The following is a 257,645-nucleotide window of genomic DNA, read 5'->3' on the forward strand; positions in this document are numbered from 1 at the left end:
AATTTCCTCCCATCAAACCTTATTTTCAGCCTCTTTTTTAGATTTCATTAGAAGACAAATATTTTGTTTGGTTAATGACAGTGAAATTATGTTGCTGAATCACTGAGAATAAAAGACCATCTTAGCTGGTGTATGATGAAGAGCACATACATACACTGAGATTATTTTCTCTGCCCCAAGACTAAAAATAATTTTTAAAAACCAGCTTAAATTGAACACAAAAGCAAAGGAATCTTGTATTTGGGAGCATGTATATGCTGGCCTCAGGAAATTCTCATCTCAAATAATGTCACTGCAACTCAGAGATGACAATAAAACAAGAATTGGTATATAAATCATGTTGGTTTATGGTAATAGCAGCTTTCTTGCTAAAAGGTGACTCTTAATTTTCTCTACCATTCTGCTTGTGAATGTGCTCACTTCTCCAAACAAGAAAACTAAACCAACACGGGTTTCAGAGTGTTCCCTGTGAGGAACCACACCCCACTACCTTGGTGATTTTCAGCTGGCTTATGCTAGTCTAAATATGGGATAAGAGTGCCAAACTAGATCTCACAGCCAGATCCTCAGTGAATATAAACTGAGATTTCAACCAACTGCTGTGACTGAGAATACAACTCGGCCAGCAAATAACTTTCTATTATGCTTTACAGAGCTCTGCCACAGAGCCCCACTAAGCCCTGGTTAATATGGGACTTTATTTTCCCTACCTGTGGAAAAAGCCACTCAGCATGAAACACAGTAAGTATATGAACAGATGTCAGCCATTCAGTGCTTATTATTCAATGGCATGACAAGGAAGACCAGGTTTATACAGCTCTGGCTGGAATTGCTAGATAAGCCAGACTAAAACTAATCTGACAGTACCATTACTAACAACATGTTGTGTTAATTGGTTGCACAAGCACATGAATTTCACAGTCAACACCAATTCTGGTCTATTTTGGGTTAGCTTTATCCCAGATGTACTTTGTTCCAAAATATTCTGATATTAGAGCATTTTTTTCATAGCACTGTAATGCCATTTTTCTTGCAAAAAAGAAAAGGAATATGACCTTCACACAGGAGCTGCTAAACTGTCACAGTAGTTCTGGGACACTGCCCAATGGAAACATTTCCCATTAGTGGAAAAATAGCAGAGGAAAGCTGACACACCTCACCAGTTCTGTCAGAGAACTGTGACGTCTCCAGCACATACATCCACAAGACCTTTAACACAGACTTCCTGATGTGAGCTTTGTCAGCCTCTTACCTTGTCCTTTGTCCCCCCACAACAAGACTGACTGTCCTGACTGTCCTCTGTATGCTCCACACTTCTTTAAGGCAAAATGTTACTCGTAGGCTTGGAAGGAGGTGAGGATTGCAGATATTACTGGCAGAGAAGACACCTCTTCCAGCCTCTGCTCTGCAGGGCCTTCCAAGGAGAGGATAACTGTCAAGGACTCTTAACACTTTCTCCACTGATAGCTTTTTCCTGCCTGGTTGCCCCTGAATAGAGGAGATAAGCTTCCCTAGGACCCATAGCAGTTGTGTTAAGGGACCTGGGCTCCTGGGATCTGTGAAACTCCCAGGGACATATTAGGGAAGGTAGAAGGGAAATCTCCCTTGCCATTTGGTGGGTAAGCCGGCACAAATCCCTAGGGATGTGATTTATACAGACACATCTCCCACATCTGTGGGAAACCACAGATTGCCCTTCACCACTTGGCTGATTCCTTGTGTCCTCCCTTCTGTTTCCACATTAGCTGACAACAAGCTTTGATCAATAACTTGGGTGCCTAAGATGATACAGTAGAGCTTTGTGATTTATTGCTCTCCATTCCTCTCTGTTTCCCCAGCACTATTTTGATCTCTACTCTTCTAGGTACTTACCTTCACCTGTTCTTCTCCCTATTTACAGGACAGCCAGATTAGAGCAAATTACCAGCTTTTCACAGATTATATTATTTGGGTCACATAAATACGGGAAGAATTATTTTAATGGCAGAAAATATGGTTTATGTTGTCTTTCTATGAGTTTTTTAGACTTTTCTAGAGTTTTTACTGTTTTTGAGGGGGTGAGATAGGGGTAGACAACAAGCAATTTCAGATTAGTGGTGATTTTTACACTTAAAATTTGTTTTATATGATTCATTAGGACCTGTCTGACATCTAATGAGTAGACTTGGAGAAGTGGAAGGATAGTCTGAGGAACTACAGCATCATTCTGTGGCCTCTGAGGGCAGGCCAGATCCAGAGACCTAATATCTGATGTGGATGGTCTGTGTTCAAGGATCAGACACCTGGAAACTCTCTTCTGCCCCGTCAACAATAGGCAGGCGCACAATTTATTTATGAGTTTTCACTCCTGCTTCCAAGATTACCCTCTATTTTCCTTCACTTCATCCTGCTGCTCAACAATATCTATGACTCTCTGTCTTTTACCGGAGGCCTGTGTGAGCAGCTTTCTCCCAAAGTTCTCCTCTCCTTTTCTCCTGAGTGTCTCTCAGTTCAACATTGCTCTGAAGCCTCTTCACTCTTCAAAAAAAGGCTCAATATTTTTGTTTGCCAAAGGCTTTGTGAGTCATAGAGAACATGACTCCTGTGGTATAAACAAAGTTCAAGACTGAGGTTACTTAGTCTATAAGAGGAAAGCTCTCGGGCAGTGGAAACAATAGTATGTCCAGATGCCAGACCTCCTTCAGCAGACACTGTCCCAAAACGCCTGCATGCAAAACAGGTCACATTTCAGCCTCCTGATCTGAAGACAGCATGATTCAGTTTCAGAGGCAAGATTTATGGCCATGCAGCTCTTCTCTCAGAATTAAGAAGTTAGCTAAGAAGTTAATCAAGAGTGTAATTTTTTGCTTTACCACATGTTGGTATAGGTTCAAGGCACGTCAGGGTTGCATGAGTTGATCTTGGGAGGCAGTGGAAGTCCAGGGGAATATCGATATGAATATCAAGGGAGGCATTTATTTTGTTACACAAACACATATGATAAGATCACACCAGCTGTTTACTGTCAGGATCACTTACAGCATGGGGCCCTGGCTGCAGCAGTCACGAGACGTGGCTGGTCCTTACAGAAATTTCAAGACAAAAAAACGCAGTAGTATATTTTGCTACCAGAAATACCAAAATAGAGTGTTTTCTTCCCATTTTTCCCAGTCTGGTTTCCTGAACATCAACAGGAAAATATTAGCTGAAGTACTGGGTAAGGCATTGGGTTGGTTTTGATGCCTTGTACATATTTTAGTGAAGATAGTTTTCTGTGGACATACTTTAATTTTGCAACCAAGAGATTATGCTTACTTAGGCATAAACCAAAATTAAAGAAAAGAGATCAGCTCTTTTCCAGTAAGCTTTAAACTGGTTTCCTCTATGATATAATTTTAACATCTTTTTGGAATAAATGCCAATGAGACTTGCAGAGAAAGCTTTAAAGATAAAGGAGCAAAAAGTCACTGCTGAATATTCTACATTTAAAAGCATGTATTTTAGCAAAGTGTATTAAAAAAAAGATCAATGAGAACTTTTTAGAGGGGGGAGATCCCACAAGTGCAAAAGGCCCCCACAGCCCTATTGCAAAATACCACATGAGCAAAGTGGATCAAGGCTAAATGGCTTTATTCTGAACTCTCCCTGGTATTTGCATGGACATGGCTGTAGCAGCAACATGGCAATTCCACCTACATAAAGCCCATTCTGGAAATTGTAGAAGCTGTGATAATTGTGGTCTCCAGGCCTATTTGTGGGTCTGCCAGGGCAGATGGGACCTGAAAGGCACCAGTTAAATCTTATTTTGGATTAACATGTGACCAAAAACTAAGCAATCCTTGTGGCATCTCCTGTGGACACAATGTACCTGTTTCCTTCTGGACAGTTTGTGATGGGGCAAAGTTCTGCCATTCCATTTTGTTCTGTTTCTGATATGGAATAGAACTGCAAGCTTGGAAGATTGTTTGGGTTTGTGGTGCTGGTGGTGTTTTTCCCTCCTGTAATTTAAGGGGAAAGCCAGACAAGATGCAAGTTTTCTCTAAATTGAAACCATGGGCTTAGCACATTACAGGGTCTGGTCTCTTCCCCCCCAATATGCCACTCTGCTCCTCTCCTCTCCCTACTCCCACAAACATATTTGTGTTTTGTTTAATTATTTAGTAAATAGCATTGATTATATTAAGATAGTGTCTCTCACCATATTTTTTAAATTGCTGTTATGGTCCTTTAATGTAAGAAAAAGTTTCCTTTTTATACTCTTCTTGTCATGCTAAGCAACAAGCCAAGCGCTGAAAGTGATTTGAAGACGACTAATCAGTCCCAAATTTACCTCTTTCTTCTCTTTTTTTATCTGACATGTTAAAAACTTCTGACAGAGACTTCATAACCTTTGCAGCTGATCTATTCTGGGAATTCACTTCTTATTAGAAGTTTTTTTTCTCAACAATGCAATTGAAGATTTTTTCTCTCAATGCAATTGAGGCCCATGTTTTTCCTGTTCTACCTAGGCTAGACTGCATGAGAAAAATATTCCTTTTCTTTTTACAGCAGCATATATATAAAGTCACTTTGCCCCATCCTTTCTGACACCGCACTTTATTGTCTAGACTGAGTCACTCCACCCTTTCAAACACTCTGCGTGGATCATTTCTCCAAGAGAAAAAGATGTTAGAAAGTATCAGTTGTTGGCCATCTGACAGTTGGAAATGTTTTAGTTAAACACCTCTCTAGCTACCAAGTATAATTGTCATCAACAAAATTAGCAAATGACTGGAACAATCAGCAAGACTTTACCACATGGGAATGTAAAGCCTCAACTGACGTGGTTGAATTGGTTACTCTATGTCTTTGTTCAGTAAAGACAGCTTCAGAACCCACTTTTATCTACAGATTTTGCACTTATCAGTAATTCTGTTTTCAAAACAAAATCAAGACAAAGACACAGCTTTTAGACTTGCTGAGCCTGTTAGATTTGGCATCTTTGTATCCCAGGGTCTGTAAGTAAGCTGCGTTACTGCTTGGCTTGGATTACATATCAGATAGCAGTAGCTCTACAATATGAAAAATCCACAAGTTTTTAGAGCCCTACAGCACAAGCACAGCAATACCAGATCAATCTCCAGCTTAGAAGTAGTCCTGGATTCTTCAGAAAACAGTAAGTTTGATCTTGGCAGCATCCATGAATAACACGTTCTATGATCTCCAGTTGGCAAGAGACTCAATCCATCTGGACAAATGCTGATCTGGCTTTCTCTCTTCTTATCAAAACTCCAGCACAGTAACCTGGCATGAAGCCACAGTCCTTGAGAAACTCCAGCTATGAGGAGAATCCTCTGCGTCTCTCCAGCAAGGCAGCCACCAGGAATGCATTAAAACATCAACGCACTGCCGTGGGGAAATGAGCCATGTTCAAAGCTTCCGTCATTGTCTTCAAAGTGGTTCACAGCCTGGAGTGGCACTGACAACTGCCTTGGCAGTTTCAGATGAAAGACAGAGGAGAACAATAGGTAAGGATAACTGGACAGTATTGTGTATTTGTTCATACAGGTACACTGTGCCTTCAATAGGCTGTAGTGACCCTGAGGAGAAAAAACCCCCACTCTTCCCAGCTTATATCAGTCAGCGACTTTGAGAGTGAATAATTTTCTCTGCATGTGTTTCCATCAGCCTCCTAGCAAGTGCATTTCTGGTCTCCTCTGCTCCAGGATGTCTCCATATATAATTGCAATCTTTTAGAGTAGTAGTGGGATAATTGTGCACCCTCACCTTCCCAGGGCAATCATGAGAAACACCTCTTCCCTCCTTGTCTCCAGTAGAGTCAAATCAGGTGACTGCTGTATGCTTTCTCCTTTTGGAAACTAACATCCCATAATATTTTGATGCACAAATTACACAAGTTGAGTGTCTAGCTGGGAAGTTTCAAAATAGTATGGTTTTTAATAAGGTGCAGACAGATACTGGTTGTTTCTCTTTTAAGGGCTATCTTATACTTCTGAATTTCTCCCTTTGTTGTAGAAAAAAAAGGACACAGGCAAGTAAGAAAAAACATTTATTTCACTTACTTCCTTCTGCAGGAAGCTCCCAGTTTGCTACTGAAATCCTTCAGAGGCGAGTGCTTATGATAAAATAACCTGCCTAATGAAGCAATAATCTGGGTGAAGAATACTGGAAAATAATCTAAAGGAAAATAAAGAAAAGATATGTTCTGGCTTATCTTAATTTTTGGACAACGGCCTCAATAAAACTGCAATCTCAGAGTGAAGCACATTCCAAAGGGTTCTGCTAAGACTGAGTATGCCTCAAAAGATACTAATGTCTCTTGGAAAATATTCTGGTTTAGAGAAATTACAGTTCTACTATATTTTTCTTGAGTTTCTCTTCTTTTTCTTCTCTTCCATGAAGAACTCCAAGGTTTTTCTTGAATGAAATCATCTGCTCCTGTGGCTTAAAGAATAACTGAAATTAAAATGCTTGGATTATGAAAAAGCTGTAAGTCTTGTAGTTGGGCTTTGCACTTAAAACACTATCTGGGCTCTTTAACAGTCAGCAAGATCCAGAAGTGGAAGAGACTAATGGTCAATAAAGTGATTTTCAGCCTGGTAAGATGCTTCTACTTCCCACCATATGGAATTTGGGGTGGACAGTGTTTGCATGAGGAGAAAAAGCCCAGCATAACCAAACAGTTTATACACCTACCATTCCATCTCCTAAAGGTCCACTGGGAACAGGAATAGAAATGCTCCTAGCACCTTCTCTTCCTCCCTGGCAAGTCTTTTGTGGATCCCAGTGCTATTGGCAAATTTTGGTAGGACAGCTCCACGTTTTACCCTTTGGGGTCATTATTCCCTCACAATGTTAAATCAGCCTCTGGATCTGTGCTCTCTCTGGAGGCCCATGTAGAAAAAAGCTTGTCTTCTCCTGTGACAGAAGGCTACAGAAGAAAGAGGGTTTTGTTTGTTAAAGGGTTGCTTTTGCAATTTGTCTTTTTCATGAAAAGAAACAAAATTAAAGTTTGGCAATCAATTAGAACACTGTCAGTGCGCAAAGCACTTCATAACAGACCAAGACTCCTGTTCCTAGGATTACCAGCATAGCTAAGATAATGGAAAAATGTGGTTATGGAGGTAAGATTAGCAAGTAAACATCTGATGCATAGGAATATTTTTAATTATATATATCTTTTAAAGTATTTCCTATTAATAAAACTTATTGAAACACTTATAAATTATGCTTCATATTATTGTAAATGTCCCTTTTCTTTATGGGTTTGAGAGCTTAAAAAGAACCAAAACAGGGCACAACAGATGATCATGTTTCTGCCTTCACAGGAACATGCTGTCTTAGAACTGTAAGACCTCAGAGATCCCACTTACTTGTATCCTAAATGAAATCAGCTTGCAATGAGCTTTATTTCTCCACATCACAGCAATTAGAGTTTGTAACCAGATGGACAAAACTTACTTAATAAATTCTTCATTACAAATCCTCTGGCCGAGCTTTTCTCAAGGCGAGCCTGCACTTCAGTGGCTGCAGTAACACAGTGTTGCTAACTTTACAGTAATTAGCTCAGAATCTTACCACAGTAGCCATGGCAGACTGAGCCATGGGTCTAAAACCCATGTTCAATTAACCCATGCAGTGTTCCATGATACTGCATTGAACAGGTGGTGTGGCAACAGAAAGTTTTTGTGAGTAGGTCTACACTGATTCCAAACTTATCAGGATAGTTTGGACATATTCTGGACTAGCCTTCAGTGTTCCCAAACATAGTCCTTAAAGAAGACCAGCGAGCATGCCATTTATAATTGAATTAGACATCCATGGAGGTCATGCAGAACTCTTTTAGGTACCATCAATGGGAAATCTCAGTTAATAATTTATTGGTGGGGGGGTTCAGACTTTTCTCCATACATAAAGACCTTTCTTGATCTTTTGTAGAGAATGGAACTACAAAATGTGACCCGAATATCTCTCCACATGTCTCCTCTGACAGCTTTCAAGTGCTGGCAAGGAAATGTAAGCTCATCTTCTTGCTCCCTGGGACAATGTTATATTGTCACAGCAGGAAGCAGATGGGATCTCTAGTGAATTTTTTAGGGGTCAGTGCATAGAAATGCAGCTCCTGAGCAAATTCTTTAGCATAACAACATGTGGCATTCATGCCAGAGTCTGCTGTTTGCAAGGTTGGAATCTATCTGTAAAGTTAAACTGGGCTTTGATTGTTTCTGTAGGTTCTTAAAATTACATGCTTTGGCACTCAACACTCAACTTAACCTGGGAAATTTCTGAAGGAAAGGGTCTCTCACTTCATTTGTCTTGCTCTCTCCAGGCAAGCCCTTGCAAAGTTGTGGCTCTAAATGAAAGTGATTTCCAAGGCTGTGGGGCTCTACAGAATCATTTGAAACAATTCACAATGAAAAAATGGTTCAGGCAAACACTAATTGAAACATTCAGAAACAGATTAAGGTATGGGGAACCAATTGCCTGAATCCTGAGCTTTTGCAGCCACTAGTAAATAGCCCAGTTCAAAAGACCTTGGAAAAAGTCACTTTATGCATAGCCAAAGAACCATACCAGCCATCAAGCAAACCCTTAAAGTGCAGCCATTATCTGGTTTGATTATCATTCTTTTAATGGAGAAAAAGAAATCTATAAAGTTACAATAATCAAATGAAGAACATACTAAACTTTAGGAAGAGGGACAGAAGTCTATACTTGCATACATCATTGATTTCTGCGCACCCCAGAAAGGTAGAGGCATCTACTACAGCTTATAACCACATCCAAAGGGTCAAATCCTTACCCCACGCTCTTTCTTCTCTGCACTACTGCTATGTCCTATCACAAGGGAAGGGTTTTCCTGCCACAAAATCAATATAAAAGTAGTCCTCAAGTAGTACAAAAGTAATAAAGTTCCTACTGAAGAACAGCTGCAGTGGCTGTGTTGGAGATGGAGATGAGTTTGAACATGGAATATTTGAGAACAGAGTACAGGGTTGATGTTCCATCTGATGTGAGATAAACAGAACTTCTTGGATGCTCTAAAATATGCGAAGAACTGATGCAATTTCTCTGCTGTCCCAGGAAGAGGAGAACAAAAAAGATTACCCCTCCTCTGAAGCACATTGGCTCCTGTACTGGGCTTCATAACCTCTGGGATTTGGCTTCAAGTCTTAAGCTGCACCAGGGGAAGTTTAGGCTAGATATTAGAAAAAAATTCTTTACAGAAACAGTGATTGGGCCTTGGAATGAGCAGCCCAGGGTGGAGGTGGAGTGGTGGAGTCGCCGTTCCTGGTGGTGTTTAAGACTGGATATGGCACTCAATGTCATGGTTTAGTTGATGAGGTGGTGTTAGGACTTGATTATCTCCAAAGTCTTTTCTGATCTAATTGATCCTGCGATTCTGTGGGGTCTGTATGGGACATTCTGGACTGACCTGGAGGTTTTGTCCTGATGTATCTGACTCTGCTAAAACTGGGAAATCATGCATTCAACAGATAGTGTCTCTTAAGATGGATTGGTGATTTGCAGCCATAGGGATCCCAAAGCTTTTGTGAGGTACAAAGCCTTGAACAGTTCTTCCTGTGGTGATGCTTTCTTCAAGGGCCAAAGTCTCAAAAGCTCAATTAATCCTTAAAATAGAAATTATAATATCATAAAATGAAGAACCTTTTGCCATAACTGAGCCAATTCAAATGAAATGACAGTATCTTTAAACATTTCTTTTAGACTTTAAACTTTTTGTATCGTAGGGCCAAAAAAATCTCTTTGTGAGAAAATGAGAAAATGCTTTTGTCTGTGATGCCTCTGATAGTAGCATTCAAAGCCTCTAAAGATCAATAGCAAGGATGATTAAGGAGATGGCTGCTGTGTTTGATTTTTTTTCTGAGGAAAGGAAAATCTTGTAGACTTGAATGGGCATTTCTGCCACTATTTGACAAAGAAATCTTGACAAAGTTGACTTCAGCGTGCCTCAAGCACAGATGACAGTTGTACCTTATGGCTGAGGACAGAATCCAACCCCTCAGAAATAACTACTCTAAGAACAATATGCACCCCTCCCCGCCCTGCCAGGTTTTTCTCCTCCCAGTGCACTTTCTAGTTGGTGCAGCAAGTAATTCAAAATACAGTGCTTTTAAAAAATTACTGAGGTGGTCTTGCTGGGTAAAAGTCCAGTCAGCCTTCTTACAGCTTGTCAGGCTCTCCATAGAAGATGAACAGAAGAGATTATGGGGGAAAGAATTGCAGAGAATGAGGATTTCCCCCAGATTTCAGAAAGTAACTTGAGTAGGTAGTGGTGTTGTTTACCTGCATTTTCTTCTAGAATTTCATTATGGGAAAAATCAAAACACCAATATACAATATATCAATATATAAACATCAAGTTGTTGCACAGTGTGACAAATCTAGAAGGGATGAATTTTATATTAGTTGAACACACCTGCAATTAGAAAACTGAGAGAGCGCCAGCAACTGGTGATGGAAATGTATGTCTTTGAAACAAAAGCATCTGTTTGCAAAAACAGCAGGTCAGATATCTCCACTGTGCCCTTGGAAAGGTAAGCATAAGTTGAAGGACGGCTTTCCAGATCCCTGAAGCCTTAGCTGACACCTAGCAGCTCTTCAAACCATAGAGGCACACACTTACCCACAGTTAACCTGGGAAAATCACCCTCTCACTTGATTTAATGATCTATCAGATTTCTCAATATCATTTTTTCCCTTCTGATTTTTGTTGCATTTGCTTTCTCTGGGTGAACAAACCTTGTTGAGCCTGCTATCCCACAGAACAGGTTGTACCAAAGCTCCCCAGGAGTCTCTCCTCCGATTTAAGGCTGCTCCCACTGTATTCAGCAGCCATCACACAATCTATAAGGGCCACCGCAGAGACAAAGCCTTACATGAGTCACAAAAGAGGGCAGAAAGTAAAACAGGAAATCACCAAAGGAGCAGAAAACAAATCAGCAGAAAGCCATAGAGTATTACATGATTTACATGGTGGAGTAAGAAAGATGCAGCTCCTGTACCCATTTCTCAATCCCCACCATTACTTCTGCTGCAGCAGCAGCACAGTCTGATCCAAACCATGACTCTCTCTGGTCCTCATGAAGATAGCCAGCACACTCTCAGGAAATGTGGCCCCATGGAAATCCTATAGGAAGAAAAAACCAAAAGGCTCTCTGATAAGGGCTGGCTAGAAAATAAGATTGAATTACGAACAAGGCCATCATGAATATTCATTCTAAGTAATTGGGATTACATGCAAGGAAATGCCTGATTCTAACATTAATCTTTCATCTTACCCCAGATTGCTGTGGATTTTGACAAACTGCCTAGGAAAACTGAGTTAGATAATTTCTCTTTTTATTACAGGAATTCCCTATGCTTCTTGAACTGTATATCCACAGAGATCTACATTTTTACACTCTCAAACTTCCCAGAAAATAACCCACTTCAACTAATTTATATGCAATTTCTGTCTCACCAATATGCCACCCAGCACTCTCATCTCACTACAGAGCACAGTCTTGATGATCTTTTTCCAAAAGCAAGAAGCAGCAGCAATTTTTGGCACATGAGCTTTTACTCAGACCCATCTGTACCACTCTACCTACCAACTGGATGGTGACAAAAGGTAAATGTTAGAAAGAAATGAGATAGCTGGCAAAAAAGCCATAGGCAATAGCTGAGAAAGATCTTTTTCATTTGCATGCATCTGACCTCACTGCTGTTCACAACTGATTTACATCAACTGCCATGGTCAACACTTAATTCACAGCGAAAGCCACTGGTAGTTTCACTTCATTAATATTGACATCTGAACTCTGTAGCTACAGTGGATTACTATTAATAATTATTTATGACCAGCAACTTGCACAGAGCATGCTGCCCAGTGCTGGGAGTCAGGTGTTGAATCTCCAGCATCAATTCACAGGCTGTCCACCCCTGCAGCCATCCAATGGGCTGCTTTACCTCACCTCTCTCACACCACCAGCAACACTTGTCCTACCATCAGTGCTGTGTGTTTTCACATGTAAAACTCACACTTCCTTCATGCTTCTGGGTAGGGTAGGAAGATATAGCATGCTAATAATATTCCTTCTTTGATGAAAAATAGCAGGGGAGGTGAAAAAAGCTAGATGGTAACAGTAAAGGTCAAGACAGTAAATATGCAGGTGCAAAATATTTTATTAGTCTAGGTTTCTGGTTCACAAAGACATCTAGATGTCCAGCTCAGATGTCTAACTAGCAGAATTCCACTTTTCCTCTGTATTTGCGGGTCTACTGAAGTTTTATGTAGGGTACAAAGTCCTTAGTCTTCCCCTCCAGTAGTGAGCAGAGTTGAAACTTTAAATTCATACACATACTGATGTGTTAGGCTAAATTAAGGACACAGCACTCAATTCCTTTCAGGGTCAAGTCAATGTGCACCATGAAGCACCTCCAGTCTACCAGTGCACAAGAACCCCATGAGCAATACAGCCCTGTGTGACTAATAAAGTAATGAAGTGGCAGCGCAGGCGGGTGTGGGGTTTGTACCAAATCAGATCTCACAGTTTCCAGGTATTTTTACTCAGGTCAGACCAGACTGGCAGTGTCCCACGCAGCCCTCCACAGCTCACAGGTGGAAAAAGTGAACCAGCTCCCTTCATACCCACAGCACAAACGGGCTCTCCTGCGCCAGTGACTGCTGCTGCACTTTTCCAGACTACACTTGTGCAACTGACTTGGTAATTTCTAAATAACTGCAGTTAAGTGCCTATAAGTGCAGTTAAGTGCCTGGAATTACTGCCTAGTCTTATCAGCTTCTTGCTTTATTTTAGCTTGATTTCTCCCCCAAAACTGGGTAAACCAGAGATGCTGACAGGAATGGTCTAGTAAAACAGAAAGGAAAAAAATCAGAGCCTCTGGAACTAATGTGATGCCTAGGAGAATGAAATCCCCAGGACACTTTACAGTTCCACAGGTTATTATTTTTCTCATTCTGTTCTCACACTTTCTCCCTGATGAAGAAAATCCTCAACCACAGGCTCTCAAAACAATAAGCTTCCACTTGGTCTTAACATATTTTCTATCATAAACTTCAGCGAAATACAGGGTTATTTCCCTCTAACAGCACACATTTTCTTCCTTCAGTGCTACATACATTGAATAGAGCTTAACCATTTTCAGTGAAAAAGTATCCTTTCCTAGAAGAGAAGTTCAGCACATCTTGATTATTTCAGTTTTCGCATGACCCTACAAAAGCTGAGCAAGTTGGTATCATTGCACCTGGTTTCTAAAGCTTCAAGAAAGAGTAATCCCTTTATTTGAAAGTGCTTGATTTTTAGAAGATTACAGAGGCTTGCAGTGCCACCATCACTACTTTGTGATATATACACAAACCCAAAAGAAAGAAAACTTCAGCCTGTTCAAGATTTTGCAATTTTAAAATAGTTTTAGTGCAGACTTAGGAACTGTTGTTTCTGCCATCAAATTTTTCAAAATGCAATTTAAAAAAAAAGAAAAATAATTTTAAAATGCATGTCAATGTTTTTGGTCTCTTACTCTATTCATAAGAATTCCTCACTGTTACAACTCTATTAAGAACATCTAAAGGAAGAAAATAATGTATTTGTACAGAAACATTCTTTGAATTCTACTGAGAAACAAAATCCTGGTAAGAGTGATATTACTAGCAAAGCAAATGTTTAATTCAGAAAAATAAAAAAGAAATTTAAGAAAATTTACTAGTCATCGTATACTGGGGTCTATGGCTGCATTCCCAGTATTTATCAATATGTACCCTTATGCACATTTCTTTCCCCCTTAGCATATACTTTTGAGCTATGGAAACAGCCTTTTCAGCTTGTGTCCAGTGGCATGAGAAAACACTCAAACACAGAGATAAAAACAATCATGTTAGTCTTTAGTCTAGAAAGTTTGCTAGACCTCCATCATTAAATTCATTAAATACAAGATATAAATTATTTAGATCGAATTAGACATGTTTCTTCACAGAGTGCTCAGGAAGGAGTCTACTTAGAGTCATAATGGTTTATAGTGGTTGCAATTAGAAACTGAAATTGTAGTCTAGCAGAAATTAGAGCTTTCTGAATTTTCTGAATCTGAAAGAAAAACCTCATTTTTTCTAAATTTAATCTAACTTGATCCCCTTTGGGCTTTTCAAAATGTTTTATTTTGATTAAATTTAGAAGTTTTTCCTATGTGTCTTTCTTACTGTATAATACAATGCAAAATAGATTGCAAAGAAAAGAAAAATGTCGAAGCAAACAAGGCACAAACTTATTGACATTTGCTTTACAATTTCTTTACATCCAATTGCACTGAAAATGGCACATGTTTCGGTTAAATAGCATGTTCCAACAGGAAAATGTCTTTTCAGCTAATTTTTCCAGAGCTTCAGTTCCTTTCATGAGCACATTTTGGATGACAAGGAAAGTAATTTACTGGAAGTTTGAAAAAGTGGAGGCTGAATTCAGTCTCCTTGCCTCTCTGCTTTTTCACAGGAGGAGACCTGCTTCAAAATCACTGTGTTTTTAAAAGCCAGAATTAACTCTTACTCCACCATACCTCAAGCACTGAAATCTGGTTTCCTATCACTCTTTGTCCTGGGATTGGATTCTCTCATGCATAAGGAGGTGAAAACTGACTGATGACTTTCCTATTGTTTACCTGTCTGTAGCATGTACAGGGAGAAAAACTCTCTGGCATCCCATGGAAAACAGGAAACACTGCAGGCTTTCCCTCAGTGGAAATAGTAATTGACTCTCTTCCCTGGATTTAGTCTTCTATTTCCCTAAAATATTTGGGAAATGTGAATGTTTTGGACCTCTAGTGCTCTGTCATATTTGGCTGAAAGTGCTCTGACATTTTGAGGCACGCACACAGATAGAGTTGTTTGGTGTGTGGTGTAAAAGCATCATCTCTTTAGAGCACAAAATGAAAATTGTAATAGCTGCCTGTATGTGACATTGTTGAAAGATCCTTGCACTCTTTTGCGGCCATATTCAGACAAGGAACTGTCTGTGTTGAGACAATTAGCAATCTGATGAGCAATTTACATATGAAAAGTGCTACATAAATCCCAACATCATTATCGTTAAGAGCAGAGTAATAATTACAACTAAGATTGCCTGCATAGTTTCATTCCCAGTTTGGGGGAATTAATTTCTTTTCCCCAAACACTCTGAAGTCTACCTAGTCTGATCCTACCCTCTTTCCTCTGGTGAAGTCCACTTTTGTGAGATTGATTTAATGCATTTTTCCCCTTCTGTCTGCTTGGTTCTGGTCTTGTGAAAGACTCAATTAAAAGAATTCTGCTGCTGTTGGAAGAGTTTGCTGTGGTGAGTGCAGCAGAGAGCTGCACACACTGGGGTTTTACAAGAGCTTTCACTGACAAAAAATGAGAACAGAAAAAACATAGAACAGAAAAAAAATATAACCTTGCAGCCTGCCCTTTCAAAATAATATCTTCTAGCCTTTTTTCAGAGGGCAGAGTATTCTTCCCTATACAAAGGTAATTTGCATTGCAAGCATAACAGGAAATGAAATGACCTCAAAATACAAATCAGGACTATATCCAGTATGCAAATCAACATCTTTATGAGCTGCAATAATGAGGAGCAAGCAAATTAGTGTCATTTCAAACTACCTTTTAATTCTTTCTGCATTCTCTTAGCATCAACAGATAAACAGGGTTAAAGATCTTCCTAATTGCCACATACAGCACCACAGTCAGTGTACACATATAACTTTCATGACTGAAAAATAGCAAATAGTCACTACATACACCATTTAACACACAGAGGCTACCTGATTCTGATCTTACTCCTGTGTAAACTGGAATTTAACCTAGACATGTACAGGCAATTTTCCTCATAGAGATGGAAAGCTGGTGAAAACAACATGCTCACCAAACCCACACCACTAGTAAATGGCATTCACAATTTAAAAATGAAGTTATCAAAACTCAGTACTTTTGTTAAATCAAACAGAGTGGTCATGAACCATCTTTTAAGTCTTTAATCAGGCACTTGAGCCTCTTGCATTATGACACACAAAATTCAGGCTACAGGTGCATCCAATTTCTCCCATGTGCATGAGGTACCACACATCAACAGCTGGTTATCATCTCATCACATGGAGCTTTTAGTTTTAGCAAAGTCAAGTCTACCCCAGCTTCTGCCCAGGTAGGGCCAGACTGCTCTAGCTTTATTTCAGTTTGTTGTTGAGAATCAGAACACACACAGATTGTTTCTGTGGAGTAGATGACAAGGTCTTACCCTGTGCCTACCAAGTTGTGTTTCCCAATTCTTAACTAATGCCAATGCCAGTTGTTAGTATGAAGGGTGTCCTTGTTGGGAAAACATGGGAAAAGCTGCTATTTTGCTGCTCACCTATATTATTTGAAGCTTTCCACAGAAACAGTGGATCTTGGAGATGAAGGTTTGCAAGCTGCTCGAGAATTAAATTGCTCTCTAAATTCAGAGTTTCGAATTCAGAGTTTCGAACTCTGAATTCAGACTTCTCGAACCAGACTCACTCCCTATGAACAATTTGGAGCTCATGTAACTGCAAAAGTGTTTGCATTTTTTTTGTGATCACTCCTTTTCCAGGAACACTCCTTTTGAACACATTCAAAAAATACATTACTATCACTCAGACTCTCCCTAGCTGGTTTTGTCCATCCTTAGGAAGCCACCTCAGAGTTCTGGCATTGCTTAGCACACAGATAAAGTGCTACAAGAAAGGACAACAGTGTCACATTTAGGACACTTCAGTATAATGGGTCTTGTAAGAGGGGCACTGGGCATCCCTCAGGAGGACAGCCTGTCTGATCTATTCTTGGTTCTTGAGAAGTTCCTGGATGGTAGGTGATATTCAGCTGCAAAATCATGCTGAGGCATTAAGGCTGGCCAACAGAGCAGCTTTCCCTCAGCACAGAAATAAAATCATACTTTGTAAAGCCCAATCTACAAAGCTCAGTGCAAGTGTGGAGGTTAACAAAATAAATATAATGCTTTTAGAGTTGCAAATTTACTAAAAAACACACAATGTGTTTAGGAAGGGTGGTGTTTGGTACTCAATTTTAAAGCCAGTTTTAGACATCTTAAGGAAACCATGTACTCATTCTTAGAATTTAAGTAGAGGTAGAATGAGAAGGACTGACAACGGTATTTCTCTTTTTATGGAAAGGCAAAGCATGGTAATATGCAGGGAAAGAAAAGGAAAAGGAAAGAAAAGGAAAGAAAGGAAAAGGAAAGAAAAGGAAAGAAAGGAAAAGGAAAGAAAAGGAAAGAAAAGAAAAGAAAGAAAAGGAAAGAAAAGAAAAGGAAAGAAAAGAAAGAAAGAAAAAGGAAAGAAAAGGAAAGAAAGGAAAAAGAAAAGAAAAGAAAAAAAAAAAAAAAAAGAAAAGAAAAGAAAAGAAAAGAAAGAAAAGAAAAGAAAAGAAAAGAAAAGAAAAGAAAAGAAAAAGAAAAGAAAAAGAAAAGAAAAGAAAAGAAAAGAAAAGAAAAGAAAAGAAAAGAAAAGAAAAGAAAAGAAAAGAAAAAGAAAAAGAGAAAAAAGAGAAAAGAAAAAAGAAAAGGGAAGGGAAGGGAAGGGAAGGGAAGGGAAGGGAAGGGAAGGGAAGGGAAGGAAGGGAAGGGAAGGGAAGGGAAGGAGGGAAGGGAAGGGAAGGGAAGGGGAAGGGAAGGAAGGGAAGGGAAGGGAAGGGAAGGGGAGAAAAAAAAGAAGCCTACTCAGCCCTGATCCTTCAAGCATCTGACCAGATGCAGAATGTGTCACCTGGCTTCCCCCAAGCAAAACATGGCACTTCTGTTAAGTACTGACACAAAGGGCAGGGTTCTTGTGTGCTTTGCAAACCTGTAACACACCAATCGAAAAACTTGTTCAAGTCAACTACTCTCAGGAAAAAGGTACAAAAATTCAGTAGCATCATGCAGTGTGAGATGTCTGCGTGTGGGTATTTCAGATTTACAGCACATTATTTGGCCATAGGCCCAATAGAATAAGCCAGTTATCCCCTTGCCTAAAAAGCCATACTTTCTCTATCATGGGAAAATTAAAGGAAGAGAGAATTTTGAGACAATGGTAAACTTTAATTATGAGTCTCCAAGGTTATAATTATTACTATTCTACTGCTAATTTTAAATTCTTTTGAGTAAACCTGTTAATTTTAATCTTTTTCATATCAGAACTTTTCAATCCAGGTTATAATATGAAGTAATATGTGTCAACCTGAATCGTAACATCTAACACCAAGGATAGATAAAGCGACACTGGCACTGCTAATTTTAAGTGTCTTAAGTGGTTTACAAGGTTTAATATAGAGAAGATTGTGAAAATACTAGGCTTAAACACCCAAGGGATCTTGGGGGAGAACCAAGAACTGTGACCTTTTGGATGTCTGACTTTGCAGACACAATTATTTGAGCGGTTTTCTTTCTCTTTCACGCCTTTGGGTTTTGTGTGTTTGGGGTTTTGGGGGTTTTTTGTCTGCTTCTGTCTCAAATTTGAATTAAGACAAGCTTGCCAAACACTACTGCTTGGAGTTTGTAGCAGACACTCCTGAGAACTCCTTTGATATCTCAGCAATAGTTTTACATGTAGTTTGAAAACTTGTTTCTACAATGTCCTACAGTCAACTGCAGCTATTAAAGACTCCTTCATAGATATGATGACCATCAGTAACCTTATATTCTACTGCTTGGTGTCAGTGCTTTTCTCAGACCTAACAGGAAGTACTGTTCAACAGTTCTGGGCAAGTCAGTTTTGCTTCTCTATTTTAATGTTTTATTATGCATTTTGCCCATGCATCTAAGCTCAGGCCCCAAGTCTTGCTGTCTGACACCCCCACAGATTTTTGTTGCCTCCTTCCTACAGTTCACATGTTTTTAAGAAGTTCTTATTTTATCTCCTTAATTAGAAAACACATCTGAAAACATCATAGTTAACCTAGAAAAGCTAAAGAAAAGAGAGCAATGAAGTTTGGATTAACTATTGAAATCAATTGCTTTCTTAACCTGTCTTCCCAGATGCCTCCAACCTCCTTTTAATTAACAAAATGTTCTTTCTGAGCAGTGCCTGCACTGAAAACCCCTCAGACACCTGGGAAGTGCAGCCAGCTACTACAACAGCCAAGTAACTTGCAGGAGCTGCAAGTAAAGCTCCTGAGGCTGGCCTCTCCACTCCACCAACATGCCAACCAGGAACCTTGTCACACATGTCCTCTTACTCAGGCCAAACACTTGAAAGTCAGGGTTGCACACATGCTCTGGCTGCTTCCAGAGATGACACCCCTAATGGACTGAGCTTGAATTATGCTTGTCAAGGCAAGAATGAAATTCCTAGCAAGTTTGGGGGATATAAATACACAAACACAGGCCATTGGGAACAAATCTCATAAGTATCAACTCAGAAACTTTAGCTTTTTCTACCTGACAGAGGAAATTAAAAGGCCAATAAGGATATGAGACAACATGGAATAGAGCAACTCTCAATACATCTATTTCTCTCTAATAAATTGGATCGTCTTCATGTAATTGACATTTTGGTGCATTTTATTGAAAAGTGGGTTCCACAGAATACTAAGCAACTATGTCTGCTGCTTTTCTGTACTTGAGCTTCACTGAAACCCACTGAGCTTGAGCACAATTTTAAGTGCCTTACTACCCAGGACAAGAATGTTTAGCACTCCTTTCTTTTATAGATGCACATTTAAACTTGTCTACTATTTATGGATCATCTCTCTCAGCTTGGCAATGACTGACAAGAAAGTGATAAAATGAGGAAATGTAACTCGACATTTATTCAGTGTAAATACTTTTCAAAGCTACAGCTTCACTGTTTTCTTTCTTTGTGTAAATAATTTGAACTACTGTAAGTAACGATAGTGGATGACTGGAAACAGAATCCCTCAAAGTCCAGTAGACTGAAAGACACCACAAGTAATGACGTATTTTCTTTTCAATTGCCTCCATCTTTTTTTGAAATGGTTCTGTTCATGCTGGCCTAATGGCAGCTTGCTAAAAAGCAATGAGAGATATACAACATTTGTGCAAGCAATACAACTTCCACACAGGCTACCAGTACACAAGCCAAGTTTTTGGCCTCTGATCTATGGAGGTTTGTGAGGTTTAAATTTTAATGATACATGCTTACACTTAAGAAGAACAAGAGATTTTAAATTTCTAGCACACTGGGTTACAGTGCAACAAGAGCTGCCTTTCAAAAAGTATGGCTCTCCACAGAAATGTTTGGATTCATGAGGCAAGACTTGTGTCTTAATAGTTCTGGATACAGCTGAGGATTTACCCAAAATGCTGGATATTGAGGAAGATCAGACAATACTCAAAGAACCTTGATTTCTGCTCTATTTTGAATTTTTGTAAAATGCTGTATCCCTTTTGCTGAACTCCTGTAGGTGGTAGTGTTGGTATAATACCTTATGAAAAATTATTGAGGCCTCTTGGGACACTGCCGAACCCTCCAGAAGACTTCATTCTAAGCCATGCTGGCTTACTGCCAGGTTATACTTCCTCTAAGGATGGTACTCCTTGTTCTTAAGATATATGAACAAATAATTAAATTATTTAATAACCATATTTTGTCAAGAAATAGTGACACCTGTAGTGTCAGATCAGTTACAGAGGAGAATACAGAGTCTAAAACTAAGAGTCCCCATTAAACTGTTATTCTTGAAGTTTAGCTTAAGTTTCTTAAAATAATGAATGAATAATGTTGCTTCTTTTTCTACCTTAATCCTCTACCTTTGGCTGAACAAGCAAAAACCCACAAGAAGCGGTTTCACCTAGATTTGCCACAGATTTTTGATATAAATTTTAAAAACTTCCAAAACTTTTAACTTAAAAAAAAATTTTGAAGCACAGAAAACCAAAAGTAAGGCTTTACTTATTTTGATGGAAAAGATAATTAACAAATTGATAGTTTTGTTCTTTGCTCATACAACTCCAGATACTAGATGTTGAATTAAACACACAGAAGAAGCCTTCCTCTAGAAATGCAAAGTTTCTCTTTTTTATTCTGCCATAAAACTCCTTGGTAATAATTGTACATATGTCAAATAGAGCTGAGCTTCCAGTCTGGGTCATGGAAACAAGAGAAGAGGTTCTTCTAAAGGATAGGTAACAACTGGTGATTCAAACAACTGCCGCCCAGATGGAAAAGGGCTTTAAAATTCCTTATCCACTTACCAAGAGAGGGCTAACAAGAAAACATCTCTGATAATAAACCAACCTCAAAAAGCCCTCTTGAAACTTTAACAGGGTTGGCCAGAGACACTTGCACGTGAACAAATGAAACTGTGGCTGAGGAAGTGCTTGGAAGGCAGCAGTCCAGCAGACTCTGCATCAGCACCTCCGGCTGACAGGCGGCTTTGCTGCGAAGATTTCAGCTCAGCTCAGGTCCCTCTCTTGTTCTTGTCATGCCCATTTATTCTCCAGGGCAGCAGCACTAAAACAAATGCCACTTCGGGCCTGCTCTGGATTTGTCTATCTTCAGTGAGCCCAGCAAGGGCTGCAGACCGCTCTTCCTTTATGTGAATGATACTGACTGCTTGCTCTTCTTACCAGTGCAAGTAATAGTGGCTCCTGCATCTTGACAATCTTGACTTGTTTCTGCTAAATTTTGTTTGAATTTAGCAGGAAAGTAGATTTCAGTTGCCCCCCTCCTCCACCCGCCTTCATCTCCTCCCCCTTCCCCATCATTTTGGGCAAATTAAACTGAATTGTTAAATGTCAAACACAGTAAAGCTAAGGCAGTTCCACTGAGTGGCAGAATTAATCAAATGTCTTAGTTTCACAAGATTAGGCTGGCAAGTCTCTGTTAAAAAGCCCACGCAGTAAATTTAGAGCTTCTCTTTCCCTCTACCAATGAAATCATCTGTTTGACAACATGGTATCTCTGCCAGAATAATCCAAGAATAAACTGCCCTCAGACAGATCTCCTCCAGATCCAAGGATACATAGTACACAAATGAAGATGAAGATTAATAACTACAGGAAGTTAAAAATCATTTTTATATAAATCATTATTTTGGGAAGTATTAAGCAACTGCTAGACTTCCAAAATTCTGCATCAAACAGAAAAAGACTGAGGAGTCCATCCCTCGTAGCTCATCTATGGTTTTGAAAAATCTAGTCCTTGCATGTTACTTGACACAGAGAAGTACAAAGACCACAAATCTGGAAGCAAAGTGAGCTTAAATGTTAGAATTAGGCACATATCTCTGCTTGCCTGCCTCTCCAGATAAAGTTCAGTATTGAGGTTTTTTGCAACTTTTGCGTACATTTTCAGAAGCAAGGCTAGCACTCCTCCTGCTTTGAAGTGACACATTCCTCCTTTTAATATGAGGTTATGTCATATGAAACCTTACCCTTTTTAACCAATAATTCAGACCTGATTGGTGGTAACCAAAATGATCTTTTTCTGACAGAGGGTTTCACAGTGAGTGTAAAATAACTTGGTCTAGTGCTCAGAAATCTGACATGGACATCACAAATGGTTCTCATTAGCTGAGCCATCTGAGCCATGGGGTCCTAACTACCCTTCTGCATTACTGGCAGAGCTTCCCCACCAGAAGTAGAAAAGTGCATTAAGAGCAATGTTATTCTGCGCTTACCCTGAAGGATATTGATATAGAAAGCCCTAACTTCAAATCTACAAGACGGAGTCTCCTGAGGTGAATTGTTATTAAGTAAATACTACCAAGCCTCTGTTGGAAAAGTGCGACTTGGATGGCCACTCCTTGGGATACTTGTAATGAATTCCTTTCACCCTAGATTGACGTACTGCCTAGGAAAGGTTATAAAATGCATGGTTGTCACTATTAGTACTGAACTCCTGTGCTTCCAAGTCTTTCTGGGAAGCTTTAGACTGCCCATTACGAAAAAAAAAAATCAAAAACCATTCAGCAATACCTCTTTCATAACCTTAGTCTTCTAAAGAAACAAATTAAATTATAGTTCAAATATAAGCCAAACAAATCACTTGAAATCTGAATTAAAGAATATCATGCTTCTATCACCAAAGCTGTTACACATTTGCTATTATCCTTCTGTTTCATTGAGTTTTTCCCGGTCTTAAAAAGCGTAAGACTGTGTGAAATACAAGGAATGGCAGAATAGCAGGAAAATAATATCCACAGATATAGTCATGCATTCCCAGTTGTAATTTGTTCTGGCCTCCTTCATTCCCCTCTTGCTATTTTTCCAGGAACTTGAAGATGAGTGTTTACTACACATGGAAACACTGAGCTTCTGTTATTTGCAGGAATGGTCATAGACTGTGTGCAGAAAGAAGTTATGCTCAAGGAAGGCAATATGCTAAAAATCTCAAAAAACATATATCCAGGTAAGGAAAAGGCTCATCCTAATGTTAGGCAAACTACTAGTAGCGTTTGTTAGGTTAAACTAAAGAGTGGAAGACTACAAGATTTATTGAACAAACAATCCATCCTTCTTGATTTGCAGGTACAATAAACAAATTGCTTTTACAAATTGAGTGCATACCTATTAGTAGGATCACTTACTCAGAATTAAACTGGGGAGGGAATGCAAGTTAAAAACAACAAAACACAGCATAAGCAGAGCCACCTAGGTAGAAAATGTTTCCAGCAGGCAATTTTCATAACCAATTCTCAGTTGCTAAACAAGTGGCGCATACTTCATGCATATTCATGCAGCCACCAATGCGTTGCATAACAAATATAATGAAGTCTAGGAAAGAGAGAATGCAAGAGTTGAAAGGATTAAGGGAACTAGTAAAGGAAAGCAAATCACTTTTTTCTCTGGTCTGCTGGTTTGAAACCAATCTGTATTAGTAGGCATGAAGTTGTAAACTTCCAACATCTGACTGTGAACTGGTCCATGGGAAATCAGCTGGCAGACTTCTTCCTGTCCTACAAAATGCCAAAGCCTGTGAATGCCTGCACAGAACTGACTCCTGAGCTCCTAGAAACCATGGGTGCAACAATTAGAATCAGCACAGCAAAATATGAGCATCCACAACAATTGTCTATTTTACTCAAGGATGTAATGAGCTCCTTTCTGCAGAGTTTACTTGTGTGGTCTAACTGTAATTTTCTTGTTATTACAGAATTGCTGTCATATTTTGAATGTTAATGTCTAGCCACTTTCTTATTAGAGATCCAAAATAATATTAATCTATTTCAGCAACATTAAGGCTAAAAACCTGAACTAGAGAAAGATGTTATCCTCTTCCACATGTAGGAATTAAAATATGTTATAATGTCTAACATTAGAAATTCTTACAACTTTTCCAACAAAAAGAATGTTTAAATTTTGCACTAAAATATTGAATTTTTCCTCTCATGCAAGTAAACTGTTAACTGGATACATTCTTCATAAACTTTGTGAACATATTTGAGGGGCTTGGATTCAGTTTTTAAATAGCTATAAATTGCTATAACTTGGCACCAATCTTTCATAAAGACAGATGATATGTACAATTTTTTTTCTGCAATAATCATAAAAAAATATTTTATTTAAATGGCAACCAAAGTCTAAAGGTTGCAATTTCAATGTTAAAAACATTTCCCAAGTTGGGTCTGAATTTGACTTCGTGTGCAGTGAGTCAGGGAAGCTCTACGTGAGCACCAGTTATGGCCCAGTTTTGATGTCCTTCGAGCGCTAAAGAGCAGAGCGCACTAAGTGCTACCAGTTCTCATCATTTCAGCCTTGACTAATAATTTCTCAGAGGAAGTAAACCACAGCTTCACTATAACTCAGTATTTCATGACACTTTGGAACAAATTTCCAAGACCTGCTTTCAATGAGAAAAAATGGGGATCTAGAATTAGCAACAGCCACTTACAAAACCAAGTTTCCCAGCTTTCTGATACAATAAAAGAACAGGAATGATAAATTGCACTTACATTTTGCCTAGTCCTTACTGCAAAGACCTTCTTGGCATGTTGAGAGGAAAAACAGAAAAATCTCACTCTTCCAGCACCAGCTGAACTGAATTCATTGAGCTCAACACAAAGTTATTTTTCCTTTCTCTGTCTGCTGGCAGTATCCTCCTTTCTGAGAAGGAAAGGACCCAAACAAATCAGTGGCATATCTACAGACTATACACTTGTAAACTTGCCAAAAAGCTGAAATAGAGTGTCTTGATAATTTGGAAAGCAATTCAGCCCCAAAGCATTTGGATTAAGCTCCACAAAATGCTATTTGGTAGCAAGACTCACCTGACTGAAGAGCAGTGGTTCATGTAGCACAGGCACAGGTATTCCATGGTGGTTTTGAGTTTTGTGATTTTGTTTTATTTTGAGTTTTTTCACGGAAAGTATTAGTCTCTTTTGAGATTCACCCTGCTTCAGATGCCTAAGTCCCAGTGAGGTTTAGGGCTGCCAGAAAGGTCTAAGTCATTCTGACCTCCAAATCCTGTGGCTGCTAAGCACAGGTCGCAGCACCAACAGCTTCCTGTCCTCCCACCTTTTTTTCCTGGAGAGGGAATGCAGACACATGCTGCAAACTAAAGAGTTGATTGCAAAATGATTTCATCTATAACAGCAATATTTGAGCGGCTCATGGAGACCAAGTCAGTACAGGCCCCCTCTGTGGAGCTCTCAGAATCAATTTTTAAAATGTTGCATAGTTGATGATAGCTGAAGCTAAGATGCCAGCATCTTTGCGATTAAAAGTAGTATTGCAAGTGCTCTCATGCACCAGTAGTCTCTAAACTAATTCTAATTTAGCCACATCAGTAGCATTTTCATATTGAACGTGGCTGGCCATATCTACAGACTTATTTCCAAGGTAAGAGATGAACTCAACAGCTATTAAACCTTCCCATGAACTTCTCATGGCATAGGTGTGCAGGACTCAGAGGTCAGAATTGGGAAGGAGCTGCCATCTGTCTTTAATTCTCCCAGGTCTTTGGAGAATTAGATCTTTGCACATGAATACAGACAGCAGCACCTCGGTGCTCCCTTACTTGTATTGCTGTGTCTCTGCTCAGAGAGGGCTGTAAGAGAAGCATATAGAGTATCAAGATGTAAATGCATTAAAATGATTGCTCCCTAACCCAACATCACAGGAAATAGTCTATCTAATTGTATAGATTCAAGTGCTTTGAAATGAGCCACCAGGGGCTGTGAGCCTAAAGAGAATCTGTGTGCCAAGCCATTTGAGTTTGTGTTTTGTTTGATTTTTCCATCCTTTTATCTCTAATATACTTACCTTTAGCTCCTTGAGTCTGTGCCGTGCGGGAAGTGTCTGAAGCAGGGTGAGGCCTCACCAGCTGAGTAAGACTGAAAGCCTCTGTGTAGAAAGGGAAGATGAGCTGTAAAGGCATCAAATTTGCCCCTGGATTGGAACACTCAAATCTGAAGATGGCAGGCTTGGTGGGGAACACTGAAAAGCCTGACTGTCACACTGCCATCAGAGTGAGTGAGGAGACATTTTTCTATTAACTGAGGTGCCGGAGATCTTGAAAATAGTCTCAGCATTTGAAATACATGGGACAATGCTGACATACGCTGAGTTTAGTACAGTACTAAAATTTATTTTAGCACATCTTCCAAAGAATGCAGTAAGGGCAGTTGGAAGACTGGTAACCTCTGCCAGTACAGCTCTGTTGGAAGAGCTGAGGAACTTCCTGAGTACTTTTGTCTAAAATAAACAAGAGGCTTTCCAGGAAGTTCTGAGTAATCATCTGACCTTGTGTGTAACTTAACAGCTACAGAGAGGAAAAAACTACCCTGAGATGGAGAGACAAGGATTTTAAGTAAACAAGAAAATGCACCAGCCCGCTTGAGGAAATTAAGAAAGAACAGACTGGAACGTGCTGCAGGAATTTTAGCAGAGAGAAACCAATCCAGTGAGGCTCGTGAGAGAGCTGCAAAGAGTGAAACATCATAAAGACAGCCTACTGACTCCACACAGGGGACTTCCTCTGGAGCCTTCCTTCATCTCCAGAGTTTAAAGTTCTCTCTGTGCAGGCCTCTTACTGCTTTCCCCAGCTAAACAGCTTCTGTCTTTAGAGATGATGGGGCATCAATATTCTCGACATGAGAGCACAAGTGGCCTCATAATACAGAAAAATGAAGAGCCCCTGCAACCTTCATGCTTTATTCAGGGATCCCATCCACAGAAATCAAGTCAACTACTGATTGCAGTACTACTCTGTGGGCAGCTTTTCGACTTGAGCCAAATTAATCATAACAATGGTATGGCTTTTCCAATTAGGCAATCCTGCTTTTCAGGCTTTGATTCTCCTGCACTAGGAAGCTTCAAACAGACTGAAAATAAAGAGCAAGTCAAGAGAAAAAAGGAGATGAGAAGTTGCACAGAAAACAAGCTTTTTCATGCCTGTGAACAGACGCTGTGGGAATCTTAACACTGAATACCTCTCCAATTCAATTACAAGTACAATGTCAATTTTTGTTTGTTTTATGTATGTGCATGCACATAAATACATTCCAACAAGTGTCTATTCATGTGCTACAGCTCTTAATACCTAAAACATCTTTGCAGTTGTGCAAATATGTCTATACACCAGAGGAAATAGAATTAACTCCCTGGAAATTTAAGGGGGAGACTACAGACACACACATATACACACACACACACACACACACACACACACACACACACACACACACATAGTTGTTGCTCTATCATTACATGAATCACAATAGCAACATTGTAGGTTAGCAATAGTTTTAGGGCCATAGATAGCACAGCATCCAGTCTGTTCTGAAGCCATCTCTACCATTGTCCCTAAACCATCAATATTTCATTGTAGACACCATGGTTGAAGCCTTAGCTTGTGCAATATACACACCACAGCTCACTGCGTTACTCTGCAAAAGATTTGTCATGCTTTAAGCTAAATTTGACTTGTGTGCAAAAAATCTGAGCACACACCCTGTCTCTGAGATAACCTTCCTTAACCTTTCATATCAACACAGCAGAATTTCAGTGGTTCCTCATATCCAACACAATCCACTGAAGGATAAGAACAAGAGATGAAAGAAAGAGTAGATTAAAAAGAGGAATTTAAATAGTAGTGTCTTGGCCTTGTTAGAAGTAGGCATTTCTGTTGGTGCAGATGTCTAAAAATACTTTTGTTTACTTTTAAGTGGTAAACACCATCACTGATTTCTTTTCCAGTCTGTACAATTTTTGAGATAAACTGATTCTGAAGTTTACATTGTCCCTGGTTCTAAACTGCCCACGAACACAGTTTTTGGGTGGACTATAGGGCCTATTTACTTTTAGACTTTTAAAACTAAGATTGAAACCAGATGGACGGATGACTTTCCCAGCCCCCTCTTTTTCTGCAGAAGGAAAAATAAACAACAAAGGTTGATGATTTCTTTAGAGCAAACACCAAAACACTGGAGAAAAAAGAAGTTTTATTTCAGACTCCTCACCAGGACCAAGCTTATAATCTGCAAAACATTCAGTCGTGATGTGCTGAGGAGGAGGAAGGGACAACTGTGTGTCAGCATCAATCTTCTCTGTGAAAACACAAACCTAATTCTGTGCCCTTTGATTTGCGTGGTGATAAACAGTAGAATGACTCAAGACACCACTTTTTTTCCACAACAGCTTAAAAAAAATAGCAGCGGAAAATAGTTTCAACTTGTAAGAAATCTAACACCTCAGCAGACACAAGCATTTGCTAAATGTAACACTGGTCTTTCTGTTCCTTCAGTTTCCACTGAAGTGTTTCCAGTTGTATTTGGGTTTCTGCTCACACAAATATCCTCCTTTTGCACAAGTCAGATTCTAGTCACATGCATTATACTGGGGAGGATAAACTTCGTGGTAGGCTTGATTTTAATCTTATGACTACTGGTGTAAGAGAATAATCAAGCGCAGTGATGTAGCTCCACTGCAAAAGAAGAGAAAGATGTCCAGTCAGACTCTGGCTCATAAATCCTCTGGCTAAAATTAGAATTTTTCTAATTTGAAAAATTAACAGCTAGCCAGGTACTCAAGACTATTCCTAAAGTTACAAGCAAAGGAAAATATTTTTAAAATATTTTTTTACAGAATCTAAAGAAATACAGTAAGTTTTTATTATTAATATATTTCTGTACAATACATTCACCATTGATAAGTCACGCTGGAGAAAATCCATTGAAACAGACTGAAAAACAATGATAATTATTATTCTCCTTTTCAACTCTGGAGTTGGAATACCAACATGGTATGTGTGACATCGCAGTAGGAGCAGATTATGATCCAACAGCAAATACCTTCACCCACCAGAAGCAAACACCTCCCTCGATGTGCAGAGGAAACAGGAGCTCATGGCATTGACCCAGCATTAGGGGGACTTAAAGCTACACTTGGTGTCAGGGCAGAGCAAGAAATACTGTTCACAATGTGATCTTGTGATCCCCCAGCTTCCACTGCATCCCTACATGACAATGAGTACGAGCCAGGGGTACTGTCCTGGTCTAAGCACCACTAATGCATACACCTTTCTTCAGAAAAGTCTGCTACATCATTATTCTCGAGAATGGAGACTGGAGCAATCTCTGAAGAACAAATACATCAAAGCTATTGAGAGTGCAAAAACCTTGAATTTTATCTGGGAATTTCATCATTCAAGGATCATGAAGCATTCCTGTACACTAATCATACACTGCAATAGCTGTGTAAAGTATAAAGGCATGACTATGTTCATTGTACAGGATTAAACCAGACCCACAGAAGATAAAGGCAATGTTCTCAAAAATTGCTACTAATTTTGGAAATCATGGGAATTCGGAGTATTCTAACTGAAAATCTCTTCATAAGTAAAGTGCAATCTGCTTTGATACCTTTTGTTCCAATAGCAGTTTTAAAAGTTCACAGTACTTCCAAGAAAAAAGAAAGAGAATTTTCAGATGTTGAGACCTTCAAAACTTTGAACTGTTAGCCTTGTGACTGCACTAAGAACATGTGCTGAGCCACTGACACAGTGGAAAATTAAATTTCTGGATACTCACTGCTTAGGAAATGAAATAGTTGTGCTTTCCCCTCTTGCTCCCTTCGGTAGGCATATGGATTTTATCTGTAATCTAAGCTACCAACCCTATAACCCAGCAGCTGACCTCCAGCTACCAGGCAAACTTTGAGGCTGCATTAGAAATTGGGTGCATAGTTTTGTCACTCTGATTTAGTGTGGTAGTACAGAATGTAGATAACAGACATTACATTGTTTTTCTTCTCAAAAGGTAATGTCTTTCAAATATTCTTTGAAAAAGTCTGTGCATAAGCAAGTGCACGTCTGCAACATAGGCCATGCCCAAAGTCAGTCTTGGCCTTTTCACTCCTATTGCTTTAGACATCTATTTCTATATGAATAGGCTATGAATAGGGAAGAAATGCACAGGCTGGTAGACAATCCCCTGTAGCCCAAGGAAACATCTGCTGTTAAGTAAAATGCTGCTACAGACTGCACAAGACAAAGCTATTAATTCCTAAAAATTGAGCTTGCAGGTCTTACATTTAATGGACACTTTTACCAGAGCATGAACTGCAAACACAACCCATAGCAATAACTGTTCACAGTCCATTAGGAAGGAATGGCCAAAGTTCAATTTTTTTCAGCATATGTTCAGATTCTTTTTAACTATGCTCACTGTTAGGGCCAAATTTATCAGGACAGTGTGAGAATTTTGTATAATAAATAAGTGCCTCACAGATTAAACCTTCACATAAACGAGTTCAACCCTGATGAAAATGAACCTTGACAACTTTGCTGTATCCTCTGAGAAATGGCCTGAGACAAAACTGTATGAAGAAAGATAGGACACCCAAATACGAGCAATGACTTTGCCTTGGCACAATCTGAGTACACACTGGAAAAGCAAGAGCATGCAAACTAATACCACCTAAGGGATCACTCCATCACATGCTGACCATTTGCACAGGGTCAGCTCCTGAAAAATGCCTCCCATTTTATATTTACCCTGAAAATCAGAATAGAGCACAGCTGCACACAAAGACTTTCAATGAAAAACAGTTAGTAAAGAGCCTACCTCTCTAATTATTTGAAAAGCAAAAAAAAACCCCACAGCTTCTGTCTTTTGCCTCTTCTTCATTTCCGTTAAGCCTCAGGCCTCAACGGTCCAAAGGCACAGAGTGGTTTCTCCAGGGACAGTAAATGCCACTCTATTAGGGCAAAGCTTTTGGCGAGTGATGAGGGAGATTTACCTAGTGGGAAATCCCATGTGCAGAACTACTTTCATCACCCGTGGTTCTGCTGGAGGTGAATGTTTACTGGAGAAGCATCTGGCCAACTGGCATAAGCAGCAGATGGAAAATTCCTTTATGGGGGTGGGAGGAAAGACAACAGTGAATTAGGTGAAAGTTGTAGCAGACAGCCCTGTCTCTACTATAATGGTCCTGGGTGTAACACATGGTATGAGATTTGCCTTCCTCCAGAACACCCTGCAGGCTATTGGGAATACAAGCAGCAGAGCTGAGAGCCCTGGCTGCTCTCTTCATCTACACAGATGCCCACCTCTGCAGTCAGAGCTCACACACAGCTCACCTGCCATGCCAGGTCCATGATTTGTGTTAAGCAGCCTTTGTCACTAATGTCACCAAGCTGTCAGTTCTGAAAGAGATGAATGTTTCCCACCAGTGGCTCATTACTGTGAGTCTTCACTGTGAGTTTCCCTGGGTGACTCCTCATCCAAAACAGATGAATTTAAATTCAGTTTAACAGCTGACAAAAATCGCAGCCTGCAGTAGTAAGGCTGCAATGGCACTAAGTAACTGAATAGCAGGATAACATGGTAGGATCACATCCTCACATTTCTTGTTTTTCCTGTGCTGCAAAAATAAAATCTCACCCTACACTTCAAATATGAAACATTGCTCCCACTGTCATGCATGTCCTTCTTATTTCCACAAAGCTGGGAAGAAAATCTCACTAAAATATCAGAATTTGCTAATTAATTGAAATCTGTGAGCATTTTCTATCTTCTCTGTGTAAAGATCAACAACTATACAAGGCTGCAGAAAATGAAGATAGTCCTACCTCCTACTGATCATTTAGATCACAAGCTCTTTCAGAGATAGCCCAGCTTTTGTACAAAGTGCAGCACTCAGCTCAACAGGGTTCAGATCCAGGCTAGACCTCCTGCAAGTGTAAATGAGACTTCATGTAGAATTAAACAAAAGCTGTAAAGAGGAAAAGGAGCAGGCAACATTTCATCTTCCTAATAAAAAATATCCCAACATAAAAGTGCTGCAGTATAACCAAATATATCCTGTTCCATTAAGATAGGCACTTAAAAACCACCAATTGTCAAAGATTTCCAGACAACTAAGTTTCCATAATTCTGAGGTTCATTTTGTTTTTTTTCCATGATCCTGACTGTTTTGCTGTTGGCTTACAATCCACCATCTGCTCCTCAAGTGGTAAACTGAATTTCAAAAGCAAAACAAATCAAGAGATGGAAGATTTTGGAGTCTGCACCTGTGCTGGATCACTGACCAAACTATTTTCCCTTCCTATAGCATTACACCTTTAGGACATGCTTCATCTCATTAAAAGCATAAAGTCAACTATTTAACCAAAACATGCTTGAGGAAGGCAGTTGAAGGGTGAGAAAGGTTTAAACATTCTAGGTCCCATCATTTTGAATCTCATACAATGCAGAAGAAGAAGCTGAGATACGTCACATATATATTTTCCACTCTCAGTACTGTGAATAAACACATTGTAGGTCATTATACACAAAACTGCACAACTCAATTTTGCTGTTTTAAGTATGGAGTTGCAAAGAAGTGTTAAATCAGTTCTAAGAGTAGAGGATTTAAAAGTTCTATCAATTTTAAATGAAATTTCTTAGCATCAGATCAGGTAATTTTACTAAGCATGCTTTGACTCCCTTTCCCGAAACTAGATATGCAGTGTAAATCTGACAGATCATCTCAAAACATCAGAAGCATTCAGAGTTATCATCAACACTGAAATAATGGATCATATCCAGAAACTTAAGCAGCAGTTTTAGTGATGTGTGTAGCAATCTTCATTTCCCATTACTGGAAATAGAGATGCAATGACGTTAAGCCTCTCAGTGAAGGTCACCCAGCACATTATCTGCATCCCCTCCTACTCATCTTTTTGATCACTCTGAAGCACAGATAAACAACAGTCTAGGTCATGGTGCTTGGCCCACTTGAAAACTTGCCTACTACAGCGCTCACTTCAGCTGAGGCATCTGGGATGCGAGCCCTTGGTAAGAGGCACACTCTCCAAACAGGAAGCCCCAGGGAGGGGGAGTGAAGCAACCTAGGCTCCAGTCCAAACTTCTCAGCCTGTTGCTCACTGATTCATTTAACATCCTGTCACTGCCAGCACCCTTCAAAACTCACAGAAGGGCCTTCTGTGGGCCCATCATCTGTCACACACAGGCATTGGTACTTTTGGTCACCACATAACACCTTCAAACTGGAGCACAGACTGCCAACTACTAATAACCAGCACAAACAAATGGAATTGTTTCAGCTAGGTAGAAAAGACAATAATCTATATCAACATGGGTGGCATAAGCCCATATCTCTGACACAGCTCCCACCTAGAGCCCTTAGCAATAGATTAGTCTTTTTTCACAGCTGTGTGCTTTTTACTTTGAATTTCTGTGACAACAATATTATAAATTCCCAGCCAGGTAGACTATAATAGAGTGATAACTTGCTAAAATAATTTATTTTTGCACTGTTACCTAGCTACAGTATTATCAACTTCCATTGCTTCCTTGGTGATGTTTAGATTGTTAGGTGAGGCAGCACCAATCCTTTTTATATCTGGTTTTCTACCCAGAATGGGCCATACTTGATTGTTATCTAGCCAAGCATGCTTGGAAATTATAATATCAGTTGTCCAAAGGGGAAAAGAGAAAGTAGAAGAGTACACAAACTGGTAATTTAGACCAAGGAATACACAGGTGACAGTCCAACTAGCTTTGATTTTTTTTTTCTGACTTGAAAAATTTATAACAAGGGTTAGATGCTCTGCAAAGGATACAATTATTTTCAGCATCTGAAGATCTGACTCAGCAGAATAAACTTAATAAAGCAGGTTTAAAGCCAATACATCACAGGTGCCATTAGTTCGCAGAAACAGAGTCATGCAATGACCCTGCTATTATCTGTACACTGAGAATTACTACCGTGAAAGTCTGACAGAAGAATATAACAGTAATAATGTACCCATCTACTGGGTTTTGTCAATACTAAAATTATTTTCTGGCTATTTGCTTGTCCTCCTTGCATGCAAAACCCATGGAAATATGAACATTTTGGCTTTTGAATTCTCTGTGTGTGTGTTTTTTGAAACTGAAAAACTAAATTCTCAGGGCATTATGCCTCTAGATCCTTGTAAAGCCAGTATTTTTTTTACAGGCTAAGTATTGGAGTGATGCTGAGAAAATACAGATGTGAACATTAAGCACTTCTTCCTGTCATAACTGCCCGACTGAATGTTTTGCTACAGATGAGAGAGATGAAACCTTCAAAAACACAACTCAAAAGAGGCTACTTCAAGATATTTTCCAAAGGCCTTTAGTGCAATTAGAACCATACACAAGCCACTTTCTTCATAATGTTCTCCTTTCCAAGGAAAGCCAGCAGGAAGTCCTTGCATTCATTTCGGAATCCCCTGGCACTTTACAGTATTTGTTTGTTAACCCCTCATGATGTTCCAGGAAAAGATTATCATTATCTATGGTCTGGTTGTGGTCTTTCTAAATCTGGCAAATGAATAAAAAATGAGAGAGGTTAGCTGGCTGACTGCTACCATTGAGGACCTTTTTGCTTTGGTCAAAAGATACAAATTAGATGAACCAGTGAAAGAGGGAAGGGGAAGAATATTTCTGATAAATTCAGCTACTGAATCTGCAATTAAAGAAGCTCAGCTTCACATCTGTCCTCATTTCTATGCACAAATGCCTTTCTGATGCAAACTTAGATACAAGTTCTCTGTCTCTCCCAGCTCACCCAAACTCTTCTCGCTACAGTATGGTCTTTGATGGACACAGGCTTATTTGCTCACTGGCTTTTCTGATCCAATAGGATCTTCTTCCTATCTGCTGTGCTGCCCTCCACCTGTACTTGCCTTCTGCAAATTTATAATGCCCAAGATACTTCTTTCTACTTAAACACACACAAGCCGTTTTTAAGAATGTTTCCTTTTATTTTGGTAAGGATGAGGGTTTTCTGTTTGTTTGCTTCTTTTGGTTTTGATTCTTTTTAAAGCCTAAGGCTGTGCTAAAGAAGGGGCCGTCACTCCAGGTCAGCCCAACCAGCAAGATTTGGTGCTTTGGAATCACAGGCTATCCCATAGGTGAGACACCAGTCATTGACTCATGAGCCTTGCTCTGGGCTGGGCTGATTCTGGCTACCATCAGGCAGAGCTCCACTGTGGGGGTTCAGCCTGCTTGGTTTTGTCATCCTACCCCCTGTTTAAAGTGAACACCTTTACCCCCACAGGCTGAGACCCCTAGACTTGAGGAAAATTGCCAGCACTCCTGGAAGGCAAGTTTTACTGCCTAACACTTCAGGAGACAGCTTTGAAGGGCAAACCTCTACAAATAGCTGTAAGAGAATCCTCAGTTCTTCTGTGTCCCTGTGATTCATCAGTCAGCAGAGGAAGCCTGAGGGACACACTGTCTTCTGAGGGGTCTCCCTTTTCCTTACTGATGATCCTGACTTTGCAGTGTGTCTGCACCAAGTTTGTGTGTGGAAATTGTACAGACGTGACATAAATCACTTCAGATTTTCTAGCAATTATGTGACCCTAAGGCAACATATTCAGTAAATTAAAAATAAATTAGATGACGGCCTGATGTGACTTCAGCAGACCTCATATCAGACCCAGCCTGAGGGAGGAATGTGCCTTCTAGCCTTTTCATAATAACTGTCCTGCAACAACGAGTCAGTTATCTGCAGATACTGTGTGTTTAGAAGAAATAAACCGAGACCAGCTGATTTAGAAAACTTTAAAACAGATTTGAAAATGTACCTCTAGGGCCTCACTTACATCAGAGTGCAGTACGTAAGTCTAGGTGACACCACTGCTTTACCGCAGCTCTGAGGGGACACAAAGGATGGTGCTGTAAAATCTCTCAGGAGTTTGGGGATGGCCATGTTACCTATGTGAGATCTCACAAATGAAGAGTGACACTCCAGAACACTTCCAGTCACACTCCCAAAAGTGAATGTTCAGTTCATCTCCATATCTGGTTTCTCAAACCAAGTGAGAGCTTCTTAAAAAGTAGAGGACAGCTGTAGAACAGATGTGATGACTGAGTTCTGGAACTGAGATTTGCATGCAAAGTCTGCCCATAGCACTATTCCTCTTCTCATGCTTGCATCTGGGCAGAAAAAAAAAATCCACAAATCTGCATCATACACCTACTCATCTTTAGTATGCATATATAAACATACAGCTGTATTTTGATTTCACAGAAAACCCAGAAAACAAAGGATTATAAATTCATATGCTTACTTTCTTTCTTTTTTTTTTCCTCAAGATAGCTGACAGAGCCCCAGAAGAATATGTCTGCATCTTCTAATAACTTTTGGTTGGTGAGGTAGTTTATACAAAGCTGACAATAAATATGGTTCAGCTTCCCCTGAATATAGATAGATGTCAGCTCCAATTCTTGTTTATTTATGAAACCTCTCCTAAAAATTATTATGGAGGCTTTTTCAAATGTGCTGCTTCTCTCTGTTTCTAATCTTTTAGAGAGGTAGCTAAGTTTAGAGGGATTAGAGTCAAAATACATGCCTTATTTTCTAAAATTGTCTAGCCAATGCACAGAAGTGTATTTTCATTTTCTTGATGACAGGTATAACATATCTTCATACATATGGCAAACTAAACACTATTACTTTAAAATATATCTCACTTTCACTCTGAAAAAGCTCTATTAATTCTTCCCGTTATCTCTATACAAAAGTTGCCACCATAAGTGTCAATTAGTAACTTATACTGTTTCCCTCTTTTTTTTTTAATGTCAATCATTTTTAACTCATTAAACCTTAGAGAACAGTGGGGTTGAAGCCTTTCCTGGGTCATACTCTGGGAACATACTCTTCTAGCTGAACTAGAACTCTCTTTTTAGCTGAAGCTCCATGTCATTTGAAATTTCTTTTCAGAAAATGGAGATGAAAAATGAACATACAAAACTTGATATGGTCCCTTCAGTACAGTGAAAAGTGGAAAAAATAACCTCTTTTCCCTGGAAGAACTTGCCTTTTATCTCTTCCCTACAATACGGTCAGTATTCAATATTAATGAACTGAAAATTCATTCAGTTTAACCAGTAGTTGTCCCCTTTCTTTTCTTTCAGGCTAGCCCACAGAGAAGTCTCTGATTCACTTGCATTTTATATTTGCACCCTTCCTTGCAGCACCTAATTTAATTTTGTCCTGTGTTCTCTATATCCTGGCTCTTCAACCTCTCTAGTCCCATCACAGGGCTTTCTTTGAAGGCCATCATCTCACACTAAACCCACTGACACAAACCAATCAAATATTCTCATCTTCTCCTATGCCCTGTGGCTACATTGTGAAGGCATTGTCAAGGCATTGTCAAGGTGAAACAGCCCTGTTCTGGGAAGCAGTATGTATTGAACCCCTCAAAGAAACATTATAACACAGTAGAGAAGATTATGAGAAGCAGTACCTTGGAATGAGGTGGCTTTAGAAGATGGCTTTTTAGAAGATGGCTTGCAGTCAGCAAGACTCATGCACACACCAGGTTAAGTCACTAGGTTTGGCCGCTACCTCATGATGAGGAAATTATTGCAATTGGTAACAGTTTAAGATTTAAATTCCCTGCAAAAAATGTGGAGAAAATTGCCACATTGTTTCACCTCACATTTGGAGAATCCCTCTCACTTCTGCCCAGTGTTTTAAGTGCAGTGGTATTAGGACTGCCTAAAAATAGGCCTTGCATAAGTTGTGCCCAGGAAGATCACAAAAGATTCCTGTAAGAGGACGTGGAAAATTCCTACCCACAGGACACATGCAAAACACTTACATTAGCAATCAAATCTATGAATCAATTCAATTCAAATGCTTCTGAGTGGAAGAATCCTTCAAGCCCACATGTATGAAGCTTTGAAGTAAAACCTACAAATAAAAGTTACAGCAACCAAATAGCTAACAGCTCTATGGTGTCTCAAACAAGCATGAACTCATACTATTTTTTTTCCCAGATGGTGTAGTTCTTAGTCTTTGCTAGGAGCAAAAAGCAATTTTCCACCAGCTGGCCAAGGTGGGAGAAAAATCAAGATGGATAAATTTGACTTTCTACACAAGTGGGCTCAAATCAATTCTTACCTTCCCTATCAACAGTTTTCAAAAGTGTTTAAAGGAGGTGAGGGAATGGAGGCCATGAAACCAATAAGAAGAAGGAAACGATTTCACAACTTGCAAATTTTACAGAGAACTTAAACTACTAAGCAAGTTCTCCTCATCTTCATGTTGACAAATTTAGCTTACAGTTAGTAAATTTAAATTAAAAAAAAAAGGCTGTCCTTGTTGAAAGGACAAAAGAGGTGTTTTGCTGCCTTAGATGTTTAAAGTTTCTTAGAACAAGCAGGAATTAAACTCTTCAGAACAATACCCAGCCCTGGTCTTCATCTCAAGAATGGGCTAGTGAAACACCAACACTCCACAGAGACTTCAGCTTTCTCCTGGATGCAACAATGCCTGACACTACATTGTACCAGAAGGCAGTTCTGCAGTGAGCATTTTTAAGTGAAACTGGTTTTGATCAACACTCTATTTTTGTTTCAAAATCCCTTCCTCTCAAGCCATTAACCTTTCTTTTCTGCCTGGCTACATGCCTCAGCATCTACCTGTCTCTCATTCCTTTTCTCCACCCTCCCTTTAAAAATAAAATAATTTTTCCCTCCATATTACTATGTCAATGTCTTGGTATTGGAATTAGAATCTGTTATTTTAAGAACTGGGCAAAGAAACATTTGCCCAGAGTCGCTCAGAAGAGCCAGTCCACAGAAAGTTGGTACAGCTTGAAAGTTCCACCAGAAACTGGACTTCAGGTTGTCAAACTTGCTGCTCAGGCCCCTCTCCAACTCAGCAAAAGGATGCAAGCATCCTGTCTGAAAACCCTCTCCCTGAAAACTCAGAAACATCAATTGCAGTGAGGCAGAATAAAGCATAGCAGAGCAATGGAAGAAAACAGTGAAATGTCTGGAGAAGTGGAAAATTCTCAGCCACACCAAAGTCTCTCTGAAATCTGGGCAAGCTGAGAAAACATAAGGAGCTGGTTAGTTTGCCTGCTCTTTCTACAATTCAGTGAACATAAAGGGCAAGGCTAATTTAGATCACTAGAGTAAGTAAGTGTCCTGATGGGGTCTGATGCCTTCAGGAAGCTGCCTGTGCTGGGTGCTCCACCTGAAGAGACAGGTAGGAAAGGTTAAAAGTGAACCAGCTGGCCTTGACCCCTCCCTCAGCCACATACCAACAGGAATTTTCCATCTCTAAGAGAACCAGTTCTCTGCCTCAAGTCTTTCTGTCCAAGTGGACCAAAGTGGAGGAAGACTCCACCTGCAAGAGAAAGAAGAGAGAAAGAGAGGAAGAGGGGAGGAAGGGAGGAGAAAAGGGAGTCTGGGACAGCAAAACTACTATTCTTCTGTGGCTCTGCAGAACTGGCAGGATGTAACGCTGATGTATGTGCACCTTACCACAGCTGAACCAGAGTCACACACCTCTACAGCTGCCTTGATGCTGATGCACTAGTGCCTGTTGGCATTGGTTAGATTGGTGTCTCCCTTCTGCCAATTAAGATCGCTGTGATATTAATTTATGCAAAGATAAACCCAGCTTTCCCGTACTTATAGCTCTGTACTAATACCTGTTGTGTCTTTATGAACAGGGGCTGTGCAGGGCAGAGATTAACTTAACAGACCCCAGCACAGTAAAGCCCTTATCCCTGGCCATTATCACCACTAAATATCAGAAAAATAGATTATACTTTCTTTCCTGCACAGATGTACTACCTACTGCCTGAGGCAAAAGAGAGGCTGGTCTCTCTGTTTAGCTGTAACACGAGACCTCAGCAATTTTCATTTTAAGAGCCTGCAGCTTGAGGAAATCTCTTGCAGGCAACCTTGACCCCACTAAATTCAGAGGGCTATCAGAGGACTCTCTTCTCATGCAAAGGACAGGGAAGTCAGCTGTAAATTGCAATATTAAGGAGGCAGCAGATCTATTCTCAAGAAAACTACTGCTTGTACCTTTATTCTCAAGCAAACTACTGCTTGTTCTCAGAGCAATCAACCTCTGGAAATGTTTTTTTTTTTCTGTCTGGGCTGATCTAAGAGCAGATGTTTTCTTCAGGAAAAATAAAAAATCCACAGCAACAATATGCACACTGCAAGACTTACAGCTCTTTCCACTCCCTGAGATTTCTTTTAAGGATACTCCAGTTAATTGAGATTAAAATCAGCTTGACTCTTCATAATGCAAGAAGTCAAACAGAACACACTCTCCAGTTTAAAGCTGTGTACAAGTATGTTGCTCATTACACCAGACCCCTTCTAGACAAGGCACAGCCCATCCTTGTAGCACATAAAATGTATGGGTGCTCTTTAACACAGCCCTCAACAAGAAGCCTTACAGAAAGTAGAGGGAGGAATTCCCTGTATTCAGATGTAATCTGTCATCTCCCTGTAAGACTGTTTCAATATTGCCAAAACCCAAACACTCAAGTTATGCCACTGGAGTTCTAAATCATGACTTTCACATTCTTGTTTTCTTTTTAGCTTTTGGATGCTGGAGAATGGGAAAAACTTTTGTCTCTACTTCACCTGTGGACTGGAATATCAATTTCTCACAAGTGGAACAGATTGTCAGATTACAAAAACAGTTTTGAGACCCAAGGCTTCATTCAAACCAGCACAAAAATCCAAAGACCTGACAATATTGCTGCTTCACATCCTAATGGTGCTTGACAATAGTTGTGTTAGTTTTCAGCAGTCACTGGTAACTTCTACAAAGACACATTCATGAAACATGCAAAGGCCTACTCTTCTGTGCCCAAGACGGACTTAATTTTTGGGTGGGTTTTTATTTGGTTTTAAGTTATTTCAGAAGCAGAAGAGATAAATAGATAGAAAATTGTGGATGTCTCAAGTGTCGCTGCTGCAAGAATTGAAGTCAGTGCATCGCATTTCACCCTCTGGTTGAGGAGAGAACAGAGCTTAGAATTTTTCTAAATTCCTTCTCTCCCTTTCTGTTTCATATATTAGATAAAGGCTATTTCTTCATGTATATCCCTTAGCATATCACTGACATACATGTTAGTCTTAGCTGAGCTGGGGGAAGCTGGTCAGCAGAAGTTCCTACATGCATTCATTTGACTGGAAGGGCTTCCATTCCAACCCAGTTTCTCCTGGAGCAGGCTGTTGGGTGCTGCAGCACACTCATGCTGTTTTTCAGCCATGGCTTGCCTACAGCCTGCCATAGGACATTGGGTAGCCTCTCTTTCCTGGAGTGAGCTCTTCGGAGATTTACCAGGCTCAAGAGCCCATCGCGCAACCAACATAGGATGGAGAAACTGGGTTTCACCACAGAAACAACAGGACTATAATTTAACAACTGGATATTGTTATTAATCACTTAACTTTTTTGGTGTGATCATAAAATTCTGAATACATAAATACTTGTTATAGTAAAGGTTAATCAGAGATATATCAATAATTGGAACTGTTTGAAAATAGGTTATCTGCACCTCTGCTTCCAATAGTAATATAAGGATTAAAAGGAGGAGAAAATTTAGAGACTTTCGGTAGCTGTTTGTCCTCAGTTTTAATTCAAAGTTCTCCATATCACTTCTACAGATTCCTTGAAGTGACTTGTAAATACCATTGCAAATACAAGCACACTACAGTTCTATTTCCTATAAAAACTTCCCAAATTTCCACATCCTGAAAGTTAAGTAACATCCATTACCTGGGTCTCTACCTATAATTTTGTCTATCTTTAAATTCTTCATGGCAAGAATTCCCCATTACTTAGGTAATTTACAGAAGGGTAAACACTAGGGAAGCAGCTATTTATTCTCTTGGCAAAGCCACAGATGAGTTTAAGGGTTTCACCAGAGACAGTGTGATAAACTGCAAGGTGAAATCAAGACACCTGGGTTCAGTTCTCTGCTCTGGTATTGACTGGCTAGGATGGGGCATGCCATAACTCATCTATCTGCTCCTGCTTTCCCCCATCTCTAAGACTACTCCATTTATTCGTATTCATTTTTTGTACAGTGCTTTCAAAGCTGTAGAGGTAAAAAATACTCTAGAAACAACAGGGAAAAAAAATCAGGTCCTTCTATCATTTTAGTGAAAGTCGTAGTCAAAGGTCCTTTGAATCCTGAGAAAAAATATTTTCTTATTTTTGGCCTAAATTCCCTTCTGCTATCTTCATGCCAATAAAGGTAAGTATCCAGCATGTGCCTCACCTTTTTGGCAGATCCAGACCTTTGTAAAGATTGGCCAGTAAAAAGTACAGATAAATGTATATATAAAATTAGGGGGTTTGGGGTTTTTTTCTGTGTTAGATAGATAACTTTATGTGGAGAGCATTTTCTTTTCTCCTTGAACAGTTTTTCCACTTATTTCCCAAAATTACAGCAAATCTTTCTGGTGAACTTCTTGTTTGTTATGCAAGTGCACACAGTGTGTAAGAAGGTCTCAGCTCAGTCTGGGTAACCAAGGAAGGGAAGAAACATGAAGGAAAGCAATAACTTGCCTTCAGTAACTATTAAGTCTCCCCACTGATCCTCTCCCTTGTCACAAATCGGAGAGAAAATTACTGCTTCATTCAAGATATTAAAAACCAGGATCTGCAGTTATTTGACTGAATTCAATATGGCTATAAGACTACTTTGCTTCCCTCGGAAAAGCATTTTGGATTCTATTTACTTTAAACTGGAAAAATCGTAAACGAGCACATCATGAGTAATCACATGCACTGTCTAGAAATCCTTTGAGCAGTTTTGCTGTGTATTCACTAAGTGAGACTTGGGATCCAATCCAGTTGCTTTGTGGCTCTCTGAATTACTTAGCAATTGCTCCTCAGACGCTGACTTACTGCTGTGCTGAGGAGAAGATGAAGCGTCCCTGGAAGGCACATGGCATTATCAGCATGCCTTGTCCTCAAGGGGAGCATGTGGCACACTGCACATCCCTGCTCACACACACCTGCAGCACAGAGGAAAGAGCTGGCAGAGATGATCTCTGTACATCACTGGCAGGTCTGACACAGCTCCATTTCAGCCCCACACCACAGCAGGCGTGGGCCCAAACCCATGGAAGTCACTGTCCGCAAGGAACAGCGGGCTGAGCTTAAATAACAGCAGTATCTTTTGGAAGACAAGGAAAAACCAAAGCAAGCCAAACCAAACAACAAACCCAAAACAAAACACAAGCCCCTGCCAAAATCAAACCCAAAACACACAGAAAAGGGCTCTTGATTTTAGTTACAGCCTCGGTCCCAACATTCCTAATGATAGAGGCATTCACCTAATTTACAAGCAAGATCAGACCTCGAACTGATGAAATAGACTGTGGTCCAGGTTTATGAACCTCAGTTGTGGACTGAGACAGGGTCATGCTTCCATGGCCTTTGCTTATATAAAACACCAAACTTGTGGGTGCTGCGCCACCAAGAACAGTCTGTGCACAAGGCAATGTAAACTGCTGGCTAATAAGTTTTTTCTCCCCCCACCACCATTTTAACAGCTTCACCATGCCACTCTCAAGGGGAGAGAAGCAAGTCTTGCTCTCTGTTTCACCTCTTCTATTTATTTCTTGTGATATCCTCTATTGCAAGAGGATCTTTATCTTTGTGGCAGTAAAATGAGGCATTGCCTGTATGGCTGAAAGCTTTAATCTGCCAATACCTTTATGAATTACAGAAAATTATGGTATTCTGCTTTTAATGTTGTTGAAAGCAGAACATGCCATAAAGGTGGAACAAGGTAATCACAAACTGCACAAGCCAGGGAAAATTTTCAACTCTTTGGAGACCAAAATGGGTAACCTTACAGAACGAATCAAGCAAATGGAGAATCTGATGATAGGTTATCTTTTTCACATGAAAAAGTGTAAAAGCCTACAAACATTTTGTTGCTATAGGAAAATATAGAATATATTGTCATTTTGCTTGTAGAATGAAAAAGCTAAAGATTTGGATTTCTGAAACTAGCCAAAGAATTCAATCAATTCATCTAGGGTTCATGAACAATAGTAAGAAAATATCTCTCTTAAAGTAGTGAGCTGAGAGTTGCTGGTTTCTGAGACAAATGACAGAGTGGCAACCCTGATTCAAACACAGAGTCATCCATTCAAATTCTAAAGCCTGTAAAAACTGCAATATTTTTCAGCAGCTATAAAGTGAGCTGTCAGTTGACAGTCATCAAGCAACTAGCAATATGCAGATGCATCACAGGTCTGTATTATTTTTCACTCTATGCTAAGGCATCATTAACATGATCTGATACTTACACAAACAGAAAAACAACATGTAAGAGGAGGAGTTGAAAAGGGTGTGCTCTTATTTCCTACTATATTTGATCTTAGAATTCTTTCTTTGTCCTTCTGGACATCTGGACGCAAGTAAGAAAACTGAGCAGAAATACAAACATTAATGACAGAAGAAATGTTGGTGATGCCAGTTAGTCTAAGACCATTTAAAAGTTTCTCTAGCTCTTTACAAGCTGTTAAAATGCTATATTTTTGCCACCAGGAGCGAGTCAAAGCAGTAAAGTGCTCCACCAGTACTCAGTACATACATCATTCATTAGAAACATAACAGAAAAAGCTGCCACTCTTTCATAGAAAAGAATACTGCATTAGGAAACCTACTTAAAAGGCATGAATCCTTTCCACTAGTATCTGTCAATCTGTCTAAGATGTATAGATCTGAGGCAATTCAGTACATTTATCCAGGACCAAATCTCAGGAACAAAAGCTTTTCCAAAAAGCACATATGGTTGTCTATGATGGAAGTAGGCCACTGCACCAGACAGCCTTCTCCTGCCACCTTTCAAAATGAACTATTGTGACTCTGTTGACAAGGAATCTCTGTACTCGTGCAGAATAGTATGCTTATTTCTATTTTGCTGTGGAAAAGACAATTCTCTCTAATTTTGGTTTCATTCCAAATTCAAAGTCTCTCTTGAAACAGAACCTCAACCCTTCAGACATTTCTGACAGCAAGCACTATAGAACAGCATTTGCACACTGCAGTTTCATTTTTCCTGTGCCTGCGGTCTTTATGCTACTGAGTGCCTGCAGTCCTTTTCTTCTCTGACTACTGAAGGCTTAAAACCATGTGTTCAAATGACTTGCTGAAATAAGGCCAGAGAGAATGAGTAATTATGATTCTCTTCTTCCCTCCCATTTTGCCACTGTACTATTAACATGTAATTAGGAGTCTAATTTTTAGTTAGGTGTTTAAAAAACCCTGAAGCAAAGGGTTTTAAATTATTAATGAGCCATTTTTAAAAGGCAAACTGAAATAAGTGTACCCTCCTCTTCATATATTTAATGACCATAATGGTTTAACACATTATTCTTCAATTACTAAGGACAGGCTTGCAGAGAAAGGCAGTATTTTCTCTAATTAGAGGTACTAAATTTCCCTTATAGCCATGGTGGTCCACAGCTATGAAAACTGCCTTCACTAAGTGCCAGTCTTAAACTGCACACAGGAGGACATTTTTCAAATGAAGGAATGTATCATCATGCCTCTACTTGTGCTTTTCCACTGTTGGTGCCAGAGTTGCTTCTTGTTAGAAAGATCTTCATATCAAATACTTATTTATTAAGGCACTTATTAAATATAAATGCGATAGAGACACGGGTCAATTAAAAAAAAAAGGCATGCAATCATAAGAGGCTGTTGTTTATTTGATATCCTGTAATGATTTTGGCAGCTAAGTCTTCTTTAGAGTCTAGTAGCAACAGGGAATTTCATCATCAAGAGGAGGCCTGCAAAGTCAACTGAGTCTGGCTTAGCAGGACTTGGGGCCCACTAGGGACAATGATCCATGAAGTGCAAAATACTTGAGCCTGTGAGCACAGCTGTTGTGGGCTGTGTGACTACACATGCTCAGAAGGTTTGCTCTTTGTTTCAAGCACATCACAATTCTTTCTCTCAATCCATCCAAACCTATGCAAGGCTTCTTGCAAAGTCCTACCAACTTGGATGAGGTTAATAGAATTTCACTTCTTCTTAAGGACACCACTTGCAGATAGACAGCAGATACCAACTCTCATTAACAGGGGATGCAGGACTTGTAATAAAATGCAGAATTAGCACCCTTTTGTATGTTTTGAGGCTGAGACTGGAACGTGGCTGAATCCACACATGGAGCTCATAATGTACCCTGATGGCATACTCAAAAATAAAGACAAAACAAAATCTTTGCTTTTCCAGCATCTCTTCAGATTTGTGCTTGAGACAAAACCCACGGTACCAAACTTGTAAGTGTGCCAAAATATCAGCTTTCAGTTAAGAAGTGAGATGTTAGCAGTAAGTAAAACTTTGAAGCCTGCCTTTGCCTGAACTGATGGAACAGTGTCAGCATGTATGAGAAAGGATATGCTACTGATTACAGACAAACCAGAGCAGAATGTACTACTCTGGAAATGCAGAAAATGGAAAAATGAATAAAGTACTGTGTACACACCCAGAGTGGTTGGAAACAACCAGCCTAGGTCCAGGTATTATTGACAGTCACATGGCACCAAGCCCAGCTTAACAGATAAAATTTTCAGTGCTTCTTTCAGGCCCTAACCAGTGACCCCATATGGCACAGTACTGGGTGAACTTACTGTATCAGATGTCCTCTATCTTTAGGAATATGGTCTGCCTCCTTTTACAGCATCTGCACAACTTCTGGTGATCAATAACGTGGCCCTCGCACGGGTGCGGCAAGGCGACTATTTTCATATCTCTGAGGTCCTGACAACACATTCCCTTGAGTTTCTCTACACACAGCAATTTAAAAAATAGAAAATAGGATCTATTTTTAGCAATAACAACTACTGGAAGTTACTGAAGAAAACATATTGGCATTAAACCCCTGCTAAGGTATGAGGAAGATCCCTCTGTTTATCAGCTATTCCAAGTTCAGACCACATATGAGCTATCCAAGAAGGGTCAGGAAGATTTTTATCATGATCAGCCTATGGAACCAGGTGCATAAATCAGCCTAATTTTCTTACCCTCTGGATTGCAGCATGCATAACTGCAGATATTAGGGGACTTTGTGATTTCATTGTCACTCTTGCATCTAGCAGTATGTTTCTTCAAGCCTTCTCTTCACTTGCAGTGCCCTATGACCAAAAGGGCCTTGCAATCACTCTTACAGCTGGTTGTGTTCTTAGAAGAAATAAAAACCCAAGTAAACTTCAGTCAAGCAAACTCAAGGACTAATTGTTAAGGTAATACACTATGCCACAAAATTTATGAGGAAACCACACATTAGAGCTCCCAAAGCAATATAAAAAGTAATTTTAAAAGGTTTATTAGCCAATATGTATAGTTCATTATGGAAACTGATTCTGAAACCATCTTTGGCATACCCGCCACAAGATTCCACAGGGGCCTATCCTAAGTACAGGACTACTTGATGCCTTCCTTAATAAACGGCTGATGGAAAGACAGTAAGATTATTAATTTTGCAGGTACATCAAGCTGGGAGTGATTGCCAGTGTGCTGGAGGATACAAATAGAATTCAAAATGATCCTGGAAAAAAAAGCAAAAGAGAAGTCTGAAAAAAAAAAGGAGAATGAAATTCAGCTGAAAAAAATGCAGGTTAGCATGCTGAAGCAAAGAAAAACAACTAGACAAATGCCCAGTGAGAAAAAATGGGGTAAAAGGGCACTGGTCTAAGTTTCTGAGCAAAAGGATCTCCAGCTCCAGATGGCTCAGAACACCTAACACCCTCCCCCATAAAGCCCTAAATTGGCAGAAGCAAACTAAACCTCAAGTAATGCAAGGTAGATCAGCAGTCATTCCTACCTGCTCAATTACACCTGAAAACACTAGGTAGTCAACAAGATCGGGCAAGGGAAACGCCTCAAGTTACAGTCTTTGGTTGTGAAAGATTCGGAGGTTAAAATACAGTTGTTCTCATTTTCCTTAGAAATATATTGGAAAGCCTGCCATTTTCAAAAACATTCACCTAGAGACCAAGACTTCAAAGAGCACTTAATAGCTAATCCCCACAGATCTCCCACAGAGAAAATTCTAAGTTATGTAGCAGGAATAAAGAAACAATGGCCAGCATAGACAAATTCTCTTCTAGATCTTAATATATGAAGAGAGCTAAGCATGTGATAAAAAGACGAGGTGTCACTCAAGGACAGTGGGTTTCAATTTTTATTTTCTTCCAACTATGTTTAAATTATATTAAAACCACTATGATTTTAGTTTTTTCCCTTTTTGTATTAAAAAAGAGTACCATAAAAAAGTAACCTGGCTTGCATACTGATTTACTCTGCTTGGTGACACAATTCCAGAAAAGAACTGGGGTTCCTAGTAAACAGGAATTAAGGATGGAGTGATGATCTATTCCTCTCATTGCGTGGGTGTTTGAGATCAGCACCAGATGTCATTTCTCTTCCCTGCTCCCATACCTCAGCACCACATAACACACAAAGGAGTAACTTAACCCCTCCCTCTCTCCCCACTTGCTCCCAGAAAAGCAGCTCATCCCACATGCACGTCCTAAATCTTGTTCTTGGAAAAATGAGCTGGGAAAATATTGAGCATTAACCATTAGACATTTTAATTCTCTCTCTCCTTTTATTTACAGCTGCCAGGGATTTACAAGTAGACTCTATGGCACACCCCTCCAGCAGAGCACTATCTGGCTCATGTAATGAAGAATGGATAAGATGTCCCCAGCTCAGGCCCAGACCCATCCTCCTCCCCCATTAGTGCTATAGTGCTATCCTGCTCTCTTTACTTTCAATTCATTCTAAAGTAAAATATCTTCAGTAACACTACATTTTCCCCTTAATCAAATGACAGGAAATAAAGTCACTAATTTTTCAGAAGTCTGGAAAAATCACACTTGTTATCTTCTCACAAAGAATTATTTTTCCTGGAATCAATGCCAAGTAATTCCTGGGCACACAAGAACAGAAACTTGTTGGGATCCATATGTGGAAGTAATATGATGTTTAATAATTTAGTCAGAGAACACTGTCATTTCTGTAAATTTTTCCTGAAGTCCTTGATTATCAACATTTATATTGATGCTATTAAGGATAAACATTCTTGAGGGTTTTGCTGACAGAAATATGAGCTGTTTAAGCAAATTACTCCCCAAAAGCACAGATTTCAGTGGTTTTTATCCTACAGTTGTTTTATCTTGGCACCAGTCAACCACTCACATTTTCTGCCAGCTTCACTGATCCAGTGTCTGTTCTCAAGTTTTGGCACAGCAAAAAATGTGTAATACTAAAATTCACTGGAAATCACAAAATTGTATTGTCAGCTTTGAAAGGTTACTATTGTATTAACAGTTGAAGGAATTACACTATTTTAGGGTGTTGCTTTGGCCTCAGTTGAACAAAATTTTCATTCCAAGCAACTGCTGCTTCATCATTTCCTTAAATGAAGAGCACATCTTTCTAAATATATTCAGCAAAATCATAAAAGTGAGCAAAGACATAAATCTTTTCAGGGCCACATCATCCATACAATATTGACCCAAGCTCAGGTTGCTGGTTAGGGGACAGGAAGTCTAACCTACATATGTACACCTGTGGGTACAAAAAGCGGGAGACTTATTACAGTGGTTATTAAAGTTCATCATTCTTCTACAAACCATGAGTCATGCTTGAAGCTGAATTTTAATACAGTAGTCTAGTCAAATAGTAAAAGGTATGATGCAAGCCAGCTATTTGACTTCTACACAAAGCAGAGGGGAAAAACCTGATTTCTCCAAAGCACTGGTACTTAATGACATAACAGGCATCACTAGACATTCTTTAAGTAATGGTCCCAGGCCCATCCTCCCTTTCAATTCCCTAGCACAATTTTAACCAAGGATGCAGCAGGCACAACATTTGGACCCAAGTAGATCTTCTGGGAAATGGACACTCTCCTTATTCTGCTGAATGGCACATGCAAATAAAACATCAGTTGGACTTTCAGCTTTCCAAAAATGATAACATTTGCCTCTAATCAGATATATTCTGGTAGTTTACACAAGTCAAGAAATGTGCATCTAGAGTAAATTCATAGCAATGAGGCACTTAGTCACCCAAACATGGGACTGATGTCACTAAAACAGGCAAGGTCCAACAGCATGAAGTTTAATAAGTCAAAGTGCCAAGTTCTACATTTTGGCCACAAAAATCCCCTACAATGTTACAAGCTGGTGATGGTGTGGCTGGACAGTGTTCAGGCAGAAAGGGACCTGGGGGTGCAGGTGGACAGGCAGTTGAACATGAGCCAGCAGTGTGCCTTGGTGGCCAAGAAGGCCAATGGCATCCTGGCCTGTGTCAGGAACAGAGTGGCCAGCAGGAGCAGGGAGGTCATTCTCCCCCTGTACTGGGCACTGGTGAGGCCACACCTTGAGTGCTGTGTCCAGTTCTGGCCCCTCAGTTTGGGAAGGACCTTGAGATGCTTGAGCACATCCAGAGGAGGCAACAAGACTGGAGAGGGGCTGGGAACCCAAACTGTGTGAGGAGGGGCTGAGGGAGCTGGGGGTGTTTAGCCTGGAGAAGAGGAGGCTTAAAGGTGACCTTATTGCTCTCTACATCTTCCTGGAGGGAGGTTGTAAATTAGTGGGGATCGGTCTCTTCCACCGGGCAGCAACTGACAGAACCAGAGGACACCGTCTCAAGCTATGTCAGGGAAGGGATAGGTTGGATATTAGGAAGAAATTTTTCACCGAAAGAATAATAAAGTACTGGAATGCTCTTCCCAGAGAGGTGGTAGGATCACCATCTCTAGATGTGTTTAAAAAAAGACTTGTGCTATAGCAGTTGGTGCTATAGTCTAGTTGATGTGTCAGGGCATGGGTTGGACTCTATGATCTTAGAGGTCTCTTCCACCCTCATTATTCTGTTATTCTGTGATTCTGTAAAAGACCTAAATGCTTTCCCAATGTTAGGCTGGCAAGTCAACCATCGTTTTTATATTTTATAACAAACAACCAAAACAAAAACTCAGCCTTTTTTATACAAACAAGAGTGCATCTACAAATATAACCTAGAATACTTTAAGAAACCATCTTATTCAAGCACTTCCCCAGTTTGTCATCTCACAGACTCAGCATCTCAGTTCTTAAGACTGTGTTATAAAGAAAGCTGGGGAGTTGTAACTAAAATGGGCTAAGGATGGATTTAAGAGCTGAGCTGTAGGAAATAATGCTGTTGCAATTTATAACATTATTTTACTGAGCAGTCATCCTTGGAGAACAACAGGAAAAAATACATAAATATATGTCAATGGTGTCATCTCATGCTTTGGCATCCAAGGTTGAGCACCTCATTTTTAAGTTATCTGAGTTATGAGAACATTGTGCTGGGCACATTGTGGGGTTGGCAGTCTCCCACAGAGGGCTAGTGTAGGCACCTGAGGCTAAAACCTCCAAGTAACCTCTTCCAGAACCCTACATCAAAACCTGCATTAAAGCTCTAAAGCAACTTCAGCTGCAGTAACAGTTCACAATTTTGAACATCAACCCTTCAAAGGGCGAGCATTGCTTTAATATGTTACATATTTTGTGTTTCACAGCAGGGCTTAGCTACTGTAGTCAATGAATTTTCCAAGAAAGCTCTTTATATTTCTCTGAATATTTACATTTGTGACTTCCATTGCAGCTCAACACAGTGGAGTATAACAGTTCAGTATTTTAACACTGTTTGGGGTTCAGTTTTGCCAGAAATCAATTTGGAATTGCATACACAGTAGTCCAATAGCCGTGTTATTTAAACTCCATTGGCCATTATGCTCTTTTAGCAATATGCAATTCCTAGGTGGCCACTGCAGAGCTTGGGGCTTGGATCCCACTAACTGTGATGCAGTTTAACAATGCAATGTATCCTGCTGCTAATGTGCTCAGCTTGATGTTCAAAATACAAGCAAATGTGTAGAGGAAAAATGGGCGAAAGACCACTTAGGTAAAATAGAGAAACAAGACAGGGTTCTATGTTTGGCCTTAGATAGGAGCCAAACCTTGGAGTTTCAACTGCAATTTTGTCGCTCATTTCTGTCCCAGTATTCATGGTTTACCTTCATGGAACTCTATACCTGCTGATTCAATTGCAGAAAGGAAATGAGGCCTTCAAATGAGAGGACACATATTGAATTATATCCTGGTTACCACTCTGCCAGCTTTGTTTCTTTCCAGTGGTTCCATGCTCTTTACCAAAGCCAGGATGTTTGTTACCACAGAGCTGCAGTATCTACCTTAATATTCCAAGAGATCACAACTAAGACTTTTACTGCAGTACTTTACTTTAAAGAGAGGGCCTAAACACAAAGATCTAGTCATCAGAAAAAGAGTTAATAGTGTAGGGGACTATGTTTCTACGACAGAGGAAGCAAGCTCCCGTAAAATGTGTGACACATTGTACAAACAACATTATGCTCACTTGTTAGTCACATTTGTAAGATTCCTTGTGTTAGTAGGAAATTTTGTGGCTTGCCAACAGTAGATATCTCCAAAAGGTCTCTCCTCCCAAGTCCTAGATGCACACAGACGTACACTCAGAACTGAGTAATTCGTCCAGTGATGTTTTTCATTAATTTCATCTTTAAAAAGGCTCATGACAAATGGTACTGGAGCAGAATGTAAGAGTTAAGCTGTAAGGAACATTCTGGTAGTCCTGATAAATTCATACACTATATTCACAACATGACAATGGGCAGTAAACAAAAGTCTTTAAGGAAAGGGAAGGAAGATAAGACAGTCTCATACTTATACAGGCACTAGAGCTGTAACTAAATGTGTGAATTCAGAGTCTTTTGCCTACTCAAACACTTGTGAAACAGCTGGAGGTAAAACTTGTAGCCAGTCATTGCTCTTGTCCTATAAGAAATTCTGAGGGGCTTTTTGATGGATTAGAACAGAAACTTGAAAAAGAAAAGGTGAAAATACAGAATATGTCTGGAAACACACAAATAAAAATATTCTAGCATTTCAAAATTGATTAAGACAGTTTTTTTACATCAAACAGAAAATATATTATTTCAGTTAACTGGACACAAATCCCCTTCACCAAATCTACGCACTAGGTCTGAAATTATAGTTTGATGATATTTGCCCATTCCTTCTGCCTGAGTCAGTAGATAGGGCTTCTGCATAAACATGAAAGGACAGATAAGGGCAAGGCCAAGGTAGAAACAAAGTGTCATGCCTACTACAGTTCAGAGAGAAAGCCCAAACCAAGCTTGCCAGGACTTTCAAGATAACAGAACTCTTTCTATGTGCTAATGCTGGCAACCAGTTTGGTACCAAACTCCACTTTTCTGTGATTTGTGAAACCACATGTTCAGATTCCAGTCAGACCAAAATATTTCCCTCCAGCTTTCACAGCACAGAGTGAGTTTCTTAAATGCAGGATTTGAGAAAATTATTGCTAAATATTTTCTCCAACTGCAAATTTTCAGTATGCAAAAACCCTCAGAAATTGTCCAGCCAGCTATAAATTGAAGTTACAGTATCTAATCCCACAATAACTTAAAAATACAGTAGTGTAAATGAAGCACAATCCATAAAAGACTAATGTTTTGTCATTTTAAATTGTCCTTTTATTCTCAAAGTAACAGTTGTAAGCATATTAAAGTTTAAATTATAATTAATGTTCCAGAAAATATAGTCAATTGTGTAGCTCATCTAAACTTTATCAGATCTTTTACAACGAGTTAATGTGCTGTTAGTGAATCTCTTCAACATGAATTTGATCATAAAAATGATGGTCTTTACAAGATCTGAAGCTACTGTAGCTTATTCTAATTAACATAAGATCTGCTTAAAGCTTCTGCCGCGCAAAACCCTTTACAGTTTATTGTGGTTCATGTCTGAAATGCAGTGACTGAAGACTAGAAAAGGAGAACATGAACAAAATTTTAATCACAAATCTTTGAACATCCATTTATCACAGAACTGATATATTTGTGTTTCATTCTCACTCTCTCTGACCTTAGCCCAGCCACCGCATCGCTGTGGACTTCCAGAATTCTTCTCTACCCACATGCATTTATCTTATCCACTGAAATTCTACCGGTCAAGGATATGACCAATAGTCATTATATGATTGTATAACAGCCCCTGCAAGGTTGTGTATTCCTGATGCTTTCCATTTGGCTTTACTCCATGACAATCTTGCTTGCTCTTCCCCACCTTCATTGTGCTTTAAATTCCCAATAAGCTGTGTACTAACTGGGATATCTCTTAAAACAGTCAAGAATTCAATCATTGACTGAAGGGGTCATAGCTCCAATTTTCTCTCTCATGGCCTGCTGCATCCCATGTACAGTATATTGAGATCTGTCCCTGACTTTAAAGTGAAAGTGATCTGGGTTGTTCATATCCTTGAACTGTTCCTTTTTCTCATTGACAGTTGCCTTGCAAAGAGATGGACATGCTGAGTCAGGGCCTCAATGTACTGCTGCAATACTCCATATCCAGTGATCCAATGCTGATCCAAACTCACTCTCCCCCCTCTTCCTGACAGTATTCCCCCACAAATTAGTAAGCTTGAGTTTTGATTCCTGCATGTTTGTCATGACTGTAATCACAACTCATTAAAGTAAGCTGTTGAGACTGTGTGAAGATTAAACCATTAAACAGCAAACAAACCCAGATGACCAATAGTAAGCATTTCAATGAGGATCTGAATTCCCACTATGAATAGCTCAATCAGGCACTGTTTGTTTAAAGTACTGCTTGTAGGCTTCCAAATTACTAATATTTTTGAAGCCATCCCAAAAATGGACTCAAATCTGCTCTATCATTTTCAGTTAAAAGTTTCTTTTTTTCTTTTTAATATAAAGTTCAAAATTTTTGCTCTTTATTCAAGAATTCCACTGATGAAAAGGATATGTTGTGAATTACAGACTTCAGTAAAAAAATTGTGAAAGACTTCAACGGAGGAATAGTATGAAGAGGGAAAAAAAAGAAGATTAAATACTACAAATACATTTTAGATATAATCCAATACTGATTAAAAATTGCAGAAATATTCACCTTATGGGCACCTTTTCCTTTTGATTCTCAGATTGAACAAATTTATTCCCTTTAATTATGCAACTGAAGGCTTACTATCTCAAAGTACTTGGTTTATAGCCCAAATTCCCAAGCCACTAACAGATGTGTGAAGTACTTTCAAGTCTTGGCTACAGTTTCTATCCATTCATTAGTTTGTTTGCTGTGGTAATTTGTATGCAGCTACTAAGAAAAAGCACTAGATGCTCTTGAAGTGGCATTCAGACATAAACAGAGGTCAGAAATAATTGGTAAAAATGAAGGCCGTGCAGAAACTATCACTAGGAGAGAAGGTGTGAAGTGATAGAAAACCACCCATTTACAGCATTCATCAAAGCAGTACCCTAGAAAGGACAAAGAAAGTAATTCATCTTGGTAAGAACATGAAGCGAGAAGAATGCAAAGTAAATATCAATAGCTAAACTGTGATTACAAAATTTGGACCTTGGAAAATAGCCTGTTTGAAAAATAATGTATATCAGAGCATGACTTCTGCTAAAATCTAGAATAAAGATTTACAAATCAGTCACATAAATCAGTCTGTTTTTATTAATAAAATAGATATTTACATCCAACATATAAAGTATTGCGTTTCAAACCATCTGTATGACAGTAATGCTACTTATAAATCAGGCACATGAACAATCCATTATTTTCTTCACTTATAAATCAATCTTACTCACAAAGCATTTGCCTTACTGGAAAATCACTCTCTTGATTCATAGATCAGGTGCCACCAGGCAAATATATTACTGAAACGAATCATATATCTTTTGACCACTGGGCCCATTTCATAAATCAAAACTCCATATATACCAAGTGTTCATAAATGCTCAATTATGAACAATTTAGCAGCCCAATACCAACACAAAATTCTTCAACACACACATCAGCACACATACACACTCAAAACTTTAAAGCCATAGAGACAAAATTTACTTGGTTGGGTCTTTTTTTAAAGCTAAAACTTTACTGTATTCCCTGTTCTAATTGCCACTGTGTAATCCATCAGGATTTCGTTTATTTAAAACTAGAAATCAATTTAAGGTTTTGAGGTTTGCAAAGTAGGGGGAGGCAGAGAAAGGAGGGAGATACTAAGAAAAGTTCTTGTTTCTGCTTTTTTATGTGTCACACAAAACTGGAAGTAAAAATATCTGCTACCTCATTCTAAACACACTTGTCGATTTTCTTTGCCACTGTTCCTCACCTTTCTCTGAACTTTTGTATGAAATATATTTACATTTTTTTAAAAATTATGAATGTGTCACATCATTAAAATAATTTATTTAGCAACTACTGCATTACAAAACATTTAATTTCATACAAATTAAATATAAGGGGCATAAATTTCTCTAAGGTTAAGAGAGGATGTGGTATGACAAACTTTACTTCTGCGAGATTCACAGCAGAAAGGTGAAAAGCAGTTCTTAAATTGAGAGAGGTCTAATTTAAATTGCACCCATTTAGTAGAATGCAGCTGCTATTGAGTCCAAGTAATTTCTAACTAGTTCATAAATACTGGCTGGGATGATGATTGTAGAAATATTTACAATAAGACAGGATAATAAAACCAAGCAAATGCTTTTATCCTATATTATGGAAATAAGTAAAAGTGTCATTTGAAGATGTTTATTTGAAGTTTATCATAGCAATTCCATCAGAATATATATATATATAAATCAAAACATTGTGTTTTAAAAACACAAATAAAATTTATAATTAAAAAGAAACTGATCTTATTAATCTAGAAGAAACAACAAAACATTTTAGCTTGAGGTAAATGGTATGCTTTGGCATCCTTTGAAATTATTTCTTTCCAACCCAACTTGACCATTAAACTGGATAACTTATTACTCATACCAGCTTTTTATGACACTGATATCCTTCAGATTGAAGGCACAGATGTTGTTATAGTTATTGAAATATATAAATCAGGTCTCCTCTGTGATAAAGGTAAAGCTAAGAATCTGGTTTTACATTTTCAGCATTTAGTGCTGCAATGAATGTGTTGGAGACCATAAAATGGAGATGTTCCTATAAGGGCCACCTGTGCAAGAGCATGCAGCAACTCCAGTTGCCTGTGTTATGCAGTCTGTAGGGACTGGAAGGCAGACACAGAATGGAGCACTAAGTTCATAGACAGTGGGAGAATGGGTAGGAAACAGGACAGATGGGAAATATAGCTGAGAAATAAGGATTCACAAAAGAACCTTCCTTTAAAAACAGCCACTGTGTTTACCTCTATACAGAGTTTCTCAGATTTAAGGAAAACATCTGCATACCATGGAACAGAAGAATTATTCCACAGCAGGCTGTAGCAAAATAAACTTAACCAAGTACCAGCTGGCAGTAATAATAGTTAGTGATTAACTAATGCATTTCTCTGAAGTGCTCAAGAGTAAGAGTTGAGGTTCTGCATGCAGTTTCCGCTGTTATTAAAATGGCTTGGGAAAGAAGCCTTTTCCAGGCTAATAGTTAAGGTAAGGACTAGTGCAAGCTTTTGACCACATTATAGAGAAAATTGTGTTTTACTTCTCAAAGATAAGCAAAACCATGGCCCCACTCTGCATTTGGCTCTGCCAGCTGGAAGTAAGAGCGGTCATAATCAGTGGATAAAAAGTAGCCATACTTTTCCTCAGATTTCTTTCTTGACCAACATCATTAACTCATTTCAGTAGTCATTAAGAGGGTACAGTGTGGAGACACAGCAAGGACAAAGCCACAGAAAATATCCAGTGTCTGTCTATGCTGCTGTAAAAAAAATGTGCCTGGCAAACCCTACAAGCAGTGGGTTGGAAGGTTTTTATTTTTTAAAAAACTCTGGCTGACAAATTTGAGGGAAATCCTCATTAGTATGTGAAGAGTTAATTGACTAGGTTTTGCTTTTTCCTACAACACCTATTTACTTATAATTCAATGGAAGGAATATTCTCTTGAAAATTTTGCATAAGTTTGTAAAGCTGTCTTACATAACAGTATGTATTACATTGTTAATATTTTTGGAAAAATACATAAGAAATGTAAACTGTTGGGCTGCTGTGGGTTCAGATATAGCTAGAATACTTTATTACAATTATATAATAAACTTTTATCTAATAAAGGTGCATATTCAGGAAAGATTAGGAGAATGTGATACCTGCCACTGGTTCTTGATAGATATTTAAGTCTACATGACAATTTTGGAGGGCAATATATTCTAGTCCAAAATCAAACATCTCTGTGTTTCATAACACTTTCAACTTGCTGTAGACGGGATGCAAGTTTTTGCCAAATGTATAACTGGAGCTACATTTGCTTACATAGGTGCTGCAGTTCTAATTCATTAATTCACAGCAGTCTGCAGTACCTTGAATACAAAAGACAATTCAAAGAAAAAAACTTTCACCCAGTTAAGTACATCACAGGAATTCTAAGTCTGAACAGATGACCTTTTTCCTCCTGGCAGGTATATTTCCATTGCCTCTTGTAAGCTAGTCTAGTCCTATCCAGGCACAAATCCAATTTCCTTCTATCTTCAACACTTTGAAGTTTTTGTTCACACTCTGCTGATAAAAGGGGTCAGGATTCTGAGACCTTAGGAAGATTGATCTATAATGATTTTCTGTACAGATATTTGAATAGGACAAAGTACTGAAGATGGTCTATGACCCTCCCAAAGTCCTCTTGGGAAGCAAGCTGAATTTACTGAATCTCCAGCATGGCAGACCTCCACACAAAGCAGCTCTCACTGTTGCTATCCAACAGGCAGGAAACAGCAGCCTAGCACAGGTTGCCTGAGAAGCTGCCCACAAATTCAACATTTGCAGTGCAGTCTGTCAGCAGGAGACCTTGACCTAAAGGCCACAGGCCAACAGATCTCAGGTGTGAAAAGCACGACCATCTATTGCCATGGTGTCTCCTGCAAGTGCCATTCAAAACTGGTCCGTGGTATGTCTGTAAGCCAAAATTTACTCAGCACCTACCACAAATCAGAGTGTTATTTAGAGTGGTAAGTGTAGACAGCTCAAGAGGAGCATTCATTTACAAAAAAAAAGTCTTTTCCCCTTAGAGCCATCATACAGCTACTGCCTTTTGTAAACTCCCCCTACCCTCCCAAATTAATGAAACACAATGGTTCACCAGAGGACTGCATAGTTTGCCTGCACAGGAATGATTTTCACATTTATGAAAAAGTCTACAAATATTGACAGATGAAAAGTCTGAAAAAAAGTGATATTTTACTATTATTAGTCTGAAAATTGATTATACATGCCAGTTATCGTAGCAAGAACCACCCTAAATGATAGTCTCTCTCCAAGTAAGGAGAACAAATGTTAAAAATGTGAAGGTCTTGTAAGGTTGGAAATTTGCTCGGGGAAGTATGGAGAAAAAAAGTAAAACAGAGGGAGTGCATAATGTGAAAATTCAGACTGTGATATTACAGTCTGGATTGTCTTAGAAGACATTTCAGTCTGGGCTACCCAGGGATGGGGTGGTTCCCTGGAGGTGTTTTAGAAAAATCTGGACACAGCACTCAGTGCCATGATGTAGTTAACAAGGTGGTGTTTGGTCATGGGCTGGACTTGATGATCTCAAAGGTCTTTTCCAGCCTAGTTGATTCTATGATTCCATGATGTCCAGTTGCAGAGTAAGTAAGAAGAGGAGTTTCAGATGGTTCAAGTGCTGGCCTGAACATATTTTGTATTAAAAAACACAAAACGTAATTAAGTGTATTTATCGAATTGATCACTAGAATGACACCATAAATCAGAAAAAATAATTAGAAATTGCATCTGATTTCCCAGAGAATAAGAGTGACATTAGCAATATGAGTATGATCCCAGAGTTTTCCTTAAAAGTGAAAGATGACAATGGCAGCAACTACTGTCAGCTTTCTGTATCAGCACTGTGAAAGCACCAATTAGGCCACCTGTGCTTAGAATGCAGCTTCTGAAGACCCACCATTATGTCAATGATGATTTAGGACCAGAGGAGCATGAAATGCATCAGATTTCACAAACATCTAATTCCCTTGGTCAGAACAAGATGCTAACAAAGCAAGGAACAGATTCTATGCAAGTGTTTGTGCAGAAATTCAGCATTGTATGCACAGAAAATAAGACAGCAATGAGTTAATTCCTCCAGAGCTCTTTGTACAGCATTTCATTGTATGTAACAGAGTTTCCAGCTAGGAAGAGATCACTCTGTTTTCAACCAACAAAAGATAATAGTGATTTTATATGAACAACAAAATTCAATGGGAGGCCTTGTTTCAGGATTCAACCATACTGTACCATTAGTGCGGCTATGCTATTCTCCAGCAATAGAGTGACAAACCAGGTTCTTGTAAGTATACCCTATGTTAATGCTTCCACAAAGGTAAAATTAGATAGTGGAAAGCACAGGTTAGTCCTGGAACATGTAAATTCCAGAGGGATTTGAAGGGCAAATTATACAAATTTGCTAAACAGGTATCCTTTAAAGAGATTGTGAAATATCTGAAAGAAGCTGCAAATTTTAACTTGTACTGGTCTTCCCTCTTGTGTTTTGGGCCAGAAAAAAAGACCACTTATTCTCCAAAACCAGCAGTTCCCTAAGAGAAAACACTACAGATATCTACCCCTAAAAAGACACAAGCAATCAACCCTAAGAACATTAACAATATTAATCTGTAATGCATCAGCCCACCACTGTGAAGGATGGTTTTTCTGACCAAGATACCATAGGACCTGAAATGATTAAAGCTTAATTTTTTTTTCCAAAAAATTAATCAAGAGATTTGCTGTTGAATTCAAGAGAAGAACCAAAACTTTAGACAAATGACAGCAAGATCATCATACCACCTGTGGCTTTTGGGAGCCTCATATATACTTGTTTGGCTATTGGGAGCATCATATATACTTGTTTCTTTTGATCTGTTTCTCTTCCAACTGAACTGTGTCCAAATCCACTTTATCTTCCTTTATCCACATCCTTTGTTTCCTAAAGCAATTGTGCAATTCCACTTTTCCTTGAGACTGTAAATTTTCTTCCCTAAACATGTGTCAGTTAAATCAAATTTAGGCCTTTAAGCTAAAGAAGGTTCAAACCAATGAGGAGCAGTTAAAGCTCAGGCTGATACTTTTGAATTTTAAAATCAATGCCAGATGACCAAGCATATTGAATTCTTCACACAAGTCTTAAGAGGGTGTATAAAATTTTTAAAAGCCTAAATTAATGGTCTGATTAAACTCATTTTTTAATGTAAGAAAGATTGGAGTTTCAGGGTGATTTACTGAACATGTGGGTTTTTAAAGAACCTAAAACATTGTGCAGAATGATTCAGCAATTTCAGTAAGAATTATTCACAGCCAGTGTTTGAAATCTTGTCAAACAATCTGTGCTTCTTTTTTATGATTTAGAAGTGGTGGATGTTTCCTGGAACTAATAATGGGAGATGTATTTTCACCTCTTATTCATTAGTTCAAACTTCTCTTAGATCATTAATAAGAGGGGGAAAAATAATCTGAAGTATCATTTGATGAGCTAGAGGGCTTTGAAATTATTAGCCCATTAATTTTCACAATAAACCTAAGAGATTTGGTAACCATTATCATCCTTTACAGACTGTAAGTGGAGGAAAGAGAAGTGGAAGGACTTTTCAAAGGTCACACACTAACTGAGCAAGACAATGAGAGGCTTCTCCAACCACATCTTCAACAGACCAAAGATCCAACAGCCAATTTTGGATATTAATCCATTTACTCTGTAATTCATCAGAAATATTGACATTAAACCCCATCCAAAGCGCTCATTCTCAACTGCAGGGCAAGAAAAAGGCTCAGGTCTATCTATTCCAACTACCCAAATGGTACATTTGGTGTCACCAAATAAAGAAACACTTGAGGCCCTATAGCATTAATGTGAACTGTCACAGCTATGAAGTCATGAAGAGGCAGTCTGAATCTGAGCTTTCTTAATCTGCATTTTACTTAAAAAATAATAAAATTAAAAAGCTCAAAGTTTTTAGACAACATAAGAGGAATTCTATTATATTCTATTAAAAATTGGACTAAGAATATGGGGGCTGTTATTACAAAAATAGGATGGGAATTTTGCTAACCAGAACCAGTCAGAGAGATTCTGGTTCACACTTCATACAAAGACAATTTGTCATCACCAGGAATTTCTTTAATAGTCAGGAAGAAAAAACCCAAAAAGCCAATAAAACTTTTAGAAAGGCAGGATCTTCAAATTAACTGACACAATGGTGACATTCCATGGAAAAATGGTACTTCCCATAAGTTCTCAGTTATTTACTTGTTTGTGGAAATTTAATCTAGGCTACAGAAGAGTTTCCACAAGGGTTTTAGTCTGAAAGTATTCAAATCTCAAATACTCCCAGAATTTTGTATCTCTGCTTCAGACAAGGGAAAAATAATTTCTAAATAAAACAAAAATCCCCACAAACTTTAAAAATTATATATTCTTTGGAAAGGTATTCTGGGAAACCTATTTCAAAATTTTCCTTGGAAAGGAATTTTTGCAAACTTACTTCAAAACTGCTATCATCACTGAGAACTCTAGTGAATTTTGCTGAACCTCTTCCTCAAGTTCAACTTATCAAAATACACCACAAGTGTTTTGAAAGATGGAGACTAGGCTTTAATAGAACAATACACTCAAAACATGAAATAGATATATATAAAAAAATCTCAATATAGACATAATCTAACCAGATATGCCTGTCTTCTGGTAGGAAGAATCCCTTGTTTTCAGGAGTGCTCCCTTTCAAACCATCAGTTCTTTGGGGGTTTTGTGCTGTAAAGTTCTCTTGGGGACTCTGAAATATATGTTTTTTCCCATCTCTGAGGCCTGGTTTTTGCTCCCCTTGCTCTTCTTCTACCAGCCTCCCTGCTCCTGACACCTGCTCTGATCTGGGTACCAACACCTTTGCACGACACAGGAACATCTTTCATTCCTTGGCTTTCTTCTCATGCCTGAAAGGGGCATTTCTGTGCCAAGGAGGCTTACTGAACTCTAGGGAAGGAGACATCTCCCTTCTTCACAGCCCCTTGTAACTGAGTAATCTGCAAATGTGTTTCTGTGTGATCTTAAAAATACTTTCTTTTCTCCTACCACTATAATTTGAAGCAAAACAATCCTAGCATTTATGCACTCATGCTTTGTCCATGGGTTTTTGAGGACGTTATGGAAAAGTGGATATGTGTCATTACCAGACTATTGCCACGTTATGAATCGAGCTTAAATATAACAGAAACCTGACTGCCAAACCACATTTGGTTTATTCAGGTTATTTGGATAAAATTGAGGTCAAATGATCAGCAGTCAAGAGAAGATGGAATTACAGACATTGTTTATAAATGGAGTTTTGGATAACTGGGAATTTCCTATATGTAACCATGCATTAGTCACTCAGTGTTACTAAATATCCACATTCACTCTTATGTAGCTGTTCTCTAAAACTGGATGTGGAAAGAATAGGTGCTCCCCTCAGACTTGAAGACGTGTTTTGTCGTTCCAGCCGATCAGACTTGCCAGAACAAAAAAATAGCAAGAATCAAACAAATCAATAGCCAGATGAGCTGGTAAAAAGCAAAACTAACTTTGCATTAATATTAAAATTTGATGAAATTTCCTAGAGCCAAAGCACTGGGGAAAGTGGCGGAGACAAGAACTTTTCCCATGACATGAGGTGTCCACTACTCATTTCCCCTTTTTACCTTACCCCTATAGAAGGTTTCAAATTAGGACAATGTACAGGAAAGGAATGTAAGAAGAGATTGTATTTGTGAGAGGTGGAAAATGCAAAGCTGAAAGTCTGCAGCAGAAGAAAATCCAAATATGAGTGCCCTAAATTTATTAGTGGATACTCTCACCTATCTACAGCCTATTCCAAAACACAGATATTACCATTACTATTTCCAGATGTTTAAAAATAAAAGCCCAGTGAGCCCCCCCTGGATACACAGAAGAGTCCCACATTAAAAGGAACCAGACAATAAAAGGGTCACATTTTGATTCTTCTCTTTGCAGCCAATGTTTTCATGGAGTCATACAGAAGTGGTTTGGCTACAACACCACTTTTCCCCATCTCAGCCCCCATAGATGCAGAAATATCTCGGTCTACATGTGGCTGTGCATTTAAAACCCAGCAGTATAGACTAGCTGCCCAAGTAACCATTTTCTATCTCCAATAAGGGAAACTCTACACACAATAAAGAGTCCCAAAGACTAGACCCCAAACAAGCATCACCAGTTTGACCGTGTAGACTGAAATGTTAGCATGTCAGTTGATATTAGAATGTCATGTCCATTTCAAACTGTTCTACATTTATGACATGCACATTAAAAAAAAAAATCAACATTTTAAAAGTTAGCCTGCTGTGCTATACATTGTTTTAACCTTTTTTAAAAACTTCTCTTACTATCTTGAATGAGCCCATAATAAGAATTTCTATCTTGTAGCTACAAGCTAGATCAGAAGAAAAATCCCTGATGTAGGTAGGATGGCTCTGATGGGGTGGAATTTCTTATCTCTTGGCCTCAAAGTATTTGCAGTGCTGCCAACTCTGTAAACTATTCAGTCCACTCACAGGCACACATTGGGACTCAGCAACTGAAAGAAAAATCAGGACACCTGTTCATTATTAAAAGTAAGGAAAACCCATTGCTCTGTTGTATTTATAATTTTATCCTCGAACAATATAATTTAGCATAATTTTCATGAAAATTCAATGGGATTCTGGCTCCTACAGTGTCATATTTCAATTTCATAGACTTCCACAAAAAAAAAAGGAGAAAAAACAAATATTTTTTTTTTATTTTTAGAAGTCATTGAAGTTCATCTAGAAATTTTCTAGTCCAGCCTCCTTGACCAAAGCAGAGTAAACTCAGTTAATTTTGATAAGATGAAGTCTAACTGGACACAGGACATCTCCAAGGATGCAGACTCCACACACTGCTGGGAACTAAGCCAGTGGAAAGCCACTTTGTCAGAAAACAAGCTAGGTTATTTCTACTGGGCTCAAATGGAATTGCCTGTATTACAGTTCACACCCTCTTGGCCTTTCACAGGGCACCACTGTGAAGAATCTGCCTCCATCTTCTTTGCTCCCTCCAAGAGCTATTATTAATGCACAATGATAAGATTCACACAATGTTAAATAATCCCAAATTTTGCATCTTCTCCTTAAATGACTGATGCCCTTGTCCCGTAATCAGCATAGAGAACCTTCAGGAGACTCACTGCTGTCTGTCCATGTCTCTCTTTTACTGGGGAGCACAGAAATAGACACAGCACTCCAATGGTGGTCTCACAAGGGCTGGGTAGAGGGAAAGGATCCCCTCCTTCAACCTGCTTGTGACACTCCTCCTAATGCAACCCACAATGCTGTTTGCCTTGCTCAGCCTGTCGAGATTTCTCTGAAAAGAAACACAATTATCTTTTCTATCAACAATTCCTCCCAGTTTTGTATGATCTGTGACTTCCTGAGTGTACACTCTGCCCCATCAAGATATTAAACAGTATTGACCTTTAGGGTACACCACTAGTGACTGATCTCCAGCTGGAACTTTATGCCTTTGACCACAAGTCTTTGAGCCTTACAATTCAAGCAGATTTCAATTTATCTCCCTATTCACTCACTTATCTGATTCATCCTTCATCAGTTTGTCTATGAGGATCTTCTATAAGACAGTGTTGAAAGCATTACTAAAGTGAAGATAAGCATCCACTGATCATCTGCTTGCATCACTCCCTCACCAAGCACAACCACTCATTTCATGCAGAAGGCTATAATACAATTCAGGTACAATCTTCCCTTCATAAATTCATGCTGACTAATCCAACCGTCTACTTATTCTTGCTGTGTTTAGAAATGGTTTCCAGAATTATTCACTCCATACCTTCCCAGGGACCAAGGTAAAGTTGACTGGCCTTTAGCTTCCCAGCTTTTCCTTCATTCTCTTCTTGAAGACAGGCAAATCATATACTCATTTCCAGTCCTCAGGAACCTTCCCCAACCAGCACAACCTTCCAAGATCAAAAGTGGCCATACAATGATATCAGCCAATTTCCTCAGCATACAGGGGTGTATCCCATCCAGTCACCTGGATTTGTTCTTGATAAGGGTCATTTAAAATTCCCTAACCTGATTCTCATCCCCTAAGCTAAGTCTTCTTTCTTCTACACTTTCCCACTGGTCTCAAGGGCCTTTATTAAAACAGGTCTTACTAGTAGAGATCAAAGCAAAGAAGGCATTGAGCATGTCAGTTTTTTCTACCATTTGTCATCAGGTCCCCTTTTCCATTCAGTGCTGAGCCCATGTTTTTCTTAGTCTTTCCTGTGCTGCTGATAGACTTGTAGGAAGATCTTTTTCCTTTTAAATCCCTTAATAGATTGAATGTTACATTGGTTCTGGCATTCCTAACCCTGTGCATGCTATATTTGGTTATACTCTTCCTAGGTCACTTGACCTTTTGAATCCTGTGTATGCTTCTTTTTATATCTGATTTCACCAGAATATCATTTTTCATCATTGTTCATCATTGTTCATCCACACAAGTCTCCTACCACCTTTGCTTCAATTTCCTGCGTGTTGGGTTGAACTACTCTTGGACTTGGAGGATAGAACCCTTAAGAGGAAAACAAAAACAAACCACCCAAGCAGCTCTCTTGGACTGTACCCCACAGCATCCTTCCAGGAGACTCCTAAAGGGGACAAAATCTGTTCTTCTAAAGTCCAGGGATTGTAATCCTGCTATATGCCTTGTTCTATTTTCTCAGGAGCCTGAATTGCAGCATCCTGTGCTCAGTGTGGCTAAGGTTGCCCCTACCTTCATAGTTTTTGCAAGTTCTTCCTCACTTGCGTCAGGCCAAGCAAAGAGTGACCCTTTGTCAGGGCCCTCAGCAGCTGCAGCAGGAAGTTACCAAGAATGCACTCCATAAACCTTCTCAGCTGCTTGTGCCTTTCGTCATTCACCTCTCAGCAGATGCCAGGCTGGTTAAAGTTCCCATGAAAATCAAGGCCTGGAACATGAGGCTTATTTCAGTGGTTACTTCCTACTTATAGACTGCTTGTCCAGATAAAAAATGCGAACATTTTCATTGACAGGCAAACAGGGTATTATTCAGTATTGAAAAGGTTCTTTGCTTTACATCTTCAACACGTTTTATCTGTGGTTCACACAACACTCTCCATGCCTCAAGGCATGCCTATGGAACAGACATTTCCAAGTATTTCTACTCACACTCCAGATGGAGCACAGAGTGTAACGTGTTACCTCCAAGTATTGCACAAAACATGGAGGTGGGCATGGTGGGTACTTAGTGGGAAGCAATTATTAAAATAGCCTAGCTGAGGAATTACCTTTCAAAGAGCACACCACTCAAAAAATGTATGCGACTTTCAGATGTGAAAAATGAACTAGGTGTCAGGTACATCAAATGTCTCTTCCATTTCACTTGCCACTCTCACTTTCATTTTCTAAGCGGCGGAGGCTGTAGCAGCGTGGGTGGGGAAAATAACTGAAAAAAGAATGTACCAGATCTCTCATAATGAATCTTTAACTTGAGTTATGGGCACAGACATACTTACAGGTTGTTTGGAAAGTTTATAATAGTCAGCCTTCATGAGCACCCCAAGACACCCACTGCTTTGGAGCAGCTGAAGACTGGCTGTCACACTCTCCTGCCAGATGAATAGATGTGAGTGTATCACTAGTGCTAAGGCTTCCCTGCCTTTGCAGTATGTCACTCCTGAAGCAGTTGGATAACTGTCATTTAATAATATTCTCAAAAAAGATAGGACAAGGAAGTGTGAAGGTCATGAAGAATAAGACTGACCCATTGTCCACAAAACCCAGCAAGTCCTCCTTCCTCCACCCACCCTTTCTCAGTCCCCTTAGCCTTCCAAGGCTTTAGTATTGGAAACAAGTACCTATAACAGAGGTTGCATCAACACCTCCCCAAACTTCTGTAAAAATTTCTTTCTATCACTTGTCTCTCTACTTCACCCTGCTCTAAGCCACAAAGCATTCAGTTTTTGTCTCTACTTTGGTCCTTTTTTGCCAGGACAGACTGCAGGACAATCATCACCTTTGAGTACCTTGAAGCCTTCTTGTTCAGACAGTTTTCTGTGGGCAGGACCCTCCATTCAAGGCCTCTTCAGAACCAAACATGGTAAGATGGGATATCAAGCTTTGCACAGCACAGAAGTCTGGATATAATCTGAAAATCATTACTTCAATCAAGAGATTAAAATTAAGTTTCATTCACTTTGTTGTCTCAGAGAAAAAGCTTTTCACACTTGTGCTGCCTGCTTTCTATCTTTGATCTGAATAATGTAGTAGAGGTGCACCCTTTGTGTACTTCTTAAGCTCACAAGTTCTCCTCCGTGTCCCAGTAGTGGACAGTGAAGATTTCAGATTGTGAAGATTGCACACATGCACTGCCATGAAGAACTTCACTGGTGCATGAAACAGGTAAGTGAAGATTACTCTTGCCAAACAGTACCAATATCAAAAGCGTTACAGCAAAGAGAATTCTTTTTTTTCATTTTCCGAAGTTATAACTCTGAAAAAGGAAAGGAATAAAGGGAGCAGAATGTTCCCCCCAACCACTCCCCACCACTTACAAATCTGCTGTACCAAAACTGATTATTAAGCCCCTGGGCTGTTATATGGTTTATATATTCTCTCTTACTGTTGAGAGAAAAGATCTATTCTAAAATAAAAATGTACTTTCTTCTCCAAAGTTATATTTGCTCTAAGGTACCAGGGAGACACCCATAGTTCTATTCTAGCACTTTTCAGAATTCATTATCCTGTGCTAGCTCTTCTGTCATACCCTGTGTCACATATGTACACAGGGACAGCAATAAATAATAGCAAGAATTTTAATGCCCTGATGCCTGAAGTTTGGCTATTACACGCATTTAGGGTACCTGACTTGGGAACTAACTTTGGGGATTCTATTTTTTATAGTCCCAGCAGCTTGTAATTGTCAGAATCTTGGGAGACGAGTCTATGGATAATACCAAGAGAACTGGTGAGAGACCAAGAGAACATATCAGGAATCAAACAGAAATTTGGGTCATCTTGATTTCTAGCATACTTACAAGTTCAAACTCCTATATTACAGAGGGGGAAAACAAACAAACAAACAAACAAATTAAAGATTTACCAAGACATAGAGAAATCCAGAGCTATTTACTGCCCCAGTATGGTTGGCTTGGATTTAAATCCATAGCTAGATCTACCAAATGGACAACTGCCTTTAAGCCAAAAGAAATGTTGCCATGTCTTTGTGTGGTGCATTAGGTTAAAACAGAATGACCTATTGAGCAGATAGGAGCTGATTTCAAAACCTACAGTTATTTGGCAGTGGTGGCTCATTGCATTATTTTTATGTTTTTGTTAGGTGAGGTAGTGGCAGTGATCTCCTAGGTAGATGCAAGTGCAGCAGGGCAGGCATGTTGTATGCACAGGCACATGACTTAGGCTTGCAGTTCCAAAAGGGCTCTCACTTTTGTGTAGCTGAGCAAAGCATGTGTTGAGTACCACCTCCCTTGGAGGGTGATCTGTCTCCAAAATCTTCAATTGGCATATTCATCTTCCTTCTTCCCCCCAGGCTTTCTCCCTCTGCTTCTTCTGCTGTTGCAAGAATTTTCTTTCCTCTCCCATCCTGTCATAAGCCTTGTTAAGAGCTCTGCCAGGGCTCTTAAAGCCCTATGCAAATGAGACAGCAGGGTCAGAAACAGGAGCAACTCCTCAGAAAGCTTTGGACATATCCATTATTTCTCTCCTCAACATACAAAATAAGAAAATAAGAATGGTCTGGTATTGCAACCCTTTGTCAGCTGTGTCAGTGACACCATTCCACCAACACAGTGCTGCACAAGGACCTTCCAGTTTTCATTGTCAAAACTACTGATGTCCAAATTTTAGCTGCATGTGAGCAATGCCCATAGAGCCAGTAGTGCCACTGTTCTGCCCAGAGCCAGCTTGGTGCACCTCCTCATTTTCCTGATCTCTTGAAGAATACAGTGCTGATGGAAGAATAAAATAAAATTTCTCTCTTGATTATTCAAAATCGCAAAGTCTAGTGGGCACATTTCTCTTCCATCAAATTTTCCTGTACATAAATTCCAATGAGAGTCCAGAAAACAACAAAAAATTTACTTTCATTATCTCCACTTAGGAGAGCAACCCTCTATATTAATATGGAGAACAGCAATTGCAGGCACTATGCAGCTACTATGTGAGAGAACCAGCACTATTTTTGCTTATGATCAAATTCATAATTCATGGCTACCATATCTCCATGTGGCCTAAGACTTCCAAGTGTTGGTTTTGGGGGGATTATATACTCTTTGGGGTTTTTTTTTCCTTGTTTTTTTAGGTTGGGCTTTTTCTTTTCTTTTTGGAGGGGGATATGACTGTTAGTTTGTCTTACAAGAAGGATTTCAGAAGGTAGGGATCCTGAAGCCAATGATACAAGTGTTTGGTTTTTCTTTTCCATTCTGTCTCCTCTGCACAAACCAGGACTATCTACATACTTCCCACCCACTTTTAAAGAAAGGGACATAGTCTGGCAGCTCTGAAACACTTCCCACACTAATGTGCAACCAGAAAAAGAGCAGCTCCAATAGGACACATGGTGTCAAAAGCCAGAAAATGTATCTGAAATAATTATTCGTGTCTTTGGAAAAAAAATTTAAAAACCAAAACACTTAGGGAGTATATTGATGTAGACAAAGCTTTTCACACTTCATTTTTTTTGCTTCATGTATACCTTCTTCCTGCTCAACCTGCTTCTGTTTGTTCCCCTGCTCCTCCTTAAGGCTTTCATGTCACCACCTCCCTAGACTTGTGTTGCCTAAAGCTCAATTATCACAGAGGTTCAAAGGGAACCAAACTCAAAGCCCTGTAATGAGCTACTTGCAGCTGTTACTAAATCCACCGTATTTGCTGCTCCTTGCTGCCCACTCCCCCAACCCCCTGCTTTGCCTTAGTAAAAACAATTTCAGATTCTGTAAGGTATTAAATGCTTGACTGCAGTATGTTGAGTTAGAAGAATCAAAGATAGCAATAGCCAGTGGCTCTACAAAGAAATAAAACTGTCAAGTCAAGCGAGGAAATACAGACTTATCAAAATGATTTCTGAATCTTTTTGAAAAGATTCCTTTTCTATCTTCTACTCATGCTGCCTCAGGCACCTCACTGGAGTCTAAAGATGGAACAGAAAGCTCAACCCACTTTGGCTGTCAAAAACATACACAATAATCCTCCTTACCACCTAAAGTCCTTTCCTTTAAAAATTGCAGACAGCTAAGAAAAGATACAAATTTTAAAAAAATTTGTGGGGTTGTGTTGGTTTTTGTTTATTTTTTTAATTAAATATCTACTTTATGGCACTATGGAAATCAGGAGTAATTTACTCTTTTATCCATATCTATAGCTCAGCATTAATACCACTAATAAAGAGATGGTCATTAAATTTTATCCAGTTAAGAAAACTAAAGGGGGTTTTGAAATCAATAGGGCCAAATTCTGCTCTCTGATACACCAGTGAAAATATATTATACATTACTCCATCTATAGATACACCTAATTTCCAGTTGTACAAAGGATGAAATTTGACCATATATCTTTAAGAATCTCTGAAATATTAGAAAACCAAAGTAAAAAATAATTAAAATATAGTTTGCTTCATGAAAAAAAATGCACAGTTGGTAGTGTTGCTAAATTACCTTAACAAATGATACATTTAATGCTATGCTTTTGATTTTGAGCAGTTAGAATAGTATGGTGCCTTTGTTCCACTCCTACCTGTATAAGCTATTTACTACATGGCCTCAGGTAAGATGCTCACAATATCCAATTTGCTCTAAAAGCAGTACAGAACCTTCCCATTTGCTTTAGTAGATCTATTTTGGCCTTTTTCCCTCTTTTAGCTTCAGTTTATGGATCAATAAAATAGGTATTTACTGATTTCATGCATGTTCGAACTGCAAAATAAAGGCCTAGGTAAAATTACCACTGATCATTACAGCTACATGGAGGTTTTTACAGTGCTCTGAAAATGATAAAGGAGAGTGATGTTTGTACAGCACAGTGTTACTAACTCTCTCTAATTTCAGTTTGTGATTGCACGTGTTCATAAAAGCAGTACAGATGGCTACGAATCCTGTAGATTTATTACAGGTAGTAGAAGCCCATGGTCTCCTCTTACATATCTCAGGCAGAAAGAAGAGGTCATGAAAAAGATGTGTATTGTTCTACCCCATCAGTGTTGTTATCTTAAAAGGGTGTCTGTTTTGAAAATTTATTCTTTAAAAAGATGAAAGTTGTTTCCAAGTGTAAAGACATGGACAGTGCTAAGTAGCTTCAACACCTAGTCTCTTGTCGGTGCACAGAGACTCCAGGAGAGACCTTGAAACTAGATCCTCTAGCTCTCTTGGTTTCACCAAGGCTGTAAAAATGGGCAAAATGGAAAAGGGCTGCAGGCAATTAAAATGACCCTAAAATACCTGAAAAGCACATGGGCATTCATTCAAACAAAAAGAATTATTAGTGCCGCCTGCAGTTGTTCAGGGGCATTTCTCAGGAGTTTATCAGCTCAGTAATTACTGTTTCAAACTTTAAATCACCATCAGACATACCCAAGAAATGGATGGCCAAGGTTCCATTGCTCTCACCAATGGTTTGTTGAGGGATTCATGTCACAGCAGGAAGTGCCAGTACCTCCTTACAGGTACATCTGCGTCTGATTCACTGACCTTGTACACTGCCTATACTATTCCTCATGATAATTTTTTTTGGGGGGGTGGTTTGTTTTGGGTGGTGTCTTTTAACACCAAAGATAAGCAAACAATAAATAAATCCTTTGCTTTTGGTGGCAGCTGGGAGAGAGAGGAGAAGAAAGTAATGACTAACCTTCCCTGCAGCAGGTAAATCTACACTGCAATTGGCAGGCAGCTTTAGAGAGGGTGTTCTCCTAGAGTGCAAAGTCCTAATACAGCACTTGATTTCCTACAGGTGCTACCATAACATGACTCATAAGAGCAAGCAGGATAAAAGTTCAAAAGATACTGAATGAATTTTTAATGGAAGGAATAAGTACCAGGGCACACTGGATTTTCTAACCTTTATTGGAAGTAACACAATATTCAGCAAAAATTCACCTAACTAAATATTTTTGTATACCTATAATGTAGAAGAAATTAGAGGTTCTCTGGAGAAAAGCTTGAAAGTATGAATGCAAAAAAGAAAAGACAGTAAAAACACATAGTTTTCCCAATCTGGAGATAGATTGGACTCTGTATTTCTTAATCTAGATTTTGTGAATTTGTGAAGTTATAATTACTGCAGAGTTTAAAGCTGTGATCTATTCTTTATAGTTATTGCAGTGGAGCTTTTGTTGTTGTTTATAAAAAGAAGTTAAATTTTGTGTAAGTGTACCATTTGTGATGTACCATTTTTAAGTAACTGTTCCTTTCACAGGATATAAATCGAAATCCTCTAAATTACTAGAAGTTACAGTTTCAAGAAGATGGCTTTAAAGAAATAGTTTCAGTTTTTAATGCATCAGCGAGTCACCTGCATTTAGAAACAGTTTCATTACAATAGCATACACTGGCCTAGAAAAAGTGGCTAATATGGATGGAGATATATTTGCTTGTACAAGTCATTTTAAACCTGAATGACTTAGGTCAAAATTTGGCATAACCAGGTTTTCCTTAAAGTCTAGGAAGCCTAGGAGTTTTACCACTGACTTTCCTAGTGGCAAGTTAAGAGGAGTTCCAAGTGATTTTTGCAACCCCCCCTCTGCATTCAGAACACTACACTATTCCTACTCAGACATTAATCTGTCCAAAGTTCAAGGTGTTTTGATTCCTATCATTGTTCATCCCTACATTTCATGAGGCTAACTACAGAAGGAAACAGTGGGAAGACCTCTGTAAAGGAAGTAAAACAGTTACTACACCTTTGGAACTACATTGTCATTTAATGAATAATTGTGCCATGAAATGTTCCCATCAGAATATATTTCCCTGCAGCACAGATGAGACTGGAGAGAAAAAATGGGCACCTTAAACATTCATTAGTAGAACCAGCTGCTCTTTTGTCAAAGCCAGCAGAAACAATGGTAGTGTGAATAACAGCCCTCCCAGTCCTTCTGCAACACAAATACACACACATATATATGTGAACATCCAAAAATAATGTCCCCTTGAGTTTTGTGTCAAACCCACAGACATGTATCTAGTGCTAGGAAACAGTTCAGTTTTAAAGAGGATGAGAGAATTTCCTATGGGAGAATAATCTCCAGATAGTCATTCACAAAATCCCTACAAATCAGTCATTAGCTCTAAAGAAAGTTCACCTTCCAGGTTTAAAATTAATGTGGGAGCGAGAAATCAAAAGACAATGATTGGAAATGACATCTAATTAGTCTAGAAATTATGGTTCCACCTGGTATTTCACCACCAGATCTGCACGCTCTGAGCCCTCTTGTCAATATATAGTTCATGACTGAGCCTGAAAGTACGTGCTCAGTGCCAAAAACAAAATGCAGTGAACAGGCCTGGGAGTGGGAAAGTAACATGTCAGGAGCAAGTATGAAACTGTATTTTTGACATCCATTATTATAATTTAATGGGAAAGCTGTGCAGCTAAGTTCTGTATTCGGGTGTGGTTTTTGTTTTGGCTTTTTTTGGGATTTATTTCCTTCTCTTAATCAAAAAAAAAAACCCAAAAAACTTACTGGAGAGACATCTCATTGAGAGGTATATAAAAGACTGAAAAAGTGATTTTTGATAAAAATCTAACTCTACAGACTACGACCACTACCAGTGTCGAAAGCAAAGACTGCTAAACCTGAATTTTAACAGGTTGGAACAAGATAATATGGAACTACTACTCAACCAGAGTAGCATTTCTTGACAGAACAGCAATGGTAGGAAGCAGAAGCTACTGAAGGTTTTTAAGGGATAGTTGATGTACCTATCACAGTCTTAAGAAGCTGGTTCTATTCAGCTGCCTCTGGCACAGCCCTTGTAAGTGTCCAGGCACAGATTCCAAATTCTCTTCCTGCCACTAGCTGTAATTATACCAATGCATCACCTCATTATGTCTACTTAATGGCTCGAAACGTGGTATCCTGGGACTAATGCACCTATTTGCCCTAAGCACAGAATAGCATATCCCAGTATGTGCTACTGGTCTGTGACTCTGCTTGAATTTACAATTGTCAGTTCTCCCAGGCTTAACAAAAAGTGTTCTAAAGGATGCACATCCTAAATTATTCCTTCTCCTCAGGACCTAACATCTGCTTCTGCTGTGATCAATCACAGCAAAACCAACAAATCAAAATAGGTTGCAGCTGATGTCCAGCATATCAAGCAGCTACTTGTCATAAGATATGCATTGCCAGTGGGGAGGATGATTATTCCCATGTTATAGATATGGAAACGAGACTCCATGCTCACCACTTGATGTAGATGGCAACATCCACACAGTTCCAGAATCTTCCCTTGTTATCCCAGTGCATGAACTTGTATTGCTACAGCAGCATTAGCCTTGGGCAACCAAGACAAGCTTCTGAGTAGAGTTTCCTTTGTGCACACGCTGCTAGCAAGTAATTCATAAAGCATTTCTTTGTACTGATACTACGAGGTCATTTTATTTTTCTGCAAAATGGCACCTTTCTTCCAAGACTCCTGCCTCTTCTTCTGTCTGACATGACTCTTAGGGCAAGGCAAGAACCACACTTTGTTAAGACCACACACACACAGCTGCACAGAAACTTGTTACTGAAGTTTATCCCAGAGAAAGGAAAATTAAACAAACTACAAGAACAAATTCATTTCTACGTGCAAGGATTTGCATGTACACATTGATTCCTAAGGACTACTTTAGAAATTAACCACAAATTCTTTATGCATCAGCACTCCCTGAGATCGAGTACTCTACAAAGTAAAGGGATTTAAAAAAGAAGCACTTCAATGTCTTGAATACACACTGACACAATAGATCAAACTAAACATAAAAGACATAGATTATTACCCTTTAAATGATGTTAATCAAACAATACTCCCTCTAACCAATGCTCATTGTTACGGTCTGATATAACAAAACCACAATCCTTTTCCTCAAATCTCTACTCATTCATACAAATGAAAGAAAGGATTTGTCACTGGAACCCTTGGAAATCAGTTATTTTTAGGTTACTGAAGTTACTATCCTTCCCTTAATTTTTTAATGGCAGCTTTTTTTTTAATGGCAACTTTTTTTTTAATGTTATACAAACTGAAAGCAATGTAAATAAAAGCTGAATCTTCTACAAGAACTAAGCAGCTATGCGAAAGTCACCTACTGCTCCAGAAGCATTGCCACTCACAGCTCACAACACAGTTGGTGAGGTTCTTGCGGGCATTTAAGTTATTTAAGCATGTTGTATCCCCATAACCCCAAATCTTTGAAAACAGCTTATATAAAGACAATGAAACCAGTTTGCCTACTAATGAAATAACTGTTTTTCATGTTTATGTATAAACATACAATTATCTGATACTTTGAAAAGAAGGATAAATTCTAGCATGCTCGCTCTTCCACATTCTATTAAAATTTTTTTAAATGTTAAAAGCATCAACAACAGTGATCATGACTTTTTTTCTTTCCAAAACAAAATAATTCTTGTTCAAATTTAAAAAAAAAACTTCTGAAAATATCAAGGTTTTTCACTTCCAATCAGCATATTCCAAAATTAGCAAGATACAAGGAATCTGATAGAACAATACTTTAATCCTAGATACTTTAGGAATGAAGGTGTTTCAAAATAAAATTCGTATAAATACACATCTTATATATTTTTCAAGATCTCACATATTTTTCAAGGTCTAACTTCAACTAGTCACTTTTGGTTTTGACTGTATGTTCTAAACTTCCTTTACCATGTCAAAGAAGAATCATTTATAATTGATAAAACCAAAAAGAAAATGTGATAATCCTCCTTGGCATTGTTAAAAAAAAATCAGTTCTTCATAAGTCTGAAATATTAGATATATAATAAGAAACAGACAGGCAAACCAAAATTATACCCAAGAATTTTCACCCTACAGTAAGAGTAGTTCAATGACATAATAAAGTCCCTTAACCACTGAGTTCAGAAAAAAAATTGCAAAGAACATGACAGAAATTCAGCATTTTGTAAACCTGAATTTGCTCTACTTTTTCCCCCACTCACTTTAGTATGGGGAAAGAATAAACCACCCTCAGTGCATTTCACCATGGAAGGAAACCCACAATACAACCACCTTAAGCCTCAAATTCCAGTGGAGTTAACAATCCCCATGCTTTTACATTTCCTATGACCCTTCCTAGGTGTCAAAACTCAGATATTCCAGCCCCAGTGGATTCCACTGAACAAGGGTGGGCCAGGATGCTTTGTGGAATAGGTTCTTCTACTTGGCTTCAGTGCAATCAATCTTGACCAATCAACATTTGCCACCAAAATAAGTAACCCTGAAAAGCGTCTTAGTGGTTAAAGTTGACATAAATAACTAGCTACAAAAAGGAAGCCAGAAGTCATATCTCTGCTAGTCATTCTCATAATTTGCCTTGAGCCTAAACTCAGTCTCTGGTAAATAAGAGCCCTTAAAAGCAAAATTATAGCAGTGGATTTTTCTTTGTCTAGTAATAACAGAAAAAGAAAATACCAATAAGAATTATTTTTCCTGACATTTCCCTCATTTAGATTTGCTTTTCTGAGATCAATGCTCTGGGACTGGGAATACTCTTGGCATTCATATACTGCAGAACTAGAGACCTACTTAGAGAAAAATAGAAGAAACAGCAAGGAACAACATGAAGTTAGAAGGAAAAATATTTCACTAAAGTTAGAAACAAGAAAAAAATCTGCAAGATCAAATAACCAGTCTGTAGAAATAGGATACCAATCTATTTATATAAATTTCTAAAGCTGAGCTTGGGGTAGATTCAGCTGAGGAAAACAGAAGCAGGTGGCAGATTACTGCAAACATGGTACATTCTAGGCCAATTGTGGAAAAAAAATTAAAAACTGACTGTCACCTAAATATAGTGTCCCGTTTAAGTGTTTTACAGTTCTTCTGATGTGGGGAGTATACCACAAAACATACTAAAATTCCCTTAGCTGCTGAAGTGCATAAAAGACAGTAGTTTGAATATGCCTTCATTAGAATAACATCAGCAAGAGGTGGAACTGCAGGGTGATCTAAAGGACCTCTAAAACAAAATGTGCTTGCTGGCTCTCCAATCCAAACTTCTGCTTGGATTTTCTCCCAAGAGAATAACTAATATTTGCATGAGTTTGACAAGCACTCATACTACTTCTGGACTATTTCAATATAAGAAACAATAAGAATGTATAGCTAGGAGAAGGGACTTGAAGAAATTCTTTTGGTTTGCTCTCTCTGAAAGTCTTCCTCTCTACCTTCCGGCTAGAACTCACACGATAACTTTGTTGCTCTATTACATTATCTGAAACAGCTCAGAGAGTGATTAGTTTGCCTGTGTATCTCACCTAGAATGTACCTTCCAGAGCAGAGTAAAAAAGGAATAAGACTGCAATTGGACTCTCTGCCTTCTGCAGTGGCCCCAGATGGAAGCCATCATTTAAGCTACAGTGGTGGCCTCTCTTGTTTTATGGCCTCTGGGCAGCTCTCAGTGCTAGAAAAGCTCTGGTGCCTGTAACAAGCTGGCAGAGTATGTACAAAAATGTGCTGTAATATGGGGCAGAGTGTCTGGTTTGAAAAGGAGAGGTCAGGTCCTCAGCTCACACATTGATTGTACAGGCTGCATTCACTGGTGTTGGATTTTGGATGGTTTTACAAATTTTTAAACAAGATATAGGTGATGGGAAAATCCAGTATCAGTATTATTCAAGAAATCAAACCAAGAGGGATGATTTCTGTGATACAAAACCTCTATATATGTAACTTTATTTTGTTTCAGAGAAGAATATCAAGGAAGTTAGAATTGGCATAAAGGTCTAAAGCTGAATCAAATTTGTAAATCTTTTGCATAATAATGAACAAAGGCATCTGCAATTTCATTCTTCTCAGTGATGTGGTGGCTACTTGGTGAAAAAATACAAATTTTAACTTTATTGGCTTTTGTCTTTAATGCAGTTAGCCTAAAAATGAGCAGCTGCGCAAACAAAAAGCAGGTAGCTTTGATTTTGTCAAGGGAGAGAATTTTTTTTTTTTTGTGTGAGTGTTACATAAATCAGAGACATACTAGCTCTGGTTTGGTACATTTAATAGTTCTCACTGTGAAGTATTCTACTTTACATTTCTAAATGTATGAATTCAAATATTTTCTAATTCTTTTCTGAAATCAGCTTACTTTTTTTGTTACTATTTTATGTTACTGACTGCCAATGCTACATTTCCTGATACACAACTGTTGGCCCTACATGAGCATTCCAGATTAAACTTCCCTACTTTATGCTACCCTAAATCTTTGTTCACTGGTGTTTAAAGGTGATGTTGAGCATCTCAGTGCTATCTGTGCATTTCTTTCCAAATTAGATGATTAAACAGAGCTGACATGGTACCGGGGACCTTTTAAAATCTGACTCCATGACCTCCAGCCACAGTATTTATTTAGGTTGCATATCAATTATACATATAACAAACTTTTAAACTCCCAGGTCCTGAACCACCCATTATTCAGGCCAAGAACCTGGATCAAAGTTATGGCTTTTATTTGCTTATGTGGTTGGATTTTTGATTTGTCAGGCCATGTGAAGTTTGACTGGCTTGGGAGCACCTCACTCTTAGACTGCAGCTGAAATCCTTGTTGTTCATCTGGGTTTAGAAGCTGAGGTGGTCAGTATCCAAGTACAGACACAGTTTAAAATTTTCTGTCCCTACTCATTTTCCTGAAATTAGCTGCTCTTTTAACATCTCTTCAGCTACATCTCTCTCATGTTTCTGCATTGGTAAACCATGAGGATAAATTAAAGACCCTTTCCTCAAATCTGTGAATCGCCTACATTTGATTTGAGTGAAAAGTACAGACTCTAATAACTTGAGGTAAGCAGTTTTCCTTCATATAGTATAATCTCATTTCCCTTTTAAAGCTTTACAAGGAAGTAATCAAAAAAGGTACCTGAGGTATAGGCTACTTTGAGCCTGGAGCATGCCATAGTTACTAAATTATAATTTATAACAAGTATTATAACATAATGGGAAATCAGAACCAGTAAGGCTGGAAAAGATCTTTATCAAGTCCAGTCTTTGACTGAACACCATCTTGTCAACAAAACCATGGCACTAAGTGTCATGTCTGGTTGTTTCTCAAACACTTCCAGGGATGGTGGTTCCCCCCTGTCCTGGGCAACCCTTTCCAATGCCTGACAATCCTTTCAGGGAAGAATTCTCCCCGATGTCCAAACTGAACCTCTCTTGGTGCAGTTTAAGCACATTTTCAATTGTCCTGTTACTAGTTGCCTGGGAGAAGAAGCCAACCCTCACCTGGCAACAACATTATAGGAAGTTGTAGAGAATGTTAAGGTCCCTTGTGAGCCTCCTTTTCTCCAGGCTAAACTCCTCCAGCTCCCTCAGGACTTGTGCTCCTGACCCTTCACCAGCTCCATTGCCCAAAAACTTTAAACTACTTTAAAAAGCTTTAACTGACAAGAAAGTTAGTTAGTGTAAACTCAGGCTGCATCACTGAATCAGTGACAGTGACATGGACTGGCGCCATTTCAGGGCACCAGTCACGGTTTTTGTTGGCACCGTCTCCAGCTCCACAAGCGTGAAAGAGAGAAGCGCATCCTTGTGCTTTGTTTTTGGCTTAGGGCAATGAATGCTGCTGAAAGGAATTTTTTCCTTTTGGCTGCTACTCCTGGATGGCACTATTCCAGCACAAAGCAAAATAGCTTTGTGTGCCTTTGTGGGTGTGGAGGAGTTGTGCTAACACAGGCGACACACAGGGCAGCCATAGGTATAGGCTTTTTTGCTGCATTCACAGTGAGGAGGAGGAAGAGAGCTTTTGTAACACAAGAATTTATTTTATGAGTTTCCTTAAAAAATATTTTTATGCTTTGGTCTTTCAAATGATCAAATCTTTCTTGTCTGTTAGGCCTTCACAGATACACAAGCACAAACATCCACCTTGAATTCAGCAGCTACAAGTTCTGCCCATCTCAAAAAAAGAACTTTCTGAAAATCTGGCAGACACTGGAAGAGAAGGCATGTCATATTAATGAGAAATTACATCTAGTTTCCTTTTTGTTATTACCATGCTTGTTTTGTTGAGAATAGTAGTGTCTTTTTTTGTCCTAATTTCAAGGACAGCTTTTGCATATGCAGGCATTTCTCTATAAGTAACACAGGGCTCAGGAAGACATTGCTCATAACATTTTGCATCTTTCACTCCAGTTACAGTAAAATAGGAGTTTTCACAGTCCAGTCCTACTGAGGACAACTTGAACTCTTTCACTAGTTCTACTTTGAAGAATTTGGTTGCAAACTAACAGTAACTTCAACTTTTGAGACCGTGAAAACAGTATGGATGCACCCTAACCTTAGTGCACTTGATTACTGAGGGGATGGAGAGGGGGTCAATGGAAAAGAGAAGGGGAAAAAAAAAATAAAAACGAGTGCCTGGTTCTTCCTGCACCAGAATTTGGAGATTATTAGTGCCTTACTTCCTTAATTCATTCACCTACCTCTTTCTCTAAGGGCATCTATGTCTCTGTTTATTTTGCCTCCTCTGTAGGCATGGAAAAGTTCCCTTGTCTCTAATAAAAATAGCCCTAAATCACAGCAGGGAAAAGCCAGAGCTTAAGCTCTTTCCCGTAATTTCCCACTACAGCTCCTTTTATCCTTTATGAGTCATAATCACTTATTACTTCGGTTGCCCTCCAGCTCCTGGAAGTCATGCAAAAAACTTCCCAAAGTTACATTTAGGTCATTTGCTGATATCATAGAGACTTTAACAACCATTTCAAGCAGCCATTTGCTTGATCCAATGTGCATATCAACACAAAAAGAACTGCTGCCGGATTTACAAAAAGTAAGTTTAAATGAAAAAGCAGTGTGTTCTATTTGGACATTTCATCAAATAAGTAACATTTAGTAGCAACCAGACTGCAAAAGAAAGGCAAGACAAAATGGCTCATGACATTAGCATGGCTTTCATCTTATTTATATTATCAAGGGGACAATTGAGGACCCACATTCTGCAACAATTTAAATGCTTGGCACTACTCACCTCATTTTGTGACAATAAAATGGGATTCCCATACTATTTATGGGGAACACAGCCACACTCAAAACACAACAGCCTGTGGTACAGTACTGAATACTGAAATTCTTATGATCAGGTAGCACTGAATTCAGCTGAGGAGGGAGAAGAATGAGCATCCTTGGATAATTGTCTATCACATCTGGCTAAACAAGGATCCCTCCCCTGGGCTCCTTCAAGAAAGGAAAGTCAGTTTTTGGCCCGAAGCAACTGTTTATAGAGACAGGCTGGGAATGAGTTCTTTTTAACCCAGAGTCCATTTAAACAACTTTAAAGCTAAAGAAATCTTTGGCTGTTCTGCTGAATCACATTCCATGAGGAAAAAACATTGTTCACATCAAAATAGAAAGGATGTAAAAATGAGTAAATAAAAACCTATAAACTTTATAATATCTCCTTTTAATGGAGAAAGGGAGTGAGAGAGTGCATGAGGCTGCAGATACAAGGGCAAGATAACTTCCAAAAATTCATTGAATTCCTACAGAACTACTTTATATAGGGTATTCTTGTCACAGCAAACTGTTTGGAGCCACCACAAACTAGACATGCAGAGCTATGAAGCATGCAAGGTGACATTTAGCATGCTTCTGCAGGCTTCTAGTGTGGTGAGCCAGCCATGCTGAGAGCAGAGTTTGAGACTTAAGATATGATGAGCATCACAGAATTTCTGCCCTGTATGGTACCTTGTTTAGGAAATATGGGCTATGTACCCACCTGACTCTCAACTTCTCTGCTGGGTTAAATTTCTTTGTTTTCTGAACAGACATTCCTAGGCAGCACTAGGCAACTCAGCTACCACAGAGTTTTGGTTGAAGCTGCCACTTTTAATAATCAGTTTCAAAAATAAACTGGCTTCTCAGAGCACAGGTGACTACATCGGGCAGTAGAAATCATTTAATAAAATCAGGAGAGAAAATGCTGTTCCTCGTGCAAATAGGCAAGAATCTACTTTTATTTTTCCCAAGTCACACAGGATTCTGTACTCTGAGAAGATGTGGTATGACTCCTAAGTAAGACAGAATGCTTCACAGGTTGCTATTTCCTTCCTCTTACCCCACAAATAAGCCACTTACTACTGAAAGTGCAGTAGTGACCTTGTAGTGGAATGATATGGTCCTTAGTAATTTTTAAATGGGGAATACCAAAACCATGGAGTCACTGTCTGACAAAAGATGATTCAGGGGGATTTTTTAAAATATTTTTAATCTATTTTTTAAAATCCTTTCAGTTTAGGGCAAAGAAGAGATATTAAAAGGGTTGAGAGAGAAAAAGGATTTCAGAACCTACCCAGAATGAAATATAGTTGCAGGGATGTTGCTCAAAACCTACTGTACTAAAGAATGGCATGGCATTTCAGTAAATGAAATCTTTAATATATTCTGTTAATTACATTGATGGAATGGATTCTGACAGAAAACTTTAATTTTCAAGCCTTTTTTTATCAATACTGCTTGATTTACATTTTAAAAACAAAGTCAAACTTGAAAAACAGTAAACACTGAATTAGAATTGAAGTGGCAGTCTAATATAAAATGTATCTATGCAAGTTTTGTAAATAACTACTGATAAATAAGTGGCAATGTAAGTCACTAGGTTCTTTCACTAATTAAAACCTAACACAGCTCAGAAATGAGCCTTTGAAACTCCGTCTTGGCTTGAGTGTTTTGTTTTATAGAGGCAATGATAAAATATTCCTTCTGTTTGATTTGCTTCCTATTCTGTTACAGATGCAGCTTGATCCATACATTTTCAGATTAGGAGCAGTCTAACATCTCTAGATACAGGGAAGTGCTTAAACTTAAACTAATAAAGTTCTTAAACTTTAATGTTCCAGGAGATAGGAATAACAGTCCCTATTAGCAAAAAACTTGTTGCTCAACAAGAAAGAACTAATTTCCTTACAGGGTTCTGCAAGTAACTACTTTTTCAAGGAGGTAAAGCTTTTCAAACTGCCAAATGACATACTGGCTCTCAAGGCTAGGAACTCTGCCTGGAACGGAACAAAAATCCAGGCTCAGGGTTCTAATAGCATTATTGCTTCCTGTTCCTGTAAATGTCGCAGAGGAACCAAAGCATACTCATTGACCAAAAAAAGGGAATAGAAATATACACCACATGGAAATTAACCACACTACTGGACAATTCCTAACCCTTAAGAGTCTCAGAAATTACTCAGTTGTCTACACAAATGGAAGTTTTATTTTTTTATGCTCAGAATGAGTCATTAAGAGCTGGAATACATACAAGGATACTTCTGATAGACTAATATAGATATAATAATGAAAGAGCTCAAGAAGGAACAAGATTACTGTAAAACCTCATTTTCTCCTTTCTTTACCTATCATTCCCCAGGAGCTCTTAAATTCATAAATATTGGTAAAATGCGTTCAACTGCATTTTTTACTAAATAAATGAAATATTTGCAGAGTACCACAAGCATAAATATTGTACTATCTGTTCACTATCTATTTAAGTCCAAAATTTAAGAACCTGCACTTAAATAAAAGTGAAATAATTAGGTCTAAAGTGTATAAAAATATGCTAACATCTATACCAATATTTAAATGTTTCTCAGTCCTCAGCAGCTAACAGGCAAAGTGACTGCACATTTACTTCTTGCAAAGGAGTTAAAGTGCTGACAGGTATGTAGGTATAGAGAGGTACTTGGTGACTTGTTTATGCTGTAGCTTCACTCACAAGCACTAGAGACTTGTACAGTGTCACCACATATTTAAGAGGATTAATCTATTTCTGACTTGTTTGTTACAATTCAAAAAAACTAACTTAATGAGCCCAACTCCCACCCTTACTTGGGAGAAATAGGCACCTAACTTCACTGTCAAAATTAAGTATGACATTACTTCCCAGGACTGCCACCAACAATTATATTCTAATAAAATTAGCTTTTAGATAAGCACATCAACACTTGCATACAAAGCATTCCTACCCACAGGCCACTAGTCCCAATCTGAAAGAAAAAGTTGCTGTATATAAAATTGGTGGTCAGTGTTCAGTTTCAAGCGAGTGGTGGCTGCTATGACAATGCAGCCAGAAGATTTTGCATAACCTTAGAAAATAGTCCAAGGATTGTGTCAATACTGACACCAAATTCTCCACATTCCTCAGTAAGTGGTCCCCAAAGGGAGAAGTATAGCTTCTGGAACACTCTCAAGAAAATGCAGCTGTTATATCTGCTCTGTGAATAAGCAGAGGTTGAATTTCAGCAACTAGGTCTGTCAGCAGCATTAAAATTAAACTGCAGCAAAACAAAAAGAAGCCCTTTGTTAGCAGCTTCACAAAGAGTACTAAAGACTGCGCACAGATTCTAAATCGCCCTGATATTTTTCTTGTTAACATACAAAGGACATGCACCAATGTCTTAAATTCTCTTTTTGTGAGTACACAGAAATATGAGTTTGCTCCTGCTGTCACTTTGATGTCAGCTACAGAGTTAAAAAACAAAGGGAAAGAACAGAGGAAAGGAAGGTTTGCATTTAATTCCATCCTTGTATACAAACTTGTACTTCTCTTCCTGCTTAAATATGGAAGTCCTTTTATACACAGCATACTTCCTTACAACATTCCCAATGAAGAGACAAAGAAACATTTTTATAATGGAAAAAGATCCATTATGGTTTCCACACCCTATTATGCTTAAGATGACACTGGGGCAGCATGTCCTTGAAAGAAGCAAAGCCTTTAACATTGGAAATTACTTTCCATGTTGCAGTTTTGGGTTTGGTGGTATGGCATGCCAAGTTCTTTCACTCACTCCTGTCATACAGACACACACGTATCTTGTTTTACTGGATGACCAGGAGAGATTGGCAACACTCAATGTATTGTAAATCACATTGACATATTTATCTTTAACAAGAACAATCTAGCAAAATGCTACAGCTATGTTCACCACATGTTCCTAATTTCCTTGGTTCCTCTAGATGTCAATCCTGCAAACACATCAGTGATTTCCTGTGTCAAAGTTGCCCAGTCTAAGCTTATGTACATAGTTGGAGTATATAACATAAAATTGTTTTATAAGCTTTTAGCTTGTAACACCCATCCATGACTTTCTATAAACAACCTAACAGAAAGGATACAATTGGGGCTTCTAACTCCTACTTGTACAGGGATCCTGAGGCCCTCTTAAAACTTAACAAAGGCATCTTTCAAAATAAGTCAAGATCCTCACGAAGCCACATTGCCAGACTGATGAATTTTTTTAGAACATGAGTATACAGTGACTATAAACTTTACGAGCAATACTGACCAACATATGTGGTCAAAGAAACCATAAGATTTCCACAGCTGTCAGATATTTTAAGGTTTTCAGTTTCCAAATAACCACATGTATATTATTTATAAATGTTTTAAAATATGAGCTACACTTATTTTCAGTAGATCACTGTTACCAATTTCTATCATTCAAGATCATAACTCACATTTGCAGAGATTAGATTTCCAAAAGCAATTAAGAGTTTTAAAATATTTTAAATATTTGCTTGCAAAACTGTAAATACCTACCCTGAAAATTATGAATCCATGATGCAATAGCTTCCAGCAGGTAGCAGTTTGACCAAAGTACTTGGTGGCTCTATTCATGGAGAAAACCAGGCACATTTCAAAAGCACATAAATAAATTACAGAAATCAAAATACAAACAGGAGAACATGCTTGGGCATTCAAAGCATGCTTTGAATCTCTAGTAGAGTAAAAATATGTTCCTATGCAGCTGCTACCATTTCCTCCTTCTGAAAAGAAATCCTCTATTCATTAATGGTCTATGTAATGTGGATTACAGATCCTGGAAGGCTTATTTGAAAGTAGACTGGCCAGAAGGCAGTCAAAAACTTTTATCTGAGATGCTTACCAAACATAAAATTTATAGTGGTAAATGTCCAAAAAGGAGAAAAGAGAGAAGGGGTTATTAATCCCATTCCTGCTGCTGGTTGATGCAGACTCTCACTTGGTGCAACAGGGGCTGAGAGCACAGGTGTAGAGACAGTCTATTAACAATACAAACAGCAAGAGCATAGAAGACAAACTTGTACAAATAGATCACTAAAAGAATATAATATCCTAAATTAATATATTTATGAATACCCAAGTAAAATGTATGCTTTAATACAATATACCTCCTTTTAACTGAACCATGTTCATGGGTTATGCTGCACTTAGCACCTCTTGCAAACTCATTACTCACTTGACAGAAAAAGTTTTTTTGGGAGAGTGTATAGATGAGAATGATTTGATACTTGCTGGGGGTTGACTCAGGCCAGATGCCAGGTACCCATGAAAGCTGTTCACTCACCTCCTCTGCAGCTGGGTGGAGGAGGGAAAATTTAACAAAGGGTCCATGGGTTGAGATAAGGACCAAGAGACATCACTCATTAAATACCATCATACATCACTCATAAAATACAAAACAGGTTCAGCTTAGAGATGCAAAGTGAATTTATTACTCACAAAATCAAAGCAGGATAATAGGAAGTAAAACAAGCCCTTAAAAATGTCTTCCCTCCACCCCTCCCTTCTTCCCAGCTCTACCTCCTGCCCCAAGCAGAAGACAGGGAATGGGGGTTATGGTCAGTTTGTCACCTGAAGCTTCTCCTGTTGCTCAGGGAGAGAAGTTGTTCCTCTGCTACTTCATGGGATTCCTCCCATGGAAGATGGTTCTCCATGAACTTCTCTGATGTGGCTCAATCTTACAAGAAACAGCCCTCCAAAAACTGCTGGAACTAGAGTCCTTCCCATAGGCAACAGTCTTCCCAAAACTGCTGCGGCATGGGTCAACTCTTCCATGGGGCGCAGTCCCTCAAGGATAGGCCGCTCCAGCCTGGCAGCCAGGGCTTCTCTCTCTACAGAGTCACAGCCTCCTCCAGGCATCCACATGGTCTGGCATGAGGCTCCTCCATGGGCTATGGGTGGATCTCTGTATCCCTGTGGATCCCCATGGCCTGCAGGGGCACAGCTACTTCACCGTGGCCTGCAGGGGAATCTCGGCTCCAGCACCTGGAGCATCTCCTGCCCCTCCTCCTTCACTGACCTTGGTGTCTGCATAGTTCTTTGTCTCACATACTCTCACTCTGCTCTCCTCTGACTGGAATTAAAACTGCACCCCAAACTTTATTTTGATTTCTTCTTAAATCTGTTCTCACAGAGGCATTGCCATCATCTCTAATTGGCCCAGCCTGGGCCAGCAGCATGTCCATCCTCAGAGCCATCAAGGATTGGCTCTACCAGACATGGTGGAAGCTTCCAGCAGCCTCTCACAGAAGCCACCTCTGTGGCCATCCCTAGTACCAAAAACCAAGCCACGCAAAACCAAAAGAGTACTAATGAACTTCATGTCATTACCTGAACCTCAGTATTTCCACCTACACTTGGAGATTCTGTAAGTTAGCCTTCAAATTAAATGCAAGGTGAAAAAATACCTCCAAAACAAAATCCAAAAAACCACAATATAAAACTAATATAATGACCACTCTGTTTCTTCCTCCAAGTCTGGTTCTATTTTACACTTTTTGAGTCATTGTCCTAGCAGATTTTTATGCCTTATGGAAACAAACAAACAAACAAACAAAAAACCAAAACAAACCAAAGCACTTTTAACTGTAGTTAAGACTAGGTGCTTAAGAAAAGATTTTCTGCAAATGCCAGTAGTCTCTCAGAAATGCCCATTTTGATGTAACAGGAGACAGCCAGCATCATCAAAAGTAAATTCACAAAAAATGCACACACATGCACAAAATAAATACAAAAGTGAGTCTTACATTCTAAAAGAGGAAATTAGACAAATATCTGGTAGAGGACTTAAACAGAGTAAAGATTAAAATTCCAACCCAAGATGGAAATACAGCAAATTACACATAACAGAGGCTACTGACCAATGCATTTTTCTTACTGCAGTGCATAAATAGTACATGGAAAGCCTCTTAACATTAGGGAAAATGCTGATCTTTTGTTAGTAATCAGATTAAGAGGCTTTTTTGAAAGCTTTCATTAAATGTCATACAGCTGTGACTTGTATCCTCTGATAGAGCGCTTCACAAGTAGACCTTGTGTTGTATTACAGAAGCTACTTTTGCTCCAGAATTCCTAAATATTTTGGTCCTTCTGCCTTAAAAACTTGGTAGCTTTGCTCTGTTTTTCTTGAGCGTCTCCAGAGTGGGTCATTGGTGAATAGGCTGCAAGTCCTTACTGCAAAATTTCTTGCATGCTGATGATGATGCCAAGTAAGCAAAGACTCTATGAGCTGCTCAGGAAGGCAGGTTTTTAGAGGTGAGGAGTCCTGAACAGGGATCTAATCCAGGCAGACTGTCTCTCCACCTAACCAGAACACCCCAAAGGACTATTTGCTGAGCAATGCAAAGATTTTCAACACACTACTTGGAGTTAAAAAACCAAAGTTGTAGGTTCTTTTGCTACATGCTTGCAGAGATGCTCCAACTGGTTAGAAAGACAAAGAGCGGTTCTATTTAGTGAATTCCCAATTCTATGTAGTGAATTCACAAACTTAAACAGGACATTTTTGTGTGCAAAAGTTAATGTGCAATGAAATGTCCACATGGTGTTAAAGCCCTGGCTCGTGGGGTAAAGAGGAAATAATGATTCTGCTTATCAAATTACGAATAAACCATTTAATATGAAAAATATGCCACAGATGCACTCTCTTAATCTGTATTTTCAACAATAGCCAAACTCAGACCTGAAACAGGATCAGAGGTGTTTCAGATCTGCTGGGGCCAAGCTCTTAGACTGTCATTTTTAGATTTTGGGTCAAATAACAAAATTAATGATTTTTTGTTTTTATAAGCTTTCTCCTCTCTTCATCTAACTCAAAATCAGATCCATAAGATAATCCTCTTTTAGTCTGGTTTCTCCTCAAATTTAACTGTCTGTGTATAGCTTGGACTCCAAACCATGTTGAATTCTAAGGAACCAAAACTTGCCTAAAATTCTCTGATTCTGTCCCACTATTCTGATAAAGTAAAAGGTGCTTAGCATTTTAAGAGTTATTTCTTGTTCCAGTTCTTATTCCCCAGACTGATGCAGGTTGTGTTTAATAATAGGAAAGTAAAAAACAACTTCTGCACAAGGTTTGCTAGTTATGTTACATATGCTGTATTTTATTACAGAATATTTTAAATGAAAATTGAAATCTGTAAGAAGTCTCAGGGGCTGTACTTTTGAACATTTAGTCTGACTGTCCTTGCTCAATCAGAACAGTCCTTCATATTTTCTTTTTGTGAGCAGAGAAATTGCAGGACTGGAATAAAAACTGGCAAAGGTGAATGATTAGTGGTGGATGTTCCTGCTGCTGTTGCTTAGGGGTTGTCCCCGTCACATCTGAATAAGCCCTCTAAAACTTGATGGTTGCCTTTTTGCAGCAAAGGAAGTGATCGAATTAACCACAGACCATTTGTTTCTCTTGCTGTTAACTCATTTCATTTCTTACTGATGTCTAAATATACTGCAGGGTGGACTTTTTTTTTTACTTATTAGAGATTATTGTCTGCATGTCTAATTAGGTATTCTACCATTACAATAATCAATGCGAAGATATAATTTTTCTTCTGCAATTATCTCTTATGTCAGTTATGTAGCCTGAAATATCTCTGCAAAATAGGTAATTCAGCACTTGTTTTGGACCCTTCAGAGGATCTAAGAAAGACAACCAAAAAAGAAAAGAATCAAAATCATTGGCTCATTTGAAAATAATAAGCTGAGAGTCAGTTCTTTTAAGAGGACATTAAAAATCAAGAGCGAATTATGTTATGAAAAGTAAAATTGTAATGCAACAACAGAGGCCCCATGAAGAACACAACTGTCTGTGAAACCAGAGGAAAGAAACCTAATTTAAATAAACCACATTACTATCCTTTAGCAAAGTAGCTTGTGTAAGAATCTCCACTGCTTTTAATAAACATCATGACCTTTGATTTTCTTCAGTCCAGTTCCTGTTTATGTAGCTTATGACCTCGTTACTTATCAGTTTGGAGAAAAAGAGGGTCCTTTTATAATTTGTCTAACTAAGTGTTGTCCTCAAGCACAGAGGAACAGAGTACTTTTCTGACTGGTTACCCTTTTTTCAGAGTAGATGGGTTGGAAGAGGACAGTAAGAGACAGTTTAGTTTCACTTCTGCTGCCTGCTGACATTAAGAGAGACAATGCAGAGGTTGAGCACAGCAGTAAAGGTTACAGGTGAAGTAAGAGGCAAATCACCAGGCTGCAGGAAGGAAGCTACAGGAATTCTGACTCACAGGTGTGTCTGACTCAGTGTTTCTTGTGACAGCAGCTGGGAGAGGTGGTAAAACTATGCATTTCCCTTTGTTTGGGCTATGATTTCAGAACACAATCAGTTGTGGACATCAGCATTATGACATCTCTCTTCCAGCTGCAGCAGGACAACTTGCAAACACCACAACTGCATTTTAAACCCTTGAAAAAGTGTATTGGATAACAGAGAAAAAAACCAAAAACCTCTCTCCTCCAAGCCTGAGAGTTATAATTTAAAATTCAGTGAAAGCAATACTTGATGTTAATAGTATTTGTGAACAACCCATGGTTATACTTTCCAGTTGTATAAAGACCCATCCTATTTTCACTGATTTTGCATTCCAAATGACTTCCTGACTATTACTTCACACCTAACATTGCTCTTAAATACTAAATTTCATTCACAAGACCGTGTGCTTCTTTCACGGAGATAATTACCACATGGATTGCAGTGTCATTCCCTCTGAAGTAAACCATCAATACACTTGGGAACTTGTTGAACTGAGTCATTTCCACTTTTGCTATGCACTACATATAGCATAGCCTTATTTTCTGGCTGTAGCTGAAAGCAGATTTTTAAATGTTACTGTGGGGGATTCTTGTAATCTTTCCTAAAGGACAGGATTGCAAGAACTACAACCTTCCTCTTAGAAGCAGCAAACTAACAAAAGGGTTCTCCTAGAACAATAAAAGCCAAATGATTACAACCATTGACATTACAAACATCCTTTTCCTACACACAAGACAGAGTTAAATTGTTCACATTACAAAAGAAATGCTCTGTGTTTCAACCCATAGGATCCTTCTGAAACATTAAGGGATACTTTTTTTAGTTTCCATGAACCTCCACTTAGTTCAAAGCTGAACCAGAACTATTACACATATAAATATTCAAAACCCTTTATGGCTTCATCTAAAACCTAACATGAGAGAAGAATGTTGGGCCATTCATTACAAAGGACTTCTGCCATCAAAGGGGCATGAGTCCATCTTGAACAACAAATCCACTTTTAACTGACAGGTAGACAAGAACACTCTCAAATACTTTGTGACAATCAAGTATAATAACTTTGTCCTTACCCTTTTCCTCTGTATGTTAATGTACCAGACAGTATAAGCTCTCTCAAGGCAGGGAACTGCCTCTTAAATGTTACTGGAGGAAAAGCCTTTTTTCAAATTAGAAACTGTTTGCTGCATTTTCTTTTTTTTAGGAGACTCATACAAACACACAGGAAATACATCTGCACCAAATGAAAATATCCACTCCTGGAGCTGGGCTTGATGCCAAAACAAAGCATCAGAACTTGGACTGAGAATCTGAAACCAAAGCAGAAGCAGAGATGCCCACTAACACTGGTATTGCATGTCCTGTAAGGAACAGCACTTCACTCTTAAAAATAATGCTACTTGCATACTGAAGAATGACAGTTAATCAAAATTTTGGCCTGCTAAATGTCATGCAGTCCAACCAAAAAAAAGATTTCAGAGTCTCATGAACAATCTGATTACCTACAGTAGGACATTAAACAGAGACACCATAAAAATAATACTGAAACTACTGTGGAAAAGAATTCTCTGGACAAAGAAGTAGCAAACACTGATGAGTTGAGCTTTACCCACAAGTATTACTGATTTATTACAAAATAGCTGCACTGGGACATTTAAACCACTACCCCAACCCCCTCCCCTCCACTTCTAGCTGTCTGTTACTAGTTGGAAAGAGACTCTCCCTTCTACTTCCCTGCTTGGCATTTAGCACCATTCTCCACCCACACAGCCTACTCAACATGGCACCCACACTGGAAATTTTGCGCTTTTCAACTCCTGTTTTCCATTTGTATCAAATTCCACAACATTACAGCTGCAATTCCAGAAGTCAGCTAAATTTATTGTCTTCATGTCTTCTCTGCTGCTCAAGCTCATTCTCCTCTTTCTTCTTTTGCCCTCCTATTAAGCAAGCTGGGCAGTTTAAACACCAGCATACCCCATGGAGGTTAAAAGTTAAACAATATCCAAAATCCAACATTTGAAGGAAAAAATAAACAGAGCAAAACCAACTTAAAAAGTGAATGCTGGCTAGTTCCTGCATTCAACTTTTACTGAAGTTCAGATTTCATGAAGCAGGTGATCCCAAAGCTTTTAAGAAAGTTTGCAACTCTGGAACATATACTGCAGAATTTCCTCTAAGATGTAAATGTGCTTTATCCTTTATCTATAGGTGTCATTAAAAACAAAAAAGATAATTGAAATCAGAGATAGCAGTTTAGTTTGGTATGTAAACAGCAAGAAAAAGCAACTCTCTCAGGACCATCTTTTGTTCTATTCCTGCACCAACTAGCAGACGCTATGCTGCTAAACTACAAAACCAAGCCCCTCTCTGATTGCCCACCATCTGCCTGTATATATAATCTAGTTCAAGGAACAGAGAGCTCAGCACTTCTGTGCTATGACATGGGAGGCTAGACAGGAAGACAACAGACAAAGTATAAGTAAAATCCTCCCCAGAGCACTTCTTTAGAAAACCACAGCTAGAACCAGGTAGGGACCATTTAAACTCTGTTTTTTGTGGGGTTATTATTTTTGTCACCTTTGAAAAAGAAGGATAAACAGAAGCCAAATACAGTGCATAACTCCCTTTTCTATCTTATTTGTCCTTCCAAGTTTTCCAGTTACCAATATGCAAGGTTAAAGGAAGAGAGCTCATGAATCTGTGTGGGCAGTAGGAGCTAAGATTACAAGTGAACCACTGTATTTGCTTTTCTGTGATACACACAATGTCACTATCGCACTGTAAGCAAAGGCCTCCGGGGAGCTGAGAAGAAAAGGGCATAGAAGAAAAAACCAACAGTGGCAGAAACAAAGGGCAGACCTTACTTCTATGCCTTTTTCAATACTTCAAAGTGGATTTAGATTTTAAGTTCTCCTCCAAACAGTTTAATTCTTATTGCTTTGTCTATCATCCATTATTTTGAAAACATTTTCTTTGATGGGCAATTATTTCCCTCTTGTCCCTTGCATAGTCATGTAAAATAGGTTTAACTAAGATAATGAATAAGAGAAACTAAGAATGCCAGTGAGAATTTGACAGACTCAAGATCTTAGTTTACTGTGGAGTTTACAAGAAAAAGAAATTTTCCTCTCATATAAGAAAATGAGATGCACTTTAAACAAGATATTTTCTGATCAGTGTAAAAATTAGGCATGATCACACGACAATCTGAAGTCATTGTGGAGAAGACTGGGCAAACACAGGAATACACCACCCTCAGGATAGAAGCCTCCTAACTTTAAAAGAGTAATACTCTGTGTAATGATGATTTCCATCCTTACATGATTTGTATATCTGTGAAAAAAGGTTTACTCAATTTTTGATGAGTAAAGGTCTTGATTTCAAACATTGATTAGCATCAATGGTTTGAAGTCTGTAAGAGGGTTTTTCAAAATTTCATTTTAATGATGAATATAGTCGAATTCTCATGCCAGTGTAATGTAGAGCAAGGACACACTATCAATAAGTTTTTATAGATATATGGCTTTCATTTAAGGATTTATGACACTAATAGTCACTCTTGGTCTAGACTTGCTCCCACTTAGTTTTATTTTCCTCCGCCACTCACCCTTTTGTCATAGCTATGACTGCCATGACAATTTAAAAAGAATTTTTTTTCTATTACATCAGAGGTACATGAAAAAAATGAAACTGACTCATTTGTCTGGATGGGTAAACTTCATGCCAAAAAGAGAAAAAACTCAGAGAAATTTGACCAGGTGTTTTTTAGGCATTCCCCAGTGTCCACTTTAAAAACAACTTCCATTGAGAACTATAACCAAGCTGCATTTAAGCAAGCTCATCTATGGAAAAAACTGTGAAACCAAACATATCCTCTTTAACAGGACAAAGTTCTGCCTGTATGATTAAGATGTGAGAGGTTGCCTAAGTTTGCTTTTCTGGTCTTCACACACACACACACATATATACACACACAGACAGAGAGCCCCCAAACAATTTCCTGCAAAGTCATGTACATTTTGCAAGTATCCATTCTTACATTTATGCTGCTAACCACTCTTGAAAAATTACCCTTATTTTAGCAATACACTTGGACAAAGATGAAGCTTAAACCTACATAAGTACATTAAATATGAGAGAATGAATATGGCACTAAACAGAGAAAGAGATTAAGCACAACTGAAGATATAAATCCACAAAACAAAGGAAACTCAACAATTTAGAAGACAATATGGAGAGCCACATTTTACATTTTGGTTTAAACCAAGACAGTCCCACTGATGTCACTTTACTCTAAACTTCTCCTGAAAATGGCTCAATATACTTTAAAAATAAGACTACCATTTAAAAAAAGGCACTGAGAACATGGAAAATTAAATATCTCAGACTCATGGTGTTTAAATGCTTCATGCAATACAGTGATACATTCATCAAAATTAGTGCCAATGGTTTTCCTGTTGACTCTACAAACTTGTTATTCTGAAAAATATCATCAGCTGAGTAAAAACCAAATCTATCTAATATCTCTCTACAAGCCTGTAGTAACATCACCTAAAAGAATACTACTGCATTTTCCTACTGTTTTTTGGCTAATTAGACATTATTATTTCTGAGATTATATTCAAATCCCACTAAAATACAATAAAATTGCACAAGTGAGATCCAAACAAGGTTCACATAACTGTGTTTGTGGATACACCACTTTGTAGAAGAGCTGTAGCAGCAGCTAATTGATTGGATTCTAAATAATTGCCAAAATTATGACTAATTCTTATCCTACTTTTTATTCATAAGCAGCTTATAGGGAGTATTTTAATATTTTAAATTTTGGCTGGCAGGCCAAATTAAAAAAAAAACAACCAAGTCTCATGACATTTTTGTGTTCTACTCAGCGAAAGAAGGAATTACAGTCAATTATTCACAAAGAATATCAGAGTTTTTGAGCTCAAAACTCCCTTCCCAGGTACTCCTTCCAGTATTCAGTCAAGTTTCACCATTTCAGCAAAGGAGCATTCTTTCAAAGGAAGCTGCAACTTCTGCAATGCCAAGCAGAGCAGCCACTCAAAAATGCAGAAAGGTTGAGTGAGCATCAACATCTAATGTCTTGTAAGAGAAGCTGAACTGACTGACAGAGAAGCTATGCAAGGAATTGAGAATAGATCAAGTGCTACTTGCACAGGCAGTAAAGAACTCACATTTCTTTCTTACAAAATAAATGTCTTTGTAAAGTAACACCTTAGTAAATACCATTTAGTTTTAGCTGTGGTACCTACCAGGAAGGTTTCAGAAACTCTGGAAAGTGTGATAAACAAATGCGTTTCATTTAAACATCAAGTCTGAAGTCTCAACTCTTCCAAAATCATGAACACATGAAAGGCCTTTATATAAAATCCCAGGGTGATGTTTGCATAATGTCTGTGAAACCAAGGCATTTAACTACAGCCACAAGCCTGTATTTTTAAACAGATTTCAATCTCAACTTATTGCTTACAGCATATTTTCTCTGATTGCTTTCTGATTATTTTACCTCATCTTTGTTTCCTTTCCTCCTCCTTCAGAGGTCATTGATAGAACTGCACATGAAGATAACAGCCTTCTGCTAGTTCTGCCCTTACACAGTAACACAAGAGGACCTGCAACTGAACACATTTTCCATTTATCTAATCACTACATTCTTTGAAGATATTTAAAAGGTTTTATTTACTACCCAAATTATCTTATTTCTGAGTAGGTTACCTGCTGTATCTCTGCTTTTTGGCTCCACCAACTACACTATTCACAGGCTTTGTGGCTCAGTAATCGGGTTAAATAGAGTTAAAAAATTCAATTGGCATGATTTAGCCAAGTGGAAAGAAAAAAAAATATAGAAGCCCAATGAGTAAAAGGAAGTAAGTCCATGAGAAGATATTTTCAGCTTTGACCAAAGGAAAAAAAAAAAAGGAGATAGATGCACATTATGATTTTTTCCTTTTACAAAGTGTTCCACATTTTTAAAATATTTGAACTGGCATGCACTCTGTCACACACACCGCAGTACCTACCATGTTCTGCTTTTTAAAAGTGCAGATCTGCCTCTTTCTATAAAAGTCACAACCACCTATCATTTCATTGCCTGTAAGTTAAAGTAGATATTCCACATGGGCAGGAGATACTGCACTAGTACAGGAACAGACACTCCACAGAACTGTAGACTTTATTATGTCATGAGGCTGTGCAAGATTATGAAATTGGGTTGAAAAACCTTGCAAGTGAGGTCTCTTTGAGCTTAAGAGTGGCAGATTGTACCTTTATTCAGGGTCTGCAAAGTGAATTACTCCTGCCATTACACTGCTCTAGCTGACACAGTTATGAAGAAGAAAGGCAGTAAGAATTCCCACGCACCCCTAGAAATTGCATTGAGATTGTACAAAAAGGGGACAAAATTACTACACTTCTGTTTGCCACCAAAAGGAAAAAGCTCTCTGAATACATTAGGTTGTCTGCTTTAAAGCACTGATCTCCTTCAGAAGATGACTTTTAAGGTGAATGAAAAGATGAGTGTTTTGGATGTGCTGAGCTGAGCCAAGCTTCAACCAATCTTTCTAGCATATGGACCTTTTTCCCTGGAAGTTTTACACTCCCTTCAGCCGTGTCACACAGTAAAGCCAGACAGCAAAGTGGCAATTATGTCATATCCTCACAAACAGTGTGGGGACAGTCTTGCTGAGACTCTGACAGAAGAAGCCCAAAGCCAATTTATATAGCATCAAAGAACTGTGGAGTTAATGAATCCATATTATTCTCCTTCAATTTGACAACATTTAAATATGCTGCACATGAAAAATAAACAGCCCAAGGCATGTACCTATGGAAAAAGTGAAGTATTTGGTTAAAACCAACTTCAGAAAACCAGACACAAGCAGAGGAAAGTATTCAAGGGTTTTAAAATTAGCAGGCAACTCTGCACCTCAATGCACCTTCAAAAAGAGAAACCTTCACATTTAGTAAATTTTCCATTATCAAATATCTATTTTTATGAGATCAGCCTGCCTTTTCAAGGATTCATGAAAAGACACTTAATCAGATCACTACTTTCCTCTCAAAATTCTGGGTGCATTGCCTATAGGGAAAAAGAAAACCCATGCAAAAAATTTCCAAGACACAGGGCTTTCCTACCTCCTCCAAACTTTCTTTTCAAGTTTTAGACAAAACCACCAAATATTAAAAATTCAGTTTCTGATATTCCTTCAAACCAGGACTGAGTAAAACATTACACACTGTCCACACTGCTGACATATAAGAATATTAACTATATTTATTGTGAAAAATAGCATTCAGACTCTCTTTTCATAAAGAGAAAGGCACCAAAAAGGCAAACTCAAAAACTAGGGACAATATAGGTAATATTACTGCCTTTTAGTCATATCTACATAGAAAAACTGAAGAGAAATTTTCACTTAATATGGCAGACTGAGTACCAACCATGTACTGTATCTGGTGCCAAAATTATACAGCTGTGGAGAGATATGAGGCTTCAATCATAAATATTTAATTCCTTAAAAAGTGAGCACTGTGATGTGGTCTGGCTAATTCACAGAAAAGCATGATAAAACTTATGAGCAGCATGGATTACTGGTGGGTATGTAGAAAAATTGTATTGGAGTCTTCACCACCAGTTCTGATGAAGTAACAGTTTGAGAAGAACTGAACTACATAAGACGACATTTTTTGTTATCCCCTATAGTACTACACTATTTCAAGAAAAGCTGTAAAATACCAGACCCTTTTAAAAAGCCAAGAATAATAGAAAGGAGAGAGGAAAATACTGGCGCAACAGGCTCGTAAGCCAGTATAGCTGGTTTTGCATTTACCAGCAAGTGAATGGCAACTGAACAAAATAAAAACACAGGGAAATAAATCCACAGAGCGAAGAAACCAAAACCCAGACTGAAATAAAATCACATTGCTAGTAATTAAAACTACTTTTGTGCAGCTTGGTACAACAGTCACAATGTTCTGCTGGACAACTCCTGACTGTCTAAACAAGGGGGGCATCCATGTAGAACTGGATACATTGAAAACTTGACAGGAAAATTTAAAAAAATCAACCAAATAGGTTAATTCAAGCTTCACTTCATTATTAGTTTTACTTTGACCTTTTTATATTTCCATGGACACAACATGCCTTAATCTGAAACTTAATGGAAACAAATGTCATACTGCCCCACATAACAGAATTAATAGAATAATGCAAAAGCACATTTCAATGTCGTGTTCAATGTTGTTCACAATATGACTTCTTGATGCAATAAAATGAATATTTTCAAAAGGAAAAAATCACTTATTTCTCTCCCCAGAAGTCTGATTCACGGTTTTCCTTTTCCTCTGAGGGAGAAAAAAAAAAAAAGTCTTGTGACGAAGTAGAAAAATAGTCACCAATTGCATTCTGAAGAGTGAGCAATTGATGCAAAAATCTTATCAGCTCACTCTGAGAATAACCAAATGCTCTGAAGTATGCAGCAAATTATCAGAAGTATCAAATGCAGTTTGTGTTACAAAACAGCCCATGCAAAAGGTCAAAAATTACTCAGTTCTATTAAAACAGTGACTTGCCATACACAATACAGGATTTACTTTTCAGTGTGGAAAAAAAATATTTTAAATTAAGGTAAGTAAGAAGAGGGAAAAAAACCCCAACTTGTTTATTCTACTGAAGACAAAAGGTTCCTGCCACTGCTTGCAAACAAAATATCAGAAGAACTTGAAGCACACAGGAAACACAAGATACACCACAAATTCACAGCCAAGGAGTCAAGCAGATTACAGTACAAAAAGTTTTAGAAGGATGAACAAGAATATTGGAAAAAGAAATTTAAGCAAATAAATCATCATGCTTAAGCTATGATTTGCTAGCACTGCATAACTCCCCTGTTTAAGACGCTATGTTACTCAACTGAAAACATGGTTTTCTGAAGGAAAAGCCTCTATGACAGTGTCTCACCTGACTATTTCAATTAAAGCTATTAGCAATATAGTTCAAATCTCCACTAACTGAGCTTATTTCGACTTGCAGAAGCACAGAATAGACATAGGCTTGTTTCCTGTCAAAGCGCAACTCCTACTCCAGAGAAAGATGGCAATGAAAAGTCCCTGGGAGTATTTTACAACCTCTTACCACAAGCTGAAAATCTTGAAAATTTTGGCAAAAAAAAGAGCTATTTGAATGGAAAACCTCCCAATTATCAAGTCAAGCAAGAAAACCCAGCTGTACTTTGGCAAGACATCAAAAACGATGTTGGAGTTAAAGATTGTTTTATCAGACCAAGATTGGGAAGAACTAAGATCACGGCACTCAGAAGGAACAGGGGGATAAAAAAAAAAAAAAGAAAAAATAGATATAGGCATTGTTTTTTATGCTATTGCACAGATGGAGCAAATTCAAGAAGTAGTACTAAAATGACAGGACTTAAAGCCTTTGCACCTGCTCTGGCAGATGGATGCAATTAATAACAGAAAAGAAACAGAAGAACACTCCCTGAGGGGTAGGTTGTTTTAAAATTAAGCTGACACACTTTTTTAATACAATATATTAAGGCAGAGATGTGTTTTGAAGTGGGCTGTCTAGTTTACAGCAAACGAACTCATTAGTGAGGTGTGCAAACAAACACAGGCCTGGCCCCACAATTAGTTTTCCTACTCATTCTGCAAACAGAGAACACATTTTTAATTACTCACAGCCAGGCAAATGGATGTGCTGTATTTTGCAAGGGAAACAATATCATACTTAAGTAGATTTGCTCCTAGTGTAAAGGAAAGATTTGAAAACGTGAGCACAAGAGCCTCACTCAGTTAAATTCTTGCCCTTTAAAGACTTCACTCCTTGAGAAGCCAGTTGAAAACAAGTTCATTATTTGCAGCCTAACGAAATGAACAAAGATGAAACATCCCCTGTTACATTGTGCATATGCATGTGTGTATATTTATATGCATACAAACTCCAACAATATCTGTCTAGCTACTGCAGCCACAATGATCTAGGCACACCATGAAGTGTGGCAGTAGTTATTAAGATACTGCTGAATAGTTTTGGACCATGTCAGCTGCTGCTTTCCCAAACAAATCCCAGGGAGGTTCAGGGTTAGCACAGGTGAGGGATCACTCCTTGGATGTGGGGTTGTGAGGGGGTGTAATTTCAGTACGGATGGCGGTGACCACCCCTGTGCCAGCCTACCTGGCCTCAGGGCCCAAGAACAGTGCCTGGCCCTTTTTATTTACAGGTACAGACAGAGCTAAAATTAGCTGGTCTTGCCACATCAAGGATAAAAAGAGGATTTAATTACTCAGCAGGGGGAACTAACACAGCAACACTGTATTATTATCAGTTGTACTGCAACAGCCTGCTGGAGTAATGACGGAACTTTACAGTGTACAGAACTTGGAAAGGCAGCCCTTTTTTTTTTCTTTCTTGCCGTAGTTCAACAACAAAGTGGGTTAAACTATTACAGTATTCACATTTCATGTGTGAAAAGAACATATTTTCACTTCTAGAAGGCAGTAACAAAATTTTTTTAAAGCAAGATTGAGGACTTGATGACTATGAAAAATATAAGTAAATAGAGGAAAAATAATGGTAGCCAAATTAACTAGATTATAATCTGAAAACAAACTGTCACTCTCATCACTAATTTTCTCCAAGTAATTACCCACTAAGCCAGGAAAAGCATCTATTATTATTATTATACCAACTTATATTATCAGTAAGAGAATATTGAGTGTCACAGGTGATTGGTTTTGCTTTCTGTCTCTCAGTTTGTCACAATAAAACCAGGTAAGTACATTGCAATCTATTTTAAAAAGTATATGTGATGCTGGCTTGCAGTTTATAAACCCTTTTTTTTTGTTATTCATTTTAGATCTAAATATCCTAGCATTCTTGAGGGCACTGCAAAATAATAACATGGAACCATTTTGCATTTACTCCACTTTAATATTCTTAACAAGTACTACAGGTGATTATGCAGTAATTGAATATGGGAGAGAAGGGTAGCATAAGATACTGTATGTATCTAGAATGTGTTTAAGCAAATAGTCCTGGAACTTATCTGTCGTTACAATAATTATATTTTCTCTTTTTTGATTGTTTTGTTTGTTTGGGTTGTGGTGCAGGGGTTTCTTGTTTGCTGGTTTTGTTTGTTTGATGTTTTTACAGAACAGATAAAGGTAAGACACCAAAATACCAGTATGTTCCAGTGGCCCTTGAAGCTTCAGTTTCCCTGCACAGAGGGACCAGCTGCATTTTGCTGGGGCACTGCACATCCTGGGAAGAGGATGACCTTGTCAGAGCTCAGCCATTAAACCACTGCCTGACCCTGCACCACAGGACACTACACCCCTATGAACAGCTGCCTTTTCATCACATTGTACATATTCAGTGTAAACACCAAGAGATAAGTTCGAAAGTTTAAGGATGCTGGGATAGCCAGGATATTGTGTTACAATTAGCAAGAAGTCACTTCACATTCAGTTTTTTAAATGGAGGGCTTAAGCTTTGCAAGCATTTGTACCATATCCCTTAAGTCAGCATATTATATACTATATGAACCTTATTGATGTTGCTATAAATAGAACCTCCATCTGTCCTCCTCATTGCTTTTATGTTTCAGCATATTTGAGTACAAAACCACTTGTACCACAGCAACAAACACACAAATGACAAAAGCTCCCAAACCACATGCATTGAGTGACTGCAGAAAATCAGTAATATTTTAATAGCTGGTGAACCAAAAACCAAAACATCTCTCTTTCAATGTCTGTCAATTGCTCTTTGATAGAATGGAATTCATTCAAGAGCACCAACATAAAGTTTCATTCATAAGGCAGTCTACTAACTACAGAAGAATGAGTCACCAAGAAAGTAAAAAAACAACCAAAAAAACCTCCACAAAAACAAAAACCCAACAAAACCCAAAACAGTTAACAGATAGGCAAATACTACAATGGACAAATGCAAACATTAGCTTAATCTTTTGTATCTGTTTTCTCCCTACCAAGCAGCTGGGTTTTTCAAGAAGTCACATTATTTTGCTTTTCAGTAAAATACTTGGGCCTAAAATCCCTACTTTACAAAGCAGGACTTAAGAAAGTTCAATTCAAGGCATCTTTTACACTGTCTTGATTCCTTCATCATATCCTGACTTCCAACCACCTTTACTCCACAGTTTTCACTACAAAATTTTACCAAATCCTGGACGACTTTCTAATGTCGTCATCATTACATGACTCATTAGTACCTTGATTAGGCTGAGGATCAGTCTTATGTAATACATGAATCTCAAAATCTGACACCTCAGACTTACTGTGCTTTATTCTGTAGTGTTTTCACAGAGACATTAAATCACAGATCCAAACTGCAATATTCTTCAGTATAATAACAAGTAGAATCAATATTCAGTTGGAGAGCTTGTAAGTAAAAGAGATCTGTGGAGCCACTTTAACTGTACATACAAAATTTTTGGACCTTAGACACCAAACTTACACACGTACCTTACATGTAGCCCAAACAGAAAGATGCTCTTTCCTGGAGATTTAAAGTACCTGACCAAGGCTTCTGCATTGAAACACCCTGTGGTCTGTCAGCAGATCTATACACAGCAGGTTTGCTTCCTAGTTTAGCCTATCAGAGAGCCTGAAGCTGGGGAGTAGCAATACCTGGACATTAACACAGTGCTGCTGGCCTGTATTAAAATATTCCAGCTGGCCAATGCCTTCAGCCACCACCCTTAATCCTTAGAGACCTCAAAGACCCAGCAGGCAAGCTCAGTCTTTACGTATAACTGCTAACAAGACATGCCCTGAACTTCAAACACAGCAGCTGTTTGCTTCACTCCTCTCAGCCTCACCTCTCAGCTGTCTTCTGTCAAACAGCCTTGTCACTCTGTGTGCTTGAAGCCACACCAGCAGTGCTGTGTCTTCTCATCCCTCCACAGCACAGCCCACAGAATCCTGACCCATCTTTAACAGCCTTGAAGCTGCAGCCATAGGTATCCCTTCCACCTGCTCTCCCAGCTGGCTTGCTTCCAATGTACTCACATGACCCTCTGAGGACTGCAATTCCCAGAACATCTGTACTTACTGTAGAGCACAGGCAATGAGAGAACACTGCTTGAAAGCCATGCACTTTCCCCATGGAGCTGGCTACTCCCTTACCAACACAGCAGGGCTGCAGAGGGATGCAGGGAACCAAGCTGCTCGCTCCTGCTGGCCCTGCACTCAGATGAACTGCAAGACACCATGACTCAGCCCCAGACGGCTACCAAGAGCTCACAGATCACAGCTCTTGGCAGAGTGTGGGATATGAAGGGAATGACATAACAACAATGAAAACAAAGCAATCGAGAATAGGAACCAGAGACTTTACAAGTTCTGAAAAAGCGTCAGCTCCTCTGCTTTTTTCACAACCAAATGAGAGATAGCAACAGAGTAAGCAGTCACTGTCAACTTAATCTTATGAAAGCTGAGCTCCAAAGAAAAATGGGATAGGGACATCAGCCAGAGAGGTTTTAAACCAACACAGGGAAGAGGGTAATTTACAGAGACGACAGTAAAATGAGAAGCTTCCAACCCACTTAAGGCAAGTAACTGCCAATTCATATTTAAAAGCTATAGAAGAACAACCTTTGAGGAAGACATTATTGCTAGGATTTTATTGTTTTATATGTTCAAAAGAATAACATGACACATTTTAAATCCACAGGAAGATACCTGCACTAAAAATATCTATAAATTAAAGTATGAATAAAAGCAACACTGAAATACTCTACGAGTTTTTCTACTGTTTTTCCTGACTCCTACTTTAATAAAAAAGTCAAATCCAAGAAAAAGTAGGGAAAGAACCAAGAAAAAGAGTAAACCATTAAAAAAGAAAATCTTTGGAAAGAAAACTACTACAATTTGCAGATATTTTGAAAACCAAAACTTAAAAATACCCCTCTAATACAATTGTCTTCAGAAAAGAAAAAATTTGATGCTAAGTGTTGCATTTTTGTTTCCTTTTACTTCAGCTCATTAGAAGATTAACCTTTGCAAAGTATAATTACTCCCTGGACAATCTTCAAAAGGATCTGAAGTCAAGTGTCTTGCACCCTATGCAGGTAAGCACTCTTTGTAGCATTCTATCAGTTGAGTTTTATTTGCCATATCCCCAGGGGAAGTGCTCGTATCAAAATAATGGCATCTAAAAGGGCTTTTTAAACTAGAAAGTGCTTACATTTTTCCCTCATCACCTTTTGGTGTTGGAACTCTACAGCCCATTCCCAGGCATGGAAACATGGAAATCTCAGCAAAGCTCCCTCACTCCCAAAAAAAAAAGGCAAAAATAAGAAAAGAAACCAGACAGACAGAGGGAAAAAAGTTCTTGTTGTCTGCGGCCACAAAAAAAACCCCCAGCGAACTCCCAAAAGCGCGAAGGGAGGGGAAGCGCCAAGGCAGCGCGTTGCAAAAGGCGGCAGAACCACCAGTTGTCAGCACGCTCTGAACGCTCAGCACGCAGAGGTCCCACGGCCTCACCGCGGGAGGGAGGGACACGATGCCCCTGGAGACCCCACAGACAGGGACAACGTCTGCGTGCCCACGAAGGCAACCCGCACCCGGCCGCCACCATCCCAGAGGCCTCAGGCTGCCCCTCAGCCGGTGGGACCAGGTGGGACCAGAGCCACCCTCGCTCAGCCCGACTCCCGCCAGCTCCGCTACCTCTCCCTCCCCGGCCGGCAGGGCTTCCCGCCCCCTCCCCATCCCGAGCCCGCTCCCGGCCGCTGCCCCGCCCCGTGCCTGCACCCACGCCCATTTGCCAGATGCAGAGTCAATCAAGCAGATCTGCCCTTGCGATTGGCTGTCGTGCGGCAGCGTTCCCGCCTCCGGGCAGAGGGCCGCGCTGGCGGCGCGGCGCGCAGGCGCGCACGCACTGTTGTCCCGGGGGTGGGCATGTTTCGAGGAGAGGAGCGGCCGCCAGCGCGCCGCGGGGAGGGGGCCGGCGCGGCTGAAGGAGCGGGGCCGCCGCCGCCGCTGGGGAGCCAGCCTCACTTCCTAGGAGTGCGGGGAGACCACAGCCTGCCGGGGGCTGCGAGCGGTGCCGCAGACAGACCTGTGCGTGTGCATCTCTCTCTCTCTCTTTCTCTCTCTGTCTCTTTTGCATGTGCCTGTAGGACTCTCCAGACACGCGCGCACATTCCCACCCACCCGCCGGGCCGCCTGGTTGGGGTACGGGAGGGCGATGCGGGCGGCAGCGCAGGAGTTCTCCACGCTTCCCCCTGAGGCAGCGCTCGCTCGCCCGCCGCCAGCAGCAGCCGCACGGGGCAGAGTCCTGCGGGGTGGCGGGCGCGGGCGGCGGGGCGGGATGCGCTCCGCCTGCCTCCCGCGGCACTGAAGCCGCCGCGGCCGGAGGGAGGAGAGCCTCGTCCGGGGAGACGTTTCCCCTGCGCTCCGCTCCGCCGCGGGGCCGGGGAACCTCCCTGCCGCCGCCCGCTCCCGGCTCTCCCGGCGGCCGCTCTCGCCCTTGGCACCCGGCCGTGCGGTGCCGGTCCCTGCGTGTGCCGGGAGCCGGGTCCGTGTGCGCGCCGCTGCCCCCGCCTGCCCTGCGGTGCCTGCCTGCTGCCCGCGCTGCCTCCTCTGCTCCCTCCTCCCGCTTCTGCCCCCGCTCCGCCGCGGCCTCTTTTGTTGTGCCATGCCGGGCATGTGCCCGCGGCCGGGGCGCAGGGACGGGCGGGGGCGCGGCGCGGAGCCGGGCGCGGAGCCGGGCGCGGGTGTGTTCCCCCCTCCCGACTGTCGGTGTTGACAATAAATCCGGGATCGCTTCTGCCAATGTAAACCCGGGCCAGGTGGGTTTACGCTGTTTGTCATGAAAAGTTAAGCTTGTTCCTAAACATGCCCTGATCTTGCCCTTTCCTGCCCGTGAAGAAGGAGGTGTTGCCTCGCAGGCTGCGGCGGGCTCTATGACAAGATGTTTTCGGAGCACCTTGTGAGCCTGTGTTTCTCTGTCGTTGCGGCCAGCTTGGCTCCCAGATGGCCAATTCCCTCAACGGCCGGAACCCGCGCAAGGGACGGATCCTGGGCTTCATCGATGCCATTCAGGATGCTGTGGGCCCCCCTAAACAGGCAGCTGCTGACCGCAGGACTGTGGAGAAGACCTGGAAACTTATGGACAAAGTGGTGGGTGTCTCTGCGCGTCCGTGTATAAACACAGTGAAGAATGGGGCTATTTAAATAGGTACACAGGGGCAAACAGCTTCTTCCTGCAGCTCTGAGTGCTGTGCTGCATGTGCCTCGGGTAGTAAGGGGACTTATGTTTTAGGTTATTTAAGCATCATTTGTCTTTCTTTTTTTTTTTTTTTCTTTCCAGTGGCCTCTGGCTATGTTTTTTTAAATCTTGGTTTGTGGAAGGAAAACAAATGTGTGTGTTTGCCTTAGGCTATTGTTATTTTCAGATCCTTTAAAATGACTCAAAGTTGAAGAGCTGTCCTAACCAAAAGCTGCTTAACTTAGACTTGTAATCACATATTCTCTGTGTTTCATGTTGTGTCACGCTGTTAGTCTGCAAACAAGACCTCTGAAATATTAAACTTCAGTTTAGCTAATTGTCCTGTGAGATATGTTGGTGATGGCAACATAGATGTGTTTGTGCTTTTAGGAATGTGCATGGGGACTGGGGGATGTCACTCTTGTCAGTTTAGTAAACAGATTAGTATGGCATGCCTAACTTTTTAAGTATGTGTTCTGCATTTTAATGACTTATAAGTACATCTACTATTAATTTTGAAACTAGAAATACTCTGTACTGAAACTCATTTTTCAGGAAGTGGGGGGATAGACTATAGCTTTTTAGCTCTTATGTTTCCCCTCACCAGCCTGATACATTTTGTTTAGTATTCTTTGAAGTGACAGCTTTTATCGTAATAGATTATCTAGGAGAGTGCCTTTCCAGTGGTAGGAAGAGTTTGATTGTAACATGGCTGGCTGTTCAGGAGACACAGGCACTCTGCTTTGCACGCTGGGTGATACTTAAAAGCTTCCTCTTGGAACTGCTGAGCAGTGAGGATTGCTACCTGTTGGCCTTGGGTCTGTATGGTGATACAGTTACCACTTTTTAACTCTGATTCTCTGTGATTTAGTGCCACTCTTTGCTTTCCCTGTGGCTCTTGTGAAATAAGATGTTCAACATTTCTTGACATTCGTAATTAGTTGTACTGGGAGGGTGGAGACTAATGTAGTATGATTTTACAAGTGTTTAAGTATTTTTTAAAGTCCTTGTAGGCTCTTTTTTGATGCTGCAAGAATAGTACCTGTATTTCCACGGTGTTTGCCGGAAGCAATTATAAACTGAAACCACAGGTTTAATAAAAATGGTTATTATCACGAAGACTTTGTTGCAATTTTCATGTCAATGGTCAGGATGCTGTAAACAGTGAGTTCTCTTGTGTTAAGGACTGCAAGCATAAATACTCGAAAGTAGATACTCTTCTTCAGTAGGAGGAAATTTTCAGCTTGGAAACTAGGGATCTGATTTGTTGTTCAAACCACGTGGAGAATGCAGAGCTCTGATTTCCCTGTGTCAGGCCATTTACAGATCTATATAGTAAGGTTATACCCTAATTTGTTTGTAAAATCACAATTACCAGAAAGTCTTTATTCCACTGCTTGGACTTCTGGATTGCTTTCACTCATCCAATACATGATAACTGTATTTGTCACAGCCCATCAGAATAGCCAGGAAGGCCTGTTTGGTAGAAGACACTGGAAGGGCTGGGCACTGTGCTTCCTTTTTCATTTTACTGCATAAGTGTCCTCAATTTGGATCTTTAATGTATCCTCTTTAAGCTGCTCTCAGTTAATCAAATTTTATTTCCAAATTGTATTAAAGTATACCAGACAGGATGATGTCATAGTGTGAGAATGCTCAAGCTTGTTGGTTGTGATTTTAGCATTTGGTACTTGTACTGAAAGGATGTGTTTGAGCAAATTTAATATGCTGGCAAACAGATTTAAATCTCATAGCCTTGTGTGGCAGCAGGCACAGGAGGGTCATCTTTTCCTCCATCTAGATCAAACCCAGGGATTAAAATCAGAAATAGAAACCTGCTCGGTCAACTGTTGTTTTAAATCCAATTTCTGGAGTGTGTCCTATGACTGATTTCTGTGGTGGGTGACTGATCAAATTAATACCTAGCAAAGGCAGAAGTTCTGCCAAGTCAGTAGGGTGCTATCCATAGTAAGGTTGTGGCTTGGAGGCCTGTTTTACTTGTTGTAATAACAGTTATTATGCTTGTTTTATTCTTTAACTATAGTAGCTGTGATAATCATCTTATTGCTGTTGTAAGGTAGCTGAAGTTTTCCCCCAATCTAATGATGTTAAGAAAATGAATAATGGAAACAAAGCAAAGCTTTTATCTTGACCAAACACTGAAAAAAGAGCAGCTTTAAAAACTAGTGGCAGAGCTCAATAATTTCTGGTTTGCGTTTTTTTTCTTTTTTAAAATGGCTATATTCTACCTTTCCTTAATTTCTTTCTGTAATTTTATCCTCTGGCAGATAAGGTTTTCTGTATTAATTACTTGTTTGCAACAATAAGGGATTAACCAAACATTCCTACCCTATGAGAACTGTACTATGAGGGTAGTTTTGTGGTGTATGCAAAAATTCTGGCTACCTAGACACCATGCAAAATTGGTTATGTGTCCTGCCTTCAAATTGTTCAGATTTCATGATAATGTCAACTTTCCATGGGCTGATACTTTAGGTTGGAATAGGCAGAATATTGCACTTCTGTTGGGGTGCTTTCTCTTTAAACTTCTATTATCAGTGTGAAAATAATAATGGATTTTGAAAAAGAGTTCTTTAGCAGGACAGAATGTTTGAATAATGCTCCTGCTTAGAGCCTTGTTTGTAAAAGTCACCATAAGCAACATTCTTTCAGGCAATAAAAAAAATAATCTACGTGTAGATTATCAGTGAATGTAAACTGCTATCTGTCCATTATATCTTTCCTTTTTATACTTCATACGTCGGGATCTATACTTTTTGTGGTTTATTGGTATGTCTTATGTAAATTTACAGTATTACCTGCATTATTAAAGGGAAAACAATATTAAGCATCAATGTCAAGTTTCTCTATTTCTTTTCTCATGGGTAAGCAGTAGCTTTATCATTAAGAGCCAAGAAGACTTCAATTTCTGTGCAATGCTAAAGATAATATTTCTTTTATGGTTTTGAAGGCTAGCCTTGCTTTTCAATGCTTGCATTGTATAAGAAAGTTGACCATATATCTCTGGACTTGCAGGAAGCAAATTACTGTTTTTAAAACACCATCTATGTTTTGGAAAGTTTGTATCCTGTAAATAAAAGAAAAATGAATATTGTTAACAAATAACTCAGGTCTTCCTTTAAATTGTGCATAAATTACATGAGTTTTTGTTTTTCTGAGTTTGTAAGCCTGATGGCTTTTAAAACCTAGACCCTAGCCATGTATTACTATTAGAGAATAATGGTATGTTGAGACCAGCTTTGGGAGAGAATTACTGCTGTGTAAGCATTGGAATAGTTAGGTCTGTTTACTGCTTGGTCCATTTAGAGTAGTCAGTACTATTTTTTTCACACTTCATTCCTGTGGGATTCAAGCTGGTAAAATCATGATAAATTCTGAACACGATTTTTTTTTTTAAGCAGGTGTATTTCATCAACTTTTAATCACTTTTCATTCGTCCTATGCATTGGGCCTGAAAATAATTAAATTTTCTACTATGAAGATTAACAATATTGACTAAACTATTTGGGTGCACTGTCACAGCCCACCAGTTGCTTCACTCTGACTGTATAAATGCAGATGGCATTGATTTGCTATTTAGTAATTATTTAAGAGCAAACTAGAGTGCTTCTCCAAAGCTTATACTATTGACTTAGTGAGTAAAAGCTGTGTTACCTCTGCAGCTTAGTATTGTGGTTTTCTTTAAATTAACATCTGTCAGCATCTGAGTATACACAGCATGGTAGTTGAAACTGAGTGTGTTGGTTATCCTTTGCGAAACTTAATGTAATTGATTCTATGGTCAAAGTTGGTAGAAAGTCTTATGTCCTGTGTATGCTGCTTATGGGAAAGGAATACAAAATTAAACAGAGAAACAGAAGCTTCTCTCTTTCTAATTGGAAGGAATTAAAATTACCCTCCCAACTCAACTGTCCTTGTGTGTCTGTGGCATCAGCATTCTTATTGTTTATTCTTCCACTGTGGAAACATATGGCTCAGTTGCAGTGTGGTAGCTGTTGAACAAACACTTACTGTATTTTCAAGCAAAAAGATTGGTGTTTGGGTCACCTCTACTTATATTCCGACAAGAGCTTTCTTTCCTATGGAAAATGAAATGCATTGCAGTTAAGGTAACTTCAGGCAGGAAGAAATCTGTGTCAAAGAAGCATAATGTTCAAACTTGGACCGTTTTCCTTATTAGCCCCTCCTGATTAAGTTTTTCAGAATTCATTGTTGTTGCATTGGATGTTGTGGATTGCTGGAGAATTGTTATGGTGTCTTAACTGCAGAGCTACCTTTATGCTGTCTGTGGTGTGTCAAGGCGTTTTCTAATTCTTTGACTGTTTTGTGGAGCATGACAGAAGAGCTTGTTCAGTTGGCCAGTTTGGAAGTGTAGTTTTGGAAGTGTGTGAGCATTGATGCTCCAATTGTTCTGAGCCATTCACTGCAGCTGAAAACAGCGTTTAGCGGATGTCCTAGTCATTAGATACTTACTCTGTTTTAGCTGAGTTACTTTCCTTGTATTGTCTTTGACTAGCCTTAGGTGTTTAAACAGATTGTGTAAAGGCTGCTGTCCTTTGCTTGAACAAGGGTCCTTTTGTCAAATGAGCCAGGGGCTTTCAACTTTGCTTTAAAAAGTGAATAGAAGATAGTTTTTAGCAAGAAATTAATTGTCTATGTACAATTGTCCTCCATTACTCTCATCTCCGATGATGCTATGAAAAAATGCCTTATAATGTAAGACATATCTTCAAAAGTTATGAGTAGTGGCATTTATTTTGGTTAGGGGTGGGCGAGAAGGGGAGAGGGGGTTAATGTTTCTCTGCAAAGGTACTAGAGTTAAATTGTCTGGAATTTCCAGAGTTAACTGTTTCAAAATCAGTTTCTGGTAGATTAAGGTAATGCCTCAGTTTTCACAGAGTTGCAGTCTTATTGTTTCTAAGATTCTGAATTAAGTACTTGGATTTTCCCTGAGTGTGAGCTACTGAAAGGAGCTTAATTTTGTCTCAGTTTGTCTGAATAAGAGAGATATTTTTTACTAACTTGCTTACTGCCTTTCATTTTTTACCACTGAGTGCTTGCTAAATATATACATGCTTACTTCCAGTCATAACAATACAAAAATCACACAGCGATATGATTCATGTCCGCTCCTAATGTGTTGGTGAGAGTTGCCTTGTAGAGTGCAATATAGATTTCTTTATTTTAGGGGTGTTGGGGTTTTTTTTGTGTTTGTTTGTTTTGCGTTCTGTTTTCTTTTGAAGAAAGCTCTTGGCAAATCTTTTGCGTCAGCAGGTGTCTTTTCTTACTGCTTACTTTTAATTGTGAACTGCTGTGGTATGTGTCAGGACATCCTGACTGGAAACCATATGGTTTACCAACCATCTCCTTACAGACTTACGTCCTTTGAAGCCTTGTGTACTCTGTAAAGTGAAAGAAACCTTATACTACTTCAGTGGATCTCTGATTTGAACATTACTATTAGCATTTTTTTCAATTATAATGCATAAAGCTAATGAAGGTGTTGAAGAATTTTTGTGTGGTTTACTTAAAAGCTTTTTCTAAAATGGAAGGTTCTGGTAAAGTGCTGTATTTATCTCTCCAAATTCAGCAGAAAGTGTAGCCTTGTAAACTATCTTGTATGTAATGATTTGAGACTGAAGAAAACTTCCAAGAAGTTCTGGAAGAGAAAATAGTTTTTCCTTATAACTGGGTATTCTTTTTGTATAGCTGAATGGGCTGACTGTTGAAAATACAGCAACCAGCATAAGCAAATTTATTTTTCTTTTAATATTTTTATGGTATTTCTAATATATATGAAATCACTTATATTCTGCTTGTTGGCATATCTGATCAAAAAGATAGGCTTCAGAAAGGTAATTAATTTTTTGTTCATGAGATTTAAGTTAGGGTAAATAAGTAATTCAGAATGATTGCAGCCTTCTCTTTTTGCAGCTTGTGGTCTGCTCTCATTGCTGACTTTTTTCTCTGAATAAAATTTTGATCTTTCAGATGTTTTTTTTCCCTTGTGCTTGTTACTTCAGAGAGTTGTAAGGCTTGATCAGTGACAGATTTGTGTCACCTGTAGTTGGTCTTGTGAAGAATGTCAGTCTAGTTTCAAGTTTTCACTAAACCAGAAATCACAGTGAACTCAAAGTTCAGAGGAAAAAAATCTGGTTTTCGTAAAGATTTTCACTTCTGTATTAGGGATTGCAGTTCTTCTTACTCTTCTACTAAAAGAAATTCCTGTATGTCTCTGCATGGATGATTTTCAGGTCTAGCTACACATGTAAGATTCTTTGCCTGTGTTTCTGACATCTCCTTAGAGTATTCTACCTGTCAGCCTAACTTCAGTGCTTTTCTGATCTTGCAAGAATGCTATCATAGCCAACCTTTATTCTTTGAAAATACTGCTTTAGACATCTCCTAACCCACAACTGGGGCCCTGTTGTCCCTTGTTTAAATCCTGATGACCTTATCTATATCACATAAAAGATAAACAAGTTGTTTTCGGTTTCAAAGCGCTTGCAGTTGTGGATTGTAGTTTCAGACTTCATTACTGGTCAAGAGATGATCAAATATGCTTTACTTTTTTTTGTTTCCTTCCAGCACATTCTCAACTTTAAGGAGTTCCTTTGTAAGCCATGAAATTGTTTGAGAGCTTGCTGTGGAACTTTGCAGTTTATGTCTAGAAATACCAAACTGCTGGTGTTCAGTCTCTGAACCATTCTTCAGTATGTTGAACAGCTCATGTATTCATATTTGCCTGCTTCCTTTTTTTTTTTTTTCTACTGAGATGTAAATTTCTCTGGGATAAGGACTGTTCTACAATATGTCAGAAGGCTTCCTGATATATTACTTCATCTAAAAGTTGAAAGAATAATAGAAATTACTAAAATAACAATCAGTGAAACAAGGAGAGCTATTGCAAATGTTATGTTTTAAATACTGTTTCAAATGGTGCTAAACTTTTTGAAAACTTCTAAGTGCTTGACTTTTGTCTACTCTATCTCCACTTTTCTATGACTGCCTGTTCCTCAGTCTAATTGCCTGGTTGTGTTCGTGCACTGTATGTTTCAGACACAAACTATTACCTGTTTGCTGTGCTGTTTGCGGTGCATGAATGTCTGTTAGTGGCAGCAATCTTAATACAGTGAATTTCTTAATGGTGTAGATGTAGAAATTACAGGAGAGGTCAGCAATAGTGATAGAGCTCTGAGTTTAGAGAGGTTGCATGTTACAGGATACAGGTTTGTTCCCCTCTCACCCAGAAAAGCTCAAGGATGCATTTTTTCAAGTTGATAGATTAGTAGGAATAGGAATCTACTTTCAGCAGTAATAAGATGTTTTTATAACCTCATTAGTTACCTCAAAAGAATGTCAAAGTCACTAATATATAATGTGGCAATCTCCAAATGATGCCTATAAAACTTTTATACCACATGGTCTTAATTCCTTTATAAGTATTTGCATATGTACAGCTGCACACACATCTAGAATGTGTCCCTATGCAATACTTTAGCTGAGCTTGAGTAGCTCAGTGCATCAGCAGTCAAAAACTACCTGTTAGTTTTAGTCTCTTTTTCTTCTAGAACAGAGCATTACAGAACAAACTATCAGAAAATGTAGATAGCTTGGAGACAATTTTAATCTTATGTTATTGATGTTAGGAAACAAACAGTACCTTTCCCTTCCAGTAACATTTCCAGTGGGAACTGGATTCAAATAAAGGTATTCTATTAGCCCAAACTTATTCTTTGAGTAACATATATTCAATTAATATTTGTACCATTTGGGATCACAATGATTCCAAGTCCATTGAGATGTTTTCTTCTATTTGGTTTAAGTGGCAAAGTTTTAGTAGTGAAGGGACTACAGGGGTAGTTTTGCTGGGGCCCTGCCGGAAGATTCCTTCCTGTCCAGTAGAGCAGCCAGCTCCAAGATGGATCTACTGCTGGCAACAGTGGTGCTTCTGGGGTAATGTCTTAAAGAAGCTTCTGTGCAGAAGCAAATTACAACCAGGGAAGAGGGGAGTGAGAATATGTGAGAGAAACGCCTTTGCAGCCATGCAGCTCAGTGAAGGAGGGGGAGGTGTTTTGTGTGCTGGAGCAGAGATTCCCCTGCAGCCCATGGTGACGGCCATGTGCAGGTCCACAGTGGAGCTGACATTCACTGTAAGCCATGGAGGACCCAATGTCAGAGCACGCTGATGTGGGCTGTGATACCCTAAGGAACCTGTGCTAGAACAGGGCAGGACCTGTGGTCCCATGGAGAGAAGAGCCCACATTAGAGCAGGTTTCCTGGCAGAATTTGTGTCCCTGCCAAGGACCCATGCTGGAGCAGTCTGTTCCTGAAGGTCTACACCCTATGGAGGGGATATGTTCTAGAGGAGTTTGTGAAGAACTGGATATGTTCTAGAGGAGTTTGTGAAGAACTGTGGTCTGTGAGAAGGACTCATGCTGGGGAAGTTCAAAGATGACTGTCTCCTGTGGGCAGGACCCCTGTCTGGAGCAAGGGAAGAGTGTGAGGAGTTCCCCCACTGAGGAGGGAGGAGTGGCAGAGACAAGGAGTGATGAACTGACCACAGCTCCCATTCACTGTACTACTGTGGGAGAGGAGGTAGAGTGGAAAATAAAATTAGACCCAGGAAGGAGGGAGTGGTGGGTGGAATGTGTTTTGAAGGTTTGGTTTTATTAATTAAATGAATTAAGTTCCCCAAGCCTTGTCTTGACATACGAGTCTTTTGTTATGGGTAGGGGAATGAGAAAAAAGCTTTGGTGGGCACCTCTTCACCCAGCCAAAAGCAAAGCATTGAACTTCTGTTCCAGCCAGGAGCTGGAAAACAATGACTTTATAATATTTTTGTTTCCTGGTTTACAATATCTGTTTTTGAGTGACCCAAAGTCTGTCTGCTGTAGGTAATAACTTTTGAAGCATTATCACAGTTCAGACCATTTTCTTATGTGCAGAGCTTTCAAAATTAAATTTCCCTAGGGTCTCAGAGGTTATATTGTTGGATAAAGAGAGCCAGCAGATGACATAGTAATTTATGTCAGATCTTAGTAGATACTTAAACACCTGTAGCTAAGTTAACCTGCAGAAAACAGATCTGTATGAAAGTACTGCTCTTGGCATTTTTACATGCTGTGTTTTGATATGCTCCTTAGCATATATTAGACAGGAAAAGACATACTTTCAGGGCAAACCCACAAAACATGTAGGTAAGCTTGTTTGCTTTTTATAGATGTGACAGGATTAAGTAAAATTTTGCCTCTTTTGACAGTAGAGACTATGTTGGAATTTCACAGAATATAAATGAAGTAGGATTTAATTCTTTGGGACTCGAGACTAGAGAAGTATGTTCTACCTGATAAATTGGAAAATATCAGATCAGTTTTTGTCTCAATGGTTTTCTTGTCTTTTACATTCTCTTTTTTTTTTTTTTTTGCTTATAGGTAAGATTGTGCCAAAACCCAAAGCTTCAACTGAAAAACAGCCCACCTTACATACTTGACATTCTTCCTGATACTTACCAACATTTGCGACTTATACTGAGCAAATACGATGACAACCAGAAACTTGCACAACTCAGTGAGAATGAGTATTTTAAAATCTACATTGACAGCCTTATGAAAAAATCCAAACGGGCCATAAGACTCTTTAAAGAAGGAAAGGAAAGAATGTATGAAGAGCAGTCACAGGATAGGTAAGTTAAATACCTAAATGTGAAGTAGATCATCTGGTCTGTCTGCATTCTTAACACTGTTGTCTGCAGCCATTGTGTTTTGACATTTTTAATTATTCAAAAAGCAGAAATATTTATTGCTTGGATTCATTGACCCTGCTGTTCAATCAGTAATTTGCTGGATTTGTTTCACTGTATGCTCTAATCTGTCACTTTGTGACCTTTAAAACCAAGTGCATTTCCTTCATAAAACATTCATTTCATTGTAATTACGTATTCGCAGGGCTTACACTATGTAGTTTTTCCTGTGGTAGAGAGACTGTTCACTTGGATTGAGCTTGATCTCCCTCCCTACCCTAGATCCTTAAACTTTGGGAGCCATGATGAATATTGACTTAAGAGTTTTCACAAGTGATGGAATGAAGCAAAACAATATTCTCACTTTTCAAATATGTGATTTTATGATAAGGTAATGATAATGTAAGTTTCATGCTGTGAAACCTTTTGAGAAATCTAATGGATTCTTGATTTGCAATGGTTCAGTTTTAATAAAAGAAATTAATGTCCACTTTATCTGCACTCTTGGTGGTAACTGAAGAAGTTTTTAATATTTGATTTGATAGCCTAATATTTTAAAAAATAATTATCTCAGGAAATTCTGTGCAAGATTCTGTGCCTTGTGTGGTATTACTGTAAATCCATGCAAATGAAAGAGACATTGCTCTTTCTGAAGTCTCTTTTTAAAGGAGATAGTGGGCAATGAGATTACAAGTGAATGGAGGATTGAATTCCTTCTCTTCTGTCTGTCTGCACTTGAGCTCTGAGGCAGGCATGGTGGCAGAATAGTTTTACAGCTGGTGAAATTGTTGGTAGAAGTAGTGAAATGTCTACATTCTTGTAAATGTAACTGCTGTTATGTTTGAATTATACATATGTTCCTTCCAGATCTTTGGCAGTGATTATAGCTACTCAGTCTACTGTGGTAGTCTTTTGGGCTTGGTAGGGTGTCTGAAATTTGCTTGACATCTAAGGACTTTTTTCTTAACATCAAAAGTGTCCAAATATACTTAGGCAAAAATGCTCCAAGAGGAGAAAATACACTGTTTAAGGTATTTTAGTGATCAGTAAAGACTTTAATGAATGTTTTTTGTGTTAGAGTTTGTAAGTGTGTAAAGCCATGTTTTCGCTGTAGATGCGTTCTTACCAGAACTCTTGAGAGAGTTGTTTATCACTGAGCCTATTGCTGCCTATTTTAGGTATCCCATTTGGTGTATGCAGAATGACAGAAGTCATTGTGTTTCAAAGGAAATATGAACTTGTTATGACAAGGGAAATTTGACAGAAGTAGTTTGATTATATAAGCAGGTTTTATTTTGACTTACCTGTGTTGTATGAAACCTTAATCTAGTTACAGGTTTGCTTAAAGTTAGCAAAAATTAAAGCAAATTTGAGTGTAACTTTTTCAAACTACTTGCTCTGAGCTCTGTACAGTCATTCAGGCAGTATGTTAGTAACTCTAGTTGCTAGAGTTGCTTCTTTCCAGTTACCCATTTATTTTCCTGTGTTAGGGTAACAGTGGTGATAGAAGGACATTTTTTGTGAAGCACAGGTGTGCTTCCTTTGAAGAAGGTGTAGTTAGCATATTTACTGTCTATTTGGGTCATTCTTGTGAGATGGAGAGGAGGGATTTTAAAACAAATCATACAAATAAAGTGCACTGAATCATAATAATTATTTCAGGCTTTTAAAATCAGTATTTCAGAAGGTGGCAGCTATGTTATTTTGCCTAACTAATGGAGTTGAGAGCTTGAAAATAGGAGCATAATAGAGATGTTTTTCTTGTGTTCAAATTGTTAGCTGTGTTTCCTGTACAAATTTCATTCTGACTTAAAAAAGTTGTAAGCATCACTTCATTAGATCATGACCCATGTCATTCCAAGTAAAAGTCTATTTCTTTATGATTTCAGTGCATCCTCTTTCATCTACTGGTGATGCTTTATCTGTATGTATGTCCTAGTTTTAAGTTGAATTAAGGTGTACTTGCTTGCTGAGCCATATGACACAGTATCTGAGCACTGCTAAGCAGTGCTTCAATATACTTGATCCTGCTAATTCTTGGTAACTTAGCAAAAGAAGTTTTTACTGTGTTTTCTTTGCTTCCAAATATGCTTGTATTGACCTTATTTGTTAGCATTATAGTGTAATTGTAACAATGATCATTTAAAGATTATGTTTTTGAAGATGCTTCCAAAATGACTGTCAAATTGTAGTCAATTTGTAGTAGAATTATTGGGAAATAGTCAGTTTTAAAAAAAGGGAAGGCAAATGTTGGCACCTGGGCAGTTTCTATGGTTTTCATTCTTACTCTGTTTTGGTTTCTGGATAAAAGGGCATCATGGAAAAGAGAAAAGCTTCATTCTTCATAAATCTAAATGGCATAATTTTAGCCTATTAGCATTATTGACTAATCTTCATTTCTATATGATGGTACATTTTGGAACCAGTGCCAATATACATGTGATTTTATTTGTGTGATGACACAAAAATTACTATATTGTGAATAATTTATCATAAATTTTAGTTTTCAAATATCCTTTGGATGAAACAAGTTAGAGAAGCATCACTAATGCAGTGTAAGCTTTTGTGTCAGCCATTTGTACATAATCTGACTGCCCCAGTATCTTGTTTCCATATCAAACACATATGATAGCCATTTAAGAGTAGTTGGTGCTGCCATTCTGTACTCTATTGGATGAGTCTTGCTAAGGGAAAATAGGATTTGCAAGTTTGTTTCTTGTGCTTAACTGCTTTATTTTCTGAATATGTTGTCTTCTACAAAATTATGTCCTTTCAGCCTTCTTGCTTAATGAAGTAAGAAATAATGTCCAGTAAGTTCTATAAACTGTACTAGATATAGATGACACAGAAATCTTTCTGTGAATGAAGTAATTTTACTTTTTGTCACAGATTTTACTTTTTAAAAGGTTATTAATGCAAGCTTATTAGAATTACTGGTTCAGGCTCATCTATTCTTAAAAGGCTTTCTGTGTCTTTGAAAGTTTTGGAGTTGTCTTTTCTTCTTTTCATTGCTTTTCTTTTTGCCCTTTGTTTATTGAGAAGTAAACTAAAGCTGGAAAGCATCATTTCAGTGAAGTCCAAACTTCCTTCCCTTTTGCTGTATTCCAGAATTAGGCATTCAGAAAAAATAAAAACTCTGTTGAATGGCAGTTTTTGAGACAAATGTGTTATCCAGGTGTAGAAATCAAGCACAGAAGTTATAATAATAAAACTATAGGAGGAATAAAGTGGCAGTGGGGAGATTACATTTGGATTCATTCAAGGTGCTGGACAGAGTCTTCACTTCTTACTAATGGAGACAAGTGGGAGGTTTCCTGTGATTTCCTGTAAATCATATCCTTAGAAGAATGTCTTGAAATGGAACTTATTTTCTGACTTTTAATATTGCTCGCCTTCTGCTAGAGGCCCTTTATATGAGGAGAGCAGAAAAGTATAAAACCAGCGTGTATACTTGTTTTTAATAATCTCTTAAAATGCTCCTTGGTTCAGCCAGAGTTGGTTGGCTGTTTGTTTTAAAGTGGTATTCCAGAAGTGGAAGATAGATATTTCTAAAGTAGTGGATGGTACAGATGAAGATGTCAAGAGGAGATGATCTGTGGTGATTTTGTGGTCAGTGTAGGAAGATGTGCATGAAGGAAATGTCAAAGAAGTCCTTCAAGATGATCACAAAACCACTTCTGTTTCTGTCTAGAAAGTCTTATTAAATTCTCTTGTGCATCTGGCCATTTGGTGTCTTGATTCAAGTTACGTGTTTCTATATTGTACAGCTTGTTTAAATGTTGGTGCAGAATTCTTATAGTCTCTTAAGTCTTCTAAGGAGGTCTTGTACCTGCAATTCAAATGATAGATCAAGTTCTCCTTTGTTACTGTTCATGAGTGTTAGTAGGTTTATAGAGTATTCCATTCCTCTTCCTTAAGTCCATGTTGACTGCTGTAATCAGTTATGGTTCTTGGATCGAGTCCTTGAACTGGTACATTAAAGTACACAACGTTCTTTCTGCTACAGAAATTTCTCACCTACTTCTCCTTATTTTGAAAGTACAGACTTGATAAGAGGTTAAAATAGTATCAGGATGGGTGTCAGGTGTGCCAGCTGTGATGCAGTAGCCCTTTGTGTACTTCTGTCCTGTGCTGTGAGGTAATTTACTCTGCTTCCTTGAATTACCTCCGCTTATATCACAACCTTGCTGTTTTATTTATAGGAATTTAGGAAGTTTATAAATTAGCTAGCTTCACAACTTGTTTGTGTCTCCAGGCAGAGCAGGTTTTGTTGATTGTGGGAAGGATCAGGAAGAGTAAAGTTTTAATTTAGGATTATTTTGTTTGGAGAAGTTAAGATTGTTTTGGCTGATTGTTTTTTTGTTTGACAAATAGAATTTTCAGATTCAGAAAAGGATGTTGTTAGTGGCCCTTTTCATAGAGCCAGTTTTGGCTTTTGGTGGACATCACATAGATAACTTGGTAATTGTTGAATAAAAGTTATGGGCTCCTTGGTATCCTGTGATTTTTTCTGTTTTCCAATCATATTATGTACTTTTTGGTCTCCAGTAAATTCCTCTAAGCTATCCATACCATCAGTCTGTTGCTTAACACGATATATAAACCCCTAAACTTAAACTGTCTCAATACGTTTTAGAGATGTAATGTATTGACCGTTCTACTCTAGTTTTGCTGAAGCTGAGAGAAAGGAATCTAGGATTTGTTTTTTTCCCTCTTGTATTTATTTACCTGTATTTTTAGATCATTCCTTCACTAGATTTTTAGTAGAAGAAGTTGCCTTAGTCTGCTTGAAAGTCTTCTGGAGTGTTGGCCCATTGCTCTTGTGTGTCCCTAGAAAAAGAGGGCACTTTTTCTTTCAATGTATAATGTATGATCAGGTAATTGGGAATGGAACTTAGCTACAATAAATAGCCTCTAACAAAGAGGCTTCTTCTGAGGAAAAGTGAATGCATGACTGATTAGGTGGGGTTGCATAGGAGGAGGAAATGCGATGAATTTTTTATTTTTAAGCTTTTATGTTATGGTGAGAATTTCCACCCTCTTCTCCCCTCCTGTTCCTTAGATGTGATGTAAAACCAGATGTAAACCAAACAGCTTTAATAAACTCTTTGGTGTACCTGACCCACATGAGGAGTTCAGCTTCAGTGCAGATTTGGTGGAGCATAAGCTGTTTGGTATTTTTGGTTATAGTTTAAATTAAAAAAGGAATGTTACACAAACACACTTTTCAGACAAAGAGACTCTTGTTGCAGAGGGCAGGTGAGAACGCGTGGAGGTTACAAATGGTAGGGCAGTATTATGACAGCTTGTTCTCAGTATAAATGCAAACAGGCTGTGTGACTGCAGTTGTTGTAAGGCCGTATTTGAATTTTAGATTTTTTTTTATCATCTTTAGTGCTTGGGGGCGGGTATTGTCAAATGAGAACAAAAGAAGTATTAGTACCAGAGTTACTTAGAGGCAACTATTTATTCAGATTGCAGAGCAAGACAAGGATTTCTAAAACCACAAAAGATCCTAATGAAAAAATAATGGCTTGTAAATTCTTATAATTGATTTAGATCCTTGATTCATATCTAGTTGTGTAGAGGAGAGATATGTGCACTTCTTTTTACTTTTTACTCTTATAAAATCAAACAGCATTTTGTAAGTGAAAGTTCTTTTTCAAACATTTTACAAGTAATGTGGCAGTCATGTCTGAGTAGAGTTCAGCTGGTTGCAAGGGGAGATATACATAGTCTGATATTTTCCTTGCTGGCTTTTGTATAATTATTTATGCCTTATGAAAGTGTGCATGATGCTGTTGCCAAATTTTAAGGTGCCATACCATTTATACCCATTTTGGGCAGGTGAGAAAGCTCTCAAAAAGTGCAGTTAGGGGAATCAGTCCTGTAGGCTTTCCATATATTAGTTTCCTTTATGATAAAGCTAATGATAGTTCTGCTGCTGGGATTATACAAAATGACTGTTGCAAAATGACTGATATAGTTTTCTGTATGATTTCAATTTCTCTTTAGAGCATAATATGGGATGGCACAATGAACTGGGGGAAATAGGTGGTTTTCTGAACATACAGTACTTTTGGTCAGAGATGTCTGGAAATACTCCATTGCAGTGAGGATACCAGTACCCATTTCTGGTCTGCAACAGCTCTGTGTCTCGCATCCCTTCTCCATACTTGCCTGCAGGGTCTGTATAGGGAGCAGCTGTGCTTGTGGGGGCAGACCATGGTCACCAACTATAAATAGAGCTGTGTTCATAGGTACGATACAGCCCAAGTTGGCAACTTTGGGAACTTTCTGAGCAGCAGGCAGCGCTGACTCCTGAATTTAGCATGTAGTAACAAAGTCTCCTGTAATGGACCTGAATGCATCTTTCATCAATCACTTTTCTATGTGCATTTGATTTTTAGAAAATGTGGTCTCCAGAGGTATTCTATATTCAGTGATAAGGTATTTGTTTTAGGATGCTTCAACACTAGCCTGCATGATGGAAGCTGCTTGCCATGCAAGCAGGAACACAAGGAAGATTATAGGAGAAAGGATCCATTTTTATGAATCATATGCCTAAACTTGTAAGCACATATAATTTTATTTTTAGGCTATAAAAAGAAATGGTTTCCTTTTCCTAATTTTCTGTGGCATTGTTTTCCATCAAAAATGAGAAACATGAAAGAATAAAAGTCTGCTTTTATTCTATAAAAGATGAAGAAAAGGCTGGGAGTAATCACTTTCAAGTGCTACACTTGCTGTTTAGTCAATAGAAGCTCTTTGAAAGTTAAGTAAAGCCAGTTTGTAAAAACAAACGTGCTGTAGTGGTAATCCTTTGTCCAAGGAATGCTTGGTCAAAAAACCAGCCTAGAAGACATGCTTGCTGTGTATCAAACCTATAGTAAAGACAGTTTCATTAACCTGTAAAGAGTAAGAAATAACCTTCATCTGAAAAAGTAGCAGTATATGTTTTGATTAACACAGTTGAAGTTTTAGTTCAAAACAAAAATGATAGAGTGGGTTATTGATGGAAAAACTGATGGAGGGAACTACTGTATTCCATTCATTAAAATCTGGCATGCTAGGGGATATTTTGATAATGTCATGGAATTTAAAAAATACTTTGTGATCATTTCACTTAAGTTTTTTTTCTTCCTATTCTGTTCTTTGCTTCAATATTATTAAAGTTAATTTACTTGAATCATACTAAAAATAACAAAGTTAATACAATTACTTAGCAAGTCTTTTTATCAGTGGCTGCACATTTGCAAACTAACTTTGTCTTTACAGATCATGCAATAATACTGTGCATGCTGTAGAATGAGACAAAGCTTTAATATGGTTAATTTTTATTGGAGGAACGAGGATTTGTTGTTAAAAATGCAAGTTTGCTGTTGTGTGCACAAAACAGTTTTGTTGCTTGCAAGATGAATATGTTGGTATGTTTCATTCTTTTATACTGAGCAATTCCAAATTTTAAAGCATATTCTCTTGAGTTTAGGAATATAATTTGCTTGATTTGAAAGAAAATATGATATTTACACAAAAAAAAGACTGCAATGAACAAAACTGTTAAAAAATAAAAATAAGCAGGATGAGTAATCCATGCAAAGGACCAAGAGTAAACTCTGAAAAGAAGTACATCTTAACCCATAGTGCAGATGGAAAAAGAAGTCAGTAAGTGAATTTATGTAAGGGATGAAATTTCCTGAGCAAGCAATCAGGTGACTGTCATCAGTTTCTAGTTAATAATGTAGATGACTAAAAACATTTTTAATCTTTCTGCTTGAGTGCAACCAAGGTATTCATTATCGAAATGTTTTTATATTTGTCTCTGGCATATGATAAAACAATGAATACTTTCACCATCATTTGCTCAGATTTCATGTGGGAATTAAGGAGCTGTCCTGTCTCATAATGGAAAATTTTCCCTGTAATCTCTTTCATTATGTAATCTTTAACATTGTGTGAAGTGAAATACATATTGAACAGTGTATTAACTTTATTGTATTTATATCTTGCAAATATCTTGGCAGATCAGAAAATTGGTGAAGAAGTAATTGGTTCTTTATTTTAGTATATTTGGTCATAATAATTATTAATTTACTTCTTCTGGTGTATCCAGTGTAGAAGTAGATTTAACTGTATTTCTTCCTACTATGATATAGGACAATAAACTAAAGGGGAAACATAGAAGTAGCAGATGCCTAAGAAACACATTTCTGGGGTATACAATGAAAGATTATAGTACATGCTAGTATATGGATTGAGCTAAATTTAATTTCTGTATGGGTGAGGTTTTTGTGATGTCTCTGTAAGAGCACTTTCATTTATGATTCTCGAATAGTCAAACAGTGGAGATGTAATTTTAGTGTAGTATCTAATGCATTGTATAGATCCGCACTCCACTGGGGACCTGGACAGCCCTCCTGATGAGCTAGTCTTTAGCTGATTTTTGGCAAGCTGTGACTCTACAGTGGGAGAAAAAATTTGGGGAAAAATAATTAAATTTAATTTTTGTCTTCTACTTGATACCACTTGTGAGAGAGTTCACAAAACATATCCTTGCTTTCCCCTAAGATAAAACAGTGAAACTATATGGCTTTGAAATTTGAAGCAACAATGAAAAAGGAAATTATTCCTATCACCTGTAGCAAAAATATCTCAAGATTACCTTATTTATTCCACAATTCTTACTCAAAGTTATCATTAATAGTAATTTGAGCCTTACTTTGTTTTGTCTGTGGTACTGAACAGATGTGTCTTTAGAAATAAAATCCAGAACCATATCTCATTTTAAATATTAGCCCCAGTTTTGCATCTACCTTGCCCAATGCAAATATCTCCTGGTGGGCAGGAATACTGAGTAATAAGGTGTGCATGTCTTACCAGCTCCTGATTAGCTGCTCTCTCTTTCTGCTGAGCTCCAATACACTGTATTGCACTGTGTCTGTTTATCTTGATATGACCAACAGTGGAGAATGTCAGTACTTGAGAAAGTACTTGACATATTGCAGGATTGGATCAGACATGGGGCACTGATGGCAGAAAGAGAAGGATCCATGTGCTTGTTTATGAGTTAGTAAAATAAAGGTCTCTCGAAAATGCTGAATCTGTTGACTAACTTATGTTCTTGGTTTAAGAAAGATATTCCTCAGTTTAGTGTTCCCACAAACCCCAAACCACATGCTACCACTTGCTCTCCTCATTTTCCCCCCTCCCTCCTTGCTGCCGCAGGTCGGAGAGGGGAACTGGAGGCGCAAAAGGCACAGATAGAACAATTTACTGGAAGCTGCAATGAGATAAGAAAATGAGCAGGAGCAGTAACCACGTTAATAACAAAAGGTTACAAAAGGGAGAGTGTGGAGCTTGACTTGACTGCAGCCGTGTTCCCTCTGGCTCAGGACCAGCGTTGCCACTGCTCTCACCAGAAGGAAATGACCTGAGATGGAATGGAATAATGTCCAGATCCTGGCTGTGCCCCCCATCCCAGCTACTGTAAAAATTAACCCTATCCAGAACCAGGACACACATTCAAAGAAGTGAAACCTAAATACGTAATGGAAAATCTGTGATCATTCCCTAGCTTGTGTAGAGGATTATTCTGTGACAAATTCTAGTCTTGGTTACAGTAAGAACAAAGAATCATTTTAATCATCTTAGTTGTTTTGTGTGCGTGTGCTAGGCCTCAGTAATGTTCTGAAGGCTTGTACTAAACTCTTTTTCCTGAAAAACCCCAAACACCTTCATTGGCTCTATGTCAGAAATCTCATTACTTTTAAAGAGGTGATAAGTTCATTTGTTAGTTATTCCTCTTAAAATAGTACATTTTGGGCAATATAGGATTGTTTAAGAAATGACTGCATGAGAAAAAATTTGCCTCCTGTTATAAATTTAAGGGCATGAATGTAAGACAGACATTAGCATCTGTTTTCAAATTATTCCAATGGAAAATGGTCCTTAGCCAACAGAATATTTTGTGAACTCATTTCGGAGTTGATTCTGAGTCATGAAGGTCTGTCATGGGAAGTATGAAATGCAGGATCAATAATAAAACATTTTGTACCCAAGAACATTTATTAGAACAATGCTCAATATTTTTTTAAAACAGTCATTAATTGGTGAGACCTGACAGGTGCATATCCTAGAGCAGGCCTTTAGTTCTCACTACTCTCCAGTGGGAGAATGTGAAAAGACAAAGAGAAACACCTTCAGATGTTTTTCATGTCAACATTTTGAACGATTTATGGGGCTATAGAGAATTAGTCATTGTGTAACTTGTAAAAAATTAAATTATCATGTTACCAGATTAGTTGAAGGTTTAGTATTAAAATCCCTGAGCACCATTCTTAGGTTTGACAGAAGAAAAATAGTTTCTTTAAAGTCAAAAGTTTCAGCAAATATGGTGTGTAAGCCTTCCACCAGCACACTTAAGGTAGAACTGTGTAAGTTGTATTTAATACACTATAAATGTCATGCATGTTAAAAGAAGATAAAATGCAACAAATAGAGCCTGAAAATATTTCTGTTTGTTCAGATATACAGCCTGTTGTGAAAATCCTGAAGTGGAGAACCTGTGTTCTGACTGTTGTTTGTCATTAAAAATGATGACAGTCTCTGTTAAGAACATCTGCTTGCCTAATGTGCCAGCTATAAAGGAGATGTCTATGTTATGTTAACTTAGCTTGTTCTTGTCTCTTCATTTCTAAGTATTTGGTTTTAAAATACTGGAAAAAAAACTAATCTTTTTGAAATGAAATATTGTTCTAGCCCTCAGCTCTGAAACCCTGTAATAGGAAAAGCATATATTCAGTTGCTAGATCAACTCAATAATGCTGAGTTGGTCACAATTAATAGGCTGTCTGTATTTTTTGTTCTGAGTTTGAACAGCTATGCTTTACTTCTAGTTAGGTTATTTTTTACTGGTTGCCTGAGTCATAGTAGGTCACTTAGATGTAAGTATTATGCCATTTAATTTACACTACAGCAGTTCCAGGTTTTTCTAGAATTAAGAGTAGCATTTACAGTTATATGCTTTTTGGTTATAGCAGCAGATTAATGGTGGGTGATAGGAGTGCTGATAAAGGCTTGTGTCTGTTCTAGCTTCATAAGAATTTTTAATCCACTTCATAAGTGCATCTTACTGACAGCTCATTCTCAGTGGCTAATGCTCCAGTGGTTTTACAGCTTAATGATACATATTCTGTGCTGAAATTGGGAAAATACAGAAAATGTGGCACATATAGCCAATTTTTTTTTTGTCTTGCTTAGAAACTCATACGTCAGCAGGCTGAAATACTCTCCTCCAGTATTTTTTTTTGTTTTAAATGTGCTTCTTTAATATGGCAGACTGGAAGACTGTATTGTACTATTTTGTTCAGATCTCTGCACATCCTTTTTACTCTTTAATTCATAGCTGTAACAAATACACAAAGATTAAAAGCAAAAAAAAAAAAAAAAGAGCCACACAAACCCAAAAGTATGTAGCATCCTGTTCATGTGTTTCCTTTTACTGTTAATCCCTATAATTAATGCCCTATGAGGAATGGGGCTCTAATCACTTACAGAGCACAGCCGTGCAAGAAGACAGTGCTCATCTGGGGGGTGTTCAGCAGGATGCAGCAGGGTGACCCAGTCAGTGCCCAGCTGTCCTCCAGTCTGTGCTTATGTGGGTTCATTAACTACACCCATGTATGACTGACAGGCTTGGAATGATTGTCTGAAAGGAATCCTGCCTTATGAAGTGCCACTGAGGAAGACTGACTTACTTTCTCTCATTTTTCTACTTCCATTGGGAGGACAAAAGGAATGGGGGTGGGAAGCTGTTCTGTGAGGATCATGGATCTTGGCAGTCACTTTGAAATAATCTTTAATGAATCTCAATGCCAGGAAGAGACATATTTGAATACCATATACCAGTTTTTTAGTGGCTCAAGAGGAATATGAATACAAAATGCTTTTCTGAAAGTGCAGAAGGTTTTTTCAGGGTTTTCATTTGTTTGTGCTGCATGAATTTAGTGTTATTGATGCTAAACTGTCATGAACAACCTAAAAGATAAACATAGTTTTTTTAAATCCTCCAATATATCTTTAAATGGATTTGGAGGACAGATTTTTGGATGTTTGTTCTGAAAATCAGTTCTTTATTTAATGATTTCTGAGAATGCAGTTTGCTATTGGAGTGAATTACTGAAAGGACTTTTGACATACCTTCTCAAAATTTATAAGCCTAGTGTACCCAGTCTACTGGAAAGGGTAATATTAGTGAAATAAACTAACTTATGTTTACTCAGAGTAAACAAAGCAACAAAAAAGAGCAAAACCCATCTCTTAGATTCTGTCTTAATGTGGTAGAAGTGTCTAGGGGCTAAATACTTAAAGCATAATGGAACAGAAGAGTCATATCTGTTACGCCAGTTTGAGGCACCTTTTGGGAAAAAGAGCCATGTAAATGTACTGTTGCTTTGTTTATTTGTGCTTTGTTTTCAAGTGATGTTGCACTGTGCAGCAAGTCTTTCCAGGGCAGTCTTTTCCTTGTGCAGTGATTTGTTCACACTTGTTTTAAGCCTATTAAAGAGTTCTGTTTGCCATGTACTTGATGTGTCTAAATAAGCTAGGAGGGGGCAATGACAAGTAAACCTTAGAGTAAAATCAGTTGACAGCTGTGAAGATGTTTAAGTTGTGGATATTCATGGATATGCAATTTAAGATGCCTGTCATATCCTCCTGTATCCTTGTGGAACATCAGTTCTGTGCGCCATTAGCTGTATTAACAGAAGGAAGAGTATTTGTCACTGGAAAATTGATGTATGGGTTAGAGTTGCCAAGAAAAGGGAAAAAAAGTCTCAAAGGATGTTTCATGTTCTTTTTTACCTTTATGTATGCTTGTGTCTCTCTCTTATAGCTTTGCTGCGTGGTAGCCTTTCTTGTTTTTGTTTCTAAAAGCTTAGGTAAGAACTTGAAGTGAAAGCAAATGGAAAGGTAGTGCTGATTTTAGTACAGCTCCCATATATTCTAATCAGTTTGCTTTGTGTAACAGCAGATGGTCCATCTATTGTTTCATTGTTCTTTGGGGAGTCTGACCCTCTATAGTGGGTGCGTGCTTTAGTGGAAAAAGAACAAGTCAAGTAGGGTTTGTTGTGATGGATATAACTCACTTTATTGAACTGTTGATGACCTTTGCAATACTAGCTCTTAAGATTTATTTTTATTTGAATGCTTGCTATTGTGTGTAAATTCTGTCATCAAGGTGGTTTTTTCTTTGTTGAAGTGTCAATGGTAGTTTTGATTCAAAAGGATTGTTCACTGCTGTAAGTGCCGTTTTGTGAAATGGCATAATTTTACCATATGCCTTGGGTTTTGTTTGAGGTACTATGAATAAGCAGTGTGAGTGTTTTCAAAGAGGCATTCCTGCTGTCCCACATCAACCATGTGGGCTTTCAGCTAAGCTTCCCAGGAAGCCAGCAACATATGTGTACACAATGTGTGTATTATATTGGCGCCCACTCACAGTGTTAAAGATGTGTCAGCATTTCCAGAATAGTTCCCTATTTTGAGAGCCTTGTTTTAGCCTGCATGTGAAAGTTGTCTGTGATGGAACTTTACACAAAGTCTCAGCCATTGTAGTTTTCAAGTGTGACTTTTTGCCAGGTGAATATAAGCTGAATTAAATTTCTGTATGCGAATTGAATGGAATACATCTAGAGGTCTAGTGTCATTCTAAACTCTTAACTCTGAAGCAGTACCTTATCATTAAATGTCCTGAAGCTATAGTGGATGCCACTATTTTTGAGGAATTGTAAGGGATTTGTGGTAAAAAAAGATGGCCTTGGGTTTGAGTTTGTGACTTGTCTAAGCTGAACAGCAATTATGTTTTTCTAGTAATTGTGTTTGAGTATGGGGAACCTCCAGTTTCACTGAATTTCTTTCAGCTGATTGAGGTTCTATCACTGTAATAGTCTATTATTAATAATAGTCTGTAATTAATTGGTGACTCCCTTGTTTGTCAAATCAGTCTGTTTTTAATGTACTGAGAAATGGGGCAAGTCTGTAGCATGTTTAAACTGTGACACTATTTAAACTGCGTTGCCCCAAGTTACAATGTTTTCTTGATGGAAGCCTTTGCCTAATTAAGAAACCATCTTGTTTCATACACTCAGAAGGGCGAGCCATGGGACAGGACATGCTGATTCTATAGCATGTGGGTGGCTGTGTAGGAGCAGAGTTCACATTGGATGTTGAAACAGGCAGACTTCAAACATTTCAGTTTGTGTGCAGGAACAATAACTTGCTCCTATAGTTTCAAAAGCTACATGCTGTAAAAGAAATGTTATGCTATAGCTTGGGATTTACTTATGTGTGATTGTATTTGCTGGACAGAAGTTATATTTTAAATGAATGTGTTTTCAGCCCTCTTTAGCTGAATGCCATCTACAACCCTCCAATAAATGTCAAATGGTTTCATCTGAGCAACAGGGTTCAACAAGACAAGCGTGCAGTTTGAAGATAAGCAAAGCAATGTTCTTCCACATTTTGAAATTCGAGTTGAGAACCAACACCCCTGAAAAGAGCTCCTCTGTGCATCCCTGATAGGAAAGATGGGTGATTGGGACATTGCTGTAAAAACACTGCTCTTGTGCAGCTCTACACATCCAGTGATCCCACGTTTCTGCAGTGGTAGATTATTCTAATTATTGTTTTATATGGATTGGATCCTGTTTGTGACTTACTTGAACCTTTTGAGAGGAGGTAGATGTGCAATAATCAGGTAATATGCATAGTGACAGCAAGTATGCAAATTGTTGACCTTAATTTTTGTGCCTCCCTTAGGAAGCACCAGTTAATATTGATAAAGGAATATTGTATTGACAGAAACCTGAGACTTTCTGTTCTGAAACCCTGTCTGTGCACTCCCACCAACTAACCATAACACTTCCCCAAACTTCAAAGTATCTTCTGGAGCCTGAAACTTTGACTGCAAAGGACAATGAGCCCAGGTGTTGCAAGAGCTGATCCTCTGTGAGCTGGAGAGGTTAAACCCTGAAGCAAACACTAGTGTAACCTTTTGAACCTTTTTGGGAGTGGGTGGAGCTTGCAGGGGAAATAATGACCCAGGTGATGACCTGGTCTTCGATGTAATCAGGTAACCAGCAGGACTCATAATACATTTATGTGTTGGATATGCAATCCAACTGCTTTTCTGATTAGATGAATCACTGTAGTCTGAGTTCCTTTTAATGTTAGCCCAAGAGAATTGCATGTCTAGAATGAAGTCCACAGGTCACTAAGGCATTAAATCTTGTGTAAAGATCTAATTTAGAGTGCAATAGATGTGCATAGATGACCACCCACTACTGTGTCCTGCAGTAAATAGCTTTGCAGGATGATGGCCGTAATTTGTGATTAGAAGCTCTGTGTCCTATTTTCTCCATCTGCAAAATGTGATTGTTTACTTAATTTATTCATGCTTGTAAGTGCTTCTGTCTTTTTAGCATCAGACTGCACTGATGTTGGATTAAATTCCTATGGCTGATGCCTAAGCTCATATTTGCATGTTTCCTCTAAATGATCCACATCAGAGATAGAGGGAACTTACACAAGCCTCAGACAAAATCAAAATTTCTTTAGGCATTTACTTTTTAAGATACCATCTAATGATACTTGAAACAGTAATGGGAGCATATGCAAGTCTGAGTGTTTGATGATATTCTGGAAGTTTGAGAGTAATTTAAGTTTCATATAGATTTGATTCTGCTTAATAAAGTGTACTTGATAACATTCTAGTTTTATGTATCCTTTTGGAGTTTTTCATAAAGACCATACACTTTCCAGTTTTAATATTACAAAATTAATTTTCATTTGTAACAGCATGCTCCTTTCAAGAGTAAATAGATGGACGATAAAATGCACACCAATCATGATAACAGAAAAAGGTGTTTGAATTGCCTTGGATTAGTCATATTTCTTATTTTGCAACTACTTTCATATCTGTGTAAGTCCTACATACCCTGGAGCTCCCATTGTAATGGTTCTGCCTCATTTTCCTAATTAACATTCCCTCCCCACTGCAGTGTTGCTAAAATGTCCCCAGGGTTCCTCCTTCCACAAGGCTTGATTCCCCTGTGAATTTAGGATGAATGCATGGCCCCCTGGGGAGAAAAAAATCATATAGTCAGCAGATACAGCTGTCCATGACTGCAGTGTTATAACATAGTTTTACACTGACAGCTGAGTTTTTATATACTCTTTACCTTATAATGGAAAGAACTAAGTAGTAATAATGCTGTCCTATCAAGGACTATTCAAACAATCACATGCACTTAAATAGATACTCTTTCATCTTTGAATAATTAGAGAACATTTCTATTTTGCCAGTCCAGCAAATGTTCACCAGACCTTCACAAAGAGCTTACTTTTTTCTTTTTGATGTTGTTAATGTTTGAATGGCAGTTTTATTTGTACAGTATTTTAACTCTTCAAAGTGGTCTTACAAAGGCTAGTTAGATTTTTATGTTCAGAGAGATTTATTTTTAAACAACCATACTTTAGCTTTTTAGCTTGGATACTTGATTACACTGAGAGTTTTGCTTTGCTTCACAATTCAGTGTACCCTGTCTAGTATAATTTGTTTGAAGAAATCTGCACATGAACCATTAGAGGATAAGTACTTGATACTGCCTGAACTTGTGCTTTCCAAGTTAAATAGTGGAAACCTTTCCTCACTGTTCTGTTTCCATTCTGTTCCCAACAAAATATTAATAAGATTTTAGCTGCAAATTAATTTGAAATTTGGTTTGCAAATTGTGGGGCAAAGCAATGCAACAGAGATGAGTGTTAGAAGAAGACTAATTTACTTCTCTTTAAGTAAGTGGACTGAATTTGGTGCAGTCACAGTTGGGATATATTACACTGGGCTTTGTGTTGCTCTTGTAACAGTCTTAAAAGGTGTTAGGTATGGCCAGAGAGGGTTGGAAGATAAAAGCTTGTAGAGGAAGAGTGAAGGAGAGGCAAGCTACATGAAGTCCTGACTGACCCACACTTGAACCTGGTATCTTTGTGGCCTGTGACTTTTTGGCAAATCAGTAAGCATGACATGAATAGCACTATTCTGGTTTGTGTTATAACATTTAGTAGCACGTGATTGGTTTAGTTTGTGTAAAAGCAAATGACCCCTCAGATTTCTTTCTCTTTGAATCTCTTTGCATGGATAGAGGCATAGGCATTTAGAGTAGTTAGTCAAATTTATTAAGAGTTCATGAGAAAAACACACAAAATGCACGTCTTAATTTCCCCTGGCTATATATGACCTCAGTGTTTTGTTCCTGAAAAATCAACATTTAGTCAATAGGTCTCTCCAAGGAGTGCTTCAAGTGTGTAATTTAATTTGATTCCATTTGGTTTATGGTACCTACTTAATCTGGAATTTGTGGCTAAATTGAAGACTGAACTTAGTTTATGTACCTCTTTTAAGTCAAAACTAGTTGGAGGGTTCGAGTGTTCTTTGCAGTGAAGAATGAAGCAAGATTTATTAGACAGCTGAATGTCTATTCAAATCTGATTTACCCACCAGTAAGTTCTAATTTGTTGTGTGTTCATTTCAACTTAAAGTGATCTAATTAAAGTGCTTTGGTTTCATTTTCTCTGTCCTTTACTGTAAGTTTTAAAGGAAATGCTGAACAATGGCTGCTGTCCAGAAATCTGAATCGTGAGACCCAAAACTGCTGATTCTTCTACTCCTACCACCACTCCTTCCAAAACCAGTTTGTTGTTAGTGTTGTGTGCTTTTGGTTGTCAGTACATCTTCCGATTTGCAGGATAAAATGTGCTCATTTTCAGGGCAAAGGCTGCCTCAGTAATATATCTGAAGAATACAATGCGTAACAATTTGTCAACACGCAATTTTGTTTTTGTGAAAAGTGGTATAATCCCAATGTATTTGAGTTAGTGAAGTTATCCTCTATATGTAATACTGATGTAGGGATCGAATTAAGGATGAAAGCAGTTGAGCTTTTGCTTTTGTCATATGGAAGTGTTTGGAATTGGAGTGCATGGAGAAGTAACCCCAGCTGACTCAAAATATATCAAAACAGAGAGTTGCATTCTATGGTTTTTATTATATGACTTATCTCACTGTGAGAGATGCAACTGCTCTAAATTTTAATATCTGACTTGCCAACATAGTTTTATAATACTAAGGTTTTTTGTCAAAGAAACCCCTCCTGTTTAATTTCTGCATCATTATTTAATAAACTTCTATGATAAGACAGTTTATATCAAAGTTAATATATGTTTTCATTCTAAAACTTGACAAAAGATGAATGCACTTTAAGACATATTTTTTAAAGCATTATTTTGAAATGATTGTTGCATTGTGTTTCTGAAAGTTGATTCAGAATCATACCTAGTAATGTTCTAATATGTCAATAAAGACGTGGAAGCATTTGATTCCCACCCTCACATGCCAGTGGTTTATATATTTTACACAAAGACCGACCTGTTAATGTTATATGTGAAATAACTACAAGTGGGGTTTTGGCTATATTCCTGAATTTTATATGGTATTTAGTTCTAAATACAAAAGTGCTTTTAGATTTTTCTTCAACTAGAAATTGTGGAAATTGAGATACAGAGAGGTGTGAAACCAATTTTCCCAGGATTATGTAGCTTGTTCAGAGCAGTGCCAGGAAGAACGTCTCCAGCTCTTCAGGCTCTTCCTTTGATTTCTGTATTATATCGTGCTAAAGATTTTTCTGCTTCCATATTTTTATTAAAAAGGGGAGTATACTTAAGAAGATATTTGCCTTTGTTAAACCCCTTTCTAATCTAGGGATTTGCTGTAAGACCAGGACAATCTTTCCTGGAAAAACTAGCACATTTGATACAGAGTTACTAGGACAAATTTGATTTTTATGCAGATAGCTACCAAGCTGGATTAAAAACTCTTTAGACATTGCCTGGCATCAAGCATATACACAGTGGATATAATGAATAATAGCAGAACCACATTACATAACTAAATTTCCATGAAATGCTAGATTTTTCTGATTTCGTTTATTGAGCAAAGCTGGAGTAAGTGAACTTAATGAGTTGTAACCATTTCTTTTTAACTTGAAAATGCTTGAAAATGGGAGAGTGGACTTAGTTTCTGCTACAGTAACAGGAAATAGAGCATTTTTGAGTTAGTTAAATGTAGTACAGGTAAGATGCAATGCAATGATTTGCAACAGCATGTGAAAAAGGTGCCAAGTTGAGCAGTAGGTATCAATGACTCACTCATGATTAAACCTACATTCATATCACCACTCTTGTATCTAAGTATTCAGAAGTCTGTGATGAGAAAGTGGAGGTTTAAAGCTAAATAGAATGGTTTTTATTTCCAAAGGTCACTGAATTTTCTCTTCAGCTGTACTGAATGAAGAAATGCTGTTCTCAAAATGATCTTGCCCTTAGAATAGAAGTGGTTCTCCTGGAGCTGGCTGTTGTTGCTGTGCCTGCCTGAGTGTAGGCAATGCTGCAGTGTCTTATGTCCAGTGTCTCCATTTTCAGTACAGAAATGCTCTCAAGCTGGAACTCTTGAACAGAGATAGTCCTCCAGGACACAGTTGGCAACACACAGAAACTAGTTTTAAACTTCAGTTCACACTGCTTGGGAGTTGGGTCTTGTGGGAATCTTACTCCTTTTTGCGTTGATATTTATTTAGTTAGCTTTCTATAATGGAAATTCAGTCTTTTTCTGAAAAAGTGATGTTAGCATTGAATGGTCAACTCCTTATTTTTATTTCTTGTTAGACTTGGATTTCCAAGTGGGCATGCTGATCTTAGGATTTGCATAATTGAAGTTGGAAGGGACCTCTGGAGATCATATGGTTCAAGAGATGGCCTTGCTCTGCTCAAGGAAGGCCACCTGAAGCCAGTTGTTCAGAGACAAGGGGAGAGAAATAATTAATTTTTTTCACAAGTTTGAGGGAAGATCCGTGTCCTTTATTTTGGTTCTTGCAGAGAGCAGTCATAGCTATGTATAAATAATTGTCCTAAAATTTAATCTGTTTTAATGTTGTCGCAGCTGACATCACATAGATTTTTTCTTTTTTTTTCTTTTTTTTTCTTTTTTTTTTGTAATAGATTCTGGTTTCAGTTTAATACTTACTGAGTATGTATCACATAGACTCATGAGTGAAGTTAACAGGATGTTGTCTATTGATAACAGAGATTTCCAGTCCCTTTCTCCCCCGCCACCTTTTTTTTTTCCTTCTTCGGAGGAGGAAAGCTGTGGGGAGCTTTGGGATATGGATACATCTGATGCTGCTTTTGCTGAACTATGATCCACTGCATGTGTTTAATAGATACCAGCTGGAGGACAGTAGAACTGCAAACAGGCTGGGTAAAGCTCACAGAGCCACACAGACAAATTTGGTTGTAAATGACTGGAGAGAAGACCTCCCTGCACACTTTAGTTTGGGTAAGGTGACATATGAGAATGGAGCAATGTCGGCACAGAGGAGGAATGTAGTGTGAGAGAAGGTCCACTGCAAAAGATGTTCCCTGGTGATGGGGAAGTGGCTAAGGCATCTTGAGTTCTATTCAGTCTTTAAGCTACAAAAATTGTTGAGCTAACACAATTCCATTTCAGAGGGAAGAAAGCAGCTAGCATGATGCAAGGGTAATTGATTTTGTCTGCTCATTTATGTGTATGTTTTATACAGAAGGACATGGACAGTTGAGCTGCAAGGAAACAGATTGTAGATGGAGGACCAAAGCCTTACCAAAATGATGTAAATAGGTAAAAACTCAATAGAATTCTCTTTTTTTTTCTTTTTCAGCCATGCAGTAAGCATAGACTATTACACCTGTTATAGTCTATGCTGCTAAAAGCAGCATGTGACTTTCAAAATAAAAGAGCACAGAGCAAGATCTTTGAGACAGAGCCACATGGCTTTCTCACCCCTAAGCTGAATAGGGAAGAATCATGGAAGCAACCTGTGGTCTAGGTATGTTTCAAGAGAGAGCACTGTTAGTAGAAAAGGCAGAGTTACAGAAAGTCTGGAGAAATCCTATGGCATTTCCTGGAAGGGTATATCTGAAGGTGGGAGACTCGTGCCTGGAAGTCCTTCATTGTAAGTGGCCTGTTCATGTTGAAGATGAATGTGGCCCTTCTAAAGCTGTACCTCAAAACTCATCAACCATGCAGATTTTTAAGCTGCAGGGTTTAGTTATGCTTAGAAAAGCAGAATATTAATTTGCTAGGCTATAAATATAACACAGTGAGGGACTGACATTTTAAGGCTCAGGATGTATTCTGATGTGTAAGACATGCTTATTTCCTTGAAGAGCTGTTAATGAACTCAGGTCTTCAGTTCACATGTACTTCTACTTATTGTAAGTAACTCCAAAGATATTTTTGATCAGTCCCTTGTTTTGGCTCCCAAGGGTTTAGTTTATCATATTGTGTTCTGAAGGGAAGTATATAATACAAACAAGTCATCAAGGAAAGGTAACTAAAGACTAGCTACCTGAGCTGCTCCTTTATGCCTGCTGACATAAGAAGAGGTTTCAGTCCACTAGATTACAAACAGTGAAATTGTAGCCTCAGTAACACAATTTACATGCCCAAGTTTTTAGCAAAATGTGTATTCATCAGCAAAACACAGAAAGCTGGCTTTAAATTTTGACAGGCACACAGAGATTTAAATTTCTGACATGCTTCTCTTCCACTCTGCATATTATGTCTCTTTTTAGTACAGCAAGTATTGTAACTCCTTGGGTTTTTAGTTCTCTGCTGAATAATTTCTTTGTATTTGATACAAGGTGTTCATAATTTCTGGCCAGCATTTGGAGTTACTGCTATTTGTGCTTAGGCCACACAATTGCCAGATGTGTGTATAGTTAAGTTCTCTACATGAGCATTATTATCATGCCCTGCCCTGTGTGTTTAGTTGTCTTTCAAATTTACCACATTTAGAATTTGAAAGCAAAGACATAAACTTGTCTTCGGACAAGTAATATGTGTGTAGAGGGAACTAAGTTTTTTATGAAGAAGAATGTATAATTTTAAATAAAGTTCCTCTTTGTTTGGGTTTGGGTGTTGTAAAAATGAATATAATGCTTCCAGACCACCTTAAAAATTAGTTGTAGACACCATGTGTGAAGTTTTTCTAGAACTATATAAGAATAAAATATTAGATTGCCTTCTGTTAAAAAAAAGTGTGCAGAACATTAGCTTTTGAAGGTAGTTAAAATTTAAAATGTAAATGTTCTGTTTATTTTTTGCCATAAAATATTTCAGTCACATTGTATAACTTTTGCCAATAAAAAGCTCTATTATTTTGAATAATCATTAGTCCCAATCTGATGCTGCTGTTGAATTAAATTTTATATTCTAATGTTTAAAAATATTTATATCTATGTTCCTTCTTGTCATAGTGTTATATTTTGTGTTTTTACTGTAAATGTTATGTCTGTGGCATTCAAAGTAAGCTGTTCTGTAGGGTGAAATAATTTTAAATGCCTTATGATGCAACAGAACTCTTCTAGCAATAGTGTGCAGTTCTAGTTTTATGCTTTTTAAACTTGGACACTTCAATATATGAAACTTTAATATATTGAAACTTTTCATGACTCCTTTTATACAGGTATTTCTTTTTTTGAAATTTCTTGTGGTTCAGTCGATAAAGGATTTTATTGACACTGCAGCTGCCAGGAACACTTCTTTAAGATTTCAGTGGGTCCTTCACTGAATTTGCTTGCTGTTGGAGCCATACCACTAGCCACCATGATTGCTGGTAAAGCAGGCTTCTGAAAGGGCTTTCCATGTGGGCTACAGTAAGCAGAGCAGTCTTGTAAGCAGGCTGTGAGGGAATCCATGCCTTAAAACATAAGGCAAATTAAACCAGTGAGGATTGATCTGTGTGTGTCAATGCCATTCCCACTGTGGGGCAGGAGGCTGTGGAAGCTGGGGTGCAGCTCCTGCTCCAGCACCCCTGGTGCAGGAAAGCTGTGCCTCACTCAGGTGGTTTTCTGTGTCATCCTAATACTGTCTACAGCATCTTCTCCATAACTGCTTACCTTAATTCACATTTTTTGCATTTTCACTGCTTATTACACTTTGGCTTTTACAGTCTGCCATTCATGTTTTGGGCTGTGAAAGGCACATAGTCAGTGTATAGAATCCCTAACAGTTGTGCCCTTCAGTGCAGAGTGAAGGCCAGCTTTCATGAAACTGGGAAGTCTGCTCTGTGGACGCCAAAGTTGTGCCAAGCAGCAGCACAGAGCGTGTCAGTTCAACAACATCTACTGCCAGAGAGCTCAAAGAATGACTGTCCTCCTGCTTTTGCTGAAAATAGTAGGCAGGTTTATACCTCACTGTAACAGCTGTTCATCTCTATGTATAGTGCCAGTAAAAAGAAATATTTGCCATGGTCTACTTCCTCCCTGTGAGATGTTTGGATTAATTCTGCTAGCACAGCAGTCTGAACTACATTTCAAATACTGTTGATTAAATCTTGCCTTGACAGGGGCAGCCCCTTATTGAGCTGTTACTGACTATGTGCTGAGCAGGAGCCTCTCCATAGTTCCAAACTTCCTGTCCCCTGCAAGACAAAAGTCAACGGACTGCAGTGTACAGGAAGGTATTCAGGGGCTATTGCATTATAGAAGTCTTACATATGGAGGAATTTTGTAGGTTTCTAACTGCTTAAGAGAGATATTTAAGCTTAAATTAGTGAAACTTTGTAAGACTTGTGGTTTCTTTTACCCATACCAAATGTAGGATGAAACTTTGTAAGCTGTAGAAGTTTAACCTTTTGCTCCCTGTTTTACTTCTAGACTAGCTCTCTTGTGTCTGTTAAGCTGATTAGTTTTTCTTTGTGTTTATAAGGAAATGTTATTGGAACTCTGTGACTGTATCCTGAGTACAATTCTGTCAGGATATTTGCTGTGTCCTTGCTTGACTAGCATATTGTTTTGAGCATCAGACATGCAAATAACCAGCTGAGTCTTTATAAACACAGTTAGTTGCTTCCAAAAGGGGTGTTTCTATTTTGCTTCAAAGTTAAGGATGTGCTTTGCTAAATCTGGTGTTTAAAGCAAGTAACATTTTCTGAAAATTGAGATACCAATCATATGACATGTACTGATGAAGATTGAGCAATTAATTTGAGAGTACTCAGGCATGAGTTTGTTTGTAATAGTAAATGACAATCAAAGTGAAATGAGGCTATTTGATATAATTAATTTTCCATATATAAACATTGTTTAAAGTTTCCTACATGGTCTTACTTTGCTCTGGTATTCTTCTATACTGATACCCTGTTCTCAGATTTTTAATGTAAATGAAAATGTATATTTTGAAATGTCCAGGTCTTTCACAGACTGACCAGGGATCAGGATCAACTAAAATACCAATAGATATTTGCACCTTATTAAAATAAATGAGGCATAATCTTCTTGGTATTGCATCAGCTTTGTTGTTAGATTACTGTCACAGTGTAATTCTACTGATCATGCATTTAGTCCTGGAATTAATGAGTCATGTGATTCCTTACATAATTATTTATGTTGAATTGAATCTGTACAATAAAAAAAGGATTGCAGAATGGTTGAGGTTGTTAGGGACCTCTCTGGAGCTTATCTGTTCAACACCCTGCTCAAGAAGGGCCACTTAGAGGCAGTTGCCCACAACCATGTCCAGGTGGCTTTTGTCTGTCTCCAGGGATGGAGACTCTACCACCTCCCTGGGCAACCTGTGACAGTGCTTGCTTACCCTGGCAGGAAAAAAGTGTTTCCTGATGTTGCAAGAGAACCTCCTGTGTTTCAGTCTGTATTGATTTCTTTGAGCTCATATCTCTCCTCCTTGCATCCTTCATTTAGGTATTTTTACACATTGATGGGATTTCACCTGAGCCTTGTCTTCTCCACTCTAAATAATCTTGTCTGTCTCATGTGAAATGCTCCAGTCCCTCAATCTTCATGGCCCCTTGCTGAACTTCTTGCAGTAGCTCTGTCTCTTGTAGCGGAGAGCCCAGGGCTGGTTGCAGTGCTGCAGGTGTGGCTCACACATGCTGAGCAGAGAGGATCCCTGGATAGTAGCACTCCTAATGCAAGACAACATGGCATTGGCCCTCTTGGCTGCAAGGGCACGTTCCTGGCTTGTGTTCAACTTGGTGTCCAACAGGACATCACATCCTTTTCTGAAAGCTGCCTTCCAGCTGCATGGCCCCCAGCACGTACTGACTGCTGCATGGGGTAGTGTCTCCTCAGGTGCAGGGCTTGGCACTTCTCCTGCTGAACTGCCTGAGGTTCCTGAGAGCCCATGTTCCAGGTCCTCTGCATGGAAGCACAACCCTCTGGTGTATCAGCCACTTCTGCCAGTTTTTGTCTTGTCTGCAGTCTTATGTCCTTATTTGAAAGCCTTTAGATCTTCCTGTTCTGGTTTGTACAGAGCCTGACAAACAAAGGCCTCAGTTTTGATTAGGGCCTCTTGTGCTAAATTAACAGAAATAATAATGTCTTCATAAGACAGAAGTGATGATAAGCACACAAATTGATGTTCAATGCAATCTTCTTCTAGTGACTGTGTTAGTGATGGGAACTGGCCAGCAGAAGAAACTCTTTTCACTGAAACAGGCGAATGAAGAAAAACTTGTGCTGATATAGAAACAGAAGTTGAGTTGCAAGATAGTCTGAGATATTTCACAAAGTATTGCCAGTTTATTCAGGGAAACTTTTGGCCACTAGATAAAGTATTTTTTTTGTGTTGGGGTTCTTTGGGAGCACTCTTTTTGCTATTCTGTCCCTGATTTATTTTATGGTGGGTGAAATTTTTTTAGAGCATTTCATTTTGATTTAACTTTCTAGACTATATTGTTGTCTAATAAATCTTTTAAGAAATATTTTTGTTTGTAATAGAAAACTACAGCTACTTGCAGTTTCTGTAAATATTTCTGGCTAGTCAAACAAACATGTCAGTCAATTAAACTGAGAATTGTTTTTAAACAATCAGGAAGGAATTTTTCACTCAGAGGGTGGCTGGGGAACAGGCTCCCTGGGGAATTTCACAGCACCAGCCTGACAGAGTTCAGGAAGCATTTGGATAATGCTCTCAGGCACAGGGTGTCTTGGAGTGTCCTGCACAGGACCAGGAGTTGGCCTTGATGACTCTGATGGGTCCTTCCCAACTCAGTATTTCCTGTGATTCTATGGTTCTATGTGATAAACCAAAGTTGTATTGTTACGTGAGGAATATGGGTTACATCCATGACTTGAAGCACATGCACTAAATGGGAGAGCCAAGTTGGATCTCTTAAGTACAGTTGTCTGCCTTGTTAGGCTTTCTTCAATATTATACTACTACTTCAAATTACTAATATTGTGGAAAAAGGAGAAAAATTACATTATTTTGCTTTCTATAGGAAGGACACAATTTCAGGATCAGTATTTGTACAGCCTCATGACTGAGTTTTAAGTAAAGAGGTAAACCTGAGCTCAAAATACTGAAGTGGCATTCAATGCAATAGCACTATTTTTTTTAGTGCAATATTTTATGTTTTTGATGATTATTGTATAATCAGTAATGTATTTGCAATACTTCTCTATTCTATTTATGTTCGGATTCCACAAATACAGTCCAGTAAAGTCTGTTATTGCTCTTTGCTTTTATAGACTGTGTACTAGAATAATGAGAACTTTGAAAAGTGTTAAAACCACTGAAGGTAGGATACCAAGTATTTAAACTTTAAGAAAAACAAGCATAACTACTTTAGTTGTCCTTATGAATTTGGTACAAAAGATTGGAAATATGCCCCGCTTCTTTCAGGAGATGAAATTTTTATTCTGAGGATCTGCATGATAAAATTCCTCAGGACCCCTTTTGTACACATGCATTTGGATATGGTTTTCATTTATATCATATTCAGGATTATATGTTAATGCACACTATTTCCATAACCTCAATGTTTCAATAAATTCAGAATTAATTTGATGTTTTTAATTTTACTTATACGTTTTGTAATCTGAAACTTCTTTCTGCCTATTTGCCTTATTCATGACTGAATATTAAATTCTTCATTTCTACTATGGCACTGGTAAAACCGATCACAGTAGTGTCCGAGTGCTTTGCAGTAATAATTTGTATTCAGGGTATTTGCTGGAGGATAGCTCTTAGTGGGAAAATTGAAAGAGTAATGGTGAACTTAAGCAGCCATTAATTTTGTTAGTCTGATTGAAACATCTCTCAAGGTTTCCACATCTATGTCAGGTCAGTCAGGAGTTTGATAATCACAGAGAGCTTCATGAATACTGGGTGAGTTTCAGAGTTTCAGTTTTTGTGTCCTGAAAGAGCAGGAATCTGGTCACTTCTGCCCTGCTATGCTGTTGCACAATTGAAACAACTTTCCTTTTTCTTAATTTTAGATTAGTAGCTTCAGAAGTGGCTCAGAAATTGTGTCCTTTGTTGAGCCCTGCTTTAATTTAGGGTGACTTTTTGTTTTCTGATGTAAGCATGTCAGAAAGGGAAAAATGGCCTGAACTTAGACACAGCTTCTACAAAAGTCTTGTTTAACTCAAGTAGAGCACTGTTGTAACCTAAATAGAGCTGGGGAGGTGCTTCTGGGAGCATCTTTAATGTTCATCTTGCATTTGAAATAGTGAAATTGTTTATAGACCTCTGAGGTATAGTCCAAAGATCGTCTTTATCTCATTAATTGCTTAGCCAAATGGCAGAAAAACACGTGTGTGTCTTTAATTTGGAGATCCCTCAGGAGTACCAGGTAAGGAAGTAGGAGAAACAGAAGGAGCTCCAACTGCTAGGAGGTGCATTTTTTTACTACAGTCTTGTGGAATTTTACAATATGTTCTGAAATACAGTTGTTGTGATGCCTGAATGCAGGACTGTATCTTGACTGTGGGGGGATGCAATGCTGGTTTTATAAAAGCTGTCTCTGCTAGAGTCCACTTTCCGTATTGCAGCTCACAGACAACTTTGCTGCTGCTGGCTGTTGAGGAGTATCCTCTTTCATTTCTCTCCACTTTCAGGCAGTGCCTTGAAATTCAGTTTTCCAACTGATTTTTCTCCAGCAGTGATTTTTTGCTTCAGGAAGGGAAACCTCAAGCTGCCTGAGCAGTTGAACTTCATGGTACTTATGATACTACTGTCTGTGTTTATACCGTCATGGACAACTGGGACATATTATTTCTACTGGTATTACTGGGAGCTTTATCATGAAGTATTTAATCTTTTTAACCCAAACGGGGAAGACAAACCTGCAAAATTATCTAAAATAGTGTGCCTAAATATGGGCGAAAAACTCTTTTTTGATATTACTGACAAATGTACATGCATAGAGCAAAAGCTTTCAGTGTTTCAGAGAGTGCATCTTCTCACATATATCATGACCATTCACTGAAATCTTATTTGCTATCCTCTAAAGAAATGCATTTATAGTATGTTTGTGTAGGAGGATCTATTTTTGTATGCTCTGGGTTTTTAATTTTCTAGGTAATGCTGTCATCCGTGTACATCTTCTATATGTGCTCACTGGTCAAAACGCCAAGGATTTTAAGCTTTTGGAGGAGCAAGTAAAAGCCTAATAATTTGTGAAAAATATTAGAATGAGGAAGAAAAGATCTCTCATTTGGATTAATATAAAAATTAATCTAACTGCTAGACAGAATAGCTTAAAAAAGACAGATTGTCATGAATAAAAAATAAAAAAACCTACCTTCTATCTTTCTACCAGATTAATTCTGAAATAGGCTGCATTAATTATATTAATCATCATCATCATAAACAAAAAGATTAACCTATTTGTTAGACAGCTTTTGCCTTCTCCGTTTTCTGTCTTGCAAAAATTCTGAACTAGTTTATTATAAAAATGAATGAAATTTTGAGTTACTGATAGGTGTTTTTTTAATCACAGTTAAAATCCCATGATATTTAATAATTTCTTAAAAATGAATTGCAGCCAAAATTGAGATGAAACTGACATCATTCTGTGTCTAGAGATGTAATTTGGAATGAAAACTAAGCCCCATCTCAAGGTATGAAAATGTCAAACACTGTATTAGAAACAGGCAAAATAAAATTCCAGACCTTGTATTTGTTCCATAGAGAAAATGCTTGCTACTGGTGCCATAAATAATGGACTGTATAATTTTAGGGAAAATAAGTATTCAGAAAAAAAAAATTCATTTTCTTTGCATGCAGCAAATAAATTAATGAATGAAGGAACTGGTGGGTGGTGTTTCTGAGGGACTCCCAGGAACAGATGGGTAGAGCAGCACTGTTAACTTCTGAGATGTTTAATCAGGGAAAAAAAAAGGCAGGAGAGGAGTGGCAAGGTATTTGTGGGAAAGAAAATGATATCTATTAAAGTAACCACATGAAGTACCCAAAAAATGTCATAATGATCTCAACATATTGTGAAATAACCTAACAGTTACAAAAATGTTTTTGGATTTGTCAGTGTTTCCACGTCATGGCAAAAGCTGCTGCTGTGACATTTCTGTGGCCAACTTGCAGCACTTGTTATCATTTGAGAGACTCAGTTGAGATCCAAGGAGCATCCATGCTATGTTCTATCTAGTGCAAAGTTCCAAATGCTGGTGGCAGTGGAGATGTACAGTAGCAAAAGAAATAAAAGGATTACTGATAGAAACTACTATCAGAAGGGTGAACGTGCTGAAAATTGTTCCTTTACTTGATATTACCTTATTACTCTGATAAATATTTGTCAGGATTTTCTTGAATGTTTGCATATTAATCAAATAATCAACCTGTAGTAGTTTTTGATGCAAACAAATACATGATTATTTTATACTTTTGATGTTGGTAGTTTTCACATATTTGCTGCTAAGCACTGAAGTAAGAGGTTTTCATTGTTTCTCTGTTCATAGATTGTTTTTCTTGGAACTGTTGCCAGTATCCTGGTGTCTTTACCATCTCATCTTATTTGTAAAAGTACTATGATGTGAGGAAACTTACTCAAACAAAGTATTACAGTTAATGCATAATAAAACATTTTAAGAGTGATGATACTATTGTATTTCTTTTCTTATCTTCCATGCTTAAAAGGTGGCAAATATTAGTTCTAAAAAATTGTGTCAAACAAATGGTGAGTTTTCTTACCCTCAGAATATTGCTTCAGGAAATGTGATAGTACAGGTGAAAATCCAATTTTGAATTCAGTCTTGTCTTCCTATAGTCTCATGCTTCTGTTTATCATTTGGAAGAAAAAAAATCAAACAAACTTTACAAAGTATTTTTAGGAATCCCCTTGTCCTGAAAAGCTTCCTTATTAACTGAAACAAGAATTCATTAATTTTAGCAAATTTTGGCTACCTAGTTAAAAAAACAAACAAACAAAAAACCCAAACCTCTAAGGTCTCACATGTATAGGAAGCTTTCTAATGCTAATAAAAAGTTTATTGCTCTAGGTAAAAATTAATTCTCTGTTTATGGTATAATTTTAGTGTTTGGGGTGTGTTTGTCTTATGAAACAGTTTATTTGCCAACACCAAAATATGCCAAAGCAGACGCACACAAGGAACAAGTTGTGCCAAGATACCATTTCTGAAAAGCAGTGATAGTAGAAATCAATTAAGCATTCTCAGTAGTGTGTTTAAACCAGCCATGACTGTGTTGACTTTTCTTCTGCCTTTCCTTTCCTCCTGCAATCGTAAAAATACCTGAACCATGAGCTGATGTTATGTCTCAGCAAAAAGAGTAAAGTTCCAGTGTTTGATACTATTTGGCAGGTTTTTGCTACAGTAGTTTTAATCTGGTTTTAAGCAGTTGCAGTAAGTCCTTTGGTACCTTTGCTTGAGTTTTAAAAGCAAGTAACCTAACTTGGATTAATTGTTCAACAAATTTAATGAGATGAGTATGCTGTGTCATTATATACTCTGTACAATCTTTCTTTATAAATTTTCAATTTAATTTGGCTAAAATGAAAGCAAATATCTTCAACATGAAATATTTTGCGTAGGAAAAAATATGTAAAAATTTTAACGTATTTTAACCATTTAATCTTTCCTTGGAATAAAACTGTATTTATAGAGATAGACATAGCTAGGATTTAAGGTCATAATATTGATAAATTTTCATTGGGAAAAGTAGTACTGCTTTGTAGTGTTTGTAAGTAAGTACATTATGAATAGAAACCAAAGAAAAACATGCTTGAAAATTGTTTAGGCAAAAATTGCTGATGCTCATTTAGATGTTCTGGGTAAGAGCTGTGAGCTCTGGATGTGAATCAACTGTGGACTACTTCAGGTCATCTTTGATACTTTGTTAATATGTATTCTGCTCAAAGGAAGTGCTGTGATGTACAGTTTTAATCATGTCTAATATAGTGCAACTTCTGTGGAAGACTTTTCATAGGCATTCTAATACTTCAAATATGGCTAAATATTCCCTCCTTTTTTTTTTCTTCTTTTTTTGTTTGTTTTTTTTTTTTTTTTTTTTTGGTTCAAATGAATGGTCATCTTCAGGGCTCTAAGGGGCTCTTTTGAAAAATGTGTATGTTTTGTCCATGATTATATTTGCTCACTTGGTGAATAGTGCACTCTTTCTGGTTACGTGCTGTCTACTGTTTCACAATAGAGCTAAATGATCAGTGTTTTGAAAGCAAAACTAAGTGGTGCTCATTCATGTGTTAAGAGAGACTTTGCTGTTGTGTGAAGTTGTTGACATTTCTGACAGTGTAGTCTGGCTTCTTGGTCATTGCACTGGAATGAAAAAATAAAGTTAGGGCAAAACAATTTGAGAAAAAAAATGTGACTAGTTAATAAAACAGAGGTACAGAGAGAAAGAAGAGAGACTGAGAGAAATTTTAAATTTTATCCTTCCGACGGCAGAGATGCTGGAAAGGAATAATAATAAAATTTTTGGGAAACGTTACTTAAGAAAAAAGACAAAGCATTGCCACATATAGAGAATGTCTCCTTACAAAAGTGTTTGAACAAAAAAGTTTTAATTAAACTGGTCTGCTGGTTTTTTTGGTTTTTTTTGTTTCATGAGTGTGTAACTTCTCTCAGTGCCCTTCCTGGTGTGTGTTATCTCCTCATCTGTTTGCCCAGCCTACTCTGCCAGATTGTGTAATCCTTCCACATGCCAGTTCGCAAACCCTCATTCCTGAGACATCTGTAAAGTAATTCCATCATTAACTCCTTCTTGGTTGCAGAAGGAGTCTTAATTTATCATTTACAAATATTTTCCTTGCTTTTCTCTTTCCCCTTACTCAGTGCACAGCACACCCAAGCTGCACAGCAGGGTAGCAAAAAAACCCCATGAAATTTATGTGGCTTTTTAATTAATTGCCTCTTATTCTGCTAGTTTGCACTTCAGCCAAGTGGAAGGATAATTATTCTTTTGAAGGAGACCTGTATGGTGTTTTGATTGAACTTTTTTTACATAAGGCCTGTGGTCATTATCATCAAATGAGAAAAAACCTGGCAGTGCATTTGCAGATGCAGTGACTAACCTGCCTTGCTTAGGAGAGTCTGGGCACGGATACACCACACCTGATGTAGCGGTTATTTTTTTACTAAGGCCACTGTAGGAGGCAGAAAAGAGCAGCATGAATATCTTATGGTCTTTCATACCTATCTTTCAATTTTATGGTGGTACACACTGGGGAGGACACTGGGCCTTATTTTTGGGGTATCTATAGAGAAACTGGGTGCATAGAGCAGCTTGAGAGCTGTTTTTGTAATGGTCCTGACTTGAAAAGGTGAGTTTCCTTGCCTTCAAATTTTCTTACTGCTTTCTGTTTGAACTCAAGCCAAGCCACAAAACCATGCTTGGGCTCTCTGCCCATTTCAGGCTTTACCTTAATAATGTTAAATTTAAAGAAAATTCTGTAGATGCCAAACAGATTGTGCTTTATAAGTAGGGTGGGAAAATAAAAATGTATGAAACATGTTTGAAATACTTGAAATCAGAAATTAAAATTTTATCTAAAATGACAGGTGAAGATATCAAGACTGGACTCAGCTGTTATTAAGAACTTCAAGCTGTTTAAGCAAATAGGTGGAGAAGGATCTAAGTTATATGAATAATATACTGTGCTAGTGTCAGATCAAGAGTAGTTGTTTCATTTACTACAGGGTCTTTGGCAAATAGGTGAGCATTTATTTTTCCCATGGCAAAAATAGTTCAGATGAAGGTACGGATTAGGAGGTGGTAAAAAAGCTTTTGCAGACTACCAGAACTTCACCTTTTCTTAAACTGCTGTTTAAATACTAGCAGTGTGTTCTGGCTCAAACAGTGGGGCAGGTGCCTTTTTCTTTCTCAGCCGGTGATTTTTAATGTGTAGAGAAAGGGCCTGGGACCCTGGTTTTCAGCATCCATCCAGTTTCACCTTAGCGTCTTTGGCCACCTTTGGAACACTTTCTTTGACTTCCTGTTGGCCCATTTCCTGTTTGTAAAACTGGGATCCTTGGCAGGGCAGGGCAACATTTCTTAATTCTATAGAGGGTACTGACAGAAAGAACTGGCTTTTCATCCTAAGAATTTTCATTTGTTGAGTATTAATATGTTATAGGTAACAGTATAACACAGCATGCATCATGCTAATTGATTTTTATCTGGAGAATGTGGTTTCCATTCGCTTAATTTGCTGTATGTAATTCACAATAGTGACTTATTTTTAAAGCAGTGAAATGTGATGCATCTTTTTAGGGCTGGATGGAACTTAAAAGGCCTTCATGGGCTTGCTTGTACAAATCATATTCAGTAATAGTTTGCTACTGTGTTTTTATTAATGAATGAGGACCTACAAAATATATATTTCTCTAAGTGTTTCATCTCCTGTTGGAAACTGAAAATGTATTCAGAATTATTTATCAGCTCCAGAGGTGAAATGTCTGCTTGGTGAAATAAACATGAATAAGCTGCTTTCTATATCATGTGGTGTGGGATAACCTTTTCCTGCTTTTGCAAAATGATTCTGCTCCTGATGATGATAGTTTCATTCCTGTTCATGGATGAGGAAATCAGAAAGAGATTTGTGAACTAGTACACAAGGTAAGTGAAGGGAGTGTTGAACCTTTTGGTTTTGCTGTGCTGTTGTTTTGGGGTTTTTTTTCCAGACAGGAAGGGAAGAGAATGGGAAATTATATTTGGGTGGGGAATATGTCTTTTCAGTACCTCTGTTCCAGTGGTGAGATAAAGCTTCCAAGCAATTTTCCATTTGCTGTGTGCTTGTATTATCAGAATTTCCTATTGATTGATGTTCTTGCTCACTTTGTCTCCACTTTCTCCTCTTTATAAAAGGTAAAAACAATAATTGAACCCCTCATGATTCTTATCCTATTTTGCTGCTTAGTGAAGGTGAACTCTGGAGCTTTTCTGTTTACTGCATTTACCTTGTTTACTCTGGTCATTTGTGTAAGACACATGCTAACCCTTTCCTTACCCAGAGTGTAACTGATCCACCTTAAGATGCACAAGAATATGTATGTAGCATTAGAGGAACAACAGTCTTGATTTGTGAAAGTTGAAAAGGTAGCTAGGTATTCTTTGCTTCAATGTTAATCATCCAGAGAAGGGAAAAAAAGATAAAATTACAGTTTTTATCTATATTTGATGATTACAAAAGTGAATTATAGTCAAATATTATACTGTTAGTGCAAGAGTCAGTGGGAAGTCAGGAAAGTAATCTTTTTTTTTTTCCATTGGAATATAAGCAAAAAGACTTGCTAACTCTCCAAAAACATTTAAAATACTACTTTTGGCACCAAAGTATGTACATGGGTCTATATATCATATGGCTTTAGGCTGGTCAATTAACCCAGCAAGCCTTTTTTCTCCATTACTTCAGCTCATATATACATAGTTGGTCCTGCTTTCTATTTTCACTTCCCACCTTGACTTGGCAATGTTTCACATGTGCTGGATGCAAAGTAAGAAGTGCTAGACATACGACTTCTCTTAGCCATTGGAGAATGTATTCATTTTTCTCCCTCGAAAAGAGAGAAAAAAGACAACCTCTGTAAGGCAAGAGCAACTAAATGATTTTAAATAGAGAGCAGAAACCATCCCAAATATAGAATTTTACAGGAAAATCATATATGAGAAAGTAAAATGCTTTTAAACTGAAGGCAGAAACCAGTACAGACAAGAGTGGCTCTAACTAAGCATGTGTCAAAATTTCCGTTAGGTACCTCTGTTTTGAGGAATTTTGCAACTTGCTACTGAAATTATAGGGGAAAATTATTATCTCATACTTTTTGCTGAAAAAACATGTAAAAATTAAAAATTAATTTAGTGTTCTTAAAATTATGCTGGAAAATACAAGACGCAATACCAGGCACCCAGACCAACCCCTGCTCCTCAACACAAAAAAAACCTCAAACCAACCAACCTAAAACACAGACCTTTATTCCCAGTAAGATCTGTAATTGGGCTGTTACATAGGGACAAAACTCCTTTTACATCAGCCGAGGAGCTCAATTGCAAAACTGCACCCTGAAGTATAACAGCATTAAATGATTTCCTGTGTGGCATGAGCAAAAAGAAAAAAAAAAAAAGTTGCAGCCAGATGTAAATATTGTTTTGAAACTTGAATACCACCCGATTAATCATGTGTGGGAGAATCATCATACAAAGTTTTGATGCATGTTTTTTCTGGTGGCTTTGTGAAGTTTCTCCTTGCAGAAAAGAGTCTGGCAGTTGTGTGCTTACTTTGCACAGAGGATGTGTTGCATCCTACCCACTTGAATTCTGACCCTATTGAATTGGGTAGAAATTGGGGTGACTAATTATCAGTGTGGAAACTGATTTAGAAACAGGAACATTTGGAACAGGTTTTTCACAAGAAAAAGGGATTCAACACCAGTCTTACATTTAGGAGGTTCTATGGTTTTGCCCCTGCTAGAGGACAGATTTTTCCCTATAAGTTTCATTTGAGCGAAAGTCTAATATTTGTAATGGGAGAGTTCAGCTGAACAAAGTAGATACAAAAATTCCACACTTTAAAATAGGAAAAGAATCTTCAAGTGGTCTCAACAATTTCTTCATAAGGTTACTTTCATCTTACAGGTAATCTTAGAATATGTAGCATTGTTCTTTAATTCTTTAGCATTTAGGTTTTGTTTTGTTTTAAACATACTGTGGTCAACTTTAAACAAAATATGCAACTTCTTATCTATATGGAAAGGGGAAATTCTTTCATACAAACTCTCGTGGTTTTATATTTGACTATTTCATGTAAAAAGAAGGGGAGTGCTGAAAGTTCCAGTGGACTTCATGACGTGTTATGTTTCTCCCTTTTAAGGGCCTGTCTCTTTTTAGAGCAAAATTTATTGCCATATAAACTCTAGAATATCTCAACCTTTATCAAAATCTGATGTTTGCTTTCTGGATTTGATATTCTCATGCATAACATCTTTAGATACTTTGCTTTAGATAAAAGCTATAGATGTAATTGTATTTATAGTTCTGTATATTTGTGTCATAGTTTTGTTCTGAGATAAAAATGTTTTCAACAGCTGCTGAAATGGCATTGTGTTTTTGAGAGTGAATATTCAGGTTTTTGCACTGTAAAATTTCTGGTACATTTTCATTAGCAAACGTGTATGTTGTATTGTTTCTTGCCTTCTATTTAAAAACTCAGTCTGTTCTTCCTTTGCTCTTTTTTTCTTGAGTACATATGCTGGTATTCACAACTGACATATTTTCTTCAACAGAAATGAACATTACAGAAGTTTGAGTTGAATTACTATTAACTTTTTCCTGCAGGTTAACTCTAGTATTTTTAGTCTTCCTTTTTAATTGATCAGGCACTTTTACGGTTGCTGAGTTTCACTGTTGTCTGTGAACCTTAAGAATGTTCCTTAGGAGTTGGATCCCTGGTGACCAATTTACCCTGGATTTCCTCTCTAACACTGATGGCCATTTTTGTGTTCATTAATAAAATGGGCCCATGCTCATTGTGTAATCCCCAGGACTCATGGTGTGGTATGACATGTGTGTCTAGAAAGACATGCCTACCTCTAAAGACAGGGAGAGCTGATCCACTGGGCCTGCTGGGAATGGTCTCCCACAGGAGCTGTTGCCAAAATGGTATCTGAGCTGTGTGGCACGAGGCTGGAGGGGCTGGGACAAGCATGGGACAAGCATGGCAAGGCACCTGCCTGCAGCTAGGAGTGCTCGTGCCCTGGCCCTGTTTTGTTTCCTATTACGAGGAAATACACACAAGACAGTGTAGTCAGGTTTTTTGAACTCTTGTTAAAAATGTATCTTTGCCTTCACTTTCTTTTACAATTGGGGAAGCAAACATTGGCCATGCATCTGCTGTAGAATATAGCAAAGACTGTTCAAACTGTTCATTTTAACACCCTAGTTAAAACAAATTCTTACTGTCTTGCAGCATGTTGTCACGCAGAGCTTTATGAACCCCTTAGTTAAGTTATTTACATAATAATGGTCTTTTGTGAAAGAAGCAGCAAAGACTGTGTGGAGTTGAGGGCTTAACTGGAGTGGGTTGTCCTTGTGTGAGGAGCACTGCCCAAGCTGGGGCCCTGCTTGAGGCAAGCAGTAGCAGCAATGGATCTGCTGCCTGATCCTGCCTTTTCTTTGAGTTGCTTTGGCTGCACAGTGTGAGAATAATTTATGGTTAGTGCAAGGGAAAGCTTTTCATTCCTGAGGTGACAAAATGTGTAATCTCAGGCAAGGTATGTAAATGCATTATTGGTGTCTGATTGTAATATGTCATGCACCTAAGAAGTCTTAATTGCAACTGAGAGCATGAAAGGAAGTATGGGACTGGGGCAACACAAAATATGTCTGGAGTCTGAGTGTCTTAACAAACAAAAGTCCACTTCAGTTTGTTTGCAGTGTTGGAGAGGAAGTGGCCTGGTGTTGTTGTATCATAGATACACAGAATGCTTTAGGTTGCAAAAGACCTCTAAGGTCATCCAGTTCAACGTTTAACCCAGCACCACCTTTTAAGCTAACTGCCAATTACATATAAATATATATATATTTTCACACGTGTATCTCAATGCCCTGTGGTACCAAGAGGCATATAGGACAGAACTAGTTTATTAGTTATATAGATAGCTGATACTTACCTCACTCCTACTTGTAGCTGAAAAATACCTTTCAAGTCAGCTGAATAAATGTTAAAATTAATGCAAGTAACCTAAAGAAAATACCAAAGGCCAAAGGCGAATGTGGTAGACTAGGCAGATAATATAAAGTTAGGAATAGAAGAGAATGTTATTTTTGTTATGTAATGTGCTAATGTGACATTTACCACACAGAAACAGCGCACTGTTTTTATGACATGGGTTTCAGGTAAATCCCACCATATATTGCATATATTCTTGGTATTATGGTTTGTATGAATTTTGTAATAAAAGGATCACCTTGTCCGGTGTAATGAAGGAGAAGTAATATCATTTTTGTTCTGAACTAATATCATGTCTTTTGTTCTCCGCTGAAGAGATGTTTTGCCAAGCTGCACTGTATCCAGAGGGTAAATTATGGTGTGCAAGGGGCAGTGAGTGCCCCAAGGGTATTCTAGAACAAACACACTTATTCTCAAGGGCTTTCAGGAAGCCAAATCTCTCCCCACTCCACAAGTTGAAACTTTTTCAGAGATGGAGAAAAAGAATCCCAGGAAACCTGAATGAATAGTGCCGTTTGGATGAGGAATTCTTAAGTTGAAGAAAGATTTTTGGTCTTGGTTTTCAGCTTTCCTGTCATTACCTTTACAGGGACCTTGTTACTGTTTCAGTGTATTATAATAGAAGCTAATGATTATAAAAGTCAGTAGTTAAGAATTAATATTTAGGAAAAGGATTTATTACTTGTTGTCAGAAGACAGATAATAAATTGTGGAGTAATACTTCTTGTAACCTCTCTCTTTTTAATCCTTGTTATGCACTGGGCAAGATTTCAGTTGATAGTGCTGGCTGCTGCAGGCTTTAGTCCTCTATGAAATGATGGTTTCTGGCTTTTGTTTGAATCTACATGGATGGCTTTGCTGTTGAGAGAGATGGTGGGGGACGAGCTAATGAGCTGATGGAAAGCTGTGAGATATTTGCTTCACATAAAACTCTGGCAGAGGAGGCAGGGTATCTGCAATGAAGTTCTTTATCAAACAAAAACAGTATAACCCTTGCCTGAGGTTGCCTCATAGTTCAGTTGATTAAAATTAGAGATCTCTGTTTGGATTAGGAATTTATAATACAGTAACAAATGCAGATTAACTAATGGGTACAAGACACACACTCTCAATACTGGAGATGAAGTGTTTGTCCTTTAACACTTAACCTGATGGACTTAGAGGTCTTGTGGCTCCTATTAAAACGGTGTCACTTTAAGTTCTGGATCTGGGAGTAAGTCCTTGTAGTCTGAGAAATGCTGAGTGATTGCCTTTGGACTAATGCTTCAGTGACACATGTTGGTGTTTGCAACCCTATAACAGCAACTCATATGGTGATTTATCTTTGGTGTCTTTCCATTATCTCCTAAATTTGCAGGTTGAAAGGGTCTCAACTTTATGGTGTCACAGAATGCTGTCAGCTGTAAGTCAAGTTTTATAAAAGCTTCTTTCTAGTGTTTACCTGACAAATATCTGATCCAAAGCTTTTTCAAATCTTTAATTTTTAGACAAAAAAAAAAAGTCCGGGTTTGTTTTGACAGAGAAAGTTGTTGATCAAGCAGAGGGAAATTTCTGGTTTACTGTAAGTGGATATATTTGCAGTTTCATAGGTTTGTGAGATAGTGTACATCTAAGTAGTAAAAAGGCAAAGACTATTAAAATTCTTGAAACAAAGCATAAATGCATATGGTTTTATTATTTTTGGTTTTATTATTTTTTAAAGCAAGGGAAGTCTTTTTCTATGACAATCCTATTACCTGGGGAAAAAGCATAATTTTAGATCAAAGGCATTTAGTTATTTAGTGCTGTTTCTTCCTTTTTTTTTTTTTTTTAATGTTGCTGTAGCTTCTCAGTGGGCCTTCCTTCAGGAATTTTCAAAAATAAGCACTCAGAAAGCTAGGTAGAATTTAGGCCATCTATTCTGAATATAGCACCAGAGTTGTAGTGGGATGAACATTGTTTTCAGCCAAGACTTGTTTACAGCAGGATCCACTGAGTTCTGTGGATTGACTGTAAAATTACTTCAGTACAGCTTGAAAGCTCGGGTTTCCCATGTACCAGTGGGGTGGATGTTTTTATTGAATGCTTCCAGGATCTCCTTCTCTGGCTCCCTCTCTCCACCCTCAGCTTTGATGATAAAAATAATGCTGTGTTTAAATACCCATTGTTGAGGAGCTGACTGTAAGTTGTATGAGGATGAAATGGTGGTATAGGATCATGGCATTGAATGTGTTGGCCCTGAGCCACAGGTAAGCAGCACCTATGTACTTGCAGCTGTACAGAGTTGGAGTTGATGTTTTACACTTGTTGGTGGTTAATTTGCACAGGCACAAGTGTGAAAAGCTAAAACAGCACATGACAGGCTCAAATCCCCAGCCTGCAGCAAAATGTCTGTGACCTCCCAGCACCTGCCCAGAGGGTCATGCCTGTTTCAGAGATTCTCTGCAGTGTTAATGTTCTCCATTTTGACTGATTAAACTTTGCAGTTGAGGGCTCAACTTTGGTCTGCAGGAAAAACAGTCCCCCCTCTTGAACACATTCCTATCACTTCATTGTCATTCAGATTTACCATTAAGTGAGCTGAGAGTTTAAGTAAGAAATTATTTATTTAGCATTGCCCATTCTTCCAAAGGAAGCTGTGTTGTCCCTTTAAGGCATTTTCCTTAAATGTACTGTTTAAAACATTTAAGGGAAGCTAATGTAGGTTCTTCAGAATTAAGTGATTTAAAAACATTTTCTTATTTCCACAGTTGTGATTCTTTGAGTAATGTTACAAATTGAAACTGCTGCCTAGCACAGTCTGAATCCAAAATTATCTATATTGTTCCTAACACATACTAAGGGCTTGCTTTTGGAAAGAAATAGCTTTCATATTCTCCTAAGAGAGTTGTGTACAACTAGTGTGAGATGTTGATGAACTGCCCAGTGTTAGTACATTGTTGCTGTTATTACTAGACTCTTTGCAGCCAGACTGTAGAAAAAGCAAGAAATGGAGAAATCAAATTGAGAGTTATTCTTCACATACTTCTGCATTTTGACTGAAATAATTTTTTTCAGATATACTGAGGTCTTAGCTATTGAAATTGAAACTTGCTATGCCTTCTTAATCATGAATCTTCTGTTACTAGCAAGGGAGCCTCTGTGAATCATATGTGCAATTAAGGTGACTAAACCTGGAGGAAAATGTGAACTATAAAGTTCTGAAGGAAGAATTAGAGACATAAATTTTGCACTTTTCATTTCTACCTTTTCATCCTTTTTTTCATTTTCAGCTTTAAAAGGGTTTTATTTTATCCTCCTTTAATCCCCACTTTTTAAAAATATATATTTTTAATGTCCTCCTCATTTTCTCCTTCTGAGGTTTTCCTCTCAATACCTCCTTTAGATCTCTTGACCTTTTAATTAACATCACTTATGGCAAAAGTAAAGTTTCTTCTGGCTAGCTTATCTTTTAATATTCTGGATTTAAGCAATGAGTCACTATGACATACTAGCCAGGCCTTTTAATCCTCAAGCTCTCAGGAGAAGTCTTTGGGATTTTTTGTGTCAGAATATTAACATATGGTAAGGTTCTCTCTCTTTCTAAATGTTTACCAGTGGGCTTTAGACTGGTATGAGCACATGAATACAACACACTGGATATTTCATATTTTGTGTCAGTCTTTTCCATGGATGCACATTCTGTAAGAGAATGCTCCATGTCAGATACTACTTTATCTTCTATACTAAAGGGGGGGTCTCTCCCTTGTGGGGCTGTGGAATGTGGCTTGGTGGGTGGGAAACAAGAAGCTCCAGGATAGCTATTCGGCCTTTGCCTTCTCTGTTTCCCCTTTCCTGTCTGACTCTCACAGTCTTTCCTTTCTCTTCTCTGGGAGCCAGATGAAAAATTTACTTTTAGCCATTAGGGAATAGGAGGAGTGAAGGAGTACTGTGGGACTTCTGGTGGAAACTGATGTACAGGACGTTGCTTTTTCTGGGAAGCTGTCCAGGGACAGGGCAGGCTGTGTGGGGACTTGGGGCACAAAAACTTCCAAGGACTCTGTCTTTTTGCTGATACAGATTGAGATGTTTTTCAAGTTGGCTGCACAAGCTTCTCCAGCATTATCTCTTGTAGTTAGCTGTAATTGTTCTTTTTTTGGTAATGATCCTTTTTCAGTCACTAGAGGATAGAGGTGTTTGTTTGTTTGACTGTAAGAGCCAACAATAGCTATTGATCACAAGTATTTCTTATAGTAACTCAGATATGGCTTATTACAGCAATAGTATTTGTCATCCGCTTCATGTCAGATGTATTCTATGTGGGATGAAAACTGCTAATATGGGTGAAAGGTCTTCCAACACCAAATACACCACACCGAGTGAAGCTCTTTTTCGAGGATATTTCAAACTGTGCCAAACGTCAGCAGGCTACCTGCTGTGGTACCTGGTGCTCTGAGCTTCCCAGAGATGGAAGGAATGCAGTTTTATTTTTCCAGATCTAAACAGTTGTCTCTCATTATTCATAGTATCAAAGGGTGATTAAATACATGGTATACTTTGATAGTTAATTCTCCTTTCCTATCCCAGGATGGCTGATCTGAAAAAACAGAAGTGAGAATATGTTTTTGACTGTGAATATTTTAGTCCGATGGCTCTTAAGAGAATATTTATATATTTAATTTAGCTGCAGCATTCAAGTAATTAGAGAAATTGAAGTGTTAGGAATGTAAACAACACTAAAGATAGTATAATTTCATACAATCTTAATATAAGTATTTTCAGGTGGTGAGGATATTTACTGCAGTGATTTTGAGGATGACTCGTGAAAAAAAAAAGAGTGATTAGAAATTTGCAGCTGGATATCTTAATATCCAGAGATTTTTGTTTGTTTCAGTTTCCGTCTCCTGTTCTTACTTGCTTTGGTAGCAAGAGCTGGAATGCTTCAGTATTTGAGGGAAGACCAGTATTGTCTTTAGGTTTACATTCCAGTCTTTGAGGGAAGACCAGTATTGTCTTTAGGTTTACATTCCTGTTTCGAAGCAATTTGTTTTCAGAGACTGATGGATTGTTCCAGGAATCCAAAATTGCATAAAGTGTTTACTTTTGCAAGTAGCAAAGTGAACTGCCTTGCTAGGCAAAACAAGTGTTGTCTCAGGGGAGTAAACTCAAGGTGTGACTCCTGGAACCGTCATGCCTTAAAAACTATTTTTACCAGAAGGAATTTTAGTGTATTTTGTGTTTAGTTGTGATTCTATTTATGTGTATTGTTTTAATGAAATGTAGCAGTAAGTAAAACATAACAGATTTTCACATTGGTGCTCAGAATTTGGAAGTTTCCACTGCAGCTGTGGTGTAGTAACCTTTTCTCTTTGGACACTTGCCCTCTATGAGCCTCTTCATCTAATTTTAGGAATGCTGTCTTACTTGGCTTTCACTGTTGAAACGGATTATCTTGGAAGACATCTGTGATCCAATTTCACCACTAGTACTCTTAACACTACTCACGTCTCCAGTGTTGGCAAGTACTCTTGTAGGCTCTTATTGCAGCTATCATTGTAAAGCACAGAACAGGGCTCTGCTCCTGACCAACCCTGGTGCTTCTCTCAATCTTTGCCTCAAGCAGTGCTGCTCCACCACCTGCCCTTTCTGCTGCCAGATGATGTCAGGCCACCCTCCTGGTGAAGCACGTACCCACACTCATGCTACAGACTGTGATTTAGGCAACTTCAACTTTCTAATCTCAGTTATGGGGGTGAAAAAGAATGATTGTCAACAGTAGAATGCTTCCATTCACTAAGGCATCCAAAATTAATTCATGAGTGATCAGGTATTAGATGTTCTGTGCAATCAAATTGTATGAGTGAAATAAGTGAACTTAAGAGCTTTGGGGGTAACCTATGAACCACGTGCTTTAGTTCTTAAGGACTGTCTTGCTTTTAAGACAGAGGCTGATCTGGATCATTATAGTCATTCTTGTTTTCAGTGGTGAGCATAAGGAGATACCTAAGGAAGAATAAATGGGGCAAGTAAGTATAACTTAGTGTGTTTCCCTAGTCCTCTATCAGCCTTTGGCCATTTTTAGCCAAGGGATTTCCTGAGCCTGTTGTGCATTGTTACTCTAGTAACCTTCAGTGAAGCGGCTCTTCCTGGTGTTTTCCCAGCTTCCCCTCAAACCTATTTAAACTTGCCTCCTCAGTATCCTTAGGCAACAACTTCTGTGCATTAGGGATTTTTTGAGCTTGCTTCCTGTCACCTTCACTAAATGTTTTAGTTACTGTCAGTCCTCATCCATCTTCCTTATGTCATTTGCAATTTGTAGATCTCTTATCTGAGTTCCTCTGTGATTACTCATCCAGCGTGAAGAGTCCCACCACACTTCATTCCTCCTCAGTTTCTATCCATTTCTTACCTTTGGTAATCTCACTTGGCTTTCAGTGTATCTCTTTTATCTCTGTTTCTTATATGTCTGGTTTGATAGCAGGCAACTGTGTTTCTACGTGGTGGCATAATTATTTTTTCTGGGTTTTTTCCTCTCTTATTTTGCTAATAATTCATGATATTTGATGTGGGTTTTTATTGTTGATGAGTGCTGAGCAGATATTTTTATGGAATTACCTATCATAATTGAAAATTTTGCTTCTGATTGACAATGGACAGCTCAGAACCTGCCATTTTCTACATCAGGTCAAGATTTTTTGTTCAAATACATTATGCCTTCACATATATTGAACTACATCTGCTGGTTTCGTTGTGCAGTCACTTTGCAGCTCTTTGCAGTTATCTGTCAGCCTTATAGCCTTTGAATAGCTTCATGTAAAAACAAAAAAAACAGATTAGTGTATAAATTTCTTCATGGTTATTGCACTTTAGACCAAAAAAGGGAAAGTAATTTTTTGCAAATAACGTCTCAGTCTTTTTCATTCTGTTATTTTCCTTTGCTTTTCATGGGAGATAAGGAGTGAAGAGGCAAGATGGTTTATTTTGATTTGTATGGACAGCTTCTGTTTGGATATTTGACATCAGTACTTCCTGAAGGCAAGGATTCTGCCTCTGTTTACTTGAAAAACACACCTGTCTGTCTAGCTATATCCTTGTGGGTTTTAGTGGTTGCTTTTAATGTCCAAATTACTGATGAAAATATTTCAGCCAGCTCTACTTTTTTTTCTAGTTAATGTGAAATCACACATCTTATAAAATCTGTTAGACTTTGACCACGGTCTGTGCTATATTCCGTTGATGCCAGATTATTCCTAACTGCCCTGTTGGATACACACTGACCTGATCCTCAAGGGCCATAAGTATGCATAGCATCATTTCAAGTGGCATTTTGGACCCAAGGATTTGATGTTTCTCTCTCTGCTATTCTGTACAGATAAAGTTCCTAACACAATGTGGCAGCAATGTATCTGGATTTAAATGGTTTAGATGTGCTCCTCGTATGCAGGACAGGTGATTGAGTGCCTCAGGATGTATGTGAAAGGGAATAGGTTGTTTGCTGTTTTGGCCAGAGATGGTAGTTTTCTTCTCTCAATGCAAGTCACTTTACAGTCTCTCAGTCAGTAAATAAAACCCCAGTGATTATTCTGAGACCCACATAGACTTTCAGTACTTCATATATCTTATTTTGTATATTTTTGTGCCATATGCATTTGTGTGACACTGCTTAGCTAAGGGACAGATTTCTGTTACCTGAATGTTGCCAACTAGCAGCATCTCAGCTCTAAGTAATGTTTAAATTATTTTCAGTGAATGATTTCTGGTGGATTTGATTAGAGTGCATCTAATGGAAATTTTTATTATATGATTGATAGGAATTCAATAACCTGAGACGTGGTTTGAAGGCTGATTATTGTTTTTTGATGGGTTACGTAGCTTTCACTTGAATTTCCATTTTGAATAAATATCATGTTTTCATGTGGTCTAAAATACTCTTAGAATGCTTTAGTGACAACACTTAGAATGCTGTAATAAGAGTGTCTGCCTACGTGGAATCTGATTTCAGGGCTTAGGGTCAAAATTCCTATATATTTGAAGGTCTGTAAAAAATATATTTGTTAAAGTGTAGAGTTTCTCTACTCATTTAATGACACTTTTGACACGAAACCACATGGAATGAGGAGGGTTAGTTTTTGTAAAACAATTCTACTTTTGATGAGAGGCTTCTATCTCTGTCACAGAGCAAATAGAGGTGATGATGCACAAGAGGCTCAAAAAGTAAAATCCAAGGACTTTTTCTGAAGTTGAATTCTAGGGCAAAATGTGCAGCTCAGTATTTTCTCTCGATCAAGTCTCAGAAGCAGCTCAGCCAAGAAAACTCCTTTTTGGCCAGGCTCTTTGGAATGCTGGGACAGCTTGTTGTCTTGCACTCAGTGAAACCATGTGTGACACAGCAGGTACTCCTCTGCAGGTTACAGCACTTTTAAAAATACAGCAGTTTTGATATTTCTATACCCTCCTAATGCAAGAAAGTGGATGTTATTTTAAAACTTCTCTTTAGATCCCTTATCTGCATTAGAAGATCTGATCAGTAAAAATACTGCTGTATTTCTTACCACTCATATAAACAAAAACAAAATCATAACTAAAAAGGTAAGGTCTCAAAAGAATTTTCAGGAATAAGATTCTGTGTGTGCTTGATCCCCTTTGGGTTTGTCCATTTTGACTGTCTCTAAATCAGTGTGCGATTTTTTTTATTCCATGGCTCTGTTGCCTGGCTAGGCCTGAATGCATAGAGGAGATGTTTACTTAGATAGCAACTGCAAAATGATTTGTTTAAGGAGATGTGTTAAACACCAGGTGCATTTGTTCCTGGTGTTTAATACATGTCCTTATAGTTTAATTTTTTCATGTTGTTCAAACTTTTCTGTAAAAGTGTTGGCTTTTTCTCATGGGCTTTCCTATGCTGCTCTGCATTATCATACCTTGTAAATAAAATTTCTCTGAGTACAATGTTGCCATCTATTTCTTTCCATCTCCTTTCTCTATCTTCTGTCTTTGCTCTTGAGTCAAACATCTCATCTTTCTTTCTGAGTTCATTGTGGGCTTTGCTAAGAGAAATGGAGAATAATATTTTTATTCTATCTTCTTTTGTGTTAAAAGCCCCCTATGTATGAATTAGATCTGTGTCTCACAGCTGCAGGCTAGCTCAAACTTAAGTTTTGTCCTGCGAGTGTTTTGTATGTTTAGTCAGGTACCATGAGCTCAGAATTCAGAGCTGAGAATTTTGAATTTTGGGCCCTCTTGGATAAATAAGATTTCCCTCAGTTCCACCATTTAGCCAAACTTGTGTCAGTCTCACCAAGTGTACTGGGAGGCACATAGGATCCTGTTAAATATCAAAAATGGATTTAGGTACTTGAGAGTCATATAAGTGGGGAAAAATGCATATGGATATTAGTTTGCCAAAAGTCCTTAAAGTCAGAAAGAAGTATTTACCAGTCCTGCTTTGAAATATGGCTAAATTGTGTTGCAGAGTTCCACAGTCATTTAGTGTGATGAGCAGTAGGCCTGAAAAATTTTGGATTCACCCTCTAACAGTTATAAATATTTGTCTTCTCAAGAAGCTATACTGCTGCAAAATTCGGTAGGTTTTGAATTTAAAGTACTTTTTGCCTGTTGCTAAGGATGCTCATGAATCTCTTTTTAGTTTATTTTACTTAGAAAACATCCTAACAGCATGTTTTAAGGTGAGATCATAGTCTGAATAAAAAGCCCTGGAAGGAGAAGCCTGATTCCATGTTCTGGACTATTTCTTTGTAGGAAATGAGCACACTGCAGACCAGTGAAGTGAAGCATCATCAGTTGTTTGCTGCAAAGATGGGAGGCAGACCTGCACAGGAAGGGGATTGCTCGGAGTGCTGCATGGCACACGTGCTTTGTTGGTATTAGCACCTCAGAACCAAGAACCCACTGAGTTTCCTGAGTTTTTGCATGACAGCAAACTAGATGAAGCATGACACAGAACTAAATCACTTTCCTTTGCTCATGCTCGATTGCTGTCAAGAAGATAAGGATTTAGCCACATCAGTACCTCCTTGTGCCAGCCCTGGCCTTTGGCTGCTGTGTTGGCTGTGTCAGGATTTGTGCCAAATTCAGCCTCTTATCCCTTCTGGAGTCACTTGAGTTGGTCCATGTAGCAGGGTCCCTTTTTGCACACAGCTTTGCTTGGCCTGGCACAGATGTGCTCTATCCATGGCACAAATAATCTTTGAACCAAGTGGTCCTTACAAGAATTATGAGGAAGATTGTTATATGGGAAAGTATTAACACCTTTTGGTAGTATCAGTTATACTTCCAGTACATGGATAGTATGAATAATAGTAGTGACCTCACTTTGCCTTGCAATTCAAGGTGTTTACTGGCCTAATCGGGTACCAAAAAATTATACCAACCACACCTCTGTCTTTAAGGCTGCTTATTTTAGCCAAGTGTTGTTTTGAATATCCCTTCCACTTTGGAAGATGGTGAAAGGATGCTAATTCAGTCTTCTATGTTTCACATTAATTCATTTGTGTTTTTAACAAGTTTTCTGTATTTCTGCATTCAGTGAATTAATTCAGCTTTTCAAAGACTTAGTTTACTGTTGTTCCTGGGGAATTCTGTGATAACTTCAGTTTCATTTATACATACAGCTATTAGACTTTAGACTTAAGTCAATGTTCAGTTAAATAATATTGGACCATTATACACAAAGATGTCTATGGGAGGAGGTTGGAGAAAGCAAACAGTGCTTGAACAACATGTTGTTGCTGAGGAGTGGAACCATAGTGCAAAAGCAACGGACTGTTAAAAAGTATAGAATAAAACTAAACAGCCAGTGTCCAGCTGGGTTTTTAAATCTGTGTACATGTTTGATTAGGGATGTTAAATCATGTATTTTGTATGGATGATCTAGAAGGTCCATTGAAAGTCTTGGTAGTAAAATCAATAAGTCTGTTAGCTCTTAGTTTATGTTGCTACTTAAAATGTTATAGGATTGACTATCCTTCACAAAGTGTTTGTACTTGTAAATATTCAGTTTTAGATCAGTTTTATGCAAATTGCTTTCAGAGTAGCATTCTCTAGAGGGATTTTTTTTGTAACCTCTATCCTTCTGCATAACTAATTAGAGATAATAATTATGGGCAAAATTATTAAATCTTTAGCTTGTCAACATGCCTCTTTATTTTTGATGACTCACAATTTGCTTTATGCAGACTGTGTTTCCTTTGTTACTTCTTACTCCTGCCAGCACTCCTTAGGTTTTCATTTCATGGTTTTATTTGTTACCTCATATACCAGATGACTAGTGAGGAAAGAAATTAAAATGGTTTAGGAGTACCTTGAGACATTTATCTGTGTGGATAAATGCCCCTTGGACAGAACTGGAAGTAATGAAAATTTCAAAACTTGGACTGTAAAGCCTAAAGCCCAGCTAACAAGAGCTGTTCATGGTTGCTGCTGTATGGAGCATTTGTTTAGCAAAAAGCAAACATAATCCTTGGAAAAAACTTTTTTGAAGAGATGTTAGTGGCATAGTGGCATGCCAGTTCACAAATGAAAGAGTGACGAGAAGACAGACTCATCAGTTTGTGGAGTGTTACAGATTGGCAAAAACCCTGGCCTTCTTCCTTCATCTGTGTTTATATTCCACTTTCTTTACTAAGCTTCTGTATATTAAGTTAATTCTTGGTTTTTGTATAAATTGGGCAATAAATACCTGCTAAAAAAGCAATGACAGCTGATAAGCAGTTTCACAAGATGAAATGAAATTTTGAATTCTTCAAGCATTGCCTTCTTCCATTTAATATCTTTTTTAAAATATGAGAGCAAAAGGAACCAGGCTGCTGGTGAAAGTTGGTGAATCAATGTAAAATGATTTCTAAGCAGAGGAAAAGATGGAGAAAAATTCAAAGTGACATTGGAATCAGCTTTTTGTTTTCCAAATCATCCTTGCCCAATCTTTATCCAAAGTCTACCATTTCTTCCTTTTGGTATCCATTGTGAATAGCACAGACTTGTACCATATTCCTTGTATCTGTCATAAAGAAGCTGATGAAGAGCCATTCAAGGAAGGATGCTGCTTTCCTACCCGTAATAAACCCAGCTCCTCCAGGACTCAAAGAAATGTAGTTGTTGCCTCCAGTTAGCTTCCTACAATTTTATACTAGTTTTTGGGGTTTTTTTTTGGTTTGGGTTTTTTGGTTTGTTTGTTTTTTTTTTTTTTGCTTAATATATGATAAATTTAGTTATTGGCTGAATCTTGCTGTGTTTAAGGCAGGTTTTTAGGTTTTGTTTGTGGAGCAGCTTACAGATAAGGAATACTGCAACACATCAAAGTTTAGTTATATGTGTTCCTTCCGTGAGTCAGTGGCACAAGTAGGAAATAGAGCTCATGATTATTCTTAGTCCCAGGGACTAAGATTTCATCCCAAGAATAGGCTCATATACTTTGGTCCCTGAACAATACCCTGTCCTTATATAGCTTTTAAAAATAATCATTGCACAGAAGCGGAGTTGATCTGATTGCCAAATATGATGGTAGGCATTTTTTATCTCTGCAAGCTTGTTGACAGGAACCTTTGGTTTCCTTTGCTTCCTCTAAAGTGTTAAGGAATACTCCATTGTTCAGATTATCTGACTGCATTCTGCACCTGTAGATTTCTAAAAAAGAAGTGTTGGGGTTTTTGTTTTGTTGGTTTTTTTTTTTTCTTGTGGAAATGTTATTGTTTTTGGGGGGGGGATTTTTTTGTTGTGGGATTGTTTTGGTGTGTTTTGTTTTTGGTAGGTTGTTTTACTAATTCTTTTTCCTATGTTTCCTGTCTCTGAGAAGGGAAGTTCTATGAGAGGAAGGGGGATGAATGAGTCAGGGTTGTACTGGATTATCAAGAGTGAACCACTGTCAGCATGTATAATTTTTAGTCTTTTCCCTATGTCTTCTGGAGATCTTAAAAAATTCACATATTTCTTCAGATTTTTTTTCTCTTCCGTATTTTGTCCTGGACTTAGTGCATTCCTATTTCAATCACTTACCAGTAGCTAATGGCAGAAGTATCGTTTGTCAAGGGGTTTTATGAGCAGCTGTGATTGTCCTCATGGTGGCAAAATAAAAATGGTAAATAATTTGTAAAGAGCTTTTTTTACACAATGGAAATCTGAGTCACAAAACATAAATTCTGAACTCTGTGAGAGTGGAGTAACAGAGCTCAGAACATGGGTCTTCATTTCCCTCTTTTGTACCTGAATCACAAGACTCTATTCTGTTCCTTTGGATTAGTAACATGTATTTTGTAGAATCCTTGTGTTTTACCACAATCAAGCATATGGATCAGAGATCTGTTTTGAATAGAACTAATTAAGTGAAATGAGCTCTGTACATATGCTTTGGATTTTGAGGCTTCAATAATTGGGGGGGGTGGATTTTTAGAAGTCAAAATAAACAATCACCTTATGAAATTCATATTTCAAACTTTCTTTCATCTTAGTTCCTATGTAGTTATGATTTGCAGTTTTGCCAGCTAAGAGAGCTGTCTTTGTATGATTATTCTATAAAATGATTATAGAGGAATTATCTGTTATTTAGGAGTAGTTTGGTGAATTTTTGTGAAAGTTCTATCTGGAAAATATTCTTAGCTGCCAAATAGATTTTATTCTAACTCTAAAGACTGTTATTCCGTGCCAGGTATTGAGTTATATATTATGAGTTGGAAAGTTGGTGTATTGCTTATTACAGCAGGTGATGGTTTAACAAAGTGTATCACTGTGGATGCAAAAAGATGAAACGCTTACTAGATGCAATGAAGAAGGAAATCCAGCAATAACCTAATTTTTGGAATGACATACATAACTGCAGAGATATTCATTCATACTTCTTTTCCAGACTGGAGGAGTTTTTTTCAGAAATATTTGTAGTTGTAAAATGTTGTTGTTTTTTTTTTTATGGGCATAGTAATACATGGGCATGAAAACAGAAATTATATATACATGTAGTATGTAGGTAGATATAAACATTTTCAAGCTTTTGCAGGAGTAACAAGTATTTATTGTTAAAATGACTTTGTCTTGGTTATTGTCTGTGACATCCAATAATTCTGAAGGGCCAGGGCACAGATGGATGCTTTACTTTGTGTATTTATGCACAGGCTGGATCTGCCATGAGTTTTTGTTCAGAGCTCTCCAAGTTTGGAGCTCTCTGAGTATTTTGTTCTGTTCATCGATGTCCTGCAGTAAATGCAGGGTTCAGGTGTTCCTTCCACCTCATAAATAAAGCCAGTGGCAGAAAGGAAGTGACCCTGCCTAATTCCCTGTCCAGTCCTGTTTGCTGGACTATACTGCCTTCCAGCAAGTAACATGAACTTCATGCAGTGATTGCAAAGTTGACACAGCCAAAACCTATCTATGCTATTGCATATTGATCATGTTTTACTTCCTTTTCAGTAGATCCAGGAGAGCAGGACTGCTTTCAGACGTTCTACTACTCAGCTGCTGCTGTTTTGGTTTGGCTGGGATGTCATAGTATCTCCATTATCAAGCCCTGTTTTCACATTGCATATGATTGATATTTAAAAAGTCCTTCAATTTTCAAATCAAATCTTTGCAGTATTCTCTAGCCTGACCTCACTCCTGACAGTTGAAGAGAAAATAGATTCAGAATATAGTCATTTGCTGAGAAGTGAAGAAACCCAAAACTCTTGCCATCAGGCTTTGATCTCTATTTAGAAATCTTGCTGATGAGGTATAACTTCAAAAGACAGATTCATTTTGAAATTTAAAAAATGCATCTTTCTCATTAACCAAAAGATGCTTACTGATTCAGTACATCTTTACAAGTTTATGTGAAATAAAAATTCAGTATTTAATCTTTGTATCTTAGGTGTTCTGGAGTCAATTCAGACTGTGCTGGTTCTTCGGTAAATCTGTCATGGGCAAAGATGGTTGGCAACAAACCACAGACTATGACTGACAAAATGGTATTTCAGAAATCAAGTTCTACAAGGGATTTGACCTGTTTGGCATTAGTTTGACTCAGTGAAAGGAAGGTAGCAAAAATCTAAGCTTGAATTATAGGAAAAACATCATCTAGGAAGTGTTGAGTATGTTGCAAGTAATATGGATGAGACCTACACTGTGTGGTACATAAAAAGCTGTTGATATAACATCATCTAATGTTCAAATATTGTTGTATTTTACCACAGTAGCTATTATATACTGGCAAATGATCATCTTGGTTCGCTTTTGTATAAAGCAATGTTGTTTGATTTTAATTTCAGAAAGTTAAGGTTTTTCTCATCAGCATGAAATCCCTTCTCTGCAGAGATAAAATGTCTGTGCTCTGTTCCACAGCTGAGGAAAGAAGTTCCTCACTTCTAACCAGCCCCAGGTTGCCAGCAAAAGTATATTATAATTTTAAACCCTGAAGGCTGGCTGCTGAGACATTAAAACCACTATTTGTGTATAATTTGGATGGTGTTATTTTGAGCTGTAGCTCCAATGTGATCCCTTAGGATATCTCCCCTCCTGGAATTCAGTGAGTCAAAGGGTCTCTGGAGCATATCTCTATCTGCTCATCTCTTCTGCTCCACCAGGCTGCCAGTGCAATTGTCCCCTTGCCACTGCATCAGTCTTTGCTATGACCTGGAGAAGAAAGCTTTTGTTACTGCAAGAGATGCAGACTGGATTCTTAACATCTCATGGTGGCAATGAGACCTAAAATAGGTGCTCAGATTGAATGGTTCTTTGGCTTCCGTTAGAATTATTCACTAAATTGCCAAATCTTGATGGTTTTAATTGTTGTGTTTTCAAATGAATACCTTGTCTTAAACTTATTAATGGAAAGTAAGATGGAAAAACTTATGAATGGAGAGTAAGGTGGAAAATTTTTGACACTGGTCCATCCTTCATATGGGAGATGGAAGGGAACCATCCTAAGTTGAAAAATGCAGCTACACAGACTGCCAGGTTTGATAAAGTGGAGTACATGCTTCCTGAGGTGTCCTGGGAAAGGCCTCCCCAAGCAGGAAAAGTACATTGCTGAAATGGATAGATATCTTCAGGCAAGTGAAATGCCCAGAGAGGGGGAGTCATTGCCCACCCCAGTGCCATTATCTCTGCACCGTAATTGTTGAAAACTGTTTCTGAAATCAGTGAGCTTTGTATCTTTGGCTCAAGAGGGGACTGAGATCTGGTATCACATAAGCATATTTGAGCAAAAATGGTGCAATATGTGCTTTGCGGTTCTAAAGAAAAAATATGTAAGTGAAAAAATGAGGCATGATGTAGCGTGGCTTTTTGATACCAAAGAAGGACTTGAGATAATGATCTCATAGAGTAAGAATCAAAATTAAAGAGAAAAACCCAGATGTCCTGCATATAAATTACCAAGAGTTTGTCATCTCTTGCTGTTTGTACATGCTGTGATATACGTTCAAGCACAGACAAGCTTCTAGTTGGTTTCAAGTTTCACCTTTGCCATCAGATAAAAAGAAGCTGTCTCAGATGTTAAAATATTTTTTCTTGTTTATACAAATGCAAACAAAAAATAGGTTTTTTTTCCTTTACTTATGATTTTTTCCTTCTGATTACTTTTTTCCTTATGATTTTGTATACTGGAACTGAAGTGTCCTGATGCACATAGTGACTGATGCTGCTCTAAGAGGGAAGGAAGAGGCTTTGTGATTTAGATGGAGCTCTTTGGGAGCGTGTCTCTCCTGTGCATTTGCTGCCCACATCCTAGCAGCTGCTGGTTCTGGCCATGTCCTGTGCAGCTGTGCCCAGCAGGCAGTGCCTCTGCAGGGACAGACCCACGCTGCCCTCCAGGCAGGAAGTGCCCCAGGTGGCACCTCTGTGTGACTTCATCCCTTAACTCACCCCAGGGCTCAAGCCTCAGGGATCCAGCAAGCTCACTAGGTGAATTTGTACCTGAAAAGAGCCCCTGCAGCACAGCACTTTAATGTGGGACACTGATTGTGCCAGGCAAGGCAGAGCTTTGCTCGAAATCGCACCGAGTTGTGTTCCCATCTGTCCCAAGTACAAAAAGTTTCTTGTTTAATCTTGGGTCTAGGGCAGACTGAGGAAGCCACATGAAAAAAGCTGTTGCTTGCTCCTCTGCATCAGGCTTGAGTTCTGAGGAGTAAAATAATAAAGAATACATGGGTGTAATTAAAATACAAAGGAAATAGGAAGGGGGGATAGCAAGGAACTATTGAGCGTCGTAATTATAGACATCTGATTTTGCTGAAGGAATTAGAGGACTCTGAATGACTTAGCCCTGTAGCCATTCTTAATCTTGAGGGAAGGGAGAGTGCATTCATCTGGGATTCCTTTGTTTGTTTTAAATTACTTATGTTTTCACAACAATTTTATCATCATTTTCTTGGTAGTAAAACCTATAGTAAATGTGCAACACAGCTTCCACAGAAATCTCTATTATAAAGTTCACAAATGTAGTTGAAATAATTACCACCTCAGTGCTAAATTGAGCATTCTTTTAGGAAGACCCCAGGAAATATGTTCAACTAAAATAAATGTCTATATTAATATTTCCATGTGTCAAGGAACTTAAGAATAAGTTTGAATTTATTTAAAATACTGTCTTTAAACAGATTGTAAATTACATGATTGATAAATATTTTAAGCATGTATGGTTTTCATTAAATTGCTTGAGTCATTTTTAAATACCTGAGATGGTTAAAGCTGAACTGGCTTGACATACAGAGGACACTTCTAACACATTAAAATACTCTAGTAGAATTCACAAGAATACAAATCCTTCATCACAAACTGCTCGGTCTCCTCTGTTTTGTATATTAGCTTGGGAAATGGCCCTTTTTTTCCTGGAAGGAGCATCAAGGAATCTCCAGGCAGAAACTCTGATAAAGTTTCCTTCTTCTTTCTTTTCTCCTCTTCTCACCATTTCCCACAGATTTTTCTGTAGAAAAGGATTATTTGCATCTAAGGATTTTTTGTTCTTTGCACTATACTAGATGGGATTTCTGTGTCAAAAGCCAAGTAATTTTTGATTACTGATTACAAGCCTGGAAAATGTATGGAAATGAGACAATAGCAAAAAACCTTGATTTTTTTTGTTTACAACAAGTGATATATAATTTTATATAGTTTATCATATAAAGTTTATAATATATAATTTTTTATAGTTGATAATATGCTAGTGAAAGCACGTTATTAACTAGAAAGCATTTGAAAGGAGAACAAGAAGTAGATACACTAAGAGAAAACGGAAAAAAATAAAAATAATAAAACTATCATAGAAAAAAGGAGTAAATGTAGTTCTATGCCACATTTATATTTCTAGAAACCTGGAATGAAACAGGTTTATTGTCATATACAAAACTATAATTTTATATTTTTGAGTGTTGGGGTAGTTTTTTGGTTTTCTTTGTTGGTTGGGGTTTTTTTTAAATGTATAAGCTGTCTAATTAGTATAAATTCTTGTTTCTGCAATGGGTAAATGAAATAGAAACACACAAACATAATACACAAGAATTGTATCTGAATGTGCAGTTGAGAACTCAAATTTGTTCTGTTTCCAAAAAGTAGTTTTATATTCATGGAGACGTATGATAAATATGCCTTCAGAAGGCCATGGAAACACAGACCACTGATTTGTATTTCTTTGTGTTTTCAGTTGAAAGATCAGTGTTTTTCTTGTATCACACAGTGATTGTTATACAAATACATGGGATATGTGAAATACTGAAAGATTGATTAAATTTATTAAATTCAAAGGATTTGATGTGATTTTTTTTCCCTATTATATCTGCAGGAGAAACCTTACAAAGCTGTCTCTCATCTTCAGCCACATGTTAGCAGAAATCAAGGCTATTTTTCCAAATGGACAATTCCAGGGTGATAACTTCCGCATCACCAAAGCCGATGCTGCAGATTTCTGGAGAAAATTCTTTGGAGATAAGTAAGTGACTTTTGTAAACTCCTCAGTTCTTTCTAAACATAAGCATTAAATGAATGAACTTTTCACAAATCCAGATAAGGATTGGTGGGTGTTTTGAAGATAATTTCTCATCCAGGTCTTTAAATTGCTGAGTTCATTGTTAGAGGGTTTTTTTTTTCCAGTGCTGTAGTTTGCTGAAAGGTAGTTTGTCAAGGGTGCTTAGGTTCAGTCTTACTCCAGGAAGTTTATTTGCTCCATTATAGGGTAAAGATAGTACATAGCTTTCACAAAGTATATGGCAAATGATGTCCTTTCATATTAAATATATATATATATTCTACAAATGAAAACTGTAAAGTCTGAAATAGGAACTTGATCTTAGTTTCATGGACAGTATGTTTCTTTACCTTTGTAACTATGACAGTATTTGGTGGAATGAAGTGTGTGAAATGTAGATACGTGATTTAATCCATACAGGAAATGCAGTAGTGAAAATGTAAAAGTAGGCATATGTGGGATTTTTGGTTTGTTTCTGGGGAAAAAAAATCATTTAAAATACACATATAAGCTAGTAGAAGATGTGCAGCTTGTTCACTTTCTCATGTGCAATGTTTATAAGTGTAACAGTGACATAAGAGTCATGCCAGAGGCAATAGGTTGGTGTATTTTTCATTATAACAGAGCAGTTATTATGGTATCAGCTCTGGTATCTTGCACAATGTAGGCAGAATAATTTCTGCAACAATCTGTTGCATCTTCTGAGCATAAACAGCTCTTTAAAGTAAGTATTTTTTTATTTAGAATGCCAGCATAGTAAGTTGACACTTTTGCAAATCAATTCTGTTCAGTGTGAATTTGCAAGTTTCACTTCCATGGTTTTTTTTGTTAGTCTAAACACACTCACTGTCAGCTTTCCTCTTTCTGGGTTCATGGTGGTGTTTTCTGGTGATTTCTTTCCCATGTAAGTAATGTCAGAGTGTGATGAAGTTGCTGTATCAGTCCTCTGTTTGATTATAGAAAAGGAATTTAACCATGTTCCGTGTTACCCATTTTAATGTGAATATAATTTTCAAAATAACTTCAAAAGTTCAGCTGAAGTTTTCTGAAGGATTAACTTAAGTGACATGAAGGGTTCTCTATCAGACAAGGCTTTTCAAAAACATGTCAGTCAAGAAAAGAAAAACAGGATCTTTGATAAAATGACTAATGATCATGTTTGTTCAGTACTGCTATTTTTTCTTCCTCTTTTTTTCCTCCTTTGCTTAGGAACTCTCAGAATTTAAATTTCCTTGTGGTACTTCTCTTTTCCTGTTGGGCTCTGTCCTTGAATGACCTTTAGCAGATGTCTTGATTGCAAATTGCATTTCTGTCATTGGGATTTACAGCTCTCCTCCTCTGCAAGCTGCTGTTTCTTTCTATCATTTCATCTGAGCCAGTTTCCTCAGCTCCCCTATTCTCTGTGCTGTCTCTTTGGGATTCTCCATTGACTTCTGCTGTCTGTGGGAGTTTCAAGAGATTTCCTTCAAGTTTCCTTCCAATGGTCCAGTCCTGCCAATTTCCACTGGGAGATGACACAATAGGTAGATGTTTGAGGTGTCAGACAGTGGGATACTGTAACATATTAGTAAGTGTTTATCAGAACAAGGTTGGTAAGGAGAATCTTTCAACTGCATGGCTTCATCTGAACAACTCAGCTCTGCCCTTGTCTTTTGCTTGCACATACTTTATCTCTTCTCACTCATCTCCTGGACCTCTTATTTCTAAAACCTTTCATGGCCCCAGAGCTCTTGCCATGCCTTTTCTAGGTTTTGTTTTTTTATCTGTTTATTTAAATTTCTGTATAGAATGCAACTTTAAATATGAACCTTCAGTACAAACCCTCTGAGCATCTCTGCTCTCCCCTGTGTACTTTGATATCGGAATTTTTTGGTTTTGAGTTTTTTTGTTTGGTTGTTTTTTTTAGGGAGAGTGACTGGATGTATGGGTTTTGCTGGCTTTTTGCCTAAAACATCAATTCATCCAAAATGTCTAAGAATCAGGGCAGTTTGGTGACATGCAGTTAAACATATGTATCTTTGGTTTTGTAGTGTAGCCTGAAGGTTTTTTTGAGTTATTTCTGGTCAGATGTTTCACCTTCAGACCAAGTAAATAAGCACAGTTACTGGTGTTCCCAGCTCCTCTCCAATAAAGTGAAGCTGCTTTTGATGCTTGTCTTCTAAGCAAGGAGCAGTAGATCTGTGCTTGGCAGCCTTGCCATTACCTCAGGTTTAGTTAACTGCGCTTAAGTAACTATAAAACATGTAACAGCACATATGTCAAACAGACGAGAAAAAAGTTTATTTGGCATTGTGCTTAATCTCTTTGTTAAATAAAATGCCTGAAGCTTTTTAAACATTAATTATTTTCTAATCCTTTTAGAAATATATGGCAGATATATCTGTAAGCCACATCCTTTACAATGGACCTGTTGTGACAATTTAGTTTGCAAATATGCCGGTATCAGTTCCCTAAAAGCAAAGCCTGCATAGAGGTTTTGCAGATGACTCATAATGTCTTTCTCTAACCTAAAGGTAGGCCTCTAGGACTTTCTGACCCCCAAGTCTACTTAGGCAGTGCAGGGAGGAACCTGATTGTGTGTTCCCTGGCTTAAGCTCAGTTTACAGGGCAAGCCTGGACCCCTCACTTGTTTCTGAACAGTGGCCCTTACTTTGGGTTACTGACAAATGCTGCTCAAGATGAGGGCATAAATTAAAAGTTGTGCTGTATCTTGGCTTCTGGTGGTAAATTCTAGTGCAAAAAATATTTCTATTGCAGTTTGGTCTGACTGGAAGGAGGGAATTTGAAGTATTAGATTAACTCATGATTTTTTCAACGTAGTATTATAATAAAAACCTTCCTGTTTCTAAACATAATTAATTGAATGCTTTTTTTTTATCAAATCAGCTTTTATTGCACGAATTTCTTTCTGATTTTTTTTTTAATTTTTAATTTGAAATATTTTAAATAGCAAGAAGGTCACCAATAGTAATTTATATTTTTAAGTTGACTGTTTGGCTTTCAGCTTTTGTAAATGTGACCTACACTTCCTTTTACAGAAAGGAACATGTTGCAGTTTGCTGAAGACTGAAATCCGATACATACAGTTTTCATGAGGCCAGTTTGTACTTAAAAAAAAAGAACGATTGTTTTTTTTACTGCTCTTTTCCAGTGAATGGGGAACTTTTAATTTTGTTGGTTACATTTGTCTGTCTGAGCACTTGCTGCAAAATTGTGCAGCTGCAACTAAGTTTATTTATCCTGTGTACTAGTAAGTGTCATAGTCTGCAATCTTTCTTTTTGCGTTTGGAACTAGTCAAGTGAAAATTCATGCGGCTTCAAACTCATGAGCAAAACAAATGTCTGGGCTCTTTGGATCATACATCTAGCTGCTCTTTGGATTTCTCTTGAAAACACTGTGTGTAGAACTGAGTGTACAGTGTGTACACTATGTGTCCGCTGAGTGTAGTACTCAGCAAGCAATTTGAATGGCTCCCTCAGAGTGCTGAGATAACCACATATTCTTGGCCTTCAAATACCTTCTCAGCTTTCACTTTTATGGTACACCCCTAAAAAACTTCTAGACAATGCCAGTAGTTGGAAAAGCTCACCTGGGAGAGAATGCTTTGTGAGAGCAGCAGATATATCAATAATGGAAATCATCAGCCCTCACACAGGCAGAAAGTGTAAAAGGAACACCCAGTCAGAACCTTTACAATTGTGAGGTTTTTCCAGTATTGCACATTTCAGAGGAGAACAGGAGACCTTGGAAGTTATAGGATGTTTGGAAAGGATCTGGAGACACAGTGTGGGGTTTAGGAGTGTATAGGGAGGATGGGTAAATCAAGGCGGGAGATAATGAGATTTTGATTGTCTGGGTGGAAGGAGAAGCTAATGAAGAAGGAAAAAGTGGAGGTATTGATTTCACTGCAAGGATGAAGTAAAACCTCTATCCAAATTAGGGGGTAGGTGAGGGGGTCAGCAATATTCAATAGAAGGCCCAGGATTATTTTGGTGTTTGGATTTTGTCAAGGAAGCTGACAGAGAAAAGATATCAGGGAGATGGGGAATAGACTGTTTGGATTTGCTTTCTGAAAACAAAAATCGGGAATGAGAGAGAACATTCCAAAGGCTGAATACCTGGAATAGGTTGTCTCTGGGATTTTCACAGGCTATGTGGAAAAAGAGAGCCTCTTAAAGAATGAGAAGGAGCTGACTGAAAAAGAACTAGGAAATAAATTGGCACAAGCTTTATCCATAGCAGAAAGAACTTGATAATGTCAAAAGCAGGAAAGTGGTGAAGTTGAGAAGATGTGATTTTTTTGAATTTGTAGTGATTGCTGGAGTACAATGATTGGAGCAAGTGGTTTCAGTGGAGTGAATCTTCACCCCTGGTTCACCATTATAGTTGTGCTGAAGCAAGTGCTAGTTACATGTATGGCTAAGCAGTAATGTTCAGTGCAACTGTGAAATTGTAAGGCATGTAATCAGCAGTTATATTTGTTTACAGATACTTTAGTAACCCCCCCCAGTGGGTTGTAAATATGCATATAAAACACAATCTGATAGCATCTTCATTACCAACATTTTATTACTACATAATGCTTGATGAGAATTTCTCTTGATTTCTCACTCATTTTAATAGCACCTTACATCTTCTGCAGTTGTTTTTTTTTTTCTGAGTAGAAATGTGCAAAATGCCACAAGGAACAATGCTGAGCTGAGAAGGAGAGTAGGCAAGATGACCTAACAGATGTTTCAGCTTCTGAATTTGAAAACTATAGAAGTCATGCAGGGCTTGGTAGCTATTAAAATTTGTTACACAAGTTTGTGATTTGTGGCTGTCTTCATGCTGCAGAATGAATCAGCAGCAAAATGTCAATATTCTTAGATTTTAATATTTTCCATAGTTCTGCCATTTATTTAACTTTTAAGCTTTTTGTTCTTTATTGTGGAACTTTTAAAATCTTAAAGCATTTTTGTTATTGTTTTCAGGTAAATTAATTTCCTACCTTTTAGTTGCTGAGGAAATAGAAATTCTTTCACTGTTGGAATCAAAGACATTACTATTTTAATGTTCCTGTACTTTTTTCCAGATGAGGCCTGACATGTATTTTTTTTTTTAATTTATGAAAAAATGTGGCTATTGATTCTCTATAGCAGTTAAATAGTGCATTTCAAATTGATATTCTAAACTTTGAGTAGCTGTGGTTCTGCTGCGGTCAGTGCTTTTTGGCTCAGGATCGAGCAGACACAGCCTCAGTGCTTTGGGTCCACAGAAGAAGCAGTAAAACAGGCAGACCACAATGCGCAACTTATCTGACAGTTAAATGTTTTCAAGTTCAAGAGACCTCAGATAAGCTAAGTTTTCACACCTTGTTAATCCCCTTAATTTATTACTTGATTTTCTGTTCTTGCTGCTGATAGTGCCCAAGAGCCCCATTACTGCCTAAACAGTGTAAAAATACAGACTGAAGAGTTAGTCCTGGCCCAAAGAGCTTCAGATCTGAGTATGATCTGAAGTGTAAACGGAAGCCAAAGACAGAGATGAAAGCAGAAGAGGCAGTGATCCAAATGCCATCGCCTTCATCACTGTCAAGATAGGTGTTCTAGCTACAGGAACTTTTAAAGAGGAAGAGAGGAACAGAAACAGGGCTTTTGGCGTGTGCTTCCTTCCTCGGCTGATCAGTAGCACAGCCTTATTGATAAACTTGTTTAAACTTGAGCTAGAGACAGAAGGCACTCTTCTCTGGGTGCCCTAGAGACAGGAATCTCTCTAGACCTCTTTCTTACAAATGCCAAGATGAAAAAGTTTGAATAAGACAACAGGTAATGTTATAAAGAGGAGCAAGTCAGTAGAAAGTTGCAAGACAGGATTAGAAAATGGAAAAGAGCAGTCTTCACAGCTGTCCTGGGTAACTAAGAATAAGGTAAAATGGCATGTACAAAAGATAAAAGAAAGTTCTGATCCTTGGCACATGGGATTGGGAGACAGGAGAACACATTCTCCATGGATAGGCAGGAGAGGCAATGTTTTAATTATAAAACGATGTGCAAAAGCGTGAACATGCTTTGGTTTTGTGGTTAGAGATCAGAATTGAAAATATAGAGAAGTGTGTCCCTTTGGGGACACTTGGGGAATACAGAGTTCCTGTATGTTTTAAGGAACTTGCTGTCTCTCTAGCAATGTCCAGTTACACAGCTTTGGAAGTGGCTGTTTTTTTGTGGTATATTTTCCCTATTTCGTAAGGCTGATTTTCTCTCTTTTATATTTGTTCTCATTAGATTAATCTGTATTAGTTGGGAATGATGTCACTATTTAGCAATTGTACTGGCATGATATGGCAGAATTCCTTTTTACCCTTAGGATTCAACTTCTCAAGCCTTCTGTGTGTCACTTATTTGCTTTGCAGTTCAGAAGCAGTGGAAACGTGGCCTCTCACTTAAAACTGAAGCAGCATTCTTAAGAAAATGCTCTTTTCAGTGGTGATAAGTCAAAATCCACATTGCTCACTGCAGACTTACAAAGAATGTTGTTTCTATCTGGGTCAGTACTTGCTTGAATATTTTTGAGATTGCTCTGGAAACAGTAATGGCCTTTTCATGGTGCATTTTTGGCAGCATTTGAGAGAATTGCTTGCAGACAAAAATGTTCACTGTAAGTGTAGGTTATACAGGTACATGTTTACCTCCCTAGACATTCTTGTGGTCTGCTCTGGTTCAAATGGAAGCAGTGTCACTTGACATTCCAGGATAGCTGTATCTCTGCAGTTTTACACAAGCACTGTACTCATCATGCTTGGGAAATATTTATTTCATCTCCAGGTTTATTTTAATGGCTTTTCCCTTTAATAATATAACAACATTTGGGGAGTTTAAGAAAATCCCATGTACACATGATCAGGGCAGGAGTGAAGAGAGGACCTAAATTCCTCTGCTAAATTGCTTGAAAATCACATGTAGACACTAATCCTTTTCCTTTAAGCATATGGAAGTTGTGTGGGTGGTGTTTGAAACACTGTATTTGAGATTATAGAGTCACACTTTGCTTTGATGTGTGGCAACAATAGTAAATAGATACCATCCTATATAAGTGTTTTTAAAATCTTATGTTTCAGTTAGAACACTTTAGAATTCATTGTTTTTTCAAATATACTTGCTAGATGTTCTATTGCAGAAGAAAGGGAGAGAAATAGTGTCATTTAGAGAGGCCTGTGGAGAAATGGCTTATTTTAGTGTTTTTGAAAGGAGAAATGGCTTTTTTTAGGGTTTTTGACAGGACTCTTTAAGAAAACAATCCCAGGGTAAATACCAAGATCCAGATACTTTTGTTGGTTTGAGAGATGCACAGAAAGCCTCTTAAGGAAATATTTTTCAGCATCGTTTGTTTTATTTTGTTTTCTTTCCTTGAATTGGCATGGGCTTGCTTCTACTCTAATGACGAGGAAAGGCAGTACAAGGACATGCTGTGTATAAATCGTTTCCTAAAAGATTGGCAGGTAGAGATTTGGATTTTCTTGGAAAAGGTCCTTCCATTCTTTTACTGCTGTACATCATGTACACTGTGGCTTCATATTTTTGTTTCCTTCTAAAATTATCTCTGAAGATTTTTGAGCTGATAGAGGGTTGCAATAAATTAACATGGAGCACAGTAACAGTATGTATGTGTAATTTAGTCTGATTTTTCTTTTCCTCAAATTGTGTTATAAAAACAGAGATTGTTACCAAAGCTCTGGGTATATCTGTTTGTAATGTGTGCATATGCAGTAGTGCTGTAAAATTTGGGCCTCAAATCTTTGAGGGAAGTACAGTCACTGTTTAGTACCATCCTCTCCTGTGAGAGACTCCCCAGAACATTGTCTCAGCTGGAGTCAGTCATGGGCACTTCCTCTACACAGGATAGCTTATGTAACTACAATTAAATACCTGAAATACTGAGATCTGCACTTCCTCAGTCTAATTCTGTAGACAACTAATGTTACCAGGATGTCAAATCACATCTTTCTCATGAGCTGAGGCAGAGCTGGCTGACTCATCTTCTAGACAAGTGTCCACAGGTTCAGCCTAATAGCATGAGGCATGTGGAGAATATCTGCCAGCCTCTAGTACAAGGTGTCATTAGGACCTGATGCAACAAATATTACAAAGATCCCTGAAAATATTTATAGGAGATGCCCTCTGTGGTTCAGGAGCTGAATGTGGCAGGCAGTGGTTTTCATTGCAAGCAGGATTTTATTTTTTTCTTTCTATAAGGACAGGTATTTTATACATGTAAGCATATGTATATATTTAAATAACAACCTAAATATGCTATTAACTAGGACAGTCCCAATCTCAGCCTTGATCCTGTTCTCTTTCCCCTTCCGCTGCCTTTGCCACCAACCAAAATTCAAAATAACTCTTTAGACTCAGTCATGAACAGGTGCCTTCAAAGGCTATGTGTCCCCTAAAACACAAGAAAGCAAGAGCAGTGAAATGTTAATTCAGACAGAAGCTCAACTTGCCAGCCATCTCTGAAAGCTTCTTTCATGCTTGTGACTCCTCCCAGATCTCTGCCAGAGGATGTGTTTCTCAGGGTGCCTGGAAAGGTCACCAGGTTTCAGTGATGTAGGAGCAGGAGAGGAGGACACTGCGCAAACCTTCCCCTTGTGAAGACTCAGTAACACCTGCATTTAGTGGGTGTGTGCTGTCTGCAAGGTCTCAGAGCTCAGCATATGTGTGGGTAAACTGGAGAGAGACACTGGGGGAGAAATAATCCCTGGTGCTGTTTCAAAGTATTTAGGAATGATAACTCTATAAAATAGCTGCTGAGAAACAGGAGTTAACAGGTTTCAACAACCAATTCACACCTTTATTTAAAGAAAGCAGAAGATAAAAGACCTATCCCACAAAGCTGCAGAGAAAAAAGTCTTGCTGAATTTAGTGTATTTTAAATTTGGGCCACCACTATTCCAAGCACTTGTTCTTGGAGAAATCCCAAAAAATAACTTTGGATGTTATTTCATTAGCTAATCACTCATTTTCCAGCATCTGGTTTCTGTCTTAGCCAAAGTACTAGCCAACAGAGCCCTAAAAAGATACTCTCCTGAAGCCTTTTGTTTTCCGTGTTGCTGGTGGAGTTTTGGGGGTGCAAGGTGTTAGTGAATAGATAGCCAAAGGTCCTACTTAGTAATTGCATCTAGGAAGCTGTCTTGTGCAAGGCATGAAACCAGTTGTTAAGGTGTAGTATGGCTGTGATCATATCTGATAAGTGCTCTATTGTTTTTTTGGTTCAGGGTTATTGTCTTAACCTTTAAAGAAACTCAAAGTAATAAAATTAATAGCTCCCTGCAAAGAAAACCCTAACAAATAACAATCAAACAAAAAGCTCACAAAACCCACAGCCAACCCTGAAACTTTTCTAACCCCATTTCAGCATGATCCCAGTGCTGTAACCATTTAGGGTGGCTTCTAAAGAGAATCAGAAAACATTTTGGAGCCATGGTTACAGGAGCTAAATAAGCAGTAGGTGCTTGATCTAAGACAACTTTAACACCACAAAAGCACTGACTTTTCTATTTTTTTGGTCTGAATTTAATGTGATGTTTTATTCTCTCTTTACCCTAATGAAAATTTGATCTGCATTCTTTCATAAATGGCATCTGATGTGGTATCTCTCTTCAACTCTTTGTGGTTTCCTGTTTTTCATATACAGATGAAAGTATCTGCTGAGATCTATTAAACTTCTCATTTTGTCATTTATGACTTTCTCAATACAAGCTGCATGTAACAAGTGGATTTCTTTGCACTTAGAAATGCAGTGAATATCTTATGCAATAGAAATACAGGGCTGTATCTTTAGTTATACTTAAAATTACTGCTTGTTTTAATTTAGGATAACTGCATAGTATTTTTACACACGACAAACATAATGCAGTTGGTTTCCCCCCCATCGTACTAAGTAATTTATATTTCTGCATGAGAAAATACTTAGAAAAACTAAGCCAGTTTGAACTAATAAAATTTACAGGAAATATTACTGAGTTTGTGAGGCCTGTGTCTTTTGTTGATTTAGCAGTTATTAACAAAATATTACTGTGAATGTGTGAGATCTTGTCCTGAATAATTATGCATTGATTATATTTTGGTTAATTAAAATGTTTTTAAAATATCATATAATCTGATCTCAATGTGTGGCAGAACATTTTTAAGAGGTGTTAAGGCTTGGCAAAATTTTGATTTGACCCTAATGACACAGGAAGAATTGCTATTATTGAGAATGATAAGACAGAGCACATTAAAGTGATCAACCTCATGCCAGTTTCCAAATACAAGTACTCAGCTGGTAAAATAACTAACCTGCATTATCTTCAACTGTGCAAATAGAAACTGAATGTGACAGAACTTGGCTTTCTGTGTTAGGAAGGATAATTCTAATTTCCTGTCTATTAAAGTTAATGTAACTGTCATGGCTTATGACAGGGCTTGGACCACTCTTAGTGGTATCTGGTTGATTGCTGTCATGTTACTTGACCACTATTCAAGAGCTTTAGCTATAGCAAAAATCACATATTTGTAGATATTAAATTGATGCTTATCATTCTGGGAAGGGAGGCTGTGAAGAAAGGATTTCTTTTACAAGCATAGAGTAGGTCCTTTACATTATCTCTGAAAGGATGTGAGATTGTTTGCAACACCTGCTTAGCAGGGTATTCTGGTTTCTGCACCATTCTTTTTGTGGTACTCCTAAAGAAGCTTGAATATTTATCATTTGAAATAAATGACATTCAGCTGTGTTTAAAGGAAGGTAAGCCATTCTTGTATTTGCTTAGGCTGCTTTCAGAAAACTTAATTTGTAGGGGTTTTTTTCCTCTGTAGAGAAACCAAATTAATGTTACAGTTCACTCCTTTAAAAATTCAGTTTTGATGTGTAAATGAGGTATCAAGTCTTAAATACGTTATTTCATGGAATTTATTCTTTCTACCCATTTAACAGAACTATAGTGCCATGGAAGGTGTTCAGGCAGTGCCTTCATGAAGTTCATCAGATTAGCTCTGGTTTGGAAGCAATGGCTCTTAAATCTACTATTGACTTGACCTGCAATGACTACATTTCAATTTTTGAATTTGATATCTTCACTAGATTATTTCAGGTAAGATTTGAAAATTATAGATAATTGTGTGAATTTGAGATGCTTTTAGTGCCCTGAGGCAAGGAAGCAGATTTTTAAAAAAAACTGAAAGAACTAAAACATTGTGGTTTAGAAATAAATTGTGCATTTCTTCTAGTCCTTCAGAGGTGTTAGAGGCAGCAACACACACATCTGAAAAACTGAAAGAATCCAGCAACACCTGCTTCATTTCTGCATGCATCTAGTGTTACTACAATAGCTGTTTGCTACTTACTTATTTTTCACTATTTTTAAATGCATTCCTAGAAATGTAGACCTCCTGATAATCAGAGTTTTAGTTGTGTTTTTTGTTGTGCATTTGTATCTACATATATGAGGTGTTTCTGCAAACTCATAAGGACAGTTACATATTACTGTCTTTCAGGCTAAATGTAGGCCTAACTGCTTTTTTTATGAACATATTTTTACTATTAATGCTTATTTACAACAAGGAACTATATCTGGGAATAGCATTAATTGTATTACTATTTATCTGAAATAAGTTTTTTATGTATGTTATGTGTCTATTTTAACCTCATGTCTCTTCTACAGAACATACTTTAGGTATTTGAGTTAATACAGAAGACTGTACTGGTTTGCATACATATTAGATGTACTGTTTCTGAAATTTATCACTTTGGATATTTATTTTGTATCTAGAAACTATTGAGATATAGTTTGTATATAGAAACTATTGAGATAAAAACATTTATTTGATAATTTATTTTCTTTACCGTGGTAAACTAGTACAGAACCACAAGTTGCACTAGGGAAGGTTTAGACTGGACATTAGGAAAAGTGTCTTCACTGAAAGGATTATTAAGCATGTGGGGACATGATTTAGTGGGAGACTTGGCAGTGCTGGGTTAACAGTTGGGCTCAATGATCTCTAAGGTCTTTTTCCAACCTATAAGAATATATGATTATTCTTTAGCCAGATGGAGATATGTTCAAAATATCAACTTTACATCAAACCCTGGGTTGATGTTTGTTCTGTTTTCCACGTTGCCCTGTGCTAATTGTTGCTTAGATGTCCTAGTTTTGCTGTTATGGGAAAGGGTGCCATTATGAAGGTAATAGTAAAATCTGGCAGAAGGGGATTAATGATTTTAGTATATAGAGTTTTGATTTTGATTATCTCTTCTCCATTCTGAGTCAAAACATTGTCACAGTTGCAAATGTTAATGGTGTCAGTAATCTCTTTTTAACTGAACCACAAATATTGGTCACTTATTTTCTGTGTGAGGCTACTGCTGGTTTGATTCATTTCTGTGCCTTGTGCTAGAAGAAGGGGATCAGCAGTATTGATACATGTAAAGAGAGATGACTGGTAAGGGTTAACTTTTAATTCAGCAAAGAAGCAGAGAGATTGCCAAACAGATTAGGTGCAAAAGCTGCATAACTGTTGAACTGAACTTGCACTGAACTTGGTCTGAGAACTTCTCCCAGGAGGTTACATTTTACTTCTCTAGTTTTTAAACAGCTTCTGTAACTATGTGTGCATAACCCACTGAGAGAAAATCCCAATTAAGTAATCAAAATACTGTTTTGCCAACTGTGGGTTATGTTACAGAAAAGCTGCATTTGTAATGGTGTTTATTCACAGAAGAAAACACGACTCAGCTTTATGGAGATCCTGTGAAAGTGAAGTTGCTCCCCCTGCCTCCCCATTGTATGTATGCACAGCTTTAAGTGCTGTGTTCCCTGACCAGAGAGAAGCTTAGCACAGCAGAATATCTGGATGCTCTGCAGGAACTTAACTCTGTTGCTTTAACATCCCCTTTGGTGTGAAAATACTTCCACTGAAGAGAAAGGGAGCAAATCTTGTCCCATTTAGCACTTCTGCTCTGGTAAGACTCTGCTCACAAGGCAAGGTATGGGTTCTTGCCTTTGAATGGTTTGGGTTGGAAGAGACCCTAAAGATTATCTTGTTCCAACCCTCCTGCCATGGGTAAAGGCACACATAGTCTAGATCACGTTGCTCAGAGCTCCTCTAGCTGAAGTGTTGTGGATCAGCTTCCGTGGGCAACCTGTTGCAGTGCCTTCATTACACTTAGACTGAAGAATTTCTTCCAAATATCCAGTCTAAACCTATAGGCTTTCAGTTCAAAACCATTCCCCCTTGTCTTATCACTCCAAGCCTTGTAAAGTCCTTCTCCAGCTCCCTTTAGGTACTGCGATGCTGCTCCAGGTTTTCCCAGAGTCTTCTCCAGGCTGAATAATCTCAACTCTCAGCCTGTCTTTATAGGAGAGGCACTCCATCCACCTGATCATCCTGCAGTCCCTCCTCTGGACTTGCTCCAGCAGGTCCATGTCTTTCCTGTGCAGAGGGCCGAAGAGCTGCTGGATGCAGTTGTTTATGGGGGGGGGATGCAGTTGCTTAGGGGGTTCTCATGAGAGTTGAGGAGATGGAGAATCCCCTCCCCTGCCCTGCTGGCCACCCTGCTTTGGGTGCAGCCCAGGACACATCTGGTTTTTTGAGCTGAGAGTGCACCTTGCTGGGTTGTGTCCAGCCTCTCATCCAGCAGCACACCCAAGTCCTGCTCATCAGGGCTGCTCTCAATCCATTCTCCACTCAGCCTGCATTTGTGCTTGGGATTGCCCAATCCCTATGCAGGACCTTGCACTTGGCCTTGTTAAATTTGTTGAAAGAGCTGGCAGGATGCAGTGTTGAATCTAGGACTGGAATTATTTTTTTTTCCTCCTTGCTTTTGGAGAAATTTAAACACTTAAGGTTTCTTATGGCCTCTGTGCTGAAACCTATTCCATGTGTACAACTTGATGAGGTATTAATTTTAATTCATCTGTGTTTAGGTACTGGCTAAGGTTTGCCTGGGGAATGTAACACTCTCAAGCAGAACTGTTAGGATAATCTGCTCAAGCATGTCACACTAGCATTTCATCTCTGCCTGATTAGCCCTTAGAAGTTCTTTTAAAGGGAATTTGCAGGGCACATAATAACACAAGCCTCCTGTCTTGTGTCACTTAACTTCACCTGTCTTGATCTGAGAAATAGATTAAAAATCTGCAAACCATTCAGAGTCAGTTTATTGACTTCCCAGATGCTGGCAATGGACATTTATATATCTGTATTAATCCACTACTTTAAAAAATCATTCTTTATTTACAGTAGTGGACTATTCCATATTCTTTGAAGTGATAGCATATGAGGCATGTTTCAGTGTGTTTTCTGAAGCATTTGCTATTGAGGTTAGCAAATACTCAGGTGAAGTACCAGTATTTGTTTTGTTTTCTGGCTTTAATGCCATTATGGTGACTGATGAAATCAAGAAGTAGAAAATAAAAAAAAGAATGACAGCTCAAATTAGCAGCTTTATTGTGATTCATTTGTTAGTGTTACTTATCATTAACTATCAAAGTGCTTCAAGATGTCTCAGGCTTAACTGTGTTTTTATTAAACCATCATGGAGTCATACTTTCTAGGTTCTAACTAAATATGATGTTTAATATTTTAGGTAGCTATGACTAGATGGTCTCTTAAATTCAGGGTCTTCAAAATCTCTATCCAAAAAGTTGTGCTTGGTGTTCTTGGAATAATTCTTTTGAAGGGGTATTTGTAGCAAAGTTGGGTATATAGGACAGTCCTTTGTACCATTCAGACCTAAAGCAAAAGTGTGTGTTTTTCAGCTGAAGCTAGAACACTTCAGGTGTTTCTGACTCACAAACTTGAGTTTTATTAGAAATACAGAACTACCTGGCTAAGTCCCTTTACTTGTTTCTCTTCTCTTTGTAGCCATGGGGCTCAATCTTAAGGAATTGGAACTTCTTAGCTGTGACACATCCTGGATATATGGCATTCCTGACGTATGATGAAGTGAAAGCAAGGCTGCAGAAATACAGCACTAAGCCTGGGAGGTGAGAGGTTTTAATGTGTATTGCTTTCCAAATAAACTTGCTGTCTCAGAACCTACATAATTATTCTGGGTTCGTCCTTCTATTTTGCATATTTTTGCATTTTATTTAACACCCACTGCTGCACTGAAGAAGCGAAGCAAAAAAATATCATATTAGCACACTGAAGTCTAAATATGTAAAAATAAACAGTAAGAAATTGAAAATAAATTGCTTTTTCTTTCTTCTTCTGAATCAGGTAAAACCAGCAATGCATTCTTGAAAAGCATATTTCAAAATATAATTTGATTTTCAAAATTTACATTGAATTTTTGCTTAATAGTAAAGCAAAAAGTCATTTTAACGTCTTTCATGGTAACATTCAAGCTATAAATTTAATCTGTGCTTTTGCGATCCTTTTGTGTATCATATCTTTCTTTTTCCTTTGCCTGTATCATTCTAGATCATAAACTCTTCACCTAGAAAAGCAATCAGTCAGATTAAAGATCATGACATGTAGAGTTTTTAAATACTTTTGATGTGGTGCTGCACATAGTAAATTAATTAAACTGAGCTTTTACCACTATGTCACTATTGTCCTGGATTTTTTTCTTCACTTGGGAGAAAAATAAAATCAATAATGGATTTAATCCTATATTACTTACCATTTATTTTGCTAGTTTTATCTTACAATTCTGAAGCTTTTTCCCTAATTGTCCTTGTTGAAACTTCTGCAGAAGGACATAGTTAAAGTGCATTGCTTTGAAACTTGTTAATGAAGTCCACCAACAGTTATACCCACATTCTGTACTTGGTTTCTTTCAATTTTCAGCAAATAGTATACTGTATCTTAAGTTACCCTAGTAGTCAAGTCCATGCATACAAAAATCGTGTGGTTCCAACAGAAAACTGCTGATTTTTAGCTTGATACTCATGGACACTACTACATAAGTCAAATAAGTTGATTTTGAGAGCATTTGATACATTTAGTATTTTCTCTGTAATTGATCCTGATGCTGTGATAGAAAAATTACCCCATGTAGCTTTTATGTTCCTTGTAAATAGACAGTTTTAAGGTCGCTCTCTATTGCATATCATCTTGCATACTTTCTGAGTTGCTTAGGTGAATTGCTGGAATGGGAAAGAGGGGATATGAAGTGAAATTTCTTCTTTAATCTGACTAAAACATCCTGCAAATTACAACATTCTGTTCAGATCAATAGTTAGTACTTCAGTGTAATGTGGGCCCTACTGAAGGTTGTAAGAGCTCTGTCAAACGTCAGAGAGGCTTAGATTTCTCATATTAGTTTGGAATGAAATAAAATACTGATGTGTAATTAAGAAAAGCTTCTCTTTAATACAGAATTGAATTTGTGGTCTTTCACTGTGAGATGCTTTTCTCAGTGAGGTTTTTGCATGTGAAATGCTGTCTGACATGAAAGGGAGTAGAATTTTTAGTATGAAGCTCTATACATGCCCAATCCTGTTGCTTGTAATCTTCCTTGTTTTCTGATTGTGCTCCCTGTCTACATTATGTATACTCTTAGCTATTGCCTGTAACACAGAGAAGTATTTAAATCTAAGTCCAATTGTGTAGTTAATATTTGATTTTTCTGAAACAGAAGTGGTATTTCGATAGTTCACCTCCACAGCCTCACATGAAATTACCATTTAGTAGAGCAGGTTTTATCATTCATCTTTCCTGTTTCTGTTGCACTTAAAGAGGCTTTATATTTTTCCATCCACTTGTTCAGGTGATGGGCCTGCACATGCACAAAAGGTGTCTGTTGTAGCTATGGAGACTGGATCATATCATATAGTCCTCTTGAAGAGGTTTATGGACATGCCTGAGTGAAACTGCTCAGGGTGAATGTGCAGCTTTCACTCTGAGAACTAAAAGAGAAGCAGAGGAAAAGCAGGGGGTAGGCAGCTACTCTTACTTTATTTCTGCCCATGAGAAACTGACAGTGTAGAAGAGACAAGTTTATTTAAAATTCTACAAAGAACATGGCAGAATTTGGAATCTTACCTAAATGTTCAGGGACCTAATTCAGTGTCTGAACCAGAGGCCATAATTGCTCTCGTCACTTCTTTTGCTGGACTCTGAATTACACTGACTTTTCATTCATCCTGTTTTTATCAAGCTACATTTTCAGACTGAGTTGCACTCGCCTAGGCCAGTGGGCCATTGGCTATGTGACTGGAGATGGGAACATACTGCAGACCATACCTCACAATAAGCCTCTGTTCCAAGCTTTGATCGATGGCAGCCGGGAAGGATTGTAAGTACCAATTCTTACAGCTACCATGGCTATGAAATCCTCATTTGCTTGTTCCCTATATACTTATATGGGTAGTTAAAGATGTTTAAAACAGAGAAACTGCATATGGTGGTTAGCATTCTTTCAGAGTTTAAGGACCATTTATTTAATTCATTTAAAAACCACTTGTTTCTAGTTAATTCCATTAACCAGGGTTACTGAAAGTTAAGCAAAGTCATATCTCGTAGCAAATAAATTCCTTGAGAAATAAAAATGAGACAGCTGTTGCATTGATCCCTCCTTCCCTCACAGCCCCCCGAGAGTCCCAAATGCACTTAAGCTTATTGAACAGTTACCACTTCCAGTTACTCATGTGTTCAACTGTGGACAATGATTTGAAAGCTATGTAATTGCTTTTTTATATATTGTGCAGCCAGAACATTTTCCACATTCTAAAAGTTTACTGAAAAGATTTATAATTATTAGAGAATGTAAGTTTATAGGGAGAAGTAGTACATTTTTGCTAGGTTGGCTGAAGTAACAGAAAAATATTTGGTGTCAGAATCTTTTCACTGGAATACATGTTTTGGTATAGCCAATATAAATATATATAATGTGAAAGAAAAAGGAAAGGCAATTGATCAATCCTCAAAAGAAAAAAAAGATTTATCAATCTTTTGCAGCCTCGTAATTTTTCTGTCCTACACAGTCTAGTATTTTTTTTTCAGGTATGATGATTTCATACCTGTAATAAAAACACACTTATATTGGTAGTGTTTCTCTCTGACAAAACTAAGCAAACAAAAGCTGGAGCTGAGAGTATTTTATGCAGAGTGATATTTTTGTACCCTATAACTTTTTGATAATGTGACTTAAAAATATATGACCTTTAAGGAACTGTTTCTGAGTTACAGGTAACATAAACCTGAATACAGAACATCTTAGGGTTGCTGTAATATCATTTAACCTATTGTTAATTTCCCACTCAATTGAATTGAATGAACCCTCATTTAACCTATTGTTAATTTCCCACACTGGGAAATTAACAATAGGTTAATTGAAATACTCCCATTGGTTCTTGCCTAATGTCCAGTGTGCATCAGAAGTTCTCAGTGTAGATTCTTGTCATAATATACAGAGATATGCATATATATATTATTGTGACATATATAATATTATATATATATATATATATATCATAATACAGATACACACAATGTGTTACCTTCTTTTCTGCAGCTTTACTTGAAACAGTCTAAAGAGTCCTGAGCATGATGCTCCCAGTGGGAAACCACTAGGAAGTATGAGTTCACTGTGAAACAAAGATCTGAAATAATGCTCTTTTGGGCTACCCCTAGAAGGTTATCTGCTAATCAAAGCTCAGATACATGCTAGTGGTAGCTATCCAAGTGATGTCAAAATCTTTCCTCTGCTTTTATAAATATGCTTGAGCATGTGTCAAAATGAATATGTAGCAGTTCAGTTGCACTCAAAAGATAAAATAGATGGCTATGGAAAGATGATTTATTTTAGTTAGTCTACTGTAACTTATTCTGCCCACTTGAAATTTTGTAACTATGATTTTGCTAATAAAGCTAAAGAAATGTGCATATCTATAACAGTCTTCTTGTGATGCAGCTATCTGTTCCCAGATGGACGAAGTTATAATCCTGATTTGACAGGATTATGTGAGCCCACACCACATGATCACATAAAAGTCACACAGGTATGTTGGCAGAGTTTTGAGTTACTTTGTAATCTTCACTTCCCTTAGTATCTCATCTAGCAGTACTAATAAGCTTTTATTAAAATGTGAGTAATAAGTTCATAAGAGAGAAAATATGCTGTTGATAGAAGGGCTTAGGTGAGGAACAGGATAATAATCCTTTAAACTGTAGAGTGGATGGTGATGCAGATGGCATGTCTTGGAATGTTTTGTTTATTGTGAGTCTCTGTGAGCCTTTTCCAAGTGAGAAGTGTTTCAAACAGCTACTAAAGGTTTTTCTGATATTTATGTAACAGATTTATGTAGCTTGTTTTTTCCTTGCTAATAACAAAGGGGAATACAGAAACAAAATGAGGATCAAATAATAGTTTTGAAGCCTGAATAGGAATGGTATAGTTGGTTGGAAAGTCCAGGAGGAAAAGTTCATACATCACAAAAATACCAGTTCCAGTGTATCTAGATTTCTGCTTTCTTCTTTATCTATGGTGCAAATTGAAAGAGAGATCAGGGAAAACAGCAGAAGTTAGAAAATGCCTAAATGGAGTCACTTTGCAGAGAATTGCAGAGAAAATTAGAATATGTAGTTGCATTTATAGTCTTGTTAAGTGATGATGTGATTAATTCTGCACAGGAAGTAACCACCCCAAGACAAATGCTTGATTAAAAATGTTACTGAAATTAACACTAGAAGGTTAAGGAATACTGTGTAGTACATTTTTCCTGATGAAAACATCTGGAAGACTTGGGGATATGTTCAAAGAAAGACAGACTTGATACAAGCACTACTGTTCCAGATGGTCTTCTGTTTCTTCAAATCAAACTGGATGACCTCCTGAATGTTCTGTACTTCTGGGTGCTCTATGTGCATTCCACTCCAGAAGTATTTTAGAAAAGAAGTATTCTTTACTATCTGTGGTATTATCAGAAATACCATTACAAATTATATCTCTTTTGTAAGTAAGAGAATTCCTAAAAACAATTACCTGAAGACAACCTGAATACTTCCACTTCTCTGACTTCCATCTTTTCCCTCCAGATATTATTAGCTAATTTTGATGGTAATTCAAAAGATTCTGAATTATGTGAGTCTGCCTTAAATAATATATAACTGAAGAGGTTTAAAGTTGTCAGTATACCTCCCTGAATGATGAAAAGATGGTATGAAAGTGGCTGCAGGGCTAGATTGCTGCAGATGGATTCCTTGCTAGAGCTCCACCATAAGCATCTTTAGTACACTGACTACAGCTGCAGATACAAGCTCTCTCTTTTGTTTTCTCTTTTTCTTAGCCTCATGTCCCCTCACTTCACTTAGCAGCAGCTGCTTCTTTTCCCATGGTCTGGATTGTACTTACTTTAGGCTTTCAAAATTTGGTTTTTCAAGGTCAAAAAAGCTTATTTCAATCCAAATGCATTTAACTGTCAGTTACTCAACAATAACTATTTCTAGAAAACTGTTCTGGACTTGAGTTTTGTCTATTATTTATTCCTTCTAATGGTGCTGTTCTACCTTCCTGTCAATCTTGTAAGGATGCGAAGTACTGAATAATCTGTGCATGACTGTTGCCAGGTTATCCTGCAGGGTGTTCTTCTCATACTTCCTTTACAAGGATTGTGTACTTTTACATACTGCTATACAACATCCTTGCTGTAGGTAAAAAAGCCCTTTTGCTTGTCCATTTTCAATCCAATAATAATCTTACTCCTAAATTCATACCCAGAAATTAAAATCCCAGTTTTGTTCCCTTTCTTCACTTAATTTTTCACTTAATATGTTCATTTTCTTCCTTTTATCTGCAACCAAAGAAAAGTAGGATTTGTGCCTTGCATAGCAGTTACATATAACAAGTCTGTACAAAATCTAATAGGTACAGATATTTTTAACACTTTTTGGTATATGTTGTAGTGTATCACAGTTTGGAAGAAGCAAAAATGTAAGCTGTTTCAGTAACCTTAGTGTGGCTTTTAGACAGATCAGTAGCAAGAGCTTCCTTGATTAAGAAGTGAAGCAGATTGGAAAACAGGGCATTTGGAGAAGTATATTCTTTGTGAACAAATAATTGGAAAGAAATAATTGCTTGACTTTCTTTTGTTACAGGAGCAGTATGAATTGTACTGTGAAATGGGTTCCACTTTTCAGCTGTGTAAAATCTGTGCAGAGAATGACAAGGATGTGAAGATAGAGCCTTGTGGACACCTTATGTGCACCTCTTGTCTTACAGCCTGGCAGGTACTGTCATAGTTTAGTTGGTGGGGAGGGGGATGGATTTCTGTTACCTTTGTGTTTACAATGTGGGTATATGTTTACTTTTCCAGGTGCAAGGATGTATATATTTAAAATTATAAACGTCCTCATTTTTCAAACCAGAAATCTGTGAAAAATAAAGCTCCGGGAGTCTTTGCAGTCTGGACTCATAGTCTTGCCAAGGCCATTTGCTGACTGCTGCTGAGTGGAAACTGTTTCCTGAGTCCTGCACCAGCTCAGACAGTAAAAGCTGGTTATTTGGTGCCAGTTCAGTCTGGGAATGGATAACTGACTAGACAGCATTTTATAAGAAGGGATGTCTTTGGTGAGAGACGGATCCACTCAGTAGTGGAGGTCATGAATTGACCTGTGGAAAATTAAGCTTTTAGGAGGTCTGTATTTCACATTAGTAGCATGCAAAGCACTGAAACACCTAGATGGCCTTAGATGGTTGTTGGACTAAGAGATTGAATGGAGGGAAAACTCCCTTCTCTCCAAGAACATCCAAAAAACCTCTGAGATTTCCTGGTGACCCAGGTTGGTGTGTTTTGTCCATCATGTTCATGGATGCACCAGTCTGTGGGAAAAGGGAGAATGGGAACCCTTAGTTTAGGGCAATTGACCTAAAAAGTAATGTCTAAAGCTGAGGTCATTTGTCTTTACAATGTGCATCATCCCTGCCCCTTCTTTCATGTCTATATTTTATGGGGAGAAGGAAGGTTCATCCACTTCTCAGAGAGGACTTTGTTCCACACTTAATAATCAGTCTTTGCTTACAAATGTTGTGAGAAGAGTAAAAAGAATCCTTGAGTCTAGTCCATTTTGGACCTGTTTTTAAATTAGTTCATCCTCCATCAATGTGTTTTCACTCTTACATTTGTGGCATGTCTTCAAGTACTATAATTTTCCTTTTCTAATTAGGACATTTTCTACCTAATTAAGAAAGCCTCAGTGGCAAACCAACACAATATATCATAAGTATAATTTGAGTTTTTCTTCCATTAGCAATAAAGGTTTCTTGAAAATGAAGTACTCTCAGTTTCCAATTTTGTGTTCTTTGTGAAATTTGAGTTTGATGTTCCAAACACAAATCTTTCAAATCGGCCACAGGTCAGAAATTCGTAGGAAATTCCATTTGAGGCATAACCACAAAAGGATATTTATTTCACTACTAAGCAGCTGCTGAGCTGGAACAATGTTTCTCATTTCAGGAGTACCCTTTCTCTATTCTTTCAAGTTTCATTCTGAATGACAGACTGAGAGGTCTGACCACATAAATCATTGACTTAAAAAATTCTGAAAAATTCCGAGGTGTGTAGTTTTGTTGGTTTTGTTTGCTTGTTCATTTGTTTTTTGGCTGAGCTGACAGGGCTAAGCAGAAGGACTGAAATCTTTTTGATTTCAGTGCTTCTGATTGTCAGGTGGTGTGGTAGGAGCATGTTGCAGTCTTAGGCCAGTGATGTGCTCTGATTCTGGAGACTTGAGAAGCTGAGGTCCCCAGTACTTGGCTATGGAACAGGAATTTAGGAAGACAATGACAAAGCATTTTAGGCTCAGAAGACCGACGTGTTTGAATGCACCAGGTTTCATCAGAACATAGCTACCAGCTGTAATTGGTCAGGTACATTTCAGACTTCATTACAAATTTAACTTTTGTATAATTAGTGAGGCAATGAAGAGGTATTACACTGTAACAGCATCAGCTGTTGTGAGCTTCTGGTGGGTTGTTTAATTGGCAGCATAATGGCTCGTTAAGCATGCCTCAAGAGATGCAATACAGATGTTTTCACTGAGCAGAAAAAAACTGAGTAAGCAGCATCTGATCTGCATAGAATACTAAGGATGATTGAGCTGTTCACCTTTATGGGGCTCAGGCTCTCAAATAGGACTTGGTTTACTTGTTTCCTTTTTGTATTACACAACAGGAGTAAAATGACATTTTATACCACAGAAATCTATTGTCTGAAAAGTAAATATTTTCTAAAAGCATGTGGGCATATAGGCTGTATTATAAGGTTAATAATGTTCCAAATAACCTTTCTGAGGGCATGGACAGGTGTGTGTATTAATATAGACATCTTGTGCATATAGTCATACTGCTGAATACGAGTCTGATAGTGTGTTTGGTTACTAAGGCTTTTCCAAAGAAAGGATGGAAACTGCTAGTGCAGAACACAGGTACAAGGAAGCCTTGAAAACTAAAAGCTCTGTGCCTCATTGATAAGGGTTTTTTTTAAGAAAATGAAGCTCTAAGGAGTTGTATAGAGTGAGGGAGGACTTCTGTTCACTTGTCTGTTACTACTTCAGTAGGACTATATAATTTGAAGATGTTTTTTGAGGTACTAAAGATGACTAGTTAGTTGTACTTATGGTGCTGAAGGTAGAGTAGATGTGTCTTTCCATACAAAATGAAAATCCAGTGCTAATCCTGCAAGTGATGTCAGGAGACAATCATTTATGCTTATCTGACCTTGTGATACAGCTCACCCAAAAACTGTAAAATCATCTGTCAGTTTAGTAAGACTGGCAAGTGTCAAGATAAAAATAATGCTAGAAAAAAGTTAATGTTGTTTATGTATCTGAGAAATCAAAAAAACCAATGCTTGCTTGGTTATATTTCAGTATATATAGGTATTTTAGAATTAATTTTGAGGTTCATATCTCTTTAGCTGTCTGTGTACCTGACTGCAAATACAACACCTTGTGATTTCTGATTTCACTTTGAATTATCTTGAACTTTGAAAGCTTCATTATTCTTCTGGGTGTGGGTTTGTTTGTGGTTTTATTTGTTTGGTGGTAGGTTTTTATAAAATTTTTTTTATAATTCAGATCTATGTTGTGCTTCCTGATGGAAATATAACTCCTTGAAAGACCTCTCTGATTTTTGTTCATTAGTAGTCTGAATCTCAAGGCTTTTTTTTTATTTCTTATGAGAAAAAATACAGTTCTGAAATAAGTAAAAGGAATTGAATATGGCTGCTTGAAAATTGTTGAACACATGCCACTTTAAAATTAAAATTCAAGTAGTTCTTTTTTCTGGTAATATGCGAAAATAATTTCATGTTTTATATAATTTATTGAAAATGTAGTTAAGTCCTGATTTTTTATGTAAATGTGAAGAAAACTGTTTGTAGCTTTAGGTGCTCTGAATACTGGCAATGCTGCAGCTGTGATGGACTGAATATGTTTTTTCCAAGAAGAGCTGCATGCCATAAAGCTTGCCTGCATTTCCTAATATCAAATGAAAAAGAAATACTTTATGGTTAATATAAAAGGTATATAATAAAATGCATTATCTCTGTCTACACACCTCACCATCTCTTTCTCTTGAAGAAATAGCAAAATGTATGCCTGAAAGAAAACATGTTACTTCCTGACCTGTAATATTAAGACTGATTTAGTGCTTTATAGACATAATAGCTATTTTTGATTAGTAATTTTTATGTGAAGCTTAGTCTATTGAAGAGAGAAAGCTTTAAATGTGCAGTCATTTTAAGATTTACTGTGGTTAAATATTTGTTAATCTGTTTCCTGTTTACTCCAGTCCTTCTTTACAAGCTTTTACAGACTGGTTGAGGATGTTTCTGTGTTAAAGGTATAAGTCCTACTTTAAAAATTGTTGCTGGTTTTGTTTCTTGTTTTTTTTTAAATTTATCTATGTTTTTGTCTTACTGTAGGAATCAGACGGCCAAGGCTGCCCTTTCTGCCGCTGTGAAATCAAAGGGACTGAGCCAATCATTGTGGATCCTTTTGATCCCAGGGATGAGAATTCCAGGTGCTGCAGTATTATGGATAGCTTTAGTATGCCCATGTTGGACTTGGATGATGATGATGATAGAGAAGAGGCTCTAATGATGAATCGTTTGGCTTCAGTCCGAAAGGTAACTTTTCAAACTCTGCCCAACAGCTAAACCCAGACATTGTAAACAAAGCTGCCTGTAACTTTAAACAGGGAGAGGTTGCACTTCATGCTTTAGCTCACAGCATCTCATTGAACAGTTGTTGGGCTGAAAAAACAAAATGTGTCAATACAAATGCATTAAAACTGAGGTTGAATTGGAGAAAAAAAATTCCAGATTCTCAGCTGATGTGAACTAAGATAACTTAGTTTATAATGGGCAAAGTGTGAGTTTGCACTAGCTGAAACTCTTATCCAAACTATGCTGTATGGACAATTCCCTGAGATTTTATTAGTAAAGAACAAAAAAATTTCCTATATGCATTTGTTTTCTGCACATGTGTGTACACATGCATAGAATGTTTTAGGATTAAAGTTGAGTTTCTAAACAATTTTCAATATTATTACTTTATAAAAATGAACTCGACAGCTAATTCATACTGCACACAAGTAGCTTTTAGTTATGTTTCATGTGAGTTGTCCATGATTTTTTTTTCTGTAATTTTTAGTATAAGGTACTTTTACTGGGAAAAGTATTTTTGAGATTATCCATAGTGACTGTGTGTTTTGGAATGTTTTTTGTCCTGAAAGGGCTCTGTGTTAAATTCTGAGATCTTTGTTGCAGGAGATTTTATTACTGATAAATAAGCACTATCACTGACAGAAGTTTACTTTATGGGGATAGTTTTTACTACTCTATTCTAGCCTGGAATAGATATTGTCAGAGGTCATGCGACACTGATTTTGACAGAGCATTTACTAGATTTTTCCTTCTACTAAGGTCATCTAGATTGAATTGTTGCCTTGGAATTAATTTTGTAACATCTTACTTTTCCGTTTTCTTATCATTGTATTTGTAAAAAAAAAAAAAAGTGTTCTTCACCCTCATATCTGAGAATATCTGTCAGTTAATATACAGATATGCTTCTGATATCCTTCCTAACCTCTTAAGGCTTATGAATCATTCTTGTGTTGTGTATGTAATACAACATGCTCTACCCTTGGGAACAGTTTATCCTTCCTGCCTGGACTTAAATTGCAGTCTGCAGCATGACCTCTGTGAGATAGCCTTGAATTGATGGGCTTTTATAACGCTATCACTTCCATGATAAGGCAAAAATGCATTATGCCTTTATCAAAAGAAGGAACAATAGGTTTACTATAAGACATCTTCTTTTAGGTATCCACCAAGTGCTTGAGTGCTTTTGGGCCTTGCTATTTTTTTTTCATTGATTTCATTGTTCAGTGAAAGAAATCTTTACTCTGCCACCTTCTTCAAGTCTATTTGAAATTGTTGAATTATTGCATCATTTGGTGATCTTTGACTGCTGTTTTCTTAAAATTGTTACCATTGATTGTGCAGTGATGGTCTTAACCATACTACCTGTGTGTAATAAGGCATTGTTTATATATCCTTTTTGTTAGCAACGTCTTCGTCAGACTTGCCTATTTCTTTAACCATTATTTATTTTTCCTGCTAATCAGTGTATCTTTGGAGCCTGCTTAAAGAAATTATATTTTCCTCTGTGACATTATGTAGAACTTTACTCTTTGTGAAATTTTCTTTTGTTTGTCATTAACGCTTGTTCATATGAACAAGGTGCTGCATAACAACAGTGTTGTAATAAGGTAATTTTTCGAAATTAAGGAAGTTAGGTGGCAAAGATAGTTTAGCTCTTGCAGCTAACCTGCTGGTACTGTTGTGAATTTGTAATCTCATAATCTCAGTGAACAAATTTTCAGTTCTTACTTTATTGCATGGACTGTGGTAAGATTTCTCAACATAAATCTGTTAATCCTTGAAAATCAAATGGGCTATATTTGTGTCAAATTACCTGGCTGACCATTCTAAGAAAAATCTGGATAGTAGTTAGCTGGGCTGTGAAACTCATTAGAAGAGAATAGTTTCAGGGACATGAAGTTCTGATGAAAGTGACTGTAGGTCTTCACAATATGTTGTGGAAATACTCAATCTGTGGAAATACCATTTCTGCAGTTTATCACTCTTACCCCTGAACTGTACTCTGAAACTCCTAAGAGATGTCTGAAGTCTCTGAAAGATCTCAGACTTGAAACTGCTTTAAGAAAAGAAATAATCATGAAGCTCCTTAAAGGAATCAGTAAGTGGATACACATTAAGAAAAATGAATAGTTCTTGCTAGGTGTTGTGTATGAGTCAGCAGTAGCAGCAGATCAACTCCAACAGAGGCTTTGGAGAAATCTGCTGCAGTTAGGCTGTTTATCTGCTTCATCAATCAGCTTTTTTTTTTATTTCCAAATTGTCTTCAGATATTTCTTAATGAAAGAAAGAGGAAGAGTGGTGCCAAAAGCCTCTGTTAATTGTTTCCTCACTGAGAAATTTCAGCCCTGTGGTATGAGATTAGCTGATGCAGTTATTGCCCAAAATGTTCCCCTTCTCAGCTTTTGTTCTAGCAAAGCACAACATTATGAAATGCACATTAATAAAAATGGAGATTACAGGCTCAGGTAAATGTTGAAAATACCTTTGCTCTTTTTTTTTGATTTTTAAAGAAGGCATTGGAGTGTCTAGTAGAGCATGTTAGTTATTCTATAATGTTTAATATTTAATTGTCCTAATAAATGAAGGGTTCTCTGTCACTTTTCTTGAGTACAAGGCATAATTTGATTTCTTTTAAAAAGAAAGAAAATAAAGAAAATGAATAGTGCAGGAGTTCTTGCTAAGAGCAAATAATTTTGAACTCATAAGACTCATAAGTGTTTAAAGTAATTTTTTTATCCAAATAATATCACATGAAAACATAGAGGAGGGCTCTACCAGTATAGGAGACTATGAGGTTTTCAGTACCTTAAAGTGAATTAACATTGTTTATAAACAGTTCCATCTAAAGGTAGATGAAGTTGACCCATCTGGAGTGTTACTGTCTTGGTTTGGAAAGACAGGAGTCTGCTAAGGAAGGCAGGAGCCTCCCCTGAAATTGAGAATGTAAACCCTCCCCACCCCTCCGAATTGCTACAATTTTAAATTAAGGGGCTCTCAGGCAAAGATATGGGAGCAGGCAATAACAGTTCTTTAATAGGGAAGAAATAAAAAGAATAAAATAAACAATACAGTCCACTGGAACAACACTGACAGAGTCAGAACCCAACCTGACACCCTGTTGGTCAGGGTGCTGGTGGCAGTCCGATTGAAATTGTGGCTGCAGTCCTCTGAAGTATCAGGTGTGGTTCTGTTGGAGCAAGGGGGTTCTGTAGAGAAGGATGTAGTCTTCCTCTGAAGATCCAGGAGGAAAAGGTAGCTGCTGTTCCTCTGGGGAATCTCGTGGAGAAAAACTGAAACTGCAATTTCAGAATCTCGGAGTATATGGGGTAGCAGTGCTTGGCTCCTCCCTCTGGGCGGAGCATCTCACAATGGGATGTTATAGTTCTTATCAGTCATGCACCGATATTCAATAGTCTGTTATCAGCGGAGGTCCCCTCCCGAGGAAGGTGTGAATGTGGTCACTCAAAGAGAGAGATAAGGCAAACTGCTCACTTGACAAGGTAATCAGCCATACAGATGGTAATGGAAAACATCTTGCATGCAATCTTCAACAGTTACTGTTTTCTCTGAAATTAATTTCCTAGCTATCTGAATGTGCAAAACCCTGATTGTTTGATTGATTCATGCTGTACTTTAAAATAATGATAGGAAATTGTCAAGGCTGAAAGACAGTTTGCCATGACTAGCCTTCTTCCAGCAGGTGAGTTAGGTCAAATTTGGTAAATCACGACAAAAGACCTTGGCTCTCAATATATGGGAAGAGGCTGTTTTCACTCATTTCCATATTATTAAGTTGACTTTTTTCTGGTAATGGTAGAAGGCATGTATTATATAGTAATAATGTTTTTCATTTTATTGTATAAAATATAAAAATATGTAAAATAGGACTTGAAATACATATCCATATATTCCTTCAGTAGTACCTGGACTGATATATACATATCACTTCCTACGTAATGGTACACCTGTTTGGTGGAATGTGTTAAGATCATGTCACTCAACAGGAGTGACTTACTTAACTGATTACTTACTAGTATTTGCAGGGTATAAATGCTGGGAGGCAGTGTGCCTCCTCTAATTACTGATTCCCTTGGCAGTGTGCTCCTGACTCTGAGACCTCACTGCCTCTCCCTCCTTCACATGCATTTTCTTGGGTCAACAAAGATAAAGGGAATAAATCTGTCGATTTAAAAATATGTTTACAGTCATCAGTGTTAGGTGATGTAAATTTATATCCTCATTTAAAGTTTTAAGCTTAGATAATACGACTTTTCCTAGGTCACAGCTTATCTTAACTAGAAATAACAAATACGTGAGTTCTCACCTGATTATAAATAAAGAAACTTCAGAGAACTGCTTCTGGTGTAGGTCTGCTTGGATCTTCTTAGATGTCTCATGCAGTTTGAGTTTGCTCCAAGGACATTAACAGGCAGGGTACTATTTCTCAATGAATCAATCATTAGGATTTATGTTGAGAATGCTTTTCATATGTGCCTATCTGGCATAAAGGTATTTGAAAACTCTTGATTTAATAGCCTGGCTGTTAATATTTCCATCAGAGAAAAATAGGCTATATATTGTAATCACTCTTGGAAGCAGGCTTTTTCTTGAATTCACAAATGCTAGGGGCAAACTGATACCAGCATATCCCAGTAACAAATACGTCTGATGGAAAAACACAAGTGTGGTCCCTTCTGCAGTACAACTGCAAAGTCACAGCTGCTTTTCCCTTGGCAGCAGTCACGCCAACCAGATGAAGTCCATGTTGTTACAAAGGAGTCTGTGTTCTTCTCCTTAATTACATCTTTATTGCACAGGTCTCTGTGTGGTGCAGCAGAGCCCCTTTGTACACTGAAGGTCTGTCTTCTGTCACTGCCAGTTCATTTGAGCTAGTTTGTGTCTTAATCACTTGCTTGTTTTAGCTTTTTGTCACTGCTCTCTCTCTCATTGCACATTTTTCCCAGCATATGGAAAACATACAAAAACCTCCAGTAGGTGACAAACAGGAATTTTAGGAGAGTAGAGTGCCAAAAAGAGTAGATATTAGTGTGTCTGTTAATTCTTTGGTGTCCACGCGAGATGCAGCCATCTTGTTGGCCTAGCTGTCACTCATCAAAGGATGCAGCTGGACAGGTTGGATGGGCGTGGACTGAAAAATATGGGATTTTCATATTGGGAATATGATGGAAATCTGATACTGAATGCCAAGGAAAACTGTTTGCTGCTGTGGAATATTTGGTTTTGGTTTATTTTTAGTATCAGTGGATCCAACAAAGAATTATTTGTCCCAGCAAAACTTTTGCTCTTACTTCAGCACCAAGTGGTGATACAGATTAAGCTTCCTTGTAGGGGAAGAAAAGCTGCTTTTGCTTGCAGCTATTTAACTTTTTTTTTAAATTGTGCCTGATAAGTTACTCTTTAACTTGTTGGCTGTAATCAATTCCCTTCTTGAAATCTGTGGGGGTCGCAGCATGTTCTGTTGGCATTGTGGCTGTACTATAGTGTAGTAGTCCAGGGGACTGAAAAATGACTTGGCTATTTTGAAATAAGCCATAATAAGACATGGATATAAGCCTAAATTCAAGTCCTCTCACACACCTACTACTTTGAAAATTTTCCATTTCATTTTGTTAGTTGTGGTTTACTGTCTGTGGAATGTCATAGAGGTAGCCAAATACTAAGCTAATATATGGAACTAGAAGTTTATCACATAAATTAAATTGCTTGCTTCACTGGGTTTAAAAGCACACCAGTGTTTAAGTATCTTGAACTTCTAAATGAATGGGTTTTAAATGTGACTATTCTATGATTTTTGTCTCTGCAAAGCTAGACTGTTGTTGCAGCAGGAGAAGTCTGACATAGATGGAACCAGTGAGCACACTGAGGGAAGAGGGCATCATTTAGCCGAATGATTTTTTAGAGCAGAACTGTGTAAGAGAAGTTTGCCAGATAGAAACAGGGATGGATATTCTTAAAATGATATCACAACAGTGCTGTTCACTTAGCTGGGATTTGTACAGTTCCAGGCAGTCTCCCATTTGAGACTCTCAGGTTGCTCTCTCAGGAAATTGTGTTAATTAGTTTGATGATGCAACAATTAGAACATCCTAAATGCAGAACAAATGTTTCCTGTCCAGTAATTGGTTTTTAGTATTTCCTATATTTCTTACTCTTCGTTTCCTACTCCTATCACATATATGATTGCTCTTCTGGAACAATTCCCTGCTGGCTGAAATGCATTATGTTGTGCAATACCATAAAATGCTGAGACTTAACTATATCACTTTCATTTATTTCAAATAATTGAATCTTTTTGGAGGCGTGACCTGCTTATTTGGTTCTATTTCAGATAATTTGGGAAACAAATTCATTTTGTGTCTGCTGAAGTCAATCCTTTGAGTATATTGTATTGCATAGTTCTTGGCTTTCAGGAATGCTTTGTGGAGTTGTAACTAAACTTTGAAAACTAATGCTGTTAAATGATACAATGTTTATTATGCTGTTTAACTGATAGATGCCTTCTCATAAGGAAAATGAATTGACATTCAGTTTATAGTAATTCTATAATTACAGTTGTTCAGGCATGCTTGCAAGATACATATCTTGCTTAGTTATTCAACATTCCTTAATGTTGAGAGGCTAGATGCTTTGGTAATTTATGTGCTTATCTTTATGGTCTTCCAGTCAAGGACAGGGTCATTCACCAGTTAAAGGAAACAGAATTTAAAGACTGTATTCAAGGCATTTAATATGAATATTGAGACCGCCTCTTCATTGAAGGGAGAAACTGAGAAACTTCTGGTAGCGATGAAAACCACGAATCTTAAAATGCTCTGTCTCTTGAATTTGAATGTTTAGTTGTGACATTGAGCTTGCCCATGTAGATGAAGTGGGGAAGACTCTAAATAACAACAAAAAAAATCCTCCTGATGATGGAGTTGCACATTACCCTTCTAGCTTTCAACATCTTTTCACTCCTCTCCTGCTTTTTTGTGCACTGTTGACAGTAATGCTGTGGTGGCTTCTATTTTTGAAGGAACTGTGGTAGCAATCCCTGTTGTATAGAATGGGACATTAAACTAAACTGTAGTACAAAGCATTGATAAGGATCCTTCTCCTCACTCTACTTTTGAATTTATGAAGTTTCCAGTTTCTTAACATAATGATTGTGTGTAAAGAAAGGTAGTGCTGCTTATTCGTTTTCTTGTTAAAGAACCTTCTACTCTCCTCCCTACTGATCAATTCAGTTATCACTGTGGGATGTTCAGCATTCATGAGAAAAAGCTTATGAAGAGAGGGGGAGGTTTATCCAAGGAGTTTAGCCCAAAGATGGGTGCTTTTTTTGCCTCTGTAGGCAAGCTGTGATATGAGAACAGTGGGATGCCTCACTGTACAAGTGGCCCAAAGCTGATCATTGGTGGGAATGTCCTCCAGCTACTTGTGTCTACTCTTGGGGAAAGCACAGAACAGCACAGACATTCAGGTTTATTACAGTGCACTGATACTCATACAGTGAGTTCATAGAAATAACTTGAACAAACATCTGAGCTGTGTTTATTAGAACTGAGCCAGATGAGGGGCAGGGACTAGTTGCAAAATTGAGTAAAGTCCTATATTGAGAGTTGAAATCTTTGGTTCTGATGAATTTGAAAGGACAGGTCAAGGAAAAAAGAAATCATAATTTGTCCCTGGAGAGAGAAGTTAAATGTTTGTGTTGTTAGTTCAGTATTTGCTTAAATGATTAAATTGTTCTAAAATTATTTTTATAATCCATTCTTTTTTTTTTGTTGATTTTGCTTCTTTCCCTAATATCTTGCTGGTGACTTCGATTGGTAAATTTTCAGAAGACATACATTCTGTTTTGTATGGAAGTATGATTTGAAAATGGGCAGTAGGCAGTAGCAGGCAATATCATGGATGTCCAGCTTTTCAAAGTAATTTGTAGAACTTTAGATTGAGTACTCTCTATTAATAAAAAAGTCAACAAGGGTAGCAGTGCTATGATAAAACTTAGGATTTTTTTCCCTTATGTTTGGCAGTGATCATTACGTTTTTATACATGTTACTGGAATATATATTCTTTTATTTTCATCACAAGTTAACACGGGTCTTAATTTTGAGATAGAATGACTTGTAGACTTCTTTTTCAGTAACTATAAGATGAGCTCTACTGTCCAGATGTCCATTATGAAAAATTACTATTATAATTGACTCTTAGTAGGTATCTGATAAGTATCAAGTGTTTTAGTTGGGGAATGGAAGTTGTATACTTGATCATCAGGTAAAAGATAATTTTATTTTTTCTCTCCTGAAGTGCAATGACAGGCAGAATTCACCAGTGACTTCCCCAGGATCTTCCCCTCTTGCACAAAGAAGAAAACCACTTCCAGACCCCCTGCAAATCCCTCATCTTAGTCTTCCTCCTGTCCCTCCCCGTCTGGATCTGATTCAGAAGGGAGTAGCACGCTCACCGTGTGCCAGCCCAACCGGGTCACCAAAGGTAAGTGTTACTGAACCATTATTTCTGGATATGAGAATTCTGAGAAATTGCATTTGCTTTTTTCTGAGGGGAGCTTCTTGTTTGTTTTGTAAAGTGAACTGTTTCAAACCTTTCCATGGATATTGCTTTTTCAGGATTTTGCTCTGCCCAAAAGAACTTTAATTCCTTCTAGTTTAAAGAAACTTTAGATTAGATCCATATTGATGAAGTCTCTTCTTTTTCCATAATACTTTATGTAGTTAAATATTTTTGGCTGGATGTATTGGTCAAATATGACTTCAGTTTGTCTGATGATTATATTGTACTTGATTATGGTCAGAATTTGAAAGATGTTGCAGTAATGGATCAGTTCTGTAACAAACTCTGATTAATGAAAATAAATAGAAGCTAAAGTTTCCTGAAAATAGATTTAAAGGTCATTATCTCATTAAAATTATATGTTTTCCTTTCATGATGATTTATGTTCAATTTCCACAGTGTCCTTACAAGAAAAATATGTGCAGATACACTGATTTCAAAACCATAAATGGCATATAATAGGACTCAAATTTCAAGGGAAATAATAATGGCTCTATAGCCAATAAGCTTGTATGCCATGTTTTGTAAAACTAGTGATACTAAAGATTCAATGATTTTTTGAGTAGATAAGCGTGAACAAGAACAAATACTGTTTGCTACTCTCTGTAACAAGTTGATTGTTTTATTGTAATTGCTGTATAGAGAGAATTAATTAGATTAAAATTTTTCATTTTTATATGAATAATTCACATTCAAGTTCAGGACACGACCTGAAACCTATGTACTCATAATAATCCAGTTTGAAGTAGCTTGCTTCTTTTGTCACGTTTTTATTTTAAGGTTGAAAATCAATATATTTTTAAGATTTTAGTGGCTTACAATTTAGAAGAAAAAATAGAACTTTGAATAGTTTCTTTAATCTTCTTTTTTCTTATATTATGCAAAGGAATTATAACACATTGAGGATATACACCAAACATATCCCACATCCATTAAAAACTAGTTTTATAATAGGGTTTTTTTTGCAGGGTTCTTGGCTTAAAAAAGAAGTTAAACCAGGAATAGTATTGATGCTGCTTTGAAATTTGAAAAAGCATTGAAAATGTTTTTTTTACGTGAAACTTTTCCTGGAAAAAAAAAATTGTGAGGTGCAGGGGAAGCAGGATGGGGGTAACAAAGAATAATCTCATACATTAAAAGATTTTATATTTAAGAGAAAAAAAGATCATTTAGTCCTGCCAAAACTACTCCTTCAGGAAAAATACCCCCACAACTTTTCTATTTTGCTCAAGTTAAAAACTATAATTTATAACTATAAGGTATAACAAAAAATCTAAATCAGGGTAATTTTTTCCTGTGTTAACAGTGATAATAACTATTTTACTTGACTAGCAAGTGAGTTAAACAGTTCTTTATTTAGTTTACTTCCTTTTAATATACATAAGCCTGTAGGTAGAATAACTTTATTATCAATTCAAGTCACGTGTTGAGGAATTGCTTGAAGAATAGTGCTGGGCTAGTCAATGAAGTGATAGCAAATGCTGTTCTTACTAAAAAGTTCAGTGACCTCCATTTCTTTAAGTGGTAATAATATGCAGGCTTACCAAAGTCCAAGAAAATTATACATTCCCAGGAAAATAATCTTCCCTGTTTTTCTTATGGTAGCTGTAGATAAAACATTTGTAAAGACCTGGACCAGCTATTACTTTGTAAATTGCCATTTGTAATTCAGTCATAATGAAAATGTTTTGGTTTTGTCAGATTTGTGCTCAGATTTGTGCAGCTATGAGGTTTTCTTTTCCTGATAACCTGAGTTTCAGCTTTTTAGTATTAGCATACATAATTTTAGACCACATTTAACCATTTATGATATAATTCACTTCTTAGAACCAAGTATTCTGACAAATGTGGCTTGCAGATAAGCTAATTGCAAGTAAAACTACGAACTAATTAGGCTGCTACCTGAAAAACTGAACAGCAATTCAAACAGATTCAGTACTCTGAGACAGTGCATGTAAAGATTGGAGTCATCCCTAGGTATATAATTAAAAATGAAATAATTCTTGTTTCTTCCCTTTGCTCTCTAATCATTGCTTTTTGTGCTCATTTGCTGTCAGCGAGTTATTCCTCTGGGATTTTATTTTGTTCGGGGTTTTGGGTTTCTCTTCCACATCAGGAAGCCTGTTTTTTCCAAACACTACACAGAATTCATTTCAGCAGATGAATAAGTGATTCAGATGATCAAAGCAAAGGATACTGGAAAAATTATAATAACTCAAATAACTCTGCCTGAGTTAGCTGTCATTTCTGCTTTCCACTCCTTGCTTGGGTTACTCATGCAACATCAGAAATTGGGGGCGTGCTTTCTGAAGGGCCAGGTTAGCTGCAGAATGCCAGTGAGGCCTGCATTTAACCTTCTGCCAGGTACTGCTGTGAGGCCAAGAAAATATCTCAGAAATGATGAATCCACACTTGGTCAGTGAAATAAACACGGGCAGGAGACCGTTCTCCTTTTTAATGCCTTTATTGGAAGTGATCAGCTCAGGTGGTGAGAACCAACGGGTCTGTGCTCATGGCGCCGCTGCTCCCAGGAGTGACTTGGAAGAACAGGAAGAGAGCAGCTGTGTCCACTGGTCTGTGGGTAGAGCTGGAGGTTCCATCCTCACGAGAGCATAAGGAGATTCCCTGATTTTTGGTTCAACATTCGAGGTCTTCTGTCTGGCTGACATCTTTAGGTTAGGGTGAGGAGTAAAAAGGGTCTTAGCAGATACTAGGTTCTGTTCCTCACATGTAGACATCACTTTGATTCATCAATTTTGTGTTGGCCTGTTGTTTTAGGGGTTTTTGGCTAGGTTTAGTGAGGGGTTTCTCCCATTGCATGCTGGATCTGATGTCATTTGCATGCTAACTCCAAGGTCTCCTCCTGTTCACTGTCTGGGTGCCATCCTCCAGGAAGCAGCAAGGCAACACCCGGCTAAGGGGGAATTCTTAACCATCAAGGACAGGTAGTTAATGAAAATGACAGGTGATTACAATAACAAACAATTAGAACTCCACTGTGGCGGCAACTGGCCCAACCTGTGAACTCTGCAACCTTTTAAAAAAATGGGCAGCTTTTCTATTCATAACAATCACGAGCAACATTCATGCCTCCACGTAACTTTCCTTTTTTTGTAATTTCCTGTGTCGTTCAGTCTTCTCCCTGCATGGTGAGGAAGCAGGACAAGCCTTTGCCAGCGCCGCCACCTCCCCAGCGAGACCCTCCTCCGCCGCCACCGGAGCGGCCTCCGCCCCTGCTGCCGGAGAGCCGGGCCGCCAGGCACCTGCACCAGGCCGAGGGCCTGCCCGCCAGGGAGCAGCCCGTGCCCCTCGAGGCCTGGTGCCCCCGGGACGTGTTCGGGACCAGCCAGCTGGCGGGCTGCCGGGGCGGGGGCGATGCCTCCCCCAAGGCAGGCCTGACCGCCATTGCAAACGTGAACGGGAGGCACGGCCGCGTCAGCTCAGAGCAGGGATTCATGCGGAAGCACAGGCGTCACGAGCTGCCCGCAGAAGGTGCCAAGGTATTTCCAGGGAATCCTAAATTCACGCTCTACTGCAGCATTGTCTTGCACTGGCTAACACACTGTCTATATTGGCCAGTGCTGGTTTGTGGTTTCTGAATCTTTTCTGTCAATGCTTAAGAATAAGCTGCTCATAAAGAAATTATTTGTGAAGTGCTGTAATTTATAAAGCAACAGTACATGAGGGTCTGAGTTACAATTTTCACATAAAACTGTCGAAAAATATCTTTGAGAGAATATTCTAGATTTGCTGTAGTCTTCTAGCAAATTATCCACGATAACAGTGTATCCCTGTGTGCTGTAATAATATAGCATCTCAAGTCCACTTTGGAACTGTCATGCCAAAACTGTGTGTGCATTTTCTGATGGAATAGTAGATGATCCACTTACCTCTGGTGTAGATGAGGTGAATTCTGGCATTTAGCAACTTCAGGCTCTTGCAAAGCCATTTACAGCTGGTCAGACTTAGCTTTGAAAAGAGATCAAATGGTGATGTCCTAAGAAAAAATTCCTAGTTCCACTCTAATCAGTTTTATCAAAGCAGCTCAGTAATTTATTCATAGAGGTTATTAACTCAAAGCTCATCTCTTTGTTTTTTTTTGAAGACTACACAGCTTGTGCAAGACTACATAGCTCTTGCTTAGACTGATGGATTTGTGGTTAAGCCATGGTAGTTAGAAATCATTTTTTTCATCTATTTGCTTTTTCCAAGACCGCAAGCTATTTAACCTTTCTATCTCCAGTCAATTTTTTTTTTTTTTGTATGTGTATGTATATGGCAAGTATCTTCCCATATATATATAGATGGAGGTTTTGGTTATTTTGAAAGTACTTTTATAAAATTGAATTACTATCGATAAGAGGTGTTGACATATGTGATGAAAGGTAGTTAAGTCATCTATGATGTTGTGTATAATTAAATTATTATATAATAATGCATTTCTCAGTACTGAGGCAAAGCACCAAAACTTTACTTAGATCTGGGGTGTTGTTTAAATGCTACAGGTTTTCTGTTGATTTTAAAAGGATGCTGGATTTTTATCTTCAACTGTACCTTCATGTAGCATTCTTGTTGTGGTCTAGTACAATACTGAAGCTGATGGAATGAGTACTTCGCAAACTAGAATACCAAGTCATGTGGAAATGTAGTCTGGAGGAGTTACATACATAGATCTTCAACCAAGTACTTCTTGAACTGTCATCTTCAGGTTGTAGATCTGAACCATTCAATTAGAGGAAGCAACCCTGAATTACTATCTCAGGCTATATTTACATTCATGAGGGAAACATGGAATGAATTTTCTTCCCTGATTCATATATCAATTGTAATATAAACTTTTTGGTATTGATAGAAGCCAAGAATTGGAAAGACAATCCTGTGGCTAGAGGATGGATTCTGGCAGGCACTGTATCACCGTTTTAATAATTAATATGTTCAGCATGATGTACCCATTGCTTTGCCATTATACTTCATCTCTCTCACTTTGCAATCTTGAAATCTTAATTTTTCCCCAAGCAGTTCAGCTGTAACTGAGTGTCTGTCTAGTAACTGTCGTGTGGAACTTCTTTTGGTGAGGTTTTAAACTAACATGTTCTACAGCTTCAAAATGGGGTGAAACAGGCCTCAGCGTCACTTCAGAGACAGCTCTGTGGTGTGAACTCCTGGGAAAGCCTTTACCCACAGGCTTCTCAAGGTCTATTGTATAATACCTAGTTGATGATTATCCATGGTGATAGGAGGAGATACTCATTGTAATATTTGTGTGACGTCTAGGTTTTTTCAAATGGTCATCTGATAAATGAAGAATATGATGTCCCTCCACGGCTTTCACCCCCTCTTCCAGCTGGCTCTGTCATCCCTAGTATAAAGTAAGTTAACTTTATCTTTAAAAGAAAAGTGCTAGCTAATGTTAGGTAATAGCACTGACTCTCTGGTGCTAAAAGAAAAAAATGGGAAAAAGAAAGAAATCAACTAATATAACTTGATATGCTTTCCATGAATTTTAATGTGCCTTGACAAAGGAAACATTAATGGTATTGATTAAGTGGGAACAGTCCTAATGTTAATTGGACACAGCATGTTTGTATAGGGAGAGATGGTAAACTCTGGCAGATCTTGCTCTCAGGAATTTGGCAGTGAGAGCAGATACTGTCTGGTTTGGCTTCTATTACTACTGGAGAAGTGTGGTCAGAGCTATTTATCACAGGAGATGACAGATTCTAGGGAAAGTGCTAGGGCTAAAAAATGTTTTCTGTCACTGTTCTGCCCCTAATCTGGTCAGGCTTTCTGGGCTTTCAGTACATAGAGCTTTATCCAAGGTTCACACTATCATCTCTTATTTGTTGTGGCTAAATAGAAGCAACCAAAACCAAACCATTTTATATAATTTTAAATATGATCAACCTTTCTGAGTTCCAGAACATGGGAAGATTTGTCATTTCAAGTGCAGACTACTGTTAGTCTTCCAGTAAAATGACTGTTTATTTTTTAAATAAAGATGTTGCTGTCATAGCAAGTATCTTCAGACTCTGAATGACACATGATTTTGTAGAGAACAAGATATATTTAAAGTTGAAAGCTTGGAAGTCCTGTAATGTGATCTGTCCTTATTTTGTGTTTTTGTAAGGAAATTGGAACATATCACAATAATGCTATTCTACTTCTTTCCAGTGTTCTGCTTGTGATTCTTGCTGTTAAATAGTATATTTGGACAGTCAGTTCATATTAGACCTGAGAACTTTCTCATTCCATTTTTGTGTTCAGTTAGCTTTAATATAGAAGACAAATACATTTCAGCATTCTATTAATATGCTGGGTTTTTTCTCACCGAGCACTACAGTAAAGGTGCAGTGGAGCATTGACTTTTTTATTTAGAAGCCTGTTTTCAGGTGGAGCAATTGCTGAGGTGAAGTTCTCTGTGCCTATTTTTAGTTCAGAAGAAAATTTTCGCCTGTTATCCAGACATACCTGTAATTAAATGTTGGGATGTAACCTGATGGAGGTACAGTCTCAGAGGAGTACCCGTTGGATGCCTCATGTAACTAGTTCCCTTCTAGTCTGCTTATTTCGTAACACAGTGAAAATCTGAAGAGGGGAATATTCTTATTTCTGTATTTCATGGCATGGAAAAACATCCTACTTCATGAGAATCCCCATTTTTCACTCAGATACTTGCAGATGTACCTAGAACCAAAATACAGTGTATACACAGAGCATTGGAAAGTCCAAACAATATTGTCACAATGTGTACAGCCACAAAATCCGTGCCAGGCCAATCCAAAGCTAGAATGTGTGACTTCTGCTTGGTCAAAAGAAATTCTTTTATTAGCTAAAGATTTCTGAACAGAAAACTGATGAATTCCAGGAAGAAGGAAAAACCTTCATTTGTGAAAACCAAACTCCATTGATTTTTGAGGAAGAAGTTAACTTTCGTTTCTGTTTTGGCTTTGTACTTACACCTTTTAAAAATTGCATGGGCAATTTTAGATTTTGATTTTTAAAGCATAAAATTATCAATACATAACATTAGGAGTAAGAAGTTCAAATTATCTAATTACAGAAATACCACATGGAATGACTGTTAAAAATTGATCATTGTATGTTCTTTCTTTAAACACTAATATGTCTATTTTCAATTTATTTAAAATTAAGTTTTTCTCACCACTAGGAAACATGCTGGTAATCTTTAGTATTGTGTGACAATATGTAGGTGGAAAAATTGGGGAGGAAGGGGAAAAAAATCTTTAAAAACAGCAATTTCCGCCAACCACAATTGCTTTCAAAAAATGTAACTCAAATAATATCTAGCATGATTTATTTGGAAACGTCAGAGAGAATATTTTTACAGTCTATTTTTCCTCCCGTTGAAGTGACTGCGCTCAGCACTCATAAATGTTGAACTGTACTTGATTCAAAATACTCTGCTTTTCACAACTGTGCTACTCCAATTAATCTGAGCAAGTTGCTCATTTTTTTCATGGTCTCCAATCTGTGCAGTGTGGTGGATTGAGAGCTGGTTTGTTTCATATAGCTCCAAGGCATTCTGTTCTTTCTACTTGTTATAATCCGTCTGTAATTCCAAACTTTTGACTCAAGGATACATTGATAATGTATGAAATGTCTTATGCTAAATAACAAGGAGGCAAAATTACTCTTATTTGAAATTTCACAATTCTATAATGTCCCTACTTAAATTGTTTAATCAGCTTTTACTGAATATAATGTTACAAATACAACCTTTTTTTTCTTAAAAAGCTACATTAATAGAAAAGCACTGGAGGTTTTTGTTGAGGTTTTTTATTTTTCCTGGAAACAGTACTGATTTTTTTTGTTTTACTGCAGTAGTTGTTATAAACTGTGCCTCAGTAATGAAATATTGGACTCTTGCTAACTGAACATCTGATTTTTATTTTCCACTTAGCCCTTATGTTTTTGACTAAACATGTGAAAATAGTTATTTTTAATTGGACTTCTGTAATTATGTCAGACTTTTTTAGCAATTTTGATCAAGTTGCTGTTTTATTCCTGAAACGATATCTATAACTCTTATGTCAAAGATACAGAGTGATTCTTCCCCAAAACTTCAAAATTTTCAAGTAGTGTTTGTTTCATTCCAGTGAGTAGCTCCCATTTTGCTACATCAGTAGCAGAAGACTCTTTGTCTCCAAAGTACCATAAACCACAGTGATATTTTGAATGAGGAAGCATCCATTTCTGAGTATGTAATGATGCACCCAATTCCAAGCCCCTTTTGTAGTCTGTGAATTTATTAGGAATATTTAGTTGACTTGAGGTAGTTGAGGGAAAAGTAGCACCTAAAGGTGTTTCTCCTCTTGCTGTCTGTCCCATCTTGCTTACAAAATTTTGAAGGTGAAGTCATAGTCCCATTAAGGCCAACTGTGGCTTGGAATTCCTGTCTCCCTTGAGATCAGCCTTTGGCGTGGTGCTTCCCGGTGACAGAAGGAGCAGGGCTTAGGGGCACGTTCCAGACATTTGAGAGGACACCTCATGTCCTTACTCATAGCTTGACAGACCAGTGAAAGCATGAATGTCCTCTGCATCACTAAGCCCTGCTAAATACCTTTTGTCCTCAATTAACTTTTATTCAGTGCTTTTGATAAGTGTAAACAGGCTGAGTCTTGCAAGTGCCTATTGGTACTTTAATTCTTTGGAATTCTCTGCTATGTTGTGCTTGCTTAAAGTAGCTGTTTAACTCTTAGAAGGGCAGCTGCCCTTTGCTCTATGCATTCTCAGTGACAAAAAGTCAGTGCAAGTATGGGTGCTCTTGTTGCCTTATATGTAGTAGACGTATTAAAGATGTTTGGGCTAAAGAAAAGTATTTTCAGTATTATCTGAGGTCAAGTACCTAACAGCTGAAGATAAACCATTATTTTTCTAATCTCCTTAGGTGCCCTGGTCTTTCAGCAAATTCTCTGTCTGATAAATCAAGGGAACACCCAGATGATGATGATGAATACAAAATTCCTTCTTCACATCCTGTAATACTGAGCTCACAACCACCTCATGGTCATAATATAAAACCTCTTGCTCGGTAAGATGATTTAGCAGCCTTGAAAAAATTTGATTTACAAAACCTCTGCTTTTTCCAAAATTAACTGGATTCTGTAATGATGGTTAAGCTTGCCTGCCTCCTAAGCTGGGATTACCCATGCTTCTGTTTCATTTGGCCACTGCCACAGATACAAACCTATGAAATTCACATCATTGAATCTCTCTTGTGTCAGAACTGGGTATTTTTTGCCTTTGGATACCATTTCTGCAGTTGGGGTCCTTTGTTTTCCCTTTACATTGAGGTTTTCAAAACTGACCAGGAGATACAAGTCCTAAAACTCTTTCCAATTTAATTTTAAGGAGAAGTGTGTGACTGAAATTTCTAGTCAGCTTTGAAATTCTTAGCCTTTCACATTTTATATAATTCAATTTAAAAGCAATGCAGTACTGACAAGTATGTGAACTGGCAACTGTATGTACATGCTTTCTTTTTTTTCCCCAATGTATAGTGTGTCTTTTTAGCTTTCTGAGCCCGTTTGGCAGTATATTTTCTTTGTGCGTCTCAGAAAGAGAATCTTTTTAAATACAGGTGGAATATGTCTCTTTAGCTTTAAATATATTCTGAAACAATCCCTCCAAACTTTCAGAAGCCTTTCAGGCTGTTCAGAATTACTAATGAATTATGACAAGGGGACTTGGAGCAAAGGACGTGGCAACTGAAGGCTGTGGCATTCTTGCTGAACTTTGCTCCTCAAAAAGATATGAATGGCTGGAATTAAGACAATAAGTCTGGAGTCATTGCGGGGGAAAAGGGCAAATGTTTTACTGGTCTTGTAGGTCACAAGTATGGTATTAAAATCAAGTATTGGTTTGCAAAATTTAGACCTTCCTGTGATTAAAAAATTCTGTGGCGTATTGCCATTTTTTCCCTCTCTCTGTCAGAATGTGATGTTGAGGACCCACTATCAATAAAGCTCAACATGTCCTTCACCCCAGAATTAGCCAATAATGATTGTTAGACCTTTTAAGTCATAATTTAAAGCAGCTGGAAAAAAAGCTTATGATATGATCATTCTTTGCATGCAGGTTAAAAATTCTCTGTTAGAAATCCTGATCCAGGCTTCACTGCATAGACATGAATACTGTGCAGTTGCCAAAGCTTAATTAACTTCTGGACTTAAATTTTTATCTACTGTATGAGACTTAAACAAAAAAAAAATCAATCAAACAATGTTGGCTGAGCAAAATAATGGAAAGCATGAAGAAAAAAATTCCAAGCAAGAAGAAAAAAATTCCATTTTTTCCTATGCCATTTTAATGGGATTGTGTTGTGCTTTTGTGTGAGAATGATGCAAATAGATTCAAACTGAAAGATTCTTGAGAAAGTAAGCAGCTGGAGAAATAGAATCTTACCATTTTTATTTTACAGAAAAAAATAATTGAGTGCCTTCAGTTGGCTGGTACAGTATTTTACCAGTGCCTTGGAATTATTAATTGAGGCTATAGATAGAAAGATCATTTCCGAGTTTTCTCTAGTTTTGCTGTGTGTATGGTGGAGTCTTTTACATGAATTAAGACCTTGCCACAGATAAAATGCTTCGGTTTGCTATTCAAGTTGCTCCATGATTAAAACCACCAACTCCTCTTATTATACATTCTAATAAAAAATTTAACTCAAACCATTCTCCTAGGCATTAAAAAAATAGTCTGGTGTTTCACATGCTTAAAATGTCTTCTTTTAGCTAATGTCACTGCTTAGATGTGAAAACTCAGATAAAGTTTTCAAGAAGGAATCTGTTTCCTGGTTGATGTTGTGTTCTTTTAATGCATTTCATTAAATAACATGGGAGGGATGTTTTGTTTCAATGAAACTTAAATTCTCTTTATTGTTCATCAAAACTGTTATCAACTTCTTTTTTTTTTATGTTATAAATTTTTAGTACATTTCAGTTTTTTTCCCCTAGTGTCACTTTCTCTTATCTCTTTCCAAAGTGTTAGTCCCTAACTTCTTGGATGGTACTCGGAGTTTTCAGTAAGCTAAAGAGCTTAAAAATTTTGTCAGAATGTTTTGTAGATTAGAATTATGTAACTGTTCCATCCTACTCCCAAATTGGTGTTACCTTTTTTCTCTTTTACCTGTAGATATGACAGTGCTAAAAATATCTCAAGAATAATACAAAAAATGATTCACAATTTTACGCTCTTGCAGATCATTGAATTGTCTGGTTTCTTACTGATGAACATCAGGAATATGAAATAAAACGAAAGAATTTCAGCATTATTAATTAGGTATTACTAGAAGAATATTACATTATTACATTTGCTGTCTTTTCTTAATAAAGTTTTTTTTTCCAAAGGGGGAAAGGACAGAATGCTTGCTTGTTAGTACTCATTTGATGTCCTTTTTTCTGATGTTTACTGTTAATATAAACAGGCATTTCAGCTTTGTTTGTAAACTGATCACTTGACTGGGCTCATCATGGACTTATTACTTCTGAAGCGGTGCCATGTTAAGTTACCTTGCTGCCTGTGGCTAGTTACATTATTGAAAATGCATAGTTCATTAAAACTAGAGTAGAAAATATTCTTAATTACTTAGTGTATATTGTGAGGAGTCAAAGGAAGTGTTGCATCCACTGCATTTCGAAGATTGAACCAATCTAATGTCAAAGAAAGAAACAACACTTCCTTTACCACTTCTCTGGGGGAATTAATTTATAGCAAAAGATCTCTTACCATTAGGGGCTTTTGTTTGTTTTTAAATCTTGCAGTTATTCTTATATTTATGTCATTACTCCTAGTTGTAACTCTTGGGACCACAAATGCAATTCACTTCCTCTTTCTTGTTTATAAGGAATCTTTTAAAAGATTCCAGACCCTTATTCCTTTTTCCTTTCCATTTGGCCAAAGCTGATAGGTTTATTAATACTGTTGGTAGAAACCCGAAATCTGAAATTTTTGCTGTATATCACTCTAGCAGATTTCCCAATGTTTAATAAGTGCATGGTGGAATGGGATTTTTATCTTTAACCTGGAGTTACTTAGCATGGTGACCTTTTACCAAGGAAAATCTCTGGTTCTTTTGGAATATGCTTACAGTGACAGGAGCAATTTCCTGGCTCTTTTGTATTTTTAAACAATATTTAAGATTATTATAAGGTTTGTTCAATGTTTTTTCCTGACACATTTGAACAAAATCTTCTTACAAAAATAATCTCCAATATTTTCAACAAGATTATAGTCACTCTTTACTGTTTGGTTGGATAATTTTCATATTATTTTCATACTGTTGTTAAGTTTTGAGGGCAGAATATGCATTCATTAAAAAAAATCAGTAAACTGTGGTAGAAGTATCAGCAAGGCTCAATTTTTGATAGAGAAATGAATACATTCCTGCAAAACTGCTTTGGCTAGTTCAGTTTTGGGGGTTTTCACTGGGGTTTTTTAATGTTTGGCAAAGTTGAGTCAAAATTTATTATTAATGTGTATTGTGGTGTTCTGTTTGGATTTTTTTGTGCTTCTTGTGTTTTGTTTAATGGTTTTTTGTGTGTGTATTGGTGTGGATAATTACATTATGAAATCCACATTTCCCTTTTCTCATAATTCTGCTAGGGAAAATTCAGCATCTGTGAAGGTGAACTAATATTGAGCCTGTGATGTAACTGTGTGAATAAAGTAATGACCTGAGCTCTGAAGTGAGGACTGTGTTTAATGTTAGTTCTTCCCCTAACTTGTATTGCAGCCTGTGTTATTTTAAGCCATGTCAGTACATCACCAAGAAAGCAGTATAATTCTTCAAAGCACTTTTAAAGAGGGTTAACCAGTATCTGCTCTCAACATCTAAAAATGTAAATTTTAGAATTGATGCAGCTTATTGTCCCAGATTTGTTTCCATATGGTGAACTGCCAGGTACTGTTCATTCAGGGAATTAATTAATGCTTGGCTAAATGGTTGATTGCTTCCTGCTTAATGTCTGTCTTCAGGGTGTGTGAGAATGGCCAATGTGCGAATGGAACCCACGGTGCTACTTCTGAGATAAAGAAATCGAAGCATCCAGAGTCAGGTACGGTTTTTATTTATTCGTTGTTTGCTGACAAGATTTACTCTGTGCTGCCCTAGGGGTGCAGCAGGAAAACATTCACTTCTTGTGGTTGTGTCATTCAGGAGATGTCTATGATGCACCTACTGTTCCGGTACCTTTGCCTCCTGCACGGCCTCCTGCCAGAGACAACCCCAAACACAGCTCTTTGCTCAACAGGACACCCTCCGATTATGATCTTCTGGTGCCCCCTTTAGGTTGCAGACTTTTTGCTGATTACATGTAATGGTTAACACTGCCCAGATGAACTAAATGCCATGTTTACTGAAAAACAGCCATTGTTGAGTAGGTTATGAGTACCAAACAGGCTATGAGCTAAATATTACAGCTGTCAGTCAATGTTTTGTGTCATTTGGAGTCTGTTTGTAAGGCCTCACTTGAGACAGATGAAAAGATACGCTACATCTGTATTCCAGCTATACAGAAAAGTAAAAACCATTTTCCCTAAAATAAATTTTAATTGTCTCTTAGCAATTTAATGCAGTAGTGGAGCATTTTTCCTACTGTAGCTTAAATAATTCCATTTATTTTATCAAATACAAAAAAGAATGTCAAAAAGATGGTATTTGAGTAAAAAAATGTAACCACTAAATTAAATCAATAAGTTAATTTCTGAGATTTTTCCACCCCTGATTTCTGTTCTCTTCTCCTACACAAAAATCAGTGATCTCTGCATATATATTGGTGCTATGCTTGGGGACCCCCCACACTATCTTTGACAAACTCAGCTGCATGGTTGTGTCTCTATGTGTCAGCATCCAAATTTCTGGTTCCATAAAACCTTTTGAACATTTTATGCTCTCTCTGGTCCTTGAAGTGTTCCTGAGATGCAGGAGAAATGAAGGCAACATAACACATAAAAATCACGGTGCTTGATAACTCCTGCTGGCAGCACCTTTGTATAAGAGGCGCATTCTTTTGCCAAACTCTAGAAAATTCCATTTATATCTGGAGTCAGAGCTTCTGAACAGCAGATAGAGATAATACACAGTATAAATGTAGCAGACTGAGTGCAGTCAGCTTTGGTGTTTATATATAAATACAGTTGTTCAGCCACTGAAATACAGCTGTTATTCTACCATGATACTCTGGGAAGCCTTCATTGGAGTACACTCTTGGCAATTGAGCCACTAAAAGCAATCTCTCCTTCCATCCCAGCAAAGAAACTGAGCACTGCAAAAGGTCATTCAGAGCATGTTTTAGAAGAGGACTGTGGGTATTAACAGTCAGGTTTACAATTTCATTACTGGAGTCACTGAGCTGCTTAGATGAATTGTAGGAGTAAAGGCCTCAGCAGCCAGAGAAAAATAAAGTTTAAGCTTTATTCTTTATTCTGCAGTTCTTAATGAAGTTTTGCTCATCTAAGAATTCATTTCTAAACTGCAGGTGAAGATGCATTTGATAACTCGCCCCCCTCACTCCCACCACCACCACCGCCTGCTCGGCACAGCATGATTGAGCACCCAAAACCTGCTGGCTCAGGGAGCCGACCCTCGTCAGGACATGAACTGTTCCTTCATTCTGGTAAGAATACAGAGGAAACAGCATGTTTCATTTTATTTTCCTTTACTTCAGAAGTTTATCTGTTCAGTGTTAAAGTTGTCACTAGGCCTCAGAAGTTGTTATACAAAATATTTAAAAAATCAAAATTTTAAATGGTGGAGGTGAAGCTACTCAGAAAATAGAAAGACTTCACTTTTCATTGCCGCAAAGTAATAAAATGAAGTCAATATGACTATGCCAGGCTAGAAATTTTGTAAATTGTAGTTTTCCGTTGTAATCTGTAATATTAGCCTGTATCTTTTTGTCAACTCCATTGTTTTAAATAGTAAAACATAATTCATGAGGGAAATTTTCAAGTTGAAACTTTGAAAGAAGTTATAAAATAAGGGAAAAGAATATTCAGCTTTGTTAGAACTGTTGTAAAAGTTTGCTACAAAACTATATTGTGAATACAGTTGCTAAGTCCTAGGGTTCATAATCTTTTTGCTAAGTCAGGTTTTCACCTATCTTTCCCTGTAAATGACTGTGATACATTCGGCCTGATATTTTGCTTATAAAAGGTATGAAAACTGTGTTTACAATTGATGATTTTTGTCTTTGAGTTGAAAAGAGTTTTATTTTTATGTTAATGAAGTTGAATACATTTGCTGATTATGATACTGATTACAGCAGGATTTTTGTGGGTTATAGCACATGTCTGTGAAGTGATTTTTTAATTTTTTTTTCTCTGTGGAAGCTTTCAAAGGATGCTGGTGTCTTTAAGTTGACCTTTTCTGTGAATATTTTCAGGGATGATCTGCCTTGTGGTTGGGGTTAGGTGTTGTCTTCCCCCTCTCTGTTTTTCTTAGAAGCTCTATGGAGAGGGATAAAATGAAATGTTTTGGTGATGGTTTCACAGGAAGGCCAGAATGTGAATGACAAGCAGTCATGTGCCGCTGCATGATGGTCTGACAGGGTCTCTGGTGTTTGGCTGACGTGTGTGAGTGGAACTCCCTGTGGGGGGAAAGGGAGCTACTTTGGGTTGAAGTGCAGTGACCTTTTATGGAATGTTTTTATTATGCATGTTTTTCCTGTCAGTCAAGGCCTGACATTGAGTAATTTGCCGAAGCTTTGTGTATTTTGTAATGTAAATTCAACTCGGTGTGTTACTTTCTCATCTAAGTTGCTGAATGCATCCAGGTGAAAAGACAGCATGCTACAGAATTTAAAGGTTGATGTTCATAAGTACAGTGTAGTTTTATCTTCTACGCTTCAAAATAAAAACAATGTAAACTTCAGCAGTCTAGTCAGAATGGGTGCCTCAATTGTATCATCTGATGCAGAAACAGACACTGCACCATTCAGTTCTGATGGGAATGGAGAGGAAAAATAGGAGCCCTCACACACAGATGCGCACAAGCTCCATCTGCCTGTGCCCAGTGTCCAGAAACATGCAGAGTTTTACATGTTTAAGTGTAACTTCCAAATAATCTAAGAATGTCACTGATAGTGTTAAAAAACATTCAAGAGCTTTAAAATAAATATCTGGAATATGTATCTAAAGCCATATATTGTTCTTCATGTTTGCATAAGGAATACAATCGTGCAGCAGCAGTTCTCATTAATCTTAGCAATGTATTGCATCTAGTTAGGCATGCATGGTTGTGTGAATTGGTCTTTTTTTATTCATATGGTATTTCTAAAGCCATATTACTCACTTCACATCTTGTCACATAATCTGTTGTAGAAGATTTATGATGAGTTTTTGATGATTGGTTTCCATACAAGTCTTGAGGGTGATTTCTCAGCTATCCATCAGAGCCTGTCAGATTAGAATAATAATCTCATCATCAACACCAGTGAAAAGTTGTTCTCACATACAAAACAAACACTCTGCAAGCACTGAGTCCAGAGCAGAAGCCAGATCCAGGATGGGTCTGCACTTGCTCAGCAGCATCTTTGATAGCCAAAGAAGAAAGAAAAGAAGTGTACAATATATCAAAATTCTTACTTACCTAATTTTTCAAATTCTGTCCCTGTAATATTTACCCGCAGCTGGGACTGTATGAATAGGAAATCAGCCCAGCAGTCTTTGTGAACTGCAAAGCATAGAAGTGTAATGAAGCTCTAAGCAAACTGAATAGCTGGGATGTTTCTAATTGTGCTGCTTCAGGCACTGCAACCTCTTGGATGCTTTGCCAGGCACAATCCCAGCAGCGTCAGGGTTGGGTGGTTGAAAAGTGCCTCTTGGATGTGAGGAGAAGAGACCACAGTCAGTGCAGGACACAGCACCTTTGGGCTGTGCTCCTGTGCTTGTCACTTCAAATCATATTTACATGTGTACTGTGAACACTGAATTTGGAGTTTTATGTGTATCTGCTGTCAGAGGACACCTCTGGATTCATGGTTTCTCTACATGATGGGAGGCTGTTCTAATACTACCTTCTATGCTTGAGCCCTCCCTCAAATAGTAATTCTGATTATTCTAAGACACTTTTAAAATTCTTTTATCACAGATCCCCATTTTGACTCAATAAGTGGTCATGTTCCTTTGCCACCTGCTCGGAGAGCACCTGGAGAAAATGTCAAAACAAATAGGACATCTCAAGACTATGATCAACTTCCTCCATCTTCAGGTAAGGCAGAAAACTGTTCTTGTAGAAAATTACAATTCTGTGAAGAATATAACTTTCATCCATAAAAGTCCAATGAGTTTTTGTCATTCTGCACAACAAATTGCAATGGTAATGTTGCTTTACAAAAGAATGAAATCATCAAAGGGTAACAGACTTAAGTTCTGCAATAGAGGTAGAAGTGGCTATGTGTTGTGTGTAGGTGTATATACTAGAGCATCCATTTTACTGGCTGCCAAACTGAATGCTTATGTCAGTTATAATGTTCCTTATTTTTTGAGAAAGGCAGAGATTTTCCTGTCACCTTTCAAGCTCATAGGAGATCGGAAGTACTGAAAGGAGCACAAGCATCTGATTTCCATCTTTGTTTCATTTCTCCTAAACAAAAAAATGTAGCTTAACTCTCTAAAGTATTATTATTTTCTGTCTCTTTTGCTAATATGTTTGTCTGAATTTCTAAGAAGCTTTTAAGATGTTTCTTAATAAAACAGCAAGAATCAAAACCACTTAAAATTCAGTCTTCCTTTTCAATGGAACAGGTACAGTAGAAACGATTCCTCTGCCAAAGAAATTTTGGTTAGGGTTTTCAGGCAACAAAAATAGTAAATTTAAAGGAAATCTACTAAGTGGATAAAAATAATAACAGTATTACCTGTATTTCAAAGTACCTTCACCAGTTTTTAGACAAATTTTCTTTTTTTTAGAGGTGCATGGTACATGGGGAATGGGGCAGATTGGCCCAACCGCATTCTTTTCCTGTATGAAGAAACCACACAAAGAAAAAGCCAAGGAATGTTTTGTACCATTAATCATTCTCCAGATAGATAAAATTTTGTGTAGAGACATTTTATGCATAAAGGACTTTTCTCTAATCTTTCAGTTGAAATAATCACCATTGTTCAAATGAAGCATTCCCAAGTGGAAAAAAAAAAAAGATCTATTTTTAAATAGTAATTGCAGTCTCCTTCTCAGAAATACAGATTTTCATACTGCTGAGGTATAGGGGAAAAAAGAGTACGTTTTTCCAACTTAAATGGTGGGAAATTTCTGTAGCTCTCTTCAGGCTTACTTATTTTTTTAATGAATAGCGTAATTGTGAATTAGTGTGATGCCTTTGATAACTACTATCTCTTTTGGGAGGAGATCTTTACAAGTATAGCTGTTTCTCTTTTTGTTTCCAATTGTTGGAAGAAAAGAGTTTATAATGCTTTATAAGTGGCATTGTGAGGGATTTGTCTTTAAATGCTCTGCCAATTTATTCAGGGTGTTTTGAGTTCTCTTATAATGCAAATTATGACAATGATGTAACTACTTTTAAAGCTATGGAGTTTTCCTGCAATTCTTGCACTTCTGTGCTAGAACAATTTTTAATTTTCTTAAATTACTGCGAGATACGTGCTAGTTAAGAACTTGGAGCTTTCTGGTGCTACTTAATACTTTTCGATCTGTTTCCCACAGCTATCTTCTAAAACACTCACATGTCAGCTTTTGCTATAAATATCATTCTAAATCAGCATGATATGCAGCAAGATATTCCATTTAATTTCAATTAGATGAAAACTATGTGATAGATCATGTCATTCTCTTAATTGGAAAGTTGTTTTTACAGTGTCAGTAATTCCAAAGGACAGAACTGATGAACTGCAGGATGAACAGGTTCACCTTCATCTATGATTTAAAAAGACAATGTAGAGAGTGTAACTGTATTCAGAACTTTGGTTTTGCATTTATTCTGAACTAATCAGGTCACTTAAGAAATTATTCATTTCAGTGCTTTTGTAAGGTAATTCTCTGAAGTAGCTGAAAAAGAAATGGAGTTCACTCTAAAATCTAATTATCCTGGGTTCCTAGAGTAGCATGGGTAGTGCTTTAGCTTCCCTGCTTCACTTTCACTATTTTGAAGATTGCTGTAGTGATGTTTAACTGAATCCTTAAAGTCTACCGAGTAATTTATTCTAATTCAGATACCCAGTATTGAACACTTCAGAAATAGTACCCAGCCATGCAACCCACTCCCCCAAAGGCACGATTTCTCCAACTTCTTATATACAACTGTTTAAATTTATTACAAAAAGAGCAAGAAAAGGAAATAGAACTTGGGAGTGCTGTGGATGAGAGGCTGGACATGAGCTGGCACTGTGTGCTCAGAGCCCAGAAAGCCAAAAGGGTTGCATTCTGCTTTCCTGGGCTGCATCCAAAGCAGTTGGCTAGCAGGGCAAAGGAGGGAATTCAGCATCTCTGCTCTGCTGTCATGAGACTCCACCTGCAGAAATGCATCCAGCATATGAAAGACATGGACCTGCTGGAGTGAGTCTGGAGAAGAGCACCAAGGTGATAAGAGGGATGGAGCACCTCTCCTGTGAGGAAAGCCTGAGACAATTTGAATTGTTCAGTCTGGAGAAGGGAAGGCTTTGGGGTGACCTAATTGTGGCATTCCAGTACATGAGGGGAGCGTAGAACAAAGCAGGAAAGAGACTTTTTACAGGCTCAGGTTGTCCAGAGAAGCTGTGGATGCCTCATCCCTGGAAGTGTTCAAGGCCAGATTGGATGTAGCTCTGAGCAGTCTGGTCTAGTGGAAGGTGTCCCTACCCATGGCAGGGGGTGCAGGATTAAATTATCTTTAAGGTCCTTTCCAACCCAACCCATTCTATTATTCTATTATATTGCTAATAATTAGAGTATTTTACCTAAGCACAGCCAATAATAAGAGGGAAAGAAAGAAGAAAATTAAGCCTCTAATTGATGTCTGCTCTATTTTGCTGAACTTAGCTATTCTGTAAGATACAGATTCAAATGATTGGTTAATGTATTTGCCGGCTGCATATTCATTTATTCCCTCAGTTGGCCTTATGAAGACACTTGCAAATTTGGATTCCTTTTACAAGAATATTATTCCAGGGTTTATTTCAGTTAGCACTAGAGGAAATAATGTAATCCACAGTATTGCAAAGTACAAAGATCATGCCTAACCGCTTGATGGAGCAGCATGTGCAGTGGGACCTTCCCTCACCTTCTCCCTGCTCTCTCAGTTCCTTTGAGCACGTGTCCCCTGGGTGTGCCGTGTTCCTGCACCCCACTTAGGTGAGGTGTAGCTGCTTGCCACTGTTCCACAGAGGGCCTTCACAACAAGCCCTGGTCACCTGCTTCTCTGATGCTCCTCAGGCTGTTGGTGAAAGGCCGAGGAATCCAGGAGAAGCAGTGAGGGAAGGAAAGAAGGGCATTTTACAGCAGAGAGGAACAGACAGTTGGCATTGTTACAAGCAGCCTCTCCGACTGTACCATAGAGCTCTCACCACTTTCCTGTGCTTTATGACACTTACTAAATGAGCCTGTGTCTGCTTTTGTACTAACCCCTTACCTAAGGGTTCAATCTAGTCCTGAATTACAGAACTAGGAGCGGTTCGGGAAGCTGCTCATGGTAGAAGCTGTTAATTGAATTGCACAGTTAGAAAATCTATTTGAATTCTTAGTTAGACATCTGTGGTGGCTGAAACATCAGAGGGTGGGAGGTAGGGAGGGAAAGTTCTGCTTAATACCTCTATCTCAGTGTCCAGATGGACATGCAGCTTAGGCTTAGTATCTTTAAGCTCAGGATCCAATATGATACCCAGCTTTAGCTGAAATTTTATATGGATGTGAAGATATTGAAAGAGATGTCAGCATTTAAAAAAATAATAATGGGAATTGAGAGCGTTGAAGATCTCAGAGTATCTGTACCATAGAGAGATGTTGCTGTAGTAGAATAAAATGCCTGTGCTTCAAATCTGCTGACAGAATTAAAAATTACCTTTCTAAATGATGTGACTGCATAATAAAGTTTGTTAGAAAGCCTCAGTGAAGATTTTAAACACGAAATAACTTCAGTTTTAAGCCTGTATTAGGCTGAGTCAAGCAAAAATATCCTCATGTAACACAAGCACAGGGAAGGATCTGATTTATGCATAAGGAATTTCTTCTGTACTTCAAGCCCAGGGGAAATGCAAAGTTTGTAAATTTAATTTTGTTTCATACTGTATAAAAATGAAGTCCATAATGGAATGTACATATTAAAACAGCTTGAAGGTTTGTGAAAGAAAAATTATTGGTTTTAAATGATGTGCCATTATTCTAAAGATAAATAATATTATTCTTTTGCAGTCTTGAGTTTACCAAAATAAGTGAAGTGAGAAATTTGAACTTGTTTCTGATTCAGTTTTTAGTGATTAACTGCATTTCCTGAGCTATAGTTAATTTCTCAGACAAGTGTTTCATGGATCTTCCACACCTTCATAGCAGGTTTGGATCTGCTTCAGAATGTTTATCATTTACATAATTCTTTTTATCTTCAGAGAGAAAAAAATCAAAACAAATATGAAGTAGCCCTTAGTATCTGTAGGTCTTGGCCCCTTACTGTAAATGTTTAATCAAATTTCTTTCATCCATTTGTCATAGGAATATCACCATCTTGCTAAGGGTAATATTAACTCTCTGAATTAAGAAGTGGAATTAAATTTTATAGCAATATGCATTCAAATTGATGGGAAAACTAACTTGAAAGGAAAATACACCTGCATTAAACATGCTCTTGAGTGAACGGCTTTCATTTATCTGAAGTGTTTAATGCACTTGGTTGAATTATAGTTCTCTCTGTCCAGTGTTATGATAAGGTTACAACAAGAATACTGGATATATAACATTTCTTCCATGCCTAAAGAGCAGTCTCTGAAGTACTTAACACTGGAAAATGCCACTGCTCTCACTGTAAGTAAACAGGAAGTATCACAGCCAGAAATTCCTCTAATTTATCTATCAAAGTCACTGTTGATAGGACTTGTTAAAACCATTTTTGAAGGATTAAAGACTTTTTAATTTTTTAGATGCTTTGCTCTTGAAAGTGTTTTCTGCGCTGTGCCTGCTTGTATTTAAGCTTCTTATTGTGGAATCAGTGAGGATAAAGGCGTTTCAGTAAAGTACCAAGTTTACTTGAGCACAGAACTCTTGACTCTGAGAAGATTAGCAAGTTTGAATATTAGCTTTTTTTCACCAGCACATCATGATTCTTAGTCACCAGCATTAACTGTGAAGGTAACCTTTCCATAGAAGATAAGAAACCAGGAGATATTTCCAAAGGAGGACTGGAGAGGAAGGAGCGTGTTCTGTTCTCATGATGGGAATAATAGGGCTGGAAGTCTTTTGGAGTAACCAAAGTATTTATGTACTTATGTTTAGCTGCTGTGCATGACACGAGTAGCAATTGAATGAACAGAATCTAGAAGATGGACCAATAAGGATTTTTCTCCTTCAGTTGTATTTGTCTGGATTCCTCTTCTACACAATTTAGGGTCCTCAATAAAATTGTAATCCAATTTGTGTTTGGGTTTTGCTCATTTGTTTGTTTTTGTAGGGTTTTTTTCCTTGGGCTTTTTGTTTGTTCCTGGGTTTTTTATTAGTTTGTTTTGTTGTTTTGTTTTGTTTTTTAACTCAGATATTCTCAAATTGTGGGTTGAGAGTGGAAAGCCTTTAAGAGTTTGACTGGCTGTTTTCACTGTTTCTCCTGTTCCATTGTACTTTATTTTTCTTCCAATCCAAACTGTAAATTGCGTGTTCCTATATTATTATTAAAATAGTATATTGCTACATTATTTCCATTTTGGATGTTCTTTAGGACATCAGCTTCTGTCCAAATTTTAAAATGAGTGTTATTGGTTAACTAAAATATTTCTTGATATTCCTTTAGAATTTTATTCTTAAAACAGCTTCATGGGGTTCATCCCAGCTATAACACAGTCTTAGGCCAATTTATAATGATTTTTTCTCTTTTATTTGAAACAGATGGTTCACAAGCACCAGCCAGGCCCCCTAAACCACTTCCTCGGAGAACTGCACCAGAAATACATCACAGGAAAGCATACAGCTCTGACAGTTCCACGGAAAATGTGGATGCAAAAATTGCAAAACTTATGGGAGAGGGCTATTCCTTTGAAGAAGTCAAGAGGGCGCTTGAAATTGCCCAGAATAATGTTGATGTGGCCCGCAGTATTTTAAGAGAGTTTGTCTGTTTTCCTCCACCAGTCTCCCCGCGTCTCAATCTATAGCAGCATCAAGATTTTCTTGGAGCATATGAATTCTGCAGATACACATGTGGATTGGGGAATGAGAGGAAGAACAGAATGGAATATTTTTATTCATCCTTAGCAGAAGGGTGTTTGTTTCCAGCCGTTTATCAAAGGCTCCTGGCTGCTCTGATCAAGACTTACAAATATGCTGAGGTTTATGTATTTTTGCTAGCCATACTTTTTTAAATCAGGGTTGAACTTACAAAATAATTTAAAAAAAGTTTACTTCCCTAGAACTTTTAATCTGTGAAATGCTTTTTCTTGTTTACAAGTTGGCAAGTTACAGTTTTCTAGTTTGTGCCTGTACTATGTCCTGTTCATATTCCCTTGTACTTGTGGTCAGTTCTGCTGTAGCGTTCCCAACAGTTTCCATGCTGACCACTCCATCAACTAAATCATCGCTTTCCAGGAGTTCTGTTTTTCTTTTGGTCTTTTTTTTTTTCTTTAACAAGATGCTTTAATTGTTTTTTGCATTTTAGCTCATCAAATGCAAAAAGTATGTGGCCTTCACTACTGATTTTATTTTTCTTATGACATTTCTTTGCTTTTGAAAGAGGAGATATCTGAATGTAAAACACATTATTCTGTGAACTGCCTTTTTAAAGGTATTTTGACAGTAATGTTGGGCAGCTTTCTGTTTAACAAGAATTCCATGACCTGAAGTCTCAAGGTCTTTATATACAGTTTCCACCAAAAAATCCCAACCAACAAATAAAACACTTCATGCAGCAGTGATACTGAGTTCTCACATGTAAAATCTCTTTCAAAATTGAGTATTTGATTGCAGATGTTTAAAAAAAATCCAAATGCACATGATAATACTGTGTTTTGATTGCACACTAATGGCACCAGTTCTTTATGGCAAGACTAAAAGGAATCTTTTTCAATTATATTAAAGGTATTCAGGTAAATTCCAGTTCTAGATTCAGTAAAGTAGAATGCAGTTAATGTTTTGTTTGAATGATTATCCTGTGGTTCATTGTGGCTTGGATCAGTTTGTATTAAGTTGGAAACTTTAAATCTTTGATGCACTGTTAATTCCTAATGCTACTGTAGCAATATTTTTTGCAAAGTTTTTTAATACCCTCCTTTCTCCCCTGTACACTTCATAATCCTCAAGGATGTGTTTAACAGCCAGATTCATTCAGTCACTTTCCAGCTGCTTAGTTGGAAATACATTTTTGCTTTACTTGGTTAGTGGTACTCCAAACTTTGACATTTCATTTTTGAGCCCAAATTGATACAAGCCAATTTAAAAATCTTCCTGATTTTAAAAAAAGAGAAAGAAGACAATTCTATTCTGAGTATGTTCAAGTTGAGTCCAAATATTTCCAGAAAAATTCTTAAGATTGCTGCTTTCTTGTTTTTTTAGGAAACTTTGAAATTTTTCTTCTAATACTATTGAACAAATAAAAAAACCCACATGGTATTTAGAATATTTTTCTCATTTTGATATGTGATGAGTATATGAAAATTTTCAGTGTGCCAGGCCGGGTGTGAAGCATATATTCATTATTCCCTTTCAGCTGTTAGTGTTCTCTTTCACTCTGAGCAAGTGCTAGATCTCATCAGCCAGTGCATTTGTTGTAAAGATGTTTTGAAGACAGCACGTGGCTGAACTGCAGGATTTGAAGTAACTGAGAACACCCGTTGGAAATTACTCTGCTATCTCCAAAATCCCATTGTTTCGTGAAAAATTTTTTCTTACAACTAATTAAATTATTTTGTAGCATCAAAAAGCATAATATGGATATTGTTAATCTGTGTCAGTGATAAAAGGTGATCAGGAGAATACAGGGTATAGGGAAGAGCTGCTACAGCATTTGGATATAAGCAAATGCTTCTGAGTTTGTACATCTTCCTGTAATTGTTCATTCCTCAAGTACAGCCTAGGAAAACTTTTGGTGTAAATTATATTCTGTGCTTTTGGCTCAAGTTAATCTCTTTCCTCTTTTTTGGGAGAAAGTTTTGTATAGTATGGAACCCTGTTGTTCATTTGGTTTGTTTGCAACATCACTGTAGCATTTTAGCTAGCTGTAAATTGAAAATTCAAGCTATTAAATTATACACTCTGGTTGTACTGGAATTACTGAAATGAGGTTCTAGCATAACTGCCAGCATAGCAATGATGAAAAAAAGAGCTCTTTACAAGGACGAACAAACAATCTGCAGATTGAGTTTTGAAATTTTGAATTGTAATGAAGAACCCATTTTCTCCTTTTTATGCAGCAGCTTAGTATAAATTATATCCTTATATTTCAATTAGAGGCTGGAACTGTTGCCTGATAGATTAAGGTTTTTAAAGTTTTCCTTCTTTCTGGTTGTGACCACCAGTGACACTTTTTTTTATTATGTGTTAAAAAAACAAACTTGATTAGCAATATTTTGAGTGGTAACTTGAAAAAATTTCCATTAATCTTTAAATGAGTGTGCTAATAGCACTTCTAAATAGTGGAACGTGCAGACTGTTTCAGACCTGTTCTGGTTAAAGTCAAACAGCAAAATTGCTTTGCTAGAGTGTTGATGTTTACTCTGCAGGAATTAATAGGCTTAAAATAAATTAATCTGGCTGCAGTCTAGTTCTCTAAAGACATAGTTCTCTAAACATATTTTTAACCTTTGAAAGCCTTAAGGGTTTGAGCCTGGCAGTGTGCTATGCACTTATATAACTTTAAGGAAGACTGATTTGAATGAGAGTGCTTGGTTGAACAAAGTTGGGTAAACTCAGAAACATTTGAAGTCTTTAGACCATCCTTGTGTTGTCTGTTGACCTCACCTTTTCTCTCCTTTTGGCTAAGGTACTGTATTTTAAGCAAATTGACTGAATCAGAAGTTGAGCAGAGCAAGTGGACATCAGCAGTACAGAGCTTTTCCAAAGGCTATGTGTAGGAAAAATTTAAATTGTGGTAAAGGAAACTAGTATAATTAGCCATTTTAATGGCTTGTCTGGAACCCTAAAATGGCCACTGGTAAAATTTGTTAATGTCCAATATCTTAAGAGTGCATCTGGCACAGTTTTTTTACAATGTGAATTTAGGAAATTTTGTACCAGGATCATTTCTTCTATTGTATTTCTCTCGTTTTCAGCTTGAAGCTTTACTTTGCACTGACATCTCTGACCTGAAATTTGTGTCTTAAATATTAACAAATTTTGAAGCAAATGAACACCGTATTCAAAGCACATTCAGGTGCTACCTGATGACCTGGAATACAGCGCTTTTAGGAGTGACTTCTTGAAAAAGGACTTCAGCAGTTTCCATTTTGAAGGATTTTCTTTCAAATAACTATTTTATCTAAAAATGCCTTTTATAAACTTGTCTAATGTGGCAAATTTAGTGATGTGTTCAATTAATTTATATTTTATTCAACATTCTTTTTAAATTTTGGTTATTATGTATGCTCAAGTTCTTTATCTGTTCATGTAAGGTATTTTATAAAATTAATGTTAAGAGAATGTTGGATTGGTCCATGATTTTTCAAGACTCTGTGTCTGTTATTTAATATTACCACTTTTCATATGATGCTTTAGCAACATAGCCTGTCCTGTGTAAGGGCCTTAAAAAACTTTGTTTTGTAAGCCACAAAAATGAGGCCTTGCTCTAAAATAAGGTGAATCATTGCTTTGAGACATGTACTTTTCATCCCCATACATTACCTCATTTCTAAATTTCAGTAGTAAAAATTGATAAATTGGCAGTAATTTTGCAATGTGCATGTAATAGTTGTATAGCAGAAAGATGCTGACCATTAAATATTTAGAATCCAAAGTGGTGAACACATAGTCCAACTGTATATGTATTTGCAGGATTTTTTTCCTGAACAAAATTACGATAACTGATGCTGATATTTTTTTAATATCCTGTGCATTTACATTCTCAAGCATTATACTCTTAATGTCAAAAAAATATTTTAGCTGTGTAAAACATTTTTTTTTTCTATTACTGTATCCCAGCATTCTGGAAAAAGTTTAGAAAATCGGACCCCTCTACTATGCATGACAATACAAGTGTTGCTGTTTAAGCCTCAACACTGTTCCCTGCACTTGGATTAGACCTTCAGTGCTGAGATTTTCATGGTACTTCCTTCAGTGTGTTAAATCCTTGTCCACTGTGTTTGTCACTGGTCACATTGCTAATTAGAGAATTTCCCTGTTTGGGATACTTGTCTTTAGTACTACAGGTGCCTATTTCTGTCATTTTTACTCTTCTTATGTGAAAGTTAGGTGTTACTTTATTGTGTTACTATCAAATGTTAGCAGCTGGGTGCTCTAGGAATGTTTCAGGAATTTTTGTTTGATAGACCCAGTCATTATTCTGTGTGAGACACCTGCCTCCATTTATCAGTTTCAGTAAGTTTCCATCAGGAAATTGATAAGTTTAGATTTTAAAACACTGTGTGTTACTGTGACATATGAACATTCCATTTGGCCTTAGATGGTCTCATGTCTAGCAGTGGAAATTCTTATTCAGAATAAATGCTAACTCCCAAATCTTAATCTTAAATCAAAAAATGAATCTTTAATTTGTGAAACTTAAATGCATAAACATTCTCAACATTGCAAGGAACTTAGAAGACTTGGAATAATGTGAACTGGGACAAGATTCTTGCTTCACAGACCTGCCAGAAGTAAAAGCATAAACCCACTGAATAGTGATCTTCTCAAACCCATTGAGTAGTGATCTCACTGTGAAGCTGCTTGCGTCTGTTTGGACCTGTTCGGGAATCAGCCAGTCCAACTACAACAGTACTGCTTGGAAAACAGCATCTTTTATTGCAGTAAGTGCCACAGCAGCCAGCAGGGTGGGAGATGAGCAGGTAACTAGGCAGAAGGAGATAATTTTGTAATAACAATCCAAGCCCCTCTCTGCTGTTGCCATGTAAATTTAGCTAGTGTGAATTGCCTGGAGATCTAGTGCACAGAAAGGAGTGTTTGTTTATGATTTTTCCAGTTCTCAGTTACTGTGTTCTTCTCCAGGGGAGTGTCCTTCTCTGAGGACACTGTGACTTATTTAGAAGGCACAGTGTTTAGGAGCAGGATGCCAGGGTTTTAGCAGCAGAGGGAAGTGTGAAATAGCATTCTGCTCAGTGTTTGCATGCTAGCAAAACAACCAAAAGCTTTATAAGGATTCCAGTGGAAACACCTCTGTTTTCAAGCTCATCATCTTGGCTTTTGAAGGATGTGTGTTTGTACGCTGAGATGTGTGGGCTGGTCTGGTGGAGTGTGGAGGAGAGAGAACGCCAGGTGATGCCAGCCTGGGGCGTTCAGACCATGTGGTAATCATGTTACAAAATACCTGCTCTTTTGGGTAGCTGAATCTGCACAATAGTCAAGCTACTACAGTCACCCATGTTCTACAAGGCAAGTTTTTTTGTTCCTGTGTAGCTGGGGAGGTGCATACATTTACTCCAAAATAGAGAGCTTGGCTTCTGTGCATCTGTGTAGTGATCAGGGCACTGAAAGTAATATCTGCTCCCTTGTTCTCATTATACCACAATGCAGAAAGTGCCCTTAGAGAACTCTTTTTAATTTGCTAATGGAGTGTCATTGAATTTCAAATTCTTTACAAACATTAGTAAATTTACATCATTAGCCTTTCAGAAATACCTGAAGGTAGTGGCTGGTAGTTTTTTTGAAGCTATTAATTTGCTTGAACATGTGACTCAAGTGTTTCCTCTCGTTTACATTTTTGTTACCAATTTATTGTGATCCATATGAAATTCTTGAACTTTAATTTAAAAGCTTTTATTCTCTTTTCTCTATGGCTGTTGTCAGTAGTACCTTTATTACCTAGGCTCATGCACTAAAATTTAAATTATCCTGCTCTCCTACATCTCAGCTTGAGCCATGTTCAGCCTGACCTTCGTCCTACAATGGATGCATTACTGTGCATCCTCATCTGCTCTCCCTGTTTTTATCTTCTTCTCCCACCCCAAATGTCTTCAGTGACATCAATCACCAGCACATCCTTCCTCCATTATGACAGACACCACAGTTTCCTATCTCAGCTTGCAACCACATCAGTATTTTTTTCTGAGGTCACTCATAAAGTGTTTTGCTGGCCTTGTCTGTCTCAGTGATTATACAGATCCCCTGCACTGTATCCAAATGGCCCATGAGCATGGTCATCCAAAATGGATTGAGAATTCTGTGAGAAAGCCTGTTTTCTTTATTATCACTGTTTTAGTTTTTTTTCCTGTTCCCTTCTTGACCTGGAAGACCACTCTTGTGTTTCATGATTTACTTGTCAGGGATGAAGATGAAATCCACTTCTTACTTCAGCAGATCCTAATTTTGCTTCTGAGATGTTAAAAGAAATTAGCAGATGACATCTGCTAGTAGCAGTCCTTCTATTTGAGAATAATTGTGTCTAAATATATGGGAGTTAAGTAATTTGTCCAATGAATTTGGTTTGTATCTTGAAAACTCACAAAAACATTTGCTTACTTTTAGTACTAATTGAGGAGCAGGTGGAAGGGATGAATTTTATAAGATGTGTCAGTGAAATTGGAAACTTACTTGCAGATAAAGGTAATTGATTACCATGAGTGGTTGGGATAAAAGATTGACCTTTGAAATCAAAGAAATACCATGCAGCTTGAAAGTTCTTACACAGAGAAGGTAAAAGCACTATATCTGAATTATTCCACCAATGGCCTCCAAAAGACTTCCTCATTTGTAAGGTAACCTTGCCCGTAAGTTACCTGTGTTGATGACAATTTTGTAGCTTTTTAGGTGAGCCAGAGGTAGAAGGTTTGTGGGTTTGCATGCTTCTGCCTATGGGAGGATACATATTATAGTTATCCCAAATTCTAACAATTGAGTCTCAAAGAAGTGTAGATTGCCTCCCTGGATGAGATCCTCCAGAGACAGGATGGCTGGATGGTGAGGGAAGGGTTGAGAATGTTCAACCTGGCTGAGCAAGGAGGTGCTAGAACTGTGATTATCCTGGAGGAGCAGGAATGTTGTGTAATGGAAGCAGGAGTCAAGGGAATCAGATGACAAAAGATCTGATATTTGGTGCAAACTTAAGTGTTTCAGAGTGGAGCGGGGAATTTTGAGTTGTAGTGTACAAGGGTGTGCTTTAGTGGGGGAAATATTACTTGCCACTCTTGGGGCAGAACACAGTTACATGAAAAGGGCCTTATGTTCCTGCCTGTATTATTCCAGAGTGTTCTGTGCCATAGTTAATGCCCTTATTTTAGTGTTTGCCCTCACACCACTACTCCTCACACACCATATCACCCCCACCCTTGCAGTGGTCTGTGGCACGGCTCTGAAATTCTTTGTGGCAATCTGCTCAGTCAGTTGTCATAGAGACATTTTTTACCTGTGATTTGAAGTGAGGTTTCCAGGCCCTTCAAGCCTTTTGTGTTTTGAGTTGAGCTTAAGCAGGAAAACTATTAGCAATCAACAAACCTTGCTTGGAGTTACACAGACTTGTCTTCATGCATTGGCATCCTTTCTTTGATGTGTTGGTGTTGCTGAGTAAACAGTCTCCAAGATCGCTCCAAGATTAGAGAGCCTTGATTGTATCTGTGCTCTGTTTTTAGGATACTGGCTGACCAGGGCATTGCTGCAGGCTGTGAATCTGCCATCAGACTGGCTCTTGGTTGCCTTTTTATCAACATTCCATGACAACTTGTAAAGGCCTGGGACAAAGTTAAAACTGATGGTGGCTTCATGCCAAGATATTGTGGGTATGCTTTGCACTTTTTGTAGCTGTGGAACTTGGTGTATTCCTGTGTGGTGTCACGAGCATAATGCTGTAAAACTCCACCTGTCCTGAACCCTGTGCCGTTGCCAAGCCTGTTCAGTGGCTGCTGTACTCTGCCTCATGAAGTGCACTCATCTCCTCTGATGGGGTGCACAGGACAAAGGCTCATTCCTTGCTGGTGATGAGCACAGCAGTGTGGAATAACAGCTCATAAGCAGACTCCTGTTGATGTACCAACTACCTTAGCAGTGTTGATTGATTTTCCTTGGTTGATTGAGCTGAAATTTATTTTTCAGTGATCTGCCTTATGGGACCTTGTATTATTGATACTTTATCATTGTTGTATTTGGGCTTTCTCTGTTACAGCAATATCATGCCTCTTGGGGCTTCCTGGTTTCCGTTTCAAGACAGTAGCAAAGTCTGTCAGGAGGGCTGTGTGAGATGTAGGGAGTGAGTCTAGTTGCCTGACTTGTTAGTAGCATGTTTGTGGGAGAAAAGGAATTTCAGGAGAAGCATTTTTTAAATCTATTTATTTATTTAGAGAATAGGTTTTATGGTGGAGACGTTTTTATTTTCAGATTTTGGAAGCTATTGCATGTGCGTTTATGAACAGAAAGGTGCTAGCACTCAGCAGTGAGGGAGCTGCATGTCCTCCAACTCTTTTCTTTTGTTTATTTGTTTATTGGTTAATAAACAAGTAGGAAAACTTCTGCTCCCTATATTTTTTGAAATGATGCCAACTTACTGGTGCTTGTTCAGCACTGTTTGAACAAGAGCTTGTTGTTAATCTTTAGTTGGCACGTCAGTGACAATAGGATAAAAAGGTTTCTCAGAGGAAATGGGAAGGAGTGATGTGACAAAGGTATCTGCAAAGGAAGAAAAGAAAAAAAAATGAAGAAATTCCCCTTATGGGGAAAAAATTGCAGGAAAGAAAACCAGAAAGGAAGACAGAAGAGGGTTCATTCAAGATGAAAAACTTTCTCCATAACTAAATAGGAAGTGTAAATACCATCATCAGCTAAAACACAAATGGTGGCAGGTAATACATCTTAATAATTCCATTTATGCTGCTTTAAATTAACAAGTCTCAGAAAGAATGGGCCTTTCTTTTGTTCTTTATATTCTAATGAAAACATGTTTAGTTGATGTCTAAGTTTAGAAAGATTCACAAAATTAGGTGGTTTGAAACTGATAGTAAGAAAGTTCGCCAAGTCTTACAGATGAAGGATTAAGCAAAGAAAACTTTGTCATTTGGCAGTTTTGTATCTGAGCCCAATTTATTAATCTGTTAAATCTGGAAAGTGTTGAGACTTTACAGGTTACTTTGAAATGGGAGATTGTGGGGTTTTTTTCTCAGAATTGAAATCTGTGTTTCACTTTTCAGTGCAGTTGTGGAAATAATTTTCCAGCTACAGAGCAGTCGTGCTGTGACTATACTTTATGCTCATGACTGGCAATAAATCATACAGCCATCAAGCATGCTGAAAATTGTTATTGCCCAAATATAATGAAATTATCTGTGGGGCAATTATGATACCTCAGTTTCAGGTGGTCCAGTTTCAAAAGTGACTTCCTTGTCATCCGACATATTTTAAGATTTCTTGTTGCACTTAAAACCACCTGTGCACCCAAGATCCATAACTGCTTTTTAACCCTATTTATCCAGAGAAACTCTGGCCTTGGTTGGTGTTCCAGTATGTAGAAGGCAGAAGGGAGAGGCAGTGGAGGGAGGTGCCCTCTTTCTACTTCTATGTCTCTGTAATTTATCTCTCTAAACTGCAGAGGTTTAGTGAGATCTCTTTGCAAAGGTTTTATTTTATGTAGTACTAGCAAAACTTGTGTGAGTTCTGTCACTCAAGAAATACAGTTTATGTGTACTTCACTCTATTTAAATACAGAAACACATCTAGAGACTGCAGAGATTTGTGAGCCAGGCCAGTAGGGCAGTTTAGGGGAGTACAAAGGAGAGCACTGCTTCTGCATTTCTGTAAGAAACTTGGGAACAAATTGGACAATACTTCATTTGCATGTCTACTGAATAACCTGTAGAGGGAGAGACACTCCCAGAGAACCAGCCTATAATAAGCTAGGAAATGCTTGCCTGGTCTCTGGGCTGCATGTCAGCTACTTTGAAGCTGCAGCGGCAGTGGGCTTTCTTGGGCTGGAGAATAAGAAGGGGAAAGTTCTTAAGACTTTGGCACTTTTTTGCATTCTACATTTACATCAATGAATTGAGCCTTATTCAAACCAGGGGATCAGTTTTACAAAGCCATATCCTGACAAGAGGAAATGTTGCTAGGACTGGCCTTTGAGTTTAGAGACGAGCTGGACTGTGAGACTGAAACTAAAAATACCAGATAAAGACAATGGCAGGATATTTGGTTGTCTGGGTTTGAGGGGGAGGGGTCTGACAATTATTTTCAAATATTTTAAGATAAGATTTAATTCCTTTAAATTCTGTTGACTAAAATCCATGGTTTCTGTTCCCTTCCCCATTGTGAAGGGCAGACTGTGTTTATTTATGAAAGCCCTATCAGATTAATTTAGGGGGAAGAAGGGGGGAAGAGGTTCCACAAGAATAGTTTTAAAAATGCTTCGAAAGCTATTTTAGGAATGGTGATGCCAGAACTCACATACATAGAGAGAGGCATCCTTTGGATGTAAAGCAATATCCTTGTGGCAAGCAGTAAGAAATGAAAATGGTTTATGTCTCTAAGAAACAATCTCAGTAATTTTGCTGATGTTTTGTTTATGCTGTAAGAGCATATTGTTTCTCGAGAAGCAAAGTTGTAGCTTAATTGTATGATAATTGGAATTTAAATACACATCATAAGTGTAGCTCATTTATTTGTGCTCTTGAAAGTTGGTGCAATGCTGGAGATGGCAAACTGGAAGCTGCAAAACACCTAGTCCTTCTTATTTCTAGAGAGTAAGAAATTTCCCCTTTATACAGCTGGACTGTGAGCATTGGCAGATAGGCCAGTTTGATGGAACAAAGCATTGCAGGCTCAGTTTTGTTGTTTTCCCAAGCTCTGTTATGTGGTGATTTTTTGTCACTTTGCAAAGACAAGAACTTGATCAGTTGAGTTTAAAGGGAGAGTCAAACCATCATGGGTTCAGCTGGAGATGTCATGAAAAGTTCAGGGAGTAGGTGAAAATAATGGCATCTGCAATTTGCAATTATTTTTTTGCCATTGTGTCCCTCTGCCAAGGGACAGAACTTCTCATCATGTGGCTGCAATTTGTTTTCTTTCTTCCTTAACTATTCTTTCTTTTTCTTGAATAAGCTCTCTTCTGTTTATCCAGACTTTCTGTGTATGATGCAAGTAGGTCTGTTGAGATCAGGCAAGGTAACATTTGAAACTGAAGGATTGATTTAGATTAGATTGAAGGAAGAGGTTTTTACAGTGAGGGTGGTGAGACACTGGAACAGGTTGCTGTGGGAGATGGTGAATGCCCAACCCTGGAAACATTGAGGGCCAGGTTGGATGGGGCTCTGAACATCCTGCTCTGGTGGAAGGTGTCCCTGCGCATTGCAGGCGGATTGGACTAGGTGGCCTTTAAAGCCCCTTCCAACCCATTCTATGATTCTGTGATTAAGGCCACATAAGGGAGGAAAGTTTCATGTAAAAGCAGATCCAAAGTCTATATTATAGTTAAGGAGCCCTGTTCAAGCAGTTTGGACTCCAGCTCTTGGTGTGCATTTCTGTTTCTTAGTCTTCTATCAAAATAAGTCACTAAATTCTATGTGAATTCTATGTGACTCACTTCTATTGATTTAAAAATTAAATCAATAGAGATACAGTACATATGCCAAAAACCTTCATGATTTGAAATGAAAGGCAATTAAAAGATGATGATCTCAGCTAAAGTCATTAGAAGAGATTTATGTTCTAATTAATCTACATATCTTGTTTCTATTAAGCTTCTTCCTGATATAATAAAACCAAATTTGTTATTCCACTCTGACCTTTCCTCAACCAAATTTCCACTGCCTCAATGTCAGGAGTCTAACTGCTGAGAGTTTTTTTCTTCCTGTCCACCTCAGAACACACAGAGCTCCATGAAGAAGAAACTATCAGGATGTTGACATTAAATGCAGTGCTTTTGGCATGACTTATTTTCTCATATTTGGGAGATAAGAAAAAACATGGAAATTAAAGACATATTGGTGTCATTCTTGCTACTTATCTGATCCTGGACAAAAATGTTGTTAGAGTGATGAGACCCCAGTGAACTAGATGCAGGAAAGGTGGAAAACACAGAATAGAAAAACAAGTCTTCTACCAATAATTTTGTCCCTAATGTGAAGCAAAAGCATAATATATATAGATATATTTATATATTTAGATTTCCTATTGAAATGTAAAATAGGAATAAGACAAGGGAAAAATTGAGGAAATAGCCATATAGGGAAGTACAAGGAAACACTATCTTGACAGGTACCATTTTTTTATACTGGCAATTGTGAAAGGTAGCATAGGAACTTTAACCAAGCAAAATTATGTATAGTGTTGAGATATCCTTGTAGATATTGGTAAAATGCAATTAGATTAAATTTGCAAATACCTGAAATATGGCAGTGGGGGAAGCCTGCGTACCTTTTTAAATCTAATTAGAACATCCATTTTCTCTCCCTGTCCCATTTTCAATAAAAGCACATGTACATTTTTGAATTATGCTCTTACAGCTCTCTTATACTGTTTGGCTGGTAGTCTCACCTCAACTTATTCAGTCTCAGGCTTTATATTTTTCTCTTGGTTCATCTCATAAACTTCCCTCATCCATTCTATTTGCTTATTATGATACGATTCCTCTGTTATTAAGATTTTCCTCAGAAATTCTGAAATCCTATCTTCCCACCCTTGCTGGCTATTGCAGCCTAAGTACCACAGCTACCAAGAGCCTGTGCCCATCTCTTCAAGATGCTGACATGTCACACTGTGAACTCTCTCTTCCTTTACAATTTTTGTTGCCCAGGGACATTCAGTGACAGAAACACTCCGCTTCTTTCTTGCCCCTTCTGTCTTCCACAGTGAGCAAATGTCTCATTAGCAGCTGTTCATTAGCTGTTCCCTGGCTGTTTGTGCCAGCCTGAAGTACCTGGCCAGCGCTGCAAGTGGCTTTAAGTGCAGTCAGCCCTTGTCTGCACAAAGCATGGATGCTGTGTTGAGACCATTAAGCTTTTAACTGTGTCAGTGGTTTGTCTTTTTTCTTGGCTGGAATCGTACTTGTCTGTTTCTATAGTTCTGTTGCCTTTGCAGCGTGATCCTGAATGGTAACTCCTAATCCATAGGCAGAAGGGGCTTGGAACACAAGCCCTGGGAGGAATGACTGAGGGAGCTGGGGGTGCTTAGCCTGGAGAAAAGGAGACTCAGAGGTGACCTTATCATCTTCTAAAACTACCTGAAAGGTGGCTGCAGCCACGTGGGGGTTGGTCTGTCTCTCCAGGCAGCAATGGACAGAACCAGTTTTAAGCTGGGAAATACAGGTTGGATATTAGGAGAAAGATTTTTACAGGAAGAGTGATAAAGAACTGGAATGGCCTGCCCAGGGAGGTGGTGGAGTCACCATCCCTGGATGCGTTTAAAAAAGACTGGATGTAGCACTCAGTGCCATGGTTTACTTGAGGTGTTAGAGTTGGGTTGGACTCGATCTTGAAGGTCTCTTCCAACCTAGTGATTCTGTGATTCTGTGGATGCTCTGGGGCTGTGAACATGTAGGATCTTTTAAGGTAAACTCTTGTGGGGGGGGAGGGAAGTCACGCAGTGGGAGCAGTGGTACAGCTGCCGAGGGCTTGGGCTCTGCAATCAGTGCATCAGGCCATTGCTGCTCTGTGCTGCCTCCAGATGATGGCTGCTGTTTGAAACAGTGCTGATGTGACTGCTGTCAGCCCAACCTGCCCTGGTTCCCTGTAAAATTTTTTTGTGAAAATGCTGATATTAGCATGTCATGTGGGTTGTATAAAATGTGCTAGCCAGGAAAGCTGTGGTGGTGTAGCTGTCTTCCTGAGGTGAGTCAGAAAATGCAAATGAAAGAAACTCATCTACATTTCTCTGCAATCTCTGTTAACAACACATACCTTCACTTTCAAACAGGAGCCCACTGAATTGGGCATATAATAACCATTTCAAATGTGTAAGAGCTTGCAGATTGAAGCAGTGCAGAGAAAAGATGTTAAAGAGAACTGGATTAATTTTATAGGCTGGGAAAATAACGAGTTTTCTGACATTTTTTTCCCCTACAATTTTTTTATCCACTTTTTAGCAAATCTTAAGTTTTATAATTAAATGGGGCATTTTTGTGTGCTTTGAAATGATCCAGTTTCTGCCTTCTGCTGGTTTGTAACTCCACAGGGGAGTATTTAAGCTGCTCAAGGCTGTTTGAAAACATTGTTTAATGATGTGCCACCTCTTTCATGGGATATCGACAGTATTTTAGGGTTTTTCTAACATTTTTGTTTATTATTTGGCTGTAGGGGGTGTCTTGACTCTGCCCTGAAAACGAAGAATTTACTGTAAATGTGCTTTGATTGAAGCTCTGCAGCTGCTGTGGTTTCTCTGGTGCAGAAAGTGCTGTGTGCACCCTGGGGGCTGTCAGTCCTGACAACACACTGCTCATGTTATCTGCACATTCATTTGCTGCCATCTTTTTTGAGAGTGTGTGGGTCAAGCAAAAAATACTTGGGTACTTTCCTCCTCCTTCTGTCTAATTACCTGTGCCAATCCCTTGCTGAAGGAAAACTGTAAGTTACATCACTATCAATCCATGACCACAAGATCAAAACCAAATTGGAGACCAATGACCAAATAAGGTGGAAAGGAGGTAGAATTGCAGTAGCAGTGAAGACAGAGGATAAAACTGTGGTAAATAATTGGGATAGATTGATAGCAATTTAGAGGTTTGAAGGAATTTAATGACAGGGGGGAAATACTTTTGCAGGAAGACTGATTTTGGGGTCTTTGTTTCACTTTCTATCAGGTGAAAAACGAGCTGCAGGGAGCTTTCCAGGATGGAGATCACACAAAAGATAAACAGGTAGAAGGCAGAGGAAGGGGGAGAATAGAAAGAATCTTCCTGCTTGTGGTTGGGTTTGGTAGTAAAAGAAGAAACAAGAGGAGTCCAGGAACTACTTCACAGGGGATGCACAGCTCTTCTGAAAATGGTTTTGGTGATGGAGTATGGACTGTCTAGTGCACTTAACCTATCCAGAGGCATGCTCCTTCCAAACTTTTACTGTCTGCCTTAGTTGCTGACTCAACACTGATGAAGTGTCTACAATGCTTGCCTGCAAACATGTGGCTCTTGCTTCAGCACTGCCTCCATTCCATTTTTTCAGCTTTCTCTCTGTGAAGACTTTCTCATTAGAGTTTAGAATTAGTTCAGTATATGGATAGTGATTTCTCCACTTCAGAGCTGTTTGACCAAAGCCTTAGTGAAAGCCTGTGCCCTATAAAACAAGGGGCTTGGCTGTGTTGTCTGCTAAAGGAGCTTGCTGGTAAGCTGAGTTCATCAGATCTGCACAGCTCTGTGTGTGTACTCAGCCCTGCCCAGGGCTTTTCTGAAACTCCCTCTTCCCTGCACATTCAGTCCATCCCTCTGTGCCTGTGCACAAGAGAACACAAAGGACAGACACATTCTCCTGATGTGAGGAAGATGTGATGTCAGGGTGGTAAAACCTGAAGTAGTACTGGTGCTGTGCATGCAATCTTGTGCAGCAAACGCAGGAGAAATGGACTTTCTGCAGGGCTGCTTGCATGCCCAAGGCAGCCCCTCCATGCCTGTGCCATGGCTGCAGCAGAGGGGAGGGAAGGGAAACTGTGGGGATAGGGAGGGCACAGGAGGGGGAGCTGCTGTGGAGCAGTGCTGCAGGGTGGATGTTGGCTGTGGGCTTGAGGCTCATACTCACATCACCCGTGTTCTGGTGCTGTTCAATAGGACCCTGGAGGGCTGGAAACAATGCCAAACAATGCTATACAAGGTTTTAGTCTGAGACACTGCAGGCTTGGCTTCCAGAGTTGCCAACCTCTCCTGTCTCCTCTTTTCTTGAGCCTGAGTTGCTGCATCACAGGCTCATTTATAAATGGGTGTCACATTACAGGAGAAAGTTTGATTCATCATAAATGGCAGCCCTGTGTTTCAGCAGATATTTTCTGAGTGTAGTGAGCCTAAATCAAGGCAGTGTGGATTAAACTGTCCCTCTGATTTCCTAGCTCACTTTCAGAGGATGTTTGTCAATCTAAAGCCCTTTCACAGCTTGGAAAATACTGTCTTTTAATAAAACTCCTTTGAAATCCTTATCCATTATCTTGGCATCTTGTAGAAGGTACAATTATGTCCCAAAGTTTGGTTGACCAAGCCTTGCTCAATGGATGACAGCTTCCAATCCTCTTCAGTAAATAATGGTTCCATTTCTGTAAGGTTTTTTTTCTTGCCCTCTATTGGATATCTCAGGCTAGGGAATAGTGTATATTCCTACCAATCTGAGTTTAAATGAAGCAGACAGCTAACTTTGACTTGCTTCTGCTCCTTCTCATCAGACAAACTGGCTTGCATTAATAATATTAATAAAAATGGCATAATAATTATTAAGTTTTAAAAAGACACATGACCCACCAAGTTACAAGTATGCATATTAATTACAGCTTGTTGAAATTTTAGCAAAAGCTCAAAGGAATCACAGTTTTCCCTGTGTGTTGGCTTTAATTTGGAAAGCTCCCTGTAATGCAAGATGTATCGCATCCTGGTAGAGTTCTCTAATCACAGTATGCTTTAATTTTGATGGATGACCCCCAAATGCTTTAAATCCACTAAGATTTGCAGTAATTAGAATTTTTAAAAATACTTTGTTTCCTGAACTATCCATGGTGACATCCATCTATTGCCACATGGATTTCTCATGTCATTACTCATTCTCCTTGAAAAAAAAAAAGGAAAAAAAAATCAAGTAATTTGTACTGAGGGCTTTTGCTACTACATGGTGGAGGGAGCATGTTTTCATTTATCTCTTTTTAGTCACTGCTCCCTCTTTGAGTGATTGTGCTCTGAAGAGGTGCACATTTTTCAGAAATGTTGGAAGCCCTTCCCCTCCCACACCAGTCTCCAAGTAGTAGCATTGTCCCAACAGGAGAGCCAGAAAGTCACTTCATCCATTCTGAGTGCTTGCCAATGGAAACTCAAGCATAAGGTAGAATTCATCAGGCTTTTTTTTCCTCCTCTGTTTCATGGTTCCCTCTCCATTTCTTTTTATTGTAATGTTTCACCTTACAATGATTGTGATATAATATATAATGCTTGCATACACAAATCTAGTGTATCTTTTCAGTGCAGAATATTTATTTTTTTGGTGGTTGTACACAACAAGATGAAGTGTTGGGATGTTAATCTCCTGTCATCTCCCCCAGACTCCAAGCAAGGTTTTTCGCTCCTCCTGAGTCATGATTCCTTGTCTGACCTTTGCAGAACAGCATATTCTTTCTCAGTTGTGTTTCACAGCGCTGCTGATGGTTTGCTCTGTTTGCTCAGCTGCTTGTGCTATCCTGTGCTGTTTTCTCTTCCACCAGCCTCTACTTTATTTCTAGTCAGAATTTGCATGTTTAGTCTGTTTTTTGCTTTCTAAGATCTCTCTCCTCCCCTTTCCAGCTTTGGCGGTTTCAGATCATTCCTTTATTTTCCGAAGTGCATTTCCCCCTCCTTCGCTCTTTGTCACCTGCGTTCCTTGGCTCGCTGATGTGTCTGATGAGGTTTTCCCTCCCATCTTCCCACCAGAGCCTCTCTGAGCGAGGTTTCCTCCTGGTCCCTGCCCCCGGCCATCTCCTGGCAGCCGGAGCAGTGCCGAAGGGGAGGATGCTCCCCATCCCCTGGCAGCCGGAGCAGTGCCGAAGGGGAGGATGCTCCCCATCCCCTGGCAGCCAGAGCAGTGCCGAAGGGGAGGATGCTCCCGCCATGCTGCCGTGCAAAGCCAGGGGCCGCCTGCCCTCAGTGCCCCTCCGTGCAGGGAGAGGCAGGGGAGCAGGGGGAGCACATCTGGAACAGCTGCCAGACGCAGGGGAAGCAGCAACAGCCTTGTCCCATGGCAGAGGGGGGTTGGGGGAGCGGGCTGTGATCCAGCACATGCCTGACAGGCGCGTGTGAGGGAAGCCTGCAGCTCCATCAGACATTGGGACTGATGTGGGAGATGCTCAGTGTAGCTCAGAGTGCCATCTATGGAGGTCCCCTTGCCTTTCCACAAGCATGGTGTTTGCTGGGCCTTTCCCTCATTCATGGCTGCTTTTACCCTTTATTTCAGAGGTGACAAAACCCCAGCCCAGCAAAACAGGACTGCAGGTCTGTACCACCACTTGCCAGGGTCTGGATTTCAGCAGTGTGCCCAGGAGGGTCCTGGCTTGACTAACTAGGGGAGAAAAATGTTTCCTTTCTGGGACAGCTAATAATCAGGTCATATTAACAAGTAAAATTTGATTAGGCTTCTGATTAGGAAAGAGTAAGCCAGGAGTTTGAAGCTTGTTGTGTCAACAGAACAGATTAACTTGAGTCTGACGTTCTGCTTTCAATAAGGAACTGTTAATAGAATAATAGTTAGTGTCTGACTTCCTCATGAGGTTCTGACCAGGATACAGGGCTTTGAGCAGTTGCTAAGTATCACAGGATATGCACTGGGACTTTGTAAACAGCCAGGCAGAAGGCTACCAAATCATGTAGTTACAATAAACAATGATAAGGGAGCAGGGAAATCTCTGACTGTAATGAATAAGGTGAAACGTGCATGTTGGGAAAATACCAGTAGGTTGCTGTCATTTTCCTGAGTGACCAGTTGGAAAGGCAGATGTCCTGCTGAGGGGCCCTGAACTCACTGTTGTACAAGGCTTTATTTGCAGAATAGCCCAGTTCAAAAAGTTCTGAACAATTCTGACAATTGGCCCTTTTAACAGGAAAGCATTGAGATCATGTCACCCACACTGTGTGAGTGGGCTCATGGCACGCAAGGAGAAATTGCCAACATGATGTGACCTGGAATGGTAATGGCATTTGGGTTCTTACTGAGAACAGATTTTAGAAGGAGAAAATAAATAATGCTTGTAAATTTTTTATTGTGCCTGGCTACTTTCAGCCAGCTCTGAGAAATGGCCAGCAGATCGTCACATACTAAAGCATTGCTGTTTTGTCATACAAAGTGGTGTCACAGAAAATCAGGGTACTGACTGTTAAAACCATATTGTAAATGCCTAACATTTAGAAATATAAATAATGCTTAGCCTACTTTTCTCATCAGGATAGAATCCAGTGACAGTGTGATTAATCATAGGATGTTCAGCATCAGTAGGGGGAAATGAAACCTATTAATGCTGCCGTGTTCTCCAGGCACTGAGGCTGTGCTGGGAGGAAATGATCTCTGACGTGAGGGAACACAGACTCCTAATTCCACACACAAAATTCCACCTGCTGTCAAGAATGATTAGGGATCAGAATGGTGTCTGAGGGTATCTGTGGTGATTGCTTCATCTTTGTGGCTAACTGTCCACAGTCAGACCCCCATTCAAGTTCTGAGTGGTGTTTTACTTTGTGCCTAAAATGCTCCCCTGCCCCAGATATGTAAGAGCAGGACAACTGCTCCCTTGCTCTCTCTGCCTCAGACATCAGCAGTGTGAGGGGGTGCACATTGCTCTCAGCCCAGAGCAGCAAACTTGGCTTCTGCTTGTTACTTCAGACACTGGGGACACTTTTTGGATGCTGCCATCATCACCACCAGCACTGACAATGCCCTTCAACTTTATTTGTAGGGCAAGGGGATGGGAACAAAGCAATGTTTCTTCTTCATCTTTGAACTTCAGCACAGTGGATTTCAATAAAGACATCTGTTCTATGTTATAGCCAGGCCACCTTTGTCTACTACACAAATGATTCATTTCAGCATAACCTCTATGGATTTTGTCCTCCCTCAGATCACTTCGAGTTAACCTATGGGGAGGGGGAGCAGATGTCCTGCTGGAATGTCAGGTCTTGGATTCTAATATTTGTGAAGGAAAGCTGTAGATTGTCTGAAGGACACACTAAGGGCAATGCACTGCGATCCATCAGCTAAGAGAGAGCAGGGTGGTGATGATGTGAACAGAAACACAGTGACAAGTTGCTGTCACATGCACACTGCTCATGCAGATGACAGGGAAGCGCTTGCACTTAACTGGATCCAGGTAGTGGTATCAAGGCTCCCATATGGAGTGATTTGTCTTAGAGGGCAGGTAAGCTAAAAATAACCAGGCAGCTGTAGGGGAGTTTGTCTTGCCAGGACCCCCTCAGTTAGGGAACTGTACTAGTAAAGCTGAGATTGCTTCATTACTGTCATTGAACCCACTGAATTTGGGTACAAATGTAGAAGCACTGGGACCAGTGGAGAAGCAGTAATCAGAAACATGATAATTTGGGAGAGGAATGGCTAAAGGAAAGGAGATACAAGGAGAACAAAGAAGGTTCAGAAGTGGAGAACTGGAAAGTAAGATAAAAATCAAGTAAAAAACAAAGAGCAGATTTTCCAGCAGTAAGAGTATGATATTTTGCAGATGTTAGTGTAGCTGTCCTACTGGCCTAAGGCCACCAGTATGTCAGAGGGAACCCTTGGGACAACTCACTCTCCTGCCAGCCAGGCCTCCTTTGGAAAGAACTGGTGTAGGGGGGCAGAGCCAAGAGGGATAACTTGCATCTTAATGTTCAATGCTGTGGGGAGGGAAGGTGATGCCTATTTCAGTAGTAGTTATGTGTAATTAATAGGATTTAGCATTGATAAATTGTAGCTTTGTAGCTGTGTGTAATTGCAAGCAAAATAATGTAAATTGGAAACAGTCGTCTGTTTGTTAGTTAATTAAACTGTTTTATAATTTATTAGTAATATGTTGATTAATCAGTAAGAATTACAGTCCCTATCAGTTCTATCTCCAGCCTGCAATATAAAGGAGCAAAGCCAGATCGCGAGGCAACAATCCAGCATGTGATTCTTCTGAAACTGGACCTTGGATGGCTGCGTCTCTGTGGAACCCAAAGGGATAAGAAATTGTTGTAAACATGCGAAACACCAGTCTGGTTACTCTTTCACTTAGACTGTCTTCCATAGTATTCTGCAATCCTCAAGATGATGTATTTAATGTAAAAGTTCTTTCATTCCCATTTTTAGCTCATTAGTTCCTACATGGTCAAAATTGTCCCAGTCTCTCAAATGCCCATGTAAATATTTTGGTTCAGCTACTTTCAGCTTATGGTTCCTGTTTTGAAACAGGGGGTTGGCAAATTTTTGTTTGGAACTTTATAATCATCTTTTCAAATCTCTCTGGGTATTTAGTAGCTGCCATTGCAGACAAGATGGTTTGGGGTTTTTTTTCTGAGTAGTCTTTTATTTCTTCTTCCTATGAAACATTATTTAGTTTCCTTTGGGTAAAATTCTCATTCCTGTTTTAATTTCATTTGATGGTTTTCTAATGATTTTGGATCATCTTTAATGCCTTATGAATAATTTCATTATTTGTTCCATCTCATTTCCTTGGCTCCTGACAGCTCCTCTCTCACTACCTCTGTCCTAATGTGCAAGTTCCTGAATTAGCCAGAATTTAAAGTTTTCCCCATGTAGATGAGCCTCAGTAATACACAACTGGGGTGCTATGTGTGATACCTTCACACCAAAATTCTTTTCAGGATGGTGAAAGCAGAAGCTGTTTTACCCCTTAGAAATTCTGTCACCTTTGTTGTTTACCACAGCCATGATCACTGTTTCTGTGGCCATGTCTCTGCCCTGTGCCCAGCCAGCAACAAATGGCCATGCCTCATATTTCAAGTGGACTTACTAGGAATGCTGAGTAATGCATTTTATGCTGGATTTCTTATTACACTTGTGTTTTGTGCCAGGGTCTAGTTGGATGAAAGAAGTGAGTCCATTGAAACACCATTTAAGAGGGTTATTGGTTAATAATACCTTGAAATGCAGTTGAATGTTTTTCCTCATGTAAATTTATGCAAATGTTTTTGCACTGAAGGTGGAATTATTATAATAAAGGCAGTACTATGTATATTGAGGAAGATGAGCTAGTTGGGTTTAGTTACCCCATCTCTTAGAATTGAAGACACTCATCCTGTCCAGTCTAGTTATTTCCATAGAGGTTTTTTGAGTTTTTTTTTCCTCTCAGTTCCTCTCTGAGCTGAATTGTACTGATTGAAGAGATGTAGATGTTTAAGAAGTTCTCTTGGCACCTGCTGCTATGTTGAAGCTGGATTAGTGCTTCAGCCAGTCCTGCTCCAGTAGCTACAGCTGGTTCAGCCATTAGACCGTCCTTAAAACACAGCGAGCAAATGCAACCTGCCTAATGCTGACTCTCTGCACACCTTCTGCAATGGCTGCAGTTCCTTTCAGCATTTCCATCCTACTGCAACTGGAACTAGATGGATTTATCAATTGTTGAATTTACCTCTGCCCAAAACTGTAGGCTGTTCCCTCTCTGGAGCTACACGGAGAGTTTTGGTGGCTTCCTCTGTTAGAGCTAAAGATGACCACTAAGGGTAGCAGCTTTGTAAAGAATTGCTCTGAATGCTGTGAGCCCCAGATCCCTTCTTGTTGATAGCTGTTAGTACCTTTTAACTCATGTTAGTGCAGAGAAACATAAACATAATGAGGAGAGAGCAGATGTTTAAATAAGTGCTCTAGGAACAGCAGTTGAGAAAGAATTAGGATGGAGCAGTGCTTCCGTCCAAGGGCTGCATCCTTGGAGGATGCTGCTGACCACAGCAACATTCCTACCTCAGATTCTTTTTTGCCCTTTTTATTTTTGAAGATTTGCACTTGGAAAAGTATTTAGCTTTCATTTAAGGTAACTTTTAGTGAGTTATGCTCCTATTTGCTGGCAGTTTCACTCTTCCCTTTTCTCCCACACCCCTTTTTGAAGGACCAAAAAATTGACTTTTCTGTCAGAGGCAGAGTGAGAGGAGCTGGTCCACAAATATGACTTTCTCAAAAGTTTCTGACTACTGATGACTTTTATTGCCAAACTTGTATTTCTTATTCCTGCCTTGAATACATGTAAAACTTTCAGTGAAAAACTCTGCTTTTCAGCTGCTGTTCCTGATGTGGTTTGGATTGAGAAAATCTGGGATACAGTGCTTTGCAGAAAAGAAACAGCAAACCTGGACTGCACTGCACAGTGGATTATTTCAAGTACAGTGAGTGGGGGAAGAAAGACATTGCACTTAAAAATAGATACTACATTTGACAAAAAAAGCCTGAGTATTCCACACACTGCTAATCTTGCTAGCTTTAGTTTTCATCAGAAAGTCTGCCTGAACTGATTACCATATCCTGCTTCTTTCTGTTTAGTAAGTGCGCTCACTTTGGCCAGTTGTGTTTGTTGTGTGTGTTTACTTCCCTAAATTCATGGAAATGAGCGTTATCTTTCTTTATTTGGAGTAATAAAACCAGATAAAGCTTTTATATCAACATGAACAAAACCAAATTAGTGAAGATATTTTGTCTATTATGAGGGCTTTATTTGAACCTTTAATTAATTTCATTTCCTGAATTTAGATTCAATTATACGTTCTTCCTTTTAAATGTATTCTGCTGTCCAGGCTAGAATAGCTCTTCTTGTGACAGATGCAGATATTAATGAAAACTCTTGATCTGGTGTGTAGACATTATTGAACACTTATAACACAAGCTGAATTTGTAGTTGCTTTCTAGCCCTGGAGAAATCAAACTGACATCAGAGATGTGCCCATACAGTCAGTGAGATTCTCTGGTGAGAATCTCAAGGGGCGGGGGGGAGAATGGATTAGGATGCTGTGAGTTTGATCTGAGAGAAGCATTGTTCTGGGTTTGTGGTTGGTCTCTTTTGACAAAAGCTTTATTATATAGCTTATTATATAATCATTGCTCTGTTACTATATTCTATATCAGTCTATAATTATTCTATTATTATATTGTAGAATATATCTGAGTGAAACTGAACATAGGTTTGTATTGAAAGAGGGACTCCTTTCTACTAGAAAAACTAAATGGGTAGAAGTCACTATATTTAAATATGATTTAATTTGTTACTTTTTAGAGCAATAGGATGTTCCTTCCTTCCCTCTGCTCTCTCAAGTCAACGGCTGGGTTTCATGCAATAAATCCTTGCATCACAATTACATGGAGTCAATATAGGAAAAAAGGTCACATTCTTAAACCCAAGACTTGTGCTGGCATTCCAGTACCTAATGATATTTATTTAACATTATTTTTAATGCTATGAGTGACAGGAAAAGGGTTAGATGAGAAAAAAGGGCACAGTGGCGTGCCTGGATATATGTTACGGTATTACAGTTGAGCCTTTGGAGTGTGGGTTAGATTTTTGTGCAGTTTTCCCAAAACAGGGAAACTCCAGGGGACTCCAGAACTATGGATGCAACCACATAGAAGCACAAGCAGAGGAAGTTTGGTATGTTTCTACCTTTTTTTCCTGTTTCACAGTCTATTTCATGTCTCTAGTTGTGTTAAATTGCTGATATTTACTGGGTGTCCTGCAAATGAAGAACTGATGGTGAGGGCAGCAGAGAATCAATCTGTACTGGGGATGTGGCAATGAGCACAGGGAACAGACTCTGACAGAGGCCTTGGCTGCAACACCTGGTGGAGCATGAGAAGAGGCAAAACATCTGGGGGTAAACAGGGGGAGGGTGAGTGATGACAAAGGAACATTACTGTTTTCTCACTAAGAAACAGAATTTCCTAATAATTTGTCAGGCTCTACCTTTTCAAGCTGAAATTCATTACTACATCAAAGTGAATGCCTTGCTACTAACAGAATAAATGTCTCTATTTAGAATGTAAATGAGAAAAATGTATGAATTACAGGACATTTTAAGACTTGTGAGTGGCTGGGTGGATGGAGTTAGTCTTATTTTAGAAATTGGCTTTGACATAATTTGATAATAAGTAATAGGCTTAGTTTCTGATTCTCTAATAACTTGAAATGCAGCAAATCTTTGCTGAATGTGTGAGTTGCATTACATATGAAGGCAAGGCAAGGGGTGTATGTGGGGGGTTGGCTGCTAGGTTTGTTTGCAGCCAGGCTGCCTCCCTTCCTACGACGGCTTCCTTCCCTGGCAGACCACTGGGAGAGGGTTGAGGTGAGCCTTGCTCTGCACTGAGTTATGCCAGCTTGAGCATGTTATCCTTTTCCAGAAGATCTTGGGAGCCCTTCAGGGGTTAGAAGCACATAACTGGAAGTTTTGTACCTCCTGTGCTCCCCTGGCTCCTTCTGCCTGGAGGAGAAACCTGCCTGAAAATGCTGTATTGGGTGATTCTTGGAAACAGACACCCGAACGCACATGCATTCTTGTCAAAAGGAAACCCAGAAAACATTTGCACAGATGTGGTTGACACAGGAGGTCATGATCTCATTTCATATGTCACTGCTTAATCTTAGCTGAGATAATTACAGACATATGGCTGTCTAAATATGAAGTCAACAGGAAGGTATCCAGCTACATGTGGTACTACAAGTAAATCAGATTTCACTGCAACAGCCAGCCGCTGAGGCTATTAGGTGAATATCGGATATTCCCTGACAAAATTTATCCCTAAAAAAGGACAACAAATTTAGATTTATTCATTCTTTGTATGTCTTTGTGGCCTAGTACCAGTATAGATAAAACTCACATTAGTGTCTCGTTATGTTCAAATAATAACCAATATAGAATTTAGAGTTACTTAATTGATATAGAATTTAGAGTTACCTATTTGTGTATTTTTTTCCAAAGCATGACAGGATGAAAACCCTGTGTCCAGAAAAAGTTGTAACATATTGCCTAAACCGTCTGGGTTGATGCTGGCAAATCCTGGAAAACACCCAGACAATGAGGTGCGGATGGTTTGTTCCCCTGGCCAGCAGCTGGGTCAGCTCTGTCCCTGCCTTGGGCTCTGAGCCAGCCCCAGCAGCACAGCAGCAGTAGGGGCAGTAAAGCCCTCCAGCAGAGGGCTGTAGTACTCAGAACCAGTACAAAATGTC

The 257,645-nt window shown here is 38.2% G+C and overlaps 1 protein-coding gene across 2 annotated transcripts; it reads left to right on the forward strand.

The window, feature by feature from the left end:
• Positions 1-106,790: 106,790 nt before the first annotated feature.
• CBLB (Cbl proto-oncogene B) lies at positions 106,791-235,364 on the forward strand. 2 transcript variants are annotated; one of them, XM_030954636.1, is made up of 19 exons: positions 106,791-106,952; positions 107,856-108,014; positions 117,558-117,808; positions 174,698-174,844; positions 185,835-185,991; positions 189,764-189,885; positions 192,006-192,143; positions 193,761-193,848; positions 195,944-196,075; positions 199,768-199,971; positions 208,325-208,510; positions 211,723-212,088; positions 213,863-213,957; positions 217,497-217,640; positions 221,585-221,664; positions 221,766-221,897; positions 223,087-223,224; positions 225,699-225,818; positions 231,627-235,364. In XM_030954636.1, exons 1-19 carry the CDS (start codon positions 106,791-106,793, stop codon positions 231,887-231,889), a joined length of 3,084 nt encoding a protein of 1,027 aa, XP_030810496.1. In that variant the 3' UTR covers positions 231,890-235,364. The 2 variants fall into 2 exon arrangements, with proteins under 2 accessions (XP_030810496.1, XP_030810504.1); XM_030954644.1 differs by lacking the exon at positions 221,766-221,897 and having other exon boundaries at positions 106,832-106,952.
• The last annotated feature ends 22,281 nt before the right edge of the window (positions 235,365-257,645 follow it).

This window comes from Camarhynchus parvulus, chromosome 1 (assembly GCF_901933205.1).
Source record: "Camarhynchus parvulus chromosome 1, STF_HiC, whole genome shotgun sequence".
NCBI classification, from domain to species: Eukaryota; Metazoa; Chordata; class Aves; order Passeriformes; family Thraupidae; genus Camarhynchus; species Camarhynchus parvulus.

What these genes read in the sequence shown, in the direction of transcription:
- CBLB (XM_030954636.1), top strand. Translation starts at nt 106,791, where the DNA reads ATGTTTCGAGGAGAGGAGCGGCCGCCAGCGCGCCGCGGGGAGGGGGCC. An exon ending in TACAGCACTAAGCCTGGGAG is followed by an intron (nt 189,886 to 192,005) that starts GTGAGAGGTTTT and finishes GTTTTTATCAAG; the next exon opens with CTACATTTTCAGACTGAGTT. An exon ending in TGAACTGTTCCTTCATTCTG is followed by an intron (nt 223,225 to 225,698) that starts GTAAGAATACAG and finishes CTTTTATCACAG; the next exon opens with ATCCCCATTTTGACTCAATA.